Source organism: Oncorhynchus mykiss, chromosome 17, assembly GCF_057628025.1.
Source record: "Oncorhynchus mykiss isolate SJ-2025 chromosome 17, ASM5762802v1, whole genome shotgun sequence".
Lineage (NCBI taxonomy): Eukaryota > Metazoa > Chordata > Actinopteri > Salmoniformes > Salmonidae > Oncorhynchus > Oncorhynchus mykiss.
Window position 1 is genome coordinate 22,566,712 of NC_143038.1, and position 288,358 is coordinate 22,855,069.

Consider the following 288,358-nt stretch of genomic DNA (forward strand, 5'->3'; position numbering starts at 1 on the left):
ATGCTCAGATATGTCACCTTCATGTGAAGAAGCATTATGATTTTCAATTCCAAAACAGGTCAAATAATTGGGGCGCTGGACATTTCATGAGTCAGATTTACCCCATTTTCAATCAGACATACGAGGATGGTACATTTAAAATATATATAATTCAAATCCAAATCAAATGTATTTGTCACATACACATGGTTAGCAGGTGTTAATGCAAGTGTAGCGAAATGCTTGTGCTTCTAGTTCCGACCATGCAGTTATATCTAACAAGTAATATAACCCAACAATTTCACAACAACTACCTTATACACACAAGTATAAAGGAATAAATATGAATATGTACATAAAAATATATAAATGAGTGATGGCCAAACGGCATAGGCAAGATGCAGTAGATGGTATAGAGTACAGTATATACATATGAGATGAGTAATGTAGGGTATGAGAACATTATATAAAGTGCCATTGTTTAAAGTGGCTAGTGATACATTTAATTACATCAAGATGGCAAGATGCAATAGATGGTATAGTGTACAGTATATACATATGAGATGAGTAATGTAGGGTAAGTAAACATTATATAATATAAAGTGGCTAGTGATAAATTGATTACATCGATGTTTCCATTATTAAAGTGGCTGGAGTTGAGTCAGTATGTTGGCAGCATCCACTCAATGTTAGTGATGGCTGTTTAACAGTCTGATGACCTCGAGATAGAAGCTGTTTTTCAGTCTCCCGGGCCCCGCTTTGATGCATTGTGCAGACCTCCCTACCCTCTGGAGAGCCTTACTGTTATGGGCGGAGCAGCTGTCAATTATATGCATATTCTAGCATCTTGACCTGACAAAATAGCCCGTTTACTTTGGGGATGTTATTTTTCCAAAAATGAAAATTGTGCCCCCTAGATTCAAGAAGTTAAAATGGGAACTACTTGTATTGAAAAGGACAGTGACAGAAAAGTTATGTTGCCCCATACGTTTTCACTCTGACCAGGGTCCCAAATTTGAGTCAAATTTGATGTTTAACTGTTTAACCTTTTATGATGTCGCCAAAAGCAGGATGAAACAGGAACAGAATGTGTGAGCAGCTGAACCAGTCCTTGATAAACATGCTCCGCACCCATCCCTGCGTTGGTCAAGGTGTACAACACACAGAACACAGTCCCACTGGCTATGCCGCCTCGTGCCTCATGTTTGGCTGGTATGTAAGACTGCCTGTGGATGTTGAACTGGGGGTGGACAACCCTCAGGTCAGGTATGAAAGGGACAGTTGGTTGGGGGAACATCATGAACAGTTGATTATGCTTACTCCATGGCTAAGAGGAAAATTGACCAGGCCTCCGAGCAACACGAGATAATATGACCATAAGGCCCAGGACTCACCCTTAGCCCAAGGAGAAAGGTTCTGGAGGAAAAGTAGGCGTAGGCAGACACAAGGGAAGCTGGGGGGTTGGTGAGATCCAGAGCCTTGTGTTGTAGTGGGCCAGTATGGGGAAGGAGGACATGTGTATCGTGTCAGATCTGAGACACAGGGAAAGAAAGGACTACAGGGAAAGAAAGGACTAGAAATGCTTTAAACCCTGTCATATTCCTGCTCCACGTGCACCCGCAGATGCCCCAGAACCACTAGTAGAGGCTGAGACTGGACCAAACACTACTGTGTGGGGATTTTCGGGCACTCTGAACGTACACTTTCAAACGGTTACCTGCCAGAGCTAAGTACTGTACTTTTGTAATAGCTGTTGCCAGGGACTGCTAACTTTAAGTGTGGGGGGGGATGTCATATGTGACCGACCGGCTCGATTCAGTCTTATGTAGCAAAATTGTGTTTTTTATATTGGATAAAAATAGACTCAGAGCTAGAAAATGGTATACCGATAAACTTGTAACCCCAAGTTTCTTTAAGGATTCAACTGTGACCATGTGCTAAACAGAGGGAGTAGATTTGATAAAGTCTGGTTTATACTACATCTGTCGACATGTCTGTAGACAGTTGTCGCACTGACATCATGAACATTCTATTGTTTGTCCGACATCAAACTTGTCATTATGAAACAGTATAAACACAAAAACTACAGGCTGCATGACATCAGTTATGCTAACTGGTGTATTTTACACCAATAAACCCATCCATTTAAAAAGGAATTTACTATATGTGACCGACTGCCTCAATTCGGTTTTATGTAGCAAAATTTGAAATTGTGATTTTTACAGTGGATAAAAGCAGAGACTCAGAGCTAGAAAATGGTATATCCTACACTGTAGTTGAGGAACAATGGGAAAGTCATTCTGCTTTGAAAGTCACTTTTGAGAAAATGGCCCTTGAATGTTTTGGAACACCTATTGGAGAGCTCTTCTTTGACACCCATTCAGCATTGTTCACACACTCTTAAGCATTCCCCCCACCCATGTCTTTAAGGATTCACATGAGGCCATGTGGTAAACACACCCTATATCAAATAAAAGTTTATTTGTCACATACACAGGATGCAAAAGGTGCAATTGGTACAGTGAAGTGGTTACTTGCATAGTAGCAATATCAAAAACAGAAAGTGTCCAGATAAAGATATTTTATAAATATTTTATAATTATTAGACGAAGCTTACCCGACACACTTTAAATTGATGGGTCATGTGAAGGAAATGCCATAACCACCCCCAAGCCACATCTAGCTAAGTGGATGGGTCACTATTGTCTAGACATGTACACATAATACAATAAATAGATGGCCGTAATCACCCCCAGACATACCTGGCTAATTTAATGGGTCATGTAATAATCCGGCCCAACAATGCACCGGCATAATCCCAACTCGTACTACTACCAATACAAACATTGTCATAACTCTAGTATGAATCTGCATGTAGCTAAAGCTAACAAACTAGCTTCAATGTTAGCTAGCTAACATTAGGCTATAACTAGCAAATGGATTTCTGATTCAAATAATATTACTACACAGATCATACACGCAACGTTAGCTGGCGTGGCAGCAATCTAATGTTTACTAGCTAACTAATAGTACGCTTGCAATAAAAACGACTTTCTGATTTAATTCGAAACTTTTATCTGAAAATGTAGCTAGACTCTTACCCGTATACATGAATGAATGCTTCACGGCAGACAGGAACCATTTAACTCCATTTTGTTTGTAGCTACATCTTGTTTGGCCAGCATTGTGTCAAGTCACTCCGGTTCACACTGACCGTGGCGTGTGCTGAAATATAGGTACATGAAAGTTGACTGTCCAACCACACCTGTCATATACGCCCTCCCCCAAATTCACAAGAGCATGACACCCCCTATACCAGGCAGGCCCATTGTGTGTAGTAACCGATCTTTGACAGAGAATATCTCTACCTTTGCAGACCATTTTGTGAAACCCTGGGCAATCTCCTTCCCCACGTATCTATTGGTTTTATTTATTTTTGTAAATCTGTGGACCATATACCTGAGAATTCTATTCTGTGTACTTTTGATGTTACCAGTCTATATACTAACATCCCCCATCAGGGCGGCTCAAGTTTTACCTCAATGAATGTCCCCCTAATGCTCTTCCCAGCACCAATTGTATTGTGGACTTGGCTGAACTGGTACTAACCTCCAACTATTTTCTCTTCAGAGGAGACTTTTTCCTCCAGACCAAAGGGACATCGATGGGAAACACTATAGATTCTAATTATGCTAAACTAATCAAAAAAAAAAAGAAACGTCCCTTTTCCAGAACCCTGTCTTTCAAAGATAATTCGTAAAAATCCAAATAACTTCACAGATCTTCATTGTAAAGGGTTTAAACACGGTTTCCGATGCTTGTTCAATGAACCATAAACAATTAATGAACATGCAGCTGTGGAACGGTCGTTAAGACACTAGCAGCTTAAATTAAGGTCACAGTTATGAAAACTTAGGACACTATAAAGAGGACTTTCTACTGACCAAAAGAAAGATGCCCAGGGTCCCTGCTCATCTGCGTGAATGTGCCTTAGGCATGCTGTAAGGAGGCATGAGGACTGCAGATGTGGCCAGTGCAATAAATTGCAATGTCCGTACTGTGAGACACCTAAGACCGCGCTACAGGGAGAGAGGACGGACAGCAGTGGCAGACCACGTGTAACAACACCTGCACAGGATCGGTAGTTCCGAATATCACACCTGCGGGACAGGTACAGGATGGCAACAACTGCCCGAGTTACACCAGGAACGCACAATCCCTCCATCAGTGCTCATACTTTCTACAATAGGCTGAGAGAGTCTGGACTGAGGGCTTGTAGGCCTGTTGGTGAAGAGCAAAAAGTGCTCTTCACCAACGAGTCGCGGTTTTGTTTCACTAGGGGTGAAGGTCGGATTCGCGTTTATTGTCGAAGGAATGAGCGTTACACCGAGGCCTGTACTCTGGAGCGGGATCGATTTGGAGGTGGAGTGTCCGTCATGGTCTGGGACGGTGTGTCACAGCATCATCGGACTGAGCAACGAAGAGCCCGGATCTCAATCCCATTGAGCACGTCTGGAACCTGTTGGATCGGAGGGTGAGGGCTAGGGCCATTCCCACCAGAAATGTCCGGGAACGTGCAGGTGCCTTGGTGGAAGAGTGAGGTAACATCTCTCAGCAAGAACTGGCAAATCTGGTGCAGTCCATAAGGAGGAGATGCACTGCAGTACTTAATGCAGCTGGTGGCCACACCAGATACTGACTGTTACTTTTGATTTTGATCCCCCCTTTGTTCAGGGACACATTATTCCATTTGTGATAGATACATGTCTGTGGAACTTGTTCAGTTTATGTCTCAGTTGTTGAATCGTGTTATTTTTTTGCTGAGTTTAAATCTAGAAATGTTTGAAATCCAGGTGGTGCTGAATCTGTGCTGAATCCAGACCTTAACACCTTTCTCTCCTAATTCTGAGATATTTGTATAACATTTTCATGATCTATACAGGGACATAGGAATAACTTTTGGAATTCCATGCTTATCTATACTCTATGATTGAACACATTCATTTCACCATTAACTATGACCAATCACAAATCAATTTTATTGATGTGATGGTTATTATAGAGAACCTCCCTCTGTACAGATCTCTATAGGAAACCTACTGACAGGAATACCCTCCTTAGAGGTGACAGCTTTCGTCCACATCCACCTATTAAAAGTCTCCCTATAAGTCAATTCAGTCGCAGAAGGTGCAGCTCTGATGCTTCTTATTAGAAACAGACCACAGACCTCACACAAAGGTTTAAGGGGGTACAAAGACAATTGGGTAAAACATGCCAATGATCGTTTTGAAGGACTAACACAGTTGGAAAGCCTTCAACCAAATTGAAAGAAAAAGCAGAACATGTCCCATCATGCTTCACCCAATACTCACAATTGGGGACGGCATTTAAGAACATTACCAGGAAGCACTGGTACATTATTGATACTGACCCACAATTGAAACCAATTTTTAAATATCCCCAATGTATGGTATTTTTAAGAGGCGGCTTCTAAATGAAAATACTTGCAGATCAGTAAATATCCCTGTAGATCTAATTCAATTTAGAGGATTGGATGATTCTAAATTAATAAGGGGCATTTTTCATTAGGACAAATCTGGTCTGTGAGAATATATATCTAAGGGGCTTTAGGTACAAGGTTAATAATAATTTTAAAAATAATAGTTGGATAACAGATCGGCTCTCAACTCATTAGGAGGCGGCTTCTATCTTCAATATGCGTTAAATGCTCCAGGACCACCAACATTTTTTGTTGTTGTTGCTGCCTGATGCAGGACTCTAGTGCCAGAGAAGAGAGACTCAGACTGAAAACACCGCCATTAAAACCTCTTAAGGATCCGCCACTTTTTTTCAATGTTTGCCTAAAATTACATACCCAAATCTAACTGCCTGTAGCTCAGGCCCTGAAGCAAGGTTATGCATATTCTTGGTACCGTTTGAAAGGAAACACTTTGAAGTTTGTGGAAATGTGAAAGTAATGTAGGAGAATATAACGCAATAGTTATTTTGTATTTTTTTGTACCATCATCTGTGAAATGCAAGAGAAAGGCCATAATGTATTATTCCAGCCCAGGTGCAATTTAGATTTTGGCTACTAGATGGCAGCAGTGTATGTGCAACGTTTTAGACTGCTCCAATGAACCATTGCATTTCTGTTCAAAATGTTGTTTCAAAATTGCCCAAATGTTCCTAATTTGTATATTAATAACGTTTCATGTTCAAAATTGTGCACTCTTCTCAAACAATAGCATGGTATTATTTCACAGTAATAGCTACTGTAAATTGGACAGTGCAGTTAGATTAGCAAGAATGTAAGCTTTCTGCCAATATCAGATATGTCTATGTCCTGGGAAATTTTCGTGTTACTTACAACCTCATGCTAATCGCATTAGCCTACGTTAGCTCAACCGTCCCGTGTCGGGACAATAGTCCCGAAGAAGTTAACATATCCACCGATAGATCAGCGTTCTAACTCCCCCTTGTGATAGTTTGGTGCAATGACAGAATGCCACCATCTACCACTAACGGTCACGGCATAAGCTCAAAACTTTTAAGGAAGAACCATCATGATTAACTACTCATGGTGTGATTGTGGTAACTTACAGGATCTCACATCCTTTTGTTTTCCTGATCCGGAATATCTCACCATCAAATGCCAACCGCATTGCCTCCCGAGATAATTTTCTTCAGTCATCGTGCAAACTGGAAACTGCATATCATGAGGCCGCATTTATTGTAGTTGAGGAATTTAGTAAAGGAAATCTGAGGAAACCGCTACTGAAGTTCTATCAACACATTACCTGTGCTACTCGTGCATTGAGCACTCTTTTCCATTGGTACTCCCGCTTCCGGGACGGCTACAAGGCCCTCCCCCACCCTCCTTTCAGCAAATCAGATCATGATTCCATTTTGCTCCTCTCCTCCTATTGGTAGAAATTTAAACAGGAAGTACCTGTGGTAAGGACTGTTCAACTTCGGTCTGACCAATCGCAATCTATGCTTCAAGATTGTTTTGATCACGCGGACTGGGAATTTTTCCGGTTTGCCTGTGAAAATAGTATTGACCTATACACTGACTCTGTGACTGAGTTCCTCAGAAAGGAAATAGGTTGTGTTGTTCCTACTGTAACGATTATCACTTTAACGATCCAAAACAAAAACTGTGGATAAATGGCAGCATTTGTGCACAACTGAAAGCGCAAACCACTGTATTTAACCACGGCAAGGTGACTGGGAACATGTATGTGTACAAACCGACCCTGTGTAAGGCAATCCTCCCAATTCCTTGGCTCAGACACGAGATGTGTGTGGCAGGGACTCCAGACAATCACGGGTTATAAAGGGAAAGCCAGCCACGTCGCAGACACCGACACTTCGCTCCCGGAGAAGCTAAACACCTTCTTCGCCCACTTTGAGGAAAACACAGGACTGTTAACTATCGTTCTCTGTCGCCGATGTGAGTAAGACATTTAAGCATATTAACCCTCGCAAGGCTGTTGGCCCAGACGGCATCCCAGCTGTGTCCTCAGAGCATGTGCAGACCAAGTGTCTGGAGTGTTTACGGACATATTTAATCTCTCCCTGTCCCAGTTTGTTTGCCCCACTTGCTTCAAAATCAAATCAAATGTTATTTTTCACATGCGCCGAATACAACAGATTAGACCTTACTGTGAAATGATTACTTGCAAGCCCTTAAACCAACAATGCAGTTTTAAGAAAATATAGTTAAGAACATATTTACGAAATAAAAGAAAGACAAAAAAGAAAGACGATAAAATTACATTAACGAGGCTATATACAGGGGTACCGAGTCAATGTACGGGGTTACAGGTTAGTCAAGGGTTTTTGGGTAATTTGTACATGTAGGTAAGGGTAAAGTGACTATGCATAGATAATGGACAGCGAGTAGCAGCAGTGTAAAAACAAAGGTTGGGGTGTCAATGCAAATAGTCCGGGTGGTCATTTGATTCATTGTTCCGCATTCTTACGGCTTGAGGGTTGAAGCTGTTAAGGAGCCTTTTGGACCTAGACTTAAAATCAAATCAAATGTTACTGGTCACATACACATGGTTAGCAGATGTTAATACGAGTGTAGCAAAATGCTTGTGCTTATAGTTCCAACAGTGCAGTAATATCTAACAAATAATCAAAAAATTCCCAACAACTACCAAATACACACAAATCTAACACGTAATCTAACAATTGCCCAACAACTACCTAATACACACAAATCTAAAGGGGTGAATGAGAATATGTACATATAAATATATGGATGAGCGAGGGCCGAGCGGCATAGACAAGGTGCAGTAAATGGTATAAAATACAGTATATAGATGTAATATGAGTAATGTAAGCTATGTAAACATTATTAAGGTGGCATTATTTAAATTGGGATTGTTTAAAGTGACTCGTGATCCATTTATTAAAGTGATCAGGTCTCAGTGTGGGCAGCAGCCTCTCTGAGTTAGTGATTGCTGTTTAGCAGTTTGGCCTTGAGATAGAAGATGTTTCTCAATTTCTCCGTCCCAGCTTTGATGCACATGTACTGACCTCACCTTCTGGATAATAGCGGTGTGAACAGTTAGTGGCTCGGGTGGTTGTTATCCTTGATGATTTTTTTGGCCTTCCTGTGACATGGGTGCTGTAGGTGTCATGGAGGGCAGGTAGTTTGCCCCCGGTGATGCGTTGTGCAGACCACACCACCCTCTGGAGAGCCTTGCGGTTGAGGGCGGTGCAGTTGCCGTACCAGGTTGTGATACAGCCCGACAGGATGGTCTCGATTGTGCATCTGTAAAAGTTTGTCAGGGTTTTGGGTGACAAGCCAAATTTCTTCAGCCTCCTGAGGTTGAAGAGGCGCTGTTGTGCCTTCTTCACCACACTGTCTGTGTGGGAGGACCATTTCAGTTTGTTTGGCCCCTAAGACCCTCACAAACATCTACAGATGCACAATTGAGAGGATTCTGTTGGGCTGTATCATCGCCTGGTATGCCAATTGCACGAGGGTGTTTTCCTCAAAACGGGCTGAGAAGGTGTTTTGCTCGTCCGGGAGCTTAGGCGTAGGTGTCCGCGATGTGACTGGCTTTCCCTTTATAATCCGTGATTGTCTGGAGTCCCTGCCACGTACGTCTCGTGTTTGAGCCATTGAATTGTGACTCCACTCTGTCCCTGTACTGTCGTTTGGCCTCTTTGATTGTCTTGCGGATGTCATAGCTGGTCTGTTTGTACACGTCCATGTTCCCAGTCACCTTGCCATGGTTAAATGTGGTGGTTCAAGCTTTCAGTTTTGTGTGAATGCTGCCATCTATCCACAGCTTTTGGTTTGGATAAGTTCTAATCGTCACAGTGGAGAGAACCCCGCTGGACTGGAACAATATATCCGGAGAGAGCTATGATTCTGCAAAGCAGAGTATGTTATAGTCCCTGATGTCTCTCTGGAAGGATATCCTTGCCTTGAGCTCGTCTACTTTATCGTCCAGGGACTGAACTTTAGCAAGTAATATACTTGGAAGTAATATACTCTGTTATTCAAATCATCAAAGCTTGATGATGAGTTGGTTATTTGAATCAGCTGTATAGTGTTAGGGGAAAAACCAAAATATCTACCCAGGGGGCCAGGACCGAGTTTGGGAAACCCTCCCCTAACACACACTCACATTGTGATATTGTATTGTTGTTTGTATAGTGCACAATGTCAAATCAAATCAAATTTTATTTGTCACATACACATGGTTAGCAGATGTTAATGCGAGTGTAGCGAAATGCTTGTGCTTCTAGTTCCGACAATGCAGTAATAACAAGTAATCTAACTAACAATTCCAAAACTACTGTCTTGTACACAGTGTAAGGGGATAAAGAATATGTACATAAGGATATATGAATGAGTGATGGTACAGAGCAGCATAGGCAAGATACAGTAGATGGTATCGAGTACAGTATGTACAAATGTCTTGTGTTATGTATTGTTTTTATTACCTTTATTTAACTAGGCAAGTCAGCTAAGAACAAATTCTTATTTTCAATGATGGCCTAGGAACACTGGGTTAACTGCCTTGTTCAGGGGCAGAACGACAGATTTTTACCTTGTCAGCTCAGGGATTCAATCTTGCAACCTTTCGGTTACTAATCCGTGATTATCTGGAGTCCCTGCCACGTACGTCTCGTGTTTGAGCCATTGAATGTTTGGGAAACCCTCCCCTAACACACACTCACATTGTGATATTGTATTGTTGTTTGTATAGTGCACAATGTCTTGTGTTATGTATTGTGTTATGTATTGTTTTTATTACCTTTATTTAACTAGGCAAGTCAGCTAAGAACAAATTCTTATTTTCAATGATGGCCTAGGAACACTGGGTTAACTGCCTTGTTCAGGGGCAGAATGACAGATTTTTACCTTGTCAGCTCAAGGATTCAATCTTGCAACCTTTCGGTTACTAGTCCAACGCTCTAACCACTAGGCCACCTACCTGATGTAGACTATTGTTTCATTTTGATGTGTTGTTTTTGTTCCTGTTTGGACCACAGGAAAAGTAGCAGCTAATGGTGATCCTTATCAAATGCTAAATACAGGCCCAAAATAAGAACACCAATGAATAACTTATGTGCAAAATAATTATGTTTTGAGACCATAAAATTGTTGGAGAAATATCTGGGTTTCTGAGTAAAATGCTCCAGCAACTAACACATTGTTTGGTATAACATGCATGAAATACATGTTGTGAACCTTGGATCTCAATGGAGGCTCTGTACATATAAATACAGTAGTAAATATAAATACTATGCAAAGAAAACTATGGAAATATTTGTATTGTGGCTTAAAAAATAAATAGTTTAAAAGTTAGAAATAATAGTAATGCATAATTTGTGAAAGGTACTTGCTATAAAGCCTATACTATCTCCATCTTCGTAGATATTGACATTGACCTGAAGGTTGAGGTGGAGCAACAAAAAAAAAAAAACATATCCCAGTAGATATTTCTACACATGCGCATGAAAGATGGAACTTCTGCGCTTGCGCATCTTCTAGTGCCCGGTAGCTGATGCAAGAAACCCGAAACTGAATGATTTGGTTGGTTAAAACACATACTGTACGGGATTTTCATCGTTATCATAGTCTGGAAACATGTCGGGAGACGACGAGGTAACTAATCCCGTTTTATATAGTGATTTACCATTGTAAATTCGTCTTCATGAGAAACGTCATTATGGCCTGCACATGTGTGAGCATGACATGAGGCAGTAAGCTAGCTAGCTAACTACTGGCTAACGTTAGCCGCCCCTTAGCTGCTTCATTTTGAAAATAAATAGTAAAAATCCTTGCAATGTAGCTTGCGAACTATTTGTGATTGTGTGAAAGTCTCTGATTCAATTTAATTTGGCTGACAATGCAATAGCTATCTGCTATAGTTAACTAACAGACATTTCTTCATTGTGTGCTCTAGTGGAAGTGATTCGTCGCCGCTAGTTTCCATCCATATGGCCAACAGTCTAATTGTTGCCATCTTAAATATGAGCATATACGGCTCCACTAAAGAATTGGATACATTGCTAACACAATTAATTACTTTATAGTAGTTACAGCCTGGCGGTAAAGCCTGCAAAATCATCTAAATGTTCCTTACAAGCCAGAATGTTGAATAAAATCACATTTAAACTACCGGTGATCTCTGCAGTTTGTCCGTTAGCTGCTCAAAATGTGAGACAAAATATCCACAGGAAAGTATCGTTTATCTTGAGTACTGAGATAAATAGTTTAATATTGGATATTCGATTTCTCTCGTTAACTAGCTATTGAACAAATCATGTTATGACAATACAAATAGTATTTTCTGAATCAGGAGGATAAGGAACACAATTGTATTGTGATTTTAAAAGAAATGTTTTGGTTCTCCATCCTCCCCTGATTTCAATATGACATTTTTGTCATGCGATGCTTGGCTCAATAGTTACTGACGAGAGAAACATAATGTCCAATTTAAATCTAACTTTATCTCTGTGCCTGACCATATATACCTATCAGCACTATAAAGTTGGGTAAACAATACTTCCCTGTGGATGTTTTCTCAAATTTTGAGCTGCAGAATGAAAACCTCAGACAACCAGTGGAGGAAGTATTTATTTAACTAGGCAAGCCAGTTAAGAAAACTGGGCCAATTGTGCACCACCCTATGGGTCTCCCAAACACGGCCGGTTGTGACACAGCCTAGAATTGGAAACTATGCAGTATTTTAGTTTTTTTGTTGTGAAATTGTTAGATTACTTGTTAGATATTACTGCATGGTCAGAACTAGAAGCATAAGCATTTCGCTACTCTCGCATTAACATCCGCTAACCATGTGTATGACCAATAAAATGTGATTAGATTTGAATCAAACCAGGGTCTGTTGTGACTAGAGGTCGACCGATTATGATTTTTCAACACCGATACTGAATATTGGAGGACCAAAAAAGCCGATACCGATTAATCAGCCGATATTTATTTATTTGTAATAATGACAATTACAACAATACTGAATGAACCCTTATTTTAACTTAATAGAATACATCAATAAAAATCTATTTAGCCTCAAGTAAATAGTGAAACATGTTCAATTTGGTTTAAATAATGCAAAAACAAAGTTTTTGGAGAAGAAAGTAAAAGTGCAATATGTGCTATGTAAGTAAGAAAGCTAACTTTTCAGTTCCTTGCTCAGAACATATGAAAGCTGGTGGTTCCTTTTAACATGAGTCTTCAATATTCCCAGGTAAGAAGTTTTAGGTTGTAGTTATTATAGGAATCATATGACTATTTCCCTCTATACCATTTGTATTTCATTAACCTTTGACTATTGGATGTTCTTATAAGCACTTTAGTATTGCCAGTGTAACAGTATAGCTTCCATCCCTCTCCTCGCTCCTCCCTGGGCAACCAGCAACACAACGACAACAGCCACCATCGAAGCAGCGTTACCCATGCAGAGCAAGGGGAACAACCACTAGAAGGCTCGGAGCGAGTGACGTTTGAAACTCTATTAGCGCGTGCTAACTAGCTAGCCATTTCACTTCGGTTACACCAGCCTCATCTCGGGAGTTGATAGGCTTGAAGTCATAAACAGCGCAAGGCTTGACGCACAACGAAGAGCTGTTTGCAAAACGCACGAAAGTGCTGTTTGAATGAATATTTACGTGCCTGCTTCTGCCTACCACCGCTCAGTCAGATACTTAGATACTTGTATGCTTGTATGCTCAGTCAGATTATATGCAACACAGGACACGCTAGATAATATCTAGTAATGTCATCAACCATGTGTAGTTAACTAGTGATTATGATTGATTGTTTTTTATAAGATAAGTTTAATGCTAGCTAGCAACTTACTTTGGCTTACTGCATTCGCGTAACACTCCTTGTGAAGTGCAACGAGAGAGAGGCAGGTCGTTATTGCAGTGGACTAGTTAACTGTAAGATTGCAAGATTGAATCACCCGAGCTGACATGGGGAAAATCTGTCATTCTGCCCCTGAACCAGGCAGTTAACCCACCGTTCCTAGGCCATCACTGAAAATAAGAATGTGTTCTTAACTGACTTGCCGAGTTAAATAAAGGTATATACAAAAAATCGACACAGCGGCGCCCAAAAATACCGATTTCCGATTGTTATGATAAATTAGGGCCGATTTCAAGTTATCGGCCATTCTGATTAATCGGTCGACCTCTAGTTGTAACACCTCTAGCACCGAGATGCAGTGCCTTAGACCGCTGTGCCACTCGGGAGCCCGAGTTTAAATGGAATTGTATTCTATATTATGGCTTGTAAGGAACATTTACAAGATTTTGGAGGCATTAATGTCAGGCTGTATATACCAATTAATTGTGCATTTTCACCTGAACAATCAGACTAGCGAAATACTAACTAGTTACTGACAGCAAGCTAGCTAACATTACACATTAATTCCTTATCATGATGCAACATTTACTAGGAACACATCATCTGCCAATATTTGTCATCCCCAACAGGCTTTTAAGCTAGCTATATTTGCAAGATGTAATACTGACAGTGTCATAGGGGTCAGCCATTTGTAACACTTTTCTTTTGGCTTTGTAGATGATATTTGACCCCAACATGTCCAAGAAGAAGAAAAAGAAGAAGAAGCCTTTCATGTTGGATGAAGAAGGAGGGGACGGTGCCAGTGAGGATGCTCCACAGCCAGAAACAAAGGAGGTGGAGGTGGATGGAGGAGAGGACAGAGAGGTGGACTTTGATGAGGATGAGGGAAGGAGGAAAGGTGAGGAAGGCGAGACCTTAACATAATATAAACCTAAAGGGTGAGTTTGCATGTAGTCAGAATTGTCTAAGACCTGTTGTAAGTACAACTTTTTGATCTTGGTTTGTTTGTTTTCCAGAAATCTCAGATGACCTGGACGACTTAAATTTCTTCAACCAGAAGAAGAAGAAAAAGAAGAAAGCAAAGACATTTGACAATGACGTAGAGGATGGAATGAAGGTACGTTTTGGGTCAAGTGCCCAGTGGACCTTAGTGTGTCTGAGCGTCTGTTAAATGATAATGTTTGTTGACTTATCTACAAAATGGAATCCTTTCAACTTTGTAGTTTGTCCACTTCGTGTCTCATATTTAGGGATAAGATATATCCTTGCATATGTAGAAAGTTAAAATGTTATGTTTCTTTCAATTATACAGTGTATCTGTTGTGGCTTGACATTGTAGTATGTATTAAATTGACTGTATTGCAAAACTTTCGATGTACAGGAGCTGAAAATTGAGGCAGAGCCCTCCGAAACCAACGACGAGGACGACTTGATGTTGGAACTAGGAAAAAAGAAAAGGAAGTCAAAGGCTGTGAATTTCGACATGGATGATGACATGGAAATCAAAGATGACGGTGAGTGTACCAAATTTAAAGGCTGGATAAAATTTACATGCTGGATATAATGCGTTTAATTAATACAACCAGCATGCAAACTGACCTTTGGTCCGTCATACCTTGTGGTTTACAGCCCAGGAAGATGAAGATGGAAAGAACACTGACGACATCACGTTCAGCAGCACACAGTCGGGCCCTGCGTGGGCAGGCTCAGAGAGAGACTACACATATGACGAGGTACAAACTAAGTCTGGGTCAAGAGAGACTTTTTAAGATTTTAGAGGAATATTACACCCAAGTTATTACCAACTGAACATTTTCATAAGAGACCTAAGATGTAGGACAAGACACCTGGTCATCATGACCTTAAAGAAAGGAATGGTTAGTCACATTTTCATTTAGAAAATCAATTGGTCACGTCTTGTTGACGTGAATGTTTTTATGTGGTGTTTCCCAAGTATTTCATCCTAAAATCCAGGCTGACTCATCTCCCTCCCTTATAGCTGCTGAACCGCGTCTTCAACATCATGCGGGAAAAGAACCCTGACATGGTGGCTGGGGAGAAGAGGAAGTTTGTCATGAAGCCTCCCCAGGTGGTCCGAGTGGGCACCAAGAAGTCCTCCTTCGTTAACTTCACAGACATCTGCAAACTGTGAGAATGATATGCCACTAGGCTTGGGCGATATACCGGGGTATTTCAAAATACCGACAGTATTATTTTCAATAATACGCCAATGCGTTACGCCACTACGTTACGCCACTACGTTACGCCACTACGTTATAACTTTAAGAAATCTAAGATGTCAAATAATATCCAGCGCAGGGCTCCAGCTATGCATTTGGTTTTCTAACTTGCTAGTAGCTAAGTGGCTAGATGTCAAGATCAAGCGATATTCAATCCCCACCTGGATCAAGATCCCTGTTCCAATTTAAACTATTTTTTGTAGTGCCCCTTTGTGTGCCGTTCCGGAAATACCGTATACCCCAGTATGGTACAGAAACGTTATGACTATGAAAATCTGGATACCGCCCAACCGTATATGCCAGTACCCTGGGATCCCCTGTTGCCTTTTTTAGAGATGTGGAGTTTATGACTTTCACTCTCACTTGTTGATTTGCAAATCATTTGCTAATTTCTTGACAGGTTGCATCGCCAGCCAAAACATCTCCTGGCCTTCTTGTTGGCTGAGCTTGGAACAAGGTAAGGTTTGGGTCGGCAAGTGAAGAAAATAATTGTTAAATGAATGAGTCTAAGAAGGCTATGGATTAATGAATGAAACTGTTTTTTATTGCAACAGTGGTTCTATAGACGGAACTAATCAGCTCATCATCAAAGGAAGATTCCAGCAGAAACAGATAGAGAATGTCTTACGGAGATATATTAGTAAGTATTTGTTGACAATTGTCCTATCTTTGTACACATCTCTATTTAATTGATATAATTCTGATTTCAGTTAATCATATAATTGCAAATGAGAGGATGGTGTTTATCTACTGTACTTACAAAAATGTGTTTAATATGATAGGGATGCAACATGGTTCGCAAGCCATGCTCATAACCAGACCTGCTGGAGATGTTTCTCCAGAGATCACGTTATGTCAATTTGTAGCGTAGGCTCTTTTATTGCATTTTGAATAACTTACTGTTAAGATTTAATTAGATAAATCCGCTTTACTTCCCAGTCTCACGCCAGTGTTTCTTTCCCTCTCTTCACAGAGGAGTATGTGACGTGCCATACATGCCGCTCCCCCGACACCATCCTCCAGAAGGACACACGACTCTACTTCCTGCAGTGCGAGACATGCCACTCCCGCTGCTCCGTTGCCAGCATCAAGGCTGGTTTCCAGGCCGTCACGGGCAAGAGGGCACAGCTCCGCGCCAAAGCCAATTAGGATGGGCCAGGCTGGATGCTTTTATGGACTGTGTGGATTTGTTACCGCTGCCTATTGTAAAGAAATTAATAAATCGCATACCATCTGTGTGATCAGACGCTGTCTATATTTCCCAATTCTATCATCCCATCACTATGGAGGGCCAAGGTGATGAACTTAATGTGTTGTCTACTCTATACTACTTTGAAATCAATTATTTTGTCTACACCGTCACTGTGTGTGCACCAGGTTTTCACATTTTTTAAAAGAAAGCTCCGTGTTATGAATGCCAAAGTTAAAGGGCTGTATTAGGGTGCATTCAAACCAGACAAACTGATGTGTATTTTTTATTATTCATTAACAGATTCACTACATGGAACAGTTTACCCCCCTCCCAAAATCAATAGGTTTGGTCTGAAGTATCTGTCCTATAATTTGAACAATTAAAAGGTTACTTTTCTTCCTGTTGAAGGTAAGATGGTAGAGAAGATGTGAAGGTAATAGGCCAACTCCTAAAACCTGTCCCCCTGCAAGGTTTTCTCAGCCAGATGCATTTGTTTGGATATGACCACTATGAATCATGTTAATCTTGTGACTTGAGGATATAACAGTTGGAAAAGCAAGTGTGAGAGTGTATTCGTAAAGTATTTAGACCCCTTGACCGTTTCATCATTTTTACGTTACGACCTTATTTAAAAATAAATAAAAAAGTCTCAATCTCCACACAATAGCCCATAATGACAAAACAAAAACTGGTTTTTAGAAATGTTTGCAAATTTCTTACAAATATAAAACTTAAGTATCACATTTACATATGTATTCAGACCCTTTCCTCAGTACTTTGTTGAAGCACCTTTGGCAGCAATTACAGCCTGGAGTCTTCTAGAGTATGATGCTACAAGCTTGGCACCTGATTTGGGGAGTTTCTCCCATTCTTCTCTGCATAACCTCTCAAGCTCTGTCAGGTTGGATGGGGAGCGTCACGGCATAGCTATTTTCAGGTATTTCAAGAGATGTTCAATCGAGTTCAAGTCTGGGTTCTGGCTGGGCCACTCAAAGACATTGAGACTTGTGCCGAAGCCACTCCTGCGTTGTCTTGGCTGTGTGTTTAGGCTCGTGGTCCTGTTGGAAGGTGAACCTTTGGCCCAGTCTGAGGTCCTGAGCACTCTGGAGCAAGTTTTCATCAAGGATCTCTCTGTACTTTTCATCTTTCCCTCGATCCTGACTAGTCTCCCAGTCCCTGCCACTGAAAAACATCCCCACAGCATGATGCTTCACCTTAGGGATGCTGCCAGGTTTCCTTCAGACGTGACACTTGGCATTCATGCCAAAGAGTTCAATCTTGGTTTCATCAGACCAGAGAATCTTGTTTCTCATGGTCAGAGTCCTTTAGGTGCCTTTTGGCAAACTCCAAGCAGGCTGACGTTCCTTTTACTGGGGAGTGGCTTCCATCTAGCTACTCTACCATAAAGGCCATCTCCACAGACGAACTCTGGAGCTCTATCAGAGAGACCATCCATCGGGTTCTTGGTCACCTCCCTGAGCAAGGCCCTTCTCCCAAGATTGCTCAGTTTGGCCAGGCGGCCAGCTCTAGGAAGAGTCTTGCTGTCGAAGGAATTGTCCATACTGCTCCGAGACAGGATTGTGTTGAGGCACAGGTCTGGGGAAAAAATAGCTAATTTTATATGGAGACAAGGAAATGCTAGCAAGGCCAACTATTGTTTTACTCCCTCTAATTGACTCCATCTCACACTAAAAGGGGGTGTGTTCACTGGCAGCTGTTGTGACACGATTCATGAACAGCTCTGCTTTTTCTCCTTGTTAAAATGGTTTCATGTGACTCAGGATGTGCTTAATCTAATGATTAAAGGCCCAGTGCTGCTCTCACACAGCCTCCGCAGCAGCATGTCCTCCAATGTGACCCTCCTGGTTAACATCACCGTACACTCAGAGAGGAGGTGAGGCACTCATGAATAATGAGCGTGTTTTCTAGCCTGACCTTACTGAGACTGAGCAGAAGGCTCTTTAAAACTAGTGCATATTTCCACATAGTCAAGGGATGGAATGTCTTTGAAGGCAGCTCCAAAATCTGTAAATACTTTAAAACATTGGACATTCAAAGGTTCGCTCATCCAAGTCATATGTTCCTTGAAAGAACATAAAGGATTACTACAAATCAATTATGATATAAATTATGTAGCTAATTGCACAAGATGTAGTTTCCCTTGCCAAACATTTAGGAAACTCTTCACTTACCTCAGATTGATGTATTCCCAATTAAAGTGTATCTTGCTAGTGTCACAAGCCTTGGCTAGAAGTAATGGATCTACGAGTAGTTACTGATAATTGAGTGACTTGCACAAGTTCTGAGATAGCCCCACAGCACCGTTGTGTGCTGTGGACATGATGTGATGGATTACTCTGAGCAAGAGTTCATTCCAGGGGGCCTTTCCACATGCATTCCTAGATCTGCTCAACTGGAGAGAGTGAAATACAGTCAGGCATGATCGTGTAGTCAGCATGAACTTCCAGAAATATACTGGGCTGACTAACTGTGATAGCCTCACACCATAAGCCTATGGGTAATTGGGCTCCAATGAAAAATGCATGTTTTAATGCATAATGTCAGAGAAACTGCTCAGCTATTAACCAAGAATAAAGTACGCCATTACTCAATAGGGCTATATTTCAGTTGGAAGGAGACTGGTAACTGGTTGAGCAGTATGGTGGGTCTGTATAGTGAACACATGTCATGTTGTTCGTAATAATGATGATCGGACCAAGGCCGAGTTCCACATGTTTAATAAAGAAAGTGAAACTTAAGCTAATACAAAACAAAATAAAGAATAAACTAACCGTGATGACAATGTAGTGCGAACAGGCAACTAAACAAACAATATCCCATACCCCACAGGTGGAAAAAAATGCAACTTAAGTATGATCCCCAATTAGAATACAGGCTTTCTATGGTCAGGACGTGACAGTAAAACCCCCCCCCCCCCAAAGGTGCGGATTCCGACCGCAAAACCTGAAACAAAAAGGGAAGGTTAGGGGGGGGGGTGTCTAGTGTCGGCTCTGGTGCGGGGCGAAGTACCCGCTCATCCGCCAGCATCGGGGGTGGCTCTGGTGTGGGACGAAGTACCCGCTCATCCTGCAGATCCAGCCATGGACTCAGGCTGAACACTGTCTGGACTGGGCATCGGAGCAGGGGAAGGCTCCCGCCATGGAGCGGGACTGGACGCTGTGCCTGGACTGGGCACCAACGCAGAAGACGACTCTGGCCTTGGAGCTGGACTGGACGCCGTGCTTAGACTGGGCATCGGACCGTGGACTGTCTCAGGAGGTTCCGGACTGTGGACCGTCTCAGGAAACTCTGGACTGGGAACTGTCGCCGGAAGCTCTGGACTGGGAACTGTCGGCGGAAGCTCTGGACTGGGGCTCGTCGCAGGCAGCCTGGTGCGTGTGGCCGGCACTGGTTGTACTGGGCTGGTGACACGCACCTCAGGGCGAGTGCAAGGAGCAGGCACAGAACGTTCTGGACTGGGGAGGCGTACAGGTGGCACCGGACTAGTGACACGCACTTCAGGGCGAGTGCGGGGAGGAGGCAAAGGACGTACTGGACTGGGGAGATGCACCTCAGGGCAAGTGCGAGGAGCAGGAACAGGACGCACCTGACTGGGAAAGCGCACTTGAGGGAGAGTGCGAGGAGCAGGCACAGGACGTACCGGGCTGTGGAACCGTACTGGAGACCTGATGCGTATAGCTGGCATCAATGGTATCGGAACTTCAACACACTTTGCATGGCAAGTGCGAGGAGCTGGCACACGACGTACTGGGCTGTGAAGGTGCACTGAAGACCTGGTGCATATAGCCGGCATCAATTGTTCTGGAACTTTAACACACTTCTCAGGACGAGTACGGGGAGCTGACTCAGGTGGCACCAAACTAACAACACGTTCCTTTAGTCCAAATCCGTGCATCCTCCACCAACTCAACAACTCTCCCATTTCTCTCTCCTCCAAATTCTCCTTCTCCCAGACTGGCTCTGGTTCACTCCTCGGCTCCGCCGACTGGTCCATCTGCCCCCCCAAAATAATTTCTTGGGGGTTTCTGTGGCCTTCCTCCCCGCTGTCCCTCCTTCGCTGCTTCCGCCTGCTTCCATGGCAGGCTCTTCTCTCCTGCCATTATGTCGTCCCAAGTCCAGGATGTTCTCTCCCTAATCTCCTCCAATGATCAGGATGCCATTACCTCCCAGGCACACTGCTTGGTCCTTTGTAGATGGGATATTCTGTCACGTTGTTCGTAATAATGATGATCGGACCAAGGCGCAGCGTGCATAGAGTTCCACATGTTTAATAAAGAAAGTGAAACTTAAGCGAATACAAAACAAAATAAAGAATAAATGAACAGTGATGACAATGTATTGTGAACAGGCAACTAAACATAAACAATATCCCATAATCCACAGGTGGAAAAAATGCAACTTAAGTATGATCCCCAATTAGAGACAACGATTACCAGCTGCCTCTTATTGGGAATCATACACAAACACCAACATAGAAAAATAAACCTAGAACCCCACATAGAAATAATAAACTAGACTAAACACCCCTAGTCACGCCCTGACCTACTCTACCATAGAAAATAAAAGCTTTCTATGGTCAGGACATGACAAAATGTTGATATTTTTTCAAAGGTAGTACCACATAATCAGGGCAATGGTTGTGTAGGAAATCACGCTTAATGGCTATGGTTTACTTTAAAGACATGCTCCTCTACTTTTGCGACTAAGAAATTATGTTTTAAACCTCCCGCTTTGGGCTGAATGTGTCTGTGTAGTTCATACATGGTTAATCTATTAGCAGAATTACTGTTTTACCTCAATGAGCCACGAAATCCCTATTTTGAAATCAACTGTTTTCTTGAAGCTGAGCCACTCCATTTTCCCTAAATTTCCCCCCACATGGGCCAGTCCACTAGTAAATTCAAGTTCTAGCCAATGAGATTCAGCCCCTTGCACTTGAGTGACAGCAAGAATGAGGCCTGCCCAGCGTTTTCCAATGAGGTTGCAGTGCGAGGGACAGAGGGAGAGAGAAATTACCTGAGGCACATACAGTGCATTTGGAAAGTATTCAGACCCTTTTCCTTTTTCCACATTTTGTTACGTTACAGCCTTATCCTAATATTAATTAAATTAATTTATTTCCTCATCAATCTACACACAGTACCCCATAATGACGAAGCAAAAAGGTTTTTGAAATGTTTGCAAATGTATGAAATATGTTATTTACATAAGTAAACAGACCCTTTGCTATGAGACTCGAAATTGAGCTTAGGTGCATCCTGTTTCCATTGATCATCCTTAAGATGTTTCTACAACTTCATTAGAGTCCACCTGTGGTAAATTCAATTGATTGGACATAATTTGGAAAGGCACACACCTGTCTATATAAGGTCCCACAGTTGACAGTGCATGTCATAGCAAAAACAAAGCCATGAGGTCGAAGGAATTGTCTGTACAGCTCCGAGACAGGATTGTGTCGAAGCATAGGTCTGTGGAGGGGTACCAAAAGATTTCTGCAGCATTGAAAGTCCCCTAGAACACAGTGGCCTCCATCATTCTTAAATGCATGGGAAAAGTTTGGAACCACCAATGCTCTTCCTAGAGCTGGCCTGCCGGGCCAAACTGAGAAGGGCCTTGGTCAGGGAGGTGACCAAGAACCCGATGGTCACTCTGACAGAGATCCAGACTTCCTTTGTGGAGAACCTTTCAGAGGGACAACCATCTCTGCAGCACTCCACCAATCAGGCCTTTATGGTAAAGTGGCCAGATAGAAGCCACTCCTTAGTAAAATGCACATGACATCCCACTTGGAGTTTGCCAAAAGGCACTTAAAGGACTCTCAGACCATGAGAAACAAGATTATCTGGTCTGATGAAACCAAGATTGAACTCTTTGGCCTGAATGCCAAGTGTCACGTCTGGAGGAAACCTGGCACCATCCCAACGGTGAAGCATGATGTTGGCAGCATCATGCTGTGGGGATGTTTTTCAGTGACAGGGACTGGGAGGCTAGTCTGGATCGAGGCAAAGATGAACAGAGCAAAGTAAAGAGAGATCCTTGATGAAAACCTGCTCAGGACCTCAGACTGGGGCGTAGGTACACCTTCCAACAGGACCACGACCCTAAGCACACAGCCAAGACAACGCAGTAGTGGATTCAGGACAAGTCTCTGAATGTTGTTGAGTTGCCCAGACTTGAACCCAATCGAACATCTCTGGAGAGAACTGAAAATAGCTATGCAGCAACGCTCCCCATCCAACCTAACATAGCTTGAGAGGATCTGCCGAGAAGAATGGGAGAAACTCCCCAAATACAGGTGTGCCAAGCTATTAGCATCATACCCTTGAAGAATCAAGGCTGTAATCCCTGCCAAAGGTGTTTCAACAAAGTACTGAGTAAAGGGTCTTAATACTTATGCAAATGTGGTATTTCAGTTTAACATTAAAAAAATATGCAAACATTGCAAATTGCAAACATAAAAACCTGCTTTTGCTTTGTCATTTTTTATTTATTTTTTATTTCACCTTTATTTAACTAGGTAGGCAAGTTGAGAACAAGTTCTCATTTACAATTGCGACCTGGCCAAGATAAAGCAAAGCAGTTCGACACATACAACGACACAGAGTTACACATGGAGTAAAACAAACATACAGTCAATAATACAGTAGAAACAAGTCTGTATACGATGTGAGCAAATGAGGTGAGATAAGGGAGATAAAGGCAAAAGAAAGGCCATGATGGCAAAGTAAATACAATATAGCAAGTAAAACACTGGAATGGTAGATTTGCAGTGGAAGAATGTGCAAAGTATAAATAAAAATAATGGGGTGCAAAGGAGCAAAATAAATAAAATAAATACAGTAGAAGAGGTAGTTGTTTGGGCTAAATTATAGGTGGGCTATGTAAAGGTGCAGTAATCTCTGAGCTGCTCTGACAGCTGGTGCTTAAAGCTAGTGAGGGCGATAAGTGTTTCCAGTTTCAGAGATTTTTGTAGTTCGTTCCAGTCTTTGGCAGCAGAGAACTGGAAGGAGAGGCGGCCAAAGAAAGAATTGGTTTTGGGGGTGACCAGAGAGATATACCTGCTGGAGCGCGTGCTACAGGTGGGTGATGCTATGGTGACCAGCGAGGTGAGATAAGGGGGGACTTTACCTAGCAGGGTCTTGTAGATGACATGGAGCCAGTGGGTTTGGCGACGAGTATGAAGCGAGGGCCAGCCAACGAGAGTGTACAGGTCGAATTATGGGGCATTGTGTGTAGATTGATGAGGTAAAACAAATATTTTAACCATTTTAGAATAAGGCTCTACAGTAACAAAATGTGGAAAAAGTCAAAGGGTGAGCACTTCCCGAATGCACTGTATCTTCACATACTGTATATGACAGTATACAATGTGCGGGGACCACTTTTGGCCCGTGAGTGCTACTTTCAGAACTACTGGCTAAAAAGTATACAAAAGTACCATTGAATCTTTTTCAAATGCTAATGGTATGCTAATTGCCTGGGATTGAGAAATTGCATGGTAAAATGGTAATTACACAATGCTTACCAACAATTGTTATTTTCTTCAGGATTCATTCAAATAACCATTACGTATAAATCGGAACCAGAAAGTTAGCAATTGTGTATTTGGTTACTACACCATTTCTTCATTCCCTAGGAAATACTCAGATAATATCAGCGATGTGGTAACTGTCCACACTACAACAAGTGGAGACAGAACAAAAAATATAGCTGCGAGCAGCAATGAACAGTGTTCACAGGATGACTTAAAGGACACAAGATCAGTTGGATAACAAAGCAAGCACATATACTATATATACACAAAGGTATATGGACAACCATTCAAATTAGTGGATTCAGCTATTTCAGCCACACCCGTTGCTGGCAGGTGTATAAAATCGAGCACACAGCCATGCAATCTCCATAGACAAACATTGGCAGTAGAATGGCCTTACTGAAGAGCTCAGTGACTCTCAATTTGGCACCATCATAGGATTCCACCTTTGCAACAAGTCAGTTTGTCAAATTTATGTTCGGCTAGAGCTGCCCCGGTCAACTGTAAGTGCTTTTATTGTGAAGTGGAAACTTCTAGGAGCAACAACGGCTCAGCTGCGAAGTGATAGGCCACACAATCTCACAGAACGGGACCGCTGAGTGCTGAAGAGTATTGTGTGTAAAAAATAATCTGTTACTTTCTGTGGGTTCTTAAGTGACCTCCCCCAGACCGAGGTGCCACAACTGGAAGGCATAAATCATCGTAGGTTAGGTTACCTGGATGCAGAGTTGACTACTGTTGTCGGTAATCCAGTAGCATTGTTTTGGAGAAAGTCACAGTACAGCCAAACCGAAAAAGGACACCTAGGTGCCTCAACTTTGGATGCAAGACATCCAAGCCAACTGTTATCTTCCCAACAAGTCCAGAACACTGATGAAGATGGTTGGAATTTGCTGGTAAAGGCAGACTTAAAAAGGCCACGCTTTTTACTCTAACATTAGTGAAGGATCTGATAGTACTTTTAATCTGGATGAAACCATCACAGACACTGAGGACGGACAAGAAAGGTAGGCTAACTCACCTTTGCTGTTGTAATGAGTAATGCGTTTGCCTTGGTATAAATGTTTTGCCATGGTCATCTAAAAACTGTTTCGACTATTTAGCTAGTTAACTAGAAACACTACAGCAAAACGTTAGCTTGCTTGGGAAGCTAGCTAGTTAGTTATCTAGCTAGCTTCCCAAGCAATCTAACGTTTTGCTGTAGTTGCCTTTGCTTGCTAAACAAAGTCAATTCCGTAAAAAAAAACATGATAATGGGAACGCGTTTGCAAAATTCCTGCATAATTGCCCACCATCTTTCAGTGACAATGCAAAAGAACATTGCCTCGCAAATAGGCTAGCTAGCTACAAACACAATGACCTGCAATATCTTTATGTCTGGCATGTACTAGCTACACAACGTATGGTCAAAAGATGCAAACTAACCCCAATCACCTGTGGTATCATGATGCTTGATCACATGATGTGTATTAGACTTGCACCTACTAGCTCGGCTTTATCACAGATAGGACAAGGGTTAGTTATACAAATCTTTGGCTTTATGTTTATGTAGTTATTTGCTTTTGTTTCAGGTCATCCCCGACCCCTTTGCTCTTGTCTACTAAGTACATTATCTATGAAGACTGTCTTCTGCAGTTATTCAGTTGCTGACCTGTATGCTCCTGCACATAGACAGCAGATCCAACCCACTTGCTTACAGCTGCACTAGGGTTGGACAGCATTAAGGCACCGCGGAGCCGGCAAGAGACGTGGCTCCGAAAAAGTACTTCAATCCAGGGATGAGAAATACATTGTACCATTATCCCAACTGTTACACTGAGAAAATGTGCATATAAAACCTGCCACGCAGATCACATTTTCTCAGAACACTTTCATTTCAATAATAAGGTATAATTTCTCAATCTGAAGTAAAATGTTAATCTAAAAGTAAAAATTCAACTATGCCGAGAGCCCTAGCCTCTGCCATATGGACACATTGACAGGCTGATCCATTGGCGGCTAAAGAAATTAAAACATAGAACTCGAAGAGCCAGCAGTAGGCCTATAATTTACAACGTCAACTAAGTAAAATACATAGGCCTAAAGCCAACAAATACAAACAGTAGAAAATATTCTGATAAATTCTGGTTCTACCAATCACATTATTTTATCTACCCCGCCTGTCTTCCTCCCTTTTCTATCTGTCTTGACTTGAGCTGTTGCTAGCGAACTGGCAACATTGTATCAACTAGCCTATTCCAGGGCCTCAGAGTTTCCTGCGCCAGTGAGCTCGGGACAGAAAGTTGTTTTTTTATTAAGTTTCCAGTGGATTTATGGGATCATCAGGTCATGATATTTTGCTCTTTCACACGTCTTGTTGATTATCGAGGCCGGAAGTGTTGGAAAGATTTTTCAAATACTGAGGAACTATCTTTTGCAATGGATATTAAAAAACAGACTTTGTTGACTTGTGTGAGGCGAAGAAAAAATTAGTGGTGTACTTGGTGAGTTAAAACAATCAGAAATCAGACATTGCCAAATGGGCACTTTCCTACATATGCATGCTTGTGGAGAGAGACATACCATATCTTCGCCACACCCCCTGCCCCTCTTCTTGATGCAACATTTTAAATTATACTCAAGACACTCCCTTAACACATATTTATTAACGCTTTACAGTGACAGCCGCCACTCAATCAGCGAGACCTATTGCCACGCACACTACCCAAATCATGGGCTTCCCAAACACACTTGTGTTTTGAAACAATCCACAGAAAAAAATAAACTAATGATCCTTTGTGTATAAGACATGCTCCCTGGTGAAGTATTTTCAATTATTTTATTTAGACAGGAGTAATTATCTCATTTAGGTGGAACATTAATTTACTTTAGGGCAATGCAGCATTCTAACACAGCACTGTGCACCAACCAACTCTCCTTTCTAATTCGCAAGAGGCAGAAACCAGCGATCTGTATATAATGATGAGATTCTCATTTCTCCGCCCTAACAATGGGAGTCTTTGTCCAAAGGAGGAAAGACAGGTGACAAGCTTAGGTCTGCATATTATTCCCATAGAAACACATTGGGCTTATATAGGACAGAATCACTGGAAAAAGCATCCGAGCAAGCGAAACAGAGCCCCTCTATATGTAGCACATGTATCTTATGCTGTCTGGCTAGAAAAAATATGATATGCCATACTCTTTTGGTCCAGACAGCATCAAATAAATGGTCTACACATACTGAGACAGCGGGGCGCTGTTTCGCTCGCTTGGATGCTTAAACTGAAATTGATGCATCTTTTTGTTGGCACACGTCTCGATCAAATAAATTAGAAATATTTCAATATTTTATTTAGATGGGCAAGGAGGTACGGTAGGGCAGGGCAGGCCCCCTAAGGCCCGCCTATAGTGCCGGTCCTGGCTGAAGGGTCGAGGAGGTAATCAGTTCCAGACACATTGCGGAGAAGAAACTAATGTCTGTGGGCGTGGCGTAGCCTTTGGCTGGAGCAAAGAGTCTGGGTAGCCAGGCAAGTAGTAGATATGCTCAGAACCAGTAAATAAACAAATCAGTAAGGCTCCAGTTTCTATTGTTTCCAGTTAACATTAATTTACAGGCTTTGTCAGAACTTTCAGTGTTGTGCCTGCTAGAGATACATTTAACAAGGTAACGTTAACTAGCTATAACAACTTTAGCTAGGCTACATAACGTTACATACCATTCAAAGACGTCGCGGGCAAGGGTAGTTGAACATCGTTTTCTGAAATCCCATCTTCGTCGCTAGAAGCCAACGGCTCGAACATATACAGTGCCTTCTGAAAGTATTCACACCCCTTGACTTTTTCCACATTTTGTTGTTACAATTTCTTTTTATGAAATTGAGAATTTCTGTCACTGTCCTACACACAATCATGTCAAAGTGGATTTATGTTTTTAGACATTGTTACAAATTAACAAAAAATGTACATCTGAAATGACTCGTGTCAATAAGTATTCAACCCCTTAGTTATGGAAAGAGTAAACGTTTGCTTAGCCAGTCACATAATAAGTTGCATGAACTCACTCTGTGTGCAATAAAAGTGTCTAACATGATTTTTAAATGACTACCTTATCTCTGTACCCCACACATAAAAGTATATGTAAGGTCCCTCAGTTGAGCAGTGAATTTCAAATACATATTCAACAACAAAGACCAGAGCGGTTTTCCCTTGCCTCGCAAAGAATTGGTAGATGGGTAAAAATAAAACAAAGCAGACATTGAATATCCATTTGAGCATGGTGAAGTTATTAAAAACCCTTTGGATGGTGTATCAATAAATCCAGTCGCTACAAAGATACAGGTGTCCTTCCTAACTCAGTTGCCGGAGAGGAAGGAAACCGCTCAGGGATTTCACCATGAGGTGACTTTAAAACAGTTACATAATTGAATGGCTGTGAAAGGAGAATTGAGGATGGATCAACAACATTGTAGTAACTTCACGATACTAACCTAAATGACAGATTGAAAAGAAACATAAGGCACTAAAGTAAAATTGCAACAAAAATCCAACGCAACACATCACTGACTACCACTCTTCCTATTTTCAAGCATGGTGGTTGCTGCCTCATGTTATGAGTATGCTTGTCATTGGCAAGGAGTAGGGAGTTTTTTTTAGGATGAAAAGAAACAGAATAGAGCTAAACAGGCAAAATCCTAGAGGAAAACATGGTTCAGTCTGCTTTACAACAGACACTGGAAGACAAATTTACTTTCAGCATAACAACAACCTGAAAATAGCCAAATATACACTTGAGTTTTTTACCAAGACGACATTGAATGTTCCTGGGTTGCCTAGTTACAGTTTTGACCTAAATCTGCTTGCAAATCAATGGCAAGGCTTGAAAATGGCTGTGTAGCAGAGATCAACAGCCAAATTGACAGAAATTAATCATTTAAAAAAAATGTTTTCATTTAACTAGGCATGTCAGTTAAGAACAAATTCTTATTTACAATGACAGCCTACTCCGGCCCTAACCCGGACGATGCTTGACCAATTGTACGCCGCCCTATAGTACTCCTGATCACGACCGGTTTTGATACAGCCCAGAAACGAACCAGGCAGGGTCTGTAGTGACGTCTCTTTATTTGTACTATTATCTACACAAAAATGTGTTGAACAATCAAAAAATATTTTATATTTTAGAATCTTCAAAGTAGCCACCCTTTGCCTTGATGACAGATTTGCACACTCAACTAGCTTCAAGAGGTATTCACCTGGAATGCTTTTCCAACAGTCTTGAAGGCTCTCCCACATGTTGAGCACTTGTTGGTTGCTTTTCCTTCACTCAACAGTCCAACTCATCCCTAACCATCTCAATTGGGTTGAGGTCGGGTGATTGTGGAGGCCAGGTCATCTGATGCAGCATTCCATTACTCTCCTTCTTGGTCAAATAGCCCTTATACAGCCTGGAGATGTGTTGGGTCATTGTCCTGTTAAAAAACAAGTGACAGTCCCACTAAACGCAAACCAGATGGGATGGTGTATTGCTGCAGAATGCTGTGTTAGCCATGTTGGTTAAGTGCCTTGAATTCTAAATAAATCACAGACAGTGTCACCAGCAAAGCATCCCCACACCATCACACGTCCTCCTCCATGCTTCATGGGGGAACAACATATGCGGAGATAATCCATTCACCGACTCTGCGTCTTACAAAGACACGGCGGCTGTAACCAAAAATCTCAAATTTGGACTCATCAGAACAAAGGACAGATTTCCACCAGTCTAATGTCCATTGCTTGGGTTTCTTGGCCCAAGCAAGTCTCTTGTTATTGGTAACCTTTTAGTAGTGGTGTCTTTGCAACAATTCAACCATGAAGGCATGACTCACGCAGTCTCCTCTGAACAGTTGTTGTTGAGATGTCTGTTATTTGAAGCATTTATTTGAGCTGCAATCTGAGGTGCAGTTAATTGCTGATTTATGAGGCTGGTAACTCTAATGAACTTATCCTCTGTAGCAGAGGTAACTCTGGGCATTCCAGGTGACTGCCTCATGAAGCTGAGAATGCCAAGAGTGTGCAAAGCTGTCATCAAGGCAAAGGGTAGCTGGCCCTTTGAGAACAGACACTTGACAGAGGAACTCTGCCAAGAAGGCCAGCATCCCAGAGTCGCCTCTTCACTGTTGACGTTGAGACTGGTGTTTTGTGGGCATTATTTAATGAAGCTGCCAGTTGAGGACTTGTGAGGTGTCTGTTTCTCAAACTAGACACCCAAATGTAGTTGTCCTCTTGCTCAGTTGTGCACCGGGGCCTACCACTCCTCTTTCTATTCTGGTTAGAGGCCAGTTTGCGCTGTTCTGTGAAGGGGGTAGTACACAGCATCTTCAGTTTCTTGGCAATTTCTCAGAACAAGAATAGACTGACAAGTTTCAGAAGAAAGACTTAGGCCTTGAAATACATCCACAGGTACACCACCAATTGACTCAAATGATGTCAATTAGCCTATCAGAAGCTTCTAAAGCCATGACATAATTTTCTGGAATTTTCCAAGCTGTTTAAAGGCACAGTCAACTTAGTGTATGTAAACTTCTGACCCACTGGAATTGTAATACAGTGAAATAATCTGTCTGTAAACAATTACTTGTGACATGCACAAAGTAGATGTCCTAACCGATTTGCCAAAACTATAGTTTGTTAACAAGACATTTGTGGAGTGGTTGAAAAACGAGTTGAATTACTCCAAACTTAAACTGTATGTACTGTCCCACAAAATTGCTAAACATGGCAAGCCATTAGCTTAGGGCAAATTCATTAAGGAATGTTTCATCGACTCTGCAGCAGTACTTTGCCCCAACAAAAAAGATCTGTTTGTAAATGTTTCCCTGGCAAGACGAACAGTGACACGGCATGCTGAGGACATCACAAAGAATATGGAACAACAGTTGAAAGACAAGGTAAAGGTTTTCACCTATTTCTCCTTGGCCCTGAATGAGAGCAGCAATGCACGTGACACGGTGGAGTTGTTGATATTCTTACAAGGCATAACCCCAGACTTTTAAATTACAGAGGAGTTTGCTTCAGTGCTGTCAATGAAGAGCACAACCACCTGGAATATTTATTTGAGGTTAATAAGTGTGGCAAAGCTGGGACTGAGTTTTTAAAAGTTATCCAGTGTGACCACTGATGGGTGCCCAAACTTGACATGAAAAATGTTGGCCTGAAAAGGATACAAGATCAAGTAGCTGAGCTGAACCCAGATCAGAAAATAATTTTCCTGCATTGCATTATTCATCAGGAGGTGCTCTGTAAATGTGTTCTGAAAATGAGCCCTGTTGTGGATACAGTCACTAAAGTGGTAAACCCCTACCCCACAAACGTGAGATGGCTGAGTTTGGGGAAGGTGCTTAATTGGTGTGGGACCTGAAGTCAGATATTGCTGAGGTTTTGCAAATAAAAGGAAAATGTGGATTTCCCTCAACTGCAAGATAAAGAATGGTTGGCTGATTTATGCCTTCACAGTTCATTCATGGCCCTCATGAATGAACTGAATTCCAAACTACAAGGGAAGGGCCTTTTTGCACATCAGCTGTACTGCCTTGTCAAAGCCTTCAAGGGAAAATTATTCTTCCTGACCCGCCAAATAGAAGCCAACAATCTCACCCACCTTCCGACACTACTAGTCAGTTCCCTATCAGATAACCAGCAGTAGAAAGTATACATCGCTGCTGCATGCTTTGAACGGGGAGTTTTCGCATCGTTTTCAGGATTTCAAAGCACCCCTTACTGACTCTCACTTCTCAGCAATCCTGCGGATAGCAACATCAGAAACTATACCTGACCTATACCTCTCTAGTCAATGCCTATCAGACTTCACTCCTCACACTGATTGAGTAGTTTAAATCTAGTGTTGAGCTCTCTCTGCCTTTTGTGTTTTAGTGCGTACAGTGGTTGCTCCACTAAAAGTTTTGCAATTGCGCTGCAGGACTTAATTTGTGGTTAAGTACGGTTCCCTGCGTCACCACTTCATTGCTCCAGACCAGCGCAAGGGGGAGTTAGAACACTCATTATGCTTTTGCGTCCTACTGTGTCTCTAACTGACAATGAATGGGCTACATAAACCTATATAGAAACTGATAATTGTGCACGACTTCAGTATTACTTAGTAAAACTTGTTACACTAAGGTTATTATTTGATTTTGTTAGGATTTTTTTGCTCTTACTGTAGTACTGGAGGCCACTCCCGCCTGAGTGGCACAATGGTCTAAGACACTGCATAGCAGCTGTGTTGCTACAGATGCTGGTTCAATACCTGGGCCACCCTCTACTGAGAGACCCATGAGGAGAATGTAGGTTTTTGGTTTCTCTCCCTCTAAAGGCAGAAATAATTCATTCTAAATAACAAACTGACTTTATTTACAAATTAGTAACAATGCTCACCCCATTGTCACGATCGTTGTATAAATAAGTGGACCAAGGTGCAGCGTGAGTAAAGTTCCACATTTTATTAATAGTGAAACTTCCAAAAACAACAACGATATAACGACAGTAGCTCACATAGGCACTAACAAAACAATATCCCACATCGCAGGTGGGAAAAATGACACACTAAGTATGATCCCCAATTAGAGCAACAATCATCAGCTGCCTCCAATTGGGAACCATACACACACACACACACACACACACACCAACATAGAAACACTAACTAGAAACCCCCCTAGTCACGCCCTAACCTATACACCATAGAGAACCCAGAGGGCTCTCTATGGCCACTCTATGGCCAGGGTGTGACACCCATGTTCAGGAATGGGCTATTTCTCGCTCATTTTATGTTATTTGAAAATTATGTATTATTAATTTAGAAGCAATAGCCTACAAATATTTTAGCACCCGTTTCGCGCTGCTCTGAGACAAGCATGGGGACTGGTCTTGATAAATCCATGAGATTTTTATTTTCAGTGAATCTCCATTTGGGTATTCGTTAGACTAGAATTAGAAAATTAGGATGTAGAAATACTATGATCCTATGTAACCTTTATTTAACGAGGCAAGTCAGTTAAGAACAAATTCTTAATTACAAGGACAGCCTACTCCTTCCTCCCTGTCGGGGAATTGATCCCCAGTCTCTCGCGTGCCTGCACGAAACTGGAATTCTTGAGCTAAATAGCCCACTACTGTACTCCCGACAGTCACGTTGTACAGTGTGCTATTTTCCGTCCCATCCTAATGGAAACCCAGAGGGTTTTTCTTGGAATAGAAACACCATAATATTAATCAAAAGTTTAGAAACACCTACTCATTCCGGGGTTTTTCTTAATTTTTACTATTTTCTACATTGTAGAATAATAGTGAAGACATCACAACTATGAAATAACACGCATGGAATAACACACAGTTAAGAACAAATTCTAATTTACAAGGACAGCCTACTCATTCCTCCCCATCGGGGAATTGAACACAGGTCTCCTGCGTGCCTGCATTCTCTAGTACAGCCACTATTGAAGGTTATCAAACCCTTCTCAAAGATGCCATCTGGTGTTCAAACTAGCACTAACTAGCATTAATGGTACCATTAATGCTAGTTAATTAGAAGTTGTTCTTAACTCTGTTATTCCATGTGTGTTATTTCATAGTTGTGATGTCACTATTGAAGGTGTTTTCTCCGACACATTGGTGCGGTTGGCTTCGGGTTGGATGCGCGCTGTGTTAAAGAAGCAGTGTGGCTTGGTTGGGTTGTGTTTCGGAGGACGCATGGCTTTCGACCTTTGTCTCTCCTGAGCCCGTACGGGAGTTGTAGCGATGAGACAAGATAATAACTGCTAACAATTGGATACCACGAAATTGGGGAGAAAAGGGGGTAAAATTGTAAAAAAATTAAAAAGGTTGCAGTGTACTGCGGTGCAGCTTGCATGGTGCCGCAGAACTCTATGGCACGTTATTTAAGTGTGAACCACTTTTTTTTTTATATATATATATATTTTTTAAATATAAAATGCTAATTCATCATTACTATGTATTCAATGTAGATATTTTTATATTGTAATGTATTGTGTTCTACAATACATTTACATCAATTTATTGAGAGTGGTGTACATTATTTTGGATGCATTAGTGTGTGGAAAGATACTGACAATATGAACGGTGGAGCGACCGTGGACCGTAGTGATGGGCATTCTGGCTCTTTTCAGTGAGCTGGCTCGTTCGGCTCAGCTCACCTCAGTATTCGGCTCGGTATTTTTTTCAAGTCAAACAGTTTGCGATAGTTTGACTATGATTGGTGTTTATTAAATTAAATCATACTCTACCTTAACCACAATGTATTTAAAAATGCATTGGTTTGTTATGAAAAAGAATTACTATTAAACATTTGCATTTAAAGTATAACTTTTTAATGTATATAAATAAAGTGCATATAAATCTAACCATTCAAAATTAATACAATCTGAACAGCATAATAGAACATTGCACCATATCAAATAAAAATAAATAACAATGTGCAAAACTGCAGCATCCCACTTAAAACATTAAACTGGTCCCTATTTTCTCTCCTTTATTGCCATGTTATAACCAGCAGCACACAGCAATGCTGACCATATTTGTGCATTTATGAGATATTTGCATTCCGAAGTGCAAGCTGCCTCACTTTCGAGGGGCTGATGCGGTTTCTTCTCCCAGTAATTATTTGTCCCATTTTCGAGAAGACCCTCTGAGGGAACAGATGTGACCACTATGCAGAGTCTCCCTGTCATGACTTTAGTAAGCTATTTAAACTTAGTTTTTCAAAATTCCTGACATTATTTCAAGTAAAAATGCTGTCTTAGGTCAGTTAGGATCACCACTTTATTTTAAGAATGTGAAATGTCAGAATAATAGTAGAGTGATTTATTTCAGCTTTTATTTCTTTCATCACATTCCCAGTGGGTCAGAAGTTTACATGCACTCAATTAGTATTTGGTAGCATTGCCTTTTAAATTGTTTAACTTGGGTCAAACGTTTCAGGTAGCCTTCCACAAGCTTCCCACAATAAGTTGGGTGAATTTTGTCCCATTCCTCCTGAGAGCTGCTGTAACTGGGCCAGGTTTGTTGGCCTCCTTGCTTGCACACGCTTTTTCAGTTCTGACCACAGATTTCTATGAGATTAAGGTCAGGGCTTTGTGATGGCCACTCCAATACCTTGACTTTGATGTCCTTAAGCCAAGTATGCTTAGGGTCATTGTCCATTTGTCCATTTGGAAGACCTATTTGCGACCAAGCTTTAACTTGTCTTGAGATGTTGCTTCAATATATCCACATAATTTTCCTTCCTCATGATTGCATTTATTTTGTGAAGTGCACCAGTCCCTCCTGCAGCAAAGCACCCACACAACATGATGCTGCCACCCCTGTGCTTCACGGTTGGGATGGTGTTCTTCCTCAAACATAACGATGGCCATTTCATTAGACCAGAGGACATTTCTCCAAAAACTACGATCTTTGTCCCCACGTGCAGTTGCAAACAGTAGTCTGGCTTTTTTATGGTGGTTTTGGAGCAGTGGCTTCTTCCTTGCTGAGCGGCCTTTTAGGTTATGTCGATATAGGACTCGTTTTTACTGTGGATATAGATAATTTTGTACAGGTTTCCCCCAGCATTTTCACAAGGTCCTTTGCAGTTGTTCTGGGATTGATTTTTTTCATCAAAATACGTTCATCTCTTGGAGACAGAACGCGTCTCCTTCCTGAGCGGTATGACGGCTGCATTGTCCCATGGTGTTTATACTTGTGTACTATTGTTTGTACAGATGAACGTGGTACCTTCAGGCATTTGGAAATTGCTCCCAAGGATGAACCAAACTTGTGGAGGTCTCCATTTTTTTCTGATGTCTTGGCTGATTTCTTTTGATTTTTCCCACGAAGTCAAGCAAAGAGGCACTGAGTTTGAAGGCAGGCCTTGAAATATATCCACTGGTACACCTCCAATTGACTCAAATTATGTCAATTGGCAATCAGAAGCTTCTAAAGCCTTGACATCCTTTTCCAAGCTGTTTAAAGGCACAGTCAACTTAGTGTATGTAAACCTCTGACCCACTGGAATTGTGATACAGTGAAATAATCTGTCCAAACAATTCATGGAAAAATTACTTGTGTCATGCACAAAGTAATGTCCTAACCGACTTGCCAAAACTATAGTTTGTTAACAAGAAATTTGTGGAGTGGTTGAAAAACGGGTTTTAATGACTCTAAGTGTATGTAAACTTCCGACTTCAACTGTATCTTTGTTCTACTTGTGCTCTTTCCACAGATGGCTCTGGTTTGCTGATAACATCTGATCTGATGAGACTCCCTATGCGATTTGACTCCTGCATTACTGCCCGTACTCAATAAAAGTTCCAATAGCAAATTAAAATAATTTGACACTAATTTGATAGACAATGGATGAATGAACTTGTTAGATCCCAAGCACATTATGCCAATACTCCAACTATTCTTTGATACTTTGGGATTACCTTGCTCATATCAAGCAAACACATAACAGACACTTTGTGGAAAGATGAAGAAAAACAATTCGCTAGTGGTGGACTGCTGTTACTTAGCTAGAGCCACCTGTCTACATTTTGTCTAACATACGAACGTTGTTGACGAGAAAATACAGTAATTAGCTAGCTAAACGTAGCAAGTAGATTCCACTCAACTCAAGATATAGTATAGCTGTTTCATTGATTTCCCAATTACTTTTCTTATGTATCAAGTTGAAGCTGAATTTCCCAAGTCGTTCGGTGCTTACAATTCAAGCCTGCTAGGAGGCAAAACAGACAGCTCTGTAGCAGTTTCCACGAGGTACCACAGTCACAAAGTCTAAATTGGTTACATCGTATAAATTAATGAAAACAAAAATAATATTTTTGGTCATAATTTAAGGTTAGGATAGGGCATAAGGTTATCCGTGTGGTTAGTGTTAAAGTTAGGGTTAAAATCAGATTTTTTTTAAGAAGATCAATTGTAGAAATAGGCAGGTTTATGACTTTGTGGCTGTGTTAACTGAAGCTCTGAAGTGCATCTGTTGGATGTCATGCATCCCAGAAGACTCAACCAATCGTACGACACAATACTGGACTGGCTAAAGGCAAGCATTTGTTAGTTCGTCCATTACTCCAGTCAGAGTGGCCAATCAAAGGTTTGTAGGCACGCACCCGCCTCTAAGCCTGCCTGATACCAATCAAGAAAAAAGAGAAATTGAAACACAAAGGTGCCAAGAATTGACAGAGATTTTTTTAAAATTTAGACCGAAAACTTGACACAGACATTACTATTTTTAGTGAACAATTTAATGATTTCAATTTTTTTTATTTTTATGTTTGAACCATGGTTCTTTGCTTACGGTTCTATCGTTTTTGATTCAGACATTTTTCTTTTTGATCTGCGGCAAAGATGTTATGTTTGCCCAAAGTCACACTTGCAAGCTCTCAAATTTGGCCTGTCTGTTCACGGCACTCATCCTCTACTTGCGGAACCCATTCTCTGCACTCTCAACCCAGTGGTTGCTTGCTTAATGTTTCATCTTGCTCGAAAACACCATCTCATGCGCAATGGACTTTAGAGGCTGATTTGAACCCGTAGTACCATCCTACTTAGTGCATTTCATAAACATTTACAATAACAAAACATTAAAAAAGTTGAATTTTTTTAGATGAAATTATAAATATAGTCACGTCAACAAATACCTGATTAAAACAAACTTTTTTGCAATGGTCTACCGTAGTCTCAACAGCATCCTCTAGGGTAGCACCATGGTGTAGCCGGAGGACAGCTATTTTCCATCTCCTCTGACTACATTGACTTGAATATAAAATTTAGGAGGCATGTACTCCTCACTCCCTTCCATAGGGGAGAGGCTATATGGACATGTTGAGCCCTTCCCAGCTACCTAGTTTATGCTTGTGGCTAGAAACCTCTGCGAGAATTTGAAACTTGTCTGCCAAAGTTGGGACTTGGGAGAGTGTTTTTATTGGAGTAATTGTTAGTTGTTGTTTTGGACGAAATGTAGACATTAATATCGTAGTTATACATTTTCAGTAAAAGTCACTATAACATGTGTTTTAGCTGTCGCCCTGGCCTGATATTGGCTACACTATCTAGCTACTTTCCTCTCCTGACGGCTGCAAGCGGGAGCGAAGGACACTGTGCCCCGTGTTGCTGGATTACTGTCGACTGCTCAATGGGGAGAGTTGGCACTATCTCGGTGACATCTGAACCAGCAGTATCTGGGCAGAGGAGGTTACATCCAGATAGTTACTACCAATTACAAGTTATTTCTCGTGTAGGCTGCTATCCTACTCTAAATCAAATCAAATGGAACAAATTGGCCACATTCGCTACTACTGTCGACATGTGACAGTTGCCCGGTGGGCAGGTCGGCAACCACCTTGATACAGCACCATTGTACTGGTCATTCACTCCATCACATCCAGATGGTGATCAATGCTACAAGTTATTTATTTTAGAAGCGCCATGCTGCAACTAGGACCATGCTTCTGTTATTGTCAGCTAGTATAAACTAGCTAGCTGGGATGGGCTTATCATAAGATCGACTGACTGAACCAAACCCATTTGTCTCCACACTCGACTCTCAGCTGCGAGACATACACCATCAATTTGGGCAAAAGGCTTGTCCGTATAGACCTACAAGGTAATTCTTATTACTTCCGGAGGACGTCCTCCAACCAATCAAAGCTTTTGCTTTGAGAATTAACCTACTGTGGTGTATTGGGTTTGTACCGCAGAAAGCATTGTTGTGACTTGACTTTTAACATCAATCTGAAGACTGTTTAATTGTTACCCAATTAAATTAATTGTGCAACAATTAACTCATTAGGATTTGGGGCACCATTAGAGGTTCTTTAAAGACTTACGATCTCCCAAATTAAACTCTAAAGGTCTTTACCTATTACATCTATAAACAGTCAACTTATTAATCATAACCTTGTATCATATCATTCTGAACAGTCGTAACCTCTTTGCATCTGCAAAAACCCAGGCTTTACTTATGATTCAGTACTACACAAATTGGTTTAATTAGTTATTTACTAGCTAACTAAACACAGGATAAACATACACACTTAATACATTAAAAACAGGTCCCTAGCAGACTGACAACAATATGGCTGCTTGTTTCAAAAGATATATAGAGAGAGAGATGGATAGAGACACTTAACGTTGGCACATTTTTAGAAACTACTCTCACTTATAGCACTCCTATACTTTACACACGAACCGCCACCTGCTTGGAGTAAGAAATCATTCATGTATTTATGTGAAAATCCTTAGTTTGTCTTGGTGGACAAGGCATTCTTGGAAAGGGGGTTGGGCCTTTTCGCGGCATGCTTGTGAGGCTCTGATTGTCCCAAAGGGTTTCTCTGTTCTCCTCTACAGTTGTCCAGTATCCGGTGACTTGTCGTGTAGTCCTGAACAGAACTACAAGTTTATTCTCCTTCCATTCGCTCTGGAAGATGCCTCTTTGAAGATATGCTAGCCAGCCGTGTCGATGGTTCCCAGTGGAGTGATGAGAGTAGCGTACTACGATGGTTTGACAAGAGTAGTAGAATGGTCCCACTTAAGTTCACTTTTCTAGATACTTTATTTAGGACAGCTAATTAGCCGTACCAGGGATTGTCCGGGAGGTGATCTTATCATCTCTACCTCGTATTAAGATTCAAAGTTCAAACCACTTTAAATGTTAGCTGCAGCTCTACGTCTCTCTGTTCTAATATGTTCATTTTTAACCCCTCATTTTATATAGTTTGTTCAAAAGGGGCAGTTCTGTCAGGTTTACACGCTCTCTGATCTCACTCAAGGGGGCGGTGACTACTTACTGTGCACAGTTATAGAAACAATTTCCTCTTATAGTTTCTAAAATCACATGCCTCTCTTAACAAAAACACTCATAATTTTTCATATAGCATGCACAACGTAAGGGACGGAAACTTCATACATGTAGTGTGTATACTTTTCAAGTTACAGTATTTTGTTTATAACATTTTTAATAACAACACAAAATAACAACCAAACTGTCATCAGTGTTCCTTCGGGTCACTTCTGACCATTCCCCACGTTCTATGTTAGAAATATTGTTCCAGCATTTGTGTTAGAGTTTTGGTGGGCAAATTTGTGAAAAAAAGGCACATTCCTCTGGTGAATTTGGAGATGGAGAGAGCTGAATGTTCTGTCCTTGATTTACAACAGGGCGTGAGGTGTTAACCCCCACCAGTTCCCTACTCCCCCCTCTGCGGGTGAGAGGCGGCCTGGTTTAAGTTATTTATTGCAAAGCTGATCTGACCTATTTGGATCCTCACAGGACAGTCATGACAGTCCTAGTCTGGTGGGTTCAATCTTGGAAGGATTCTTGCAACCCACGACAGGAAATTACCATGGGGTGTCCTGGTTTGTGGATCATCATGACAGTCCCCCTCTGGTTTAAACTGGTAGGATTTCTGCAAGCTGCTGACCCCCACAAGAATGGCCATGGGATGTCTTAGTTGTGGATCGTCTTTCCGGGTCCATCGTCTGGTTGTCCAGGCTGGTAGATCTAGGCAGTAACTTAGACTGACGTTAATATCGCACATCACTCACAAAATACATCATTACATTTCTTCCTCAAATGAGCAGAGTTGTGGCACTAACTGGTGATTGTATGGGAAAATTGTTTGTGGCACTATCACTTCCTAAGTGTCAAAGATCATCATTTTCTTTTTTATAAAAACACAAACAAAAAGATATACAAAATACATACAACTCTCCTTCCGTGGCCTCCAACTGCTCTTAAATACAAGTAAAACTAAATGCATGCTCTTCAAACGATTGCTGCCTGCCCGCCCGTCCAGCATCACTACTCTGGACGGTTCTGACTTAGAATATGTGGACAACTACAAATACATAGGTGTCTGGTTAGACTGTAAACTCTCCTTCCAGACTCACATCAAACATCTTCAATCCAAAGTTAAATCTAGAATTGGCTTCCTATTTCGCAACAAAGCATCCTTCACTCATGCTGCCAAACATACCCTTGTAAAACTGACCATCCTACCGATCCTCGACTTCGGCGATGTCATTTACAAAATAGCCTCCAATACCCTACTCAATAAATTGGATGCAGTCTATCACAGTGCCATCTGTTTTTGTCACCAAAGCCCCATATACTACCCACCACTGCAACCTGTACGCTCTCGTTGGCTGGCCCTCGCTTCATACTTGTCGCCAAACCACTGGCTCCAGGTCATCTACAGGACCCTGTTAGGTAAAGTCCCCCCTCATCTCAGCTCGTTGGTCACCATAGCAGCACCCACCTGTAGCACGCGCATCAGCAGGTATATCTCTCTGGTCACCCTCAAAACCAATTCTTCCTTTGGCTGCCTCTCCTTCCAGTTCTCTGCTGCCAATGACTGGAACGAACTACAAAAATCTCTGAAACTGGAAACACTTTTCTCCCTCACTAGCTTTGAGCACCAGCTGTCAGAGCAGCTCACAGATTACTGCACCTGTACATAGCCCATCTATAATTTAGCCCAAACAACTACCTCTTTCCCAACTGCACCCCATTATTTATATTTCTACATTGCACGTTCTTCCACTGCAAATCTACCATTGCAGTGTTTTACTTGCTATATTGTATTTACTTTGGCCTTTTTTTTGCCTTTACCTCCCTTATCTCACCTCATTTGCTCAGATCCTATATAGACTTATTTTTATTGACTGTATGTTTGTTTTACTCCATGTGTAACTCTGTTGTTGTATGTGTCAAACTTGTTCTCAACTTGCCTACCTGGTTAAATAAAGGTTAAATAAAAAAATATATAGTTACCACACCTTAATCATCTAATTGGACTCTATTCTATATATGTACACGGCTTGGCGAAATTACTCTATCATGGCATTTCTAGGACGATCCTACATAGTGGTGTGTTGCTAAGGGCACTATCCTAAGTTGATAACTACATGATAAGTCTACAGCTTTCAGGCAATAGCTTCGGACAGTCTACAGGGATGACCTATGGACCTCTGGGAAGAAACTGGTGATTAATGTAGCTGTAGAGTCAAAAGGGGCTTCAGGGTCTATTTTCAACTCAACTTAAGACTGTTATTTTGCTTGGACCCTTTTAAGTGATCCAAGTATAAATCCTCATTAAATGTTCCATTGTGCATGTGCGTTTATGCTTGCACAACCGAGCATGCCAAGGGCAAGAAAACCAAGTACCTGGTAGGCTGCAACCTGGGCAGAATGACGTGATCAGAAAATGTCCATGTCATTGACCATGTGTCAGTAAGAATCGGTGCCGACCTCAAACCATATGCCAAGGGGATCTGTAGTGGTTATACTACAAGTCAATGTGTCTTACACCATTGTAGTGGTGATAGGTATGAAGGAGTCTATTTCATAGCGATGTTATCCACGAAGGAGCTAACCTCACGACGGAAGTACTCTATAAGCACTGAACCAGTCACATGCAGTGTGATCATGGTTCATGACCTCTAATAAATTTCTTCCAGAATGGAGGATCCTATTTATTAGCGGCATGTGTGTTAAGCATCAGAAGAGTGTTTTGGAGATTCCCTTCCATGTGTTGCAATCTGAGTGGCTACTACCACCTCTGTCACTGCTATCAAGGGCAATTCGACTTGTTAGGTCTCTAACCTTCTTACTGACTCTTGCTGGCATTGGTACTGGTACCCAAGGGGACCAGCTATCCTACCAATTTATTCCGTAATGTTATCCCACCGGAACACATGATTAGAGCATTTTACTAGTTGAATTATAGATGAGACTACGAATGGCAAGGAATGATTATTGTTAAAAAAAATTGGGGGGGGGGGTGGTGGAAGGTCCACTGGACTTCTTTTACGACCAGTGTGGGACACCTATGTGATATCTCAGATGTATTCTAAGGTTATTTGCGTTAAAGGGCTTGCCCACTCCTCTCTGTTCTCATGGGGAACAGACAACTTGATCTACAACTTGATTTGTTTCCTGATTGGGTGGCATCATACAGTGTTGCATCATACAGTCTTGATCGAGCGGGCCCTGGATAGGGTTTCGAGTGAGAGCGGGGATTTTGTTCAAGAGTTTGTGCTCGTTTGTCGGCATAAGTTTTTGCTATTTATTTTAATTGTTACGTTCTCAAACGCAGTTCCTCGGCTAGCAATATCTTTTCCTTTTCTATTTTTGTCATTGGCTTCCTGTTTCTCTCCACGTCAACCATTTCTTGTTCGTGCTTCTGCTGTGCTGGACTGATGTCAATCTCTGCTGGAGGCCATATATCAGGGCTAAACTGGAGAGAACGTTTACCTGCACCTGATGGTTTATCTTGGAGTGTTTGTTGCAATTTCTGCTGTTTTTTCACTTATTGCATTGTGATCTAACATTCTCATCCCTTTGGCATAGTTTGGGATTATATCGCTGCGGAGGTCAAGAATTAATCTTTCCATGGGTGAGGGTTCACTAATTAGTGTGGGAATTGCTCATTGCTTGCTCATTATTATTATTATTATTTTGTTTTGTAAAGTTTGGGTTCATGAGTCGTTGGAAGCGGTAACTTCCTTCCTCCTTGGAGTCATACGTTTACAATTGGCTCATTCATCCCCCTCCTCTCCCCTGTAACTATTCCCCAGGTCGTTGCTGCAAATGAGAATGTGTTCTCAGTCAACTTACCTGGTAAAATAACGGATACATTTAAAAAAAATAATCTATTTATAGACGTTAATTAATCATCAATACTGGATCAAGGAGTTGGACTTTAATGAATTTGCAAAAGCAAATTTAATTGATTTAGCAATGTTAATGATCAACCATACCTGTATAGGATTTCTGGGAATTAAACTTTAATACACCTGAAAGCGTCGCTGTATCTAGGTTAAGATTGAAAAATTTAATGTCTCAATGGTTGGAACAAATTAATTTGGTCTTTATCTGAATGATCAACCTGTTAAAAATGTTTGTTTGGCAATTTAACTTCCTTGTTAAATCGAATGAGGCAACTATATCCAATCAGTTGAGATTGATTGGATATTAAAAAGTGTAACCAGATGTTATAGTTGTGAGAAGACGTTAGTTGAATTTTTTTCTTCTTCAGGAACAGGCTGTAACAAAGAAATATCAGACGCCTCTACTCATGCTCCTGAAATGTGTGAGAGAGAGATAATACTTTGAGTCAGCCAAACAAATATATCTAATCAAATTTCCTTAAATCGGCTGGCCCTTATGTCCTAGGGCCAGCCGATTTAAGGACATTTTATAGTTCACACTCAACGATAAAAATTCCCTGTCTTAGGTCAGTTAGGATCACCACTTTATTTTAAGAATGTGAAATGTCAGAATAATAGTAGAGAGAATTATTTATTTCAGCTTTTATTTATTTCATCACATTCCCAGTGGGTCACACTCAATTAGTATTTGGTAGCATTGCCTTTAAATTGTGTAACTTGAGTCAAACATTTCAGGTAGCCTTCCACAAGCTTCCCACAATAAGTTGGGTGCATTTTGGCCCATTCCTCCTGACAGAACTGGTGTAACTGAGTCAGGTTTGTAGGCCTCCTTGCTCGCACACGCCTTTTCAGTTCTTCCCACAAATCTTCTATAGGATTGAGGTCAGGGCTTTGTGATGGCCACTCCAATACCTTGACTTTGTTGTCCTTAAGCCATTTTGCCACAACTTTGGAAGTGTGCTTGGGGTCATTGTCCATTTGGAAGACCCATTTGCAACCAAGCTTTAACTGACTGATGTCTTGAGATGTTGCTTCAATATATTTACAGAATTTTCCTGCCTCATGATGACAACTATTTTGTGAAGTGCACCAGTCCCTCCTGCAGCAAATCTCCCCCACAACATGATGCCGCCACCCCCGTGCTTCACAGTTGGGATGGTGTTCTTTGGCTTGCAAGCTTCCCCCTTTTTCCTCCAAACATAACGATGATCATTATGGCCAAACAGTTCTATTTTTGTTTTATCAGACCAGATGACATTTCTCCATAAAGTACGATCTTTGTTCTCATGTGTAGTTGCAAACCGTAGTCTGGCTTTTGTTATGGCGGTTTTTGAGCAGTGGCTTCTTCCTTGCTGAGCGGCCTTTCAGGTTATGTCGATATAGGACTTGTTTTACTGTGGATATAGATAATTTTGTACCGGTTTCCCCCAGCATCTTCACAAGGTCCTTTGTTGTTGTTCTGGGATTGATTTGTACTTTTTTCACCAAAAATATGTTCATTTCTAGGAGACAGAACGCATCTCCTTCCTGAGCAGTATGACGGCTGCGCGGTCCCATGGTGTTTATACTTACATACTATTGTTTGTACAGATGAATGTGGTACCTTCAGGCGTTTGGAAATTGCTCCCAAGGATGAACAAGACTTGTGGAGGTCTCCAACTTTTTTTCCTGAGGTCTTGGCTGATTTCTTTTGATTTTCTCATGATGTCAACCAAAGAGGCACTGAGTTTGAAGGTATGAAATACATCCACAGCTACACTTCCAATTGACTCAAATGAAGTCAATTAGCCTACCAGAAGCTTCTAAACATTTAAAGCTTCTAAACTTCTAACATTAATCTGAAGACTGTTATTTATCTAATCAACCTACTATGTTTAATTGTTACCCGATTTAAAGTAAGGTCCTCAGCTCAGGTTCAACGACAGGTGAACCGTTATCGCCGTTAGTCCTCTCCTGCATCCAGGCCAGATGGTCTGGTTGTCTACTAGGGATCTGCCTCTGCGCGTAGAATCAAGGAAGTTGGCACCCTGGTACATTGGGCAAGTCAAGGTTCTATGGTGCATTAATCCAGTGACCTATCGTCTTCCCCGGTCCATGAGGGTTCATCCCATCTTCCACATCTCCAGACTCGAGCTTGTGGTGTTCAGTCCTCTGGTTCTGGCCACTCGGCCTCCACCTCCGCCTCGCATGATAGAGGTACAGCCAGCCTACACTATCCTCTATCCTACACGCATCCTCTCCAGTTCCGAAGTGGGACTCAGTATCTCGTGGTCTGGGAAGGTTATGGTCCTGAGGTGCGATCCTGGGTTCTGGCTCGGGACATTCTGGACCCCAGACTCATTTGTGATTTCTGTCGCAGTTCAGCTACTTATGGTGGAACGTCAGGAGCCGTTTCTGTGTTATTTGATTGTTGTTTCCTTAGGTTACCTCTGGAGGGAACCCTTACCTTGTTGTATAGTTTCCAGGTTACCCTGATTACTCATTGGATTCACCTGTGTTTAATTACCTTCTCTGTTCACCTGGTTGCCTTGTTATTTAGGTTCCTCAGTAGTTCTGTATCTTTGCTTAGGTCTCATGTTTTATTAGTGTGCTCTTGTGCGGTTGCTTTGTTTCTGTTCAGACTAGGTAAAAGTTCTGGATTTCTCCTTACCTCTCCTTGCCCTGTTTCTATGTGCCTGGGTTCAAGTTCGTACTAGGATTATTGTTACAGAATTCACTGTATTGTTTCTTTTTTAGGATATCGTCTAGGCCTACGCCTATATGATCTGGGCCCGGGTTCCCATAATCATCTTAAGGCTAAGTTAATCGTTAGAACCTTCATAGAAGCATCATTAAATCTCTGAGCTGTTTCCCGAAACCATTGTTATTGGCGTTGCATTTAAATGCTCGTAATCTAATGCCTACCTCAGACCAATCGTAGAACAGCTAAGTGCATCGTTAGATGTAGGAAAGATGCATTATTAAAACACTCGTAAGCCTAAGTTCCATCGCTATTGGGAAACTGGGCCCAGGACATTTAACCTGTTTTGAGATTGAAGTATTTTACAGCAAGATATGGATTCCCACAACTATATTTTTCTTTAAATTATGTATTTTATTAAAACAGAATTTCATTAAATAGCCCAAATTATCTAGAAAAAAAATCATTTAAGGTTCAATTTAAAATAAAAACAATTGTGTGAGGGGTACTTTTTCAAATGGAAAAATGTGTCTAAAATAAACAGAGCAGATGGTTAATTAACTTCTGGTTCCATACCTGTTGAGAGAAAACGATATCAGTTAAATCGCCAAAAACCCTACTAGTATGCAAATTATGGAGCCAAATCAACGGCTCTCTTACCGATGTGATTCGGTAGGCTAGTAACGATTCACTCACTTTATCGTCACTGTTTGGCAAGTCCTGATGGTCTTCATATCAAAAATACAAACGAGATCTTCAGTTTACTTGTCCCGATGTGATACCATGGACATTATGGACGTTTTATTATTTACAAATACCAAGGATATATGAGAAACTTTGACACCATTTATAACTATGTCAAGCTTGCTGTTCATCAATCAAATCACAGTAAGCCTATGCACCAGTACTTTGTAGTTTCATATGAAACAAGCAAAATAAAATAAATGAATGTGCCTGAAAACAATAGGTTGTTATCAATAAAACGTCACAATACCATGCAGAGAATTTGATTTGGCTGCTGGGTAAACCAGCTCCAGTAAACCCGCAGCGACAGTAAACCATTGAGAACTGTGTGCCATTTAAGGGATTGTAAAATAAATGAATGCAGCAACAATCTTTTCTCAAAACCATTAAAGAGAAGATGAAGAGCAGATGATTTTCAGCATTAGCATTACATATGCAAAGAATTAGTAGTTGTAGTTTCCTTGTTTTTTGAGATCTCAAAATGTAATTAAGTGTGGTTCATCTTAGGGACATCCATGATAGCGATGGCAAGTATTCACATTGATAGGGCACTGTGGAGTAGATTTACAGTGATTTAAATGGACATGTAAAATCAGATTTAGGATTTGTCAAAACTCAGCCATCTTTTGACCAATCCCTTAGCTTTTCTCAAACGACGTTAAAACATGTGCCATTGATTGGCCTACATACTACATGTGGTTATGGTTAATGAGAATAGGTTTTTCAAAGGATTTCCAAGATGGAGAAAAATCTATCCTGACGGACCTTGTGTCCTTGCGGAAGATTTGTTCAACATGAGGAAAGACACCTACATACAAAGTTTCACATCTCCCTGTCAAATGGGGCGACGGATATGAGGGTTTACGTGAGACTGCTTATAACGGCTTATAGGCCAATCTTTTTAACCAAGTTACTCATGGCATCTAGTTTTTGTGTTCCAAATGAGAGAAAAGTTACCAATCTATGCTAAAAACAAAAACCTGAAGAATTCAGAGAATAACTGTTTCACAGCTTTGTTCTGAACCCCTAATAAAGCATTTCTCATTTCTCATTCCTAAATAGAGCTTGATAAGTCAAATAGCAGCCCTAACTAGTGTTCACTTACTTACTTGCTGTCAAAATAGCATTCCATCTGTTATTTATGCATGTCAACCTGTTCCCCATCTTCCCAAATACTTTTTGTTCTGCCAATCCTGTTCAGTTTGCACATGGTCTTGTTCAGGTGAAAAAGCCAGAACTTCCATCTTGATATTAAACAGACACAGCCAAGACACTTGGATATTTCTCAAGTAAGATTATTAACGACTTGCGTAAACATAACAAATATTTACCTGGTTGTAACAGAGACCAGTTGGTTGTAGTCTGGTTATATAATATCCCAGAAATGGTTTACAAACAAATTCTGTCATTAAGACGTTCTGTGCCAAATATTGCCTGCTTGGAATACTACTGACCTGTTAACTTGAATTAACCCAGTGGTAAACTCACAGACCAGAAACGTTAATTATTTTCTTTAATGTAAAGTTACTTGCTTTACTCGGTCTCCCTTTTTCATGAAAACCCTGCCAGGTTCTGCAGTTCTGCATAGATTTTCGAAAGGATATGTGTACCTGCAGTGAAAGCACAAGTCCAAGTCACAAGTTAACATAGTTTATTTACATCTGTAAAGATCTCTTGCAGCCTCTAGAATGCAAGCAGAAGAATATGCACAGTCATTAAAAATAAGTTTGATCTATTTGAGATCAGCGTATAAATAAGACAACAGGAACATTGTGAAAAGACTGAGGAAGGAAGAACAGGGGCAGGATGGAGACTGGACAAGGAGTGATTCGAAGGTTCTGTAGCATACAGTATAAAAACGTAATTCCTTTCCTTAGCTAGTAGCATTCCTCAGTTTGACCTGTTCCGTTTGTTTTGGACAGTTATAGAACAATTTTACAGGTCCTTGATTCCTGTATTAATTGTCTGGTGGTGTCATTTGGAGGTGTAGTGGCGTTCTGTGAGTTCTCAGTTTGAAGAGAGAGGCTCCCCCTCTCTGCTTAACAGTGGAGCTGTGAGTCTGTCCGTCTCATCTGTGGCCGGTGTTGCGGGTTTTGACGGCACCCTATGGTTTGAGTGTCTTCCTGTGGAGTCTGTGGTACTAAAACAGTTTCCAGTCGACAATCTTTTTTTTTCTCCCCGCTGACTGGACAAGAAAAGGAAAGCAGTATTAAGATGTGTCTGCGAACAGGGAGAGCACCAGAGCATGCTAAAACCAAAAAAAGAAAAACCTCTTGGCTGGATTACTGTCAAACCTCACATGTGGTTTTATTTTCCCTCAATTGCTTTTAAAGCTGAATAGCTAACATGAACTATTTCCCCCTTACTTCAGAGACAAACAAAAGGAGGAAAAAATCCAGCCCACAGCCAAGCGAGAATAGAGAGATCCATTGTCATCTTTACTTTCACATTAATGTTTCCATCAAACAAATATTTTAGTCATGTTGGACACAAAGAATGTAAGAGTGGATTTTTTTTTGTGTGTGCATCTTCCTGGTAAGACAGCACCAGCTTATGGAACTGAACAGCAAGAATTGACCGACAGTGCAATAATCATTTAGGTATGGTCTGGGAATTTACTCTGTGGGGGCATGCCCATCACCGGCCAGTCACTGCTGATTCTGGGGCCTGTAGGGTTAATAAAAACATATATATATATATATATATATAATTGGAGTAAACAAATGGACAACAATACTGCGACAGATACAGTTAGCTCAAAGTATTGGGATTTTTGTTTTTTGGGGGGGGACTCTGGATTTGAAATGCTACAATGACTGAGGTTAGTGCAGACTATCAGCTTTAATTTCAGGGTATTTTCATCCATATAGGGTGAACCATTTTGAAATATATAGCACTTTGTGTACCTAGTCCTCACATTTTATGGGACAAATTAAATTATTTGTATTAAAGTAGTTAAAGTTAAGTATTTTGTCCCATAGTCATAGCACACAAACTACATCAAACTTGTGACTACTAATTTGTTGGATGCATTTCCTGTTTGTTTTGGTTGTGTTTCAGATTATTTTCAACCCAATAGGAATGAATGCTAAATAATGGATTGTGTCAGCTTGGAGTCTTATTTTATTGTAGAATATAATATTTATAATTTCATTGGGTAGCAGTCAGACTAACTATTACATTTATTCTTTAAGTAATTATCTTCCAATGTTGAGGCACAGAGGTGATGAGTTATAATTTTGTATTGAGCATACACCTCCATACACTGTGTGAATGTGTGTATATACAGTACCAGTCAAAAGTTTAGACACACCTACTCATTCAAGGGTTTTTCTTTATTTTTTTACTATTTTCTACATTTAGGAATAATAGTGAAGACTTCAAAACTATGAAATAAGACATGGAATCATGTGTTAAACAAATCAAAATATATTTTAGATCCTTCGAAGTAGTCACACTTTGCCTTGATGACGTCTTTGTACACTCATGGCATTCTCTCAACCAGCTTCACCTGGAATGCTTTTCCAACAGTCTTGAAGGAGTTCCCACATTTGTGGAGCACTTATTGGCTGCTTTTCCTTCACTCTGCAGTCCAACTCATCCCAAACCATCTTAATTGGGTTGAGGTCGGGTGATTGTGGAGGCCAGGTCATCTGATGCAGCACTCCATCACTCTCCTTCTTGGTCAAATAGCCCTTACACAGCCTGGAGGTTAATGAAGCTGCCAGTTGAGGACTTGTGAGGTGTCTGTTCTCAAACTAGACACTAACGTACTTTGTCCCCTTGCTCAGTTGTGCACCAGGGCCTCCCACTCCTTCTACTGTGGTTAGGGCCAGTTTGCGCTGTTCTGTGAAGGGAGTAGTACACAGCATTGTACGAGATCTTCAGTTTCTTGCCAATTTCTCGCATGGAATAGCCTAACGAGTTTTAGAAGAAATAACTTTGTTTCTGGCTATTTTGAGCCTGTAATTGAACCCATAAATGCTGATGCTCAACTTGTCTAAAGAAGGCCAGTTATCAGCTGTGCTAACATAATTGCAAAAGGGTTTTCTAATGATCAATTATCCTTTTAAAATGATAAACTTGGATTAGCTAACACAACGTTCCATTGGAACACAGGAGTGATGGTTGCTAATAATGGGCACCTGTACACCTACATTTGAAGTCAGAGGTTTACACACACTTAGGTTGGAGTCATTAAAACTACTTTTTCGGCCTCCCGGGTGGCGCAGTGGTCTAAGGCACTGCATTGCAGTGCTAGCTGTGCCACTAGAGATTCTGGGTTCGAGTCCAGGCTCTGTCGCAGCCGGCTGCGACTTGGAGGCCCATGGACCGGCACACAATTGGCCAGCAGGGATATCCTTGTCTCATCGCGCACTAGTGACTCCTGTGGCGGGCCGGGCGCATGCACGCTGACGCCAGGTGTAATGTGTTTCCTCCGACAACATTGGTGCGGCTGGCTTCCAAGTTGGATGGGCATTGTGTCGAGAAGCAGTGCAGTTGTGTTTCGGAGGACGCATGGCTCTCGACCTTTGCCTCTCCCGAGTCCGTACGGGAGTGGCAGCAGTGAGATGAGACAAGACTAACTACTGGATACCACGAAATTGGGGAGAAAAGGTGTGACATGTTTTTTTTTATTTTAATCAAATTTAAAAAATACTTGTTTTTCAACCACTACACACATTTCTTGTTAACAAACTATAGTTTTGGCAAGTCTGTTTTGTACAAGTCATTTTTCCAACAATTGTTTAGACAGATTATTTCACTGTATCACAATTCCAGTGGGTCAGAAGTTTACATACACTAAGTTGACTGTGTCTTTAAACAGCTTGGTAAATTCCAGAAAATGATGGCATGGCTTTTTAGAAGCCTTTGATAGGCTAATTGACATAACTTGAGTCAGAGGTGTACATGTGGATGTTTTTCAAGGCCTACCTTCAAACTCAGTGCCTATTTGCTTGACATCATGGGAAAATCAAAATAAATCTGCCAAGACCTCCACAAGTCTGGTTCATCCTTGGGAGCAATTTCCAAACGCCTGAAGGTACCACGTTCATCTGCACAAACAATAGTACGCATGTATAAACACCATCGGTCCACTCAGGAAGGAGACACGTTGTCTCCTAGAGATGAAGGTACTTTGGTGCGAAAAAGTACAAATCAATCACAGAACAACAGCAAAGGACCTTGTGAAGATGCTGGAGGAAACAGGTACAAAAGTATCTATATCCACAGTAAAACGAGTCCTATATCAACATCACCTGAAAGGCCGCTCAGCAAGGAAGAAGCCACTGCTCCAAAACCGCCACAAAAAAAGACAGACTACGGTTTGCAACTGCACATGGGGACAAAGATCGTACTTTTGGAGAAATTTCCTCTGGTCTGATGAAACAACAATAGAACTGTTTGGCCATAATGACCATAATTATGTTTGGAGGAAAAAGGGGGAGGCTTGCAAGCCGAAGAACACCATCCCAACCATGAAGCATTGGGGTGGCAGCATTATGTTGTGGGGGTGCTTTGCTGCTTGAGGGACTGGTGCACTTCACAAAATAGATGGCATCATCAGGAGGGAAAATTATGTGGATATATATGTCAGGAAGTTAAAACTTGGTCGCAAATTGGTCTTCCAAATGGACAATGACCCCAGGCATACTTCCAAAGTTGTGGCAACTTTTATTCTAACATTTCACATTCTTAAAATAAAATGGTGATCCTAACTGACCTAAGACAGGGAATTTTTACCAGGAGTAAATGTCAGGAATTGTGAATCTGAGTTTAAATGTATTTGCCTAAGGTGTATGTAAACTTCCAAATTCAACTGTTTGTGGTAATCAGCCGTTTCCAGCTACAATAGTCATTAACAATGTCTACACTGTATTTCTGATCAATTTGATGTCATTTGAAATTAACAAAAAATGTGCTTTTCTTTCAAAAACAAGGACATTTCTAAGTGACCCCAAACTTTTGAACGGTAGTGTATATGTACTGTGTACGCTGGGAGTCGGGAAGCAAGTACAGGGAGGGCAAATTTAATAGTAAATAGAACATAGTAGAAAACAAGAAACACGGAAAGTGTATAGACATGAAGCGGAGTCAATAACGCCTGAGGAAAGAACCAAGATATCGGGGCGGTAATAAGGAAGGTGGAGTTCAGGTGAGTGTCATGAGGCGCAGGTGCACGTAATGATGGTGGCAGGTGTGTGTAATGATGAGACAACTGGTGACGTCATTTCGAGGGGGGAGGGGGAGTAAACATGACAGTAAAAAACAATACTTTATTAACATAAGTATTCAGACCCTTTGCTACGAGACTCGAAATTGAGCACAGGTGCATCCTGTTTCCATTGATCATCCTTGAGCCGTTTTTTACAACTTGATTGGAGTCCACCTGTGGTAAATTTAATTGATTGGACATGATTTGGAAAGGAACATACCGGTCTACATAAGGCCCCACAGTTGACAGTGCATGTCAGAGCAAAAAAAAAAAAACAAGCCATGAGGTCGAAGGAATTGTTTGTAGAGCTCCGTGACAGAAGTGTGTTGGGGCACAGATCTGGCGACGGGTACCAAAACATTTCTGCAGCATTTCTGCAGCATCAAAGAACACATTCTTTAAAAATAATAATGAATTGTTTTACTTTTCTTCCTTTTTCTTCCTAATTTTGTGGTATCCAATTGGTAGTTAGTCTTGTCTCATCTCTGCAACTCCCATATGGATTCGGGAGAGGCGACAGTCAAGATTCATGCGTCCTCCGAAACAACCCAACCAAGCCGCACTGCTTCTTGACACAATGCCCGCTTAACCCAGAAGCCAGCCACACCAATGTGTCAGGTATAACTGGCAACCTTGTCAGCGTGCATGCGCCCGGCCCGCCACAGGAGTCGCTAGAGTGCGATGGGACAAGGACAATCCTGCCGGCCATACACTCACCTAACCCAGACGACGTTGAGCCAATCATGCGCTGCCCCATGGGTTTCCCAGTTATGGTCGGCTGCAACAGAGCTTGGACTCGAACCAGGATCTCTAGTGGCACAGCTAGCAACTGTGATGCAGTGCCTTAGACCACTGCGCCACTCGTGAGGCCCCATCATCATTCTTAACCTGTTTACACGTGAATTCCACATTTTTCTAACTGTTGCCCCAGTGTGAGTTTTATGCAAGTGATGTCAGAATGCACTGTTCCAAAATGTGATTGTTACACAACAGGACAGTTAACACACGCTGCCTGCTAATTATCTATAGCCTGTTTCAACAGGTCAATTTCAAATAATTTTCTAACAAGTTTCATTTTTCAGTTTGAATTTAGGTGTGTTCCGCCTCATTAATTCACATAAGTAGCCCATTTCAGTCTTGCGTACAATTTATGTTTGAGGCTTTACTGAGCCGGACAAACTTCTCTCTTCGAGGAGAGCCCGAGTACTAAACCAGTGTTTCCACAGATCAGGTATGCAGACATTTGCTCAGTCTTGCACAAATTGGCACTTTTTTCTAATTGGCGCTCGCATTGCCTGCCTTGTTGTTTTCCTTACAAATAATAACTTTGGGCATGTGTGCGTTCCTGTATATTGTGTTGTCATTTCTACTGTAGCACTCTGTCTTTATATTGTATTTAAATGTTTTCAAGTACTGGTGACGAGTAATGCATTCCAATTATTGCATAGATTAATGGACACCTATGATGTGTGTAAAATGCTTTTTTGAAGGTTATACTGTTAATAATGAGCTAATGCTAAGCTATGTGTGACACCATGTTTGTTGATCTTATACACTGCATTCTTGTTGTCATGTAAACATCTGTCAGACCAAATATGTTATAATGAGGTGAAGGGTAAACTTCCGGAAGATGACACAACCCCTTCAACATGCATTCAGCAAACAGACCAAACTCATCTTGTCTCTTATCTTTGGTTGACTTGAAAAGAAATGAAACATTGCGGCGCGCACAAACTACCCATCGTCAGATTACTTTTGATTTCTAAGAAGTGTTTAACTCAATTACTTTTATCAATGGTGAGCTCACCCGTGATGTGATGAATTAGAAATAGCAATTGCTTTCAGCTAATTTATTTTGTGGTTTCTGACAGCCAAGAGTTATCGAAATATGATATGCTTGTGTTATGTCAATCTTTCCCCAGTTAGCACTAGGACTAATGTAGCCTACATTTTCCGGTTTGGATGATTGTGTATGCTGTAGTGACTTGTGTGAATGTCTGAACATTGCATCCAAAATCAAACTGGTTACATTCAGGGCATAACTTTGTAAGGACTGTGTTTGTGCAAAATGTTTCTGTGAAAGAAACGTGTGGCTAGCTCAAATGCTCGAATACTGACACAACTATGAAATAACACATGGAATCATGTAGTAAGCAAAAAAGTGTTAAACAATTCTTCAAAGTAACCAATCTTTGCCTTGATGACAGCTTTGCTCCTTGGAATGTCACGGATTTGCTCATTCCGTGCACCAGTTTCGGTGTGTCCCGGTCTCTAGGAACTGTGTCATTAAGCACACCTGGTTCCCATATACTCCCCTGATTGTAATTGTATAAATGTGCCCTTTGGTTCACAATTGGGGTGTCAATTATTGTTCCAATGTCCGTTGGTCGTGTGAGTATCTGTGCTGTGTTTTGGCTTTTGCATGTATTGCGCAGATGATTACGGGTCTCATCCCATGTGGTATCATTGTGCACTTGTGTTATGAGGTACTCCTCACTCTTTTTGTTTTGGTATCAACCCTGTGTTTTGTATAGTGTTTGTTTGGTCTACATCTACTGTATTAACCCATACACACTTGTGACATACTTTTACCGTTCTTATGCTATCTAGAACTTAAAATGGTTATTCGGCTGTCCCATTGGAGAACCCTTTGAAGAACCCCGTTTGGTTCCAGGTAGAAGCTTTATGGGTTCCATGTAGGAGCCTTTACATAGAGGGTTCTACATGGAACCAAAAATGTTTTCTACTTCAGGGACAGCCAAAGAACCCTTTTGGAACCCTTTTTTCTAAGAGAGTGTGGATGGGCCTCTCTTAGTAGCTTGCTAGAAACAATGAAGGCTTTTAAGAGTGGTTTAATGCCTTATTATATAAATATACTTGTTTTCCATTCCAAATATATATTTTTTTAAATTGCGCATGATTTGAAAAAGGATTCTCCCTAGAGTCTGTAGAGCCCTGAATAAATATTTAAACTGTGATATCACCTTCCCGTAAATGGATAGGTGTTTCCCTTTAAGGTTTTGAGACTCTGTTGCTAAGTTTTTGATAAAAGATCATATTTGTAAGATCGCTAAACTTCTCTGGGGTATGTACACCAAGTACTTCATCTGCCCAGTTAATCAGGAGACCACATGGCAATTTAAAGTTTGAATCTTTTAGAGACCCAATCTGTAATATAGTAGTACACTTATCATAGTTGGGTTTTAGTTGAGAGAAACAGGAGAAATTATCCAGGTACTCAATGAGGTTCTTCAAGGTTGAAGACTGAGGACTCGAACTTGAATCATCGGCATACATTGATACTTTTGTCTCTAATCCTTTCATTTTGTGTTAGCTTTAACAATCTGATTGAAAGGCTCTATACGGTCAGGGCGTGACAATGTCTCTATTTGATTTGGTCAGGGTGTGATTTGGGGTGGGCATTCTGTTTCGTTTTCTATGATTTGGTGTTTCTATGTTTTGGTCGGGTATGGTTCTCAATCAGGGACAGCTGTCGTCTCTGATTGGGAACCATACTTAGGTAGCCCTTTTTCCCTCCTTTCTTTATGGTGGAAGTTGACTTTGTTTAGGGAACATAGCCTTTAGCTTCACGGTTTGTTTGTAGTGTTTATTGTTTTTGTCGGCATCGTCTTAAATAAAGAATATGTACGCTCACCACGCTGCATCTTGGTCCTCCTCCTTCAACAGCCGCGACAGAACTTCCCACCACAAAGGGACCAAGCAGCGTGGTCAGGACTCCTGGACATGGGAAGAGATTCTGGATGGGAAATGACCCTGGAGGCAGGCTGGGGAGTATCGCTGTCCATGGGAGGAACTGGAAGTAGCTAAAGCTGAGAGGCGTCGTTATGAGGGAACACAGCTGGCAAGGAAGCCCGAGAGCAGCCCCAAAAAATTGTTTTGGGGGGGCACACGGGGAGTGTGGCAGGGTCAGGTTGGAGACCTGAGCCAACTCCCCGTGCTTACCGTGGCGGGCATCGTACTGGTCAGGCACCGTCTTATGCGGTCTCCAGTACGTGTTCTTAGCCCGGTGCGCTACATCCCAGCTCCCCGCATCTGCCGGGCTAGGGTGAGCATCCAGCCAGGACGGATTGTGCCAGCCCTGCTCTCCAGACCTCCAGTACGTCTCTACGGCCCAGGATATCCTGCGCCTGCTCTGCGCACTGTGTCTCCAGTGCGTCTGCACAGCCCAGTGCGGCCTGCGCCCCGCACGTGTCGGGCCAAAGTCACCATCCAGCCAGGACGGATTGTGCAGGCTCTTAGCTCGAGACCTCCAGTGCGCCTCCACGGCCCAGTGTATCCGGTTTCTCGGCCAAGGACAAGGCCTCCTGTCTGTCTCCCCAGCCTGGTGAGTCCTGTGCCTCGGCCAAGAACTAATCCTCTCTGTATGTCTCCCCAGCCTGGTGAGTCCTGTGCCTACACCGAGGCAGGCCTCCTGTGTGTCTCTCCACTCCAGCGATGATCCATGTCACGGCGCCTCCAGCGACGATCCATGACACGGCGCCCCCAGCGACGAGACGGCCTCCAGTCCGGCGCCCGCAGCGGCGAGACGGCCTCCAGTCCATGGCGTCACCAAAGCGGGTGAGCCAGAGGTGGAGCGGGGTCTGCATCCCGCACCTGAGCCGCCACCACGGCTGGATGCCCACCCAGACCCTCCCCTACAGGTTCAGGTTTTGCGTCCGGAGTCCGCACCTTTGGGGGGGGGGGGGTACTGTCACGCTCTGACCGTAGAGAGCCTTTTAATGTCTCTATTTGGTTTGGTCAGGGTGTGATTTGGGGTGGGCACTCTGTTTCATTTTCTATGATTTGGTGTTTCTATGTTTTGGCCGGGTATGGTTCTCAATCAGGGACAGCTGTCTATTGTTGTCTCTGATTGGGAAACATACTTAGGTAGCCCTTTTTCCCTCTTTTCTTGGTGGTGGAAGTTGACTTTGTTTAGGACACAGCCTTTCACGGTTTGTTTGTGTCGGCATCATCTTAAATAAAGAATATGTACGCTCACCACGCTGCAGCTTGGTCCTCCTCCAGCAGCCGTGACACCGATCTAATGTTAACAGTTCAATAGCCATAATAAATAGGGTATGGTGATATAGGGAAACCTTGTTTTATGCCTCTTTACAATTCAAAGTTCTCTGAGAAGTGAGTGTGTTGTATGCAACTTTTACCAATCTTATGAGAGATTCTAGATGTACTGTATCAAATGCTGTCAAAGCTACAAAGATTATACCCGTTTTCCCTGCATTTTGCAAGTTTTCCATTATTACTAGTAATAATCAATTACAATTCTATAGTGAGTCTATGAAACAATCTTCCTTTTAAGAATCCCTTCTGATCGTGATGAATACTGTCTGGTAGGGCCTTTTTTATTCTATGAGCAATAGATTTTGGCAATATTTGTCTCAACAATGAAGGGTGAATTACCTCTAGGGTTAAATGGTAACAAAGTCATACTTTATGGGACTAATACTCAAAACTGAGGCAAAGGAACACACATGATAAGACAGTGGTTCAACACAGTATGCCATCAGTACGGTGTGAAATCCAGCTAGGCTTCCTTCACAGTACATTCGCTTTAGTTTTGAATAATAAGAACTGTAGCATTCACCTGTGCAACACACTAAGGCATTAATATATGCAGGTTTTAAACATTATTAGCCTTTCCTGTATGCGTATAGATGGAACAAAGTAGGCTTTGGGAAAACGCCCACTCCAAGAAAATTCAAACACGGGCCTTGAGGTCCCCAATACTAGTGTTCCCCCTACCATTACGTAGGTAGAGCAGGCCTGCCATGCTCTGTTGCCCTCCGCCTCAAAGAGTTTGATTTCAGTCCATTCACTCAGTCCCTGATTAGAAGGTAAGGATGAAAAATTAGCAGTGCTGTGGCTCACATACACTCTTAGAAAAAAAAGGTGCCATCCAGAACATAAAAGGGTTCTTCGGCTGTCCCCATAAGAACCATTTTTGGTTCCAGTTAGAACCTTTTAAGGAGGCTTCCACCTGGAACCCAAAAGGGTTAACCTATGGGGACAGTTGAAGCACCCTTTTGGTGAAGTGATATACACTCAGTGGCCAGTTTATTTGGTACACAACCCCATTCAAAATGGCTCTCTTCTACAGACAGTGAGTCACGTGGCAGTGGCTTGCAGACAGGCATCTAGGCATTCGGTTACTGTTCAACTGAACGTTAGAATGGGCAAAACAAGTGACCTAAGCGACTTTGAGAGTGGTATGATTGGTATCAAATACAACAACAAGTGTAAACCTTACCGTGAAATGCTTACTAACAAGCCCTTAACCAACAGTGCAGTTCAAGAGCCGATTCCAGTATCTCAGAAATAGCTGGTTACCTGGGCTTTTCACCGCACGACAATGTCTAGTGTTTACCGAGAATGGTGCGACAAACAGCAGCAGTGTCGTTGTAGCTCGTTGATGAGAGGTCGACTGAGAATAGCAAGAATCATGTAAGCTAAAAGGCGGGCCACAAACAAGGCATAATGGTGCATTACAACGGTGGTGTGCATAACGACATATCGTAAAGCACAACTCTGTTATTGCAGCAGACAACCACACCAAGTTTCCACTCCTATCAGCTAAAAACAAGAAGAAGCGACTCCAGTGTGCACGCAATCACGAACACTGGACAATTGAGGAGAGGAAAAACATTGCCTGGTTTGACGAATCACGGTTCCTGTTTTGTTATGCTGACGGCAGAGTCAGGCCCTATCCTTCCTGGTGTCAACGGTACAGGCTGGTTGGGGTAATGTTTTCCTGGCACAAGTTGTGTCCCTTGATACCAATTGAGCAATGTGTCCATGCCCCGAATAATTCAGACTAGATGGGTTTACTGTCCGTTGAGTGTATGTTCTCATTTTATTTCAATGCAGGCTCAGATGTGAATATCTGCAGCCTACTGTATTAAAACGACCTTCCTCATGAGCCCGATTCAGTCTCCAATGCAAACCCTCTCTGTGAGCGTCAACTTATAAATAAACACTTGTCGGTCGGAGGCAGCGTGACGAACCGGGGAAATTGGTGTCTGGCGCTGTGTTAATTTGGCTTGGGTCTCCTGGGCCTCACTCTGTGTTTGCTCAGGAGGAGAAATGGGGAAATGTGATCACAGTGGAATCAGAAACAGATTCCTGACACTATGGCGTGTTTGTTTTCTGAAAGCCTTGCAATATCGCAGTGGCTGAGGAGGTCTAAACGTGAGAGAAGTTGAGCCATTTAACCTTGAACACCAGATTAGAGAAAACAATCGGGATAATTTCCCTCATTTTGATAACTTTTACCAACTGTTTCAAGTTCAATGTGAGCAATTTCCCACTAGATATCTGTAACTGACATTTTAGCTTAGAGCCAAGTAAGACAGATTTGTTGTTAACATTTACTACAGTACATGGGTGATTTGGTCAATTTAATCTGGGATGGTCCTGTTGCGCGAATATTGTGCTACAATATTCATGTTTTGGTACTCACAGTCGCTCTTGGAAATATACCAAGAAAAATACTTTCGGATGGACATCCAAGTCAAGTCCTTGTATCTACTCAACATAGAAGACCGCAATTGCTTACTCGATCTACTTAGCTAGCAAGCTACCCAGACGTTATCCATGTGAGTGCTCTAGCATTTATTAATGTTCCTACATTCAAGTCAATAAAGCACTTTACCAACTTTTTATATAATGATTGACTAGCTGCCATGCTATTTGGACCAGGCTGTCTTTCAAAAGCACAGCTATGAATGTGCATCAGAGTAGTTCTGTTCTGACCTATTGTCTCATACAAATGCCCGGTGGCCATGCACATTTCAAGTAATTAGTGTCAATCGAAAGTTTCTTTGCTTCACTTGAGTATTTTGACATTCAGAACAACTTGCCTTTTATTGCAGGTTGGAGTCCATTTCTGATAGGTGGTTGTTTTCCTGTGAAATGACGTGAGGAGAAATGTGAGGGAATTGAATGTAATATCATGCAATATAACTTATGGTTGAGCAAACATTAGTTCAGACAGTGTGTGATGCCAGTACAATACCGTGCAAAAGCCAAAACACACACACACATGTCATATGTGACCTCAAATACCTTCACGCACGGCCACACAAAGGTACATACGCACGGCCACACAAACACACTAACCCCCACCCTTGTAAATATGCTTGCACATGCACACACACCCCACATCAATACAGGCTTCAAGCACACATTCTTGCAAGCACAAACACACAATCTGACCATGTCGTCATCTTCACACTCATTCTGTGTGACGTCCTCCTCCCCATCCTCCACATCACTGTTATGGGGCTCGTCTACCAGCTCCTCTGTGTCTGAGCATGACTCGTCCTGAAACGCCTCACTCTTGTTGTCCTCCGACTTCCGTAGCTCTACACACACACACACACACACACACACACACACACACACGGCTCTACATTTACATTGCTCTTACCCTTTTTAAAGTAAAACACAACATCTTGAAACACAAGAAAATATATATTGTTTAAATCGATTGAGATATAGCCTATGAGATTTCCAGCTACTTCTGAAGTACATGTTGTGCCCTATAAACAAATATGTAATCATGTAAATACATTTGTTTATTATTAAAAGCTAAAATGTTGATACAAATCCCTCATTTATGGAATATTAGGTTTCTATATTATATAAAAGTACAATTTTCCTTTCTAGAGAACACATTACATTGAAAATTGTACAGTCTCTTTATGTGTCACGTTTGTGATGACAACATTCTAGAGATCTGTCATTCGTTCATTGCTATGATTATTGCTCTCCTGAAGAAGCTATCCCTTTTACTTTCTGTGCCCCCAAATGTTTGAATATACTGGTAAAGTTAGCCAGTTCTTTGCTAGCTAGCTGATGAGGAAACAAACATGACTGAATAGATTTCTTTCTGTCACACTGGTGCTGCTGGTCCATTCACAATTCACCTGCGGGAACATGGTGGCTCTTAACACCTTAACAAGCTCAATCCGTCCGTCCGATCCTCCACCCAACTCCAACTCATCTAAATTCTGCAGCATTTGCAATGCTGTCAGTGAGTCCATTTGTTTGGGTTAGGTTGGGAATAGGTGTGAAAACTGGTTTAAAAAAAGGCTCTACATTTTTTGTTTGCGATTTAAAAATTCAGACAAAATGAGCAGTGTAAAATAAACATTTAGTAAAAGTCAGGGAAAGAACAGGACATAGCTGATTTTTTTAAAGTTACAAAATCAAACGTCAGTGGCAGTGTTAACTAGTTTGCTAGATTGAAACTGCTGGGGGAAACTATCTAATGCTAATTTCCACCAACAGTCTGAGTTGAGTTCACCTAAGTGGACTGTAGCTAGGTTAAAAAAAAGAACTAGTTGTATAATTGCTAGCTATATTTTAAAGACTAGTTACTGACTTTTGAACACTTTTTGTCGAACTACTTCGTTCCCCTGCCTGTTTATTGACGCATTGGAGATTGAAACAGTTCAAATCAAATCAAATGTATTTCTGAGGTAGAAGTCCGTCACTGGCCGCAGGCAGCATTTGGTTCTTTAACGCACACACATATTCATCACTCCTCCCTGCGCCATTATACCATAAGTTAACAATGTGGGTCGACACACAAATTAACTTCTGTCTTGGTGCAGGCATTTCACACTTGTCAATGTTTATATTTGAGAGATACAATAATTATTATACTTATCAATGTTGTGGATGAGCGCATTGTTTGTTTGTTCCGTTCCTCTCTCTCCATCTCTGTGGCTTCCGGGTATGCTGGAAAAGGACCCGAGCTAAGGGAATTGGGTTGGCTTTATAGTGCCTGTCCCAAATGGCTCATTAATGCATATGGGCATATTGAAAGATAGTCAGTAGTGATGTAATGTTGTAAATGTTATGTTGTGATATTGTTTAAAACCGTGTTGCAATGTATATCCTTTAGTATGTTTAGTTCATGGAAAATGTAGGTTTGTATTGTTAATTGATTAATTAATTAGGGTTAATTGTTCTGAGGGGAGGGGCTAGCCCTACAAAAGGAGCCTCTCTCCAGTCTCTAAGGAGGCATTTTTTTTTTGGATTGAGCTGTGGATGGGGCAGCATTGTTTTTAAGCTGTCCCATAAGGTAGACGTTGATGGCAGTACTGTTGTTTTTTGTTCCGGAATCACTTGTAAATAAACACCTTTGCACAGAAGAACTTTTGCGGATCCGCCATCTTTTTATTTTGATAGAGGTTAGGTTATCCAGTTTAGCCTTCTGGCCTACTCTACGTGACATATGGTGGCAGTGGTGGGATGGCGTACCGCAAATCAGTGAATTCCAACAAGAGAGGTAAAGGAATGCGTACAGGATTGCGTTCTCAGCAACAGCAGCAACTGTCAGAAAAGGTACCTGAAGTTGAACCGGGGTGGAATACCATGGAATCGTCTGGAGAAGAAGAGGTAAAGTATGAGAAACTAGGAGCCCGACCGCGGGGCCAAAGACAACCAGAACTGGGTGAGCTGCTGACTGAAGGAGCAGTTGGGGGACCAGAACCACACCCAACCATGGTAACCCTTTTTCAGCAACTTTTCACCTGCCTTGAGAGGAGGGACGAAGACCTCAAGCAGGAGTTACGTGGCCTACGCCAATCTATCCTCACCGCTCCCCACCAGGCGGAACTCGTCAGTGAGAGCCCAAGATTGGGTCTTCCAACACCAGGACGACAAAGGCTCGATGCAGCAGGGACTTCAACTCCACAGCAGGCACCCCAAGCAGTAATGAGGCCAGCACCAGGAAACCAGTCCAGCAGTGTTAACGTCCATCTTCCAGCATTCCTGAGGAAGGAGCCAAAGATGCCCTCATACCAGCAGGGGGAGGACATTGAAAACTACCTGCTGAGGTTTGAGCGCATGGCTAAGACGTGGCAGTGGCCTGAGGTAGAGTGGGCCTGCAGGCTTGTCCCATTGCTCACGGGCAAGGCCTTAGAGGCTTACACAGCAATGGATGAGGGGCTGGCCAATGTCTACAAGGGCTTGAAGGAAGCGCTGCTGGTGAAGTTTGACCTCTCACCGGAAACCTACCGTCAACGCTTCAGAGCTGCATCAACGCCATCGGGTGAGTCACCGACAGAGACGTACCACCGCCTCAAGGGTCTCTACCGACGATGGGTTCGACCGGGGGAGAAGACACAGGACGAAATCGGGGAGGTCATCATCCTCGAGCAACTTCTACAAGTTCTACCACACGACATTCGAACCTGGGTCCGAGAGCACGAGCCCAAGGACGGGCTTATGGCGGCCAAGCTTGCACTGCAGTATCTTAATGCACGTAAAGGGGGCCCACCACAACCTGCAGCACCCGCTCCAAGGAGTCTCAGAGACACAAGGGACATCAGAAATGCCAGAGATGGTGGAGGTAACTCTGGGGGTTATGTGTCTGGGAGGGAGGTAAGGGATCATGCAGTTCGCTCTGATGGGAGGGGTCTGACCTGTTTTTACTGCCGGCAGCAGGGGCACAAAGCTTCAATGTGTCCGCTACGTAAATCCAAGCTCTCACCTTTACTCCGCATACAAAGTTCTCCCTCACCCTCCCTTGGCTGCCATTTTATTGGCTCCTAAGTGAGGCAAGCCTGCTAGACGAGCTAAATGCCTTTTATGCTCGCGTCGAGGCAAGCAACACTGAAGCATGCATGAGAGCACCAGATGTTCTGGATGACTGTGATAACGCTCTCGGTAACCGATGTGAGCAAGGCCTTTAAACATTCACGAAGCCACGGGGCCAGACGGATTATCAGGACGTGTACTCAAAGCATGCGCAGACCAACTGGCAAGTGTCTTCACCGTCTGCAATACCTACATGTTTCAAGCAGACCACTATAGTCCTTGTGCCCAAAAAAGCAAAGGTAACCAGCCTAAATGATTACCACCCACGTTCGTAGCCATGAAGTGCTTTGAAAGGCTGGTCATACCTCACATCAACAGCATCATCCTGGATACCCTAGACCCACTCCAATTCGCATACCACCCTAACAGATCCACAAATGACGCAATCCACACTGCCCTTTCCCACCTGGACAAAAGGAACACCTATGTGAGAATGCTGTTCATTGACTACAGCACAGCGTTCAACACCATAGTGCCCACAAAGCTCATCACTAAGCTAAAGACCCTGGGACTAAACTGCCCTCCCAAGCAAAAAGGCAGTAACTGCTCATTTGGTCAAAAATGAGTTAATGTAATTTTTGTAACATTAAATGCATGCTTAATCATGTGGACAAGTATCCTGCCTCTATTGTATTTTGTTGGAGAAAATGGAGGTCGTATTAGCAGTAACTGCAAAAAGTTACTGTGAAACCAAGGTAACCAGTAACTAAACTTACTGCCTTTTAGCTTGGTTTCAACCTGCCCTTGGCTGCAGTTACTGCCCTTGGCTGCAGTTATTCAACATGCCCTTGGCTGCAAGTATTTATATTAACATCTATTAGCCATATAATTAATTATATTCTGAAATTTCATCTGATGGTTTCTTTGAATCAGTACACCATACATACAATTTCTAGCCAGTGACAGCCACCTAGCTGAAACTGACACGCCCCTACCAAAACGTCAAAACCTAGCTAGCATTAGCATGAAGCAATAGATTTGTGCTACATGTTCCCATAAGAGACGATCAGCAACAGTTTATACTAGCTTCAATCTATTTTACCTAGAATTAATATAATCCCTATAGTTGTATTCTGACATTCAATGGGCTATTTGAATCCATAACGTTACACCACACACATATTCTCTAGCCAGCTGACGGTCAGTTGGACGTGCACCCCATACTGAATTGTCAAAAGCCACGCACACACAGCATTGCTAGCTCATTTAATAATACATCTACTCACATGTTCAGGGTTTCTGGTTTTCTTTTATATTCCAGTATTGCGTGACTGTCCTGGTCAGGAAAGTTAAAATCCCAAATTGTATCCATCACCTTTGTTGGTGGCATATGTAATTAGTACAACAAGCTTTGACATGCCAAACGTGTGCTCAATGTGTCTGCTTCAGTGCCATCATTACATGAATGCGGAAAAAAAAACTGTTTTGCATGACTTCCACCAATCCCTGTGGTCTAGCTGATTAGTATCTGTGAGAATGTATTAGGACAGTACAACCACGTCAACACTTGGTTTTATTCCTGTCAATGTCCATCCATGCAATTTTTGGGGATTTGTAAATAAAAATGTAAGAGCCTTTTTGCGAACAGGTATGAAATTAATAGATGAACTCAGTTATGACAGTGAAAATTATGATAATGTTTGCACAAGATAAAATCAACATTGATTATATCCTATATTATAGAATAACTGAAAAGGATTATGATCATATGTTTCCACACCAGAAAATGTCAGTATTAATTATTATCCATGACAGAATAGAATCATTAGGATGCATGTCCCTGATTATTTGCTCTATTCATTTCAGTTGAGTTTAAGCACCACATTCCAACAAAGATTCCTGATCTACCCCCTTTAACTGAAGTCACAGTGTCAACACTATTTGAAGAAATAGAGAACCAGTGGGTGGTCTCTAACTCCTTAGACATCAGTCTATCAGAAGAGTAATCAATTGCCAATGATGATGACGATTATCCACCTTCAGAATTGGATGTTCCAGCACAAGTGGCAGCTGAGCCCGTGGACACAACTCCAGAACACCTATCAAACAAGAAATCCAGGATTCCACCAATGGGTAAGACATGTGGTCCCAAATGCAAGAGGCAATGTACTTAGAGTATTTGAGGTTAGGTGAAATGGGTAAGTATTGGGAGATTATGGGTAAATATTGGGAGATTAAGTATAAGGAGAAGAGGACATGGATCTTCCACATTGTGGCACAGCAATCTAAGAAAATGTCACTGTTGGTGCTGACAGTCAACGCAGCAAGTCGTTTCTGTACCATCTTCCAAACCAGAGCAGTTCTGATCAACAGGCGTGCAAAGTGTTTTTTTTCTGACAACATTGGGCTACCACCCCAAAAATGACAGGTTGATTGTCACAATGATGGGCAAGTCAATCACCAAACTGATTCCACCAAAGGATCAGAGGGGAAAGAAATATTCCGCGATCAAATTGAACATGAATCCAATCCTGCAACACATTGAGTCCTTTCATCCCCAAATCAGCCACTACAGACGAGAGCATGCCCCACATTGCCTCTCTCTCTAGTGACGTCAATATTCGGTTCATTCATAATGACTACAAGGAGAAGAACAAAGATGCCAGCTGCGGTTATGAAACCTATCGCAAGGCGGTAAAGGGAAGGAACATCAGCTTTGTGAAGCTTGGAGAGGAGGAGTGCGAGTTCTGTTTGGTGCAGGGTCATCATCTGAAGATGGAGCACCGGGAGAATGAGGCCATGGAAATCCAAGCCTGCCAAGACATGCAGCACCTGAATTCACCACCACCAACCCAGACTGCATGCAATGTAGAAAATATGAGGAACATAAGAAGTCTGCACAAAGATTGGCCTGAGGACTGGTCTGTGAGGAGCGTTGATATGCAAAAAGTCATCATGCTTCCTCGCGTGCCAGGTCTGAAAACAGCATTGTTCACAAGAAGAATTGTTGCCTATCACGAGACAGTCGCTACCACTGGAAAGTGGTATGGCATGAAGGAACAGCTGGAAGGCAGAGGAGATTACTTCATCTTACGTAACAGCACTGGAGAGGGAGAGAGATGTCAAGCATACAGTGTATTGGGTGGATAACTGCACTTCTCAAAATAAAAACTGGTGCCTCCTAACAGCACTGGTGAGTGTTGTCAATGCTGACAACTTTAATGGAGGACATCGCCCTCAATTTCTTCGAGCCAGGACACACCTTCATGAGTGCAGACAGTTTCCACCATGGCGTGGAACAGGAAATGAAAGCTCGACCTGGAGGTGTGGTGTACGACTTCGGGGACTTCCTCCATGTGGTCGCCACTTCCAATGCAGGCAAGGTGGAGGTGGTCGAAATGAAAAAGGAAAACATCCTGGCATGAAAAGCTGGCCATTCCATCGTCAAGCTGAAGAAGGCAGCAGCACCAAAGCTGGCAGAGATGGCTGAGATCCAGTTGAGGCGTGGATCCAGAAGCCTCTTCTACAAAGTCTCCCATGAAGAAAAGGACTTCACAGAGCTTGACTTCATCATTAAGAAAGTCACTCTAGAGACACCCTCAACACTACGTACACAGGATAGAGGGATAGAAGAGTCCAAGAAGATGGACATAATCACCAAGCTGTGTCCTCTGATGCCTGCAAATCGAAGGCAGTTCTGGAATGCCTTGGCTGTGAACAACATTGCTGAGGATGAGGAGTGATATGGAAGGGCACTGAAGAAGTTTTACTTAAAAATTAAAATGTAACTTTTCAGCATTTTATATCAATTGTAGCAAAATATAATTTGGGTCCTCTTGTGAATATGAACATGTAAATATGTTTAAAATGTATTCTTAAAGCTGTCATTTGAAAAAATACAAAAAAAAAAATGTTATTAGCAATCTCATGGTCATTTTTTATAATTTGTATTACCCTACTTCGATCATGTTCCATCATTATATATTACAAAACAGGTAATCATTTCATGTAATTCAAATTTCAGTGCTGCTTTTCACATTTATTATTATAACAAGACATAGGCTTGTCAAACAGTATGTAATGTGACTGATGCAGAACCTACATCTCTATGTAAATGCAACTGGTATCTTAGTGGAAAACACACAAAGGATGCAGTTTCAACTCTGTTACACTGTCAGTAATTACACTGCTCTTGTATTAATAGCATAAATGAGAAGTATAGTAAACTAACAAATTAAAATGGCAGATACTGCTCTTTGCTTTGGTATTACCCTGCAATTTATAACATATCATGCCAAGGAAGAAGGCAGTAACTGCCATTTAAGGGTCATGTCAGAGGTCAGGGTTAACATGAATAGAAAATGTACTCATAGTAAGGCAACATCTCCAATGATCACCCTAGAATTCATTTGGCTGGAAAATTAAACTTAGAAGCCATTTTTCTCAGTTCCATTCTAGGAGCAGATACTGCCTTTTTGCTTGGGAGGGCAGTAAATTCCTCCCTCTGCAACTGGATCCTGGACTTCCTGACGGGTCACCCCCAGGTGGTAAGGGTAGGCAACAACCCGTCTGCCACACTGATCTCCAACACTGGGGCCCCTCTGGGGTACATGCGTAGTCCCCTCCTTCACCTATGACTGCGTGGCCAAACAACTCCAACACCATCACTAAGTTTGCTGACGACACAACAGTGGTAGGCCTGATTACCGACAACAATGAGACAGCCTATAGGGAGGAGGTCAGAGACCTGGTGTGGTTCCAGGACAAAAACCTCTCAATGTGAGCAAGAGAAAGGAGCTGATCATGGACTACAGGAAAAGGAGGGCCGAACAGGCCCACATTAACATTTACGGGGATGTAGTGGAGCGGGTCGAGAGTTTCAAGTCCCTTGCTGTCCACGTCACCAACGAATTATCATGTTCCAAACACACCAAGACAGTCGTGAAGAGGGCATGACAACACCTTTTCCACCTCAGGAGATTGAAAAGATTTGACATTGGTCCCCAGATCCAAAGTTCTACAGCTATACCATCAAGAGCATCCTGACCGGTTGCATCACCTCCTGGAATGGCAACTGCTCGGCATCTGACCGTAAGGTGCTACAGAGGGTAGTGAATACAGCCCAATACATCACTGGGACCAAGATTCCTGCCATCCAGGACCTATATACTAAGCAGTGTCAGAGGAAAGCCCAAAACATTGTCAAACTAGTCATCCAAGTCATAGACTGTTCTCTCTGCTACCGCACTGCAAGCGGTACCGGAGCGCCAAGTCTAGGACAAAAAGGCTCCTTTACAGCTTCTAACCCCAAACCACAAGACTGCTGAACAATTAATCAAATGGCCATCTGGACTATTTACATTGACACCCCCCCCCATTTGTTTTTACACTGCTGCTACTCGCTGTTTGTCTATTTATTATCACTTTTCCCCTACCTACATATTACCTTGACTAACCTGTACCCCCGCACACTGCTTCGTATTTGTACCCCTTGTATATAGCCTCGTTATTTTGTTACTTTTTATTATTTTTTGTATATTTGGTAAATGTTTTCTTAACTCTTTCTTGAACTGCATTGTTGTTTAAGGGCTTGTAAGTAAGCATTTCATGGTAAGGTCTAAACCTTTTGTATTCGGGGCATGTGACAAAGGTGATTTGATTTGTAGGTAGCTAGAAAAATGGTTTATGATAATTGCAGTTTAGTTCATTATCTAGCTAGTTACATGTAAAACTGACAGTTTGTAAAACGCCGCGAGCTAGCTAGATATTTAACCAACAAGCTAGCTAGCTACTGTAGCTAGCTTGACACTCACTCAGTAACGTTAGCTTACCATGCTTTTCAGGACAACTCGGTATTCTTCTTGCCAATCCCGGTCGACTCCTTATTGCATACTCCTGTCTCTCGGTCTTCTTTTAGGTTAAAAACTTTGACTGTAGACATTCTAGTGCCTTATTGTCAAACAGCAACTCACTCGTTACACAGCCATCTGGCGCAGTCACTGGCTCAGTTGTTCACCACACAGCAGCATCAATTCTATCTCAAATTTCCAATGTCCAATTTAAAAACAAAGTGACATATCATATTGATACATATATAATTTATTGTTTGGGAGATGCTAATCTGAAACATGGAATTTAATTAAAATATAAATGTAAAATGAACGATCGGTCTAACGATCAACGTCTTCATCGGATGAAGAGTAGGAAGGATCGGACCTAAACGGAGCGTGGTAAGTGTCCATGATTATTTATTATAACAGAACACGAAAATACCAAATAACAAAGTGTACGTAAGAAATGAAAATCGAAACAGTCCTGAAAGGTGAAAACACAAAACAGGAAACAACCACCCACAACTAACAGTGGGAAAACACAACGAAAGACAGCTGTCCCTGATTGAGAACCATACCTAGACATACAAACACCCCACCCACATCACACCCTGACCAAACAAAAAAATAGAAACATACAAAGCAATCTACGGTCAGGACGTGACACCGTCTTTAGTGTTTCCCCGGGGGTACAAAAAGTACTGCACACAGGGCTTGAAATCACTGCCTCAGTTTAAGCACCTTCCTTCTCCTAATCCTGATTCGTCCAAATAATCAATTTAGAAAACCTAAAACCAGCAACACCTGCAGCTTGTAATCACATAATTCTAAATGAGGCTCATATCATCGCCATCATTCCATACACCCTGGACCCCCCATTTGCATACCATTCATTTGACTACAGCTCAGTGTTTAGCACCATAACGTCTTCCAAGCTCATCACTAAGCTGGGGACCCTGGGACTGAACATTTTCCTCTGCAACTAGATCCTAGACTTCCTGACCGATCACCCCTAGGTGGTGAGGGTAGGCAACACATCCACCACACTGTGGCCCCTCAGGGGGGCGTGCTTAGTTCCCTCCTATATTCCATGTTCACTCACGACTGCGTGGCCAAGCATGACTCCAAAACACCATCAGTGAGTTTGCAGATTACACGACGGTGGTAGACCTGATCACCAACAACTATGAGACAGCAATGTGGTGCCAGGACAACAACCTTTCCCTCAAAGTCAGCAAGACAAAGGAGCTGATTGTAGATTAAGGGAAACGAAGGGCCGAGCACGCACCCCATTCACATCGGCGGAGTTGTAGTGGAGCGGGTCGAGATCTTCAAGTTACTCAGAGTTCACATCACTAAGGATCTATTATGGTCCAAACACAACACAGCCGCGAAGAGTGCACTACACCTCTTCCCCTTCAGGAGGATAAAAAGATTAGGCATGGGCCCTCAGATCCTTCAAAAGTTATACAGCTGCACCACTGAGTGCATCTTGACTTGCATCATGGCTTGGTATGGCAACTGCTTGGCATCCGACCGCAAGGCGCTACAGAGGGTAGTGTTTACAGCTCCCTGCCATCCAGGACCTCTATACCAGGCAGTGTCAGAAAAAGGCTCCAACCAAACAAGTTATTGACTGTTCTCTCTGCTACCACATGGTACCAGGGCGCCAAGTTTGGGACTGAAACGCAAAGCCATAAGACTGCTGAAATGGCTATCCGGACTATTTTCATTGACAGACTTTTTTTTTTGCCCAGTGATCACCAACCTTTGAGTGAAAATGCAAACCGAGAGCTTAGCTTAGTTCTTAGTTCAACTGCACAGGCTCAGGAGTATCCAACTCACCCATCATAGATTCACGAGAGCGGAGGGTGACTTCGACTCCTCTTGGAAGAGCTGCCTTCGGAAAACTTCCGGATTCCATACGAGGTGAACGCACCATATCGGGTGTACCCGAGACCAGACCACCTCTCACATTCACTTAGGGGTCCATCAATGTTAATGGTTAAGGCGATAAGAGAGTTGAGGTCCAGCGGAAGTTCCCGAGCAGCTAGCTCATCCTTTACCTCAGATAATCTGTGCAGAAAAGTATCAAAAAGTGCCGGATTCCAGGCACTCTCGGCAGCCAAGGTGCGAAAGTCCACCACGTAGACTGCCACACTATGGGAGTTTTGACGTAAGTCAAGCAGTTTGCTGGCTGCCTTTCTCCCAGATACTGGAGACTCAAACTTCTCATCTCTGCCATGAATTCCACCAAATGACTGCAAATGGCAGATTGTTGTTCCCAAACTGTCGTAGCCCAGGAGAGCACCCTTCCCGACATTAGCTTAATTATATACACTATCTTCGATCAGTCTGAAGATGTCTGTAGCTCAAAAATAACCGAGCACTGAGAAAGAACCCAGGCAGGTACCAGGATTCCCTGAATATTGCTCTGGAGAAGGTAAGCGGGGTTCACGGAGAGTCGGGATAGGCTGTACAAACTCACTAGAGGGAGAAAAAAAATTGAGTTTTTTCAGAGGTGGCAGACAGTCTGAGCTAACTCCCTGATTTGCTCTAAAATAGCCTTTAACCCATGGTCGTGGCGTTCTGTCAAGGAACTAAAAGGCCCTGTAGCAACTCCTGATGTCTCCCAATGGTGGTTCCCTGCAGGGAGACAGCTTGGCAGAGCTGGTCCAAGTCTGCTGGGTCTGTCATGGCCAGTTCGTACTATCAAGGCAAGACCCAAATGCAGACACAGGAGGCAGATGGTTGGAGTCTTACCATGTTTATTAATCCAAAGGGGTAGGCAAGAGAATGGTCGTGGACAGGCAAAAGTTCAAAACCGGGTCAGAGTCCAGGCGGTACAGAGTGGCAGACAGGCACGTGGTCAAGGCAGGCAGAATGGTCAGGCAGGCGGGTACAAAGTCCAGAAACAGGCAATGGTCAAAACCAGGAGGACTAGGAAAACAGAGAATGCAAAAAGCAGGAGAATGGGAAAAAGGCTGGTTGACTTGGAAAAATACAAGACGAACTGGCACTAAACACAGGGATAAATACACTGGGGAAAACAAGCGACACCTGGAGGTGGTGGAGACAATTACAAGGACAGGTGAAACAGATCAGGGCGTGACAGTGAATTATTGAACCAGGTTATGTAGATTAACAGTACAATTAGTGCAACCAATGACAACAGTGAGGGGTGTGTCATAATTATTAAGTTAATTAGAATGAATTAAGTGAAACTGTTAAAAAACAATTGTTTATTGAATATATTAGGCTATTGTTATCATATGGAAACAATTAAATATTCTTCATAATATTAGCATCAACATACATTATTGTTTAATTCAATTTCACATATATATTTAATCCTATTTCATTTTTTTGTTACATGTAATATTTTAGGTTCAACCATAATGCATAATAAGCATCATCAACAGGGGGGGGGGACATATTGGGTGTACACTGATAAGCTGTCAAAAGAATGTATCCATTTGTAAGACTTGTTCATAAAAGAGAGCATTGTTGCTATATGATCACACCAGCAATAGATACGGTAAATTGTATTACTTTGTGAGGTACAGCTGAGTGAGCCTATATTTAAATACTTAGCTTTTTGATTTTACTGGGCTGATGGTGCCTGCATCTGATTGTCAGTCTCAGCGGAGGGAGAAAGCAGCAGACTAAGGGTTCGCCTCTCAACGCCCCTCCGCTCTACTTTTCCTCTGCTAACCAAAAAGGGACACCGTCTTCCAGTTTATGGCACACTGCATTGTTTTGCCTCATGCACAAATCCATGTTGTTTATCCTATGGCCAGACACACAAAATGGTTAAAAAAATGGGAACACGTCGCCTATCCGGCACGCAGGGCAGCTGAATCTGGTGCACCTGGGCTTTATCGTTGTTTTTTTTGCAGAAATGTTTGGCGATCGACTAGGAATGCAGGGATATGGCTAATGCTCTCTGCTGGTGCCAATAAAATAGGCTACTTACTGTTCACTCAATTAAATTGAGAATTTTCATAATTTAAAGACCGATTGGAGTCTTTTCATTGTAATCTCTACAGCAATAGCCATTTGCTTTCCAAACAGTTTTTTCACAATTTATTTTTAAATATTGCAATTTGCCTGCCTGGGTCTCTACTTCTCACTGACATTCGCAACTCAGCAATCATCTATTTTGTATTTGCTCCACGTGCTGCCCAAATTCTGGGCACTTCTGATTGTAGGTTATGGAGGCATTGGAATACCTCCCTGGTCATTGTGGTTGAATCTGTTTGAAATTCACTGCTGGACTGAGAGACCTTGCAGATAATTGTATGTGTGGCATGCAAAAGTGATTCAAAAATCATGTTAAACAATTTTATTGCAGAGTCCATGCAATTTATGGGATTTGTTAAGCATATTTTTACTTCTGAACTTATTCAGGCTTGCCATAAAAGTTTTTTTTTTATTCACTTGTAATGGAGGTATTGTGTGTAGGCCAGTGACCAAAAAATAAATAAATATAAATTTTATCCATTTTTAATTCAGGCTGTAACACAACAAAATGTGGAAAAAGTCAAGGTGAACCCCTGCACATCATCTCGGTACCGGTATTCCTTTGACTGCATATAGCCTCATTATTGTTACTATTTCCTTTTTTATTTAGCAAATTTTTTACTTTTTAACTCTGCATTGTTGGGAAAGGGCTCGTAAAGCATTTCATGGTAAAGTCTACACCTGTTGTATTGGGCACATGTAACAATTAAAATTTGATTTGAAACACATTGAAGATTCAATTATTTCAGGTTCGCTTCAAGTTATAATATTAAATCAAACCAAATCAGCCCTAGTGCCTCTCAAGACCCCGATGGAGGACTCCTATCTCTACTTATGTAATCCCAATTGTTTCCCATTTAAAATATTTGTGAGGAGATACTGTATATTTCCTTCCTTAGATAAAACCATTGCCAGAAACTTTAACAGAAAGCTCAAATAAATTAAACCCGACCTTGGTAGATGGACTAACATCCCAGTTGCTTTAACCAGGCGAAGACTGGGAGTCTGAGTGATGGAAACGGGGAAAATATGCTCTGGCTTTGGCGCAAGGCTGAATTTCTTCAACATCCTAAGGTTGAAGAGTCATTGTCGTGCTTTCTTCACCAGGGTGTCCGGAGATGTGTACGCTGACTGTCTTCACGGTTCAATGATTCCCATGTCTAACGCCTTCTGGCTATTGGGATAAAATGTGGCAAGGTAAGCGATTGAGGATAAAATTAACAAACGTACAAAGAGGAAAAGACGTAGGAGGACTATCCGTACCAAACTTTAAATTGTATTTCCAGGCACTAGCATTTCGTCCCTTCCTACATTTTTAGACATAATTCTTCTGCCCCCTGGCGGAGTATAGAGAGAAATATGGTGTCTCCTATAGAGCCCCACAATGGAAGTGGCATAATACCCATGAAACATAGCGGTCAAACAGGGAAATGGTTCCAATCGTTTTTCCACAATCCATTTTAGTCATTTAGGCTGATTACCTTAGTGTTCTTGGGCACAGGGACTATGGTGGTCTGCTTGAACCATGTTGGTATTACAGACTCAGTCAGGGACAGATTGAAAATGTCAGTGAAGACATTTGCCAGTTGGTCAGCGCATGCTCGCAGTACACGTCCTGCTAATCTGTCTGGCCCTTTGGCTTTGTGAATGTTGACCTGTTTAAAGGTCTTACTCACTTCTGCTACAGAGAGCATGATCACACGGTCGTTCGGAACAACTGATGCTTTCATGCATGTTTCAATGTTTTTGCCTCGAAGCGAGCATATAAGTAATTTAGCTCATTTGGTAGGCTGGTGTCACTGGGCAGCTCCTGGCTGTAATAGTGTGCAAGCCCTGCCACATCCGACGAGCGTCGGAGCAAGTGTAGTACGATTCAATCTTAGTCCTGTATTGACACTTTACCCGTTTGATGGTTCGTCGGAGCGCATAGCGGGATTTCTTATAAGCTTCCGGGTTAGAGCCCCACTCCTTGAAAGTGTTAGCTCTACCCTTTAGCTCAGTGCGGATGTTGCCTGTAATCCATGTTGCCTGTAATCCATGGTTGGGGTATGTACGTATAGTCACGACGTCGTCGACACACTTATTGATGAAGCTAGTGACTGATTTGGTGTACTCCTCAATGCCATCGGAAGGATCCCGGAACATTTTCCAATCTGTGCTAGCAAAACAGTCCTGTAGCTTAACATCTGCTTCATCTGACCACTTTTTTATTGACCGAGTCACTGCTGCTTTTTGCTTGTAAGCAGGAATCAGGAGGATAGAATTATGGTCAGATTTGCCAAATGGAGGTCGAGGGATAGCTTTGTACGCGTCTCTGTATTGTGGAGTAAAGGTGGTCTAGATTATTTTTCTCTCTGGCTGCAAATTTAAAATACTGGTTAAATGTGGATACCTAAATCAGGTATCCACATTCCTTCATATGACGTGGGAGCGCCCTGCAGTTAATTGCTTCTGGTACAAAGTTACAAAATTAATTTAGAAGTGCATGATGTAAATACTCAATGCATTGCATCTACTATGTTAATTAGCGATGAGCGCCTTGAATCTGTCAGTTAAATCAGAGACAAATACTGCGCGCATGCTTTACTGATGCAAAAAATGATATTGGCTCTTAGATGGCAATTCCCCCACTCTCTCCCACTTTGCCAGTGGGTACAGTTACTTAGAAGTTATAACATTAGAATTATTGACAGAGAGAATTAATGGTTTTTGTCAAGAAACAATTGAGGCCTGGAATACACTTGGCTCTGTAAAGAATAATCTCAGCTAAAGCCCAACACATACAAATACAAAACCCCGAAATCCCAACAAATACAGTACCAGTCAAAAGTTTGGACAAACCTACTCATTCAAGGGTTTTTTCTTTATTTTTTTTTTTACCATTTTCTACATTGTAGAATAATAGTGAAGACATCAACAGTAACCAAAAAAGTGTTCAACAAATCAAATGTTATATTTGAGATTCTTCAAAGTAGCCACCTTTGCCTTGATGACAGCTTTGCACACTCTTGGTATTCTCTGAACCAGCTTCACCTGGAATGCTTTTCCAACAGTCTTGAAGGAGTTCCCACATATGCTGAGCACTTGTTGGCTGCTTTTCCTTCACTCTGCGGTCCAACCCAAACCATCTCAATTGGTTTGAGGTCGGGTGTCCAAACTTTTGACTGGTACTGTACATTTGTAACCGGTGTGAAATGGCTAGCTAGTTAGCTGGGTGCGCGCTAATAGTGTTTAAATTGGTGGTCACTTGCTCTGAGACCTTGAATTAGTTGGTTCCCTTGCCCTGCAAGGGCCGCGACTTTTGGAAGGCAATAAGTAACGATGCTTTGTGGGATGCAGTTGTTACACATATATACAAACAAAATGTATCTATAAATGTTTTACTTTATTTGATGTGGTATGGGAAGGGTTTTCTGGGGGGAGGGGGGTGGTTGGATGGAGAAATGTTAGATGGGTGGGGTTGGGGGAATTATACATTTACCCCCCCCCCCCTTCCACCAAAGAAAATAAATACAGATTTTGTCACCAAAAAATATAAAACATTTTTGCCTGAGGATAACATTATTAGCACTATAGACACTAGAGCTGTAGCTATGAGAAAGTTAAGCCATTCTAGAAGACATGTGAGACAAGTTGATTTGAGGGAATCAGAATTTGGATTTATCCGAATCGTAACCATTTTTGTGTCTCATTTAGTGTCTGGGTGCCTTGCACATTTTGTTAACCACATGCCTTTTCAGTTCCCACACAAGACTTGCCCTTTGGGGCTAATTTTCTAGGTTGCACCTTAAACATGTCATGAGCCAAAGTTATAAAACCAGTAACACAGAGGACTTGTGCATAATTTTTTTTTGGTATGCTTTCACCACCGTTTTGCAATATGATTGAATGGGTCCCAAAAAGGCTCCATAGGTAAGTGTCTGCTCTCAATAGAGCACTTCAACTAGGTACTATTTGTTCAGTCACATCATTGACAAGTCTACTTGAAAACTAAAAGTACGGTACAGGCAGCAGAGTAACAACTGGCAAACATATATTTGATTAGTTAGAACATATAGGGCTCCGTAGAGTAGACCCCTAAACACCTGATCCATGATGAATTGTGTTTCACATCTATACGGTTTGACTTAAATATTTAGAAAGAGAATACTGATCCTGAACCTGTGGCTTAAGGCCACACCTGGTCAGAGACAGGGGAGCACTGAACTCATCTTGAATTTATGACCTGTGTGTGTGTGTGTGTGTGTGTGTTTGAGAGAGAGTGAGGAGCACAGCTGGCCCAGCCAATAGGGTCATAAACCCAGTATGAATTTGGTTGCGTCCCAAATTGCGTCCCATTTCCATAGGGCTCTGGTCAAAAGTGATGTGCTACATGGTGAATTGGGTGCCATTTGAGACACGTCTAGGACCTCGCTGACTCAGCACCATTACAGTGTTTGTGTAGACAGTGAATTAGGTGTCTGTGGAGGGTCAAACAACCTATAAGGTATATCACATTATAGGGAAAAGTATGTGGGGGCTGTTAGTAAAATAAAGTTCAATCTGTGACCAGGAAGTGGGAGAGAATTATCGTCTTTCGTCACACCAGAAGGATAGCCAATGGCTGATTGTGTAATTCTGCCACCTACTGGACAGTTTGGGCATGAGGGGAGGGAAGGAAACTATGCGAACTGTACACCAGTCCTGTTATAATAACACAACTTGAATGAGATTTAAAGTATCTGTCAACTGTTCCATATTTCTATGAATTATGACCTCAAATGAATTACAGTATGAATTAAATATATGTGCTTACCATTTTTTAAGTCAAGGATGTTAAATAAACAGCTTTTCTCTGTGACCCTGCTTGGCCTGTTAGGAAACAGTGGTTTGGGCATACACCAGACAAACAGACGATTTGCCAGACGTACATACACTTGGATATTCGAATTGGGCAGGCTGCCCGGGCCCAGCTGCATAACAAACTTCCCGGCAGGCTTGTCTTTTCCCAACTCTTACAAACCGCATAAGTTGTATAGGCTTTGTGCTGTTTGCTAACTACAGCTGTGGATTGCTTGGCTTGCTAGCCTGCTTGTGTGCAGTGTGTACTCTGAGCCCGTTTCTCCCCCAGTCTTCTTCTCCCCACATGAAAAAATGCTATAGTATACAGAGAATGCTATGGTGACACAGAGAAGAGCCTTCTCAGTTAAGTGACCCGTCTTGAAGCCTGACTGGTTAGGGTCAAGAAGATCGTTCTGAGAGCGAAAACAAAAAAAAGTTGATCAAAGACAACAGTGTTTTGGAAAGAAAAGAAAGAAGCGATATTGGTCTATAGTTTTTGACCTCAGATGAGTCGGGTGATGGTTTCTTATTTATTTTATTTTTTGCATTTTTACTCCCTTTTTCTCCCCAATTTCATGGTATCCAATTGTTGTAGTAGCTACTATCTTGTCTCATTGCTACAACTGCCGTACGGGCTCGGGAGAGACGAAGGCTGAATGTCATGCGTCCTCCGATACACAACCCAACCAGCCGTACTGCTTCTTAACACAGCATGCATCCAACCCGGAAGCCAGCCGCACCAATGTGTCAGAGGCTACACCGTGCACCTGGCCACCTTGGCTAGCGCGCACTGCGCCCGGCCCGCCACAGGAGTCGCTGGTGCGCGATGAGACAAGGAGATCCCTACCGACCAAGCCCTCCCTAACCCGGACGACGCTAGGCCAATTGTGCGTCGCCCCACGGACCTCCCGGTCGCGGCCGGTTACGACAGAGCCTGGGCGCGAACCCAGGGACTCTGATGGCACAGCTGGCGCTGCAGTACATCGCCCTTAACCACTGCGCCACCCGGGAGGCCCGGGTGATGGTTTCTTGAGGAGGGCAGCGGCTCGGGCCATTTTGAAGTCAGAGATGATGCAGCCGGGGGGCATGGATGAGTTGATGAGGGATGTGAGAAGTTTTCCAGAGATGGTCTGGAGAAGGGAGGAGGGGATGGTGTCGAGCGGGTAGGTTGTCGGGCGGTCAGACCTCACTAGTCACAAGATGTCATTGAAGAGAGAGGTGAGAAAGAGGTCATGGCATAGGGTAGTTCTGTGTGAGTGAGACTAGTGGACTCAATAGGCTGAGTGAATGAGTAGCGGATGTCATCAACCTTCTTTTATTTTCAAAGTGGTTGACAAAGTCGTTCGCAGAGAGGGATTGGTGGAGGATTAAGGAAAGAGTTTCCTAGAAGTAGAAGCTTGACATTTTTGAGTGGTAGAAAGTGTCATTTGCAGCATATACAGAGGAAGAGAAGGTAGAGAGGAGGGAGTTAAAGGATGATAGGTCCTCCAGAAGTTAGTTTCCTCCATTTTTGCTGCCCGCAGCCCTGTTCTGTAAGCTCGCAATGAGTCACTCAGCCACAGTGCAGGAGGGGAGGGTTGAGCTGGCCGGGAGGAAAGGGGACAGTGTGAGTCATAGGGTGCGAAAAGGGAGGAGAGTAGGGTCAAAGAGGCAGAATCAGGAGACAGGAGGGAGAAGGATTTAGCAGAAGGGAGAGATTATAGGATAGAAGAGGAGAGAGTAGTGGGAGAAAGAGCGACGATTGGGACGGTGCATGACCATCTGTTTAGGGGTTGAGTGGTTAGGGTTGGAGGAAAGGGAGACAGAAAAGAAAACAAAGTAGTGACCAGAGACCTGGAGGGAGGTTGCAGAGAGATTAGGTGGCGAGCAGACTCTAAAGATGAGTTCAAGCGTATTGCCTGCTTTGGGAATTGGAGGGGATTGGGAAAGGGTAAGAGAGGCAAGGAGGGGAAAGAGTCAATTAATTGAAGGCAGACGTCGGGATGTTGAAGTCGCCAAGTATGAAGAGCGGGAGCCATCATTAGGAAATTAACTTATCAAGGTGTCAAGCTCATTGAGGAACTCTCCAAGAGCACCTGGTGGTCGATAGATGACAATAATGTTAAGATTGCGTGGACAAGTGACAGCATGGAATTAAAATGAGGAGATGGAGAAAAGAGAATCTCAATTTAGGAGAAATTAGTAGATGTGCCACCACCGCAACGACCAGATGGTCTCGGACTATGAGAGAAAACATAGTCAGATGACGAAAGAGCAGCTGGAGTAGCAGTGTTCTCTGGGGTGATCATGTCTCTGTCAGGGCCAAAAAATAAAGGGACTGAAGGGCAGTATGGGTTGAGATGAACATTCTTGACTGCAGATCGGCAGTTCCAAACGCTGCCAGGGACCCGGAATGTACAGTGCCTTGCGAAAGTATCCGGCCCCCTTGAAGTTTGCGACCTTTTTCCACATTTCAGGCTTCAAACATAAAGATATAAAACTGTATTTTTTTGTGAAGAATCCACAACAAGTGGGACACAATCATGAAGTGGAACGACATTTATTGGATATTTCAAACTTTTTTAACAAATCAAAAATGGAAAAATTGGGCGTGCAAAATTATTCAGCCCCTTTACTTTCAGTGCAGCAAACTCTCTCCAGAAGTTCAGTGAGGATCTCTGAATGATCCAATGTTGACCTAAATGACTAATGATGATAAATACAATCCACCTGTGTGTAATCAAGTCTCCGTATAAATGCACCTGCACTGTGATAGTCTCAGAGGTCCGTTAAAAGCGCAGAGAGCATCATGAAGAACAAGGAACACACCAGGCAGGTCCGAGATACTGTTGTGAAGAAGTTTAAAGCCGGATTTGGATACAAAAAGATTTCCCAAGCTTTAAACATCCCAAGGAGCACTGTGCAAACGATAATATTGAAATGGAAGGAGTATCAGACCACTGAAAATCTACCAAGACCTGGCCGTCCCTCTAAACTTTCAGCTCATACAAGGAGAAGACTGATCAGCGATGCAGCCAAGAGGCCCATGATCACTCTGGATGAACTGCAGAGATCTCTGCAGAGATCTATGGACTCTGTCCATAGGACAACAATCAGTCGTATATTGCACAAATCTGGCCTTTATGGAAGAGTGGCAAGAAGAAAGCCATTTCTTAAAGATATCCATAAAAAGTGTTGTTTAAAGTTTGCCACAAGCCACCTGGGAGACACACCAAACATGTGGAAGAAGGTGCTCTGGTCAGATGAAACCAAAATTGAACTTTTTGGCAACAATGCAAAACGTTATGTTTGGCGTAAAAGCAACACAGCTCATCACCCTGAACACACCATCCCCACTGTCAAACATGGTGGTGGCAGCATCATGGTTTGGGCCTGCTTTTCTTCAGCAGGGACAGGGAAGATGGTTAAAATTGATGGGAAGATGGATGGAGCCAAATACAGGACCATTCTGGAAGAAAACCTGATGGAGTCTGCAAAAGACCTGAGACTGGGACGGAGATTTGTCTTCCAACAAGACAATGATCCAAAACATAAAGCAAAATCTACAATGGAATGGTTAAAAAATAAACATATCCAGGTGTTAGAATGGCCAAGTCAAAGTCCAGATCTGAATCCAATCGAGAATCTGTGGAAAGAACTAAAAACTGCTGTTCACAAATGCTCTCCATCCAACCTCACTGAGCTCGAGCTGTTTTGCAAGGAGGAATGGGAAAAAATGTCAGTCTCTCGATGTGCAAAACTGATAGAGACATACCCCAAGCGACTTACAGCTGTAATCGCAGCAAAAGGTGGCGCTACAAAGTATTAATTTAAGGGGGCTGAATAATTTTGCACGCCCAATTTTTCAGTTTTTGATTTGTTATAAATATCCAATAAATGTCGTTCCACTTCATGATTGTGTCCCACTTGTTGTTGATTCTTCACAAAAAAAAATACAGTTTTATATCTTTATGTTTGAAGCCTGAAATGTGGCAAAGGTTGCAAAGTTCAAGGGGGCCGAATACTTTCGCAATGCACTGTAGTATTGACAGTTAACTATAGTATAAATACTGTTTTAAAAGAAAACAGTAGCATATATTATAGTAATTCATGTAGTGTAGTGGGGGATTGTATTATGCTGTAGTATTTACTGTAGTGTTTTGTGGACTGTAATATACTGTAGTATTTAGTGTAGGGATTTTGTGGACATTACTATAATATTTAATATAGTGTTTTTATTTTATTATCTTTGACATAGAAGTGAAGGCTTTCTCCTTGAGGAAACCTACTGAAGAAATAGTGAAAATTATGAAAATACCCTTTTAGTGTAAGAGCTGTTTGAAAAGACCACCTGACATTTCAGCCTGTTTTGGTGGGATGGTGTTTTGGCCTTCCTGGTGAGCACACCAGGCGGTAAATTAGTTAATAAGAAAGACAGTTAAAACCTATCTGCTAATAACAGCTAGTGTTCTGCTTTCCCCCCAACTCAGACTACTCCCAGACAGTCCAAATTAAATTCTTGCTTGTGAAAAATTGCTCTTTGCTAACAAGCAATTTTTGCCTGTTTTTTTCTTCCATTTTAATTGAAAACAATCACAGTAAGGTACTTCATTGTTACCTAGAAATTATGATATTGAAATAAAAATGGCTAAATTGGACCTTTAAAATATCTGAATGCACTATTATACTAATTGAGATTATTTATTAATTCATCTGATTTGCTTGGCTGCAAATCTAAAAGTTTATTTTAGGCCTATTTTGTGGTTAATTAAACTGTATTGAACTGTACTTAAACTTGGCTGTGAAGACATAACATTTTCCGTGTTGGGAGTTTCTCTCTACCCTACTTTCTCTGTCCTCTAAAGGCATTTTCACCAGAGGTTGGAACCTAAATAAATGTTCCAATCGTTTCGTTCTGAACAGAACCATTGTTTTTTTCGTTCGTTCCACTGTACTGACCAGCAAAATAAAGTTTTGAACCGGTTCAAAAGTAACGCTTTATATCATTACTTTCTGTAAAATTTTTTTGCTGAGCAGCACCAGAATTAAAATAAAGACATGTCTTACCTTTTTGTAGGTAATAAATCCAATGTGAAACATGATAACTATAGTATCCTTAACTTGTAATGAAAAGGTTAATCCATTCTCCTCTAATTAAAAATCTCTCTCCCTAATTTCTGAATCATGCTTGTAAAGTCAGTAGGCTACTTACTAGACTATGCTTTCGAGGGGGAGCGGTGTTGCCTACACATGCACACACTAGCCGGTAGGCCTATTGCCTGAAAAAAAAAAAAGTAAGATTGTAGCTAGCCACATTTTCCTGGAGAGGCTGTCTATCATAGCCAACTCCCCAAATTCTCACTTCAGCACCATTCTCACACTCCTTGTGCACGTGTGTGTGTGAGAGAGAGAGAGCTTGGCCCAGGCTACTGTTGAATGCGAACACGGAGGCCTTTTTCATGGAAGAGAAGAAAAAAAAAATATGCCTACAGTGAAAAGGCTACAAGAGGAATGTCCTCTGCGTGGAAAATGTTTAATATTGTAGTGGACTAAGATGAGAATAACATTGGCAGGGGCATGTTACTTTTATTGATTTCCGTATTTATAATAATTTGTGTTATTATTTTTGAAGCCTATTGATGAATGAAAACCAGTTCTTTAAGTATACAAATTAAATTCCAACTGTAAATGGATTTACTTACTTTTGCTAATTAAGGTGTGGCTATTAAGCTTTACCTACTGCAGGCCTGTGATATGAAGGCAGTGTGCACCAGCTCTCCAACTGACTATGGCATTTGAACTTGAGGTGAGGAAGAATGTTTTCGGCCTTCCAGAGTTACTCCTATAATCTAACAATAATGCTTATCTTAAAAAAATATATTCTGATGCAAAATGAACAAATGAACCTCCTTCTGTACACCTTTATCTGTATAGCAGACACAGTACCTACAGTGGGGAGGACAAGTATTTGATAACCTGCAAAATCGGCAGTGTTTCCTACTTACAATGCATGTAGAGGTCTAATTTTTACCATAGGTACACTTCAACTGTGAGAGACGGAATCTAAAATAATCCAGAAAATCACATTGTATGATTTTTAAGTAATTCATTTGCATTTTATTGCATGACTTAAGTATTTGATAACCTACCAACTAGTAAGAATTCCAGCTCTCACAGACCTGTTAGTTTTTCTTTAAGAAGCGCTGTAACGGCAGATTTCCTCCTCTTCGTCTGAAGAGGGATCGGACCAAAAAGTGTAGCAGGGATCGGACCAAAACGCAGCGTGGTAAGTGTCCATATCGTTTATTATAAAACATAAACTGAACACTAAGAAATACAAAACAATAAATGTGACCATGAACGAAACAGTACCTTGTGGTGACAAACACAGACACAGAAACATACACCCACAAACCAACAGTGAAACCCAGGCTACCTAAATATGGTTCCCAATCAGAGACAACGACTAACACCTGCCTCTGATTGAGAACCATATCAGGCCAAACAGACAAACTAGACATCCAACATAGAATGCCCACTCAGATCACACCCTGACCAAACAAAACATATAAACATACAAAGCAAACTATGGTCAGGGCGTGACAAGCCCTCCTGTTCTCCACTCATTACCTGTATTAACTGCACCTGTTTGAACTCGTTACCTGTATAAAAGACACCTGTCCACACAGTCAATCGAACAGACGCCAACCTCTCCACAATGGCCAAGACCAGAGCGCTGTGTAAGGACATCAGGGATAAAATTGTAGACCTGCACAAGGCTGGGATGGGCTACAGGACAATAGGCAAGCAGCTTGGTGAGAAGGCAACAACTGTTGGCGCAATTATTAGAAAATGGAAGAAGTTCAAGATGACGGTCAATCACCCTCGGTCTGGGGCTCCATGCAAGATCTCACCTCGTGGGGCATCAATGATCATGAGGAAGGTGAGGGATCAGCCCAGAATTACACGGCAGGACCTGGTCAATGGCCTGAAGAGAGCCGGGACCACAGGCTCAAAGAAAACCATTAGTAACACACTACGCCGTCATAGATTAAAATCCTGCAGCGCACGCAAGGTCCCCCTGCTCAAGCCAGTGCATGTCCAGGCCCGTCTGAAGTTTGCCAATGACCATCTGGATGATCCAGAGGAGGAATGGGAGAAGATCATGTGGTCTGATGAGACAAAAATAGAGCTTTTTGGTATAAACTCCACTCGCCATGTTTGGAGGAAGAAGAAGGATGAATACAACCCCAAGAACACCATCCCAACTGTGAAGCATGGAGGTGGAAACATCATTCTTTGGGGATGCTTTTCTGTAAAGGGGACAGGACGACTGCACCGTATTGAGGTGAGGATGGATGGATGGGGCCATGTATCGCGAGATCTTGGCCAACAACCTCCTTCCCTCAGTAAGAGCATTGAAGATGGGTCGTGGCTGGGTCTTCCAGCATGACAACGACCCGAAACACACAGCCAGGGCAACTAAGGAGTGGCTCCGTAAGAAGCATCTCAAGGTCCTGGAGTGGCCTAGCCAGTCTCCAGACCTGAACCCAATAGAAAATCTTTGGAGGGAGCTGAAAGTCAGTATTGCCCAGCGACAGCCCCGTAATCTGAAGGATCTGGAGAAGGTCTGTATGGAGGAGTGGGCCAAAATCCCTGCTGCAGTGTGTGCAAACCTGGTCAAGAACTACAGGAAACGTACGATCTCTGTAATTGCAAACAAAGGTTTCTGTACCAAATATTAAATTCTGCTTTTCTGATGTATCAAATACTTATGTCATGCAAATTAATTACTTAAAAATCATACAATGTGATTTTCTGGATTTTTGTTTTAGATTGTGATAAAAATTACAGACCTCTACATGCTTTGTAAGTAGGAAAACCTGCAAAATCGGCAGTGTTTCAAATATTTGTTCTCCCCACTGTATCTGACATAGAAATGCATGTCGGTTTCATTTCTCTGAAGAAAATTTTAGGCCTAGCCCCAGAAAGTATTCACACCCCATTGACTTATTCCACATTTTGTTCAAGCCTGAATTGAAAATGTATTAATTTGAGATCTTTGGTCACTGGCCTTCACACAATAGCCCATAATGTCAAATTGGCATTGTGCTTTTCAGATTTCTTACACATTAATAAAAAATGAAAAGCTGAAACGTCTTGAGTAAATAAGTATTCAACCCCTTTGTTATGGCAAGCCTAAATAGGTTCAGGAGTAAATATTTGCGTAACAAGCCACATAATAAGTTGTATGGACTAATTTTGTGCAATTATAGTGTTTACCATGATTTTTGAATGACTACCTCATCTCTGTACCCCACACGTACTATTATCGGAAGGTCCCTCAGTTGAGCAGTACATTTCAAAATCAGATTCAACCACAGAGACCAGGGAGTTTTCCAAAGCCTTGCTGAGGAGGGCACCTATTGGTAGAAGGGTAAAAATAAAAAAGCAGACATTGAATATCCCATTTAACAATGTTGAAGTTATTAATTATACTTTGGATGGTGTATCAATACACCCAGTCACTAAAGATACAGTGGTCCTTCCTAACTCAGTTGAAGTTAAGTTACAGTTACAGAGTTTAATGACTGTGATAGGAGAAAATTGAGGATGGATCAACAACATTGTAGTTACTCCACAATACTAACCTAATTGAAAGAGTGAAAAGAAGGAAACAGAATAAAAATATTCCAAAACATGCATCCTGTTTGCATCAAAGTAATACTGCAAAAGAACGTGGCAAAGCAATTATATTTTTGTCCTGAATACAAAAGTGTTATGTTTTAGGCAAATCCAACACAACACATTACTGAGTACCACTTCATATTTTCAAGCATAGTGGTGTGTGCATCATGTTATGGGTATGCTTGTAAACGTTAAGGACTGGGGAGGTTTTCAGGATAAAAGAAAGAAACAGAATGGCACTAAGTACAGGCAAAATACTGGAGAAAAACCTGGTTCTGTCTGCTTTCCATCAGAAACTGAGAGATTCATTCACCTTTCAGCAGGACAATAACCAAAAATAGAAGGCCAAATCTACACTGGAGTTGATTACTAAGAAAACTGTGAATGTTCTGTTCACGTTCTGACCTTTATTTCCTTTGTTTTGTCTTTATGTAGTATGGTCAGGGCGTGAGTTGGGGTGGGCAGTCTATGTTTTGTGTTTCTATGTTTTTCTATTTCTGTGTTCGGCCTAGTATGGTTCTCAATCAGAGGCAGGTGTCGTTAGTTGTCTCTGATTGAGAATCATACTTAGGTAGCCTGGGTTTCGCTGTTGGTTTGTGGGTGTTTGTGTTTGTGGCCACACGGTACTGGTTTGGTCACGGTTATTGTTTTGTATTTTAGTGTTCAGTTTGTCTTTAAAATAAACATCATGAACGCTTACCACGCCACATCTTGGTCCGATCCTTACTCTGCCGTTACAGTTCTTGAGTGGCCGAGTTACTGTTTTGACTTAAATCTACTTGAAAATCTATGGCAAGACCTGAAAATGGTTGTCTAGCAATGATCAACAACCATTTAAACAGAGCTTGAAACATTTTGAAAAGAATAGTGGGCAAATGTTGCACAATCCAGGTGTAGAAAGCCATTAGACTTACCCAGAAAGACTCACAGAGGTAATCACTGCCAAATGTGCTCTACAAAGTATTGATATTTCTGTATTTAATTTTCAATAAATTTGTAAACATTTTGTAAACATTTCTAAACATTCCTAAAGATATGTCTTCACTTTGTCATTATGGGGTATTGTGTGTAGATGGATGAGACAAATATTTAATACATTCTGAATTCAGGCTGTATACTTTCTGAAGGCACTGTAAATATATATTTTTAATATTATAGCCTATCGGCCTATGCATGCAGTGCAGTGCCCTGTTGCATTTAGTGATAAAATCTCCGAAAGCTACACTGTGAGGTGGACAATCATTGTTTTGGGAAAGTAAAAAATAAATACAGATTGGCTATAACGTTTAGCATATGCTACACATCGAAACCCAATTAACAGTTACAAAAATATTTATAGGCTGTAAGGGCAATTAAAATTGGCTCATTTGGCCGATATCCCTTGATGGCGCTGAACGCATATATGTCCGTAAAATTGTTCAAATGTCCAATACATTTTCATCTTTCTAGTAACGTTGTCTGGTGACATTTTTTCCTGACGGAAACCCTGGCATATATTTTCTGGCAGGCAGACACTGGAATATGTTTCTGAGTGACAGAGTGAGGGCTTTTTGTGGGACTGGAAAATGCCGGTAACATAAAATAACATTTTTAACCAGTTCTCATGCTTTCAAAATAACGGTTCTGTTCTGGAACATTATAGATCACTTTCGTTTGTGGTTCTGATTTTGTTGCCTGAACCGGTTTCAACCCCTGGTTTTTACACAGACATTTGCGGCCCTTGGTTGACTCCACCTGATAGAGAAAGAGTACTCTGTAGAGGTGTGCGCTGTAGAGTTGTATTTTTCTTGTGGCCTGATGAAGATGGAACTCACCAGCAGCGATGTGTTTGTCCTCTGTGATCCTTTCCAGTCGGCCGAGCAGCGCATCAATGTTGAACTTGATCTGAGTCAGCTCTGATTTGATATCCTGTAGCTCGTTGGAGTTCACTGCTGAGCCACCCATAACAGAAAACACCAGAGAGAGAGACAGAGCAAGAGAGAGCAAGGGACAGCAGAGAAGAGTGTTTAAGTTTAAAGGTCCAATGCAGCTATTTTCATCTCAATATTAAATCATCTCTGGGTAACAATGAAGTTCCTTACTGTGATTATTTTCAATTAAAATGGTCAAAAAGAAACAAAAAATAGCTTCTAAATAAAGAACAATTTCTCAAGCAATAATTTTTGCCAAGACTGTCTGGGAGTGGTCTGAGTGAGGAGGGGAAAACTGAAAACAAGCTGTTATTGGCAGAGAGGTTTGGATCTCTTTCTTATTAATCTATTCACTAATTTACCAAATGGGGATGTCACCAGGCAGGCCAAAACTCCATCCCACCAAAACAGCCTGAAATTTCAGGCGGCCTTTTCAAACAGCTCTTTTACTAAAAGGGCATTAACATCATTATCACAATTTCATAGTGTTATTCCAACCTCAAAAAAAATAATGTTTTTGATGGCACTGGGCCTTTAAAAGACATTCACTCTGACATTCATTGCAACGTAATAGCATGTGAATCAAGAGAAGATTGCTGTATATATGGTAACAACACTGCAAAAGGTTATTACTCAAGACAATAACAATTATTTCTCCCGACAAAATTAAATCCATTATTTAACCTTAGAATTGACTGTTTTAAAGCAAATATAACATTATTCTAGATGAAAAGAGCTGGCTTTAGAGTTGTTCATGTTCAACCCAGCCAATTCAGGTCAAAGCTTTGTCTCGAAGACGTCTCAAACTTTATTGGATAAATTGTATAGAGCGCCTGCAAAAACTCACACTTCTGCTTGATGGTGCTGCCGGGGAGGACTGAAGCGCGTGCCAACAGCTTGACGGGCAAAGAGTTGACCCGGCGCACCAGGGGCATGGCCATGCGAGGCCGCTTAACTGGCACCACTCGAGGCACTGGCGACACTCTGCCCCGGTACTCAAACAGCCTACAGAGGGAAAGCGAGATGGGGGACACTAATCATTAACAAAGCATTTGGTGGAAGGATATTGATACATTCATAATGTACATTTCTGTATTGAGTTATGACAGTTCAGAGGTAAAAGGTCTTGAAAAGATCTTGACATGCCTGAAACATTGAAAGGGTCAACTGTAGCTATACTACAGTACAGTACCATGGACTGAGAGTGGTGAATACATTTTATGGAGTTTGAGAGAACTACAGGTAACTGCCAAAATTAAGGAAACACTTAAGTAAATGAGGGATACAAAATACACTGAACAAAAATATGAAACGCAACATGTAAAGTGTTGGTCCAATGTTTCATGAGCTGAAATGAAAGATCCCAGAAATGTTCCATATGCACAATAAGCTTACTTCTCTAATTTTCGGGACACATTTATTAACATCCCTGTTAGTGAGCATTTCTCCTTTGCAAAGATAATTCAGCCATCTGACAGGTGTGACATGTCAAGAAGCACATTAAACAGCATGATCATTACACAGGTGCACCTTGTGCTGGGGGACAATAAAAGGCCACTCTGCCACAGCTGTCTGAAGTGTTGAGGGAGCATGCAATTGGCATGCTGACTGCAGGAATGTCCACCAGAGCTGTTACCAGAGAATGTAATGTTAATTTCTCTACCATAAGCCTCCTCCAATGTGTTTTATAGAATTTGGCAGTACATCCAACCGGCCTTACAACCGCAGACCACGTGTGTGGTGTCATGTGGGCAAGCGGTTTGCTGATGTCAACGTTGTGAATCGAGTGCCCCATGGTGGCGGTGGGGTTATGGTATGAGCGGCATATGCTATGGACAGCAAACACAATTGCATTTTATCGATGCCAATTTGAATGCACAGCGATACCATGACAAGATCCTGAAGCCCAATATCATGCCGTTCATTTGCCACTATCCCCTTATGTTTCAGCATGATAAAGCACTACCCCATGTCGCAAGGATCTATACACAATTCCTGGAAACTTTGGGATGCTCTGGATCAACGTGTACTACAGCGTGTTTCAGTTCACGCAAATATTCAATAACTTCATACAGCCATCAGTTCACGCAAATATTCAATAACTTCGTACAGCCATTGAAGAGGAGTGGGACAACATTCCACGGGCCACAATCAACAGCCTGATCAACTCGATGCAAAGGAGATGTGTCGCGGTGCATGAGGCAAATGGTGGTCACACCAGATACTGAAAGGTGTCTGTGACCTACAGATGCATATCTGTATTCCCAGTCATGTGAAATCCATAGATTAATTGACTGATTTCCTTATACAAACTGTATCTTGAATTTAAAAAATTGTTGCATGTTTCATTTATATTTTTGTTTACTGTATATTGAAAGAAGGTGCTTCCACACACAGATTTGGTTCCTGAGTTAATTAAGCAATTAGCATCCAATCATGTTTAGAATCATGTATAAAAATGCCCAGTTGCCCGTTATTTTGGCTACCGTGGCTAGAAGAAAAGATCTCAGTGACTTTGAAAGAGGCGTCTCAAAGGAGAAGCATGGGGTTTAAAGGGTGTGTGTGTGTGTGTGTGTGTGTTTTGTGTGTGTCAGTCACCAGACTTCAACCCAATTGAACACTTATGGGAGATTCTGGAGCAGCGCCTGAGACAGCCTTTTCCACCACCTTCCAAAAGAAATGTCATATTTCGTTTTTTTGATGAATGGTCTCTATGACTACATCCCTGTATGATTGCATCCCTCCAATAGAGTTCCAGACACTTGTAGAATCTATGCTAAGGTGCATTGAAGCTGTCCTGGCAGCTTGTGGTGCCCCAGCACCCTATTAACACCCGTTATGTTAGTGTTTCCTTTATTTTGGTAGTTACCTGTATATTGCCTTTAAGGGTATATGAGTCCACTGCGCTGTAAAGATTTAGATAAGTAAGGATTTTGAGGAAAAAAGGTTTCTATCTGGTGTGTTGTGATTGAAGTAATAGGCTATCGCCTCTGCTTCAAAGCGATATCTGCAGTCCAGACAGAGAGCAGGTTCATCGGTTACGTCAGAGGCTCCCCGAAGACTGGGGGTTTTGGAGATCACTTGAAAGCAGAAGGGCAATGAAATTATTGGGTGTATCTCTCTGTAATATATTGATCCCAGTCAAAGGCAGCCTCTGACAGCCGTAACTCTGAATTGGACATCACAGAGAGGGTATAAATAAACTCCCCTGGATGGTTGAAATGTGTTCCTCATCTGGATATTATGTTCAGACGTCTGCAAACACGAGCATCCAGCGGAGAGCACCAGCGGGGTTTCTATAGCCACTGAAACAGGGGCGGCCAAGAGATGGGGGGAAAAGACACTGCCAAAGTTTGCTTGGCAAAGGTCGTCTTGTGAAACTAAAGCTGGACTTAAAAGCCGGTTGAGCTTTCTTTATGGGAACGAGTTTGAAGACCTTCCAGTGATGATGAGTGGAGAACAAAATGCAAAAACATCTCTCACAAAAAGTCTCTGGATAGTAAATATAGAGATTATAGTTTTGATCAATTACATTAATGGTTTGCACCCTCTGTATGACTGCTTTATAATGCCATCAGTGACTGAGCTTTTGGGAGATTGCAAAACAATGTATCTCTTTATTTAATTTACTGTGAATGTTCGCCATTGCAAAATTATTCTTTCTACCTCATTTGTGCTAAGTAGAGTTATACTGAAAGGGTGTTAACAGGTGAGCAATTCCACAGTAACAGAATGCTGAGACACAGATTCTTCACTTTAAAAGTATGCCAAACAAAAACCACTGATTGCAAAATTAAACAAACCATACAAATCTATGCACAAGGACTACTTTTAACAATTTCCACAGAACATTTTACAAAAACACATTTACTCGAAGAACAGTGCAGCTGTAAAGTTTGGTAACAGAATGACCAACTATCTCCCTCAGTTTTTATGACCACGTTTTCCAAAAACTCTTGAATACAGTGCCTTCAGAAAGTATTCAGTCCCCTTGACTTTTTGAACATTTTGTTTTGTTACAGCCTGAATTTAAAATGGATTCAATTCAGATTTTTTTCACAGCCCTACACACAATACCCCATATTGTCAAAGTGGAATGATGTTTTTTTCGAACATTTTACAAATGAAGTATTCAACCCCTTCGTCGTGGAAAGCCTAAATAAGTTCCCGAGTGGTGCAGCGGTCTAAGGCACTGCATCTCAGTGCAAGAGGCGTCACTACAGTCCCTGGTTTGAATCCAGGCTGTATCACATCCGGCCGTGATTGGGAGTCCCGTAGGCCGGCGCACAATTGGCCCAGTGTCGTCAGGGTTTGGCCGGGGTAGGCCGTCATTCTAAAATCTTAATTTGTTCTTAACTGACTTGCCTAGTTAAACAAAGGTTCAATTTAAAAAAAGTTCAGGAGTAAAATGTTGCTTAGTAAGTCACATAATAAGTTGCATGGACTCTGTTGAATGACTACCTCATCTCTGTACCCCACACATACAATTATCTGTAAGGTCCCTCAGTCGAGCAGTGAATTTCAACCAAAGATTCAACTACAAAGACCAGGGAGGTTTTCCAATGCCCTTGTAAAAGAAGGGCACCTATTGGTAGATGGGTAAAATAAAAAAAAGCATACATTGAATATGCCTTTGAGCAGGGTGGTTATTAATTACACTTTGGATGATGTATCAGTCACTAAAAAGATACAGGTGTCCTTCCTAACTCAGTTGCCGGAGAGGAAGGAAACCGCTCAGGGTTTTCACCATTAGGCCAATGGTGAGTTTAAAACAGCTAAATAGCGGTGATCGGAGATCAGAGGATGGATTAACAACATTGTAATTACTCCACAATATTATCCTATTTGACATAGTGAAAAGAAGGAAGCCTGTGCAAATAAACCAAAACAATGGAGCTAAGCACAGGCTAAATCCTAGAGGGAAACTTAGTTCAGTCTGTTTTCCACCAGACACTAGGAGATGAATTCACCTTTCAACAGGACAATAACCTAAAACACAAGGCCAAATCTACACTGTATTTGCTTACCAAGAAGACATTGAATGTTCCTGAGTGGCCGAGTTACAGTTTTTAATTAAATCTACTTGAAAATCTATCTAGCTTGACGACTTTTGAAAAGAATAAGTGTGGAAACTTATCCAGAAAGACTGTAATCGCTGCCAAAGGTGCTTCTACAAAGTATTGACTCAGGGATGCGAATACTTACTGTATGTGGGGTTTTGGTAACAGAATGACAAGATGCTAGGCAATGTTTCTTAAACTTACAGAAGGCAAATCTTTTCAGCAAACTAAATATAAATGTTGATATTAGTTGAGAGGTTTCTTTACTTCAACATTGTGTTTTGATGTATTTCTAAGACCTTTTCTGCTAAATGTTTTCTTAGACCCCTTTTCCATATGTTTGACCAGAAATCTAAACTTTTGCTTATTCCAATTTTTTGGGATGGAAAATGTATGCCTTCATTTCTCTTAGTTTCAAATTTGATGCGCTCCTATGAACTTCACATTTTGATGCTCATGGGTATTTTTAGATGGAAATGCTCTGGTGTAATCCACTCACCTGCCATATAATTCATTTCTGTAGTAGTGATAATCAAAGTCGTACCCACTGAAAGATAAAAAAAAATATATATATATACACTGCCGTTCAAAAGGTCACTTAGAAATGTCCTTGTTTTTGAAAGAAAAGGCACATTTTTTTGTACATTAAAATAACATTGTATTGATCAGAAAGACAGTGTAGACTTTGTTAATGTTGTAAATGACTATTGTAGCTGGAAACGACAGATCTTTTAATGGAATATCTACATAGGCGTACAGAGGTCCATTATCAGCAACAATCACTCCTGTTTGCCAATGCCACGTTGTGTTGGCAAATCCAAGTTCATAATTTTAAAAGGCTAATTGATCATTAGAAAACCCTTTTGCAATTATGTTAGCACAGCTGAAAACTGTGGTAATTAAAGAAGCAATTACAACTGGCCTTCTTTAGAAACAGCGCCACCTTGCTTTAGAAGGACAACATCCCGGAGTCGCCTCTTCACTGTTGACGTTGAGACTGGTGTTTTGCAGGTACTATTTAATGAAGCTGCCAGTTGAGGACTTGTGAGGCGTGTGTTTCTCAAACTAGACACTCAAATGTACTTGTCCTCTTGCTCAGTTGGGCACCGGGGCCTCCCACTCCTCTTTCTATTCTGGTTAGAGCCCGTTTGCACTGTTTTGTGAAGGGAGTAGTACACAATGTTGTACGAGATCTTCAGTTTCTTGGCAATTTCTTGCATGGAATAGCCTTCATTTCTCAGAACAAGAATAGATTGACGAGTTTCAGAAGAAAGTGCTTGTTTCTGCCCATTTTTAGCCTGTAATCGAACCCACAAATGCTGATGCTCCAGATACTCAACTAGTCTAAGGAAGGCCAGTTGTATTGCTTCTTAATCAGAACAACAGTTTTCAGCTGTGCTAACATAATTGCAAAAGGGTTTTCTAATAATCAATTAGCCTTTTAAAATGAGAAACTTGGATTAGCTAACACAACATGCCATTGGAACACAGGAGTGATGGTTGCTGATAATGGGCCTCTGTACGCCTATGTAGATATTCCATAAAAAATCTGCCATTTCCAGCTACAATAGTTATTTACAACATTAACAATGTCTACACTGTATTTCTGATAAATTTGATGTTATTTTAATGGACATAAAATGTGCTTTTCTTTCAAAAACAAGGACATTTCTAAGTTACCCCAAACTTTTGAACAGTAATGTATATTTATGTATATATATAATTAAACAACATTATAACATTCTGGAATGACAATTAGCATCAAAAGTTTCCTAATTTCCTCAAATTCCTCTCCATTGTATGCCCCGGTCTCAGAAAAAGACAGATCAGAGCTGTATGGCAAAAAGCCCACTGTCCGGTTCTATCAGATCAGTGATGTTAAAGGATAGGAAATGAGTAAAGGAATTATCAGCAATTACTGTATTGAGACAATTGAGATTGAACCCTTATTACTTATTGCCCCGTCCCTTCCATGAAGCTTTACTCCCTATGGAGTACCTGTAGAGAGCAGTGACAGACCTCTTCAGCCCTTTGGGTCTGTTGGGCTTGGGTTCCCCCGCCATGTTGATGTCTGAGGAAAAACGGAGAGGGAGAATGTTACAGAGAAATTTAGAAAAATTTAGTAAAAAGTCACAGGAGTCTCTCAATCATCAATATCAACCTTGCCCTCTGGGTCTGTTGGGCATGGGCTCCCCCGCCATGTTGATGTCTGAGGAGGAGTGGAGAGAAGGGGTGTTACAGAGAAAAGCAGATGGATCGAGACAAAATGAGTCTCAATTATCAATTGTATCAACATCACCCTTATCATCTGTTATTAAAGGGGCAATCTGCGATTGTTACACCAATTTTGGGACTTTTAAATTCATACAGTACACTTAGTGTACTAAACATGCCCTTTCCATGACAGTCTGACCAGATGAATCTAGGTAAAAGCTATGATCACTTATTGATTTCACCTGTTAAATCCGATTCAATCATTGTAGATGAAGGAGAGGAGACAGGTTAAAGAAGGATTTTTAAGGCTTGAGTCAATTGAGACACGGATTGTGTATGTGTGTCATACAGAGGGTGAATGGGCAAGACAAAATATTGAAGTGACTTTGAATGGGGTATGGTAGTAGGTGCCAGGCACACCGGTGTGAGTGTGTCAAGAACTGCAACGCTGCTGGGTTGTTCATGCTCAACAGTTTCACAACTTTGGGAAGCATTGGAGTCAACATTGGCCAGCATCCTTGTGGAATGCTTTCGACAGGGATGCCCCGACAACTCGAGGCTGTTCTGAGGGCAAAAGGGGGTACAACTCAATATTCAGAAGGCGTTCCTAATGTTTTGTACACTTAGTGTATAGCTAGCTATTGATTCCAGAAGGATATAACGTAGAAATGCTTTATGAACTTAGTTCAATTGTTGTACCCCATCAGAACCCAAAATAAGCTTGTTTTATCATTTTGTTTGTACACAAAATAAGTGTGAACAAGCACTTTATAGCCTTAAAAAATTGTTGAGACTTTATTTTCTATCTCATGGGAGGTCAGTCCTTGCATACACATCTCTGTCTGAATTTGAGAGTGGTTACATTTTGTCCAGTCCCATCCCTCAGCTATTTACCAAATCAGTGGCGGGGTGTCACTTTGTTATTGTTTGAACTGCAGATTGCCCGTTTAAATGGACAGTGCACTCAAATAAAAAATTACTAATTGGTTTCTGTACCCTGTAAGCAGTTTATGGACAAGGTAAGAGAGCAATCAATGCTTTGGTTTGGTTTACCTGCCGACTCTCCGCATTTGTGGAACAAATCCAATACAAGTCAATATCCCTGGTATTAGGTTTCGGAGACAGTGGTCGAATAAACAAAACCAAAGCATGGACTGCTGTCTTACCTTGTCCATAGACTGTTTACAGGATAAGGAAACCAATATGTCATTTTGTAATTTGGGTGAACTTTAATATTACATCAAACATAGACATACAATAAAGAGCAGGACTCCTTTCATCTCTCAATATTAGATGGATTTAGGACGTTTTCTGCTAAAGGTGTAAGTGCTGCAATATTATGTCTGACATTTGGGAGTCAGGTAACGGTGAATCAACACCCTTTGATCTCTGCATGGAACCTAGCCATAACACAAAGGCAAGCCCACAGAAATAGGGTGAATCTGCCCCTAGCCTTTTAACACGTACGTACATATGCCAACCATGGCTAAGGGAAACGCTGGCATCTAAATACATTTGGTTCATTTTTTAAAATTAATTTAATTTATTCTCCCCTGGAAAGAGAGGGCTACAGCGGTGGCTATATTTCATCACCACTTGAGATTCCTGCCTCATCACCAAGCGAGGAAGATATTTCGGTGAGTATTATGGCTTGGGGAAGTTTTACCTTGCTGGGGCGGAGGGGAGTGAGAACAAGGGTGGATCAAGTCAAGTAAGCAACAAAGTGAGGTAGTTTGGGCGTCTAATCAGATCTACTGTATGTAGAGAATGTGGCGTGAGTGAGGCGAGGTTGTAGATATCATCCAATTGAATTGTGTGTGTGTGTGTAATTAGATATATTGTATGCAGAGACCATGGCATGAGTGAGGCGAAGTTGTAGATATAATGGGTTATCGTAAAGCCAGACAGGATTATCAAGGCTTATGCTTTGGCGACATCTACGGGCTGATTGTTATGTGGACACGTTATTGATCTCCTTGGTTACATTTGAATAAACTTCAAGTATTACCAATGTCATGACTCTCTCTCTCTTTGGTGAGGATCAAAAGGACCCATTAGCTAGACAAATGTCTGAGGATAGCCAGACTCCCCCCTCTTCCCACAGGAGAGGAGAGGGGGGAGTTTGGCCTGTTTTATGACTTAAATACCTTGCAGAAACTCTCCCACACGCAGAAATGGAAGGCTGAAAATCCTTTGTTACTCAGAGAGACTGTGCTGCCAAAATTTTAACAATGGACATTGAAACAATATTTCTAACATAAAGAATGTTGGGAATGATGACAGAATATGGGAAATTAATATCTATTTTGTGATGCTATTAAAATGATCAGAAAGACATAACGGAAACATTGTAACTAAGAGCTTCCACACAGTATATATCAGATTTACATCTAAATGTTGTAAAACGTATGATTAAATATGAAACTATTAGAACTAGAAATGTGATTTTAGTCTTCTAATGAGATAATGGTTTTCATGTTTGTTGCACACAAACTAAGCCACGCCCCTAATGAGGTCAGAGTTTGTATCAACATGATGGAACCGCCTTTCATTCCAGAGTGCTTAAAAGGACTCTCTGAGAATTTAAATACAGACCAGATAACATGAGGACATGGTCCACATGTTGAAATGGTTAAAAATACAAGACCAGAAATTTTAAGACCCTCTGAAACTCTCGATGAGGGAAGAAGGTGAAGACTAGACCAAACATTCACAGTCTGAAGCTCTGTAAAGTAGTCTAGGAAACATGACCAAAGAGGGAAGAACAGTTCCCTCTCACCACTCTGATGTATTCATTCTAATGGACATTCCAAGACAAAGAAGCATACAACTAAAAAGGACAGAGACGTGCATTGAACTACTCGCCATAGACGGATCAAATGGTTTCAAAAGAGAGACAACAGAGAAAGACATCTATGCGTAAATACAGTGCCTTGCGAAAATATTCGGCCCCCTTGAACTTTGCGACCTTTTGCCACATTTCAGGCTTCAAACATAAAGATATAAAACTGTATTTTGTTTGTGAAGAATCAACAACAAGTGGGACACAATCATGAAGTGGAACGACATTTATTGGATATTTCAAACTTTTTTAACAAATCAAAAACTGAAAAATTGGGCGTGCAAAATTATTCAGTCCCTTTACATTCAGTGCAGCAAACTCTCTCCAGAAGTTCAGTGAGGATCTCTGAATGATCCAATGTTGACCTAAATGACTAATGATGATAAATACAATCCACCTGTGTGTAATTAAGTCTCCGTATAAATGCACCTGCACTGTGATAGTCTCAGAGGTCCGTCAAAAGCGCAGAGAGCATCATGAAGAACAAGGAACACACCAGGCAGGTCCGAGATACTGTTGTGAAGAAGTTTAAAGCCGGATTTGGATACAAAAAGATTTCCCAAGCTTTAAACATCCCAAGGAGCACTGTGCAAGCGATAATATTGAAATGGAAGGAGTATCAGACCACTGCAAATCTACCAAGACCTGGCCGTCCCTCTAAACTTTCAGCTCATACAAGGAGAAGACTGATCAGAGATGCAGCCAAGAGGCCCATGATCACTCTGGATGAACTGCAGAGATCTACAGCTGAGGTGGGAGACTCTGTCCATAGGACAACAATCAGTCGTATATTGCACAAATCTGGCCTTTATGGAAGAGTGGCAAGAAGAAAGCCATTTCTTAAAGATATCCATAAAAAGTGTTGTTTAAAGTTTGCCACAAGCCACCTGGGAGACACACCAAACATGTGGAAGAAGGTGCTCTGGTCAGATGAAACCAAAATTGAACTTTTTGGCAACAATGCAAAACGTTATGTTTGGCGTAAAAGCAACACAGCTCATCACCCTGAACACACCATCCCCACTGTCAAACATGGTGGTGGCAACATCATGGTTTGGGCCTGCTTTTCTTCAGCAGGGACAGGGAAGATGGTTAAAATTGATGGGAAGATGGATGGAGCCAAATACAGGACCATTCTGGAAGAAAACCTGATGGAGTCTGCAAAAGACCTGAGACTGGGACGGAGATTTGTCTTCCAACAAGACAATGATCCAAAACATAAAGCAAAATCTACAATGGAATGGTTCAAAAATAAACATATCCAGGTGTTAGAATGGCCAAGTCAAAGTCCAGACCTGAATCCAATCGAGAATCTGTGGAAAGAACTGAAAACTGCTGTTCACAAATGCTCTCCATCCAACCTCACTGAGCTCGAGCTGTTTTGCAAGGAGGAATGGGAAAAAATGTCAGTCTCTCGATGTGCAAAACTGATAGAGGCATACCCCAAGCGACTTACAGCTGTAATCGCAGCAAAAGGTGGCGCTACAAAGTATTAACTTAAGGGGGCTGAATAATTTTGCACGCCCAATTTTTCAGTTTTTGATTTGTTAAAAAAGTTTGAAATATCCAATAAATGTCGTTCCACTTCATGATTGTGTCCCACTTGTTGTTGATTCTTCACAAAAAAATACAGTTTTATATCTTTATGTTTGAAGCCTGAAATGTGGCAAAAGGTCGCAAAGTTCAAGGGGGCCGAATACTTTCGCAAGGCACTGTATATTCCTCTGAAAAAATTCAAATCGTGCTCTTTAGTCTACAGTGTAATGAGCATGATGGGAGACAGAGTGCTGGTTTAAAGCGCAGGGCACAGCAGGTGTTTATTTAGTAAAGGACCACAGGAGGAGGCAGGTAGCAGGGTCCAGGGACAGGCAGAAGGTCATACACAGGGAATCCAAAAAGGTAACATTACAGGTGGGGAAAAAAGGCTAATAACGTAGTCTGGGAGATCAGACAATAAGTTGATGATAGGAAATCTGATAGGCAAAAACCGTTGTTAGGATGAGGATGAGGATGGCAAAAAACGTTGTTAGGATGAGGATGGCAAAAAACGTTGTTAGGATGAGGATGAGGATGGCAAAAAACGTTGTTAGGATGAGGATGGCCAAAAACTACGATACACGGGAGGACTAATATGAAAATAAACTAAAATAAGCGCTCCGAATAGAATGTGCACAAAAACAAACAATACCTCACAATGATGGGGTACAATGAACTGAACTAAATAGTGTAAATGACATACAGGTGTGTGAACAGGTGATCAGAATTCAGGGGATTGGGATCTGGAGAGTGAGCTGCATTCAGGGGATCTATGTGTTTGAGAGTGTGAGCTGGAAGGTGGGCTGGAAAGTGAGCTGCGTTCAGGGGATCTATGTGTTTGAGAATGAGTTGGAAGCAGACGTTACATACAGTAGTAACCAGCTGATGAAACAGTTTGGCTAAAGAATGGGAAAATATGATTTGAAAAAGTTTGAAAAGTTTGATTGAAATTGATCAAATATAATGCATTACATCTCAAGGAATAACAAAAGTCATACATTATTTCCTTGTTCTGTTTTATTTCAGGAATGGAGCCCAGGAGTCAAACAATGTCAGGTTAACAAACATATATTAAATATTTCTATAAAAACAGTAACAGTCTAAAGTTTGGACACACCTACTCATTATAGGATTTTTCTTTATTTTTACCATTTTCTACATGATATAATAATAGTGACGACATCAAAACTATGGAATCATGTAGTAACCGAAAAAGTGTTAAACAAATCTAAATATATTTTATATTTGAGATTCTTCAAAGTAGTCACCCTTTGCCTTGATGATAGCTTTGCACACTCTTGGCATTCTCTTAACCAGCTTCACCTGGAATGCTTTTCTTGAAGGAGTTCCCACATATGCTGAGCACTTGTTGACTCCTTTTCCTTCACTCTGCGGTTCAACCCAAACCATCTCAATTGGGTTGAGGTCGGGTGATTGTGGAGGCCAGGTCTGATGCAGCACTCCATCACTCTCCTTCTTGGTCAACTAGCCCTTACACAGCCTGGAGGTGTGTTGGATCAGGGTTGGATAGTCCCACTGAGTGCAAACCAGATGGGATGGCGTATCGCTGCAGAATGCTGTGGTAGCCATGCTGGTTAAGTGTGCCTTGAATTCTAAGTAAATCACTGACAGTGTCACCAGCAAAGCACGCCCACACCATCACACCTCCACCTCCATGCTTCACGGTGGGAACCACACATGCGGAGATCATCCGTTAACCTACTCTGCGTCCAAAAAAGACACGCCGGTTTTGACCAACAATCTCAAATTTGGACTCATCAGACCAAAGGATAGATTCCCACTGGTCTTATGTCCATTACTCATATTTCTTGGCCCAAGCAAGTGTTAGCAGTTGATGTTACTCTTCAATAACACAGACCCCAAAGCAAATAAGGGAGATTAAAATAGGTTTATTCAAAGCGGGCAAATCATGCTTGGAAGTAAATGTTCATGCTCCCCTGTCCTCAGTGATTCTCTCCTGTGGTTCTATCCACACAACAAAAGGACAGGATGTAGTTTTATAACCCAGCCCTAGCCTGTGGTTGACCAATTAGAATTTCTTGCAATAAAACTGTGCCAATGGCCAAATAACCAGTATCTTATTTCAGGTTTGACCAATGAGAACGTGCCCCACGTAGCTATGAGTTCAGGACTGAGATTCCTAACAGATGTTGATAATTCACATTGATAATTCCCTATTGACATTTAGTACTTTTGACCTCTCGTCTTCTGCGTTGTGTATTTATCTTCGAAATATTCTTACTCTCCCCTTTACTCTCACCATTTAAAAAATAAATACTTAAAATGTATTTTAAGAAAACAAAAATCATGAATAAATAGACAGTATAAAAACAGTAGTAAGCATAAATCATTCACATTTAACTCCTTGCATTTCTATAAAGGGCATATTGTACTTGCTGTTACAATAATACATATATTTCAAACAGTTATAGAAAACAAGTATTAACAGGTGTAATGATAATGTCCCTACAACATCCTGTATTAGGAGGAAACTAAAAAAAATATATTCTACAAGACAATATTCTATCGTCCTATTGGCAAGTTAATCATTCACCAGGTCCTTTAAAAGTGACCAGCTCTTCCACACTGGTATCAGTCTCACATAGATAGCTATTAGAAATGATGTTCTGACAGTCTGCAGGTAGTAAAGAATTCTTCTTCCATTTGAATTCTTCTTCCGTTCCACTGGTTGATAAGAACTCTCTAATGAACACTTCACCGGTGATCTTGTATCATTTCAAGTACAGTCCTTGGATCAAGGGATATTGCTTCAGCTTCAGACTGTAAATTCACATAACCTGTAACGAAGGAAACAAAAAAGTGAAAGTAACATGTCCTGGTTTCAAGAGAAATAGATTTCCCTAAGTAAACATGTCCCAATTTTCAGGAAAATGTTGGCTAGATATCCCTAATATGATGACTCCTGTGTACAACATAGAAGCTTATCAGGTTCTGATTATCTTACTATGCTTCTTCACCCAAGATTGGCCCCCGATTGCTAATCAATCAGTTCTAAATTCTCCAGACTCCGCTTTGTCATCAAAATGGACAACCTTGCAATGAGTGACATGTATCCGTCGTGATTTTCCCTGGACTTTTACTGCTGACCTCATGAGCAAAACTTGATAAGGACCTTCCCATTTTGGCCCTATTTCTTTTACCATCACCCACTGTCCTGGTACTACGTCATGTACCCACTCGGGGCTTATTCCTCACTCCTCTTGTCTGTCTGCTTCCCATACTGCATTAAAGAGTTGTATGCAATAGTTAAGCATTGTGTCACTCATAAGGTGAACAACTGCTTTCCTCAAATCTAACGTGCCTGCCACTATCACATTGTCCATTGTAGTAACTGCCCAGCCTGCCTTCCACCCCCCCTCCACAATGCTTAAACTGCCTATGTATAAGATAAACTCAGGGTTTTCCAACAGATGACTCTTATTAACCCTATCAGAGAGCTGATCCAAAACCAACTCACAACAGTCGTGTTCAAAAAATGTGGTATCTGTAAGATACATCAGAGTGGCTGGATTACATGTGGTGCCACATTGTATGATGATGTTAGGAGCCTCCACTACTTTAGTAGCGGCCATAGCTTCTTTGCTAGCACACTGGTTCCATATCCAAAGTTCCACACTCGTTTTTCTTCGTAGTCCAAATAGGACGGTTCTGAACTGTAGATCCCTGCAGTTGTCTAATTTTCCACTTCACCTTCCCTTCATAAATGTTCAATGTAGAGAGAGTCAAGTTGCATAATAACATCAAGACCTAAAATAGGTTGTTCATATGAGCCTATCCACACCCCTGCATCAATCTTCATTGGACCAATAGAAATTGATAATGATTTAGTCTGTTTCATATCTGTCTGTCTCCCCCCCAACTCCTGTTGATCTTCTTGCCCGTGTACTGTGCTGAGGACATATATGTTTTGCACAAGACATGGGCAATACAGTGACTTCAGCACCCGTATCTACAAAAAAATCTACTGCAAAGTTGTTAATCATGTTCACATATATTCCAGCTGAATTCATATGTACACCAGCTGAGATGGGACGTAAGAGGGGGCCTTACTTCCACAGCATCCAGCTGAGCCATAGAGAGTTTCTTAAATTTCTGCATCAGCATTGTATCATTGAGGCAGTTGTCCTGTTTCCATTTTCCCTTAGACGGACCCTATTTCTTCTGGAAATTCTTTTCCGACATTCTCGTTGTGAACAGAAATGCAGCAATAATTACATACACCAGGTTTCTCTTCTGCTGAACGAATAATGTTATAGGTTTCACTCGTAACCCGCAGAACTCTGATAACAGCCGGTTTATTATGTTGATTGATGTCTCTGTCCAGTTGGGACAACCTGTCGATGATGTTGCCGTAGTTTTGTCTCTCCCAGTCATTAGTTGTGGAAACAAACGTTTTTCGCAAATCATCATGTATGGATTACATCAGCTGATGAGTGATTGCCCCATTTTTGGAGGAATTGTGTGTATCTTCATCTTCCATGTCAGGTAACCCACTGTGTATAACCACCGTCGCTCTAAACCTTTCTTCAAATTCAACAAAAGTTTATTTCGGTTTTTGAACACATTTGGTTCTCTCTCCCCAATTAGTGCTTGCATTAGTCAGACCCTTAAGGAAAACATGTATGGTTCTCCATTCATCCGCCACATCTTGCTCTTCACCATCCACAGCTCTAAACTATGTTCTTCAAGTACACCATGTTCACTGTTGTTCAAAACAAAGGCTAATAACTTTAACCCATCATAAGGATGTAGATTGTAGAGTTTCTTATAGCGCTTCAAATGGTCCCATGTTTTCATACCCACTTCTTGTGGATGTTTCAACGTTTTTGACTATTCATCCAACTGTTTTGGAGATGCTGATTTGTGCGGGATAACTGTCAGAAGAGGTTTGTCTTTACTACCTTTTACAGCCTGTGTTCTGGTTGGCCTAAGACATCGTTCGTCACCGCTGTCAGTATCTGTTGACTCAAAGCCAGGCAGTACTGACCAGATGCTTGAAACCCGATCATCCTTGCGCAACTCAGCCTGAGGGTAGATTGAGGGAACAAATGGTCCGCAGGTGGGTGTCAAGTCTGTTTTAACTACCCTTGCCTGTAATTGTTGAATTTCTACTTTCAAGGTTTTGATTTGTTCACCGAGAGCTTTCAAATTATCCTTCTCTCTTCAATGTCCTGTTACGATTCTCCAGAAATGATTTCTCATCACGTTTTCTTACCATCGTGTCTTTGTCAAGGAATTAGACATCCTCTGTATTTCCCCCCAAGCTTTTTGTATATCAGACAGATTCCATATTCCATCTTTGTCAACAATGACAGAATATTTATTTATTATCTCTTGCCTACACTTCTTTACTTTGAAATGGTTCTTCATATCACTAGATAGTGAATTTAAAATATCTTTCATGCTCACATCCGGAGGAGCTGTTCCGCCCTTGTCCAGAGTGGCCTTCTAACGAAACAATGGCATTATAATATACACTACAGTCCAAAAGTTTGGGGCCACTTAAAATTGTACTTGTTTTCAAAGAAATAACATCAAATTAATCAGAAATACAGTCTAGACATTGTTAATGTTGGAAATTACTACTGTAGCTGGAAACAGCAGATTTTTTAATGGAATATCTACATAGGCATACAGAGGCCCATTATCAGCAACCATCACTCCTGTTTTCCAATGACACGTTGTGTTAGCTAATCCAAGTTTCTAATTTTAAAAGGCTAATTGGTCATTAGAAAACCCTTTTGCAATTATGTCAGCACAGCTGAAAACTGTTGTTCTGATTAAAGAAGCAATAAAATTGTCCTTGTTTAGACTAGTTGAGTATCTGGAGCATCAGCATTTGTGGGTTCAATTACAGGCTCAAAATGGCCAGAAACAAAGGACTTTCTTCTGAAACTCGTCAGTCTATTCTTATTTTGAGAAATGAAGGCTATTTCATGCGAGAAATTGCCAAGAAACTAAAGATCTCGTACAACGCTGTGTACTACTTCCTTCACAGAATAGCACAAACTGGCTTTAACCAGAATAGAAAGAGGAGTGGGAGGCACCGGTGCACAACTGAGCAAGAGGACATTCAAATGTCTAGTTTGAGAAACAGATGCCTCACAAGTTTTCAACTGGCAGCTCATTAAATAGTACCCGCAAAACAAAAGTCTCAACGTCAACAGTGAAGAGGTGACTCCTGGATGTAGACCTTCTAGGCAGAGTTACAAAGAAAAAGCTATATCTCAGACTGGCCAATAAAAATAAAAGATTAAGATGGGCAAAAGAACACAGACACTGGACAGAGGAACTCAGAGATATACACAATGTTTATACATTTATTTTACCCCAAAATATATCCCCTTTTGATTACTCAAATATTTTTTCTGTTGGGTCTGGCTACCCATAAAAAAATGTATGTTCACCTCAAAAAGCTCATTGAAGCCTTACATTAACCATACATAAAAATTGCTACTCAACTAGCAACTCACTTCTATGCAACAAGGTTTCACAAAAAGAAAGGACTTTGACCTTTTTAATAGAGGATTTGAACCCCTATAATAGAGAACAAACCAGTTACAGAGGACACAAACCACTAACTGAGCAAACAAAGGACTAAACTCTGTAATAGAACAAAGGACTTGAACCTTTATACATCACAGATACGTATCACTCATTGCATGCACACATTTGAACCTGATTGGTTCTTTTAAAATTATAATTGTCTAGACTCACCCAGCACTTATGCCATCAATCAGGAGATTAAGAGTTGACTCCCCAAAGTGGGTTGTGCTCTTCTCAGCCTTCTCTCTTTCTTCTGGAACAACACCCAGTTGAGTTTTTCTTGTTGTTGTTCAGACCAAGTCATCCGGGTTACGGCACCAAATGTTAGCAGTTGATGTTACTCTTCAATAACACATGCCCCAAAGTAAATCAGGGGTGGGGGGGAAATAGGTTTAGCCAAAGCGAACAAATCATGCATGGAAGTAATGTTCATGCTCCCCTGTCCTCAGTGATTCTCTCCTGTGGTTCTCTCCACAGAACAAAGGATATGATGTTGTTTTATAACCCAGCCATAGCCTGTGGTTGACCAATTAGAATTCCTTGCAATAAAACTGTGCCAATGGCCAAATAACAAGTATCCTATTTCAGATTGAACCAATGAGAACGTGCCACACGTAGTTATGATAACCAACTATTCCCATTGATAAATTCCCTATTGACCGTTAGTACTTTTGACCTCTCGTCCTCTGCGTTGTGTACTTATCTTCAAAATATTCTTACACTAGTCTCCTTCTTATTGGTGTCCTTTAGAAGTGGTTTCTTTGCAGCAAATCGACCATGAAGGCCTGATTCACGCTGTCTCCTCTGAACAGTTGATGTTGTTACTTGAACTCTGTGAAGCATTTATTTGGGCTGCAATTTCTGAGGCTGGTAACACTAATGAACTTATCCTCTGTAGCAGAGGTAACTCTGGGTCTTTCAAATCAAATAATTATCAATTATTTGTCACATACACATGGTTAGCAGATGTTAATGCGAGTGTAGCGAAATGCTTGTGCTTCTAGTTCCGACAGTGCAGTAATATCTAACAATTCCCCATCAACTACCTAATACACACAAATCTAAAGGGGTGAATGAGAATATGTTCATGTAAGTATATGGATGAGCGATGGCAGAGCGGCATAGGCAAGGTGCAATCGATGCTATAAAATACAGTATAAACATGTGATATGAGTAATGTGAAATATGATATAATTATTAAAGTTGCATTATTTAGAGTGGCATTGTATAAAGTGAATACTGATCCATTTATTAAAATGGATGCTCTCGATTGTGCATCTGTAAAAATGTGCGCTGTTGCGCCTTCTTCACCACACTGTCCTTTCCTGTGGCGATCCTCATGAGAGCCAATTTCATCATAGCGCTTGATGGTTTTTGCGACTGCACTTGAAAAAACTTTCAAAGTTCTTGACATTTTCTGGATTAACTGACCTTCATGTCTTAAAGTAATGATGGATGGTCGTTTCTCTCTGCTTATTTGAGCTGTTCTGGCCATAATATGGACATGGCCTTTTACCAAATAGGGCTATCTTCTGTATACCACCCCTACCTTGTCACAACACAGCTGATTGGCTCAAACACATTAAGAAGGAGGCACACCTGATAATTGAAATGTATTCCAGGTGACTAGCTCCGGGACAGGTACAGGATGGCAACAACAACTGCCCGAGTTACACCAGAAATGCACAATCCCTCTATCAGTGCAATAGAGAGTTAAGAGAGGCTGAGAGAGGCTGGAATGAGGGCTTGTAGGATGGTTGTAAGGCAGGTCCTCACCAGACAACACTGGCAACAACGTCGCCTATGGGCACAAACCCACCGTCGCTGGACTAGACAGGACTGGCAAAAAGTGCTCTTCACTGACGAATCGCGGTTTTGTCTCACCAGGGGTGATGGTCGGATTCGCGTTTATCAATGAAGGAATGAGCGTTACACGAGGCCTGTACTCTGGAGCGGAATTGATTTGGAGGTAGAGGGTCGGTCATGGTCTAGGGCGGTGTCACGGTCGTCGTAATAACATTCAGACCAAAGCACAGAAATCGGTTTGACATATTTATTATAAGTGCACCCGCACAACAAAACAATAAAAATAAACAAAACGTGACGTTCTGGAGTGCTCACAGGCAACAACACAAAAACAAGATCTCACAAAACACAGTAGGGAAATGGCTGCCTAAATATGATCCTCAAACAGAGACAACGATAAACTGCTGCCTCTGATTGGGAACCATACCAGGCCAACATAGAAATACACACACTAGATCACCCACCCTAGTCACACCCCTACCTAACCAAAATAGAGAATAAAAAGGCTCTCTATGGTCAGGGCATGACAGGCGGTGTGTCACAGCATCATCGGACTGAGCTTGTTGTCATTGCAGGCAATCTCAACGCTGTGTGTCACAGGGAAGACATCCTCCTCCCTCATGTGGTACCCGTCCTGCAGGCTCATCCTGACATGACCCTCCAGCATGACAATGCCACCAGCCATACTGCTCGTTCTGTGCATGATTACCTCCAAGACAGGAATGTCAGTGTTCTGCCAGGACCAGCGAAGAGCCCAGATCTCAATCCCATTGAGCACGTCTGGGACCTGTTGGATCGGAGGGTGAGGGCCATTCCCCCCAGAAATGTCTGGGAACTTGCAGGTGCCTTGGTGGAAGAGTGGGGTAACATCTCACAGCAAGAACTGGCAAATCTGGTGCAGTCCATGAGGAGGAGATACACTGCAGTACTTAATGCAACTGGTGGCTTCACCAGATACGGACTGTTACTTTTGATTTTGACCCCCCCTTTGGTCAGGGACACAGTATTCCATTTCTGTTAGTCACATGTCTGTAGAACTTGTTCAGTTTATGTTTCCGTTGTTGAATCTTGTTATGTTCATACAAATATTTACACATGTTAAGTTTGCTGAAAATAAACGCAGTTGGCAGAGAGGGCGTTTATTTTTTTGTTGAGTTTATATTAATGTATTTGATATCCCCCACACACACACATTTTACTTCTCCTTCTGCTATCAGTGATTATATACACCTCATAGGTCAATCAACTTTTCCTGTCAGCCGCATAGGCATACTTTCAACTGTTTGAGGGTGTTGTACTCGCCAAAGCAAGGTACTGCACACAAGATTGTGTTACAAGGCACACACGTACTTGGTCATCATCCTTTGTTTTGGTTGCCGGGTAGATGATAGACAGACTTTGCAATGTGTCCTTGTGCATTTCCTTTGCAGGGTGGTCTGAGTGAATTCACTTGGGAAGTGGTGTTCAGTTAGGAGTAGAGTATTGTCAGTGGCAGGCCGGCCCCCAGTGGATGGACGACGATGAGTGTGGTGGTCCTCCAGGAGCTGCCGAATCAGGTTTATCCTGTACTACTGGTACGGTATCACCTGTCCTGTGATCTGCCGGTGGAAAATATGGCCGTTGAGGAGAGCTGTGTCTATTAGGTGGGAAAATTGCTTCTTGAACCATTTGAGGGACTTTCTGGCACACTCAACACACTCCACTTGTCAACTGCTCCCATCTTCTTCTTGTACTCCAAGACACAGTCTGAATTCATGTTCCTCTCTCTGGTGACAGTCCACTTTTTCTGTGTCCGACATTTTGGAAGTGTGAACAGAACATGGACGTAAGGTTTGTCATGCCGTTTCACTGCCATTATCTCCCCGTTGGTTTGGAACTCCACCTCCCCATTGCTAATTTTTATTTTTTAATATTGGCATCCCCTTCCTGTTGGATTGTATTGTGCCACAGGCCCCTGTGTTCTCCCTAAAAAAGTTACTGGAAAAGGACTAGGCCTACTGTACCAGCTGTCCACAAATACATTGTGCCCCTTCCCGAGCTAAGGCTGCAGCATGGTGAACACCACTGATTCAGATATGCCAAGACCCTCAACATGCCTTATATCTGTGGTGGTGCTGGTGTAGGTGATCAGGTCCTGTACCTATCCTGTCAGACAGTCACAATAAACAAAGAACAACTTCAAATCTGTGGTGCTTTTATGGGATGTATTGACAGAATGCAATCTCTGTATTGGTCATATTACAATCTCTGTATTGGTCATATTACAGAGGCTAGACGAGGCAGAGGGTCGGATATCAATGCTTGAGGACGACAACGATCGACTGATTAAGAACACAGAGAAGAAAGCCAAACCGTGTGAGGATCTCCACAGAAGCGTGCAAGTCGAGTCCACCATTCCCTAGCATTATTACCACGCGAGAATCAGCCGCCTAGACCGGTCATCATCCTCTTTCTCAGGGATCTGGAGAGAGGAGTACTGGCCACTGTGAATGGAATGTATCGGGAGAAGAGAGAGGTGAACTGGAAGAGCTGCAAGCTATCATTCTTTCCTGATATGACCAAGGAGCTAGCAGACAAAATTATACTTTTTACCGCAACAAGGAAAGGCTGCAAGAGTTGGATATAGTCTCACACTCGCCTACCCAGCTGTGCTACCCTTTTCATGGAAGGGGGAAAGACAGCTTCGATGGAATTCCTCAAGAAAAACTCAGAGGCCCAGAAATAAGGGCATGGATCGCATAGCTATTTTGGCCGGTATCTGTGTGACACACTATCGCAAAGACACTGTGAAATGACAATTAGGCTATTTGTGAATTTCAGACTGTATAGCTACAATGTTATTTTGGTCACTGGATGTTTAGCCGGTTGGCTACTCAGTGACTATATTCAACTTGCCTGGTCAAAACTAAAGCTTCTTTGGGGTACCTCCCTTCTTCTCAATTTCTGCCTAAAGACATACCCTAATCTAACTGCCTGTAGCTCAAGTCCAGAAGCAAGGATATGCATATTCTTGGTATCATTTGAAGGGAAACACTCTGCATTTTGTGGAAATGTGAATTGAATGTAGGAGAATATAACACAATAGATCTGGTAGAAGAAAATACAAGGAAATAAACATGTTTCTGTTTTTTATTGTTGCTGCATCATCTTTCAAATGACCAAGAACAGCCAAACATACAGATAGGATGCTGGGGATGATTTTAATGAAGAACATAAGTTAGCAACAATAGCTGAGCAAAGTTTTAGACAGATAACTTTCAAAAATGAGCGAGTTACATGACATTGAGCATGAAGTCACCCAGGTGTCCCACACAAATGTAACCAAATGTACCCAAGTGGCCGAATTGGTACAGTGATACATTTTGAAGGAAAGAACTATATACAAAATACATAAATGCTACTTTTAACACACACCAAAAAATATACAGTGCCTTGCGAAAGTATTCGGCCCCCTTGAACTTTGCGACCTTTTGCCACATTTCAGGCTTCAAACATAAAGATATAAAACTGTATTTTTTTGTGAAGAATCAACAACAAGTGGGACACAATCATGAAGTGGAACGACATTTATTGGATATTTCAAACTTTTTTAACAAATCAAAAACTGAAAAATTGGGCGTGCAAAATTATTCAGCCCCCTTAAGTTAATACTTTGTAGCGCCACCTTTTGCTGCGATTACAGCTGTAAGTCGCTTGGGGTATGTCTCTATCAGTTTTGCACATCGAGAGACTGACATTTTTTCCCATTCCTCCTTGCAAAACAGCTCGAGCTCAGTGAGGTTGGATGGAGAGCATTTGTGAACAGCAGTTTTCAGTTCTTTCCACAGATTCTCGATTGGATTCAGGTCTGGACTTTGACTTGGCCATTCTAACACCTGGATATGTTTATTTTTGAACCATTCCATTGTAGATTTTGCTTTATGTTTTGGATCATTGTCTTGTTGGAAGACAAATCTCCGTCCCAGTCTCAGGTCTTTTGCAGACTTCATCAGGTTTTCTTCCAGAATGGTCCTGTATTTGGCTCCATTCATCTTCCCATCAATTTTAACCATCTTCCCTGTCCCTGCTGAAGAAAAGCAGGCCCAAACCATGATGCTGCCACCACCATGTTTGACAGTGGGGATGGTGTGTTCAGCTGTGTTGCTTTTACGCCAAACATAACGTTTTGCATTGTTGCCAAAAAGTTCAATTTTGGTTTCATCTGACCAGAGCACCTTCTTCCACATGTTTGGTGTGTCTCCCAGGTGGCTTGTGGCAAACTTTAAACGACACTTTTTATGGATATCTTTAAGAAATGGCTTTCTTCTTGCCACTCTTCCATAAAGGCCAGATTTGTGCAATATACGACTGATTGTTGTTCTATGGACAGAGTCTCCCACCTCAGCTGTAGATCTCTGCAGTTCATCCAGAGTGATCATGGGCCTCTTGGCTGCATCTCTGATCAATCTTCTCCTTGTATGAGCTGAAAGTTTAGAGGGACGGCCAGGTCTTGGTAGATTTGCAGTGGTCTGATACTCCTTCCATTTCAATATTATCGCTTGCACAGTGCTCCTTGGGATGTTTAAAGCTTGGGAAATCTTTTTGTATCCAAATCCGGTTTTAAACTTCTTCACAACAGTATCTTGGACCTGCCTGGTGTGTTCCTTGTTCTTCATGATGCTCTCTGCGCTTTTAACGGACCTCTGAGACTATCACAGTGCAGGTGAATTTATACGGAGACTTAATTACACACAGGTGGATTGTATTTATCATCATTAGTCATTTAGGTCAACATTGGATCACTCAGAGATCCTCACTGAACTTCTGGAGAGAGTTTGCTGCACTGAAAGTAAAGGGGCTGAATAATTTTGCACGCCCAATTTTTCCATTTTTGATTTGTTAAAAAAGTTTGAAATATCCAATAAATGTTGTTCCACTTCATGATTGTGTCCCACTTGTTGTTGATTCTTCACAAAAAAATACAGTTTTATATCTTTATGTTTGAAGCCTGAAATGTGGCAAAAGGTCGCAAAGTTCAAGGGGGCCGAATACTTTCGCAAGGCACTGTATATATAAAAAATAAAAAATAACAAGGGTAACTATTTACTCGGTCTCGCTTTCTCTATCAATTTCCTCTATAATTTGGGTTAAATCTGTATACCTAGACTTTGTTTTAGCTTTTCCTGATTTATTCGCCATAATTTAAATATATAAACTTGCTGAAAATGCTATTGACTATGTACTGCTATGCGTAACACTTGTGGCTCCGTCAAGAAGGATTTGGAATGGCGAATTAACCTCTTTTACGCTAGAGTTTACGACAAAGGCTGGTCTTCGAACATATAATCATTACATATTGACGTTTACCTCAGCTCATTGGCTATCTTTCAAGCTAGATTTCAAGATGATCAGTGGTCATTGGGCCAAAATACAGTCAATCAACGATAGACAGGTCCTACCATTGGTGAGCAATGAGGTCATTGATTGGTGTCTTCAAATGGGTTTGTTTCGGCCAATACATCCCGGGAAAAGAACCATCACGTATGGTTGTGTTAGTAACAACCAGAGGATTGCAATGAAACCAACCATGACTGGATAAACGTTTGTTTAGTGTGTCTAATTACCACGAACGCTTCGTCCAAATTTGAATGAGACGGAAATCACGACGCGAGCGGTTTACAAATGTTTCGTAAAGGCTATAAAAATGGATGTTATCAAACAAAACGAACATTCACTGTGTAGTTAGGACACTTGGCATTGTCACCAGAGTAAGATCTTCAAAGGTAAGCAATTTATTTTATTGTTATTTCTGACTTTCGTGACGCTAATGCTTGTTTGGAAAATGCTAGTAATACTTGTGTGTGCGGGGAGCTGTCCTCAGAAAATCGCATGGTTTGCTTTCGCAGTAAAGCCTTTTTGAAATCTGACACAAAGCGGCTGGATTATGATGTAAGATACATGTATTTACAATAATGTTTACTATAACAAATGGTGTATTTAGAATGTTAGCACTTTCACCGGATGTTGCCCTGGTGGGACGCTATCGTCTCACCTACCCTATAGAGGTTTTTAAGCAAGGATGTGGTCAAGTAAGTAGATGGAACTAACAACTTTGACATTATTTTGAATTGATCTGATTTTATATGGTTGCATAGAAAATGTTGTTCTCCCCTTTCCATTTCAGTTTTGTTTATTTTGCTTCTCTACTCTTTTTACTCCTTGCCATTTGGTGGGTGAATATAAGTATTGTTAGCTATGGCTAGGCACTACAGAGGGTAGTGCGTATGGCCCAGTACATCACTGGGGCTAAGCTGCCTGCCATCCAGGACCTCTACACCAGGCGGTGTCAGAGGAAGGCCCTAAAAATTGTCAAAGACCCCAGCGACCCCAGTCATAGACTGTTCTCTCTACTATCGCATGGCATGCGGTACCGGAGTGCCGAGTCTAGGACAAAAATGCTTCTCAACAGTTTTTACCCCCAAGCCATAAGACTCCTGAACAGGTAATCAAATGTCTATCTGGACTATTTGCATTGTGTACACCCCAACCCCAAACCCAACCCCACTTTTCACGCTGCTGCTACTCTCTGTTTATCATATATGCATAGTCACTGTAACTATACATTCATGTACATACTACAATTGGCCCGACCAACCAGTGCTACCGCACATTGGCTAACCGGTCTATCTGCATTGTGTCCCACCACCCACCAACCCCTCTTTTTACGCTACTGCTACTCTCTTCATCATATATGCATCGCCACTTTAACCATACCCACATGTACATACTACCTCAATCAGCCGGACTCACCAGTGTCTGTATGTAGCCTCGCTACTTTTATAGCCTCGCTTCTATATATAGCCTTCCTTTTTTACTGTTGTTTTATTTCTTTACCGAACTATTGTTCACCTAATACATTTTTTTTGCACTATTGGTTCTAACCAATAGGGTGCACGCTTTCACGCATTTATATATTTTTTTACTAAGGTGTGCTGTATATTTTCAAGTAGACAGCTAAATTGAGAAGGGGAGGGGGTTGGGACTAGGGTGACCACTTGTAAGTGTCTCGTGGACTGTGTAAGAGAGGGCTTTTCTCTTTAAGTAGAAAAACAGAGAGGGGTGGGGTGGTTGTTACTGTTTTGTGTTTTGTATTGTGTCGTCAGGTTCATGGCGCGTGCAAGTGTTTTTGGCACGACAAAGGTTGAGGTTGTAATATATGACAACATCGAAAATGATTGATTTTCAATAATTCTAATACCTAATATGCAATGTTTGATAAATGTCATAAAACATATACAAAGTTGATTTCATGGAATATCAACTGTTCACAGAATCGTATTAAGTGGAAGGAATGTTTTTGTTATCTCAAATCCCAACAGGCTGACATAGCTTTTATCCAAGAAACACATTCGATTGATTCAGAGGCTGCTAAATTGAAAATGTATTGTGTTGGGCAGGTATTTCATAGCTCATTTTCAAGTTACAATTTTGTGTTACAATTTTGGTACATAAAAAGTTTAATTTTGTCATGTTAAAGCAACATAAGGATGAGGAAGGATGAATGATTTGTGTTGAGGCTCTGGTAAATGGTAATACGGTTAATATGTGTAATATTTATGCACCAAACAGGGAGGATCCTTGGTTTTTCCATAAGGTTAATATGGTCATGGGATAAAGAATTGGTGGCAATACAATGGGAGACTTTAACCAGGTTCAACATGGTATCCTTGATAAAACTATGTATTCTAAACCTGTACCAGGGGACAGAGCAGTGATACAACTATTAATGAGGGATTTGGGTCTGGTAGATATATGAAGACTTGCCAATCCCAGAGAGAAGGAATATACATTTTATTCTCATAACCATGAATCAAATTCCAGGATTGATTACTTCCTAATTTAAAAGAGTAAGACTAAAGATGTCATAGATAGTAAAATAGGGGTTATTGCTTTGACTGACCACGCAACAGTGGAATTATGTATAGCAGTTGAGGCTGATATGGCTAAGAAAATAATTAGATGGAGGATGAATACGTTCTTATTCCAAGATGAAACATTTCATCTTTCTATCAATGAAGACCTCAAGTTTTGTTTTAAAACAAACATTGGTGCCACTGACAAATTGAGTACAGTATGGGAGGCCTCTAAAGCTTATGTTTGGGGCAAAATAATAGCACACACCAGTAGAAAGAAAAGGGAAGATAGAGAAAGAGTTGAAAAACCAGAGTCTCAAATTAAAGAGCTGGAAAAATAGTTATCCAAGAAAATACTGTTGAGTCACTGTTGAAACAAGTCTGTGATTTGAAGTTTCAATTACATGAAATATTTAACAAAAAGGCTGACGACAAACTTTGATGAAAGTAGTGACAAAACAGGTAAAATATTGGCTAGACAATTGAACCAAAACGATGCCAGTTTTGTAATACCAGCTATCAAAAATGGAAGTGGGGAGGTAATGACTGGTACAAAAGACATTAACAATTTGCTTTGTGACTTTTATTTGACTCTTTATAAGTCTGAAAGTAGCTTAGACCCAACTAAAATGAATGCCTTTTTTTCAAAGATGGCTAAGGACAACAAAGTCAATGTATTGGAGTGGCCATCACACAGCCCTGATCTCAGTCCTATAGAAAATTTGTGGGCAGAACTGAAAAAGCGTGTACAAGCAAGGAGGCCTACAAACCTGACTCAGTTACATCAATTCTGTCAGGAGGAATGGGCCAAATTCACCCAATTTATTGCGGGAAGCTTGTGGAAGGCTACCCAAAACGTTTGGCCCAAGTTAAACAATTTAAAGGCAACACTACCAAATACTAATTGAGTGTATGTACACTTTTGAACCACTGGGAATGTGACAAAATATATAAAACCTGAAATAAATAATTCTCTCTACTATTATTCTGACATATTACATTCTTAAAATTATTTTGAATTGATCTGATTTTATATGGTTGCATAGAAAATGTTGTTCTCCCCTTTCCATTTCAGTTTTGTTTATTTTGCTTCTCTACTCTTTTTACTCCTTGCCATTTGGTGGGTGAATATAAGTATTGTTAGCTATGGCTAGGCACTACAGAGGGTAGTGCGTATGGCCCAGTACATCACTGGGGCTAAGCTGCCTGCCATCCAGGACCTCTACACCAGGCGGTGTCAGAGGAAGGCCCTAAAAATTGTCAAAGACCCCAGCGACCCCAGTCATAGACTGTTCTCTCTACTATCGCATGGCATGCGGTACCGGAGTGCCGAGTCTAGGACAAAAATGCTTCTCAACAGTTTTTACCCCCAAGCCATAAGACTCCTGAACAGGTAATCAAATGTCTATCTGGACTATTTGCATTGTGTACACCCCAACCCCAAACCCAACCCCACTTTTCACGCTGCTGCTACTCTCTGTTTATCATATATGCATAGTCACTGTAACTATACATTCATGTACATACTACATTTGGCCCGACCAACCAGTGCTACCGCACATTGGCTAACCGGTCTATCTGCATTGTGTCCCACCACCCACCAACCCCTCTTTTTACGCTACTGCTACTCTCTTCATCATATATGCATCGCCACTTTAACCATACCCACATGTACATACTACCTCAATCAGCCGGACTCACCAGTGTCTGTATGTAGCCTCGCTACTTTTATAGCCTCGCTTCTATATATAGCCTTCCTTTTTTACTGTTGTTTTATTTCTTTACCGAACTATTGTTCACCTAATACATTTTTTTGCACTATTGGTTCTAACCAATAGGGTGCACGCTTTCACGCATTTATATATTTTTTTACTAAGGTGTGCTGTATATTTTCAAGTAGACAGCTAAATTGAGAAGGGGAGGGGGTTGGGACTAGGGTGACCACTTGTAAGTGTCTCGTGGACTGTGTAAGAGAGGGCTTTTCTCTTTAAGTAGAAAAACAGAGAGGGGTGGGGTGGTTGTTACTGTTTTGTGTTTTGTATTGTGTCGTCAGGTTCATGGCGCGTGCAAGTGTTTTTGGCACGACAAAGGTTGAGGTTGTAATATATGACAACATCGAAAATGATTGATTTTCAATAATTCTAATACCTAATATGCAATGTTTGATAAATGTCATAAAACATATACAAAGTTGATTTCATGGAATATCAACTGTTCACAGAATCGTATTAAGTGGAAGGAATGTTTTTGTTATCTCAAATCCCAACAGGCTGACATAGCTTTTATCCAAGAAACACATTCGATTGATTCAGAGGCTGCTAAATTGAAAATGTATTGTGTTGGGCAGGTATTTCATAGCTCATTTTCAAGTTACAATTTTGTGTTACAATTTTGGTACATAAAAAGTTTAATTTTGTCATGTTAAAGCAACATAAGGATGAGGAAGGACGAATGATTTGTGTTGAGGCTCTGGTAAATGGTAATACGGTTAATATGTGTAATATTTATGCACCAAACAGGGAGGATCCTTGGTTTTTCCATAAGGTTAATATGGTCATGGGATAAAGAATTGGTGGCAATACAATGGGAGACTTTAACCAGGTTCAACATGGTATCCTTGATAAAACTATGTATTCTAAACCTGTACCAGGGGACAGAGCAGTGATACAACTATTAATGAGGGATTTGGGTCTGGTAGATATATGAAGACTTGCCAATCCCAGAGAGAAGGAATATACATTTTATTCTCATAACCATGAATCAAATTCCAGGATTGATTACTTCCTAATTTAAAAGAGTATGACTAAAGATGTCATAGATAGTAAAATAGGGGTTATTGCTTTGACTGACCACGCAACAGTGGAATTATGTATAGCAGTTGAGGCTGATATGGCTAAGAAAATAATTAGATGGAGGATGAATACGTTCTTATTCCAAGATGAAACATTTCATCTTTCTATCAATGAAGACCTCAAGTTTTGTTTTAAAACAAACATTGGTGCCACTGACAAATTGAGTACAGTATGGGAGGCCTCTAAAGCTTATGTTTGGGGCAAAATAATAGCACACACCAGTAGAAAGAAAAGGGAAGATAGAGAAAGAGTTGAAAAACCAGAGTCTCAAATTAAAGAGCTGGAAAAATAGTTATCCAAGAAAAATACTGTTGAGTCACTGTTGAAACAAGTCTGTGATTTGAAGTTTCAATTACATGAAATATTTAACAAAAAGGCTGACGACAAACTTTGATGAAAGTAGTGACAAAACAGGTAAAATATTGGCTAGACAATTGAACCAAAACGATGCCAGTTTTGTAATACCAGCTATCAAAAATGGAAGTGGGGAGGTAATGACTGGTACAAAAGACATTAACAATTTGCTTTGTGACTTTTATTTGACTCTTTATAAGTCTGAAAGTAGCTTAGACCCAACTAAAATGAATGCCTTTTTTTCAAAGATGGCTAAGGACAACAAAGTCAATGTATTGGAGTGGCCATCACACAGCCCTGACCTCAGTCCTATAGAAAATTTGTGGGCAGAACTGAAAAGCGTGTACAAGCAAGGAGGCCTACAAACCTGACTCAGTTACATCAATTCTGTCAGGAGGAATGGGCCAAATTCACCCAATTTATTGCGGGAAGCTTGTGGAAGGCTACCCAAAACCTTTGGCCAGAGTTAAACAATTTAAAGGCAACACTACCAAATACTAATTGAGTGTATGTACACTTTTGAACCACTGGGAATGTGACAAAATATATAAAACCTGAAATAAATAATTCTCTCTACTATTATTCTGACATATTACATTCTTAAAATGAAGTGGTGATCCTAACTGACCTACTAGGACAGGGAATTTTTTACTGGAACTGAGTTTAAATGTATTTGGCTCAGGTGTATGTAAACTTCCGACTTCAACTGAATAACCTTGAGAAGTTTGGCTTTGGCACTGGATTTATTAAGTGGTTTAAGGTATTATACTCCAATCCAAGAGCAGCAGTTCTCAGAAATTGTATGATCTCTTTCTTTTTTAATCTGTCGAGGGGAACCCATCAGGGTAGTCCTCTCTCACCTCTCCTTTTTACTCTATTTTTTGAGCCCTTGGCAGCATTAATCAGAGCTGATTCAGGAATCAAATGAGTGATTGGAGGTGCCAGAGAACATAAACGTTTTTTACATGCTGACGACATATTTTTACTCATTAGGGAACCGGCCACATCAATCTCTTTGGCTTTGAACACAATTGACATGTTCTCACAGATATCTGCTTATAAGATTAATTGGCAGAAGTCAGAAACTTTGCCTGTATCCAAATTCTGTCCTCCTGTTGCAATTACTTCATTACAGTTCAAATGGATACCATCAGGGATGAAATACCTGGGTGTAAAATTGAGCAACGAACTACTGAATATCATGCAAAGTAATATGATGTCACGACTACAAAAAACCAAGAATAATCTAGATAAATGGAGGTTGCTTAATCTTACTTTATGGGCTAAAATAAATACTGTTACAATTGTTGTGTCCCCAACGTTTTATTATGTGTCCATGATGCTCCCTGTGATCATTTCTCCCTTACTATTTAAGCATTACAATCAAATGATTAAGGATTATCTTTGGGATGGGAAAAATCCCAGAATAAATGTGAACAGGTTATATATTCCAAGGGATGAAGGAGGACTAGCATTACCCAATGTAGAACTGTACAACATATAATTTGAAGTAGCCAAATTGTCCAGACACTGGGACAATTATGATTACCATTTGGGATGGACTCAGACAGACCTCTCATTAACAGTCCCGTTTAAGCCTATTGAGGCCTTATCACTCCAAAAAATTCAGAGACAGCTAACTGAAGAGGATAACCAAATCCTACAACATTCCTGAGAGGTATGGGTTAAGATTCAAAATATGTTTGGAATTTCACAGTTTAAACAAAAAGATTCCTCCATATGGCACAACCCATCGGTTTGCATAGGAAAACATTCATTTATCTGGGAGGTATGGCTTAGACAAGGCCTGCATGCACTAGGGGATCTATATGAGAAAGGAGTGCTTATGTCTTATCAGGACCTGAAGGGAACATTTAATTTGCCAGATAAGGGAGATTTCTGGAAATACTTTACAACTAAGGAGCTGCATGGGGTCTCTTATGAGTATTAACCTCCAGAGAGATTAAGACTTGTTACAACAATATTTCATGTTGTTAGGAATATCACACTCCGTTTCAGTGTTTTATAAAAGAGTCTCATATGCACAATATGGAAACTGTGAGAATTGAAGGTTGATTTGGCAGAGGGATCTGAATTGTGACATTGAGGAGGATGTATGGAAACATTTTGTTTCCAATGTAGGGTGGTGTACCAGGGATACAAGGGGGACATTTACACATTATAAGATTGTTCATAGATACTACTGTACCCCAGTTAGATTACGTAAAATGGGTTTATTGCAAAACAATTTATGCTGGAAATGCAAGGGTGAAGTAAGTACCTTTCTTCATGCTATATGGGAATGTCCCATGTTGCTCCCTTTTTGGAAGAAGGTTCTTAAAAAGCTTGAAGAATGGGTGGGACAGCCTATCCCAGAGTCCCCACAGGTGTGCTTATTAGGGGATATCTATTTTACCACCAGGTATTAGCAAAGAAGAGTTTGGTCTTGCCTGTGTGGGTTTTCGTACTGCGGCTAGACTCATACTACGTAACTGGAAGAGCGCAGATAGTCCGAAATCAACAGATTGGCTGAAACTCATGGTGGAGACGACATCTTATGAATCAAAGATAGCAAAATTACAGGAGAGGAAAGGGAAATTTAGCAAGATATGGGAACACTTATGGAATTATATAAGGGACATGCGGGTGAGAAGCTAGGGCATAAGTTAGAACAAATATATATGTAATGGGTGTTTTTTTGGCATTTAAAAAAATATAGTCATTTATTTTTATTTGCTGTTTAATTTTTCAACCACTGATATATGGTTAAAAGGTGCTGTCTTGTTTACTGACTTGTTGAGTGTTATGTTTTTGTTGTTATTAGTGTCATGTTGATAAATTAATAAAAAACTTTATTGACAAAAAATAAATGAGGTGGTTACCATTGTCCTCAGACATCTCACGCTCACAGTCCAGAAGGTGGGGGGCAGATATTAATTGAGCCGACTCACTCTCATACACAGATTCTTCATTAGAATTACAAAATATCATTACTCTATACTCAATGGCTATCAGTATCTGTCAACAATTAAGGTGCAAGGCAGTTAACCCACTGTTTTCCGGGTGCCAGTGGCGTGAATGTTGATTAAGGCAGCCTCCCACACCTCTCTGATTCAGAGGGGTTGGGTTGAATGCATTCCATTGTACAACTGACTAGGTATCCCCCATTCCATTTCCTTTCCCTGTATGTGATGTGATAATCTGTGAGGTGATAACCTGTGTGATTTGTCAAAAATGGTAAGTCATGTGGTCCGGTTCTTATATACACTGTAACAAGCACATCGAAGATGTGTAATATCTGTCAAACATAGCCGCTGTTAGCTTAGCTGACACGTATCTCTTTTCTAAACAATATTACATTTCTCTGATGTGCCCACCAGAGAAGTGGTGCATTGTAAACAAGTCTAACTTATGTTTTGTTTTCTGTCAACACATCCTGTAATTTAAACTGGTTTATGGAATGAGTTTGGCTGTGAATGTGTTCCGTGTAATGCTTGGATGATGAAGTTCATCATTTATCTTTTACAATAAAAGGTGAAATTGAGGAATAAAGTTGTGAAGTCGTTTATTTTCCATCAGTACAAAACATTGTTTAGTCGATGCTTTTCAGACAACAATAATATTTAGACTCGTTTGTTGCATCATATGTAGACACCCTGTTGCTTCTGTTCAAATCCCATATTTGCGATGGTATGCACGGACCACTCAACAATGATAAAAAAATGTTTGATTGAACGCGACAGAAGGCTAGATGATGATCTTGGGTCAGTTTAGCATTTTCTCTACTAATGATTAAGATTAGTATTGGGGAGGGGAGGGGAAGCTGATTCTAGATCTGTCTAGTCATAAAAGGGCAACATAAATGCCTGACAACCTTGATGTTTGTGCAGGCCTACCATCTCCACCAGAGGGAGGTGTTTAGCCATGCTAAGCCTCTCTCTGCCTCTCCCTCCACCGGAATGTAGCTAAAGCTAGCATCAGTGGCCTGATCCCTAGCTGTCACTCTCTCTGGCTCCTGTGGACACAATCCTGATTGTGCTCTCTGGGCACACCACACCCACCGTGTGGGGATTAAGGATGAGGCTGTGAGGTGTACGCTGGGGCCTCACTCCACACTGAAAGCCTGTTAACTTGACTGTGACGTGAACGAGCTGTGTTTGAGTGTGAGTGTGTGTTTGCGAGAGAGAGAGTAGGTGTGAGCCTACAGTCTATATGTTGCAGATTGTGTGTAGTGTGTTTTTCAGTAGTGTGTGTGTGTATATGAGAAGGTGCATGTTTGTGTGTGCATCAGGTTGTGTGTATCTTTGAAAGTCTTTGTTTATGTGTCTGTGCATGTGTGTTTGTGTCTCTGTTGGCATGTCCGAGTATTTCTGTCTGCCGGGACCAGGGTCTTTGAAAGCAGAGTTGGCACGAGTCAGTGAGCACTTTAAGCCCTCTCTGATTCCCCCTGTGATCCTACCCAGCTAGCACATTTGGTTCCTTGGAAGTTGTGAGAACGTACATTTTTGTTTTTTATGGGACGTTTTGTTAACGTTCTGAGAAATAATGTGTTTGTAAATAACATTCTCTGAACTTACTAACGTTTTCTTGTGTTTTTTTATGGAAAGTTTTCTTAAAGTTCTCAGAACAATTTGAGAACATGACTTTAAATAGAACCATGAGGAAACCTGTAGGAAACGTTATGCTGAAGTACTGAAATTCCAATAGAATGTTTTTTTTTACAACATTCCCAATGTCAAACTAGTTGGAGAACGTTCCCAGAACATTACCAACATTTATATTAAATGTAACCATGTTTGAACTTTTAGGAAATGTTTGGTTAAAGTAAAGTTTTTTGTCATTAAATGAGCTGAGCACTATCCTGCACCATTCCCAGAAAGTGGGAAGGTTGTATTCAAAATAACCATAGGACAACAACGCTCTCACCAAGTTCTAAGAAACATATGGTTCTCAGAACGTTATGTGCTAGCTGGGTATGGGCACCTGCAGAGTCAACACCTGGCCCCGGCCTGCCCCTCATCTATCTGCATGAAGGGCAGCAAAGGCCCTGTTGCCGGGGTACATTACCGGTGGTTACAGCGGCCCATGCCACAGCTGATTAACCTAGATCTAATTTTGGAGGACAAAGTTGAAATGAAAACCGAGGTTTCCAGCTGCTAGTTAATAAGCGGTATCCTGAGCGTTATGTGATACAGAGGTGATATGTGTAAAGCTGTGTAGCCTGCATAAGTGGACTAGTCAAGCAATATACTGCAGTGGCTAGCAACAGTATGTCTGCTTCCCAAATGGCACCCTATTCCCTATATAGGATTATGCCAATTGGACTCTGATCAAAAGTAGTGCATCATGAGAGATGATGTGTAGCTAAGAAGAGTGATATGTAATTTGATATCTATTTGATAACAATCTCTTTAGGCCCAATTCAGAGTCAAGTGCACACATCTCTTTTCTGTAAATCACTCATTGAGAGGAAAAAAATGTATATAAATAAATGTATAAAAATTCACGACAAATCAAAAATGTGACTTTTCTGGTCTTTTCCGCTACTCAAATTTAGTTCCCTGAAACTGTCCTGCTGGTGCTCTGTGTAATGGGGGGGGATGAAGCTTTACCAGATAACCAGTAGCAGGGTGTTAAATGATTCCCAGTGCAGTGTAGTCTGTGCTGGTATTCCTCTGTGGCTCACCACACAGTCAGGAGGTTAATCTCCATGTTCCATTGAGATCAATACTCTGATAACAAGCACCACTCTTCAAAGGCCTGATAAGGACTACAGGGAGCGCTGTAAGAGTGGTTTATATACCCACTGCTCTTAGCTCCGGCCCAGAAGCTCTCTCTGCTCTCTCATTCCCAGAGGTAGTTGATGCAAGACCAAAATAAACATGGCCGACCTGTAGCCAAGGCTGCTGGATTGTACATGGGGTACATACTAAAATGGAAATTTAACCATATTTTAACCTTTAGGAAATTTTATTTTAAAGTAATGTAATTACAAGCTCTCTATTAAGAGTTACCATGTGCTGAGAACAGTGTTTAATTTGAGCTGGATCAGGATCTGGGACCTGTCCGTTTTGGACTGTTTCATTCTGGAACATATTTGGCCGGACCTAATTATTGTAACTTTTTGCAAAGTAAAAATTATAATAAAAGCAATTAAAGTTAATTTGAGTTGCCTTTTCGTTAATTCTTCTGCCACCAAGAAAAAAACATTTTCAATTGTCAAAAACAAAAGTACATTTTCAGCCTGGGCCTGATATTCTAAGAGTTGATTTGGGTTGGGCCGGCCCGGGCTTATTGTTTGCGCAACATTGTAACCTATGTTTGAGACCAACGCGTGACCATGGCTGTGTGAGAAGCGAGTCTGTATCACTCACAGAATTAGAATGAGATTCACTTTCTATGATCTCTCTCCCTCTCTCTCTGATTGACATGAGTCCGCAACTCTCATCGCTCAAGCGTTGCACTTCATTATTTATTTCCTTATAGAAATCCTAGCCGCCCGAATGCTTACGGTGGAGCTTCAGTACCCCTGATTTATGGAAATAAATTTGCCAAAGTTAGACCTACTGTTCAAAAAGAAATTAAATAATTCAGAATAGCCTACTACACCATGACAAAGCCTATAATTTAACCACAGAAGATCAATAGCTTCTTTAAAAAATAGCCTAGCTGTGGAGTGTAGCCCAATAACAAGGCATAGACTACAGTCGGGAACACAGGTCAAATCTGTCAGTGAACAAACAGCATGCAAACAAAACAGGCCTTTCGCAATATTTCAAATACAATCGTGGAAAAACACAGGTTGGAAGGCAAATGGCTCCTTCTGAAAAGAGAAGACCCCAATTTGTCTGCTGTAGGCTACTGAAATATTTCATCAACTTCCAAATATTGTTTTACAAAGTAAAACAAGAAAGAGAGAGGCTTTTAGAACGAGTGCATGGGCCATCACCAGCAAGTGAGCTACACATCATTGGGTGAGTCAGTGAAACTGGAAAGTATTTTTATGACAATAATTTCCTCCTCATATTGTAGCCTACATGTCTCCACACACCTAGGTTATTGATGGATTCAAGACAAGGTTCATTATTAGATTCTCAGTTAGTCAGTGTCAAAGTAGCCTGTCATTTTGATCATTTGTGCGGTATTAAGGTGCTTTCAAGATAACTGGGAACTCAGAAAAAACGAGGTCGATTCATGACTTCAGTTAACTTCAGGTCGGAAAGCTGGAGCTCTGGAAAGAGGCCCGAGTTCCCAACTTGGAATTCCGAGTTGACTGACAGTTCAAAACACATTTTTCCAGGTGGAGCTATTTTTCCCAGCTGTCTTGAATGCACTGAAGTTGGAGATTTCCCAGTTCCGAATTCCCAGTTGTTTCGAACGCGGCATAAAAAATATTATGCCAAATTTTTTATTATGTAGAATTGCATGAAATGCAAGGCCAACATTTTCCCAGATCCTAGGCCACAAAAAAATATTCTCCATGTATGCAACTTCTGTAAGTGCCTCTACTCTACGCTACTACGCAAATGAGATGATATGCATGCAATGCTTCTTTATAAAGGTGATTTTTGTTTTCATGCATTCTGGTACCTCAGAGCTCCCCAGGTCACCCCCCTTTCGAGCTCACTTTTTGTTCCGGCACCTCCTGATTTACAAATGAAGCACTGGCTGAGAATGTTCCTTACCAAGCAACTATCATGCACCATTCCCAGAAAGTTGTGGGAAGGTTGTATGCAAACATAACCATAGGTCAACCACGCTCTCACCAAACTCTAAGAAACATATGGTTCTTAGAACATTATGTGCTAGCTGGGTAGTATTCACTATTCAGACGAATGAGAGAAGAACCCAAACAGGACTCACCCAAAGTCTGTCCCGCCAGCATTCGTCCATTTTCCCCAATAACAGCCCCACTGGCATGCCTCTCGCTGGCGTACTGGACAAAGGCGTAGCCCTTGTGCACAGAGCAGCCCAGCATGCGGCCATATTTCGAGAAGATGGTCTCCACATCCATCTTCTTCACCACCGCTGTGTTGAGGTTACCGATGAACACGCGTGAGTTGATGGACTTGGGGTCGTTCTTGTTCGTGACGTTGCTGGTCTGAACCTTCAGAGACATCTTGGTTAGGAACCTCAAAATATCTGCGATGAGGGGGGAAAAGGATGATAAACAAAAATTGTAAGTTCCTTTTCTTTGGATGATAAGTTGCTCTTCAACTTTTTTTGTTTTGTTTTGGAAGTCAATGAATTATACTGTAAGTCCCCTGGTGGATGTTTTGCTGTGGTAGATATTCTACTTGCTGCGAGGACAAAACTGCGTTGGTTTACTGAGGTGCTATGAGTTAATAGAGAAATACTAGACAAGATATGCAGAATTCCTTTCAACAATCGATAATGATGGACAAAAGAAAACCAAATAACATCAAGGTTGCCATCACTTAACAGACTTCTGTCACTTCCCATTGCAACTAAATGCATGCTCTTCAAACGATCGCTGCCCGCCCGCCCTGCATCAGTACTCTGGATGGTTCTGGTTTAGAATATGTGGACAACTACAAATACCTAGGTGTCTGGTTAGACTGTAAACTTTCCTTCCAGGCTCACATTAAGCATCGCCAATCCAAAATGAAATCTATAATTGGCTTCCCGTTTCGTAACAAAGCATCCTTCACTCATGCTGCCAAACATACCCTCGTAAAACTGACTATCCTGCCAATCCTTTACTTCGGCGATGTCATTTACAAAATAGCCTCCAACACTACTCAGCAAACTGGATGCAGTCTACCACAGTGCCATCCGTTTCGTCACCAAAGCCCCATATACTACCCACCACTGCGATGTATGCTTTCGTTGGCTGGCCCTCGCTTCATATTCGTCACCAAACCCACTGCCTCCAGGTCATCTATAAGTCTTTGCTAGGGAAAGCCCCACCTTATCTCAGCTCACTGGTCACCATAGCAGCACCCAGCCATAGCACGCTCTCCAACAGGTATGTTTCACTGGTCACCCTCAAAGCCAATTCCTCCTTTGGCCGCCTTTCCTTCCAATTTTCTGCTGCCAATGACTGGTACGAATTGCAAAAATTACTTAAGCCGGAGACCCATATCTCCCTCACTAACTTTAATAAGCTCCAGCTGTCAGAGCGTCTCACAGATCACTGCACCTGTACACAGCATCTGTAAATAGCCCATCCAACTAGCTCATCCCCATAATGTTTTTTTTTTTGCTTCTTTGCACCCCAGTATCTTCTACACATCTATCACTCCAGTGTTTAATTGCTAAATTGTAATTATTTTGCCACTATGGCCTATTTATTGCCGTACCTCCCTTATCTTACCTCATTTGCACACACTGTATATAGACTTTTTTTCTCTATTGTGTTATTGACTGTATGTCTGTTTATTCCATGTGTAACTCTGTGTTGTTGTTTGTGTCGCACTGCTTTGCTTTATCTTGGCCAGGTCGCAGTTGTAAATGAGAACATGTTCTCAACTTGCCTACCTGGTTAAATAAAGGTGAAATAAAACATGTACAAAAATTTATTGGGCACACACTGTTTGAATCAATGTTGTTTCCACGTCATTTCAATGAAATTATGTTGAACCAACGTGTGTAATAAACATTAAATTGACATCTATGCACAGTGGGTTTGCAGACACAGTTATTTGAAAACTAAGTTCCAAGAGTCACCCAGTACTGTCAGTTTTACTGTTACTTTAGGTAAGGTGCAAATTCTGGGGGAGCCAGGGGGGACTTAGATCCCTGAATGAGACATTAACTCCCCTAAATACAACAAAGTCTAACTTTTGGGGGGGTGGGGGTCTCTAAATAATGCTAATTCAATCATTCTCCTATTTGTTTTAGATGTAGTGGTAAATATGTTTTACCGTGGAAAATATGAAAATAAAAGCTTCCAAATGAAACTAACACCCCCACCTCTCCATCATGGTTTAAACCATTTATTTCTATGTGGTGGCTCTGTCCACTAAGTAGTGCTGAATTTCGGCTTCAACTGAGCTACTTTAAGCATAGATTTTCCTTTGTACTTCCTTATTTTCGCCATTTGTTTTCCATGCTGCCTTGATTCCAATACATTAGACGTATCTGTTCATTTATCATCGTTTGCTTTTGTCAGTCAGCTGTTTGTTGGTGCACGCGAATAGGCTACTGGTGTTTTCCGTGCCTTCCGTGGCCAGAAGTAGTAGACCGTTTATTTAGCTTTATTATTTTGTATCAATATTTGTTTTCTTTCCTGGATCAGGTGATGATGGTCAACAATATCACAAGACAACTAGCCTACAGCTAGACACCAATGTGCATCCAATCCATCCAACAAGTAGGCTATATTTTAATGACAGTACGGTGCATTCAGGAAAGTATTCAGACCCCTTTCCTTTTTCCAAATGTTGGTACGTTATAGCCTTAATTTAAAATTGATTTAAGTAAGTCTCATTCTACACACAATACTCCATAATGACAAAATGAAAGCAGGTTATTAGAAATACCTTATTTACATAAGTATTCAGACTCTTTGCTATGAGACTCAAAATTGAGCTCAGGTGCATCCTGTTTCCATTGATTATCCTTGATGTTTCTACAACTTGATTGGAGTCCGCCTGTGGTAAATTCATTTGATTGGACATGATTTCTAAAAGGCACACACCTGTCTATATAAGGTCCCACAGTTGAGAGTGCATGTCAGAGAAAAACCAAGTCATGAGGTTGAAGGAATTATCCATAGAGCTCCGAGACAGGATTGTGTCGAGGCACAGATCTGGGGAAGGGTACCAAAACATGTCTAGAGCACTGAAGGTCCCCAAGGACACAGTGGCATCCATCATTCTTAAATTTAAGAAGTTTGGAACCACTACGACTCTTCCTAGAGCTGGCCGCCCGGCCAAACTGAGCCATCGGAGGAGAAGATCCTTGGTCAGGGAGGTGACCAAGGACCCGATGGTCACTCTGACAGAGCTCCAGAGTTCCTCTGTGGAGATGGGAGAACCTTCCAGAAGGACAACCATCTCTGCAGCACTCCACCAATCAGACCTTTATGGTAGGTTTACCTTCCAACAGGACAACGGCCATAAGCACACAGCCAATACAAGGAGTGGCTTTCGGACAAGTCTCTGAATGTTCTTGAGTGGGCCAGCCAGATTGAACATCTCTGGAGAGAACTGAAAATAGCTGTGCAGCGACGATCCCCATCCAACCTAACAGAGCTTGAAAGGATTTGCGGAGAACAATGGGAGAAACTCCCCAAATACAAGTGTGCCAACTTGTAGCGACATACACTAGAAGACTCAAGGCTGTAATCGCTGCCAACGGTGCTTCAACAAAGTACTGAGTAAAGGGTCTGAATACTTATGTAAATGTGATATTTCAGGTTAGGGTTTTTTATACATTTACAAACATTTCTACAAACCTGTTTTTTCTTTGTCATTATGGGGTATTGTGTGTCAATTTATAAGGGACGAAAAACAATGTAATCAATTTTAGAATAAGGCTGTAAGGTAACAAAATGTGGAAAAAGTCAAGTGGTCCGAATGCACTGTAGATGACTATTTCAGCTAGAAGAGGTTAACGCTCAGTTAGAAGTATTTAATTTTGTCTTACATAGGCTTACATTATTTTGGATTTCTGTGCCCATAAAAACTGTTTTCACTGTGAAAAGTAATGACTTTTACGTAGGCGTAGTTACAGTGTCACGACTTCTACCGAAGTCGAATCCTCTCCTTGTTCGGGCGGTGCTCGGAGGTCGACGTCACCGGTCTTCTAGCCATCATTGATCCATTTTTCATTTTCCATTGGTTTTGTCTTGTCTTCCTACACACCTGGTTTCAATCCCATCCATTACCTGTTGTGTATTTAACCCTCTGTTTCCCCTCATGTCTTTGTCAGAGATTGTTTGTTACTCAGTGTTGTGTTGTTTTTGTATTGGTGCGCGACGGGTCCTCGTACCCTCTTTGTTTATTGTTACATTAGGTGTTTGAAGTATGTTTCGTTTATTGTTATTAAATAACTCCATTACACTCAGTTTGATTCTCCTGCGCCTGACTTCCCTGCCACCTATACACACGACTCTGACATACAGTGCATTTTCCAAGATCTCCAAGATCCATGATTCGTACAGGGTTTAGTTCGATGTTGTAATTAATGACAAATAACACTGTCATAAATGTCATTAATGTAATGAAGTAAAGGTATTGTTTTATGTCACACAATCTGTGAAGACTCCAAGCATTAACTCATGAATTATAGACAACTCATGAACCAATGTGTAAAACATGTTTTGATTCAACTCATGTATTATATTGAACGTAGGCTACCTGTTCTGCATGTGTTCATGTGTGTAAAATTGCCTCGGTTGAGAGGGTAGGCTACCGGCGGTGTAGGCCTAGTGGAGGGTAAACACAAGTAAATGCTGTTTAACCAGCTTTTTCAAATAAATGCATTGAAAGTATAGGGAGCATTACCTTTTTTTTTTTACCGCGCCCAGGAATCAGTTCACCAACCATTTTTTTTACCACAATATCACTGGCTACCGGTAGGCCTTTTTGAAGTTCATGGTAATACACATTGTAGCCTAGTCTAATAAGTTTACCATCTTGTCACACCGTGATCTGGTTCACCTGTCCTTGTGATTGTCTCCACCCTCTCCAGGTGTCGCTTATTTTCCCCGGTGTATTTATCCCTGTGTTTCATGTCTCTCTGTGCCAGTTCGTCTTGTTTGCCAAGTCAACCAGCGGTTTTCTTTGCTCCTATTTTTCCCGGTCTCTGTTTCTAGTCCTCCTGGTTTCCACCGTTGCCTGTCCTGACTCTGAACCCGCCTGCCTGACCACTCCTGTTCTGACTACCAGCCTGCCTATCCCCTTGTACTGTTCTGGACTCGGATCTGGTTTCTGATCCATGCCTGGCCTGACCTCGAGACTTCCTATCACCTGGTACTGTTTGGACTCTGACCTGGTTTCTGAACTCTTGCCTGTCCCCGACCTGCCTTTGCCTACTCCCTTTGTTATAATAAATATCGGAGCTCAACCATCTACTCCTGTGCCTGCATTTGGGTCTCATCTTGTGCCCTTATACATGTGACCATCCTATTTTAACTAGGACAGTTTCAGCCACATTTCAGGTTTTCTGACTTTTCAGGCTGCAATTTTTTAAAACATTTGCCAGGAAGATGCATCAATTAATGTAGGCCTAATCAATGGCAATCGCTGAATGTCAGTGGGCACATTTTTTGGTGTTTCGTAAACAGAAGTCTATTTCCATTAATCAAATGGCGCGAGTATACATGCCGTTTGGATGTTGGAATTATTTTGTGGATGAACATGCACAGGAAGCCTACTTTTTGAAGTGATTTGTTTGACAATCAGATGAAAAAATAATGAAATGTTGTGTGACACATTAAAAGGTAATTCATTTTTACCGTTTAAATACCGTCTTTACTAATAGGCCCATAATATTTTTTATATAGAGATAATGTTGTGGTGTAATTCGCACTCTGACTATAGGCGTTGCATTTTGAGAGATTCAGAATTCTGCAGTATGTAAATTGAGTGTGTAAAAGAACAAAAAAGGACTTTAAAGACAAGAGTTGAAAGGACCAAAGTTGATTCTATTGAACAGAACAGTGTGAAGCTGCTCCCCGGCCTCCTGTGTGTCTGTGTGGAGAGCTCTGGGAGGCAATGTCTGTTACGTTACGGCCTTATTCTAAAATTGATTAAATATTTTTTTTACTCGTCAATCTACACACAATAACACATAATGACAAAGCAAAAATATTTTTTTTTTATTGTTTCTAATTTATAAAACAAAATAGCCAAATATTACATTTCTTCAGACCCTTTACTTTTTAAATATTTTTTTATTTAACCTTTGTTTAACTAGGCAAGTCAGTTAAGAACTAATTCTTATTTTACAATGATGGCCGATCCCGGCCAAACCCTCCCGTTACCCGGACGACGCTGGGCCAATTGTGCGCCACCTATGGCCGTCATTTAATCAATTTACTCAATACTTTGTTGTAGCACCTTTTGCAGCAATTACAGCGTCAAGTCTTCTTGGGTATGACGCTACTAGCTTGGCACACCTGTATTTGGGGAGTTTCTTCCATTCTTCCATTCTTCTCAAGCTCTGTCAGATTGGATGGGGAGCGTTGCTGCACAGCTATTTTCCGGTCTCCCCAGAGATGTTTGATTGGGTTCAAGTCTGGACTCTGGCTCTGCCACTCAAGGACATTCAGAGACTTGTTCCAAAGCCACTCCTGCGCTGTCTTGGCTGTATGCTTATGGTCGTTGTCCTGTTGGAAGGTAAACCTTTGCCCCAGTCTGAGGTCCTGAGCTCTCGGAAGCTTTGCTGTACGTTTTTGCCTCAATCCTGACTTCTCTCAGTCCCTGCCACTGAAAGAAAAACACAGCATGATGCTGCCACCACCATGCTTCACTGTAGGAATGGTGTGAGGTTTCCTCCAGACATGATGCTTGGCATTCAGGGCAAAGAGGTAAATCTTTATAAATCTTTTATAAGACCTGAGAATCTTGTTTCTCATGGTCTGAGACTCTTTAGGTGCAATTTGGCAAACTCCAAGCGGGCTGTCATGTGCCTTTTACTAAGGAGTGGCTTCCGTCTGGCCACTCTACCATAAAGGCCAGACTGGTGGAGTGCAGCAGAGATGGTTGTCCTATCTCCACAGAGGAACTCTAGAGTTCTGTCAGAGTGACCATCGGGTTCTTGGTCACCTCCCTGACCAATGCCCTTCTCCCCCGATTGCTCAGTTTGGCCGGGCGGCCAGCTCTAAAAAGGGTCTTGGTGGTTCCAAATGCTTTCAATTCAAGAATGATGGAAGCCACTGTTTCTTGGGGACCTTCAATGCTGCAGAAATGTTTTGGTACCCTTCCCCAGATCTGTGCGTTGACACAATCCTGTCTCGGAGCTCTACGGATGATTCCTTCGACCTCATGGCTTGGTTTTTGCTCTGACATGCACTGTCAACTTTGGGACTTTATATACTGTAGACAGGTTTGTGCCTTTCGAAATCATGTCCAGTCAGTTGAATTTACCACAGGTGGACTCCAATCAATTTGTAGAAACATGTCAAGGATGATCAATAGAAACAGGATGCACCTGAGGTCTATTTCGAGGATCATAGCAAAGGGTCTGAATACTTATGTAAATAAGCTTTTTTTTATATATACATTTAAAAAATTTATAAAAACCTGTTTTTGCTTTGTTATTATGGGGTATTGTGTGCAGATTGCAGAGGATTTGTATTTTTTTGTATTTTACAAAAGAACTGTATATGAATAATATTTGCTCTTAGAATGGAGGTGGCACCGGATAGACCGGACCGTGAAGGCGCACTGGAGCTCTCGAGCACCGATCCTGCCCAACCCTACCTGGCTGAATGCTCCCCGTAGCCAGGCCAGTGCGGCGATGTAGAATAGCCCGCACTGGGCTGTGCTGGCGAACCGGGGACACCATGCGTAGGGCTGGTGCCATGTACTTCGGCCCGAGGAGACGCAGTGGAGACCAGATGTGCTGAGCCGGCTTCATGGCACTTGGCTCGAAGCCCACTCTGGCCCTGCCGATACGAAGCGCTGCTATGTACCGCACCGGGCTATGCCTGCGCAACGGGGCCACCGTGCCTGCCCTGTCCCCCTCTCTCTACGGTAAGCACGGGAGTTGGCTCAGGTCTCCTACATGACTTAGCCACACTCCCCGTGTGCCCTCCCCCAAGAAATTTTTGGGGCTGCCTCTCGGGCTTCCTTGCCAGCCGTGTTCCCTCAAAGCGCTGGCTCCCTTTACCTGCTGCCTCCGCTCTCCTGGCTGCCTCCACCTGTTCCCATGGAAGGCGATCCCTTCCAACCAGGAACTCCTCCCATGTGTAGCAACCCTTGCCGTCCAGAATGTCCTCCCATGTCCATTCCTCCTTATAGCGCTGCTCCTGCTGCTGCTGCCCGTTACCACGCTGCTTGGTCCTTTGGTGGTGGGCAATTCTGTATGCGCCGTTGTTGGTGGAAGAAGGTGAGGACCATGGTGCAGCGTGGTATGTGTCCATATTTATTAGAATGAATACGGAAATAACAAAAATAACAAAGAGAAACGACCGAAAACAGTTCTGGCTGGTGCAGACACACAACAGAAAACAGAAAATAATCACCCACGAAACACAAGAGAAAACAGGCTCCCTAAATATGGTTCTCAATCAGGGACAACGATTGACAGCTGCCTCTGATTGAGAACCATACCAGGCCAAACACAGAAATAGCAAATTATAGAAAAACTAACATAGACAACCCACCCAACTCACGCCCTGACCATACTAAAACAAAGACATAACAAAAGAACTAAGGTCAGAAAGTGATATAGAAGCAATGTGGGAACAAGATCTGAGGCTCATATTCCTTTCAAGGTCGTACCCAGTGATGTATATATACCCTGCATTGCGGATGCTATGTATTTGCCAATGAGAGGCTTTGAAGCCACCAATTGGCCATATTGGCACTCCCCGGAAGGAACAGACCTCCACAAAAATGAATGGAATTCTACAGTATTTCAATTAAAATTTAATTTAATTTAAATACATAAAAATATACTTTAAGGAAATGTTTTAATATATTTTTTCATGATTTATTTGATTTTTAAAAGTATGCATTATTTTATCTGCAATAGAATAAACATGGCAAAAACAAATGTAGACATTAATACATGCATTTGTTTTACAACGGTGGGGGAGTACCAATATGGAGGCACGTTGGCTTCAAAACAGCCCCCCTCCCCTGTATGTCACCTAGTGTATATAGAAATCATTGTTCATACCCTTAGATGACACTAAAGCAGGTCAGTGCAAAGCCCCATATATCCCAAAGTGTCTTGGCACCTGAGAAAAACAAATATAAGTCACCCCAGAAGGTACATGTCCTTCCCGAGATAACAGCGAAGGGCTTAATAAATGTGTAATAGCACACTTTTTTTTCTCTCTTCCACAATAGAGCTAAGGTGGTGGGGCTGGTAGATCCTAATTCCCTGTCAGAATGTGATGTCTTGCTTATTACCGTCTTCTCCGCTATCATTTGCACAATAATTAGCAAGCTCTAGCAGAGCGGCACAGGCATGAAGGTCACAGTCCATCATATTCTGTTGTGAAACCGCCAGCAGAACAACAGAGGTGGGGGTGTATTGATTGTTTTCTTCCTTTGAGTTATTGGGTCTCTCTTCTGCCAATAGGAAGTGCTGACACCCATTGCCACCGTCGTCAGGCAAGCAGGAAATATATTGCTAATACCTGCAGCCATTTACACTATGGCCCAGCCCAGCACCGCTGTACTTTTAATATGTTTTCATGTGTCTATCGAACAGCGACAGTCTATATGTTGACTGTGTAAAAGGTCATACCAAGGGAGGTAAACAACATTACACACTGTTGAGCAATACAACATGAATCTTTTGACTGTCCTCCAAGGACAGTTGTAGCACTGAATATTTTATTTTGTCTAGAAAACAAATCAGCAATGTTTGCAATGTCGCTGACATGGGGATTAATCTAGTATTGTTTGCTGTTCTTTTCAAAACACACACGTAAATTCCAGTAGGTCTAAAAATGATTTTTTTTATTCCCGTTTCATCTTTCTACACATTCTGTTCAAATTATTTCTGCTATTATCCACATATAAACTGACAGGCATTCTATTCCAAATCCCAGCTTTTCCATCACACCAGCACTGGGCGAACCTTCTGCACAAGTTTGCACCGTGCTCCAAAAACATTAATTAGATGCACGTTTCCCAACCACCAATACATTTCTAATGTTGCCTGGGAAGAGGGACCTTTCCGCAGACACAGTGCCGTGGCCGGGGGCTGCAGCTGGGCAACTTGATAAACCATTAGCATAGCTGCGACCATGTTCAATGGATCACCAGACTGATGCATAATTGAGTTCCAGTACGAAGGGCCCTTCAGCTAGCCCAGGGGCCATGCTGCCTCACTGCATTTCCTCCCCCTAACACAGCCGAAAAACCGCTGCCACTGATTTCCTTCACTTTCCTCGCCTGCCCTCCCTCGCTGGCAGAATTAATTTCCATCACAATCTCTGATATTCGCAGCAAGTTTGTCCCTGCAGCCATTTTCCTGTTTCTCTCTCTTCTGCTTATCTGTGTTCATCCAGCTTTAATGGTGAGTGGCCTTTACTAGCACAGGCAGAAGCGGTGGTGTGTGTGGTGTGTGTCAGGCAGTAGGGGAGGTGTGTGTCAGGCAGTAGGGGTGGTAGTGTGGTGTGTCAGGCAGTAGGGGAGGTGTGTGTCAGGCAGTAGGGGTGGTGTGTGTTAGGCAGTAAGGGTGGTGTGTGTGGTGGTGTGAGGTGGGCAGTAGGAGTAGCGGCCACACACAGACCTGTGTGCTAGAGGAGGCCTGCTAGTGCAACATACAAAAACCCCAGTAACACACTCAACATCTGCAGGGGCATTGCAGGCATGCACTTTAGATAGGCCAGAGTCTCTACCTGTGGTTCAACCCACTCCACACAGGAATAGCCAGCAAGACGTGTTAGCGCAGGTCAATTGGTTGGTTGTGGTTGTGTTTCAGATAATTTTGTGCCCAATAGAAATGAATGGTAAATAATGTATTGTGTCATTTTGGAGTCACTTTTATTCTAAATAAGAATAGGTTTCTAAACACTTCTACATTAAAGTGGATGCTACCATGAATTTTGATGAGTGAGAAAGTTAGAGGCATAAATATCATATCCCCCCCAAAATGCTAACCTTGAGCTTCTAACTTTCTAACTCATCATTATTCCAAAGTGCTGGAGTACAGAGCCAAAACAACAACAAAATGTGTCACTGTCCTAAAAACTTTTGGAGCTCCCTGTAGGTGTGTTAAGAGGTCACCTTGTGAAATGGGTCAGTACTTATCAATTCAAGCAATCACCAACAAGGGTTTGTTACCCGGGATATGTTCTGGGTAGCCTCTGAGAATAATATCGACAAATACACGGATATGGTGACTAAGTTGTACAGGAGATGCTGTACCCACTGTGACTATTAAACCTACTCAAACCATAAACCGTGGATAGATGGCAGCATTTGCGCAAAACGTCAAACAGGGAAAATGTCAATACAAAGACAATGTGGAGTTGCAATTCAACGGCTCAGAAACGAGACGTCTCTGGCAGACAATCATAGACTACAAAGGGGAAACCAGCCACGTCGCGAACATTGACGTCTTGCTTCCGGACAAGCTAAACACCTTCTTTGCCCGCATTAAGGATCACACACTGCCCGCTACCAAGGACTGTGGGTTCTCCTTCTCCATGGCCGACCGTGAGTCAGACATTTAAGCGTGTTAACCCTCGCAAGGCTCCCGGTAATAGACCCACACAATTTTGCTTACCGCCCCAATAGATCCACAGACGGTGTAATTGCCATCGCAGTGCACACTGCCCTAACCCATCTGGACAAGAGGAATACCTATGTAAGAATGCTCTTCATTGACTGACTATAGCTCAGTATCCAACACCATTGTACCCTCCATGCTCATCATTAAGCTTGGGGCCCTGGGTCTGAACCCCACCCTGTGCAACTGGATCCTGGACATCCTGACGGGCTGGCCCCAGGTGGTGAAGATAGGAAACACCATCTCCTTTTCGCTGATCCTCAACACAGGGGCCACACAAGGGTGCGTGCTCAGCCTCCTCCTGTATTCCCTGTTCACCCATGACTGTAATGGCCACGCACGCCTCCAACTCAATCATCAAGTTTGTAGACGACACAACAGTAGTAGGCCTGATTACCAACAATGACGAGACAGTCTACAGGGAAGAGGTGAGGTCCCTGGGAGTGTGGTGCCAGGAAAATAACCTCTCACTGAACATCTGAAAATCATGGACTTCAGGAAACAGCAGAGTGAGCACCTCCCTATCCACATCGATGGAACCGCAGTGGAGAAGATGGAAAGCTTTAAGTTCCTCGGCGTACACATCACTGACAAACTGAAATGGTCCACCCACACAGACAGTGTGGTGAAGAAGACGCAACAGTGCCTCATCAACCCCAGGAGACTGAAGAAATTTGGCTTGGCCCCTAAAACCCTCACAAACTTTTACAGATGCACATTTAGAGCATCCTGTCGGGCTGTAACACCGCCTGGTACGGCAACTGCACAGCCAGCAAACGCAGGGCTCTCCAAAAGGGTTCTACCAGGACACCTACAGCACCCGATGTCACAGGAAGTCCAAAAAGATCATCAAGGACATCAAAAACCCGAGCCACGGCCTGTTCACCAAGCTATCATCCAGAAGGCGAAGTCAGTACAGGTGCATCAAAGCTGGGACCGAGAGACTGAAAAACAGCTTCTACCTCAAGACCGTCAGATTGTTAAATCACTAGCCGGCTTTCACCCGGTTATTCAACCCTGCACCTTAGAGGCTGCTACCCTATATACTTGGAATCACTGGCCACTTTAATAATGGAACACTAGTCACTTTAATAATATGTACATACTGCTTTACTAATTTCATATCTATATACTGTATTTATTCTACTGAAGTTAAGTCAATGCCACTCCGACATTGCTCAATCTAATATTTAGATATTTCTTAATTCCATTATTTTTCCTTTAGATGTGTGTGTTGTTGTGAATTGTTAGATACTACTGCACTGTTGGAGCTAGGAACACAAGCATTTTGATAACAATTTACTAAATGTGACCAATATAATTTGATTTGAAATTAGGGCCTCGGTGATATGTGATATCCTGTTTCACACCACTTTCAGGATAACAAGGGATGATAAATAAGCTTGTTTTTTTCTCCTTTGGGGGTTGGTGTAACCAGGCATTTTTTTGGCAGGCTATACAGTAGGTGGCTGAAGTTTCAATGCAATCGGCAAAAGTAGAACATTTCACCATAAGGGGATGAAGGAATGAAGGAAGAGATTATGTGGGGGAGATAGAGAGTGACGGGGAGGCACCAGGCATGGGTGCTGCCATTCGCTAGCGCGTAGCCACTGCAACAGCAAATTCGCCTCCAGGGAGCTTCTCTCCTCAAATTTAAATTGACAGCAGGTGACACTTGCAAACATTAAAATAGCCCTGGCGGAACCGTGGCCAGAGCTAGCCATCTCTTTATCAGCAAGGGAGGATAAATAAAAAATGTCATACGCCCTCCCGGCCTTTAAAATAATTCGACTCAGGTCCCCTGCCCAAAGAACATAGGAAAATTAACTGGCTAGCTGACCAGCTGTTCACAAAATCATTTGACTGTATTGAATGTCAATGCTACCTAATGTGCTATTCGTTCCTCTGCGTCTGATCTATCCACTTGGCTGGGATTTGCTGTTTGGTTGCAATATTTCTCAAAGGCTTCTTCCTTGGTCATTAGTACACTCTTAGAAAAAAAGGTGCTATCGAGAACCTAAAAGGGTTCTTCGGCTGTCCACATAGGATAACCCTTTGCAGAACCCTTTTTGGTTACACAAAGGGTTCTACATGGAACTCAAAAGGGTTCACCTATGGGCACTGACAAAGAACCCTTTTTCTAAGAGTGTATGGTTTACAGGCCCTTACAAGGCCTTCTCTGAGACCTTTTCTCTGGTGAGAATTAGCATTTCTGCTATGGATCTTCTCTGAGCCTGCTTACTCCACTCCAGTAGCGTGGGAACAATGAGAAGGGAATGAGGACGGTGGTGGTTATGACTGAGGGAATAGGGGAAGAGGGAGAAAGCCAGAGTGAATAGGAGTGGCTGATTCCACTCATTTCTCTTCTCCATTTTACCCACATGGGTTTGATGTTTATGAAGAAGGCTGGATTGTTGAATGGAGAGGCCTAATGAAGAAAGTATTGATTTCCTATAAAGGGGATTTAATCAAACCGGCGCTGACACATCCACAGGGACAGGGCCGGGCAATGGCACCAAATTACACTTCATATACCATCTATTTTTCAGCCGCGTGGATAAATGGAGCTGCCCTGCAGATAGATTAGAGCCTCTGTTGCTCGTTCATCACCAGGAAACAATAGGAGGAGAGCAAAATGATTGAGGCGGCTGGGAGTACTGGGTGATAATGAATGGGAAGGCGGCATCACAAGGCTGGGTGCTCGGCCCCTTGCACATCCACTGGTTGAGGGCTCTTAAATATCTCTCTCAGTGAATCAGAGGTCTTCTCTGTGATGTTTTCGCTTGATAGGTACAAGACAAAGACCCTAAGTAGTTAAGCGGAGGATGTTTTTCAGTATCTGCAGCTGAAAGTTAAGTATGAGGATGCATTAAACAGTTTGAAATTCACTTTGTCATTTCTTAAACACAGACTAAGGGTAATCCATACCCTGAATTGTATGCTCTTTTTAATTAGCCTTTTTAATTACCATTGAAATGGTACTAATGCTTTATGACAGAGTGTTCTAGATCAGGGGTTCCCAAATGTTTTCACTCGGGGCCCCCCTTCCAATATTGGCACACGCCAAGTCTATTTCTATGGGCACAAGCACTGTTCATGACACAAACTGTTCAATCTTATTTCCTGTAATTCGACACACTTTGTCATGTGGTGCAAATAAAATTATTTAGTTTTAAAGGTACTTTTCTTGCAATTCTATACATTTTGCCATGTCTAATGCGTATTCATGTGATATTTGAGTGACAAAAACAATTTCAACAATATACTGTATATGGTCTAAAAAAAACTAAATAAAAAAACAGCTGACATGAGCTAATTGATCTAGACATTTCTGACAAGTTATAAATAGCTCTCTAAGGTGTGACTAACATGACAAGAGATACTGATGATACACTACCCAATTTCGAAATTGCTCCCTGTGCATTCTACTATTACAACTTTCAAGAGTAAGTTTAAAACCATTTAAAGTCCTGCTGACACCTCGCGCACCACAGTTTGGGAGCCACTGTTCTAGATACAGTACTGGTTTTGGGATAAATCTGTGCCTACCTTAAGGTTCTGTTGGAATATTGGCTATGGTACAGCCATAGAAAAGACATTCAAATCAATCAAATTAAATTGTATTTGTCATATGTACCGAATACATCTGGTTTAGACTTTACCTTGAAATACTTGCTTATGAGACCTTTTTTTCACCTTTATTTAACCAGATAGGCTAGTTGAGAACAAGTTCTCATTTACAACTGCGACCTGGCCAAGATAAAGAATAGCAGTGTGAACAGACAACAACACAGAGTTACACATGGAGTAAACAATAAACAAGTCAATAACACAGTAGAAAAAAAGAGTCTATATACAGTACATTGTGTGCAAAAGGCATAAGGAGGTAGGCGAATAATTACAATTTAGCAGATTAACACTGGAGTGATAAATGATCAGATGATCATGTGCAAGTAGAGATACTGGTGTGCAAAAGAGCAGAAAGGTAAATAAATAAAAACAGTATGGGGATAAGATAGGTAAATTGGGTGGGCTATTTACAGATGGACTATGTACAGATGCAGCGATCGGTTAGCTGCTCGGTTAGCTACCAACAATGCAGAGTTAAAACATTTCCAATAAATAGTAACACAAGGAATAAAATACACAAGAATGGAGCTATATACAGGGAAACCAGTACCACAACAATCTGCAGCGGTACAAGGTATTTGAGGTAGATATGTACCTGAAGGCAGCGTAAAGTGACTAGGCGTCAGGATAGTTAATAATAAGAGTAAAATAAAGAACAGTGTAGCAGCAGCTAATTATGAGTGTAAAAGTGTGTAATGTGTATGTACTGTGTGTGTGTGTGTGTGTGTGTATGTGTGTGTGTGTGTGTGTGTATATATGTAGTGTATGTGGATGTCTGTGGGAGTGCCAATGTAGTGTGTGTGTATATACAGCATTGTCTAGGAAATATGAGTAGGGTCAAAAGCAAAACAAATCAAATCACATTTTATTGGTCACACACAAATTTAGCGGATGTTATTGCGGATGGAGCTCCAAAAGTGCAGTAGTATGTAACAATACACAAATCTAAAAGTAAATGAATGGAATTAAAACATATATAAATATTAGGATGAAAAATGTCGGAATGGCATTGACTAAAATACAGTAAAATACATTATATACAAATGAAATGAGTGAAGCAGTATGTAAACATTATTAAAGTGACCAGTGAATCCTTGTCTATGTACATAGGGCAGCCGCCTCTAAGGTGCAGGGTTGAGTAACCAGGTGGTAGCCGGGTGATGGCTATTTAACAGACTGATGGGCTTGAGATATAAGCTGTTTTCAGTCTCTCGGTCATAGCTTTGATGCACTTATACTGACTTCGCCTTCTGGATGATAGCGAGGTGAACAGGCTATGGCTCGGGTGGTTGATGTCCTTGATGATCTTTTTGGCCTTCCTGTGACATCGGGTGCTGTAGGTGTCCTGGAGTGCAGGCAGCATGCCCACAGTGATGCGTTGGGCAGACCGCACCACCCCCTGGAGAGCCCTACAGTTGCGGGCATTGCAGATGCCGTACCAGTCGGTGATATATCCCGATAGGATGCTTATAAATGTGCGTCTATAAAAGTCTGTGATGGTCTTAGGGGCCAAGACAAATTTCTTCAACTCCCGGAGGTTGAAGAGGTGGTGTTGCACCTTCTTCACCACACTTTCTGTGTGGTTGGACCATTTCTGATTGTCAGCGATGTATACTCCGAGGAACTTGTAGCTTTTCACCTTCTCCACTGCGGTTTTGCCGATGTGGATAGGGGCAATCTCCCACTACTGTCTCCTGAAGTCCACGATCAGCTCCTTCATTTTGTTGACGTTGAGGGAGAGGTTATTTTCCTGGCATCACTCCCAGGGACCTCACATCCTCCATGTAGGCTCTCGACATTGTTGGTAATCAGGCCTACTACTGTTGTGTCATCTGCAAACTTGATGATTGAGTGAGAGGCATGAGTGGCCACGCAGTCATGGGTGAACAAGGAGTACAAGAGTGAGCTGAGCATGCACCCTTGTGTGGCCCCTGTGTTGAGGATCAGCATAGTGGAGGTGTTGTTTCCTACCTTCAGTAACTGGGGATGGCCTGTCAGGAAGTCCAGGACCCAGTTGCATAGGGTGGGGTTCAGAACCAAGGCCCTAAGCTTGATGATGAGCTTGGAGGGTACTATGGTGTTGAAGACTGAGCTATAGTCAATGAACAGCATTCTTAGATAGGTATTCCTTTTGTTCCGATGGGAAACGGCAGTGTGCAGTGCGATTGCATCATCTGTGGATCTAGGGTGTCAGGTAAGGTGGAGGTGATATGATCCTTAACTAGCCTCTCAAAGCACTTCATGAAAACAGAAGTGAGAGCTACGCAGCGATAGTCATTTAGTTCAGTTACATTTGCATTCTTGGGTACAGGAACTATGGTGGACATCTTGAAGCAGGTGGGGACAGCAGACTGGGATAGGGAGAGATTGAGTATGTCTGTAAACACTCCAGCCAGCTGGTCTTCGCATGCTTTGCGAGGGTTAACGCACTTAATTGTCTTACTCACGTTGGCCACGGAGAATGAGAGCCCACAGTCCTTGGGAGTGGGCCGTGTGGCACTGTGTTATCCTCAAAACGGATGAAGAAGGTGTTTAGCATGTCCGGGAGCAAGTCGTTGGTATTCACAACGTGGCTGGTTTTCCCTTTGTAATCCGTGATTTTCTGTAGACCCTGCCACATACAGTTGAAGTCGGAAGATTACATACACCTGAGGCAAATACATTTAACCTCCGTTTTTCACAATTCCTGACATTTAATAATTTCCCTGTCTTAAGTCAGTTAGGATCACCACTTAATTTTAAGAATGTGAAATGTCAGAATAAAAGTAGAGAATGTTTTATTTATTTCATCACATTCCCAGTGGGTCAGAAGTTTACATACACTCAATTAGTATTTGGTAGCATTGCCTTTAAATTGTTTAACTTGTTTCAAATGTTTTGGGTAGCCTTCCACTAGCTTCCCATAATAAATTGGGGGAATTTTGGCCCAATCCTCCTAACAGAGCTGGTGTAACTGAATCAGGTTTGTAAGACCTCCTTGCTCGCACATGCTTTTTCAGTTCTGCCCACACATTTTCTATAGGATTGAGGTCAGGGCTTTGTGATGGCCACTCCTATACCTTTGACTTTGTTGTCCTTAAGCCATTTTGCCACAACTTTGGAAGTATGCTTGGGGTCATTGTCCATTTGGAAGACCCATTTGTGACCAAGTTTTAACTTCTTGACTGTCTTGAGATGTTGCTTCATGATGTCATCTATTTTGTGAAGTGCACCAGTCCCTCCTGCAGCAAAGCACCCCCACAACATGATGCTGCCACCCCCCTGTATCACAGTTGGGATGATGTTCTTCGGCTTGCACGCCTCCCCCTTTTTCCTATAAACATATGGCAATTATGGCCAAACAGTTCTATTTTTGTTTCATCAGACCAGATGACATTTCGCCAAAAAGTACGATCTTTGTCCCCATGTGCAGTTGCAAACCGTAGTCTGGTTTTTTATGGCAGTTTCGGAGCAGTGGCTTCTTCCTTGCTGAGCGGCCTTTCAGGTTATGTCGATATAGGACTCGTTTAACTGTGGATATAGATACTTTTGTACCTGTTTCCGTCAGCATCTTCACAAGGTCCTTTGCTGTTGTTCTGGAATTGATTTGAACTTTTCGCACCAAAGTACCTTCCTCTCTAGGAGACAGAACACGTCTCCTTCCTGAGCAGTATGACGGCTGCGTGGTCCCATGGTGTTTATAGTTGCGTACTATTGTTTGTACAGATGAACGTGGTACTTTCAGGCATTTGGAAATTGTTCCCAAGGATGAACCAGACTTGTGGAGGTCTACAATTTATTTTATGAGGTCTTTCTGATTTATTTTGATTTTCACATGATGTCAAGCAAAGAGGCACTGAGTTTGAAGGTAGACCTTGAAAAACATCTACAGGTACACATCCAATTGACTCAAATTATGTCAATTAACCTATCAGAAGCTTCTAAAGCCATGACATACTTCTCTGGAATTTTCCAAGCTGTTTAAAGGCACAGTCAACTTAGTGTATGTAAACTTCTGACCCACTGGAATTGTGATACAGTGAATTATACGTGAAATAATCTGTCTGTAAACAATTGTTGAAAAAATTACTTTTGTCATGCCCAAAGTAGATGTCCTAACCGCCTTGACAAAACTATAGTTTGTTAACAAGAGTGGTTGAAAAGCAACTTTTAATGACCCCAACCTAAGTGTATATAAACTTCTGACTTCATCTGTATATAGGACATAACACATAATTTACTACAGTTTGAGCTGAAACAGAACCACAAGAAGCTTTTCCAACACCTTGCATCGATACCGTAAACAGATAGAAAAATAATGTCTCTGCTTGAAAACCTGTCTTCCTGTCCAGGCATTATCAGACGTCCCATTTAAGGAGGTACAATTATAGTGAGAGAGAAAAAAAAGGATAATTGAAAAATAAAATTGAGCTCACAAACAAATAGACAGTGTTCAATGAGGAAGACAGCATCTTCAACCATTTTCATTCATGTGAGGTTGATTACATAATTTTAACATGAAATTGCATTACATGTGTTCATTTGAATAATAATTAACTTCATTCTCTGCAATGTAGAAATAACTATCTTCATAATTATCATTTATAATTTTAATGAGTGTGGTTTAATCTAATGGTGTGCTAATGGACTGTTAAATTAATCTTTACTCTATTGTAATTTATGATAATTTCTTCCCCTCACCTACACAACTCCTACACACATCCAGTGACACGAATGACATTTGCTGCAGTCTTCTGCATTGACTGGCTGTTGACAGTATGGAGAGGGATCCTGTTTTTGGCGCTTTGAAGTTCGTGACCCGGGGAGTACTGAGATTCTTAAAAAAATCTGCTGCAGGAGGCAAAGACAGTTCCATCGCTGCTTTCATATGCCCCAGAAAGCAGAAGACAAAGTACTTCAGAATTCTGCCCTCAAATCAAATTCCAATGCGGTCATTAAAAACCAGTTAGAATAGGAGTTGCTTTAATGTGTATTGCATAAACCCTTAAACAGTTCACCCAGTTCCTCTAATTTCTGACCGGTAATTTGATATTTGTTGTGCATTGTCATCAAACTGATCCACACATAGATGAAAAACAGGGAGATGTTAGCTACATATTATGTAAATTAGTAAACTATTTGCTGAGCTAACCACATGAAAAAAATACTATAGTATACTATGGTATTATTATTACAGTATTTCCTGTAGTGTTTTTGCAGACTTTGCTGAAGTTTTAACTTTAGTATAATGTATTATTTAGAGTTAACTATAGTATAACTATTGTAGTAAAATAACTGTACTATATAGAGTACACTATAGGAATTCATGTATTTGTTTTTGCGGATTGTAGTATACTTTAGTATTTACTGTAGTGTTTTGAGGACCTTAGTGTAGTGATTTTCTTTTCTTTGACATAGAAGTGGAGGCTTTCTCCTTGAGGAAACCTACTGGAAGAATACACAAATATAAACATTTCCATAACCTGCAGGTGGTTAGGACTGGGGTCTACACATGACCGAGGGATACTTCAGTGTGTAGTATAGTATAGTGAGTACTGTAGTATTCTATAGAAAACTGTAGTATTTTTTTATGTAACAGGGGTCAGTGTGCTAGTAACAGATTAGCTTCCTCCACTGTCCCATAGCATACTCCACTGTCCCATACACGTGTGTTGTGAGGCAGAGGAACCAGAACACACGTGACCTCCCTCCTTGACAACGTACCAACGGTTTGACCCACCCGAGCTTCTACTGAGTCCCGAAAACCAAATGTTCTGGTTTTCAGGGGAAATGAAAAGACAGCCCATTACAAAAAGTCTGCTTTTGGACGTTAGATGTTACAAAGGCGACACCATCTTAATCCCTCCTCTACATTTACTGGATTGGTTGAACAGTGTAGAAGAGAGCTTCCCGTACTGTTTTTTTTTTCTTTTTGTCAAGAGCAATATGTAGGGGATATAGTTTCAGGCGTTTATTTTACGCTATTAAGTTAGGCACCGATTGGATGGCTCCATCCTCAACACTTCAAACTAGCTGTTGAGTGAGCTTACAGCACATTCTTAACTTTGTTACACTAAAATAATTGATTAAGCATTTCAATAATTGGGTTTACTACCCCCTGGTTCCCCAGTATAGCTTACATATGCACATAATACAGATTGTGCTACTGTGATTCATCAGATAATGGCATACAGGCCGTGATTTTGTGTTCTCAATTTTAATTGACACAGATCCCCCTTTTACCTCACAGGAAATGTACTTGTAAGGAAATTAAATCAAATCGTGAGGATGAAAGCCCTTGTCATCAGCGTTTCATATTGATCACCATTTCAGTCAGAGATTGAATCACACATTTGACTAATCACGTTGGAATTATAGCTATCTGAAATTCTCAGATACTTTCCTAGTTCTGAAACAGTCAGCTACGCAACAACATATAGAAATATACACTGTTGTCAGTTTATTAGGTACACCCAACTAGTACCAGGTCGGACCCCCTGTAGCCTCCAGAAAATAATGAATTATTTGGGTCATGAAAGAAATTGCCCAGTTGGTATCAAGAGACCTAACGTCTGCCAGGAAAACTTCACCACTCCATTACACCACCGCCACCAGCCTGCGCCATTGACACCAGGCAGGATGGAGCCATGGACTCATTCTGCTCACGCCAAATCCTGACTCTGCCATAAGCATGACACAACAGGAACCTGGATTTGTCGGACCAGACAATGTTTTTCCAATCCTCAATTGTCCAGTGTTGGTGATCACGTGCCCACTGGAGCCGCTGCTTCTTGATTTTGCTGATAGGAGTGAAGACACGGTGTGGTCGTCTGCTGCAATGGCCCAAAGGTGACAAGGACTGATGACTTGTGCGTTCTGAGATGCCGTTCTGCACACTGTTGTACTATGCCATTATTTGCCTGTTTGTGGCCCACCTGTTACCCTGTACGATTCTTGCCATTTTCCTTCGATGCTTGGGGTCATTGTTCTGTTTAAACGTATAATCTTCCTACCAGTCTAAGACCGTTTGCACTCTGAAGCAGGTTCTCATCAAGGATTTTCATGTATTCGGCTCCATTCATTGTTCCCTCTATCCTTAACAGTCTCCCAGCCCCTGCCACTGAATAGCAATCTCATAGCAGGATGCTGCCACCGCCCTGCTTCACAGTAGGAATGGTGTTAGATGGATGATAAGCTGTGCCTGGTTTTCCCCAGACATAGCACTGCATTAAGACCAAAGAGTTACATTTTTGTCTCATCAGACCACAGAATCTTTTGCCTTATGATCTGTCTTTCATGTGCCTTTTTGCAAACTCCAGGTGTGCTGTCATTTGCCTGTTTCTCATGTGCTTCCATCTGGAAGCTCTCGCATGAAGCAAAGATTGGTAAAGTGCTGTAGAGACGGTTGTCCTTCTGGCAGGTTCTCCCATCTCAGCCAAGGAACTCTGTAGTTCTGTCAGAGTGGTTATCGGGTTCTTGGTCACCTCCATGACCAAGGTCCTTCATTTTGGTCAGACGAACAGCTCCATAAAGAGGCTGGGTAGTTCCATATTTTTTCAATTTCCCAATGATGGAGACCACTGTGCTCTTGAAAAACGTTTAACACTCTTGTTTAATACCCTTCCCCAGATCCATGCCTCATCACAATTATATATTGGAGATCACAGACAGTTCCTTAGACTTCATGGTATAGTTTATGCTCTGACATGCACTGTCGACTGTGGGACCTTATAGACAGGTGTGTTTCTTTCTAAATCATGTACAACCAATTGAATTGGCCACAGGTGGACTCCAATCAAAATAAGGTGACAACTCAAGGATGATCAAAGGAAATTGGATGCACCTGACCTCAAATTGGAGTGTCATAGCAAAAGGGGTGTGAATACTTACAGTACCAGTCAAAAGTTTGGACACATGTACTCATTTAAGGTTTTTTTTTTATTTTCAACATTGTAGAATATCAGTGAAGGTATCAACACTATGAAATAACATATACAGTGGCAAAAAAAGTATGTGAACCCTTTGGAAATACCTTGGTCATCAAATTTGATCTGATCTTCATCTAGGTCACAACAATGGACAAACACAGTCTGCTTAAAACTAATAACACACAAACAATTACACGTTTTCATGTCTTTATTGAACACACCGTGTCAACATTCACAGTGCATGGTGGGAAAAGTTTGTGAACCCTTTGATTTAATAACTGGTTGACCCTCCTTTGGCGCCAATAACCTCAACCAAATGTTTTCTGTAGTTGCGGATCAGACCTGCACAACGGTCAGGAGGCATTTTGGACCATTCCTCTTTACAAAACTGTTTCAGTTCAGCAATATTCTTGGGATGTCTGGTGTGAGCTGCTCGATGTCATGCCACAGCATGTCAATCGGGTTTAGGTCAGGACTCTGACTGGGCCACTCCAGAAGGGGTATTTTCTTCTGTTGAAGCCATTCTGTTGATTTACTTCTGTGTTTTGGGTTGTTGTCCTGTTGCATCACCCAACTTCTGTTGAGCTTCAATTGGCAGACAGATAGCCTAACATTCTCCTGCAAAATATCTTGATACATTTGGGAATTCATTTTTCCATCGATAATAGCAAGCTGTCCAGGCCCTGAGGCAGCCCCAATCCATGATGCTCCCTCCACCATACATTTCAGTGGGATGAGGTTTTGATGTTGGTGTGCTGTGCCTTTTTTTCTCCACACATAGTGTTGTGTGTTGTCATAGCAGAATCAGAATTAGTTAGGTAACATTGATAAATAAGATGTTTATCAATTTTCATAAATATGCTTATGTGGAAAAAATGTTGGGGCCCAGAGAGGGGAGAGGTCAGGATTGTCTTCATATGTTGGCGTATCTGTTAAAATATGTGAAGGGCTCCACAAGGTCTGTACACCAGTCACTCCCTACTTTTCCCATTCGGGGGAGGAGTATGGCAGTGTCTGGAACCATTGTATGTCCCCTATGATGTCGAAACTTGTCTTTCGTAGTATATGACCTAGAGCATGGGTGTCAAACTCTGGCCCGTGGGCCAAATTTGGCCCGCGGGGTAATTATATTTGGCCCGCGAGACAATACCAAATTACTACTAGAGCTGGCCCGCCGGTATTATACAGCGCATTCACCACTAATACTACGAATCCCATAATGCTCTGCTGTTTTCGCGCGCCAATCAGGACAGGACCCAGAAACGCTCTCTCCTCTGTGACAGTAGTCATAGCAACATAGACGCTACAACTGTCAGCGAGCTAACCCTTCCCAAAAATGGCGAAAAGAAAGGCAGAAAACAGGAGCTTTCTGGACAAGTGGGAGGCAGAATATCTGTTTACATATGTAAAAGACAAACCTGTTTGTCTTGTTTGTGGAGTCAACGTAAGTAAGAAGTACAACATTAGACGACACTATGAAACGAAACACCATGACAAATACAAGGACCTGGACATGACTCAAAGGAGCCAGAAAGTAGAGGAGATGAAAAGAAGTTTGGTTTCACAACAGAATATGTTTAAAAAAGCCACATCACAAAGCGAGGCTGCTGTAAAGGCTAGTTATATAGTGGCAGCAGAGATCGCAAAATCAGCCCGGCCCTTTAATGAGGGAGAGTTCATGAAAAAGTGCATGATGAAGGTTTGTGACCTCGTATGCCCAGAGAAAAAACAAGCATTTTCAAACGTGAGCCTGAGCAGGAACACAGTAGCTGATCGCACATGTGATCTTGCCACCAATCTGTATGACCAGCTGATGGAAAAGGGAAAAGATTTTGTTGCGTTCTCCCTCGCTGTGGATGAGAGCTGCGACGCATCTGATACTGCTCAGCTGTCAGTCTTCATCCGTGGAGTGGACTCAAATCTGTGTGTTACGGAGGAGCTATTAGGATTCAAATCAATGCATGGCACAACCACAGGAAAGGAAATCTTTGAGGAGGTTTCCAAATGTGTAACTGAAATAAAGCTGCCGTGGGATAAACTCGTTGGATTAACCTCTTTGATCTCTAGGGGCGCTATTTCATTTTTGGATAAAAAACGTTCCCGTTTTAAGCGCGATATTTTGTCACGAAAAGATGCTCGACTATGCATATTCTTGAAAGTTTTTGAAAGAAAACACTCTGAAGTTTCAGAATCTGCAAAGATATTGTCTGTAAGTGCCCCAGAACTCATTCTACAGGCGAAACCAAGATGATGCGTCAACCAGGAAATGAACAGAATTTCTGAAGCTCTGTTTTCCATTGTCTCCTTATATGGCTGTGATTGCGCAAGGAATGAGCCTACACTTTCTGTCGTTCCCCCAAGGCGTTAGCAGCATTGTGACGTATTTGTAGGCATATCATTGGAAGATTGACCATAAGAGACTACATTTTCCAAGTGTCCGCCTGGTGTCCTGCGTGGAATTCGGTGCGCAATTGCCAGCTGCTTGTACTTTTCCATTTGATTGAGGGGAGAAACCATGCTTCCATGAACGATATATCATTGAAGAGATATGTGAAAAACACCTTGAGGATTGATTCTAAACAACGTTTGCCATGTTTTCAGTCGATATTATGGAGTTAATTTGGAAAAAAGTTCGCGTTTTGAGGACTGAATTTTCAGGTTTTTTTGGTAGCCAAATGTGATGTATAAAACGGAGCTATTTCTAATACACAAAGAATCTTTTTGGAAAAACTGAGCATCTGCTATCTAACTGAGAGTATCCTCATTGAAAACATCAGAAGTTCTTCAAAGGTAAATGATTGTATTTGAAGGCTTTTATGTTTTTGTTGAAATGTTGCGTGCTGGATGCTAACGCTAATGCTAACGCTAAATGCTACGCTAGCTAGCTACTTTTACACAAATTATTGTTTTCCTATGGTTGAGAAGCATATTTTGAAAATCTGAGATGACAGTGTTGTTTACAAAAGGCTAAGCTTGAGAGATGGCATATTTATTTCATTTAATTTGCGATTTTCATGAATAGTTAACGTTGCGTTATGGTAATGAGCTTGAGGCTGTAGTCACGATACCGGATCCGGGTTTGGGAGATCAGAGAGGTTAACGACAGATGGTGCGCCAGCGATGTGCGGTAAAAAGAGTGGACTGGTGGGCATGGTTCGGGAGAAGATGCGGGAAGAGAACTGTGCAGGTGAGCTAACTGTTTACCACTGCATCATACATCAGGAAGCACTGTGTGCCAAAGCCCTAAAGATGGAACATGTTATGACCACAGTAACACAGGTAGTTAACTTTATAAGAGCCAAAGGTCTAAATCACCGCCAGTTTAAATCTTTTCTGGAGGAGTGTGGTTCGGAATACGCAGACGTGCCGTATCACACAGAGGTGAGATGGCTAAGCAGAGGAAAAGTACTGAACAGATGTTTCGAGCTGCGTGAGGAAATATGTCAATTCCTGGAAACCAAAGGGAAGGATACAGCAGAGCTCCGGGAGCAAAAGTTCCTGTGTGAGCTGGCCTTTCTCTGTGACATCTCGAGCCATCTCGATGCGCTGAACCTGCAGCTTCAGGGGCGGGGGCGCATCATCACAGACATGTACGCTGCAGTGAGGGCCTTCAAAACTAAACTGTGCCTGTGGGAGAATCAGATGCTGCAAGGAAACCCTTGCCATTTTCCCTGCTGCCAATCCATAAAAGCGCAGATCTCTACCGCCGTGTTCCCATGCGCACAGTTTGCTGAAAAACTCAGTGTTCTCGCCGCTGAGTTTAGCCGGCGATTTGCCGACTTCGATGCCCAGAAATGCAAGTTTGAACTGCTTAGTAATCCCTTCGCAGTTGATGTGGAAAATGCACCAACCAACATCCAAATGGAGCTGATTGAACTCCAGTGCAACGACACGCTGAAGTCAAAGTATGATGCTGTGGGCGCCGCACAGTTTCCACGGTTCATCCCTGACACAATGCCTCAGCTCCGCACCCAAGCTGCTCAGATGCTCTCCATGTTCGGCAGCACTTATCTATGCGAGCAACTTTTCTCCTCGATGAAGATGACCAAAACAACTCACAGGAGACGTCTGACTGATGAACATCTTCGCTCGATACTGAGGATTTCTTCAGCTCAGAGCTTGAGCCCAGACATTGATGAACTAGCATCCAAGAAGAGATGCCAGGTATCTGGCTTGGGCACATCAGATTAGACCAGTGTGCAATAATTAACGTTTTCTTTATGCACTTTTTCTTGCTACAAGGCATGGGCTTGAATGGTTGATTGATTTATTATCATTTTATTTGTAAAATTATTAGCCAGTGGAAAAAGTTTATTTTGGTATTTAAATCAGAAGGCTGCAAATAGAAAAGAGGCATACAATTTTTATTTAAATTTTATTTATTTAATAAATGAATGCCATTGATGTGTTTTTTCATTTGAAATTGGATTTTGCATGTTTCCACTATTAAATGATATATTGTATGGTAATAAGCGATGCTTGTTCCATATTCAATGTTAAAGCAAAACTTGTTTGGGTCCATATTAAAAGGTTAATTTGTTCAATGTTGGCCCGTGACTTTGTTCAGGTTTTACATTTTGGCCCACTGGGTATTTGAGTTTGACACCCCTGACCTAGAGGCTCACTACTCCGTGAGCTTGTCCAGGAGTGGTTGTATTAGAGATGGGAATATCTAGAATTGACAATTGATATATGCCATTGGATGAGGTAATGTTTTGGTAATAGGAAGTACCAAGAACGAGAAGTAGAACCTCGTCTAAGAGAGCAAACTGAACAATAATTTATAGCTAATGCTCTCTGGCTATGGGATACTCCTCTCTCAAGTAAAATTATTCCTTTGTGCAGTTTTCCTAAGACCTGTGGTTCATCATTGTGAGTTGAGAGGGGTGGATCTTTGCTATAAAAGATCTCAGTTACCATTATGTTGACACTCTCAGAATTCATTTATCGACACTGAATTGATCTGAGAGTCAAAGGGCTATGGTGAAGCTCATATTATTAAACAATGAAGTTTAAAGTATAACTCTGACTTGTGTGTGGTTTGTAAACTCTCCTTTCACTTAGTAATACAGGAAATTACCACGACAGTGTTCACTTCCAAAAGACACAACTGTAGTGCTATCTTTCCACAGAACATTTTGCCAGTAGCGCTGTGGAACATCGAACTTCAGACATGCAGCTATGTTTTTTTTGGACAGCAGTGGCTTCTTCTGTGGTGTCCTCCCGTGAACACCATTCTTGTTTAGTGTTTTACGTGTCGTAGACTCGTCAACAGAGATGTTAGCATGTTCCAGAGATTTCTGTAAGTCTTAAGCTGACACTCTAGAATTGTTCTTAAATCTGTTACGGATGTTGGTTCCTGCACAGGAACCAAATCAGCGGAAATTTCAGAGCGCCACCTATAGTACTCGATAAAACTCAAACTTTCATTAAAACACACACGCAATATACTCAATTAAAGCTACACTCGTTGTGAATCTAGCCAACATATCAGATTTGTAAAATGCTTTTCGGCGAAAGCATGAGAAGCTATTATCTGATAGCATGCACCCCCCAAAATACCTGAACGAGACCTAAACAAAAGATTTAGCGGTAGCAGGCGCTACACAAAACGCAGAAATAAAATATAAAACATTTTTTTACCTTTGACGAGCTTCTTTGTTGGCACTCCTATATGTCCCATAAACATCACAATTGGGTATTTTTCCCGATTAAATCAGTCAAAGTATGCCCAAAATGTCCATTTATGAAGGCCGTCTGATCCAAGGACAATTCACCTTTACAAGATAGGTAGGGGTGGTATACAGAAGATAGCCTTATTTGGTAAAAGACCCAATTACATATTATGGCAAGATCTGCTCAAATAAGCTAAGAGAAACAACATTTCATCATTACTTTAAGACAAGAAGACATGTCAATGCACAACATTTCAAGAACTTTTAAAGTTTCTTCAAGTGCAGTCAAAAAAATATAAGTTCATTACCAGCCTCAGAAATAACAGCCCAAATAAATGCATCACAGAGTTCAAGTAACAGACATCTCAACATCAACTGTTCAGAGGAGACTGCATGGATCAGGACTTCATGGTCGAATTGCTGCAAAGAAACCACTAATAAAGGACACCAATAAGAAGAAGAGACTTGCTTGAGCCAAGAAACACGAGCAATGGACATTAGACCAGCGGAAATTTGTCCTTTGTTCTGATGAGTCCAAATTTGCGATTTCTGGTTCCAACCGCTGTGTCTTTGTGAGAAGCAGAGTAGGTGAACAGATGATCCCCCTCAAGCTGATACCACAACGGCTCTAAAAGAACTCCACTGGACTTTATTTAAACTGGAAACCATATATCCTGAGGCGGTATTTATTGTAGCTAGGGATTTTAACAAAGTAAATGTGCGGAAAATGCTACCGAAGTTCTATCAACAGATTGACTGCAGTACTTGCACTGCTACAACACTTGACCACTGCTACTCCAACTTCTGGGATGCCTACAATTTATCAGGAAGTGTATAAGAGATGTTGTACCCACTGTGACTATTAAAACCTACCCTAATCAGAAACCGTGGATAGATGGCAGCATTCGCGCAAAACTGAAAGCGGGAATGACGACATTTAACCATGGCAAGGTGACTGGGAATACGGCCGAATACAAACAGTGTAGTTATTCCTTCCATAAGACAATAAAACAGGCAAAACGTCAGTATAGAAACAAAGTGGAGTCGCAATTCAATGGCTCAGACACGAGATGTATGTGGCAGAGTCTACAGAAAATCATGGACTACAAAGGGAAAACCAGTCACGTCGCGGACACCGACGTCTTGCTTCCGGACAAATTAAACACATTTTTTGCGCACTTTGAGGATAACACAGTGCCACCAACGTGGCCCACACCGAGGACTGTGGGATCTCCTTCTCCGTTGCCGACGTAAGACATTTAAGTGCGTTAATCCTCGCAAGGCTGCCGGCCCAGACGGCATCCCTAGCCGCGTCCTCAGAGCATGCGCAGACCAGCTGGTTGGAGTATTAACGGACATATTCAATCTCTCCCTATCCCAGTCTGCTGTCCCCACATGCTTCAAGATGGCCACCATTGTTCCTGTACCCAAGAAAGCAAAGGTAACTGAACTAAATGACTATTGCCCCGTAGCACTCACTTCTGTCATCATGAAGTGCTTTGAGAGACTAGTCAAGGATCATATCACCTGTACCTTACCTGACACCCTAGACCCGTCTTCAATTTGCTTACCACCCCAATAGCGCCACAGATAATGCAATCGCCATCGCCCTGCACACTGCCCTATCCCATCTGGACAAGAGGAATACCGATTTCAGGAAACAGCAGAGGGAGCACCCCACTATCCACATCGACGGGACCGCAGTGGAGAAGGTGGAAAGCTTCAAGTTCCTCGGCATACACATCACTGACAAACTGAAATGGTCCACCCACACAGACAGTGTGGTGAAGAAGGCGCAACAGCGCCTTAGGAGGCTGACGAAATGTGACTTGGCACCTAAAACCCTCACAAACTTTTACAGATGCACAATTTAGAGCATCCTGTCAGGCTGGATCACCGCCTGGTACGGCAACTGCATTGCCTGCAACCACAGTCATCTCCAGAGGGTGGTGCTGTCTGTCCAACACATCAAACTGGGGCGGCAGGGTAGCCTAGTGGTTAGAGCGTTGGACTAGTAACCGGAAGGTTGCAAGTTCAAACCCCCGAGCTGACAAGGTACAAATCTGTCGTTCTGCCCCTGAACAGGCAGTTAACCCACTGTTCCTAGGCCGTCATTGTAAATAAGAATTTGTTCTTAACTGACTTGCCTAGTTAAATAAAGGTAAAAAAAAAAAAAAAACTACCTTCCCTCCAGTACACCTACAGCACCAAATGTCACAGGAAGGCCAGAAAGATCATCAAGGATAACAACCACCCGAGCCACTGCCTGTTCACCCCGCTATCATCCAGAAGGCGAGGTCAGAACAAGTGCATCTCAAGACCATTCACAATAACCTCAGCTAAACACGTGTATGTGATTTTATTTTGATGTGTGGTAGCCACCGTGAGCATGGAAGAGGAGGTGTGATGATGTGGGGGTGCTTTGCTGGTGACACTGTCTTTGATTTATTTACAATTTAAGGCACACTTAACCAGCATGGCTACCACAGCATTCTGCATTAATACGCAATCCCATTTGGTTTGCGATTAGTGGTACTATTATTTGTTTTTCAACAGGATAATGACCCAACACACCTCCAAGCCGTGTAATGGCTATTTGCCCAAGGAGGAGAGTGATGGAGTGCTGCATCAGATGACTTGGCCTCCACAATCACCCGACCTCAGAGTGAAGTAAAGGAACTCCTTCAAGACTGTTGGGAAAGCATTCCAGGTGAAGCTAGTTGAGAGAATGCAACAAGAGTGTGCAAAGCTGTCATCAAGTCAAAGGGTGGCTACTTTGAAGAATCTCAAATATAAAATATATTTAGATTTGTTTAACACTTTTTTGGTTGCTACATGATTCCATATGTGTTATAGTTTTGATGTCTTCACTATTATTCTACAATGTAGAAAATAGTCAAAATAAAGAAAAACACTTGAGTAGGTGTGTCCAAACTTTTGAATGGTACTGTATGTAAATGAGTTATTTCTGTATTTAATTTTCAATACATTTGCAAAAAAATATATAAACATGTTTTCACTTAGTCATTATAGGGTATTGTGTGAGAAGAAAATATTTAATCAATTTTGAATTCAGGCTGTAACAACAAAATGTGGAATAAGTCAAAGGGTATGAATACTTTCTGAAGGCACTATATTTATGTTACAAGATTGAAACAATTGTTAATCCTAGCCCCACTGAAAGTGGTGAGGGAGCTAACTATTGAGAGACGTCAGGGGTTGAATGAAACAATAAGGAAGGGTAGCTGAAAATGTATTGATGTTTGAGCCATGCCATATCAACACAGGGTCTTCCACATTCTCATCATATGGTCATAGACATAGTAGGCCTAATTACTTTCTCTCCAAATCCAAATGAGTTTCTGCATTTCTGATTAATTTATTTGATATCAGACTACAACTTGAAATTGAGTCCAGTACTTAGGAAATTAGACTCTTTGTATGATGACATTGGAATTAACAGTGTTTGTGATTTCACTGCCTCAGCAAAAACATAGTCTAGAGTCACTAAAACCAACAGCAAACTAGAACATATTTCATCTAAAGAGGAAGAACCGTATAAAGGGTTTCTTTTTTAGGCAGTTAGAGAAGAAATGGTACAGTATGAACTGAGGATAAGTCAAGCTCCGTTTGATCTAAAAATGAATGACCTCTTGCCTCCGTTCTTCAGGGATCCACCAGAAGTAAAATGCAAGGTGTGCAACATTTTCCGTATATGCAAATTGCTTCTTTATTTGTCATATCTAAGTAGCTGAAGATTTTGTTATGACCAATCAAGCAAGATGACAGACATTTCAGTTCAAAGGCTATGATACACACGAGGAATTGTGTAAAAGTATTACTTAATGCAATCAAGTTAGTATGACTACTGATTCTGTTTAAGTTACCACTCATGTTCATTTTGTGACCTAGACGGTTATGTTTTACATTCAACTTTGTTAACTACTGTAACCCAAGGCTAGTGTATTAGCAATGTTCAAATGTTTTTGCTGTTTTATTTGTGGCAGTTCTATAAGACAGAAATTTGGCAACAGATGCCTATGCCTGCATGCACCAACCTAAAGAAGAGGCTGTATCACTCCTTAATTTGCATTGTTCTGAACTGCAACTGCTAGCATCGTTTGGCATTAAAGCGAAAGGCTATTATTAGCAGTTAACTCTTGGGTAAGAGGAACCCCTACTTTTAAAAATAACCTAATGGTGTGAATAAAATCCCTAATTGAAAACATTAGCTTAAGGTCTTTTGTTTGGTGTTTTGCTCATGTGCCATAATTAACAAGATGTTAGTTGTCGGCAAGCAGTCCTCAGGCAAACTAATGGGAAAAAAAGCTGTTTCAGCGTTCCCATTTAACGCAATTTAGGCTGAACAAATAAATGTGCTACACGTGGAGACATTTGTCCATTGTGAAAAACACAACCACTGTTTTCTAAATCTTTGAAACAGGATTTTCCCAAATTTGCACCCTCTACTCAAAGAGCATAACATAATGTAGGTCACCTGCAGAAACTGAGGAGCTTGCTAAAGGAGGACTACAGTAGCCTACTGATGGTAAATTACTTTAATGTCACTCACATAATCCATTAAACTATGATGGTCTGATGGGGGTCCCTACAAGGTTGGAGAAAGGCTAACAGTAAGTTGAGTTGTGCGGTTTCAGAAAGGGCAGAATGCAATTGTCTGTATCATATTGAATTTCGAATGCGAAGAGTCCATGGCCCTTAAGTCACAAGTCACTTGTTATTGAAGATCAAACCACCTTTTCAAGTCTTTTCAATCCATTTGGGGAAACATGTAGCGCTGCTCATTCCAGTTGGACAAACACAAACACACCAGCACAAGAGTACAGCTCTCCTGTGATCATCATTTACTCTGGCCTGCTTTGCAGATCCATTAATTAGGTCTGCTGAGCTCCTGTGTCACCTACCATCCCTCACAAGTGGCTGAGAGGGGATTAGCATGCTAGCATATTAGCCTAATAAGCACCATATGTGGGATGTTTATTTATATTTATTCCTTATTTTACCAGCTGTGTTTACTGATATTACTTTAATTTACAGCAACGACCTTGGGAAAGTTACAAAATATAGTGAAAATACGTAGTTAACCTACGTATAAAATATATAAGCAAGCAAAAAACATAAATAAAACAAAAAGAAACAAGATCAACCATAGAATCATCAGAAATAAACACATTCTTCCTTAAGGTCCTCACTAGGGATGCAAGGGTACAGTGGTCCCACGGTTCGGTAGGCATCACGGTTTGTGGGCCGCGGTAAAGGTACGGTTTCGGTATCTTTATATTTAAGAAAAAAATAAAAACACCACCCTTTAAACAATTAAGTCTTTATTTTGCCTATAGATAAATAAAATGTCCCATTCGGAAAAATGGCAGCATGACTGACTAGGCCTGGTTTCTGTCTCTACTGTATGAAATAAATCAAGGGTAGAAAAACATTAAAATCACAAGTGCTTCTCAGCTTTGACAACCTGTATCTCTTCATCTCCCAATCCAGTACATAGTGAACCGTCACAGTGAGGTAGCTTAGAGTTGCTCTGGAGGTCCAACTACCAGTGGAGAGAGCTAGATAGTGTCTGTGTCAATTTGTTTTCAGTTTATCTCCGTGATGTTTCATAGAGTTTGGAAATTACTTTGCTGCTTAAATGTGTGCGGGAGGGGACATTGTAACGTGGTTCAATTTCTTTCATCAGGTGATGCTATCCCGAGTCAGTAACCACTGCCAATCTTTGGCTATGAATACTCCCACTGCTTTCGTTATTTCTTTATGTTTTTCTGAATTTGTCGCAAATTGTTGTTGGAAGGCAGCAGCGAGAGATTGTTATGTTTTCGCTAACGAGTGGACTCTCCTTGCTCCAGCTCCACCTGCAAGTGATACAGCCAGATGATGGCAACATAAATGACACATCATGTTAGAAGTGTTTCCACTCGAGTAGCCGACAGTGGCAAAGCAATGCTTGCAGAGTGTACTTTGTTTGTTTATGGTCTTCTTACCCTCGTCATCATATTGAACGCTGAATCCAAAATGTTCCCACAAGATGTCGGTGCCTCCTCAAATTTGCGTCTCTCTGTCTCGCTATTGCTCGCTATTGTCACGGAGCTGAAATAATATTTGTTTTTAGTTTCCCCTCTCTTCATGGGGCCCCTTTAAGGAGGTTTCCTACTGAGATGTCATTGCAAATCGTCCATTGGTTGTTTAACACAAAAGGTAAGGGGGAGTGGGGTTCTGTCTGGTCCAGCGATGGTGTGCCTATAGGTGACGTTGGTGCCGGTGATGTCTGGTGAGGACCTGCCTTGCAACAGGCCTACAAGCCCTCAGTCCAACCTCTCTGAGCCTATTGCGCACAGTCTGAGCACTGATGGAGGGACAAGCGTTCCTGGTGTAACTCGGGCAGTTGTTGTTGCCATCCTGTACCTGTCCCACAGGAGTGATGTTCAGATGTACCGATCCAGTGCAGGTGTTGTTCCACATGGTCTGCTACTGCGAGGACGATCAGCTGTCCATCCTGTCTCCCTGTAGCACTGTCTTAGGCGTCTCACAGTTATTGCGCTGGCCACATCTGCAGTCCTCATGAGCAAGAAAGCTATCTTTCTTTTGGTGTTTTTCAGAGTTAGTAGGCCTCTTTAGTGTCCTAAGTTTTCATAACTGTGACCTTAATTGCCTACTGTCTGTAAGCTGTTAGTGTCTTAACGACCGTTCCACAGCTGCATGTTCATGAATTGTTTATGGTTCATTGAATAAGAATGGGAAACAGTGTTTAAATCCTTTACAATGAAGATCTGTGAAGTTATTTGGATTTTTTCGAATTATCTTTGAACGACAGGGTCCTGAAAAAGGGACGTTTCTTTGTTTGCTGAGTTTAGCATGCCTTTGTCTATTTGAGCTGGTCAGTATGTGTTGGTAAGAGAAGTTAGGTACGGTGGTAGTTTATGGAAGAGGACTTTATGTGTGCTGAAACTATAGCCCGTAATACATTTATTTAAAAACATTTAATTAACTATGCAAGTCCGTTAAGAACAAATTCTTATTTACAATGACAGCCTCCTCCTGAAGACACTGTGCCAATTGTGCATAGTGAGACTCCCCAATCACGGCCAGATGTGATACAGCCTGCAGGCCTGAGGCACTGAGATGCAGTGCCTTAGACCGCTGCGCCACTTGGGAGCCCCCCAAAAAACATAATGCACTTTGATAAACTGCGTCCAGTGGCTTCAATACAGTGGCAGCTGCATTGACGATATACTGTATATATATTGATGATATCGCTATAATCGTAGACTAGAATGAATGTCGACTGAATTATTTATTTTCTGTTATTTAACAAAAGGCATGACCTATTCCTATAAAATATGCACATTTAATTTCTTAACTTCTAACCAAACTCAACATGCTTTTTGAAGGAAATCCTTAATCCAACTGCTTAGATATTTATAAGCGGGACAAGGTCGATGAAGGCACCATCCAATGTATGTATGTATGTATAACTAAATCAGATACATTTTTACGTGATTTGGAAAATAACATACACTTGGTTTTACCTGCATTAACTACCAGTTTCAGTTTAACAAAAGCTTTTTGGAATACAATAAAGGAAGATTGAAGCTCCGAACTAGCCTGGTCAGACTGTTTTTTTTACAGATTAATAATATTGGTTTATGGGAATAGTCAAAAGAAACAGACATTGGAATTGATCCCCGTGGGACACTCTTTGTTTTGTCCAGAAAAATCAGGTTTCAATCATTTTCAAACAAGCTACATGCAGGCTGGTTCAGGATGAAAGTCTCTGAATAAGTAATGAGTGATCCACAATGTCAAAGACAGGCCAGAAAAAAGAGCTCCACAGTATTCTTCCTATTCATATAATTAATCAAATTTAAAACCATAGAAGTAGCATAAATAGTGCTATGACCAGGTCTGAAAATCAACTGATGATCATTTAGAATACATTTCATAGTTAAAAATATTTTAACAAGGCAAGAGTTTGGAAATGTAAATTATTAAATTAAATTATTAGTCACACAGGTCGCCATCTTCATGAAGTGGGAGTATATGGGCCAACAAAGCATGAAGCCTGTTAACTTATTTACGAGTTAGTCAGATATTAGTTTAGATAGCTCACATGCCAATTTCAAGCTACCAGCTACAGTTGAAGTCAGAAGTTTACATACACTTATGTTGGAGTCCTTAAACTCGTTTTTCAACCACTCCACACAATTCTTGTTAACAAACTATAGTTTTGGCAAGTCGGTTAGGAAATCTACTTTGTGCATGACAAGTCATTTTTCCAACAATTGTTTACAGACAGATTCATTCGCTGTATCACAATTCCAGTGGGTCAGAGGTTTACGTACATTAAGTTGAAACAATACTGACTGAGGAAAGAAACTAAGAGAGTGTCAGATATAGGGGAGGTAATAAGTGAGGTAATGGAGTCCAGGTGTGCCTGATGACATGCAGGTGTGCGTAATGATGGATCCCAGGACCAGTGGTTAATATACCGGTGACGTCAAACGCCGGAGGGGAGGAGTGGAAGTAGATGTGACAGTACCCCCCCACCCCTCAAAAAAAACGGCCAGAGGGATGGCGGCGAAGGTGGAAATCACGGATGATGTTGGAATCCAGAATGTCCTCCACCAGAACCCAACACCGCTGCTCTAGGCCATACCCCTCCAAGTCCACCAGATACTGGAGCCTACCCCCACGACATACAGTGTCCAATAGAAATCTGACAGCATAGGACGGACCCCTCCTGGAGGGGTGTTGTGGGGGAAAACATCAGGTGGGGGACCATGAACCACCGGCCTGTGAAGGGAGATATGAACGGCCCTACAAATGGGGGCTCAGCTTCTTGCAGGGCAGGCGAAGTGGGAGGTTCCTGGTAGAAAGCCAGACACGATCCCCAGGGTGATACACGTGGGTCTCACTGCGGTGACAGTCTGCCTGCTCTTTTTGATGGTGGACGGCACACTGGAGTCTCACGTGAGCGTCGCTCCACACTTCTGCTCACCTTCTGCTCACTCAACAGCAGGAGTTTCAGTCTGGCCTGGGGTCCACAGAGCCAGGGCCAGTTGAAAACACAGAACGCTGGAAGGGGGTCAATTTGGTGGAAGAGTGACGTAGCGAGTTCTGGGCGTACGTTCTCCATAAAGGCTCCCAATACCCGTGATGTGAATTGAGGTCCACAGTCGGAGACGATTTCCTCCGGAAGGCCATAATGCCGGAAGACCTGCTGGAATAGTGCCTCATAACCTGTTGAGCAGTAGCGAGACCAGAAAGTGGGATTAAACAGGATTTTGAAAATCTATCCTCAACCGTCAGAGGGGAGATCTGTGACAAAGTCAATGGATAAATGGGACCAGGGACGCTGAGGCACAGGGAAGGAGTATTCCTACTGGAGCGGTCGGGGGGGATTTGGTTTGGGCACATACGGAACAGGAGTTCACGTAATGAGTGACATCCTGCGCCAAGGTGGACCACCAGTACTTCTCAGAGATGGATTGGGTAGTGCGAGAAATGTCCAGTGACGAAAGCTGTGTGTGCCCAGGTCAGCAGCTGATCCCTTATCCTCATGGGAATGTAGATGCACTCAGGAGGACAGTTAGTGGGTGTGGGCTCCCTCTCCAGAGCCTGGCGAATGGCCATATCCACATCCCAGACCACAGGAGCTATGACTTGGGAGGATGAGAATATAGGTGCATTCTGGACAGGACCGTCTTCCGAATCGTAGAGACAGGACATTGGCATTGGCGTTTTTTGAACCTGGGTGATAGGTCAGCGTGAAGTCAAACCTTGTGAAGAGAAGGGCCAACCTTGATTTGTGCAGATTCTGCCTCCTTGCTGTCCGCATGTACTCCAGGCTCCAATGGTCGGTGAGCAATGGTTCCTTGGTGCCCTCCAGCCAGTGTCTCCACTCCTCTAATGCCAACTTCACCTCCAGGAGCTCTCGATTGCCGATGTCGTAATTCCTCTCTGTAGGGGCCAGTTTCTTAGAGTAATATGCACATGGATACAATTTCTGTGGATTACCCTGGCGTTGAGACAGAACTGCCCCACACCCACCTCTGAAGTGTCCACCTCTACCACAAAAGGAGATAATGGGATCTGGGTGTTTGAGCAATGGGGGTGAGGGGAAATGTCCCTTGAGTAGACAGAAGGCCGCATCAGCTGCTGGGCTCCACACCAACCTACAGGGACCACCCTTGAGGTGAGAGGGGTGGTGAATGAGCTGAAGTTCCTGATGAAAAGGCAGTAGAAATTGGCAAACGCCAAAAAACGTTGTAACTCCTTTATGATGGTTGGTACTGCCCATGACCTGACCGCATCTACCTTCTTGGTCATCCATCCTCACTCCCTGTGGGCTGATTTGGTAGCCTAAGAAGGAGATCGCCTTCTGATGAAACTGGCACTTCTCAGTCTTGACGAACAGGTGGTTGGTTATCCAGGAGGCATTCCAGGACTGCTCTAACGTCTGTGATGTGATCCTCCAGCGTAGCCGAGTAGACCAGGATGTTATCGATATACACGACCACCTGGCGTCCGAGCATGTTCCTGAACACCTCGTTAACAAATGCCTGGAACACTGACAGACCATTGGCTAAACCAAATGGCATCACCAAGTACTCGTAGAGACCAGACATCGTGCTAAACGCAGTCTTCCATTCATCCCCCTCCCAGATGCGGATGAGATTGTATACACTCCGCAGGTCCAGTTTGGCAAAGAACTGGGCTTGGCGGAGCTGTTCTAGACTGCCACCACCAACGGAGAGGGTAACGATACCTTGTGGTGATTTCATTGAGTCCTCTGTAATCTATACATGGACGTACCCCTCCATCCTTCTTGGCCACAAAGAAACCAGCAGGATAAGTGGCTGTGCGGATGAAACCTTGTTGGAGCACCTCTTGGATGTAATCCTTCATGGCCTGGGTCTCAGCCACCAACAGAGGGTAGATGGCACAGTCCCAGGGGCGATGAGGAGAAAGAAAGGTGGCATGGGTCTTTGAGAATACCTCCAGCAGGTCCTGGTAAACTTCTGAGATGTTGAGCTGAAGGGCAACCATAGGACTCTCAACCGACGTGGAACCACAGGGGATGCGGAAGCAGGTCCTCTGGCATTCAGGTGACTAGTCAGGTGACTAGTCCTGATGAATGGACTCCACGGTGAGGGTGAGTGATGTAATGGTTCCGGATCCTAATAGCCGACTATCTAGGGCTTGAACCGGGAAAGGAGAGGAGGGTGGGTATGAGATGTTAAGAGAGGAGGCAAGGGTCTGGTCAATAAAGTTCCCCACGGCACCGGAATCCACTAACGCTGTAGACAGTACTTGAGAGACAGTCAACTAGTGTGATGGACACCAAAAAGAGTTTAGCAGAAAGTGATGAAGATGGAACTCACTCCTGCCCCAGGAGGTGGAAGATCACATGACCATCCCTCTCCTCTTGTGGATACCGGATTAGGAAGTGCCGGACACCGTTGGAGCCCTCCTTGACCACAATACAGACAGAGCCCCAGCTGTCTCCGTCTGCATTGCTCTGCCGTGGGAAGGTGTGTGACCCCTACCTTCAGGCTCTGATCCAGTGTTCACTGAGGGAGGGAAAGAAGTGATGAGTACCGACACTCCCAAATTAGGTTATCCAGATAGATTCCCATTGCAATGAGTGCGTCCAAGGAGAGGTTGTCGTCTTGACAGGCCAGTTCCTTCTGGCTCTCCTCGCGCAGACCTCTTCAGAATAGCATATGGGCAGGCTCATTCCATCCACTGGATGCTGCTACTGTCCGAAAGGTGAGCGTGTGCTCGTCAGCCGTCTGGTCACCCTGCTGTAATTGAAGCAAGCGCTCAACCCCCTCTCTGCCCTCCTGGGTATGATCGAGGAGACACTTGAACAGAGCCATGAACCCCTCATATGAGGCTCCTCTCTAGCTCCTCTCCTCTCTCCCAAACGGCCGTGGCCCATTCCAACATCTGCCCAGTCAGCAGAGAAATAACCGTGGCAACCTTGAACCTCTCTGTGGTACAGTCATATTTATCCTGGGAGGGACAAACTGGCATCGCTGACCTGAGCGGGTTGCTGAATGGGCTGTTGTGCTGGCTCGCTGGGTCTACTGGTTGTAGAGTATCCTCCGCTAGTTGACCATAACACTGCCCGGGCATGTTCAAGAAGATGCACACTGCGAAGAGCCTTTTCTATAGCCTTCTCCAGTTGTGCCAGCTGGTCATGGTGTTGACGTAGAAGGTATCCCTACGCATTGACCATGTGGGATATATTCTGTTTTCCTGCTGCTTCCATTGTTGGAGTCAGTATTCCGCAACGTATACGCCGGGAGTCAGAAAGCAAGTGGTGAGTTTAATCATAAACAGAACATCGAACAATATAACAAACATGAGCCACATATAGCCACAAAACACAAACAATACTGACTGAGGAAATAACCTAAGGGAGTGCCAGATATAGGAGAGGTAATAAGTGAGGTAATGGAGTCCAGGTGTGCCCGATGATTGATGCCAGGTGTGCGTAAAGATGGATCCCAGGACCGGTGGTTATTATATTACGCCAGAGGTGAGGAGCGGGAGTAGGCGTGACATTGAGCGGGTCTGACACTGTCTATGCTATTGGATAGAGAGCAATCACCGCAGTTGTTCACCCCATGTTAGTGGGTAAGTGGACATTGTCAAATCAAAACCCATCCTTCATTTACCTGTTGGTGTTCCAAACTCTGTTTTAGACGAGACTGACGTTCATGGACAAAATTATCCTATTTACACTTTGTAGTACTATTTGACATTAGAATAACTGTTTCTGACTCGTGTTGATGCCACATAGGTAGTTTTCAAAGGAAGTCACTCTTTAAAAGTCTACAATTCATAAGTGTCTTAGAAATATAAAACATACAGTACCAGTCAAAAGTTTGGAAATACCTACTCATTCAAGGGTTTTTCTTTATTTTTACTATAATCTCAATGCAGAAAATTTCAAGAACTTTTAAAGTTTCTTCAAGTGCAGTCGCAAAAACTATCAAATGCTAGATGAAACTGGCTCTCATGAGGACCGCCACAGGAAAGGAAGACCCAGAGTTACTTCTGCTGTAGAGGATAAGTTCATTAGAGTTAACTGCACCTCAGATTGCAGCCCAAATAAATGATTCACAGAGTTCAAGTAAAAGACATCTCAACATCAACTGTTCAGAGGAGCCTTCATGGTCAAATTGCTGCAAAGAAACCCCTACTAAAGGACACCAATATGAAGAACAGACTTGCTTGGGCCAAGAAACACCAGCAAAGTACATTAGACCGGTGGAAATCTGTCCTTTGCTCTGATGAGTTCAATTATTTTATTATTGGTTCCAACCTCCGTGTCTTTGTGAGACGCAGAGTAGGTGAACGGATGAGCATGGAGGAGGTGGTGTGATGGTGTGGGGGAGCTTTTCTGGTGACACTGTCTGTGATTTATTTAGAATTCAAGGCACACTTAACCAGCATGGCTTCCACAGCATTCTGTAGCAATACGCCATCCCATCTGGTGTGCGCTTATTGGTACTATCATTTGTTTTTCAACAGGACAATGACCCAACACACCTTCAGGCTGTGTAAGGGCTATTTGACCAAGAAGGATAGTGATGGAGTGCTGTATCAGATGACCTGGCCTCCACAATCACCCGACCTCAACCCAATTGAGATGGTTTCGGATGAGTTGGACTGCAGAGTGAAGGAAAAGCTGTTGGAAAAGCATTCCAGGTGAAGCTGGTTGAGAGAATGCCAAGAGTGTGCAAAGCTGTCATCAAGGCAAAGGGTGGCTACTTTGAAGAATCTAAAATATAACATATTTTGATTTGTTTAACACTTTATTGGTTACTACATGATTCCATGTGTTATTTCATAATTTTGATATCTTCAATATTATTCTACAAGAAAATAGTAAAAATAAATAAAAACCCCTTGAATGAATAGGTGTGTCCAAGCTTTTGACTGGTACTGTATTGCTAGGTCTTTAAAGAAAGTATAAAACCACTAAAGTGCTGTATTGCCACCCCAAACTGTATGCTTCGTACTTCCTGGTCACGTGGAGATCAAATAAAATGTATTGGTTACATACACGTGTTTAGCATATGTTATTGCAGGTGTAGCGAAATGCTTGTGCTTCTAGCTCCGACAGTGCATTAATATCTAACAGTTTCACAACATATACCCAAAATACAGATACATCTAAGTAAGGAATGGATTAAGAATATATGACTCACCACCTGGATTCAGTCTTATGTAGCAACATTTGAATTTCTTGTTTCTCTGTTTTTTATATTGGATAAAAGTAGAGACTCAGAGCTACAAAATTGTATATCATCCGCTGCATTTGAGGAAACAATGGGAAAGAAATGATGCTTTGAAAGTTGATCATCTTGTAAATTCACTTTTGAGAAAACTGTCTTTCAATGTTTTGGTACTACTATTGGTGAGCACCTCTTTGTCTACACCCATTCAGCATTGTTCACACCCTCTTAAGCCTTAGCCCCACCCATCTCTTTAAGGGTTGATCCAACCGTTCTGTACTAACTTGTCAGCTACTTCCAGACATCTAAGACAGAGAGAATAAGTCGTGTTGTTCTGAAAGCTCTGACCTCACAACTACAGTCAAGCACCCAAGGTAACTGGCTAACATTGGCTAGCTACTTCCAGACACATAATGAGAGAACACCCCACTCTGACCATTTTACTCACCCTAGCACAGCTGGATTAGTCTTTTTTTCATGTTATACAGAGCGTTGGTGACTAACTGTGCAATTGGCAACAATTTAATTATGCTTTGGTTGCCGATGTTTACTGACACCGGACATATTCAAGCGATCAAAAATGCATGTTATTCTGCGCTCTGGCACACTAAGGCGAGAGTATTTTGTTAAGATATGTAGCTAGATAGCTAGCTAGGTAAACAATAAATCCTAATGCATGCCAGCTAGCTAACAGTACACCTGAACTTGAAATAAAAATACTTTGTCAAAATTAGAGTGGAGTCTTTTGTTAAGACATGTAGCTAGCTAGCAATTTTTTTTTACCATAATCACAACTCATGACGTTACTACCCTGCATGACTCTGAAGGTAGCTAACCAACCAGGTTATATGGCTATAAGCAAATGTGTCTGAGATATGAAGAATAAGATCATACACATATCGTTAGCTAGTGACCCAGCCAGCCAATGTTAGCTAGCTAACAGTACATTTGAAATGAAACTACTTTCTGTCAAAATTAGAAACATGTAAAATCTGAAAATCTTACCAGTATAGATCATGGTTGGGTGCGTCTCCTGTCTGATGCCATGCATGGTTGCCTTAGTTTGACGATGTAATCCAGACTGGTGTTTTCTCCATCTCCTTAGCTATCATTTTCGAATTCCACTAATTTCAAAACAAGGTCCTCCAGAAATTGGAGAGCATACACATAACGTTAGCTAGCGAGCCAGCCAACGTTAGCTAGCTAACAGTACACTTGACATTAGGTTTATACAGTTTTACTACTCAGTATATATATATTTTTAAAGCCGCATTTGACATGATTACCTAAACATACTGACCAGTTCCAATAGACAGACGCGTGCTATATGGTAGAGCAATTCAAACTCAACTCTCGGCATGTCCAACCCACTCATTATCTCAGCCAATCATGACTAGTGGGAAGGTTGCTCACTTTTTCTGTGGCTAAACCAACTAGGCTCGTAATTTAACAATTGTATGAGTATTTACAGATGGTATACAAGTTTGATATTAAAACGTCTTACAAGTCCATGCTAGGTAAAGCTCCGCCTTATCTCAGTTCACTGGTCACGATGGCAACACCCACCCATAGCACGCGCTCCAGCAGGTGTAGCTGACTGATCATCTCATCATCTAAAGCCACACCTCATTTGGCCTGCCTGTGACTGGAACTAATTGCAAAAATCGTTGAAGTTGGAGACTTTTATCTCCCTCACCAACTTCAAACATCTGCTATCTGAGCAGCTAACTGATCGCTGCAGCTGTACATAGCCCATCGGTAAATAGCCCACCCAATTTACCTACCTTATCCCCATACTGTTTTTATTTATTTACTTTTCTGCTCTTTTGCACACAAGTATCTCTACCTGCACATGACCATCTGAACATTAATCACTCCAGTGTTAATCTGCTAAATTGTAATTATTCGCCTACCTCCTCATGTCTTTTGCACACAATGTATATAGACTCTTTATTTTTTTCTACTGTGTTATTGACTTGTTTATTGTTTACTCCATGTGTAACTCTGTGTTGTTGTCTGTTCACACTGCTATGCTTTATCTTGGCCAGGTCGCAGTTGTAAATGAGAACTTGTTCTCAACTAGCCTACTTGGTTAAATAAAGGTGAAATAAAAAATAAAAATAAAAAAATAAAAAAAATGGCTGGGGGGCAGTATTGAGTAGCTTGGATGAATAAGTTGCCCAAAGTAAAGGCCTGCTCCTCAGTCTCAGTTGCTAATATATGCATATTATAGTATTGTAGTATTGGATAGAAAACACTATAAAGTTTATAAAACTGTTTGAATGATGTCTGTGAGTATAACAGAACTCATATGTCAGGCAAAATCATGAGGAGAATTCAAAACAGGAAGTGAGAAATCTGAGCTTGGTATGTATTCACCACAGTTCCCAATGAAATCCCCTTGAGATAAATGATGTTGCACTTCTTAGTGGTTCCACTAGATGTCAACCATCTATAGAAATTTGAATGAGACTTCTACTGTGTTGTGGAACTGAATGAGAGCAGAATCTATCAGGTGACTGGCAGTCAGCCATTTTCTGATCATGCGCGTTCCTCATGGTATCCATTTGCGTTCCATTGCTCATCAAGACACAAAGGAATATTCCGGTTGGAACTTTATTGAAGCTATATGTTAAGAACATCCTAATGATTGATTCTGTACTTGGTTTGAAATGTTTCTTCGACCTGTAATATAACTTTTTGAAGTTTTTGTCCGACGTAACGCTGAACAGAATGAGAGTTTGGATATGTTAACCAAACGCGCTAACAAAAGAAGGTATTTGGACATAAATAACGGACATTATTGAACCCAACAAACATTTATTGTGGACCTGCTTTCTGATGAAGATCGTCAAAGGTAAGGGAATATTTATCATATAATTTCTTGTTTAAGTTGACGCCAACATGGCGGCTATTGTGACTATTTCTTCTGAGCACCATCTCAGATTATTGCATGGTTTGCTTATTCCGTAAAAAAATTGAAATCAGACACAGCAGTTGCATTAAGGAGAGGTATATCTATAATTCCATGTGTATAACTTGTATTATCATCTACATTTATGATGAGTATTTCTGTTGAATGATGTGGCTATGCAAAATCACTGGATGTTTTTGGAACTAGTGAATGTAACGCGCCAATGTAAACTCATATTTTGATAAATATGAACTTTATCAAACAAAACATACATGTATTGTGTAACATGAAGTCCTATGAGTGTCATCTGATGAAGATCATCAAAGGTTAGTGATTCATTTAATCTCTATTTGTGCTTTTTGTGACTCCTCTCTTTGGCTGGGAAAATGGCTGTTTTTATTGTGGTTTGGTGGTCACCTAACACAATAGTTTGTGGTGCTTTCGCCGTAAAGCCTATTTGAAATCGGACACTGTTGTGGGATTAACAACAAGACTACCTTTAAAACGGTATATGATACATGTATGTTTGAGGAATTTTAATTTAGATTTTTGAATATTTAGAATTTGGCGCCCTGCACTTTCACTGGCTGTTGTCATATCGATCCCGTTAACGGGTTTTCAGCCCTAAGACGTTTTAAGGCACATGAAAGTTCACATGTTTGAGAAGGCATTTCTGGCCAAAAACACATTTTGATACAAATATTTCTTAAGTTCAAACAGCTCTCCTGTGAAGTCGTGACTTGTGACATACGCCTAGTTTCCTGAATCGGGTCACATATATATGTAAGAGCGGCATTGGACTAACATATAGTGGCTTAGTGTAGAATACAGTTTATACATATGAGATGAGTAATGCAAGATACGGAAACATTATTAAAGTGGCTAGTGTTTCATTTCCTTAAAGTGGCCAGTAATTCCTAATTTATGTTTATAGGCAGCAGCCTATGGTGTGCTGGAGATGGCTGTTTAACAGTCAGCGGTGTAGTATAGAATACAATACAGATGAGTGATGCAATATGTAAACAATTTAAAAGTGACTAAGATACCGTAGAATAGTGTGGAGTGCAGTTTATACATATGAGATAAGTAACGCTAGATACGGAAACATTATTAAAGTGGCAAGTGATCCATCGATGTCTATAGACAGCCGACTCTGATGTGTTAGTGATGGCTGTTTAGCAGTCTGATGGCCTTGAGATAGAAGCTGTTTTTCCGTCTCTCGGTTTCAGCTTTGATGCACCTGTTCTGACCTCGCATTTTGGATGATAGCGGGGTGAACAGGCAGAGGCTCGGGTGGTTTTTGTCCTTGGTGATATTTTTGGCCTTCCTATGGCATCGGGTGCTGTAGGTGTCCAGGAGGGTGGAAAGTTTTCCCCCGGTAATGCTTTGGGCACGCCGCACCACCCTCTGGAGAGACCTGCGGTTGTGGGCGGTGCAGTTGCCGTACCAGGTGATCATACAGCCTGACAGGATGCACTCAATTGTGCATCTGTAAAAGTTTGTGGAGGGTTAAGACAAATTTATTTCGCCTCCTGGGGTGGAAGAGACGCTGTTGCATCTTCTTCACCACACTGTCTGTGTGGGTGGACCATTTCAGTTTGTCTGTGATGTGTACACCGACAAACTTGAAGCTTTTCACCTTCTCCACTGTGGTCCCGTCGATATGGATAGGGTGGTGCTCCTTCTGCTGTTTCCTGAAGTCCACGATCATCTCCTTAGTTTTGTTAACATTGAATGAGAGGTTATTTTCCTGGCACCACACTCCCAGCGCCTTCACCTCCTCCCTGTAGGCGGTCTCATCATTATTGGTTTTCAAGCCTACTACTGTTGTGTCGTCTGCAAACTTGATGATTGAGTTGGAGGCGTGCTTGGCATGGGTGAACAAGGAGTACAGGAGGGGGCTGAGCACGCACCCTTGTGGGGCCCCAGTGTTGAGGGTTAGCGAAGAGGAGGTGATATGACCTTTATCTAGTCTTTAAAAGCACTTCATGATGACAGAGGTGAGTGCTACGGGGCGAGAGTAATTTAGTTAAATTACTTTTGCTTTCTTAGGTACAAGGACAATGGTGGCCATCTTGAAACGTGGGGACAAAAGACTGGGATAAGGAGAGATTGAAAATATCTGTAAACACACAGCTAGCTGGTCTGCGCATGCTCTGAGGACGCGGCTAGGGATACCATCTGGGCCGGCAGCCTTGCGACGGTTAACACACTTAAAGGTATTAATCAAATGCGCTGTAGACCCTACAGTGAAATGCTTACTTATGAGCCCCTATCCAACAATGCAGTTTAAAAAAGGATAAGAATAAGAGATAAGTATCAAGTAATTAAAGAGCAGTAGAAGGCTCTTGGACCTAGACTTGACGCTCCAGTACCGCTTGCCATGTGGTAGCAGAGAGAACAGTCTATGACTAGGGTGGCTGGAGTCTGACAATTTTGAAGGCCTTCCTCTGACACTGCCTGGAATAGAGGTCCTGGATGGCAGGAAGCTTGGCACCAGTGTTGTATTGGGCCATTCGCACTATCCTCTGTAGTGTCTTGCGGTCAGAGGCTGAGCAGTTGCCATACCAGGCAGTGATGCAACCCTGCTCTCGATGGTGCAGCTGTAGAACCTTTTGAGGATCTGAGGACCCATGCCAAATATTTTAAGTCTCCTGAGGGGGAATAGGTTTTGTCATGCCCTCTTCATGATTGTCTTGGTGTGCTTGGACCATGTTACTTTGTTGGTGATGTGGACACCAAGGAACTTGAAGCTCTCAACCTGCTCCACTGCAGCCCCATCGATGAGAATGGGCGCTTGCTCAGTCATCTTTTTCTTGTAGTCTACAATCATCTCCTTTGTCTTGATCACATTGAGGGAGAGGTTCTTGTCTTGGCACCACACGGCCAGGTCTTTGACCTCTTCCCTACAGGCTGTCTCTGTCATGTATTGTCATGTTGTGTCTTTCTGTCCTTTCCTTTCACCCTGTCTCCCTCTGCTGGTCGTACTAGGTTACCGTTTCTGTCCCTCTTTCCCCCAGCTGTTCCTTGTCTTCTCTGACTACCTCATTCACCCCTTTTCCCACCTGTTCCCTTTTTCCCTCTGATTAGGTCCCTATATCTCTCTCTGTTTCTGCTCCTGTCTTTGTCGGATTCTTGTTTGTGTGTCTCATGCCTGAACCAGACTATCATCGTGTTTGCTGCAACCTTGTCCTGTCCTGTCGGAATCTACCTGTCCATCTGAGCCCACGTGTGTTCATCATTAAAGAAACTCTGTTTGTTAATTCGCTTTTGGGTCCTCATTCACGCACCGTAACAGAAGAATCCGACCAAGAATGGACCCAGCGACTTCGGATCCTCTCCACTCAGCCGTCGAGATCCAGGGAGCGATGCTAGGCAGACACGAGCAGGAATTGTCTGCTGCTCGACATGCCGTTGAGACCCTGGCCACCCAAGTCTCCAACCTCACAGAACAGGTTCACCATCTCCGCCTCGATCCACCGGCCACTTCCAGGGCTTTCGAATATCCGGAGCCCAGAATCAATAACCCGCCGTGTTACTCTGGGGAGCCCACTGAATGCCGCTCGTTCCTCACCCAGTGTGATATTGTGTTTTCTCTCCAGCCCAACACTTACGCCAGGAGCACTGCTCGTGTCGCCTACGTCATATCTCTCCTTACTGGACGGGCTCGTGAGTGGGGCACGGCAATCTGGGAGGCAAGGGCTGAGTGTACTAACCAGTATCAGGACTTTAAGGAGGAGATGATACGGGTTTTTGATCGATCTGTTTTTGGGCCACCTCTCTTCCTCCACACCGGTCGTATGATTGTAGTATTGATCTCCTTCCGGGAACCACTCCCCCCCGGGGTAGACTATACTCTCTGTCGGCTCCCGAACGTAAGGCTCTCGAGGATTATTTGTCTGTAGCTCTTGACGCCGGTACCATAGTCCCCTCCTCCTCTCCCGCCGGAGCGGGGTTTTTTTTTGTCAAGAAGAAGGACGGGTCTCTGCGCCCCTGCATAGATTATCGAGGGCTGAATGACATAACAGTGAAGAATCGTTATCCGCTTCCTCTTATGTCTTCAGCCTTCGAGATCCTGCAGGGAGCCAGGTTTTTCACTAAGTTGGACCTTCGTAACGCTTACCATCTCGTGCGCATCAGGGAGGGGGACGAGTGGAAGACGGCGTTTAACACTCCGTTAGGGCACTTTGAATACCGGGTTCTTCCTTTCGGCCTCGCTAACGCTCCAGCTGTCTTTCAGGCATTAGTCAATGATGTCCTGAGAGACATGCTGAACATCTTTGTTTTCGTTTACCTTGACGATATCCTGATTTTTTCACCGTCACTCCAGATTCATGTTCAGCACGTTCGACGTGTCCTCCAGCGCCTTTTAGAGAATTGTCTTTTTGTGAAGGCTGAGAAGTGCACTTTTCATGCCTCCTCCGTCACATTTCTCGGTTCTGTTATTTCCGCTGAAGGCATTAAGATGGATCCCGCTAAGGTCCAAGCTGTCATTGATTGGCCCGCCCCTAAGTCACGCGTCGAGCTGCAGCGCTTTCTCGGCTTCGCGAACTTCTATCGTCGTTTCATCCGTAATTTCGGTCAGGTGGCAGCTCCTCTCACAGCCCTTACTTCTGTCAAGACGTGCTTTAAGTGGTCCGTTTCCGCCCAGGGAGCTTTTGATCTCCTCAAGAATCGTTTTACATCCGCTCCTATCCTTGTTACACCTGACGTCTCTAGACAGTTCGTTGTCGAGGTTGACGCGTCAGAGGTGGGCGTGGGAGCCATTCTTTCTCAGCGCTCCCTCTCTGACGACAAGGTCCACCCATGCGCGTATTTTTCTCATCGCCTGTCGCCGTCGGAACGTAACTATGATGTGGGAAACCGCGAACTGCTCGCCATCCGGTTAGCCCTAGGCGAATGGCGACAGTGGTTGGAGGGGGCGACCGTTCCTTTTGTCGTTTGGACTGACCATAGGAACCTTGAGTACATCCGTTCTGCCAAACGACTTAATGCGCGTCAGGCGCGTTGGGCGCTGTTTTTCGCTCGTTTCGAGTTCGTGATTTCTTATCGTCCGGGCTCTAAGAACACCAAGCCTGATGCTTTATCTCGTCTCTTCAGTTCTTCAGTAGCCTCCACTGACCCCGAGGGGATTCTCCCTGAGGGGCGTGTTGTCGGGTTGACTGTCTGGGGAATTGAGAGGCAGATAAAGCAAGCGCTCACTCACACTCCGTCGCCGCGCGCTTGTCCTAGGAACCTTCTTTTCGTTCCCGTTCCTACTCGTCTGGCCGTTCTTCAGTGGGCTCACTCTGCCAAGTTAGCCGGCCACCCTGGCGTTCGGGGTACGCTTGCTTCCATTCGCCAGCGTTTTTGGTGGCCCACCCGGGAGCATGACACGCGTCGTTTCGTGGCTGCTTGTTCGGTCTGCGCGCAGACTAAGTCCGGTAACTCCCCTCCTGCCGGCCGTCTCAGGCCGCTTCCCATTCCCTCTCGACCGTGGTCTCACATCGCCGGACGACTGTTATTCTTACGGTTGTCGATAGGTTCTCTAAGGCGGCTCATTTCATTCCCCTTGCTAAGCTTCCTTCTGCTAAAGAGACGGCACAAATCATCATCGAGAATGTTTTCAGAATTCATGGCCTTCCGTCAGACGTCGTTTCGGACAGAGGTCCGCAATTCACGTCTCAATTTTGGAGGGAGTTTTGCCGTTTGATTGGGGCTTCCGTCAGTCTCTCTTCCGGCTTTCACCCCCAGTCTAATGGTCAAGCAGAACGGGCCAATCAGACTATTGGTCGCATCTTACGCAGTCTTTCTTTTCGCAACCCTGCGTCTTGGTCAGAACAGCTCCCCTGGGCAGAATACGCCCACAACTCGCTTCCTTCGTCTGCGACCGGGCTATCTCCTTTTCAGAGTAGCCTCGGGTACCAGCCTCCGCTGTTCTCATCTCAGTTCGCCGAGTCCAGCGTCCCCTCCGCTCAGGCTTTTGTCCAACGTTGCGAGCGCACCTGGAAGAGGGTCAGGTCTGCACTTTGCCGTTATAGGACGCAGACTGTGAGGGCTGCTAATAAGCGTAGAACTAAGAGTCCTAGATATTGTCGCGGTCAGAGAGTTTGGCTCTCCACTCAGAACCTTCCCCTTAAGACGGCTTCTCGCAAGTTGACCCCGCGGTTCATTGGTCCGTTCCGTATTTCTCGGGTCATTAATCCTGTCGCAGTTCGACTTCTTCTTCCGCGATACCTTCGTCGCGTCCACCCGGTCTTCCATGTCTCCTGTATCAAGCCCCTTCTTCGCGCCCCCGCTCGTCTCCCCCCCCCCCCCCCCCCATCCTTGTCGAGGGTGCACCCATCTACAGGGTCCGTAGGATTTTGGACATGCGTCCTCGGGGCCGTGGTCACCAGTACCTCGTAGATTGGGAGGGGTACGGTCCTGAGGAGAGGAGTTGGGTTCCCTCTCGGGACGTGCTGGACCGTGCGCTGATCGAGGATTTCCTCCGTTGCCGCCAGGTTTCCTCCTCGAGTGCGCCAGGAGGCGCTCGGTGAGTGGGGGGGTACTGTCATGTATTGTCATGTTGTGTCTTTCTGTCCTTTCCTTTCACCCTGTCTCCCTCTGCTGGTCGTACTACCGTTTCTGTCCCTCTTTCCCCCAGCTGTTCCTTGTCTTCTCTGACTACCTCATTCACCCCTTTTCCCACCTGTTCCCTTTTTCCCTCTGATTAGGTCCCTATATCTCTCTCTGTTTCTGCTCCTGTCTTTGTCGGATTCTTGTTTGTGTGTCTCATGCCTGAACCAGACTATCATCGTGTTTGCTGCAACCTTGTCCTGTCCTGTCGGAATCTACCTGTCCATCTGAGCCCACGTGTGTTCATCATTAAAGAAACTCTGTTTGTTAATTCGCTTTTGGGTCCTCATTCACGCACCATAACAGTCTCATCATTGTTGGTGATCAGGCCTACCACTGTCATTGGCAAATTTAATGATGGTGTTGGAGTCATGCCTGGCTATGCAGTCATGAGGGAACAGGGAGTACAGGACGGGACTCAGCATGCACCTCTGAGGGGCCCCTGTGTTGAGGATCAGCGTATCGGATGTGTTGTTACCTACCACCTGGACAGGGAGTCCAGGATCCAGCCTGGTAATCCGCCTGGCCCTGCGGCCTTGTGAATGTTGACCTGTTTAAAGGTCTTACTCACATCGGCTGCGGAGAGCGTGATCACACAGTCTTCCAGAACAGCTGGTGCTCTCATGCATGTTTCAGTGTTAATTGCCTCAAAGCGAGGGTAGAGGTAGTTTAGCTCATCTTGTAGGCTCGTGTCACTGGGCAGCTCAATGCTGTGCTTCCCTTTGTAGTCTGTAATAGTTAACAAGCCCTGCCACATCCGTTAAGCATCAGAGCCAGAGTAGTACGATTCGATCTTAGTCCTGTATTGACGATTTCTTATAAGCTTCTGTGTTAGTCCCGCTCCTTGAAAGCAGCAGCTCTTGCCTTTAGCTCGGTGCAGATGCTGCCTGTAATCCATGGCTTCTGGTTGGGGTATGTACGTACGGTCACTGTGGGGATGATGTCATTGATGCACTTATTGATGAAGCCAATGACTGATGTGGTGTACTCCTCAAACATATTCCAGTCTGTGCTAGCAAAATAGTCCAGTAGCTTAGCATCTGCTTCATCTGACCACTTTTTTAAAATTGATTTAGTCACTGGTGCTTCCTACTTTATTTGAGCTTGAAGGCAGGAATCAGGAGGGTAGAATTATGGTCAGATTTGCTAAATGGAGGATGAGGGAGAGCTTTGTATGCATCTCTGTGTGTGGAGTATAGGTGGTCCAGAGTTATTTTTCCTCTGGTTGCACATTTAACATGCTGATAGAAATTTGGTAAACGGATTTAAGATTTCCTGTATTAAAGTCCCAGGCTACTAGGAGCGCCGCCTCTGGGTGAGCATTTTATTGGTTGCTTATGGCAGAAAACAACTCATTCAATGCTGTCATAGTTCCAGCCACTGACTGTGGTACTCACATCGGCCACAGAGAAGGAGAGCCCACAGTCCTTGATAGATGGGCGCGGCGGTCGCAATGCATTAGCCTCAAAACAAGCAAAGAAGGTGTTCAGCCTGTCCGGAAGCAAGACGTCGGGACCGCAACGTGGCTGGTTTTCCTTTTATAATCCGTGATAGTCTGTAGATGCCGCTACATAGGTCTCGTGTTTGAGCTGTTGAACTGGGACTCAACTTTGTCCCTATACTGACATTTAGCCTGCTTGATTGCTTTGCGGAGGGAATAACTACACTGTTTGTATCCTTCCATATTCCCAGTCTCTTTCAGTTTTGTGCGAATGCTCCCATCTATCCACGGTTTCAATAGTCACATTGGGTACAACATCTCCTATGCACTTCCTGATAAACTCATTCACCGTGTTCGTATATGCGTTGATATTATTTTCTGAAGCTACTCTGAACATATCCCAGTCCGCGTAATCAAAACATTCTTGAAGCGTGGATTCCGATTGGTCAGACCAGTGTTGAATATACTCCTTACCACGGGTGCTTCCTGTTTGAGTTTCTGCCTATAGGAGGGGAGGAGCAAGATGGAATCATGGTCCAATTTGCCGAATGGAGGGCAGGGGAGGGCCTTATTTTCATTCTGGAAGGTAGTAAGTATAACGATGGTCGAGAGTTTTAGAAGCGTGAGTACAACAATCAATATGTTGATAGAATTTCAGGAGTCTTTTCCTCAAATTTGCTTTGTTAAAATCCCCATCTACAATAAATGCAGCCTCAGGATATGTGGTTTCCAGTTTGCATAAAGTCCAGTGAAGTTCTTTGAGGGCCGTTGTGGTATCGACTTGAGGGGGGATATAGAACGCTGTGGCTATTATTGACGAAAAGTCTCTCGGGAGATAGTACGGTTGGCATTTGATTGTGAGATATTCTAGGTCGGGTGAACAGAAGAACTTGAGTTCCAGTATGTTATCACAGTTACACCATAAGTTGTTAATCATATACCTCCACCCTTCTGTTTCCCGGAAAGATGTTTGTTCCTGTCGGCGCGATGTACTGAGAACCCAACTGGCTTTACAGAGTCCGACAGTATATCTCGAGAGAGCCATGTTTCCGTGAAGCAAAGTATGTTACAATCCCTGGTGTCTCTCGCCTTGAGCTCATCAACTTTATGATCCAGAGATTGGACATTAGTGAGTAGAATACTCAGAAGCGGTGGGTGGTGTCCAAGTTTCCTATGTCGGACCAGATGACCGCCCCGAGTACCCCTCTCATTGTTTTGGGTCAGCCTCTGGAATAAGTTCAATTGCTCTGGTGAGAGCAAACAAAGGATCTGCTCCAGGGAAGTCGTAATCCTTTTCGTAATGCTGGAAGTTTTGGTGAGTTACCGCCTCTCTAATATCTAATAGATCATCCCGGCTGTATGTAATGACACAAAACAATTGCTGAGCTAATAACGTAAAAAAATAGTACATAAACAAACAAAATACTGCAGAGTTTCCTAAGAGCTAGTCACGACTGCATCTTCATCTAGGAGTTACTCTGGGAGAATCTCAATTGCATACTCCTTGCGGTAACCACTGGCTCTCTCTTCCAACAGGTTTTGAAAAGGCAGCTAGGAGAGAGGACACGAGGAATCTGCAATTGAGATTCTCCCCCTATATCCCCTTAAGTCCTTGAAGGATGCCCCTCTAGCTCACCAAATACCACTGAAATTAAACGTGAACAAGCAATATTATTATTCAGAAAAATACAGCTTGACCTTCAGCCTCGGTTATTTGTTGAGCGGCCTTCAAATCCGCCAGCCTGGCACATGTCAGTTTGTTGCAGTGAGCCTCTGATTGCATTATTGCCAGGCTGAAACCAACCATTTATCCCAGGGAAATTTCACCTGCTTTGGCCCCTCACTCCCTCCCTTCTCAACCTCTCCCATTGTTACTCTTTTTAGAAAGAGCTGCCGGGAAACGCACGCACACACACACTCCCGCTCTCTTGAAGACACGTGCACGCACGCCATATGGCACACACACACAGACAGAACCCTAACAAGCAGCACAGATGTTTAGCCGTGCAGAAAGTGGTCCTAATGCCTGTATTCCTGAAGCACAGCACACAAATGTCTGCAGTCACAATGGTTACGCTTATAAAAGCAGCATCCAAAATATACTTTCAGATTATTTACAAATACATTTCCCTCTGATGTTCAGTCAGAATAACAATGTTTTCTGAGGTAATCTGAAGTTGCTTCTGCACTGTCTGATGTGTTTACAGGTAGTAGGCCACAACCCATGTGGTAAAGTAAGCTCTTTGTAGATTGATTTCTGATTTTTTAACCATTCAAAAAGATCAAAACCTTTCAAATTCAAACAATTTAAGTATTTTCAACAGTATCTCAACAAGTTCTTCACTCTTTGAAAAAAAGTGTTCCAGAAAGGTTCTTTGGCTGTCCCAGTAGGAGTACCCTTTTTGGTTCTAGGTAGAACCCTCTGTGGAAAGGGTTCTACCTGGAACCAAAAAAGGTTCTTCAAAGGGTTCACCAATGGGGACAGCCGAAGAACCCTTTTAGGTTCTAGAAAGCACATTTTTTTCTAAGAGTGTTGAAGAAAACCCCTGTACAAGAGCAGAGAGCACAAGCCTCATCAAGTTACTGGGGTTTACTAGCCTCGGTTGGCTAACTTAATCCAGGACGTGATGGAGCTGACCTGGGAGGCCAAGTGTGACATCCATCGGTCTTGACAAACTACTGGCAAACACACAATTCCATCAGGGCCAACCCACAGGTCGTTTCATAGCAGAGATTTATATGGCTGTAAATAAGCTCATCTGCTGCATGAGTCACAAAGACAAACATCAGGGCATGGAAGATTAAGGCCTATAAAGCCTAACCTCCAGGGCTACAATTTAGAACATGTTTACTATGACCTTCCACATAATGTTATGGAATAGGTCAAGTAGTTTAGACAGCACACTACAGCTCACTACCACTTTAACACTCCATTCCCCCAGGGGGCAGCAGAAATCTTGTCCAGTTGCAAAGCCTGGTTGATAAGGAGACAGGTGCTGCCAATTAAGTCTGGTTTTGTTTTTCAGTCTTTAGTTTGGGCATGCCTGTGATTTTTTCCTTTTTGTACATATTTGTATTGCGTCACTATCTGAGCAAATAATAATCAGCTTGGACTGGCCGACCAAGAGGTCAAAAGAGACATAGTTGGCCCTGGACCATGGTAAGGTTGCTGTCTCTTTGGGCACATGTATATTCAACCCCTAGGTGCATACTAGGGATACAACGGTACAGTGGGCCCACAGTTTGGTATGTAGCACGGTTTGTGGGCCACGGTAATGTTTATATTTAAGAAAAAAATAAAAACACTTCACCCTTTAAACAATTAACTCTTTATTTTTCCTATAGACAAATCAAACAGGCAGTTAATCCACTGTTCCTAGGCCATCATTGAAAATAAGAATTTGTTCTTAACTGACTTGCCTAGTTAAATAAAGGTAAAATAAAAAAATAAAAAATATCCCAATCCAGTACATAGTGAACTGTCACAGTGAGGTGGCTTTGAGTTGCTCTGGAGGTACAACTGTCAGTGGAGAGAACTAGATAGGGTGTCTATGTCAATTAGTTTTCAATTTCTCTCCGTGATGTTTCATGGAGTTTGGGAATTACTTTGCTGCTAAAATGTGTGCGGGAGGGGACATTGTAACGTGATTCAATTTCCCCCCAATTTTTTTTCATTTTAACCACCGAATAGGGCTGCAAATCTTTGGCTATGAATACTCCCACTGCTTTTGGTATTTCTTTATGTTTTTCTGAATTTGTCTCAAATTTTTGTTGGAAGGCAGCAGTGAGAGATTGTGTTTTCGCTAACGAGTGGACTCTCCTTGCTACAGCCCCACCTACAAGGGATACGGCCGGGTGATGGCGATGTAAATTACAAGTTAGAAGTGTTTCCATTTGAGTAGCCAACAGTTGCAAAGCAATGCTTGCAGACTGTACTTTGATTGTTTATGGTCTTCTTACCCTCGTCATCATATTGAACTCTGAATCCAAAATGTTCCCACACGGCGGACTTGAAAGACGTCAGTGCATCTTCAAATTTGCTTCTCTTTATCTCGCTGGCGCTCGCCATTATCACGTTGGAGCTGAAAGAATATTTGTTTTTTGTTTCCCCTCTCTTCATGGGGCCCTTTTAGGGAGGTTTCCTACTGAGATGTCATTGCAAATCGTCCATTGATTGTTTAATGGGGAGGGGGTTGCGGTCACTGTGGTTGCCACATTTTGAGACATTGCTGTGGAGTAAAGTTTGTCAGTCCTCAGAAGCCCCCTAACGGCCACAGTGGATCTGAATGTATGACGTGCGTGTAGTCTGCAACGCAATAAGCACGTTTGGAAATTATTGGAAAATGACAGGCATACCGTAATTCTGTGGTTCACGTGTGCGTATTGAACCGTAGTGGGCATACCGAATGGTTCAATAACATACTGTGTACCGTTGCTTCCCTAGTGCAGATACTGACTTCTTACAAAGATGCACATCTTAAAATCAGGTTAAAAACCAGTTAACTAGGTCTAAGACCCCTAGGCATAGCGAGTGCAGCAGTATTAGCAGGCTAGTTATTGGTTTTCGTTGCACTATCACCTGCGACCTCAATATACTATAGATGAGGCCTATTACAGTTCTGGAAGCCAGGGGAGGTCCCCGTCCTGGGGAGCAATTATAATTCTATAGCAATAAAACAAACATACCTGATACTATAAACAGTAAGAACTGGATTAGTGCAAGGCTAGAACAAAACCCTGGACTCCAGCTCTCCAGGACCATCCTAACAGGGATGGAGTCTGCTGACATATTCGGACAGGACTAGAGAAGTTGGTTATGTAAATATCACCCTGCCCCCTGTAATTCTTTATTTAAAAAAACATTTGATTGACTCTTATGATGGAAGCCTGGAGATTTTTATTCTAGACATGAATATATTGCAATATTATGTCTAGGTGATACTAAGCTACACTGATAACTCGTGCTTGGCTGCCAAATTCATAGGTGTCCCCATAATAATTAAATTGAGGAAGTGTGATCATAATCATTATTTTATCAATTCACGGTACACGTCCTTCCTAGTGAAAATGCCCTCCATCCTGCTTATGTGAGCTGCTGAACAGCGCACTTGAGATGCGTTTATGGATGAGAAAGTGAATTTGCCATTTCCACAAAGTTTTGGTAATGCCCTGCTTTGCGATCTACAGCCTACATCAACAGCCAAGTTTCATTAAATAGGCCTAGGGCAATTTCATTTTTATTGCACATTTAATTATACTGACGTATTTGGCGATGTTGAAGCTCAATTGGTTTATTCGGATCCCCTTAGTTTTTGCTGAAGCGGCAGCTATTCTTCCTGGGGTCTGCACAAAACCATAAAACACGACAAGTAACAAATAGACAAGAACAGTCACACAAATATAAAATACAATGATATACAAACAAAACTAAATAATAATGTGTGTTTAGATTGTGTGTGTTAGAGTGTTTGTGTGTGTGTCATTTCACTGTCCCTATTTTGCCATAAAGGAAACGTTGCTGTTTGCTTGAGTAATTGGAGATGGAAGGAGTTCCATGGGATCATGGCTCGGTATAATACTGTGCATTTCCTTGAATTAATTTTGGACTTGGGGACTGTGACGCGACCCCTGGTGACATGTCTTATGGGATAGGTATGGGTGTCTGAGCTGTATGTTATTCGATTATCCAGACAAACCTGGAATTTATCACAGTAATATTTCTCATAAAAGCTAGGAGAAGCAGTTAACCACTCGTCAACTCTCAACCAGGAAAGACTGGCATGCATGTTGTTGATGTTAGTTCTGTATGTACAGTTAAGGGCAAGGCGTGCTGCTCTGTTTTGAGCCAGCTGCAGCTTTGCTAGGTCTTTCTTTGCTGCACTTGACCATATTACCAGACAGTAATCAAGATGGGACAAGACCAACTAGTACAGTTGATTTTTGTGTAAAAAACACATAACACATAACATATTTTTATAACAGACTGCCCCTGCCCATATTCACACACTCCTCCCCATCTTCACAACAACTTTGTCAATACGACTTGACCATGATAATTTGACCATCCAATGTTATACCTAGGAGTTTAGCTTCCTCAACTTGGTAAATGGTCACACCCTTTATACACAACTCCAGTTGAGGTTGATGTCTTAGAGCATGTTTTGAACCAAATACAATGCTTTTAGTTTAATATGTACAGTATTTAAGACCAGTTTATTAATAGCCCTTTTCTGCAGTCAATGACCAAAAGCGCTCTCTTTGTCCCCATAGGTGGAATGTAAATATTTTTCATAATTTTATTATTAATAAAGATTACAATTTTAATTAAATCCTGTGTTTCTATGTCAATGTTTCTTTCTATATTTCAGTCTTCAGTGATGCATATAAAGTGTAATATTGGGATGCAAACAAAATAAATTATACATTTAAACTCTATATCTGACATGGTTCAGGTGGCTTATTTTTTTCAACTCCATAACCCTATGTGTGAGGTGTGTACTTTGGTTTTAAAGTAGATTTGTTTAAGACAACCAATAATCACTCTGTGTGACCCTGATTTAGCCCACTGCAGTAAAAGGTTAATCACCTATTCTGATACAAACTGTAAGTCCTTATTTAGAATGTCAGTGAGCTTACTGGCCTGGGTGCTGACATGTAGAGTGTCGAATAATCTGCATACACAGTCATTCTAGCTTCGAGTAAGACCAGTGGCAAATCATTTGTAAAAATAGAGAAGAATAATGGCCCAAGGCAACTGCCCTGACGGACACCACACTCTCTGGGTTCTATTGGATAAATAACTCTCCATTCATGTGATGGCAGGTGATGTCATGCCATAGTAAGTGTTTTTTTTTTAACTAACAATTTATGATCAATAACATCAAAGGCTGCACTGAACTCTAACAGTACAGCCCCAACTATCATCTTGTTATACATTTATTTTAACCAATCATCAGTCATCTGAGCCAGTGCAGTACAAGTTGAGTACCCTTCTATATACGCATGCTGAAAGTCAGTAGTTAACTTATCTGAGAAATAGCATTATATTTGGTCAAACACAATTCTCTCCATCAGTTTACTAAGAACAGGCAGCAAACTGATTGGGCAGCTGTTAGAGCCAGCAACGGGTGCTTTAGTATTTTTAAGTAGTGGAATTACTTTAGGTTCCTTCCATGCCTGTGGAAAAACACTATTTTAAGCTTTGGTTAAAGATAGAGCAATTAGGGGTGACAATACAGTCTGCTACCATTCTCAACATTTCACTTCTGAGTTTTATTTTACTAGTCTGCAGCTTTTCGATAACCATCTTTCTCACTTTCTCCTCAGACTCCATCCAGGTCTCATGTGGAGACTCTGGTATGCCATCCACAATAATGTTAATCCTCCTGGATTGTCCCTCTAGATCAGGCCTGGGCAAAGGCCGGTGTAACCGATGTGAACTGGCTGGCTAGTTAGCGTTAATAGCGTTTCAATCGGTAGCGTCGCTCGCTCTGAGACCTTGAAGTAGTAATTCCCCTTGCTCTGCAAGGGCCGCGGCTTTTGTGGAATGATGGGTAACGATGCTTCGAGGGTGACTGTTGATTTGTGCAGAGGGTCCCTGGTTCGAGCCCGGGCAGGGGCGAGGGGACGGACTAAAGTTATACTGTTACATTGATGCTGTTGACCCGGATCACTGGTTGCTGCGGAAAAGGAGGAGATCAAAAGGGGGGTGAGTGTAACTGATGTGAAATGGCTAGCTAGTTAGCGGTGGTGCGCGCTAATAGCATTTAATTCTGTGACGTCACTCGTATTGAGACCTTGAAGTAGTGGTTCCCCTTGCTCTGCAAGGGCCGCGGCTTTTGTGGAGCGATGGGTAACGATGCTTCAAGGGTGACTGTTGATGTGTGCAGAGGGTCCCTGGTTCGAGCACAGGTTGGGGCGAGGAGAGGGACGGAAGCTAAACTGTTACACCAGCGGCCGTTTGCGGCCTGCAACCTGATTCAATACGGCCTGCGGAATCATGCTCAGATCAAAGATTTTGCGATAGTATAGTTTTGAAAAACATTTGTTATTCATATTAAAAGCCCAATGAATACTCGCCTTTGTGTAATGATTTAACTCCCACCGCTTGTGGGACATTTATTTTGATGGCACGTATAAATAACAACTGTATAAATAACAATAACAACTGAGGACAAACAGTGACTGACAGGCAGACACATATCACACTTACAAATAGTAGCTAGTTAGAAATTGCGCAAAAAATTACTTTTTGAAAGATTTCAAAGAAAAGGAAAGTAGACAATGAATGTAGGGTGTTCCAGGAAGAGTGGACATTGAAATATTTCTTTATTGAGGTATCAGGGAAAGCTGTGTGCAAAGAGACCATCGCTGTCTTGAAAGACTACAACCTGTCCCAACACCTCCAGGCAAAGCATGCAGAGAAATCTAGGAATGTGTCTTCTGAGCAGAGGGAAAGTGCATCGAAACAGTTGCTTTCTCAGTTGCAAAAGCAGCAAGTATTTTTCACAAAACTGCATTCAGCAAATGACAGAATTGCGAGAGCTAGCTATGTACTGTCCCACAAAATTGCTAAACATAGCAAGCCATTAGCTGAGGGCTCATTAAAGAATGTTTAATTGTCTCTGCAGCAATACTTTGTCCAATACTTTGACTAAGTGAAGTTTAAATAAAGGTAATACAATACAAATCAGTTCTTATTTTCTTGCAAGACGCACCTGTCCAACTCTGTAATGTCTCACAAAACAAAGGGATGCCAATACGCACGGGACTAGTATTATCAGAGGACCTTGGAGTTTGCCGAAATACAGTAGGTTATTCTGGATGGAATTGTTACGCTCCAGCCATGTAAAAATGAATGACATGGCAGATTCGCACAGGACAAAAATGATAGATATGGTGTTTTGCCGTTGTTCACAAAAATACATTATACGACCTCCCCCAGTAAAACTAATCCCATCCGAATAGGCTGATCTCGGTTACTAGGTTAGTTTTAGTAACAGCGAAAATACACTTATACACATTAATACCAACGCCACTGATTGCCAGAAGATGTAGTAAGCAACACAGGCGAAATTAGGAATAAAACAGTGACTAAGTGAATCAAAACAGCTGCTATGGCGGTAACTGCACAAGCCTTATATACAGCCGTTCTTTTCAAAACTGGGCCTCTTGGATTTAATGGTACTGGTGCCTGAATGTGGGACATTGCTGTTGCATGTTCCAAGCTGTGAGCTCTGTGCTCAATGCTCTGTGTGCTGACTGGAAGAGAGAGTGGGAACCCACAGGGGAACACTACAAATGATCCGTCAAGTGCAGAACAGAGACACACTTGCTGTCTCTCTCTCTCACACACACTAACCTTCTCCCTTTCTCACACCCACTCACACAATTTGCCACCATCTCCTTCCACACACACTCACACAGAGATCATGACCCATCTATTTGACACATATGTTCGCCGTCACACACATGTTCGCCGTCTTCCACTCTCTCTCACACACACACCCTTAAACTCTCTCTTCTTCTCTTTAGACATCTTCCATGCTCTGCTCGATCATGGATGCTAAAGCCCAAAGAGGTAACTCAGGGCCAGACTGGCCATTTAGCTGCCCATGACCCGCAGTCCAGCCAAGTCACTGACCGGCTAGGCCCAGTAACCTCTCACAGACATACAGTGCATTCGGAAAGTTTTCAGACCCCTTCACTTTATCCACATTGTTACTTTACAGCCTTTTTCTAAAATAAAATAAATAAAAATGTTTCCTCATCAATCTACAAACTATACCCCATAATGATGAAACTAAAACACGTTTTTAGCAATTTTAGCAAATGTATTAAAAAATTAAAACAGATACCTTTTTTACATAAGTATTCAGACCCTTTGCTATGAGACTCGAAATTGAGCTCAGGTGAGTCCTGTTTCCATTGAACATCCTTGAGATGTTTCTACAACTTGATTGGAGTCCACCTGTGGTAAATTCAATTGATTGGACATGATTTGGAAAGGCACACACCTGTTGATATAAGGTCCCAGAGTTGTCAGTGCATGTCAGAGCAAAAACCAAGCCATGAGGTCTGAAGGAACTGTCCGTAGCGCTCCGAGATAGGATTGTGTCGAGGCACAGATCTGGGGAAGGGTACCAAAAAATGTCTGCAGCATTGAAGGCCCCCAAGAACACAGTGGCCTCCATCATTTTTAAATGGAAGAGCAATCGGGGGAGAACGGCCTTGGTCAGGGAGGGGACCAAGAACCCAATGGTCACTCTGAAAGAGCTCCAGAGTTCCTCTGTGGAGATGGGAGAACCTTCCAGAACGACAACCATCTCTGCTGCACTCCACCAATAAGGCCTTTATGGTAGAGTGGCCAGACAGAAGCCATTCCTCAGTAAAAGGCACATGACAGCCCGCTTGGAGTTTGCCAAAAGGCACCTAAAGGACTCTCAGAACATGAGAAACAATATTCTCTAGTCTGATGAAAACAAGATTGAACTCTTTGGCCTGAATGCCAGGTGTCACGTCTGGAGAAAACAAGGCACCGCTCCTCACTTGGCCAATACAATCCCTACGGTGAAGAATGGTGGTGGCAGCATCATTGTGAGGATGTTTTTCAGTGGCATGGACTGGGAGACTAGTCAGGATCGAGGAGAAGATGAATGGAGCAAAGTACAGAGACATCCTTGATGAAAAACTGCTCCAGAGCGCTCAGGACCTCAGACTGGGGGGGAAGGTTCACCTTCCAACGGGACAACGACCCTAAGCACACAGCCCAAACAGCGTAGGAGAGGCTTTGGGGCAAGTCGCAATGTCCTTGAGTGGCCCAGCCAGAGCCCGGACTTGAACCCGATCGAACATCTGTGGAAATACTTGAAAATAAATGTCCACCGATGCTCCCCATCCAACCTGACAGAGATTGAGAGGATCTTCAGAGAAGAATGGGAGAAACTTCCCAAATACAGGTGTGCCAAGCTTGTAGCGTCATATCCAAGAAGACTCAAGGATGTAATCACTGCCAAAGGGGCTTCAACAAAATACTGAGTAAAGGGTCTGAATACTTATGTAAATGTGATGTTTCAGTTTAGGATTTTTATAAAAACCTGTTTTTGAATTGTCATTATGGGGTATTATGTGTAGATTGATGAGGAAAAATAACAATTTAATACATTTTTTAAATAAGCTGTAACGTAACAAAATGTGGAAAAAGTGAACGGGTCTGAATACTTTCCGAATGCACTGTATACCCTTTAAATACAAAAGTATGTTGACACCGGTGTATAATATTCTCATGAATATGAATACGATTGTTGCTCCTTTCTTAAACTCATATCCCTCCATAACACATTCCTCCAGTTACTAAATTCCCTTTTTGAACAGACTTATTTTTGTAATTACAACTCAAAACAGCTGTGGGGTGAGAGATGGTAAAAGAGACCTACACTATAGTTCCACAAAAGTATGTGGACACCCCTTCAAATTAGTGCATTCTGCTATTTCAGCCACACCCATTGCTGACAGGTGTATAAAATTGAGCACAGTCAACTGAAACGTCTAGGAACAACAACGGCTGAGCCGCAAAGTGGTAGGCCACACAAGCTCACAGAATGGGTGCTGAAGCTCGCAGCGTGTAAAAAAAAATTCTCGGTTGCAACACTCACTGCGGAGTTCCAAACTGGCTCTGGAAGCAACGTCAGCACAATAACTGTTTGTCGGGAGCTTCATTAAATGGATTTCCATGGCCGAGCAGCCGCACACAAACCTAAGATCACCATGTACAATGCTAAGCATCAGTTGGAGTGGTGTAAAGCTTGCCGCCATTGGACTCTGGTACAGTGGGAATGTGTTCTCTGCAGTGATGAATCACACTTCACCATCTGGCAGTCCGGAAGAAAAAAATGGGTTTGGGGGATGCCAGGAAAATGCTACCTGGCCGAATGCATAGTACCAACTGTAAAGTTTGGTGGAGGAGGAAAAATGGTCTGAGGCTGTTTTTCATGGTTCAGGCTAGGCCCCTTAGTTACAGTGAAGGGAAATCTTAACTCTACAGCATACAATGACATTCTAGACAATACTGTGCTTCCAAATTTGTGGCAAAAGTTTGGGGGAAGGCCTGTTTCCGCATGACAATCCCCCCGTGCACAAAGAGAGGTCCATACAGAAATGGTTTGTCGAGATCGGTGTGGAAGAACTTGACTGGCCTGCACAGAGTCCTGATCTCAAATCCATCGAACACCTTTGGGTTTAATTGGATCCCCAACTGAAAGCCAGGCCCAATCTCCCAAAATCAGTGCCCGATTTCACTAATGCTCTTTAGGTTGAATGGAAGCAAGTCCCCGCAGCAATGTTCCAACATCTAATGGAAAGCCTTCCCAAAAGTGTGGAGGCTGTTAGAGCAGCAAAGGGGGGGGACCAACTCCATATTAATGCCCATGATTTTGGAACAAGATGTTCGACGAGCAGGTGTCCACATACTTTTGGTCATGTAGTGTACCTCCAACAGTGTGTCACCTGAATGGCGAGAGAAAAGCAGACAGAGAATGTAGCCTTTCAATGATGTGAAACTAGTGGAGCATGGAATGCTCTTTGACAATAGAAGCTGCAGACAGCCCAGTCCTAGCCTAGTCAGCGCACACACAAAGTCATCAAAGCATCCAAGGTTTTTCAAGAGAACTTTGTGCTTTGTGACGGGGTAGAGAAGGAATAGCACACATGACACATTCAATAGAGTATCAAGTCAAGTGGGTTTGATTCGTGTTACAGGCAGCACGAAGGCTATAAGGCCACTGTATTGCCTTTTGTACTACGACAGTACATCTCTATTGACGGCTCCTTCGTTATTTCATTTCCAAAGGCCTTCGGATTTTGAGTGAAACACCAAAAGATTTACCTCCATCTAAATCCAGCAAAACGTGAGTTTCTGATACCAAAGAATTATTATTATTTTTTCTCTGGCTCTCCGTTTGTCTGCACAACATCAATGACGTTTGATGTTGCTCACGCTGTTGTCACTGCTATTTGCAATGTACACACAAAGCCCCTTAGATCAATTAGGGTGTGAAGAAATCAATGGCTTAACATGCCTGGGAACTCTTGGCGAATCAAATGCTTAATATTTTTTGCTCTAATTAAAACGGTCTCCAATGTAGCAGAAGCAATGGTTATCGAGCAGTTATTGAGTTGTGTCCTTAATCAAGGCTAAAACAGTTCAGTTCTGCAAAACAAGAAAATGAAGTCTCTCAACTATGCCTCTTTAGTCATTAAAGTGGTTACGTTTGAGTAAAATACAGCCATCCAGGGGCTTGTTTTTATTCCAACACACACAATAGTTAAACGTAAACACTAGGGTTGGGTTCAATTTAATTGCAATTCATTCAAATCAGGACTGACACTGGAATTGTAATTTCTGTTAACTTAAACTGTAGTTTTCCACTAGTTGGATGCAATCAGGATTGTTGTTGGTACTGTAAAAAAAAAAAAACAGGTGGACACCCATGCGTTGCCACTTCCTTACTCAGAGTAACACAGCAGAAACATTTTAGGTTCCATTGAATCAAACCCATGTTGTAAGCTTGCAACAGTAACTGCTAAGCTTCTACTAAGGCAGTGGGAGTACACATTTCCTCAGGGAAACATTCCACATTCCCTTAGGCACAATTAGAAATGAAGGCAGTCAATTCAGGAAGTAAACAAATTACAGTTCAATAATTGAAAAAAGGGCATTTCTTTTCAATAAACTGAGAAGTAGAAGCTATTTAACTGCCTTCGATTATTGACTGCCTTCGATTTGAATTGAGCCCAACTCTGCAGGGAAAGGAAATGGAATCTATCCATTACCGACTACACCACTTAATGAATTATTGGAAAATAAAACCACCAGGCCCACTCAGGAAAAACATTCACCGCACTCAATTCACCCCACTCACACCTTCCTCTCTGTGGGCTTGTCTCCCATGGAGCTGGGCCGTAGCCTTAGCACAGGGGTGTCAAAGTCATTCTTTGGAAGGCCTAGTGTCTGCTGTTTTTTGTTTGTTTTTCCTTTCAGGTGAGGGGAGCGCCTTACTAATTAGTAACCTTAATTAATCAATCAAGTGCAAAGGAAGAGCGAAAACCCGGACACACTCGGTCCTCCGTGGAATGAGTTTGACACTGCCCTACCGTGTCGCTAGGGCCGTAGCACTATAGCAGTGTTCTCCCACACACAGTGTGCTCCTGAGCCTTTTGCATGCTTCTGCATTAATTAGGCAAGCCAGTGCCAGCAGTTTGGAATAAGCCTGATGAAAGGGCAGAGTGGTTTGGCTCACGACCCACAGATCCTAACACAACTTGGGCCGAGGTACGGGGGGGGGGGACAGCCTTTTTCTTTCCATCTCTGACTTTCTGTGTTAGTTGATAATGTATTTTTACAAATATTTGTACCTAATACAAACATAACATTTAGCATAAAATGCTAAATTGCATGCCTCTCTTTAGATCTTTACTGCCAAATTCTGAATGCAAAATGTCCCATCTTCCTCTTACTCCTCCCTTCAACACATCTACCCCACCCCACCCCACCCGCACCCTCTCCCCCCAAATCCCCCCTGGCCCTCTGTTTCTCCTCAAAGGGGAGTAGTACCGCATGGTGTGCTTGGTTTAGCCTAGTTTGTATTCTACTTGACCAAAGCCAGAGAGCGGGAGCCGATTGGAGGCTGCAACAGGGCTGTACAGTGCACTGCTGTCAGCAAAGGTCACCACTCAACGGACGGGCAATCTGTTAAGCTTGCCAGAGTGACTGCCCACACACATGCACCGCATACCTCCATTACGTGCCTGGGCCAAGGAATCCCACGTCCCTCTCCCCTTTTACCCACTCCCCTCATCTCTCTCGTCCCCACTCGGTCTCACACACTTCTGCTGAGCCCATCAGTTCTCCTATTGGCACACTTCCTTCGACACTGCTGCCCATGCCCTTTTCCTTTCCAGAGACGCAACGCACGGCTTATCAGAATGGCCTTCATTAAGATCACTTGGATATCAGAGCACATTTTTTTTTGGGGGGGGGGGGGGGGTAATTGAGCTTCTGAGTAATTTAGTAAATACACAGAGCCCTGGCAAAGCCATTTTAGTGGGCAAACAGTCCCCTGTTCAAATAGGATCACTTGTGGCACGCTTGCCATAAGCAGGTCTCTGAATAGATGGTTTAATAAAGCAATTAAATGCATGGACACGAGAAAGCACACTCGCACCATACGCACGCACCCACACACACTGCTTAGCTCCAACAAGACCCTTACAATTTGTAATAGCCAAATGAAGAAGAGATGCTATCCTGGCCCCACCTCTCCCACAACTCATACAGCACACTCAATAATAATATAATTGTTTAATGTGTCACTTTCACACCCACGTGTAATTTACAGAGCAATACAATAAAGGGAGCCTCTTGTTAAAACATACATTAGATATCTTGTTTTTACTATTCAGGCCCTAATCGTAACGATGTGATGGATCTTGGTCATTTGGTCCTCAGTCTCTACAATCTGTTGTACCATAAACAAGACTTGGTGTTATTTATCTGTTTGCCAAGTGCCCACACATGAAATGGCACACACCTCGCATCAGCAAAGTCTATTCATCTTGCTTCCTCCCACATCTGAAAATTATTAGGCACACAGATAATGATTCAGGGAACACACACACTCATCTAATGGCACAAACTAACTTTGATTCATTGGGTGCCGGTGAATAGACAGGAAAAGCAGGAGGGACACAAACAAGTCTGGACAAAAGCCTTTGCTTTGTTGTGTACTTCATACAGAAAGATGGCACACAATAACATAACTGCCAATATGACAGACCTCCCAATATCATCCTCTTATTGTTGTTCTTGAATGCAACCCTGTTGGTCTTTTCTCCTATTATGTTAAAATGTAGCATTTTTTTTTAAAAAGTGGATAATTTTGGACTCCTGTTGTGTTGAGCTGTGATGCAGCCATTTCAGTAGAGTTTTTATGTTTGCAGCCATCGTTGACATCCGCAACACAGAGGCCAACTACATACAGCACAGTTTGTGAACGTGGTGCCTACATATAGCGTTCACATTGTTCTTGCTGTTATTTTTCCATCTGTGTTTACACTGGAAAGAATTGCCCATTTTGACAATTAATATTTGACTGCTGATGCAAAAGTGGTTTGTGGTCAGAATTCCTATAAACTAGCGACTTGACAGCCTGCATACTTAACTGTGTTCGAACTGTGCTTATCCAAGCGTTGAGAGAAGCAATTGTGACTATGGCTCTTCGTGGCTTAAGGGGAAGAGAGATTAAGAATGGGGCCAATTGATTCAGTTACACACACGAATACATGAATAAAAAGATAGACACACCTGTTATGCAGTGTAAGTAAGTAGTGAACTACATGTAGATCAACTAGCAATTTAACTCCATTGTGGAGCAGTTTGGTGGTAGTTTAACTAGTAAATTAAAATCTTGGTAGTGTTTTCTTTAGTTAACTACTTTTTTGCAGTGTAGCCAACTACTGGAACAATTTTTTTTTGAGCCAAAATAAAATATGGGTGTATTAGGCAAGAATGTCCTTTCTTTTCGGCATCATACTTACCTAATTTTCACTTGAAACAGTGTTTGTGTTTAATAAGCTAAATTACACAGTTAACATTGGACTACAGAGTGATCTGTCATTGCAATTTGTAAACTATATTTTTCTTAAGGGTAGCTTTAGTGTAGCTTAACTTGTTCCAGTGTGAAGTAATTGGTAGCTTGGGTAAACTATATTTTCAGAGTAGCTTCCCTAACAATGCCTCTACATTCCAATCGAAAATTACCTGCACCATCTTCACAGTCAAAACCGAGAGCTTTTTCCCTGTGGAAACGCTAGCCTGGAAGGCCCCAGTGTATCCTGCTGATCTAAAAACGTTGTGACTAGTTCTAGTGACATTTGTGCTGTTGTTCTTGGCACTGAGGCTCGGCGGCCGGCTCCTTCTGCAACAACTCTGATCCTAATTGTTGTTGAATATTCCTAATCAACAGAGAACAGTCCCTCCCTCCACCACCACCACACAGCCATGCAGCTGTGTGGTGGGCCTGTTTGACAGTCACAGTGAATAACTCAGGAGGGAAAAATAACACATTGGTCTGCTGCGAAAATAATAATAATAATGATCATACTCACTCGCCGAGGTTACCCCTTAGGTTGAGAGGCTGTTTATACAGAAGTGATTATTGACTGCTCAAACTGTAATTTAACGAGTTCAGGGGAAGGGTGGTGGATGTCACAGCAGTTACAGCTGTTAACAATGCCATTTCTCATTCCCATTCGACTAGTTGGGATATTTTGAAAGAAGCAGCAAACATTGTGGAAGGTTCAGACAGATTGGAGGACAACTGCTGTTTGAGGAGTGGTGAGGCGTGCCTTCGGTTTGGCTGCTGCTTAGCTCCCTGCATATAATTTTCTGCACAGGGTATCTGTGCCCATTGATTTCAGTATCAGAACTTTCGGATCTTTCCACATGAACATAGTGGAGGCTGGGCTGAGTGTGGAGACATGTTATGTGAAGCAGGCAGTTTGTCGCCCCCAAAGCTGCTCTGAGGGTGTTTACTATTACGGCTTAGTATTGATAAACACATTTTCTTACTTGCTGTACATTTCTGTACGGGCAAAGGATGGTCAAAGTCCTTATTCCACCCAACAACAAATCCTTAATTATTACCATTATAGGTCAACTGAACATACTTTATCAATAAGGATCGAAAGCTGTATTGAATGCTGTGAAAAGTCGATTTTATGGAGGTATAGATGGCGTGCGAATAACTCGTCCATTAACTTTCTTAATGCACATTTTGAAGCCGCGGTGCTCTATAATATGCAACTGTCCTCATTTCCCCAGGCATCCGGGTGTGAAACCTCTCTCCTTGGTCACCCCTGATGTGGATGCTGGGTAAGACAGGCACATCATGCATGCAGGCAGGAGGACTAACCCAGCATCTTCCTCATTACAAAAACATAGTGGCCCATGTCTGGTTCTAATACTAAGTTCATGAGAGTTATCTGACTCTAAGGTATGAAAAAAGCAATGTGCATTGTAAAAGGGAGGTTACATAAATGTGTAGGCTAACTGCACATTAGGCCCAACTTAAATAAAGAGAGGTATCCACCTATATTCAATAAGAATGCATACTGTATAGACAAAGCCCATTGAGGGCTGCAGGGAAACCTCAGAAATAACCATTAAAGCCATAAAAATAATATCCATTTGCTACTAGAAAGCTAATTGAGTAATTATCTCTCCATTTAGTGCCTATGGTTACATTTTCTTATGGGCCCCAACTGAGATGTGTGAGTAGCTAACTTGATAGACAGAGTCTAATCTGACTAAAACCATTAAATCCTTAGACCCAGAAAAAGGAACAGATGCTTTTATAGAACTGTAATCAATTCACTAGACCAATTCATTCTTATTTTAGTTACAACAACAAAAAAAGGATTAAGACAACCGTTTTCATTTTTAATATCAAGTTATGATTTGATTTGAGCATCCTCTAAATCAGGGGTGTAAAACAAAATAAGCATAATTTTTAACATTTATTTACCTTATTTACTGAAATCAAATCGAAACTGTGTAGAAATGATAATGAACCAACATTCCAACAGTTTCTTAACTGTTTCCAGCTCGCTAATAATCAGCTAAACTAGACAGTCAGGGAGCATTGACAATTCCTAAAACAATGGATAGAGGATCATTTTTTTCAAATTTTGACAGCAAAGAAATAACACCACATTATTTATGCTGCGACCAGTGAAGAATGAATTTGACACCCCTGCTCTAAGTAGTATGTTATTGTTAATAATATAGATTTAAGTTTGCCGATGACACAACAGTGGTAAGTCTGATCACTGATGACGATGAGACAACCTACAGTGAGGAAGTCAGAGAACTTGCAGTGTGGAAACGGAGGGCCGATTCACATCAACGAGACTGTAGTGGAACGGGTCAAGAGCTTTCACATCACGAAGGACCTATCATGGTCCAAACACACCAACACAGTCGTGAAGAGGGCACGACTTTTCCCCCTCAGGAGGCTGAAAAGATTGGGCAGGGCCCTCAGATCCTCACAGTTCCACAGCGGCACCATTGAGAGCATCTTGACTGGCTGCATCACCGCTTGGTATGGCAACAGCATTTTAATGTGGGAAATAAGTATTTGACCCCTCTGCAAATCCTGACTTAGTACTTGGTGGCAAAACCCTTGTTGGCAATCAGAGGTCAGACGTTTCTTATAGTTGGCCACCAGGTTTGCACACATCTCAGGAGGGATATTTGTCCCACTCCTCTTTGCAGATCTTCTCCAAGTCATTATGGTTTCGAGGCTGACGTTTGGCAACTCGTACCTTCAGCTCCCTCCACAGAGATTTTCTATGGGATTAAGGTCTGGAGACTGGCTAGGCCACTCCAGGACCTTAATGTGCTTCTTCTTGAGCCACTCCTTTGTTGCCTTGGCCATGTGTTTTGGGTCATTGTCATACTGGAATACCCATCCATGACCCATTTTCAATGCACTGGCTGAGGGAAGGAGGTTCTCACCCAAAAGTTGACGGTACATGGCCCCGTCCATCATCCCTTTGATGCGGTGAAGTTGTCCTGTCCCCTTAGCAGAAAAACACCCCCAGAGCATAATGTTTCCACCTCCATGTTTGACGGTGGGGATGGTGTTCTTGGGGTCATAGGCAGTATTCCTCCTCCTCCAAACACGGCGAGTTGAGTTGATGCGAAAGAGCTCCATTTTGGTCTCATCTGACCACAACACTTTCACTCAGTTGTCCTCTGAATCATTCAAATGTTAATTGGCAAACTTCAGAAGGGCATGTATACAGTGGGGAGAACAAGTATTTGATACACTGCCAATTTTGTAGGTTTTTCTACTTACAAAGCATGAAGAGTTCTGTAATGTTTATCATAGGTGCACTTCAACTGTGAGAGACGGAATCTAAAACAAAAATCCAGAAAATCACATTGTATGATTTTTAAGTAATTAATTAGCATTTTATTGCATGACATAAGTATTTGATACATCAGAAAAGCAGAACTTAATATTTGGTACAGAAACCTTTGTTTGCAATTACAGAGATCATATGTTTTCCTGTAGTTCTTGATTCCATCTCTCACAGTTGAAGTGAACCTATGATTAAAAAAAAGACCTCTACATGCTTTGTAAGTAGGAAAACCTGCAAAATCGGCAATGTATGAAATACTTGTTCTCCCCACTGTATGTGCTTTCTTGAGCAGGGGGAACTTGCGGGCACTGCAGGATTTCAGTACTTCACGGCGTAGTGTGTTACCAATTGTTTTCTTGGTGCCTTGAGATCATTGACAAGATCCTCCCATGTAGTTCTGGGCTGATTCCTCACCGTTCTCGATGGTCTTGTAGGCCATTCCAGCCTTGTATAGGTCTACAATCTTGTCCCTGACATCATTGAAGAGCTCTTTGGTATTGGCCATGGTGGAGAGTTTGGAATCTGATTGATTGATTGCTTCTGTGGACATATGTATTTTATACAGGTAACAAGCTGAGATTAGGAGCACTCCCTTTAAGAGTGTGCTCCTAATCTCAGCTCGTTACCTGTATAAAAGACACCTGGGAGCCAAAAATCTTTTTGATTGAGAGGGGGTCAAATACTTATTTCCCTCATTTAAATGCAAATCAATTTATAACGTTTTTCTGGATTTTTTTGTTGTTCTTCTGTCTCTCACTGTTCAAATAAACCTACCATTACAATTATAGACGGATAATTTCTTTGTCAGTTCGCAAACGTATAAAATCAGCAGGGGATCAAATACTTTTTTCCCTCACTGTACATCACTGGGGCAGAGATCCCTGCCATCCAGGACCTCTATACCAAGCAGTGTCAGAGGAAGGCCATACAAATTGTCAAAAGCTCCAGCCACCTAAGTCATAGACTGTTCTCTCTGCTACCGCATGACAAGTGCTACCGGAGCTCCAAGTCTGTGACCAAAAGGTTCCTGAACAGCTTCTACCCCCAAGCCATTAGACTGCTGAACAGTTAATCAAATGGCTACCCGAACTACACTACATGACCAAAAGTATATGGACACTTGCTCGTCAAACATCTCATTCAAAGATCATGGGCATTAATATGGCGTTGGTGCCTCCATTGCTGCTATAACAGCCTCCACTCTTCTGGGAACATTGCTGCAGGGACTTTCTTCCATTCAGCCACAAGAGCATTAGTGAGGTTAGGCACTGATGATTAGGCCTGGCTCGCAGTCTGCATTCCAATTCATCCCGAATGTGTTCTATGGAGATCAGGGTTCTTCTGTGCAGGCCAGTCAAGGTTTTCTACACCGACAAACCATTTCTGTATTGAACTCACTTTGTGCACGGGGGTGTTGTCATGCTGAAACAAGAAAGGGCCTTCCCCAAACTGTAGCTACAAGGTGGGAATCACAGAATCGTCTAGAATGTCATTGTATGCTGTAGCGTTAAGATTTCCCCTCACTGGAATTAAGACCGAACCATGAAAAACAGCCCAGACCATCATTCCTCCTCAACCAAACTTTACATTTGGCACTATGCATTCGGGCAGGTAGTGTTCTACTGGCATCCGACAAACCCAGATGCGTCCGTCGGACTGCCAGATGGTGAAGCATGATTCATCACTTCAGAGAACGCGTTTTCACTGCTCCAGATTCCAATGGCGGCGAGCTTTACACCACTCCAGCCAAAGCTTGGCATTGGTGATCTTAGGCATGAGTGTGGCTGCTCGGCCATGGAAAACTATTTCATGAAGCTCCCTACGAACAGTTCTTGAGAGGACGTTGCTTCCAGAGGCAGATTGGAACTCGGTAGTGAGTGATGCTACTGAGGACAGATGATTTTTACGCGCCACGCATTTCAGTACCCAGCGGTCCCGTTCTTTGAGCTTGTGTGGCCTACCAATTCACTCTTGAGCCGTTATTGCTCTTAGACATTTACACTTCACAATAACATCACTTACAGTTGACTGGGGCAGCTCTAGCAGGGCAGAAATTTGACGAACTTACTTGTTGGAAAGTTGGCATCCTATGATGGTGCCACGTTGAAAGTCACTGAGCTTTTCAGTAAGGCCATTCTACTGCCAATGTCTGTCAATGGAGATTGCATGGCTGTGTACTCGATTTTATACACCTGTCAGAAACGAGTATGGTTGAAATAGTCGAATAAACTAATTTGAAGGGGTGTCCAACAGTGTTGTGTTCGAGACCAAGACCCGAGCAAATTGAGTCCAAGTCAAGGTCAAGACCGGGAGGGGAACAAGGGGTCCTAGACTGAGTCAAGACCGATACCCAAATTATTTTGTCAAATTAACACCATGATAAGAGTTCAAAATGTCCAGTATTTCTGTGATTATGTCAGAACAACATTTGGATTATTTAGAGCCACTATAATTTATTATTAACCAAAACACAGTGGGGAACCATGGGTCCTTCTACGCCTTCAGAGAAGGGCTAAGGGTTTATAAAATAATAATATAATAATGATCATTATATTATTTTTAATGATGTTCTGATTTAACATCTTCAGATTTCAGGATTTCTCTTTGCTGGTCTCCGGGGAGATAAATCTAGCTAGCTAAGTCAGTCATTGGCTAGGCCATCAGAAGCTAGATAAAGGCATCTGTCAACTGTATTAGGGCAGCATTTTGGAGTGACAGTGGAATCAACCAATCACATTTTGACTCAATGAGTGGGACAATTTTTGTTAGCTTCTAATTTGTTAGCTTCTCCCTTTTCAAGAATACCTTTCACCAAGAAGTTAAGTTTCAAATGATCATCATCTGGTGAGTGAAACTCAGTTATTTATTGCAGCACGCTTGCTGTTGTTAGCCATCTCTTTGGAAATAACTGTGTGTGAAACATTGTTTAATTTTTAAGTAGAACTGACAACATTTTAGCAACACAAAATCTTATTAAAATCTGTTCATATACACCCCCACTTAAAACATTTCTGATAAGCAACCACTTAGATATGGTCATTTTTACATTTTCATAAATTCTTACAATGTTTTGGAATTAGACATACTAAGACATTTGTGAAAATTCTATATCAATATAGCGTGGGAAAGCTGCCGTGCATTTGGACAATTAATAGACACTGCAATAAAAACATCTGTCTTGTCCAGGACCAGAGTCTACACAGACTGATGCGCTACAGCCAATCAGAGCAACAGTAGACCTTTATATACTGAACAGAAATATAAACACAAAATGCAACAATTTATAACATTTTACCGAGTTACAGTTCATATAAGGAAATCTGTCAATTTAAATAAATAAATTAGGCTCTAATCTATGGATTTCACATAACTGGGAATGCAGATATGCATCTGTTGGCCACAGACACCTTTAAAATGTAGGGGCTTGGATCAGAAAACCAGTCAATGGTGTGACCACCATTTGCCTCATGCAGCGCGACACATCTCCTTTACATCGAGTTGATCAGGCTGTTGATTGTGGCCTGTGGAATGTTTATCTCACTCCTCTTCAATGGCTGTGCAAAGTTGCTGGATATTGGCGGGAACTGGAACACGCTGTCGTACATGTTGATCCAGAGCACACAAACACGCTCAATGGGTGACATGTCTGGTGAGTATGGAGGCCATGGAAGAACTCAGACATTCTCAGCTTCCAGGAATTGTGTACAGACCCTTGCGAGATGGGTCCGTGAATTATCATGCTGAAACATGAGGTGATGGCGGCGGAAGAATGGCATGATAACGGGCCTCAGGATCTCTGTGCACTCAAATTGCCAGCAATAAAATGCAATTGGGCCTCCAAGGTGGTGCCGTGGTCTAAGGCACTGCATCGCAGTGCCACTAGAGATTCTGGGTTCGAGTCCAGGCTCTGTTGCAGCCGGCTGCGACCGGGAGACCCATGTGGTCTAATTGGATTTCTGCAAATATGTAAACACCACAGGAGTCCTCTTACATTTTGGGAACTTTAGAGTTCTATTGATTAAACAACCATGAAAAGGTAGGCTCTCTTCTCCCTCAGTTGTGAGGCATAGCAAGATAAGCTAAAATCTAATGAAGCAACATTAGATAAACCCTCTCAAACTTTCTCAACTAGTTGGCCGTCAAAATTGTATTGATAAAGGATGGGGAATTGTAGCCTCGTTGTCAATGCATGCTTGTCCCAACCAAGAACACAAGCTAACTGCCGAAAGTTGGCTGGCATGCTAGTTAGCTACTACCAGACACAAGAGATCGAGAACAACTCACTCTTACCATTTTACTCACTGCAGCAGAGCTGGTTAGGCTGTTTAATGACATCTAGAGCATTGACTAACTGTTACCGTAAATATCACCCCTTTCCGTACCAATGTGCGGCATTCAAACGAGGCTGCAATGAAAACAAATGGACTGCAGTGACTGTGTTGGCATCAAAGTCCGGGGTGTGAAACTACGTTTCGATTCAGCATTGATTGACATCGTAATGGACTAACAGTATTGGAGAAAAGATGAAAAAACTAACCCCTCTGATGCTGTACATTACATCATGCATGACATGTCACTACGTAACTTACAGCGCGCATTTTCAACTTATTTTGTGCCATACAGCCTCTTTCCACCAGGGGTAGCCCTTCTCTCGCAGATTAAAATGTAATACCTATTGTTGCCTTAGTTATCATTTACTGGTAGATATCATAAATCAAAACATCTTTCCTTCCCTGGTTACCAATGTCATTCTTCTGTGAGCTGTTCCATGCAAAAACCAGTTGAGAGCTGCACACTCTTGCTGCCTGCAGATGATATTCCACTAAAACTAGGCTGTGTGTGTGGTACGCATGTGAATATAATGTATTTCACCTGCTTTGTGATTGTGTACTTTGTGCATGATTTCTCTATTGTACTACATAATTGATCAATTGTATACCTCCACTACACTACTTTGATATATAAGCATCAGTAGGGATTAAGAAGTGAGTATAAACAATGTCCACTGGGGAAAAAAGGAGGTATACAGTTTATTCCTGCATATACCCTCCAATACACCACTGGCACTTTGAGTTTTACAAAAAGTGCACTGGTATTATGGTTGCTGTCCTTTCAGAATCACAAACATGTCACACACTGAAGACCTATAGGTTCGCCACTGTGCAAACATGTTTATAATAGATATAAAGGCTTTTAATATTAATGTTTCAAGAAAGGAGTGTATATATAAACCGGTTTCGAGTACCATGACACTGCTATATAGTGTATTTGCATTGACCCCCTTTTTTTGCACTGACAATCTTGCACTGGCTCTATGCACACTCACCGGACTCTACCCAGACACTCACATATACTACACTACACTCCAACACACACAAAACACACCAACACATGCGTATTGATACTCTATTTATTGTCTATCCTGATTACCTTGTCACTTATACCGCTACCTACATGTAAATATTACCTAAATAACCTCAATTGCCTCGTACCAGTACTCCTTGTATATAGCCTCATTATTGTCATTTTAGTGCGTCACTTTTTTTTTTTGCACATTGTTTGTACTTTTCAGTTATGCATTGTTGGGAAAGGGCACGTGATAAATACATTTGATCTGATTTTATTAAGTGGTGTTGAATTTTTTTAAAGAAGCTAATAAAGGACAATAGTTTAACACTTGAGCAGTGGCAGAAAAAGAGCAGTGTCGGGTAATGACTTAGTTTTCAGTGGCATGTCATTTTACCAAGCTGTGTTTATGAGGTCAATACCATCGCCCACAGGGGACACTGAGAGCATGTCAACTATTATACACTGTGTAACAGAGATTGCAAGGATGTAATACTCTTTTTCCAAATCGCTTTGGACAAGCTGACAGTGGCGGGAAGAGACTTGAGGGAAGTGCCCTGAGACGAGCAAGAGCAACACTAAGGGCTTAATTCAATCTGTATCGCTGAAGCTTTACAGATTGCGCAATCAAAATGTTAAGGTAATTTCTGATTGAGATGACTTATGCAGCGTTTTCCGTGAATGCGGTCTCTGCTAACATGGGAACAGTGCCTTTAAATTTCAATCATGCTGTAACCCCGAACTTCAGCGCTGCGGATTGAATCCAGCCCTTAGAGAGACAAGACAGAGGATACTCGTTATGAACTGGGAGTGAGCCCATGTGATGCCATTCATTTTCAGGCCCTTTTTAAAAATGCAATAAAGTAAAGTGGCAGTGAAGGGAGACGTGATGATTACAAACTCGGACAGCTGATATGGGTTCTCTCAGGTACTGTCACACATGCGTGCACGTGTCACATGCACACACACGTGTAAGCACACTATACCAGCCCTTTAAATACACACACACACACACACACACACACACACACACTCACTGTGTATATCCATGCCACGTTCTTACCTTGATTTCCTTTGTTTTGTATTTATTTAGTATGGTCAGGGCGTGAGTTGGGTGGGCAGTCTATGTTTGTTTTTCTATGTTTTGGGTTATTTCTATGTTTCGACCTAGTATGGTTCTCAATCAGAGGCAGTTGTCATTAGTTGTCTCTGATTGAGAATCATACTTAGGTAGCCTGGGTTTCACTGTGTGTTTGTGGGTGATTGTTCCTGTCTCTGTGTTTTGCACCAGACAGGGCTGTTTTTGGTTTTCCACGTTTGTTGTTTTGTAGTTTTTGTGTTTATCCTTTTTGTTATTAAACATTAATCAATATAATCACGCTGCTTTTTGGTCCGCCTCTACTTCACCACAGGAATACCATTACAATCCATGTGATAGGATACACTATTACACGGATGTCCTGGGTACTACTGACCTGTATGGCTCACCAGTCAACAGTACAGTAGTGCATTATTGTTACCTGACATGATACCAGCCCGACAGACAAAGACCTTGAATATAAGGTTCACTTGGGGTAAGATGCCGAATAAAAAGTCTTTGAGGTTTTCAGAGATGGGCTACAGTCACACACAAGTGCTGTCCCCAAAGGGAGCATGTCATCCAATGCAGTGGTAAAACACTAAAGGGGAGTAAGGAAAAGGCTCAAACACACTTGTGTACCTACCACCTATCACAGCATGTACTTAGCTGATTAAAATTGTTTACTCAATGTTGACGTCACAGGACACTTGTCCATTGAACTCATAGACAACAGAGACAGTATGTCAATGTCCAATATGGCCCTTTATAGTCCACTAGTGGGCTTGTGCCCATAGGTGACGTTGTTGCCGATGATGTCTGGTGAGGACCTGCCTTACAACAGGCCTACAAGCCCTCAGTCCAGCCTCTCTCAGCCTATTGCGGACAGTCTGAGCACTGATGGAGGGATTGTTCATTCCTGGTGTAACTCGGGCAATTGTTCTTGCCATCCTGTACCTGTTCCGCAGGTATGATGTTTGGATGCACTGATCCTGTGCAGGTGTTGTTACACGTGGTCTGCCACTGCGAGTGGTCTGCCACTGCACTGTCCGTCCTGTCTCCCTGTAGCACTGTCTTAGGCGTCTCAGAGTACGGGACATTGCAATTTATTGCCCTGGCCACATCTGCAGTTCTCATGCCTCCTTGCAGCATGCCTAAGGCATGTTCACTCAGATGAGCAGGGACCCTGGGTATCTTTCTTTTGGTATTTTTCATAGTCAGTAGAAAGGCCTCTTTAGTGTCCTAAGTTTTCACAACTGTGACCTTAATTGCCTACCATCTGTAAGCTATTAGGTTCTAAACGACCGTTCCACAGGTGCATGTTCATGGTTCATTGAACCAGCATGGGAAACAGCAATCAAACCCTTTGCAATGAAGATCTGTGAAGTTATTTGGATTTTTACGAATAATCTTTGAAAGACAGGGTCCTGAAAAAGGGACGTTTCTTTTTTTGCTGAGTTTAGTACGCTTCTGTCTATTTGAGCTGGTCAGTATGTGTTGGTAATCCTGTCTAACGTAGCTTTTTTATGTATTGCGTATTAAAACTGCATCTACTTTCTGGAGGACCGAGTTCAATGGAATTCGAGTGTGATAGCTAAGGAGATGGAGAAAACTCCTGTCTCTGGATTACATATTCAAACGAAGGGAAACATGACATCCGTGACAGGAGATGCGTCCATCTATGATGTATATGGGTAAGAAAGTGGTTTCATTTCTAGTTAAAGTGTACTGCTTGCTAACGTTACGTGTATGATCTTATTATTTGTATCTCAGAGCCATTTGCTTGGCTAACTAACATTGAACCTGGTTGGTTAGCTCACTGCAGAATCATGCAGGGTAGTAACCTCATGAGTTGTGATTATGGTTCACTGTTTAGCTAGCTAGCTAGATTATTTCAGATTATTTCACTTATAATTCACTGTATCACAATTCCAGTGGATCAGAAGTTTACATACACTAAGAAAATGATGTCATGGCTTTTGATAGGCTAATTGACATCATTTGAGTCAATTGGAGGTGTACCTATGGATGTATTTCAAGGCCTACCTTCAAACTTAGTGCCTCTTTGCTTGACATCATGGGAAATCAAAAGAAATCAGCCAATACCTCCACAAGTGTGGTTCATCCTTGGGAGCAATTTCCTAACGCATGAAGGTACCACGTTCATCTGTACAAACAATATTACGCAAGTATAAAAACCATGGGTCCACGCAGCCGTCATACCACTCAGGAAGGAGACGCGTTCTGTCTCCTAGAGATGAACGTACCTTGGTGCGAAATGTGCAAATCAATCCCAGAACATCAGCAAAGGACCTTGTGAAGATGCTGGAGGAAACGGGTACAAAGGTATCCACAGTAAAACGAGTCCTATATCGACATAACCTGAAAGGCCGCTCAGCAAGGAAGAAGCCACTGCTCCAAAACTGCCATAAAAAAGCCAGACTATGGTTTGCAACTGCACATGGGGACAAAGACTGTACTGGTTTGATGAAACAAAAATAGAGCTGTTTGGCCATAATGACCATCGTTATGTTTGGAGGAAAAAGGGGAGGGTTGCAAGCCGAAGAACACCATCCTAACCGTGAAGCACGGGGTGGCAGCATCATACTGTAGGGGTGCTTTGCTGCAGGAGGGACTGGTGCACTTCACAAAATAGATGGCATGATGAGGCAGGAAAATTATGTGGATATATTGAAGCAACATCTCAAGACATCAGTCAGGAAGTTAAAGCTTCCTCACAAATGGATCTTCCAAATGAACAATGACCCCAAGCATACTTCCAAATTTGTGGCAAAATGGCTTAAGGACAACAAAGTCAAGGTATCGGAGTGGCCATCACAAAGCCCTGACCTCAATCCTATAGAAAAGGATTTGTGGGCAGAACTGAAAAAGCTTGTGCGAGCAAGGAGGCCTACAAACCTGACTCAGTTACACCAGCTCTGTCAGGAGGAATGGGACAAAATTTGAACAACTTATTGTTGGAAGCTTGTGGAAGGCTACCCCAAACAACATTTGACACAAGATAAACAATATAAAGGCAATGCTACCAAATACTAATTGAGTGTATGTAAACTTCTGACCCACTGGGAAGGTGATGAAATAAATCATTCTCTCTACTATTATTCTGACATTTCACATTCTTAAAATAAAGTGGTGATCCTAACTGACCTAAGACAGGGATTTTTTTTTACTACGATTGAATGTCAGGAATTGTGAAAAACTGATTAATGTATTTGGCTATGGTGCATGTAAACTTCCGACTTCAACTGTAGCTATTTTAAATAAAGGCCTTTACAGGGGTGCTTAACTTCTTATGGCTGCAGGGGCAGTATTGAGTAGATTGGATGAAAGGTGCCCAGAGTAAACGGCCTGCTCCTCAGTCTCAGTTGCTAATATATGCATATTATTATTAGTAGTAGTAGTAGTATTGGATAGAAAACAATCTGAAGTTTCTAAAACTGTTTGAATTATGTCTGAGTATAACAGAACTCACATGGCAGACAAAAACCTGAGAAGAAATCTGAACAGGAAGTGAAATCCAAACAGAAATCTGAGGTTGGTTGATTTTCAACCCAGGCCCTATTGAATTCACATTGAGATATGGATGAAGTTGCACTTCCTAGGGCTTCCACTGATGTCAACCGTCTTTAGAAACTTGAATGAGGCTTCTACTGTGTTGTTGGCCTGAATAAGAGCTGACTGAGTCAGGTTACTGGCAGAGAGCCATTTCCTGGTTACATGCATTCCACACGATATCGACCTGCGTTCCATTGCTTCTCTAGACAGAAAGGAATTCTCCGGTTGGAACTTTATTGAAGATTTATGATAACAACACCCTAAAGATTGATTCTATACTTAGTTTGAAATGTTTCTTTGACCTGTAATATAACTTAATAAAGTTTTTGTCCGACGTTCGGCTGGACCAGCACGAGCGTTTGGATATGTGCACCTAATGAGCTAACGAAAATAGCTACTTTGGACATAAATAATGGACATTATTGAACATATCAAGCATTTATTGTGGAACTAGGATTCCTGGGAGTGCATTCTGATGAAGATCATCAAAGGTAAGGGAATATTTATAATGTGGTTTCTGTTGACTGCAACATGGCGGAAAAGTTTATTTATTAGCGCCTTCTCAGCGTTTGCATTAAGGAGAGGTATATCTATAATTCCATGTGTATAACTTGTATTATCATCTACATTTATGATGAGTATTTCTGTTGAATCGATGTGGCTATGCAAAATCACTGGATGTTTTTGGAACTAGTGAATGTAACGCGCCAATGTAAACTCAGATTTTTTTTACATAAATATGAACTTTATCAAACAAAACATACATGTATTGTGTAACATGAAGTCCTATGAGTGTCATCTGATGAAGATAATTCAAGGTTAGTGATTCATTTTATCTCTATTTGTGCTTTTTGTGACTCCTCTCTTTGGCTGGAAAAATGGCTGTGTTTTTCTGTGGCTTGGTGGTGACCTAACAATCGTTTGTGGTGCTTTCACTGTAAAGCCTATTTGAAATCGGTCACTGTGGTGGGATTAACAAAGAGATTACCTTTAAAACAGCATAAAATGTATGTTTGAGGAATTTTAATTATGAGATTTCTGTTGTTTTGAATTTGGCGCCCTGCACTTTCACTGGCTGTTGTCATATCATCCCGTTAACGGGATTTCAGCCCTAAGAATTAACTTCTGTTGTTACTAAAGAACGCTCAGATCAACCCTTAAAGAGATGGGAGGGGCTAAAGCTTAAGAGGGTGTGAATGATGCTGAATGGGTGTAGACAAAGAAGGGCTCTCCGGTAGTAGCGCTTGCTGTTCTTTTCGACTCCACAAATGAGCTTTTAACAAGGCACACCTGCTATTTGAAATGTATTCCAGGTGACTACCTCAAAGATTGTTGAGAGAATGCCAAGAGTGTGCAAAGTTGTCATCAAGGCAAAGGGTGGCTCTTTTGAAGAATCTCAAATATAAAATACATTTCGATTTGATTAACAGATTTTTGGTTACTATCTGATTCCATACAGTATGTGATATTTAATGGTCTTGATGTCTTCATTATTATTCTACAATGTAGAAAATAGTAAAATTAAAGGAAAACCCGAACAATGAGTAGGTGTGTCAACTTTTGACTGGTACTGTATATATACATTGGGGAGAACAAGTATTTGATACACTGCTGATTTTGCAGGTTTTCCTACTTACAAAGCATGTAGAGTTCTGTACAGAAACATTTGTTTGCAATTACAGAGTTCATACGTTTCCTGTAGTTCTTGACCAGGTTTGCACACACTGCAGCAGGAATTTTGGCTCACTCCTCCATACAGACCTTCTCCAGATCCTTCAGGTTTCGGGGCTGTCGCTGGGCAAAACTGACTTTCAGCTCCTTCCAAAAATGTTTTATTGGGTTCAGGTCTGGAGACTGGCTAGGCCACTCCAGGACCTTGAGATGCTTCTTATGGAGCCACTCCTTAGTTGCCCTGGCTGTATGTTTCGGGTCGTTGTCATGCTGGATGACCCAGCCACGACCCATCTTCAATGCTCTTACTGAGAGAAGGAGGTTGTTGGCCAAGATCTCGCGATACATGGCCCCATCCAGCCTCCCCTCAATACGGTGCAGTCGTCCTGTCCCCTTTGCAGAAAAGCATCCCCAAAGAATGATGTTTCCACCTCCATGCTTCATGGTTGGGATGGTGTTCTTGGGGTTGTACTCATCCTTCTTCTTCCTCCAAACATGGCGAGTGGAGTTTAGACCAAAAAGCTCTATTTTTGTCTCATCAGACCACATGATCTTTTCCCATTCCTCATCTGGATCATCCAGATGGTCATTGGCAAACTTCAGACGGGCCTGGACATTCGCTGGCTTGAGCAGGGGGACCTTGCGTGCGCTGCAGGATTTTAATCCATGACGGCATAGTGTGTTACTAATGTGATTTTCTTTGAGACTGTGGTCCTAGGTCTCTTCAGGTCAGTGACTAGGTCCTGCTGTGTAGTGCTGGGCTGATCCCTCACCTTCCTCATGATCATTGATGCCCCACGAGGTGAGATATTGCATGGAGCCCCAGACCAAGGATGATTGACTGTAATCTTGAACTTCTTCCATTTTCCAATAATTGCGCCAACAGTTGTTGCCTTCTCACCAAGCTGCTTGCCTATTGTCCTGTAGCCCATCCCAGCCTTGTGCAGGTCTACAATTTTATCCCTGATGTCCTTACACAGCTCTTTGGTCTTGGCCATTGTGGAGAGGTTGGAGTCTGTTTGATTGAGTGTGTGGACAGGTGTATTTTATACAGGTAACGAGTTCAAACAGGTGCAGTTAATACAGGTAATGAGTGGAGAACAGGAGGGCTTCTTAAAGAAAAGCTAACAGGACTGTGAGAGATGGATTTCTTACTGGTTGGTAGGTGATCAAATACTTATGTCATGCAATAAAATGCAAATTAATTACTTAAAAATCATACAATGTGATTTTCTGGATTTTTGTTTTAGATTCTGTTTTAGAGTCTCTCACAGTTGAAGTGTACCTATGATAAAAAGTACAGACCTCTACATGCTTTGTAAGTAGGAAAACCTGCAAAATCAGCAGTGTATCAAATACTTGTTCTCCCCACTGTGTGTGTGTGTGTTTTGTTCTTCAATTACGTAATTGGATAGGACAGGTGGGTCAAATTATCAACCTGAGGTATGTTGCATGTGACAAACTTTGATACAGGAAACGACTCATAGGAAGAAATTAAATGATGTTCTTAACTATTGTGTCCAGTTACATGAATTGCTCTTATGCCTTTGTAGCAACTCTGTAATTACACTAACAACATTGTATTATGTTGTTACATAGTACTTGTTGTCACATTGCAATTTCTTAAATAAACTGAAAGAACAATATTGTCAATGTAACAATTATACGTTATGTAAAGTGTGACCAAATTATCATATATTCAGTATTACAGAAATGTGAGGGGATGTGTCTGAACTAGGAGAATTTATTTAATATATTCCTTGTTTTATTTGGTCGAGAGCAATCAATATGCACAGTAAATCAAGGATAGTACAAATCACAGTGACAAAAAAATATGGGTTAAATTGACTCGATTGGGAATTATCTTCAGGAGAGTGATACGCTCCCTGGAGTTAGTGTTGATAACTGGAAGGAGTACTTTTTACTCCATTAATAAGAGTAACCAGAGACAGGAACCCAATCCCAAATCGACCCCTAGAACCTACACCATATGCACTTGTGGAGATCTGTCAGGATTTGACCATACAATACAGTGCAACTGACACAGCGCGCAACCAAAACCTGTGGACTCTACTTCACTGCAGCCATGTTAACCCTCGCAAGGCTGCAGGCCCAGACTGCATCCCCAGCGGCGTCCTCAGAGCATGCGCAGACCAGCTGGCTGGTGTGTTTACAGATGTTCTGATGTTCAAACATGCTTCAAGAGGGCCACCATTGTCCCTGGTCCCAAGAAAGTGAAGGTAACTGAGCTAAACGACTACTGCCCCGTAGCACTCACTTCCGTCATCACAAAGTGCTTTGAGAGACTAGTCAAGGACTATTTGCTTACCGCCCAAATAGGTCCACAGACGATGCAATCTCAACCACACTGCACACTGCCCTAACCCATCTGGACAAGAGGAATACCTATGTGAGAATGCTGTTCATCGACTACAGCTCAGCATTTAACATCATAGTACCCTCCAAACTTGTCATTAACCTCGAGACCCTGGGTCTCGACCCCGCCCTGTGCAACTGGGTACTGGACTTCCTGACGGGCCGCCCCCAGGTGGTGAGGGTAGCTAACAACATCTCCACCCCGCTGATCCTCAACAGTGCATTCTGAGCCCTCTCCTATACTCCCTGTTCACCCATGACTGCGTGGCCATGCACACCTCCAACTCAATCATCAAGTTTGCGGACGACACAATAGTGGTAGGCTTGATTACCAACAACGACGAGACGGCCTACAGGGAGGAGGTGAGGGCCCTCGGAGTGTGGTGTCAGGAAAATAACCTCACACTCAATGTCAACAAAACAAAGGAGATGATTGTGGACTTCAGGAAACAGTAGAGGGAGCACCCCCCTATCCACATCGATGGGACAGTAGTGGAGAGGGTAGTAAGTTTTAAGTTCCTCTGCGTACACATCACGGACAAACTGAATTGGTCCACTCACACAGACAGCGTGGTGAAGAAGGTGCAGCAGCGCCTCTTCAACCTCAGGAGGCTGAATAAATTTGGCTTGTCACCAAAAGCACTCACAAACTTCTACAGATGCACAATTGAGAGCACCCTGTCGGGCTGAATCACCGCCTGGTACGGCAACTGCTCCGTCCACAACCGTAAGGCTCTCCAGAGGGTAGTGAGGTCTGCACAACGCATCACTGGGGGCAAACTACCTGCCCTCCAGGACACCTACACCACCCGATGTCACAGGAAGGCCATAAAGATCATCAAGGACAACCAACCCGAGCCACTGCCTGTTCACCCCGCTATCATCCAGAAGGCGAGGTCAGTACAAGTGCATTAAAGCAGGGACCGAGAGACTGAAAAACAGCTTCTATTTCAAGGCCATCAGACTGTTAAACAGCCACCACTACATTGAGTGGCTGCTGCCAACACACTCACTCAACTCCAGCCACTTTAATAATGGGAATAGATGTAAAATATATCACTAGCCACTTTAAACAATAATACCTAATATAATGTTTACATACCCTACATTACTCATCTCATATGTATATGTATGGCGTGGCGGAGATCTTTGTGGGCTATACTCGGCCTTGTCTCATGATGGTAAGTTGGTGGTTGAAGATATCCCTCTAATGATGTGGGGGGCTGTGCTTTGGCAAAGTGGGTGGGGTTATATCCTTCCTGTTTGGCCCTGTCCGGGGGTGTCCTCGGATGGGGCCACAGTGTCTCCTGACCCCTCCTGTCTCAGCCTCCAGTATTTATGCTGTAGTAGTTTGTGTCGGGGGGCTAGGGTCAGTTTGTTATATCTGGAATACTTCTCTTGTCCTATCCGGTGTCCTGTTTGAATTTAAGTATGCTCTCTCTAATTCTCTTTCTCTCTTTCTTTCTCTCTCTCGGAGGACCTGAGCCCTAGGACCATGCCTCAGGACTACCTGACATGATGACTCCTTGCTGTCCCCAGTCCACCTGGCCGTGCTGCTGCTCCAGTTTCAACTGTTCTTCCTGTGATTATTATTATTGGACCATGCTGGTCATTTATGAATATTTGAACATCTTGGCCATGTTCTGTTATAATCTCCACTCGGCACAGCCAGAAGAGGACTGGCCACCCCACATAGCCTGGTTCCTCTCTAGGTTTCTTCCTAGGTTGTGGCCTTTTCTAGGGAGTTTTTCCTAGCCACCGTTCTTCTACACCTGCATTGCTTGCTGTTTGGGGTTTTAGGCTGGGTTTCTGTACAGCACTTTGAGATATCAGCTGATGTACGAAGGGCTATATAAATACATTTGATTTGATGCATATACTGTACCCTATTTCATCTACTGCATCTTTATGTAATACATGAATCACTAGCCATTTTAACTATGCCACTTTGTTTACATACCCTACATTACTCATGTCATATGTGTATACTGTACTTGATACCATCTACTGCATTTTGCTTATGCCGTTCTGTACCATCACTCATTCATATATCTTTATGTACATATTCTTTATCCCTTTACACTTGTGTGTGTGTATAAGGTAGTAGTTTTGGAATTGTTAGGTTAGATTACTCGTTGGTTATTACTGCATTGTCAGAACTAGAAGCACAAGCATTTCGCTACACTCGCATTAACATCTTCTAACCATGTGTATGTGACAAATACATTTGATTTGATTTGATAACGTCCTCTGATAGGCTAGGTGAAAGTTTCACCTGTCAAATCGTCTCAGATCTCCACAATTGCATAAAGTGTAGGATCTAGGGGCCGATTTGGAATTGGGCAAGGGAGTTAAATCTATGGAGTTATCCACAAATGTGGGAGGGGCCTAATATTTCCCAGCATGCCTTGTTGATTTGTTTAATTGTTTGTTTCATTATGTGTTTTCGCATGTACATTGATTGTTTTTGATCTTATGCTACACACAGATAAGAAACATGCATTTTTCTAAACTAATCCAATCTGTAAGTGGATGTAGTTATAGCAACCATTGGTAAGATTGTTGGCTTCCAGAAATTTCAAACCACCTAAACGTGAAATATTCAAATAAACCTGTACATCCTTATAACTCAAATTAACTAAACTGAAAGAGAAATGTTCTCTGCTTGATTGTAAACTTTTTTGTTGTGAATTAACAATGACAAGGGAGTTCATTAAAAACAACACTGAAAATAGTAAAATGGCAAATGGAGTTCAATTTAAGCAACTCTGAGAGTTGGATATTTACTCCATTTAGTTTTGTTTTAACGCCAAAAATATCAACACCATGACCAGTGTAGTTTTAACATAAAATGACGGTGTCCAGTCTAAGTATTGTCACCAGTCATACGACAGGACCTAGGCATTTGTGGTAAGTGCATGAGGCAGCCATCTTCATGCACTTCCTCCATTGCTGCCATGTTGGACAATTTCATTCCAGTTACAATGAAAATGTGAGTGTTATTGTCATAGAACATTTGGTGACAGCATCTTAGCGGCCAAAACGGGACGTCAGTATGGCAACATGGTCCAGTTGTATACTAGTTGTATACTATTTTGTAAAAATAATTTGAGCAACCCGAAAATGCTTAAACTGGTTGTAAATCTGCTTACCTGACCAGATAACAACCAACATATGACATCTTTCCTAAATGTTCAATATATCACTGCTCAGACTATTGTTAGGTTCCTAATACTGTATTGGTTATTAAAGCCACTGCACATACCTGTCTACTCTGACCAGGTAACGAGGAGGTCTGATACTAGATGCTTGGTCCCAGTGCTCTCAGCCCGGGACTGTACAATGGAATCCTGCAATTTAAAAGAAGTATGATAAGCAGAGTGATTTCACTACAGAGACGTAACCTGTCGCAGCAGAGGCTCACCTGAGACCTTATCACTAAAAACACCCTGTGGATTCAATTAGGGAGTCCAGGATTACTGCTGCAGCATCTGGATGAAAAAATATTATTCCCTACAGAGCTTTACATTGCAAATATTGAATGATCCCCCCCCCCCCCCCCCCCGTATGTGCCAATATTCTGTCCTATTTAAAGAGGATATGTTGCATGTGTTGATGGCTTTCAACAGGGAAAAGATAGTTAGGCAACATCTTTTGGTGAAAAATCAGTTCGCTGTGAGACATAACGGTAGTTTCTTACTAATAGGCTACACATATTTATTTGTAACGTACAGTGCTACTGCAATGTATGTTGGTTAGAAACAAGTGATCTGGGGACTCGTGTTTTCCAAAGCTCGAAGGTAACCCGTAGGAGTAATGTTGATCAAAGATTGAGGTCTGGTCTGTCCAGAACCCAACCATGCTCCTCAAAACATGGCCGTATCATAACACATGCTCTATGTTGAAAATATTCGCTCATCGTGCTTAAGAAAAAAAGTTACTACCCACTGGATTTTGCACACGATAGAAGACATACTTTCTCTACAACGTGAATTGGAGTTAGCTCCTGGAAAAACCTGCTGAAGATCAAAGGATCAAACACCTGTCATTTTCAGCCCAGACCCCTGCAAAGAAGTGCCAGCCTGCTCTTGCCTAAGGCAATACACCTGAGCTTTCCATTTAAAATTCCCTTACACTTCACACGGTTGCTATACTTCTGTTATGCTTTCACAGAGATTTTAACACTTCTGTCCCCGGTGACAGTGAACATTACTGCTGGAAAAATGACGGTCAAAAATACAAAATCTGTCATTCAGTTTTATATGAAAAACACATTTATGTCTCATGGAGTGCTTAAATTAATTATCTAGTCAATTAACTCAAAAGTTTGGTTTATCTTCTCAGAACCATTTTGGTTGTTCATGCCATATTCAGTAAGACTACATTTCTTTGATTAAAATTGGACTTGGGATGCATGCACTTTACTCACTCTTAATGGGAATCTTCCTCAGTCAACGAGAGCCTTAGCAATTAACAGACTTAAGAGGAGAAGACTTGGAATGATAAGCTACATGATGCATATCTACGGGAGTATGTCTGTACCAGTATGTTTGAGTCATTTTAAAAGCATTCCATGCATAGGCTGAAGCATTCCCTGGCCCAAAATTAAGCCCTACATTAAAACACCTTGACTTATATTTAAACAAGTTTAGCTCAGATGGACTTCAAGAAGGCGTCCCACTCTCAGAAACAGTCATTCAACAGACCTGGGTCCAAAAAGTATTTGTTTTCTTTCAAGCACTTTGAGCATTTGATTGAACCTGCCAGAAGTGCCAGATGGACAGGGTTTGCACTTTTGGGACTATTCCATTCAACAACTAAAGCGCAACTAAAGCATGATTAAACGCAGGTAAAGTACTTGAAAGAAAATAAATAGTTTTTGGACCTAGGTCTGTTATTTTCATACTGGTACTGAATTGGTCAGGATGGGGTTAAGCAGTTGCAACGCCTTTGTAAATACAGTATAGTGACAGATACTGATAATGCAGAGGTAGCTAAATAATGATACATTTTCTGTAAAAAATGACCCTAGAATGTTTGCCCTTCCGTCACCTCCACAAATGAATGCTTCTGCTATGATTCAATAGGTCCATCTCTGCTCTTGCTTCATACATTACATTGTAATTATGTATTTTTGATGGATAACCCTATAGAAGCATGGGGTTACCGCCAGTTGAAGGGAAAGACATTCTATCAGGGCAGAGGTGGAGCACAAAACATTTGACAGCACAGCATCCACAAATAATAGATGCATTAGGGTAAAACACTAAATAATGATGATGACAGATCTGCAAATACCATGGCTGTCTTCGGGCTAAGCTTTCTCATTGCCCTGTGTCATCAGTCAGCTGCATGAATAGCCTATCTGCAGTGTCGGATCGTTAGTATTGTATTGACATGAACTATTTGGACTGTTGGTGAAATTTGTTCTATGAGGGAAACCTTATATGAAATTCTAGCCATCATGGTTGGAGAAAATTGTTTCTTGGTTAGTTTTTTTAGTTTTTCACTATGCTATCAATCAAAGTACAATGGAACGTTCTATATAAGAACACAATACATAAATAAGAAGGTGTTAATGCCTTGTTCATTTTGCATTTAAACTTTCACGTTGAGCCACACGCATATCTGGTTGCATGAACTACTTTAATGAAAATAGCGATAAAAATAATATATCATCTTAAAAAGTATTTATTATTCTAACGTAACGGGGAAAGGTATTTCATAACATTTAGATAATGGTGTAGGCATGGGCATGCTGAACGGTCACTAATGTATTCAGGACGTCTCAATATTGTTGCACAAAATTATTCTATTCCCCACATATTCAAAAGAAAAATGGTTAATAACCTCAAACGGAGATACGCCAGAAGAATAACAACAACAAAAACATTTTATACCTGGTCAGTGTGTCATTGGGTTACTTTTTGTAGGCTTAGAAAAACCTGCACACCAAAAATCAATGACAGTCATTCGGGAGTAAAATAGAGAACATGAAAACAGATTGCTGATTATTGGAAATATAAATTCCTCCCAACACATAGATAGGCTATATGTCCTATTCGTAATACACATTTTGTAAGAGAGTAAAGACACATACATTCTTTCCTCGGACACTGTAATTATAAGTCAATAGCGAGCTATCCAAAAGTCAAAATGCATTTAAAAAATTTAAAAATCTATGAGAATTGAGGCACTGAAATGGAAAAATATAACAAAATAAAGAGGAACAAAAATAGAGAAAAAGAAGAAAAAAAGAAAAGGTAAGAGGGGAAGAAATTACTCACCAAGGAAAATTTCAAGAGTAAAATTGTTCAAAGAGCAATAAGAGATCAACAGAGGCAGAAAAAGGTACAGTACTGTCACGGCAGCAAGGCAAGCACCGACTGTAGTGAAATTCAGCAAAGAGCCACTATCTGCATGGAGCAAACCATTTCTTTACCATAGGGGTGGAAACAAGGGATCTGTCTCTGCACAGTGCACTGGAAGTTCCATTCCCACCGCATGATTAAGGCAAAGACTATTCACCCCCATGAAAACCATGTGAAATGTTGATAATCGTTTATATGAAATAACATTTTTAACTTTGTTTCCCATTTCAAATTGTGCAAACACAAATCACAATTCGAATGACTGCAGTTGACTGCTGAGGTACAATGTAATGTCGTAATTTGTTTGTGCTTAGCACTGTTATCCTACCTGTTAGTGGCTTGCATAATCTCATTTTTCAACGGAATTGATTTGAGTTGGTTTACAAATGTAATGCTTATATTTAGTTTGTGTTGTTACGAACAGGTAATGTAACAATTATACACTGTAATTGCACTGTACCTGCAATTACCATGTGAATACTTAAGAGGGACATAACTTTATACAGCTATAATCCTGATCTTGGTCGACCATCACTGAATCAGTGAATGACAGTGAATGCAGTCTATTCTAATATGCAATTTTAGGATCAAATCAAAATGTATTGGTCACATACACGTGTTTAGCAGATGTTAATGTGGATGTAGCGAAATGCTTGCTCTTCTAGTTCGATAGTGCAGCAATATCTAACAAGTAATATCTAACAATTTCACACAAATCTAAGTAAAGGATCATGTACTGTGTTGGCTGTTTTCGGGCACTTTTAATCAAATGGTAACTGAAATACACCAACTCAAGTGTCCATTTATGGGCTATAATCGATTGGAGAATATATGTTTTTTGACATTTTATTAAGATAGTATGAAAATCAGAAGAGGGTACAGTGGGAAGGATGATCAACCAGAGGTGTGAACCTTGGTCACCAGTGGGAATAATTGCATGGGACTTGTGCTAGGAGTGCTACCACTCAACTATGGCTCTGCACAGAGATTACAAGATATTTGAAATTAGTTCAGTGCAGCATAAATCCATTGGCATGGTCCTCCATGCTGCTAAAATTTTGTGCAGAGTGAACTGAGGGCCAGTGCTCCTTGGCTTTGCAGCGCGCTGCTGATGGGAGTGTCTAACACTACCCCGAAACAGTAGTGTTAGCAGCATAGCCATGGAAAGTAGTTTGGGGGTGGGGGTCGGGATGGGTTTAGATTTTTTTTCAGGGTGTGCTGCAGCACTCCTACTTTCTGTGGCTATGGTTAGCAGTCTGGCTGCCCAGGGTTAATTTTCTCAGTGTTCAGACCGCAAAATATGCTCTCATCTTACAGCAGTGTCTAGCTCTACAGTGCCCTATTTGTCTCTCTTGCATCGACCCACACGTGCACACGGGTGTGTGCACAGCCACGCACGCACCGCCCATACCAGGCAAGGGGGGGTCAGCAAAGGACCATGCCAGTCAGAGACATGCACAGTCAGAATTAAGGGCACGTTATCCATGTGTGGATGTAAAATCTCACAGGCTTACTCAACTGTTTAACTTTACTTGTCTTGGTGTTTCGGTTTAAATGTACACTGTGACAGTGTTAGCCAAGCCTCTGGTCTTAGGACTGAAACAAAAAAATATGCCTTAATGTGGCCTAACATGAAAATATAAGACGTATGGCATGATGGATGTACACATCACACAACAGTGATATAGGAGCAGTTTGTCGAAAGGATTCCACTAAGCACCGAGTCTATATCAAACACTAATTGTCTTATGACACACTATAGTGTGCCATAGGACAATGCCACCGTCTCTTATGACCGAAAAGAGCTTCTGGATATCAGAACAAAATATTACTCCCCTCGTACTGGACAAAGATTTTTTCTTTAAAGAGTCGGACGCGAAGGATTTACTTCAGACACCCGACAAGGCCCTATTCCCTGTCATTCGTGGGAGAAAGAGATGGAGATAGAGGATGTAGGTTAGGGTGCCTTGTAAGGATCCGACAGCAAATGGGTCATCTGCCTCTACCATCGGTCTTATTAGCCAACGTACAATCATTGGATAACAAATTAGACGAGCTACGATCACGAATATCCTACCAACTGGACATTAAAAACGATAATATCTTATGTTTCACCTAGTCGTGGCTGAATGACAACATGGATAAAATAGAAGATAGATGTAACGGTTTTCTTCGTGAGAAGGAGAGTCGGACCAAAATGCGGCGTGTCTATTGCAATCCATGTTTAATGAAGTAACACACTAAACACAAACACTATCAAAACAATAAACTTAACAAAAACCGAAACAGCCTATACTTGTGTAACCTAACACAGAACAATGACATCAGGACACTAAGGACAATCACCCACGACAAACTCAAAGAATATGGCTGCCTAAATATGGTTCCCAATCAGAGACAACGATAAACACCTGCCTCTGATTGAGAACCACTTCAGACAGCCATAGACTTAGCTAGAACACCCCACTAGCTACAATCCCCATACATACACACCACATACAAAAACCCATGCCACACCCTGGCCTGACCAAATAAATAAAGATAAACACAAAATACTTTGACCAGGGTGTGACAGAACCCCCCCCCTAAGGTGCGGACTCCCGAACGCACCTCAAAACAATAGGGAGGGTCCGGGTGGGCGTCTGTCCATGGTGGCGGCTCCGGCGCGGGACGTGGACCCCACTCAATCAATGTCTTAGTCCCTTCTCCTCGCATCCCTGGATAGTCCACCCTCGCCGCCGACCATGGCCTAGTAGTCCTCACCCAGAACCCCACTGGACTGAGGAGCAGATCGGGACTGAGGGGCAGCTCGGGACTGAGGGGCAGCTCGGGACTGAGGCAGCTCGGGACTGAGGGGAAGCTCAGGAGTGAGAGGAAGCTCAGGAGTGAGAGGAAGCTCAGGCAGGTTGATGAATCTACCAGATCCAGGCTGGCTGGTGGTTTCGGCAGATCCTGGCTGACTGGCAGATCCTGGCTGACTGGCAGATCTGGAAGAGTCTGGTCGACTGGCAGATCTGGAAGAGTCTGGTCGACTGGCAGATCTGGAAGAGTCTGGTCGACTGGCAGATCTGGAAGAGTCTGGTCGACTGGCAGATCTGGAAGAGTCTGGTCGACTGGCAGATCTGGAAGAGTCTGGTCGACTGGCAGATCTGGAAGAGTCTGGTCGACTGGCAGATCTGGAAGAGTCTGGTCGACTGGCTGCTCCATGCTGACTGACAGCTCTGGCTGCTCCATGCTGACTGGCAGCTCTGGCTGCTCCATGCTGACTGGCTGCTCCATGCTGACTGGCAGCTCTGGCTGCTCCATGCTGACTGGCTGCTCCATGCTGACTGGCAGCTCTGGCTGCTCCATGCTGACTGGCTGCTCTGGCTGCTCCATGCTGACTGGCTGCTCCATGCTGACTGGCGGCCCTGGCTGCTCCATGCTGACTGGCGGCCCTGGCTGCTCCATGCTGACTGGCGGCCCTGGCTGCTCCATGCTGACTGGCGGCCCTGGCTGCTCCATGCTGACTGGCGGCCCTGGCTGCTCCATGCTGACTGGCGGCCCTGGCTGCTCCATGCTAACTGGCGGCCCTGGCTGCTCCATGCTAACTGGCGGCCCTGGCTGCTCCATGCTAACTGGCGGCCCTGGCTGCTCCATGCTAACTGGCAGCTCTGGCGGCTCCTTGCAGACTGGCAGCTTTGGCGGCATCCTGCAGACAGGCAGCTCTGGCGGCTCCTTGCAGACAGGCAGCTCTGGCGGCTCCTTGCAGACTGGCAGCTCCTTGCAGACTGGCAGCTCCTTGCAGACTGGCAGCTCTATGCAGACTGGCAGCTCCTTGCAGACTGGCAGCTCCTTGCAGACTGGCAGCTCCTTGCAGACTGGCAGTTCTGAACAGGCGGGAGACTCCGGCAGCGCTGTAGAGAAGGAAGGCTCTAACAGCGCTAAACAGGCGGGAGACTCCGACAGCGCTGGAGAGGAGGAGGGCTCCGACAGCGCTGGACAGGCGAGGCGCACTGTAGGCCTGATGCGTGGTGCTGGCACTGGTGGTACTGGGCCGAGGACACGCACAGGAAGCCTGGTGCGGGGAGCTGCTACCGGAGGGCTGGGGTGTGGAGGTGGCACAGGATGGGTTAGACCGTGAAGGCGTACTGGAGATCTTGAGAGCGGTGCTGGCACAGGACGTGCAAGGCTAGGGAGGTGCACAGGAGGCCTGGTACGTGAGACTGGCACCATCTTCACCAGCCGACTAACACGCACCTCAGGACGAGTATGGAGCGCTGACCCAGGTGCCATCAAATCCCCGACACGCTCCGTCAGGCGAATTCCATGTTTAAAACACCAACACAGCAACTCCCTCATTTCTCTCTCCTCCAATTTCCCCATTAACTCCTTCACAGTCTCTGTTTCGCTCACCTCCAACACCGGCTCTGGTCTCCTCCTTGGCTCCTCACGATAAACAGGGAGAGTTGGCTCAGGTCTGGCTCCTGACTCTGCCACACTCTCCCTGAGCCCCCCCCCAAGACATTTTTGGGGCTGACTATGGGGCCTCCGTCCGCGCCGCCTTGCTTGCTTCGCAAACTCCATTCTCCTATATCCTTCCGCGCACTGCTCCATCGAATCCCAGGCGGGCTCCGGCACTCTCCCTGGGTCGACCGCCCACCTGTCTATCTCCTCCCAAGAAGTATAGTCCATACTGTACTCCACTTTGGGCTGTTGTTGCTGCCTGTTGACACGCTGCTTGGTCCCTTTGTGGTGGGTGATTCTGTAACGGTTTTCTTCGTGAGAAGGAGAGTCGGACCAAAATGCGGCGTGTCTATTGCAATCCATGTTTAATGAAGTAACACACTAAACACAAACACTATCAAAACAATAAACTTAACAAAAACCGAAACAGCCTATACTTGTGTAACCTAACACAGAACAATGACATCAGGACACTAAGGACAATCACCCACGACAAACTCAAAGAATATGGCTGCCTAAATATGGTTCCCAATCAGAGACAACGATAAACACCTGCCTCTGATTGAGAACCACTTCAGACAGCCATAGACTTAGCTAGAACACCCCACTAGCTACAATCCCCATACATACACACCACATACAAAAACCCATGCCACACCCTGGCCTGACCAAATAAATAAAGATAAACACAAAATACTTTGACCAGGGTGTGACAATAGAACAGCTACCTCCGGTAAGACAAGGGGTAGCGGTCTATGTATGTTTATAAACAACAGCTGGTGCATGAAATCTAATATTAAGGAAGTCTCAAGGTTTTGCTTGTCTGAGGTAAAGTACAGTGGGGCAAAAAAGTATTTAGTCAGCCACGAATTGTGCAAGATGAGAGGCCTGTAATTTTCATCATAGGTACACTTGGGGCGGCAGGGTAGCCTAGTGGTTAGAGCGTTGGATTAGTAACCGGAAGGTTGCGAGTTCAAACCCCCGAGCTGACAAGGTACAAATCTGTCGTCAATGAAAATAAGAATTTGTTCTTAACTGACTTGCCTGGTTAAATAAAGGTAAAATAAAAAAAATAAAAATAAAAACTTCAACTATGACAGACAAAATAAGAAAGAAAATCACACTGCAGGATTTTTAATGAATTTAATTGCAAATTATGGTGGAGAATAAGTATTTGGTCAATAACAAAAGTTTATCTCAATACTTTGTTATATACCCTTTGTTGGCAATGACAGAGGTCAAACGTTTTCTGTAAGTTTTCACAAGGTTTTCGCAAACTGTTGCTGGTTTTTTGTCCCATTCCTCCATGCAGATCTCCTCTAGAGCAGTGATGTTTTGGGGTTGTTGCTGGGCAACACGGACTTTCAACTCCCTCCAAAGATTTTCTATGGGGTTGAGATCTGGAGACTGGCTAGGCCACTCCAGGACCTTGAAATGCTTCTTACGAAGCCAGTCCTTCGTTGCCCGGGTGGTGTGTTTGGGATCATTGTCATGCTGAAAAACCCAGCCATGTTTCATCTTCAATGCCCTTGCTGATGGAAGGAAGTTTTCACTCAAAATCTCATGATACATAGCCCCATTCATTCTTTCCTTTACACGGATCAGTCGTCCTGGTCCCTTTGCAGAAAAACAGCCCCAAAGCATGATGTTTCCATCCCCATGCTTCACAGTAGGTATGGTGTTCTTTGGATGCAACTCAGCATTCTTTGTCCTCCAAACACGACGAGTTGAGTTTTTACCAAAAAGTAATATTTTGGTTTCATCTGACCATATGACATTCTCCCAATCTTCTTCTGGATCATCCAAATGCTGGAGGACAGATGAGCCTCTTAAAGAAGAAGTTTCAGGTCTGTGAGAGCCAGAAATCTTGCTTGTTTGTAGGTGACCAAATACTTATTTTCCACCATAATTTGCAAATAAACCCCTTAAAATTGTTTTTCTCATTTTGTCTGTCATAGTTGAAGTGTAGCTATGATGAAAATTACAGGCCTCTTATCTTTTTAAGTGGGAGAAGTTGCACAATTGGTGGCTGACTAAATACAGTGCCTTGCGAAAGTATTCGGCCCCCTTGAACTTTGCGACCTTTTGCCACATTTCAGTCTTCAAACATAAAGATATAAAACTGTATTTTTTTGTGAAGAATCAACAACAAGTGGGACACAATCATGAAGTGGAACAACATTTATTGGATATTTCAAACTTTTTTAACAAATCAAAAACTGAAAAATTGGGCGTGCAAAATTATTCAGCCCCTTTACTTTCAATGCAGCAAACTCTCTCCAGAAGTTCAGTGAGGATCTCTGAATGATCCAATGTTGACCTAAATGACTAATGATGATAAATACAATCCACCTGTGTGTAATCAAGTCTCCGTATAAATGCACCTGCACTGTGATAGTCTCAGAGGTCCGTTAAAAGCGCAGAGAGCATCATGAAGAACAAGGAACACACCAGGCAGGTCCGAGATACTGTTGTGAAGAAGTTTAAAGCCGGATTTGGATACAAAAAGATTTCCCAAGCTTTAAACATCCCAAGGAGCACTGTGCAAGCGATAATATTGAAATGGAAGGAGTATCAGACCACTGCAAATCTACCAAGACCTGGCCGTCCCTCTAAACTTTCAGCTCATACAAGGAGAAGACTGATCAGAGATGCAGCCAAGAGGCCCATGATCACTCTGGATGAACTGCAGAGATCTACAGCTGAGGCGGGAGACTCTGTCCATAGGACAACAATCAGTTGTATATTGCACAAATCTGGCCTTTATGGAAGAGTGGCAAGAAGAAAGCCATTTCTTAAACATATCTATAAAAAGTGTTGTTTAAAGTTTGCCACAAGCCACCTGGGAGACACACCAAACATGTGGAAGAAGGTGCTCTGGTCAGATGAAACCAAAATGTAACTTTTTGGCAACAATGCAAAACGTTATGTTTGGCGTAAAAGCAACACAGCTCATCACAATGAACACACCATCCCCACTGTCAAACATGGTGGTGGCAGCATCATGGTTTGGGCCTGCTTTTCTTCATCAGGGACAGGGAAGATGGTTAAAATTGATGGGAAGATGGATGGAGCCAAATACAAGACCATTCTGGAAGAAAACCTGATGGAGTCTGCAAAAGACCTGAGACTGGGACGGAGATTTGTCTTCCAACAAGACCATGATCCAAAACATAAAGCAAAATCTACAATGGAATGGTTCAAAAATAAACATATCCAGGTGTTAGAATGGCCAAGTCAAAGTCCAGACCTGAATCCAATCGAGAATCTGTGGAAAGAACTGAAAACTGCTGTTCACAAATGCTCTCCATCCAACCTCACTGAGCTCGAGCTGTTTTGCAAGGAGGAATGGGAAAAAATGTCAGTCTCTCGATGTGCAAAACTGATAAAGACATACCCCAAGCGACTTACAGCTGTAATCGCAGCAAAAGGTGGCGCTACAAAGTATTAACTTAAGGGGGCTGAATAATTTTGCACGCCCAATTTTTCAGTTTTTAATTTGTTAAAAAAGTTTGAAATATCCAATAAATGTCGTTCCACTTCATGATTGTGTCCCACTTGTTGTTGATTCTTCACAAACAAATACAGTTTTATATCTTTATGTTTGAAGCCTGAAATGTGGCAAAAGGTCGCAAAGTTCAAGGGGGCCGAATACTTTCGCAAGGCACTGTACTTTTTGCCCCACTGTATGTCATAATAAGCCATAGACCACACTATTTACGAAGAGAGTTTTCTATATTTATATCTATATTTTTTGTAGCTTTCAATTTACCACCACAAACCGATGCTGGCAGTAAGTCTGCACTCAATTACCTGTATAAGGCCATAAGCAAACAGTAAAACTGTCACAAATCCCACTTCCTGAGTCTGTGTTTGCCTGTGTTTCTGTCCTGGAGTGTGTTTCCGGTGTCCTGGAACGCACCCTGTCTGGTTGCCGGGCGAATTAGCTTGTTGGGAGATCGATGTTCACCCGCACCTGTATCCCATCAGTAATCTGCACACCTGTCCTGATCATCACCTCTCCCCTTCAAAAGCTCTGACCTGACATCCATTCCCTGCCGGATCGTTAGTCATGAACAGTATGTTGTGCCAGAGTATCAGCCTCAAGTTGGATAGAATTTGTTTTGTTGTTTGTTACGTATTGCTTGCCTTGAACTTACCTCTGTTTGTTCTGTCTTCAGTTACTCACCCGGATCATTTACCCCATTCCCGCCTGGTCGTCTGAGGATTCCGCTTCCCCATTGGATCCACCTATTTACTCCCATCAACTCATCACCGCTACTCGCTACACCACCTGGATATATCTACCCATTCACTTGTAAATAAATACTCTTTTTCCTACTCTCCTTGTCCTGGTCTGCTTCTGGGTTCGATTTTGAAGAATCGTGACAAAAACACTCATCCAGGTGTGGCACTGCTAGTGGTCGGGGACTTTAATGCAGGGAAATGTGCATTTCTACCAGCATGTTAAATGTGCAACCAGAGGGAAAAAAAACTATAGACCACCTTTACTACAGTCTATGACTAGGGTGGTTGGAGTCTTTGACAATTTTTAGGGCCTTGGTATAGAGGTCCTGGATGGGAGGAAGCTTGGCCCCAGTGATGTACTGGGCCGTACTCACTACCCTTTGTAGTGCCTTGTGGATCGGAGGCCTGAGCAGTTGCCATACCAGGCAGTGAGTGATACAACCAGTCAGGATGCTCTCGATGGTGCAGCTGTAGAACTTTTTGAGGATCTGAGGCCCAATGCCAAATATTTTCAGTCTCCTGACGGGGAATAGGCTTTGTCGTGCCCTCTTCATGACTGTCTTGGTATATTTGGACCATGTTAGTTTGTTGGATGTGGACACCAAGGAACTTGAAGCTCTCAACCTGCTCCACTACAGCCGTCGATAAGAATGGGAGCATGCTCAGTCCTCATTTTCCTGTAGTCCACAGTCATTTCCTTTGCCTTGATCACGTTGAGGGAGAGATGGTTATCCTGGCACCACACGGCCAGGTCTCTGACCTCTTCCATATGGGCGGTCTCATTGTTGTCGATGAGCAGGCCTACCACTGTTGTGTCGTCTACAAACTTAATGATGGTGTCATGAGTGCAGTCCTGAGCGGTCCCCGTGTTGAGGATCAGATGTGTTGTTACCTACCCTTAACCTGGGGGTGGCCTGTCAGGGAGTCCAGTATCCAGTTGCAGAGGGAGGTGTTTAGTCCCAAGGTCCTTAGCTTAGTGATGAGCTTTGAGGGCACTATGGTATTGAACGCTGAGCTGTAGTCAATGAATAGCATTCTCACGTAGATGTTCCTCTTGTCCAGGTGCGAAAGAGCAGTGTGGAGTGCAATAGAGATTGCATCATCTGTGGATCTGTTGGGGCGGTATGCAAATTGGAGTGGGTCTAGGGTTTCTGGGACAGTGGTGTTGATGTGAGCCATGACAGCCTTTCAAAGCACTTCATGGCTACAGACGTGAGTGCTATCAGCCAGTAGACAGTTAGGCAGGTTACCTTACAGTTCATGGGCACCGCGACTATGGTGGTCTGCTTAAAACATGTTGGTATTACAGACTCAGTCAGGGACAGGTTAAACATGTCAGTGAAGACACTTGCCAGTTGGTCAGCGCATGCTCGGAGTACATGATTTGGTAATCCGTCTGGCCCTGCGACCTTGTTAATGTTGACCTGTTTAAAGGTCTTACTCACATCGGCTACGGAGAGCGTGATCACACAGTCGTCCAGAACAGCTGATGCTCTCATGCATACTTCAGTGTTGCTTGCCTTGAAGTGAGCATAGAAGTAATTTAGCTCATCTGCTAGGCTCGTGTCACTGGGCAGCTTGCGGCTGTGCTTCCCTTTGTAGTCTGGAATAGTTTGCAAGCCCTACCACATCCGACGAGCATCGGAGCCGGTGTAGTAGGATTCAATCTTAGTCCTGTATTGACGCTTCACCTGTTTGATGGTTCATCTGAGGGCATAGCAGGATTTCTTATAAAGCGTCCGGGTTAGAGTCCTGCTGCTTGAAAGCGGCAGCTCTACCCTTTGGCTCAGTGCGCATGTTGCCTGTAATCCATGGCTTCTGGTTGGGGTATGTACATACAGTCACTGTTGGGACGACGTCCTCAATGCACTTATTGATAAAGCCAGTGACTGATGTGATGTACTCCTCAGTGCTATTGGAAGAATCCCGGAACATATTCCAATCTGTGCTAGCAAAACAGTCCTCTAGTTTAGCATCGGCTTCATCTGACCACTTTTTTTTAGGCTGGTTAAGGGCTTGTAAGTAAGCATTTCACTGTAAGATCTACACCTGTTGTATTCAGCGCATGTGACATAACATTTAATTTCATTGAATCCTGTTAGGTTTGGAGCACCTTTACAAAGGAGATCCTATTAAAAATTATTGGAAAAAATAAAGGATTATGTTGTAGAAATTGTCATGCAGTGCACAACTATGGTAAATTAAGGGTCCAGGATTACTGTACATTATACTTTAGAGAGCTGAGGGCTACAGACAGTTCAGAAGTCAATTACAACCAACAATAGCTCAGGACTCAAGCTTTTGCCCTTTTAAGGGACATGCATTGTGTTGGTTTTAAAGCCATGCAGCTACTGTGGGTTGGGGAAATAATGTGATCATTGGTTTACTTCAGTGAAAACAGAGATTGTGTATTCCCAAATTAATTCCTTATTGTAAAACACAATTACATCAAGTTTTAGCATAGGGATGTGCATACAACACATACATGTAATGTAGGAGGAAATGCCTAACACTAAACCTTGTGTAACATTGACTAGTAATTTCCATAAAGGCTTTTACAAACATTGGGTGTATCCCCTTTAGCTTTAACCTGCTTATCCATTCCATCATTGTAATTTTGCCTGTTTGTACCTCAAAGCCATAATTCATCATCAGAGAGTTGCTATAGATAGGCTACACAAGGACCCAACCATTTGTATGATACCAGTCCACTTGAAGGCCACCATCATAAATACTGTTTCGTCTAAAGACATTTTTTAGAATACATTGAATTATTAAACAAGCAAGTATTAGCCATTTGTCTGTCATAGACTATGCCACTGCACAGTATAAAAGCTGGCGAGATACTGCCTCTCCTTTTCAGGGCACTGAATAAATCTGTATCGAATATGGTGCATCATTAATACAGCAGCAAAAAAACACTCACGTCGCACTCAAATAGGAGCACTAAAATATCAGGGACGTGAGCTTTCCATTTTGTGCAAAATCGGAAAATAAAAGCCATCTCTGGCTTCCCTACAGCTTTCTCTCCTCTCTCACATTATACACTCCTTTCAAATGACAACCATTTGCTATTTGAGTTGAATATGATAGGCTTTAATTAGTCCTCAACCATGTCCTCAACCACAACTCCTCCATGAGGGGGAAGCAGCTCTCCCTCTCCTACTTCTACGGCTGCAGTCCAAATAGCACCCAATATTTCCTATTTATTATACTACTTTTGTCGAGGGCCTAAACGGTGCCATTTATTACTCGGTATAGTCAATGGTACACATTTTTTCATTAGGGCAAGTCAAGTATGACATTTTAAAGTGGAAATTACAGACTTTAGAGCCTCTGTAAACCCTGAATACACTACTGTTTGCATTTCCTGCTATGCAGGAAAATTCTCTGCAACAACAGAGTTATCACATTAAGATAGAAAATATGTATTTTGATGTACTAAAATAAATAGTTATTTAATTCTTTCCCCATTGTCACCCACTACTTAAAGCCTAACCTTTACGAAGAGATAAGATCAGTACTGGGATTTTTCAAGTCCTGAAGTACTTATTCCATGCACTGATTTACTGTATTTACTCTAGTCACCTTCCATTAGGCAAATAATTCATAAAGCGAGGACATTTGACAGGACATTTGACTTCCTGAAATTGAGATGAAGCCTAGCCACCAATCCAACAACAGAGCATATCTGAAATGAATCCAAAATGGCAAAAGAGGAGAAAGACACTGACATGCATTTGTGGTTGATCTTTATCAATCCATGCTTTTTATCTACATTTCAATATTTTTTTCCCACTACACCTGAAAATGAGTTTCATGTTCAAGCAAAGATATGTAATAGTCTGTCGCATTGATATTTAAACGAGGATCTATATCTTTCCTTGCAGACATTCAAACCCCCCCTAGTTGTCATAGTGTACTGGAATGAATTAGAGATACAAACTGGTATTGGAATTATGAAGGCTGTCAAGCAATCTAAACACACATCACAGCTATGGTAGTGAGGTCCAAGTTTGCAGAGATGGAATGTCCTCCAGGACATTTTTGCATGCAACACAAATAGTTAGTGCATGTATACATCAACCCGACATACCAACCACAAACAACTTCTGGTTGGGATAATTTGGGGAGTAGATTGGTTCTCATGTCCAGTGGATTACCTAGCTACCGTCTTAAAATAAATGGGGAATGTATGGGGAAACAAAGGAAACAAAAAATATATAGGACAGTTATTTGAAAAATGCTGCTGGATGTCTGCTTTTGCATTCTCAAAGGGAACAAAATGTGAGTTATTTGAATGCCTTCTTTATGGTTTGACTAGAAATATAGGTTACATTCACAAATGAGAAATAGTGTGTACAAAACATTATGAACACCTTCCTAATATTGAGTGGCACTCCCTTTTGCCCTCAGAACAGCCTCAATTCGTCAGGGCATGGAATCTACAAGGTGTCGAAAGCGTTCCACAGGGATGCTGGCCCATGTTGACTCCAATCACAGGAGGCTGCTGAGGGGAGAATGGCTCATAATAATGGCCGGAACAGTGCAAATGGAATGTCAAACACCTGGAAACCATGTGTTTTATTTACCATTCCACTAATTCCGATACAGTCATTAACACGAGCCCGTTCTCCCCAATTAAGGTGCCACCAACCTCCTGTGACTCCAATGCTTCCCACATTTGTGTCAAGTTGGCTGGATATCCTTTGGGTTGTAGACCATTCTTGATACACACAGGAAACTGTTGAGCATGAAAAACCCAGCAATGTTCCAGTCCTTGACACACTCAAACTGGTGCGCCTGGCACCTACTACCACACCCCGTTCAAAGGCACCTAAATCTTTTGTCTTGCCCATTCACACTCGGAATGGCACACATACACAATCAATGTCTCAGTTGTCTCAAGGCTTAAAAAGGATTCTTTAACCTGTCTCCTCCCCTTCAGCTACACTAATTGAAGTGGATTTAAGTGACATCAATAAGGGATCATAGCTATCAACTGGATTCACCTGTTATGTTCCTAATGTGTTGTACACTCAGTGTATGTTGCAGCAGTATGACTCTACAACTCCTCCCTCCATATGGTAACTGCACACCATTATCACAATGAAAACTATGGACCAACATATTTCAGAGAGAAAGGCAAAGTTACCTTGACAATCACAAAAAAAGCCTGCCAACTCGAATATCGAGACTATGCCATCTCCCTACCCCAGGGATTTTGTAACTGTCTTTTTATAAACCTAAATGGCATGTCTTTTATGTTTCCGGATCAACATTATTAAGTGCACTCACCAGTATGGTTCCTTGCTGTTCCTGCCGTCACAATTGTTCTTAATGGTCTCAGGGGAACAAGAAAAAGACAGCTAAGGAACTATGTATTTATCCATTTTGCTGTGTGCCAGGCCGTATCATAATGGACTTGGCAGATATGCGTTGCAGTCTCAAGGAACCATGTGTAGTCATCATCATTATACTCTGCCAATCTCAACGGAACGCTCATGGACCCGTTATTACCCAAAGAGAGGGGTGCATGCACCCTTTTATTTCGTGACCATTTCAGGGAAGGGTAAGCTAAGTATATTTGTCATGGGCAAATTTCTGACTAGGATAATTTGTATTGAACATACAAGGTGGCAATTATTTACAAAATTCAATTTGGCAATAGAAGACACTTACTCTCCATTAGACGAGTGACTGTATCCACTGCCCTTTGATAAATAACGGAACACTGTGTGATCAAAATGTTCAGTGAGCTTTATTTTCGTAGTCTGCTTTAGCACGTCATTGGTTCTGATTCACACAATGGCCTTCAAGCTGGGCAGTATCTCAATCTTAATCTGTATCAGGACATCCCTGCTAAGGTAAGATAACCCTTTTCCTTTGTGCAAGAACACATGTTTGGATTAATTTAATTAATAAACACTCCCAAGGTATCCAACATTTATTATTGATATAACATTGAATTTGGCCTTATTTGGCTAGTATCCCATATAAACACATTGAATGACAGATTCATACTGTCTGCATCTCATATGGCACCCCATTCCCTATTTAGTGCATGGCCTATAGGGCTCTAGTCAAAAGTAGTGTAATATACACTGTGTGCACAATTATTAGGCAACTTGTATTCCTCGGGATGAATTTTCTTGTTGAACAAACACTCTTGTTGAACAAATGCACTGTCAATCCAAAATGCTATTGAACCTCAAACCTGAATGTTTAACAAAGGAAAAGTGAGTTTTGTCTTTCTCAGGGGAATATACGTGTGCAGAATTATTAGGCAACTATTAGTGTGCAGAATTAGAAATGAGAAATGACAACATTTATTTCTACCAACTCACTTTATTTTTAGAGTAAGTGTAACAAATAAGATACACAAAATGACAATGAAATAACATTTTTGGCCTTTCAGAAATATTCAGTGACCAATATAGCCTCCCTTCTTTTCAATAACTGCCATGAGCCTTCCATCCATGGAGTCTGTCAGTTTCTTGATCTGTTCACGATCAACTTTATCTGAAGCAGCAACCACAGCCTCGCAAATTCTGTTCAAAGAGGTGTATTGTCTTCCCACACTGTACATTTCACATTTGAGAAGGGCTCACAAGTTCTCAATAGGATTCTGGCTAGGCCACTCCAGGACCTTAATGTGCTTCTTCTTGAGCCACTCCTTTGTTGTCTTGGCCGTGTGTTTTGGGTCATTGTCATGCTGGAATACCCATCCACGACCCATTTTCAATGCCCTGGCTGAGGGAAGGAGGTTCTCACCCAAGATTTGTCCCTCAATAAAATGCAAATCAATTTCTAACATTTTTTACATGAATTTTTGAAAACATTTTATATGGATTTTTTTGTTGTTATTCTGTCTCTCACTGTTCAAATTAGCCTACCATTAAAATTATAGACTGATCATTTATTTGTCAGTGGGCAAACGTACAAAATCAGCAGGGGATCAAATACTTTTCCCCCCTCACTGTATATGTGTATTAATGATATAATCACTTGGGTGTCACTACCCAAAACATTTCCAACTAATGTCTTCCGTGACCCTCTAGAAAAGGAGATGGCTGATGAATTCTGGATATCCAATCTTTACCACTTATTGCCCACTTTATGCCCTTTACTTCCTACTCTGCTAAACCGTAAATGATAACATTAACTCTAACAAGGGAGTGGAAGTAACAATTTGAGTTTGCAACCACACAGTCGGGACATATTTGTCCTTCGTATTGTTGAGGCAAATGTTGTACTTTAATGATGTGTGTACATCTGTAAATATGGAGTCTTTAGCTTGTATTTGACATCACCCTATTTTATCAGCAAGGTCCTCTGTGTGTGTGGGTGTGTAATGGCCTGGATACTGAGCTGTCTCAATGCCGGTACCCAAACCTCAATTCAAAGCATTAATCTCATTGAAAAGACAGCCTATGCAACAAATCATTGTTTTAGTTCCATAGAATTGAGAGAAATAGTAATGGTGTTTTTTTGTAGGCACTAACTCCGCCATGGTTTGTTGGACAAAGCCTGTGGGAAAAGTTAATGGTTTTTGGATAAACACCAAAATAAAAGTCTGTGGTCAACACAGGTTTAGGAGATTTTATACGTTTTGTTCTATGAGTTAGCTTATGAAGATTAACATCACTTTTTGAGAATTTTAAAGCATTTATGTAAAACAAATGTAAATAGGCACAAAGCACATTTTGGCTTCATAATTAATAAAGGTAATGTTAACTGACTGATATTATCTCATTGAACAAAACATACAGTATAAGATCTCTTAAGCCTGTGACCTGTTATTGTCATGTACTGTCATGTTGTGTCTTGTCTCTGTCCTTTCCCTTCACCCTGTCTCCCTCTGCTGGTCGTTGTTAGGTTACCTTTTCTCCCCCTCTTTCCCCCAGCTGTGCCTTGTCTCCTCCTAACCACCTCGTCACCCCTTTTCCCACCTGTTCCCTTTTTCCCTCTGATTAGGTCCCTATATCTCTCTCTGTTTCTGCTCCTGTCCTTGTCGGATTCTTGTTTGTTGTGTTTCATGCCTGAACCAGACTGTCGTCATGTTTGCTGTAACCTTGTCTTGTCCTGTCGGAATCTGCCGGTCCGTCTGAGCCTACCTTTGTTTGGTAATTAAAGAAGCTCTGTTTAAGTTAATTCGCTTTTGGGTCCTCATTCACGCACCGTAACAGAAGAATCCGACCAAGAATGGACCCAGCGACTTCGGATCCTCTCCACTCAGCCGTCGGGATCCAGGGAGCGATGCTAGGCAGACACGAGCAGGAATTGTCTGCTGCTCGACATGCTGTTGAGACCCTGGCCACCCAAGTCTCCAACCTCACAGAACAGGTTCACCATCTCCGCCTCGATCCACCGGCCACTTCCAGGGCTTTCGAATCTCCGGAGCCCAGAATCAATAACCCGCCGTGTTACTCTGGGGAGCCCACTGAATGCCGCTCGTTCCTCACCCAGTGTGATATTGTGTTTTCTCTCCAGCCCTACACTTTCTCCAGGAGCACTGCTCGTGTCGCCTACGTCATATCTCTCCTTATTGGACGGGCTCGTGAGTGGGGCACGGCAATCTGGGAGGCAAGGGCTGAGTGTACTAACCAGTATCAGGACTTTAAGGAGGAGATGATACGGGTTTTTGATCGATCTGTTTTTGGGGAGGAGGCTTCCAGGGCCCTGTCTTCCCTATGTCAAGGTAATCGATCCATAACAGACTACTCTATTGAGTTTCGCACTCTTGCTGCCTCCAGTGGCTGGAACGAGCCGGCTTTGCTCGCTCGTTTTCTGGAGGGTCTCCGCGCAGAGGTAAAGGATGAGATTCTCTCCCGGGAGGTTCCTTCCAGCGTGGATTCCTTGATTGAACTCGCTATTCGCATTGAGCGACGGGTTGATCTTCGTCACCGAGCTCGTGGAAAGGAGCTCGCGTTCTCCGTTGCCCCCCTCTCCGCATCACTACCATCTTCCTCTGCCGGCTCGGGTGCTGAGCCCATGCAGCTGGGAGGTATCCGCATCTCGACTAAGGAGAGGGAACGGAGAATCACCAACCGCCTCTGTCTCTATTGCGGTTCCGCTGGTCATTTTGTCACTTCATGTCCAGTAAAAGGCCAGAGCTCATCAGTAAGCGGAGGGCTACTGGTGAGCGCTACTACTCCTGTCTCTCCTTCAAGATCCTGCACTACCTTGTCGGTCCATCTACGCTGGACCGGTTCGTCAGCTTCCTGCAGTGCCTTAATAGACTCTGGGGCGGAGGGCTGTTTTCTGGACGAGACCTGGGCTCGGGAACATGACCTTCCTCTCAGACAGTTAAAGGAGCCCACGGCCTTGTTCGCCCTGGATGGTAGTCCTCTCCCCAGGATTCAGCGTGAGACGCTACCTTTAACCCTCACTGTTTCTGGTAATCATAGTGAAACCATTTCTTTTTTAATTTTTCGTTCACCTTTTACACCTGTTGTTTTGGGCCATCCCTGGCTAGTTTGTCATAATCCTTCCATTAATTGGTCTAGTAATTCTATCCTCTCCTGGAACGTCTCTTGTCATGTGAAATGTTTAATGTCTGCTATCCCTCCTGTTTCCTCTGTCTCTTCTTCACAGGAGGAGCCTGGTGATTTGACAGGGGTGCCGGAGGAATATCACGATCTGCGCACGGTGTTCAGTCGGTCCAGGGCCACCTCTCTTCCTCCACACCGGTCGTATGATTGTAGTATTGATCTCCTTCCGGGAACCACCCCCCCCCCAGGGGTAGACTATACTCTCTGTCGGCTTCCGAACGTAAGGCTCTCGAAGATTATTTATCTGTAGCTCTTGACGCCGGTACCATAGTCCCCTCCTCCTCTCCCGCCGGAGCGGGGTTTTTTTTTGTCAAGAAGAAGGACGGGTCTCTGCGCCCCTGCATAGATTATCGAGGGCTGAATGACATAACAGTGAAGAATCGTTATCCGCTCCCTCTTATGTCTTCAGCCTTCGAGATCCTGCAGGGAGCCAGGTTTTTCACTAAGTTGGACCTTCGTAACGCTTACCATCTCGTGCGCATCAGGGAGGGGGACGAGTGGAAGACGGCGTTTAACACTCCGTTAGGGCACTTTGAATACCGGGTTCTTCCTTTCGGCCTCGCTAACGCTCCAGCTGTCTTTCAGGCATTAGTCAATGATGTCCTGAGAGACATGCTGAACATCTTTGTTTTCGTTTACCTTGACGATATCCTGATTTTTTCACCGTCACTCCAGATTCATGTTCAGCACGTTCGACGTGTCCTCCAGCGCCTTTTAGAGAATTGTCTTTTTGTGAAGGCTGAGAAGTGCACTTTTCATGCCTCCTCCGTCACATTTCTCGGTTCTGTTATTTCCGCTGAAGGCATTAAGATGGATCCCGCTAAGGTCCAAGCTGTCATTGATTGGCCCGTCCCTAAGTCACGCGTCGAGCTGCAGCGCTTTCTCGGCTTCGCGAACTTCTATCGTCGTTTCATCCGTAATTTCGGTCAGGTGGCAGCTCCTCTCACAGCCCTTACTTCTGTCAAGACGTGCTTTAAGTGGTCCGTTTCCACCCAGGGAGCTTTTGATCTCCTCAAGAATCGTTTTACATCCGCTCCTATCCTTGTTACACCTGACGTCTCTAGACAGTTCGTTGTCGAGGTTGACGCGTCAGAGGTGGGCGTGGGAGCCATTCTTTCTCAGCGCTCCCTCTCTGACGACAAGGTCCACCCATGCGCGTATTTTTCTCATCGCCTGTCGCCGTCGGAACGTAACTATGATGTGGGTAACCGCGAACTGCTCGCCATCCGGTTAGCCCTAGGCGAATGGCGACAGTGGTTGGAGGGGGCGACCGTTCCTTTTGTCGTTTGGACTGACCATAGGAACCTTGAGTACATCCGTTCTGCCAAACGACTTAATGCGCGTCAGGCGCGTTGGGCGCTGTTTTTCGCTCGTTTCGAGTTCGTGATTTCTTATCGTCCGGGCTCTAAGAACACCAAGCCTGATGCTTTGTCTCGTCTCTTCAGTTCTTCAGTAGCCTCCACTGACCCCGAGGGGATTCTCCCTGAGGGGCGTGTTGTCGGGTTGACTGTCTGGGGAATTGAGAGGCAGGTAAAGCAAGCGCTCACTCACACTCCGTCGCCGCGCGCTTGTCCTAGGAACCTTCTTTTCGTTCCCGTTCCTACTCGTCTGGCCGTTCTTCAGTGGGCTCACTCTGCCAAGTTAGCCGGCCACCCTGGCGTTCGGGGTACGCTTGCTTCCATTCGCCAGCGTTTTTGGTGGCCCACCCGGGAGCATGACACGCGTCGTTTCGTGGCTGCTTGTTCGGTCTGCGCGCAGACTAAGTCCGGTAACTCTCCTCCTGCCGGCCGTCTCAGGCCGCTTCCTATTCCCTCTCGACCGTGGTCTCACATCGCCTTAGATTTTGTCACCAGACTGCCTTCGTCAGCGGGGAAGACTGTTATTCTTACGGTTGTCGATAGGTTCTCTAAGGCGGCTCATTTCATTCCCCTTGCTAAGCTTCCTTCTGCTAAAGAGACGGCACAAATCATCATCGAGAATGTTTTCAGAATTCATGGCCTTCCGTCAGACGTCGTTTCGGACAGAGGTCCGCAATTCACGTCTCAATTTGAGGGAGTTTTGCCGTTTGATTGGGGCTTCCGTCAGTCTCTCTTCCGGCTTTCACCCCCAGTCTAACGGTCAAGCAGAACGGGCCAATCAGACTATTGGTCGCATCTTACGCAGTCTTTCTTTTCGCAACCCTGCGTCTTGGTCAGAACAGCTCCCCTGGGCAGAATACGCCCACAACTCGCTTCCTTCGTCTGCGACCGGGCTATCTCCTTTTCAGAGTAGCCTCGGGTACCAGCCTCCGCTGTTCTCATCTCAGTTCGCCGAGTCCAGCGTCCCCTCCGCTCAGGCTTTTGTCCAACGTTGCGAGCGCACCTGGAAGAGGGTCAGGTCTGCACTTTGCCGTTATAGGACGCAGACTGTGAGGGCTGCTAATAAGCGTAGAACTAAGAGTCCTAGATATTGTCGCGGTCAGAGAGTTTGGCTCTCCACTCAGAACCTTCCCCTTAAGACGGCTTCTCGCAAGTTGACCCCGCGGTTCATTGGTCCGTTCCGTATTTCTCGGGTCATTAATCCTGTCGCAGTTCGACTTCTTCTTCCGCGATACCTTCGTCGCGTCCACCCGGTCTTCCATGTCTCCTGCATCAAGCCCGTCCTTCGCGCCCCCGCTCGTCTTCCCCCCCCCCCCCATCCTTGTCGAGGGCGCACCCATCTACAGGGTCCGTAGAATTTTGGACATGCGTCCTCGGGGCCGTGGTCACCAGTACCTCGTAGATTGGGAGGGGTACGGTCCTGAGGAGAGGAGTTGGGTTCCCTCTCGGGACGTGCTGGACCGTGCGCTGATCGAGGATTTCCTCCGTTGCCGCCAGGTTTCCTCCTCGAGTGCGCCAGGAGGCGCTCGGTGAGTGGGGGGGTACTGTCATGTACTGTCATGTTGTGTCTTGTCTCTGTCCTTTCCCTTCACCCTGTCTCCCTCTGCTGGTCGTTGTTAGGTTACCTTTTCTCCCCCTCTTTCCCCCAGCTGTGCCTTGTCTCCTCCTAACCACCTCGTCACCCCTTTTCCCACCTGTTCCCTTTTTCCCTCTGATTAGGTCCCTATATCTCTCTCTGTTTCTGCTCCTGTCCTTGTCGGATTCTTGTTTGTTGTGTTTCATGCCTGAACCAGACTGTCGTCATGTTTGCTGTAACCTTGTCTTGTCCTGTCGGAATCTGCCGGTCCGTCTGAGCCTACCTTTGTTTGGTAATTAAAGAAGCTCTGTTTAAGTTAATTCGCTTTTGGGTCCTCATTCACGCACCGTAACAGTTATTTAACCTCAAAACTTACTTTCGCCGTATATCCCAAACCCTATTCTTTCCTGTTTCATTTTCCCAATAGGAATGGCGGAACGAACCAGAGGTAACTAATTTAGAACTACACGTCTAAACGCGTAGAACTACGGGTTTAGAACTACGGGTTTAGAACTACAAGTTGATGAGCTCAATATGTATAATGTTCAATATAACATCTGGAACACGAAATTCTATCATATAATAGATAGTTCTATGTCTATCAAATCAAATCAAAGTTTATTTGTCACGTGCGCCGAATACAACAGGTGTAAAGCTTACAGTGAAATACTTACTTACAGGCTCTAACCAATGGTGCCAAAAAAAAGGTGTGTGTGTGTAGGTAAGTAAAGAAATAAAAAAAACAGTAGAAAGACATTTGAAAAAAGAGTAGCAAGGCTATATACAGACACCTGTTAGTCAGGCTTATTGAGGTAGTATGTACATTTGGGTATCGTCAATAGTGACTGTGTATATATGATGAAAAGAGAGTAGCAGAAGCGTAAAAAGAGTGGTTGGCGGGTGGTGGGACACAATGCAGATAGCCCAGTTAGCCAATGTGCGGGAGCACTGGTTGGTTGGGCCAATTTAGGTAGTATGTACATGAATGTATAGTTAAAGTGACTAAGCATATAAGATAAACAGAGAGGGCCTCCCGAGTGGTGCAGTGGTTAAGGGCGCTGTACTGCAGCGCCAGCTGTGCCATCAGAGTCCCTGGGTTTGCGCCCAGGCTCTGTCGTAACCGGCCGCGACCGGGAGGTCCGTGGGGCGACGCACAATTGGCCTAGCGTCGTCCGGGTTAGGGAGGGATTGGTCGGTAGGGATCTCCTTGTCTCATCGTGCACCAGCGACTCCTGTGGCGGGCCGGGCGCAGTGCGCGCTAGCCAAGGTTGCCAGGTGCACGGTGTAGCCTCCGACACATTGGTGCGGCTGGCTTCCGGGTTGGATGCGCGCTGTGTTAAGAAGCAGTACGGCTGGTTGGGTTGTGTATCGGAGGACGCATGACATTCAGCCTTCGTCTCTCCCGAGCCCGTATGGGAGTTGTAGCAATGAGACAAGATAGTAGCTACTACAACAATTGGATACCACGAAAAAGGGGTAAAATTCAAAAAAAAAAAAAAAAAGATAAACAGAGAGTAGCAGCAGTGTAAAAGAGGGGTTTGGGGGGAGGGACACAATGCAAATAGTCCGGGTAACCATTGGTTACCTGTTCAGAAGTCTTATGGCTTGGGGGTAAAAATTATTGAGAAGCCTTTTTGTCCTAGACTTGGCACTCCCGGACCGCTTGCCATGCGGTAGTAGAGAGAACAGTCTATGACTGGGGTGGCATGGTTCTTTGACAATTTTCAGGGCCTTCCTCTGACACCGCCTGGTGTAGAGGTCCTGGATGGCAGGCAGCTTTGCCCCAGTAATGTACTGGCCGTACGCACTACCCTCTGAAGTGCCTTGCGGTCGGAGGCCGAGCAATTGCCGTACCAGGCAGTGATGCAACCGGTCAGGATGCTCTCGATGTTGCAGCTGTAGAACCTTTTGAGGACCCATGCCAAGTCCTTTTAGTTTCCTGAGGGGGAATAGGCTTTGTCGTGCTCTCTTCACGACTGTCTTGGTGTGTTTGGACCAATCTAGTTTGTTGTTGATGTGGACACCAAGGAATTTGAAGCTCTCATCCTGCTCCACTACAGCCCCGTCGATGAGAATGGGGACGTGCTCGTGTTCCTTTTCCTGTAGTCCACAATCATCTCCTTAGTCTTGGGTACATTGAGGGATAGGTTGTTATTCTGGCACCACCCGGCCAGGTCTCTGACCTCCTCCCTATAGGCTGTCTCGTCGGTGTCAGTGATCACTGTTGTGTCGTCAGCAAGTTAATGATAGTGTTGGAGTCGTGCCTGGCCATGCAGTCGTGGGTGAACAGGGAGTACAGGAGGGGACTGATTACGCACCCCTGGGGAGCTCCAGTGTTGAGGATCAGCGTGGCAGATGTGTTGCTAACTACCCTCAGCACCTGGGGGCGGCCTGTCAGGAAGTCCAGGATCCAGTTGCAGAGGGAGTTGTTTAGTCCCAGGATCCTTAGCTTGGTGATGAGCTTTGAGGGTACTATGGTTTTGAACGCTGAGCTGTAGTCAATGAACAGCATTCTCACATAGGTGTTCCTTTTGTCCAGGTGGGAAAGGGCAGTGTGGAGTGCAATAGAGATTGCATCTGTGGATCTGTTTGGGCGGTATGCAAATTGGAGTGGGTCTAGGGTTTCTGGGATAATGGTGTTGTGAGCCATTACCAGCCTTTCAAAGCACTTCATGGCTACGGACGTGAGTGCTACGGGTCTGTAGTCATTTGGGCAGGTTGCCTTTGTGTTCTCTGGCACAGGGACTATGGTGATCTGCATGTTGGTATTACAGACTCAATCAGGGACATGTTGAAAATGTCAGTGAAGACACCTGCCAGGTAGTCAGCACATGCCCGGAGCACATGTCCCGGTAATCCGTCTGGCCCCGCAGCCTTGTGTATGTTCACCTGTTTAAAGGCCTTACTCACGTCGGCTACGGAGAGCGTGATCACTCAGTCGTCCGGAACAGCTGATGCTCTCATGCATTGCTCAGTGTACCTTGCCTCGAAGCAAGCATAGAAGTGATTTAGCTCGTGTCACTGGGTAGCTCGCGGCTGTGCTTCCCTTTGTAGTCTGTAATAGTTTGCAAGCCCTGCCACATCCGACGAGCGTCAGAGCCGGTGTAGTATGATTCAATCTTAGCCCTGTATTGATGCTTTGTCTGTTTTATGGTTCGTCGCATGGCATAGCGGAATTTCTTGTAAGCTTCCAGGTTAGAGTCCCCCACCTTGAAAGCGGCAGCTCTACCCTTTAGCTCAGTGTGAATGTTGCCTGTAATCCATGGCTTCTGGTTGGGGTATGTACGTACAGTCACTGTGGGGACGACGTCCTCAATGCACTTATTAATAAAGCCAGTGACTGATGTGGTGTATTCCTCAATGTCATCAGAAGAATCCCGGAACATGTTCCAGTCTGTGATAGCAAAGCGGTCCTGTAGTTTAGCATCTGCTTCATCTGACCATTTTTTTTATAGACCGAGTCACTGGTGCTTCCTGCTTAAATTTTTGCTTGTAAGAAGGCATCCGGCTCTTCTTCCTCTGCGTCGCTTCCTTTTGCAAATAATTGGGATGTCTGCCCTGTGGGTTGTTTGGAGAATATCGTGTGAGTCCTGCTTGCTGCTGTTGTTGAAGACATCTTCATCTAATCCGAGGTGAGTGATCGCTGTCCTGATATCCAGAAGCTCTTTTCTGCCGTAAGATACGGTTGCAGAAACAGTATGCACAAAAAAACCACATAATAGCACAGTTGGTTAGGAGACCGTAAAACGGCGGCCATCTCCAAAAGGCGTATTGAAGGACCATGAAATATTTACACTGGGTGGATTTTGCCTGACGTCCAAAGGACGTCTGTATTTGGTGCAGGGTGAAAGTTTAAACAACATATTTTATGAACATCAACGAGACGTCTTTATGGATGAAATGATCTTGAAAAAGACGTCTTAATGAACTATTTTTAGGTCAAATCAAGACCAAGTCAGGGCTACAAAATTTGGCACAACTCTGACTGGCAGCAGATGCCATACCATTGACTGAGAATCTAGGATCCAATGTACCATTTTCAATCAGAGTATGTAGCAGCTGAGGAGCACAAAGCAGGACCCCTAAAGGAGATGTCTCACTCAGATGAAAGTCTGTTACTCACCCTTCGCCGACACCTTCCTTCCAAACTTACCTGGATTGAGAAAGCCAGACGTCAACTATAATTTCATACTTACCCATGATTAGCTTCAAAGCAATCCCTACCCCAAGGATTCCCCTATGTACAGTCTTAGAAAAAAAGGTTCCAAAAGGGTTCTTCGGCTGTCCCCATAGGAGAACCCTTTTTAGTTCCAGGTAGAACTCCTTTTTGGTTCCATGTAGAAGCATCTGTGAAAGGATACATGTAACCAAAAAAATGTTTTCCTTTTAGGGTCTAGATAGCACCTTTTTTTTCTAAGAATGTACATAATGATTTCAGCTTTGGTTGAAAAATAGAAGAGAGAACTTCTGGAACAACTGTTATTTAACTGGCATGATGGTGAAAATCATTGGCCCTTTTTTGCATTTAACCTGTGCCACCATATATTGGCTCAGGGTAAAACACCTAGATAACTGCATAATAATTTCATGAAAATATGCAGATAATGTATATGCAAATCACTTATGAAATATACCAGAGTTAACAAAGCTTCTATTTGCCTTTTAATTTTTAGAGCGTTTTACGCAAGTTTGCAAATACTAAAACTTGTCATTCGATTGAAAAGACAACGAGGCACAGAATTTAACGGCTGAGAGAGAATGACACTAAGTTCAAAATTGAGCCCACTATTCAAACATAACTCTGTCTGAAGCATAGCTGTCTGAGTGGTCAATACCTTTGGGGAGGTCTGGAGGTTAACCACGAGTGACTGCATGGCAGGACCTTTGATCCGACAAATGTTTCCCCATTCCCAAAAGGGAGAAGTGCCACTCACTCCTGAACTTTGAGGCTCAAATGCTGGTATTTGTTCAAATGCCACTGACTGCTGTCTACTTGTTATGTCATGATGTGCTCCTTCTTCACGGCAGCCAATGACAGCTGTGACCCAGGCAAGGTCCCATGTGTAGGGACATTTTAATGTAACCCTTTTACTCTGTATGGCCAATCTCTTCTTTGACAAGCTGCTATGTTCATTGTAGTGGCTTTGTTTGCATCATTCAACCTTCCTAAAGTCTCTCAAATGAAGAAAACAGAGCAGCTAGTGTAGCAGCTAAATACCCACATCGAGTTTTAATAATGCGACCATGACACCCGCAGTGTAGCAGCTCTGTTTGGGTGTAGGATTGGAGTGCTCTCCTGGGTGTCTTTAAAAAACGTTGTGCTTTGATCATAAGGTGACACAGGGTTAAATTCAACTCTCTGAGATACTTAATGACTCAGAAAGAACTGTACTGCTGGTTAAAAGAAAACCACAGTTTTTTTTATTCTATTGAAAATAGTTCTTATTATTCCTAGACATTGACCAGTGCAGAGGGTTCATAATAACTTCTCCTATAGATAGAAGAGATAATTGTCAGTCCACAGAAGAGGCAGAGACCCTGTATCCTTTTCATACTACCCCTACAACAGCATAATAATAGGGATGTCTTCCAAAAAGGTTGTTTTTGATTAAGAGGATCCTGAGTGGCCTCTTTTCCAGGAACTCACTCAGGGGCTTTTTGTTACCCGCACCATGCTGAAGCAATGGATCCTTTTACCCCCAAACTCCCCTTTGCTTGTAAAGATCTGTTTGCTGGTCGCCCACCATTTCTTGGGCTGAGTCATAAACAGGACTTTGTCCCTCCCGCTGAACAACAACGGGTGTTGAATAGTAATACGAGACATTGATCACAGTTGACGACTCCAAATGAGGTGTCCCTCTCTAGGAGAAGCAACAGACGCAGGCCTCAAAATCAGGCGATACGCCTCTCTATGGATATGTCCCAAATGACACACTATTCCCTACATAATGCACTACTTTTGATCAGGGCCCAGTCAAAAGTAGTGCACTATATAGGGAATAGTGTGTCATTTTGGACTCAGCCTATGGGTCTCGATGACTGAACACACAATCTCATGGCAGTTCCTGTGAAGAGTGAGAATATAACTTATGACACAATAATGTTTTGTTGTGTTCCAATATTACCCCCTCCATGACAACCACACTACAGCCATTATGCATATAAGCACCAAGGACAGAGAATGCAGGCAACCGATTCAAATGTGAGGTAAGTAGAAATCTATGCTATTATCCAATGTTGAAAGCCATTGAAATCGTTTTTGATTGCTTTTTACACCTTCAGAGTGGCTCGGTCTGCAGGTGCATTGGATCACTAAGTGTCTTTATTGAGCACAGCTAAGATGAATCAGACATTGCTTTGGCAGCTGCGCTATATGTCCTCTCAATAGACAGTATAGACAAAACGGACAAATATTTGTAAAGCTAAGTTCCAGACCCGTTGAATATTAATGTTAAGTGGACATATCATCATGAGAGGGCCATGAACAGTACCCAGTAATTCCTTGTACTGTAATAAAGCTCCAAATTTGTACTTGGTATTTCTTTTTTATATATGATTTGTATGCAACAAAAAAAAATCACAAGTATGCACTGTTATAGTAAACAGAATTAATCATTTTACATTGCAGTTTTCTTTTTAAAATTATAATCATGAAAAATTGGGGAATAGGGCTTAGATTTTTTTTTCTCGATAGTCTACATTTACTTATAATTAACTTTGCTATAAGATTTCAGATGCCTTACTACTGTAATCATTTTTTTGTATACAGAAACTCGTGGTAAGGGACAATTTCCTGGTACTAGCTCTCTCATTCATTGTTGTCTCTATCCCCCTATGAACGTACCAAAGGGTTGGCTAGCAAATCTACTGACTGATCACAATCTCAGTTTTCATCTAATATAAACTTTGTCCCTCTGTGACGAACACAGTGTTTTTGTTTCACGTCTTCAAATTGTGTTTTTTGTATGTTTGTCATTGTACAATGGCCTATTTCCTATCACTGCAGTAGACTCTCAGCTTTGCAGCGCTATGTAGCTTGTGTGCCTGGGATGTACCGTTCCACCACACATTGACGGACAGTCTGAACAGCAAATGAGTGTTAAAGCGGCACTCCCGAGCCTCGACTGGCTGCGGATATGTAACCCAACACCACAGAGTGATTCGAAGCACACTGAATTGAAACAGGTAATCAGGGCAATCAGCCAGAACTGTCGTGAAGCGATTTGGTCAACAAAAGTTGATTTATAAGCGATTTACCTTGATATGTCTTTATAAAACAATATATATACGCTACCGTTCAAAAGTTTGGGGTCACTTAGAAATATTTAAAATGAAAAACTTAAATGTCTTGAGTCAATAATTATTCAACCCCTTTGTTATGGAAAGCCTAAATAAGTAAGAGTCAACATTTGCTTATCAAGTTACAAGTTGCATGGACTCACTCTGTGTGCAATAATAGTGTTTAACATGATTTCTGAATGACTACCTTTAATGGCAGTGATAGGAGAAAACTAAGGATGGATCAACAACATTGTAGTTACTCAACAATACTAACTTACATGACAGAGTGAAAAGAAGGAAGCCTGTACAGAATAGAAACTATTCTAAAACATGCATCCTGTTTGCAATAAGGCACTAAAGTAAAACTGCCCTGAATAACTGTCCTGAATACAAAGTGTTATGTTTGGGGCAATCTAACACAACACACCACTTCATATTTTCAAGCATTGTCCCTGATAACCAAAAATGTCCCCCACGTGCTATTTTCTGCTTGCGCTACGTCCAAGTCTATACGTTTGTACCGCCAGCAGGCGAGTGGAGTTTGCCATTCTAGACATGATTTGCATCTGTTGCAAGGCCACAGCAGTCCACTTTTGCATCTCTGGCGTTTAGCATCCGCTCAGAGGACAGCTATAAGCCTTAGGCAAGCCATTTAGCCACGAGTTAATTTGAAAGACAAAAGCAAGGAATTTCTCTAATCTCAAATTCGGCCTGCCACCTTGCAGGCTTCTATATATTTGAGACAGAGGCTGTTTTTGTTGTTTCTATAAATAACTTACTGTTGTGATTTTAATTTGATTGAATTTATTTGCCAATTTAAAAACACAATACAACCACACGTGGACATAATCCATTTACAATCATTGCTGATGACACAAAACGTGTCAACATCAGTCCAACATCTAAAAATTTACTGTTTAACCTTTTCACATGTGAGTTCCAAATATCTCTAACGGTCACCCCAACATTAGTTTTTTTATGAGTATGATGTCAGAATACACTCACTGATGACAAACAAGGTTAAATATCTATAGGCTTCAATTTGTCAATTTCAAATGATTTTCTAACAAGTTTGAATTGAATCCTCATTAATTCACATAGAAGTAGCCCATTTCACTGTTGTGGACAATTTACGTTTGAGGCATTACTGAGCTTGACAAACTTCTCTTTTCGATGAGAGCCCAAGCACAAATGTTTTCCTCCCTGGCACATTTTCCGGTTGGCACACACATTGCATTCACTGCTAATAATAACTTTGAACATGCGTGCGTCCTAACATGTTATCATTATAGTTTCTGTAAATCGTGTTGTTGTTTCTACTATAGCACACCATGTGTATGGTGCATAATGTATTGACTGTTATATTCATGTTTTCAGGTCTGATGTCAAATCATGCATTCCGATTCTTACATAGATTGTAATGGACACACATGATGTGTGTAAAATACTTTTTTGAAGGTTTTACTGATTATGATGAGCTAATGCTAAGCTAAGTACCAGCTATGTGTGGCACCATGTTTGTTGGCATCATGCAATGCATTCTGGTTGTCATGTAAACGTCTGTCAGACCAAAGATGTTATAACAAAATTAGGTGAAAGGATGGTTCACTAGTCTTTCGAGTAAACTTCCAGAAGTGAATGATGGTAGACAACACACCCCCTTCAACATGCATACTACAAACAGACTCATCTTCAACCTCTTATCTTTGGTTGACACATTTTTTTATTTTTTTAAAACATGGTGGCATGAACAAACTACCCATTGTCAGATTACTTTTGATTTTGGTGATGAATTGTAACTGGCAATTCTATTACCTAATTCATATTATGGTTTCTGTCAGTTGAGAGTTAGCTATATATGACCGCTTGTGTTAGTTTTAGCGAGGAAAGTGTGACCTAATGTAGCCTACATTTTCCAGTTTGGATGAGAATTGTGTTATTTAACCTTTACTCAAGTCAGTTAAGAAAAAAATATTATTTACAATAACAACCTAACCCCGGCCAAACCTGAACGATGCTGCCCTATGGGACTCCCAATGATGAGATGCAGCCTGGATTTGAACCAGGGGCTACAGTGTTGCCTCTTGCACTGAGATGCAGTGCCTTGCGCCACTCGGGAGCTGTCACTACTTCTGTGGATATCAGAACATTGCATCCACATATAAACTGCTCACATTGAGGACATAACATTGTATAGACTGTTTGTTCAAAATGTTTCTGTGAAAAAACAGCGTGGCCAGCTCAAACACTGACTGCTGCATCAATCGTAACTGAACTTTCTAAATAAGTTTTCTAATCACACCGGTTTGAGTATACGCTGCACTGTAGAATGATCACAACCGTGTGTTCGTACATGTTAAGTGTATTAATGATATATTAATTACGCCCAAAATTGCATACATTTTTACCACTGATTTTAATATAAGCTACTATATATTTGAGGTTCTTTTAAATGGTTCGTTTCTAGCAATAAATTAACAGTGGTGTAAAGTACTTAACCTGTCAAGGACTAAGCTAAAGGAACACCTCGCCAACAGCCAATGAAATTGCAGGGCGCCAAATACAAATCAACAGAAATCTCAAAAATCTAATTTCTCAAACATACAAGTATTAGGCACCATTTTAAAGATAGAATTCTCGTTAATCCAGCCACAGTGTCTGATTTGCTTTGCAGCAAAAGCTCCACAAACGATTATGTTAGGTCACCACCAACTCACAGAAAAACCCAGCCATTTTTCCAGCCAAAGAGAGGAGTCAGAAAAAGCACCAATAGAGAGGAAATTAATCACTAACCTTTGATGATCTTCATCAGATGACACTCATAGGACTTCATGTTACACAATACATGTATTTTTTGTTCGGGAAAGTTCATATTTATATCCGTAAATATTTATCCGTTAATATTTACGTATTTTACATTGGCGTGTTACGTTCAGTAGTTCCAAAACATGCAGTGATATTGCAGAGAGCCACATGAATTCACAGAAATACTCATAATAAATGTTGATGAAAATACCACTATGATAAATGGAACTTTAGATACACTTCTCCTTCATGCAACCGCTGTGTCAGATTTCAAAAAATCTTTACGGAAAAAGCATAATCTGAGAACGGCGCTCAGAGCCCAAACCAGCCAGAGAAATATCTGCCATGTTGGGCAGTCAAAATGTATTCATATATAGCATTATAAATATTCACTTACCTTTGATGATCTTCATCAGAATGCACTCCCAGGAATCGCAGTTCCACAATAAATGCTTGTTTTGTTCGATAATGTCCATTTATGTCCAATATCTTCTTTTGTTAGGGTGTTTGGTAAACAAATCCAAATGCACTATCTGGTCCATTCGGATGAAACGTTATATTACAGGTCGAAGAAACTTGTCAAACTAAGTATAGAATCAATCTTTAGGATGTTTTTATCATAAATCTTCAATAACGTTCCAACCGGAGAATTCCATTGTCTGTAGAAAATCAATGGATGAGAGCTACCTCTCAAGTGAAAGCGCGTGACTGAGAACGAGGCTGCAGGGAGACCTCTGACTCAATCCCCTCTCATCCGGCCCCCCTTCACAAGGGCAGCCTGAAACAACATTCTAAAGATGGTTGACATCTAGTGGAAGCCTTAGGAAGTGCAAAATAACCCATATCCCACTGTGTAGGGTGAGTTCAAAAACTACAAAAACTACAAACCTCAGGTTTATGCCTGCCATAAGAGTTATGTTATACTCACAGACATCATTCAAACAGTTTTAGAAACTTCAGAGTGTTTTCTATTCAATACTAATAATAATATGCATATATTAGCATCTGGGACTGAGTAGGAGGCAGTTCACTCTGGGCACGCTATTCATCCAAAAGTGAAAATGCTGCCCCCTATCCCAAATATTTTTTAAGTAAAAATACTTGAAAGTACTACTAGTTTTTTTGGGTATCTGTACTTTACTTTTGATATTTTTGACAACTTTTACTTTTGAATGTTTAGCAGGATAGGAAAATTGTGTAATTCACACTTATCAAGACAACATCCCTGGTTACCCCTACTGCCTCTGATCTGGTGGACTCACTAAACACAACACAGCCGTGAGCTGCCCAGTAACACAAGCCTACCAGACAAGCTAAATCACTTCTATGCTCGTGTCGAGGCAAGCAACACGGAGGCATGCATGAGAGCATCAGCTGCTCCGGATGACTGTGTGATCACGCTCTCCCTAGCCGACGTGAGTAAGACCTTTAAACAGGTCAACATTCACAAGGCTGCGGAGCCAGATGGATTACCAGGACGTGTGCTCCGGGCATGTGCTGACCAACTGGCAGGTGTCTTCACTGGCATTTTCAACATGTTCCTGATTGAGTCTGTAATACCAACATGCCTCAAGCAGACCACCATAGTCCCTGTAACCAAGAACACAAAGGCAACCTGCCTAAATGACTACAGACACTCACGTCCGTAGCCATGAAGTGCTTTAAAAGGCTGGTAATGGCTCAAATCAACACCATTATCCCAGAAACCCTAGACCCACTCCAATTTGCATACCTCCCAAACAGATCCATAGATGATGCAATCTCTATTGCACTCCACACTGCCCTTTCCCACCTGGACAAAATGAACACCTATGTGAGAATGCTATTCATTGACTACAGCTCAGCGTTCAACACCATAGTACCCTCAAAGCTCATCACTAAGCTAAGGAACCTGGGACTAAACACCTCCCTCTGCAACTGGATACTGGACTTCCTGACAGGCCGCCCCCAGGTGGTGAGGGAAGGTAGCAATCTGTCATGCTGATCCTCAACACTGGAGCTCCCCAGGGGTGCATGCTCAGTCCCCTCCTGTACTCTCTGTTTACCCATGACTGCATGGCCAGGCACAACTCCAACACCATCATTAAGTTTGCTGATAACACAACAGTGGTAGGCCTGATCACCGACAACGACGAGACAGCCTATAGGGAGGAGGTCAGAGACCTGGCCGGGTGGTGCCAGAATCACAACCTATCCCTCAACGTAACCAAGGAAAAGGAGCCCCGAGCACGTCCCCATTCTCATCGACAGGGCTGTAGTGGAGCAGGTTGAGAGCTTCAAATTCCTTGGTGTCCACATCAACAACAAACTAGAATGGTCTAAACACACCAAGACAGTCGTGAAGAGGGAACAACAAAGCCTATTCCCCCTCAGGAAACTAAAAAGATTTGGCATGGGTCCTGAGATCCTCAAAAGGTTCTACAGCTGCAACATCGAGAGCATCCTGACCGGTTGCATCACTGCCTGGTACTGGCAATTGCTTGGCCTCCGACCGCAAGGCACTTCAGAGGGTAGTGCGTATGGCCCAGTACATCACTGGGGTAAAGCTGCCTGCCATCCAGGACCTCTTCACCAGGCGGTGTCAGAGGAAGGCCCTGAAAATTGTCAAAGAACCCAGCCACCCCAGTCATAGACTGTTCTCTCTACTACTGCATGGCAAGCGGTACGGGAGTGCCAAGTCTAGGACAAAAAGGCTTTTCAACAGTTTTTACCCCCAAGCCATAAGACTCCTGAACAGGTAACCAAATGGTTACCCGGACTATTTGCATTGTGTACCCCCCAACCCCTCTTTTACGCTGCTGCTACTCTGTTTATCTTATATGCATAGTCACTTTAACTATACATTCATGTACATACTACCTCAATTGGCCCGACCAACCAGTGCTCCCGCACATTGGCTAACCGGGCTATCTGCATTGTGTCCCACCACCCACCAACCCCTCTTTTTACGCTACTGCTACTCTCTGTTCATCATATATGCATCGTCACTTTAACCATACCCACATGTACATACTACCTCAATAAGCCTAACCGGTGTCTGTATATAGCCTTGCTACTCTTATTTTCAAGTGTCTTTTTAATGTTGTCTTATATCTTTACTTACCTATACACACACACACTTATTTTTCTCTCCGCACTATTTGTTAGAGCCTGTAAGTAAGCATTTCACTGTAAGGTCTACTGTTGTACCGGTTGTATTCGGCGCACGTGACAAATAAACTTTGATTTGATTCGTTTGTACATTATGTCTGAGTGTTGGAGTGTGACCCTGGCTATCTGTAAATTAAAAAGACAAGAAAATGGTGCTGTCTGGTTTGCTTAATATAAGGAATTTTTTATTATTAATGCTTTTACTTTTTTAGCAATTACATTTACTTTTGATACTTAAGTATATTTAAAACCAAGTACTTTGACTTTTACTCAAGTAGGATTTTATGTGGGTGACTTTCTCTTGAGTCATTTTCTACGAAGGTATCTTTACTTTTACTCAAGTATGACAATTGGGTTCCTTTCCCACCACTGTAAATGACACTCCCTAAACCGCATCACCCACTTGAAGAAAAGTGTTGATCACAATGGCCATTAGGTGATGACCTCTTAAACCCCACAGAAGAAACGGAAAAGCCTCAACCGGAAGTTCTTCGTAGCTACCATCCTCCATGGTCGTCACTAGTTACCACAGCCACAAAGTCATAAACCACGCTCATTTCTAAAATTGTTCTTCTTAAAATGTAATTTTAAACCTAACCCTACGCTTGAGAAGAAGGTCTGCTATGTATGCCCTCGTGACAGTTAGTACAGAGATAGCCAAGGCTCGCTAGGTTTCTTCCTAGGTTCTGGCCTTTCTAGGGAGTTTTTCCTAGTCACCGTGCTTCTACACCTGCATTGCTTGCTGTTTGGGGTTTTAGGAAGGTTTCTGTACAGCACTTTATGACATCAGCTGATGTAAGAAGAGCTTTATAAATACAATTGATTGATTGATTGAAGGGTGGTTAGTCCGGTATTGTTCACCCTGATGATAGATTACATATTTAAGGAGGTGTGACAGGGAGTGGGTGTGGCCTTGTATGCTGATGATGGGGCTGTATGCAAGAGAGGTGGGAATGCGAAGAAGAAGATGCAAGAAGCTGTGGGAGTTGTGGAAGACTGGTCTCTAACATGGGGGTTTTGGATGTCTGGCATTAGTGTTTTCTAGGAGGAAGGTTAAAGATATTAGGCTGGAAATACATGATGAGAGGTCTCCGTGGAAGAGGCATGTTGAGTATATTGAAATTAAGTTTTGGAAGGTTCTGAACCTCATGATTGCAGTGGCAGGATACGATCGGGGGTTGAATAGACAAACACTGTTGTGTACGTTTCAGGCATTGATCAGGTCATATTTGGATTATGGGTGCTTTGTATATGGATCGGCAGCCAAAACGGACACAGCCAAGGGCCCCGAGATTGTGTGTTTGTGCCTTCAGGACGACACCTATTGAAGCATTGCAGGTGGATAGTGGGGAACTGCCACTAAGGATAAGGCAGGACAAACTTGCATTAGCATACTGGGCAAGGTTGAAAGGGAGTTCAGGAGGACATCCTGCGGCCATGGCAACTGGGGAATTCTGGGAGTGACGAGTAGGTAAGCAGAAGGCTTACAGTGGACAACTGGGCAGAAGGTGGTAGGATATGGACAGAGGGAGAGAGAGAGAGGGCCGGCAATTGTATTGGGGGTTGTTCCTCCGTGGCGGTTTCCGAAACCAAGTGTAGATGTGGATATGATTGAGGGTGTCACACCCTGATCTGTTTCACCTGTCTTTATGCTTGTCTCCACCCCCCACCAGGAGTCTCCCATCTCCCCTCATTATCCCCTGTATATTTATACATGTGTTCTCTGTTTGTCTGTTGCCAGTTTGGTTTGTTCATCAAGCCTACCAGCGGTTTTCCCCTCTTTTCTATAGTTCCTGTTTTCCCATTCTGCCTGCCCTGAGCCTGCCTGCCATCCTGTACCTTGCCCCACCACACTGAATTATTGACCTCTGCCTACCTGTCGTTTTGCCTGCCCCCTGTTCTAGTAATAAACTTCTGTTACTTCGACACTGTCTGCATCTGGGTCTTCCCTAAAACGTGATAGAGGGTAGGATAGAATGGGGTGAGGATGTGTGGAGTGATGTATATATTGTCGTTTTTAAGAGTATACAGTGGGGAGAGCAAGTATTTGATACACTGCTGATTTTGCAGGTTTTTCTACTTACATAGCATGTAGAGGTCTGTAATTTTTTATCATAGGTACACTTCAACTGTGAGAGATGGAACCTAAAACAAAAATCCAGAAAATCACAATGTATGATTTTAAGTAATTAATTAGCATTTTATTGCATGACATAAGTGTTTGATCACCTACCAACCAGTAAGAATTCCGGCTCTCACAGACCTGTTGGTTTTTCTTTAAGAAGCCCTCCTGTTCTCCACTCATTACCTGTATTAACTGCACCTGTTTGAACTCGTTACCTGTATAAAAGACACCTGTCCACACACTCAATCAAACAGACAACAACCTCTCCACAATGGCCAAGACCAGAGAGCTGTGTAAGGACATCAGGGATAAATTGTAGACCTGCACAAGGCTGGGATAGGCTACAGGACAATAGGCAAGCAGCTTGGTGAGAAGGCAACAACTGTTGGCGCAATTATTCGAAAATGGAAGAAGTTCAAGATGACGGTCAATTACCCTCGGTCTGGGAATCCATGCAGGTGAGGGATCAGCCCAGAACTCCACGGCAGGACCTGGTCAATGACCTGAAGAGAGCTGGGACCACAGTCTCAAAGAAAACCATTAGTAACACACTACGCCGTCATGGATTAAAATCCTGCAGCGCACGCAAGATCCCCCTGCTCAAGCCAGCACATGTCCAGGCCCGTCTGAAGTTTGCCAATGACCATCGGGATGATCCAGAGGAGGAATGGGAGAAGGTCATGTGGTCTGATGAGACCAAAAAAATAGTTTTTTGGTCTAAACTCCACTCGCCGTGTTTGGAGGAAGAAGAAGGATGAGTACAACCCCAATAACACCATCCCAACCGTGAAGCATGAAGGTGGAAACATCATTCTTTGGGGATGCTTTTCTGCAAAGAGGACAGGACGACTGCACCGTATTGAGGGGAGGATGGATTGGGCCATGTATCGCGAGATCTTGGACAACAACCTCCTTCCCTCAGTAAGAGCATTGAAGATGGGTCGTGGCTAGGTCTTCCAGCATGACAACGACCCGAAACACACAGCCAGGGCAACTAAGGAGTGGCTCCGTAAGAAGCATCTCAAGGTCCTGGAGTGGCCTAGCCAGTCTCCAGACCTGAACCCAATGGAAAATCTTTGGAGTGAGCTGAAAGTCTGTATTGCCCAGCGACAGCCCCAAACCCTGAAGCATCTGGAGAAGGTCTGTATGGAGGAGTGGGCCAACATCCCTGCTGCAGTGTGTGCAAACCTGGTCAAGAACTACAAGAAATGTATGATCTCTGTAATTGCAAACAAAGGTTTCTGTACCAAATATTAGGTTCTGCTTTTCTGATGTATCAAATACTTATGTCATGCAATAAAATGCAAATGAGTTACTTAAAAATCATACAATGTGATTTTCTGGATTTTTGTTTTAGATTCCGTCTCTCACAGTTGAAGTGTACGTATGATAAAAAAAATTGACCTCTACATGCTTTGTAAGTAGGAAAACCTGCAATATCGGCAGTGTATCAAATACTTGTTCTCCCCACTGTATATACAGATGATTCAAAGGATCCAGTCAATGGTAGGGTGGGGGCAGGGGTGTATATCCCAGATTTCAATGTGAGAGTATGTAAGCGGTTAACTGATTATGTGTCAGTGTATGTGGCCGAGTTGATGATTTGAGATGGGTGGAGGAGGTGAAACCACTTAGAGTGGTGATCTGCTCTGATTCGCCTGCAGTGATGGGTAGGTCGGATGAAGGAGACATGTTTGTGGAGATGATGGTGCTGTTAATGGTATTGGAGAGGATGGGAGTGGTGGTAAGCTTTTGCTGTAGAGGGTAATAAGAAGGCTGATGTGGTGGCTAAGAGTGCGGTGAGGAGCGAGGGGGTACATATTCAGGTCCCGTTGGGCCGCAGTGAAGTGAAGTCCTTGGGAGTGGGGTGCTAGTAGCAACGGTAGGCAATTGTATCGTGTGCACCGGTCAGTTAAGAAAGAGTTGGGGAGTATGGTATGTAGAAGAGAAGAAGTTGTGTGGAGTAGACTATGGTTTGGGCCCACAGGTTTGAATGCCATTTTGTGAACTGTATGACATATGATGTAGAAGGGGAGAGACTGTGTGAAAGGGTTAGAGAGGCTGGGCAGGGATCAAATCACATTTTATTTGTCACATACACATGGTTAGCAGATGTTATTGCGAGTGTAGCGAAATGCTTGTGCTTCTCATTCCGACAATGCAGTAATAACCAACGAGTAATCTTACCTAACAATTCCACAACTACTACCTTATACACAAGTGTAAAGGGATAAAGAATATGTACATAAAGATATATGAATGAGTGATGGTACAGAACAGCATAGGCAAGATGCAGTAGATACATTATATACATATGAGATGAGTAATGCAGGGTATGTAAACATAAAAGTGGCATTGTTTAAAGTTGCCAGTGATACATGTATTACATAAAGATGGCAAGATGCAGTAGATGATAGAGTACAGTATATACATATGAGATGAGTTATGTAGGGTATGTAAACATTATATTAAGTGGCATTGTTTAAAGGTGCTAGTGATACATTTTTTTACATCAATTTCCATCAATTTCCATTATTAAAGTGTCTGGAAGTGAGTCAGTATGCTGGCAGCAGCCACTCAATGTTAGTAGTGGCTGTTTAACAGTCTGATGGCCTTCAGATAAACAGCTTCTTTCAGTCTCTCGGTCCCTGCTTTGATGCACCTGTACTGACCTCGCCTTTTGCATGAACAGGCAGTGGCTCGGGTGGTTGTTGTCCTTGATGATCTTTATGGCCTTCCTGTGACACCGGGTGGTGTAGGTGTCCTGGAGGGCAGGTAGTTTGCCCCCGGTGATGCGTTGTGCAGACCTCACTACCCTCTGGAGAGCCTTAAGGTTGTGGGCGGAGCAGTTGCCGTACCAGGCGGTGCTACAGCCCGACAGGATGCTCTCGATTGTACATCTGTAGAAGTTTGTGAGTGCTTTTGGTGACAAGCCGAATTTCTTCAGCCTCCTGAGGTTGAAGAGGCGCTGCTGCGCCTTCTTCACAACGCTGTCTGTGTGGGTGAACAAATTCAGTATGTCCGTGATGTGTACGCCGAGGAACTTAAAACTTACTACCTTCTCCACTACTGTCCCATTGATGTGGATAGGGGTGTGCTCCCTCTGCTGTTTCCTGAAGTCGACAACTATCTCCTTTGTTTTGTTAATGTTGAGTGTGAGGTTATTTTCCTGACACCACACTCCGAGGGCCCTAACCTCCTCCCTGTAGGCCGTCTTGTCGTTAGGTGGAGGTGATATGGTCCTTGGCTAGTCTCTCAAAGCACTTCATGATGACGGAAGTGAGTGCTACAGGGCGGTAGTCGTTTAGCTCAGATACCTTAGCTTTCTTGGGAACAGGAACAATGCTGGCCCACTTGAAGCATGTGGGAACAGCAGACTGGGATAAGGATTGGTTGAAGATGTCCATAAACACACCAGCCAGCTGGTCTGCACATGCCCTGAGGACGCGGCTGGGGATGCCGTCTGGGCCTGCAGCCTTGCGAGGGTTAACACGTTTAAATGTTTTACTCACGTTGGTTGCAGTGAAGGAGAGTCCGCAGGTTTTGGCGTGTCAGTGGCACTGTATTGTCCTCAAATAAGTTATTTCATCTGCCTGGGAGCAAGACATCCTGGTCCGCGACAGGGCTGGTTTTCTTTTTGTAATCCGTGATTGACTGTAGGCCCTGCCACATACCTTGTGTGTCTGAACCGTTGAATTGCAACTCTACTTTGTCTCTATACTGACGCTTAGCTTGTTTGATTGCCTTGTGGAGGGAATAGCTACACTGTTTGTACTCGGTCATGTTTCCGGTCACCTTGCCCTGGTTAAAAGCAGTTGTTCGCGCTTTCAGTTTCGCACGAATGCTGCCATCAATCCACGGTTTCTGGTTTGGAAATGTTATAATCGTTGCTGTGGGTATGACATCGCCGATGCACATTCTAATGAACTCGCTCACCGAATCAGCGTATTCGTCAATGTTGTTGTTGTTGGACGCAATGAGGAACATCTCCCAATCCACGTGATCGAAGCAGTCTTGAAGTGTGGAATCAGATTGGTCGGACCAGAGTTGAACAGACCTGAGCACGGGAGCTTTTTGTTTTAGTTTCTGTCTGTAGGCTGGAAGCAACAAAATGGAGTCGTGGTCAGCTTTCCCGAAAGGAGGGCGGGGGAGGGCCTTATATGCATCACGGAAGTTTGAATAACAATGATCCAGGGTTTTACCAGCCCTGGTTGCACAATCGATATGCTGATAGAATTTAGGGAGTCTTGTTTTCAGATTAGCCTTGTTAAAATCCCCAGCTACAATGAATGCAGCCTCAGGATATGTGGTTTCCACTTTACATAGAGTCATAAAAGTTCATTCAGGGCCATTGATGTGTCTGCTTGGGGGGGAATATATACAGCTGCGATTATAATCGAAGAGAATTCCCTTGGTAGATAATGCGGTCGACATTTGATTGTGAGGAATTCTAAGTCGGGTGAACAAAAGGACTTGAGTTCCTGTATGTTTTTATGATCACACCACGTCTCGTTAATCATAAGGCATAACCCTCCCGCCCCTCTTCTTACCAGAAAGATGCTTGTTTCTGTCGGCGTGATGCGTGAAGAAACCAGCTGGCTGCACCGACTCCGATAGCGTCTCTCGAGTGAGCCATGTTTCCGTGAAGCAAAAAACGTTACAGTCTCTGATGTGTCTCTGGAATGCTACCCTTGCTCGGGTTTTCATCAACCTTGTTGTCAAGAGACTGGTCATTGGCGAGTAGTATGCTAGGGAGTGGTGCGCGATGTGCCCGTCTCTGGAGCCTTCACTGATCAGAAGACCGCTTCGTTTGCCCCTTTTACGGCGACGTTGTTTTGGTTCGTCGGCTGGGATCCGATCCATTGTCCTGGGTGGAAGGTAAAACACAGGATCCGCTTTGGGAAAGTCATATTCCTGGTCGTAATGATGAGTTGACTCTTATATTCAGTAGTTCCTTACGACTGTATGTAATGAAACCTAAGATTACCTGGGGTACCAATGTAAGAAATAACACACACACACAAAACAATACTGCATAGTTTCCTAGGAACGCGAAGCGAGGCGGCCATCTCTGTCGGCGCCGGTTGGGGTTTGGGTTGTGTAGTAGGGGAGAAAATGGGAGGGGAGTGGTGTCTAGGATGCTGCTATTTCACTTTCTTTGAGGAATATGACTAAGATATTAATATGATTAAGATAATTTAATGTAGGTTGGCTGTGACTGTGACTGGCACCTCAAAAGTTGAATGCGATCTGCCAACCCAATCTTAAAATAGAAGAACCCTAAATTTAACGATACTGATAACCCTAACCTTAAATTAAGACCCAAAAGATAATTGCTGTTTTCATTAATTTTTACGATTTAGCCAATTGACTTTGTGGCTGTGGTAATTAACGATAGTGGAATCAATCCTCCATCGAGGTTGCAAATCTCTGATACTGGCTAGCTAATAGCCATTAGCAAGCTAGCTTTTGGGAAAGAAAATTCCACAAGATTTTGTAACTAAAGAACAGTTTAATGGTTTTATTTATCACCACTGAACGTTTAGAAATACTTAATAATATTACAGATGAGATGGCGCAACAATTTGCTAGCCTAAATTTTGAATCTTACATGCAGCCAGGCAGTGGATCATTTGTGGGAGACAATAGACCTTGTTAGCTAGATAGCCTAGCTAACTATTATATTTTTACTCCCTGAGGAGTAACATTGTTTTTGTTTTTAGTCCTCATCTGTTCATGCACCAGATTGGAATGCATCTATAATGTTACTGCGTTCCTTAATTTCTTAGTAGTTTTACTTGTGTAACGTCCACAGGGAAAATAATATAACCTAGCTGTAACCTAGCTAGCCTAGCTAACATTACGTGGCTAGCTTACTAACATCGACTAACCTTATAGCTAACGTACACTACATTGCCAAAAGTTTGTGGAAACCTGCTTGTCGAACATTCCAAAATGATGGGCATTAATATGGAGTTGGTCCCACCTTCGCTGCTATAACAGCTTCCACTCTTCCTGGAAGGCTTTCCACTAGATATTGGAACATTGTGGGGACTTGCTTCCATTCAGCCACAAGAGCATTAGTGAGGTCTGCACTGATGTTGGGCAATTAATCCTGGCTCGCAGTCGGCGTTCCAATTCATCCCAAAGTTGTTCAATGTGATTGAGGTTTGTGCTCTGTGCAGGTCAATCAAGTTCTTCCACACCGATCTCGACAAACCATTTCTGAAGGACCTCGCTTTGTGCACGGGGGCAATGTCATGATGAAACAGGAATGGGTTTTCCCCAAACTGTTTCCACAAGGAAGCACAGAATCATCTAGAATATCATTGTATCCTGTGGTGCTAAGATTTACCTTCACTGGAACAAAGGGGCCTAGCCCGAACCATGAAAACTGGCCCCAGTATTCCTCCTCCACCAAACTTTACAGTTGGCACTATGCATTGGGGCAGGTAGAGTTCTTCTGCCATCCGCAAAACTCAGATTTGTTCGTCAGACGTTCAGATGGTGAAGCGTGATTAATCACTCCAGAGAATGTTTTTCCACTGCTCCAGAGTTCAATGGCTGTGAGCTTTACACCACATAGTGATTTTAGGCTTGTGTGTGGCTGCTTGGCCATGGAAATCAATTTTATGAAGTTCCTGACGAACAGTTATGTGCTGACGTTGCTTCCAGGGGCAGTTTGGAACTGGTAGTGGAGGACAGACAATTTTTACACGTTAAAGCTTGTCAACATACTTTTGGTCATGTAGCGTATATAGTTAGTTAGCTACATTCAGAGGAGAAACTTACCCTTTCTTTAGTCATCTATAGAAGCTAGCTAATCTGTTCTTTCCATTGGCCAGCCTCAGCATCATATTCACCACAGCACCATGTGGATGTGATATCCAATGAGATAGGTAATGTTACATTCACTTAGCCCAGATGAGACTTTGCCAATCTGTTCTTTCTTGCACAGTATGTACTTTATTTCAATGTAATGTTATTGTTTCTGACAGGGCCAGGATCGAGTCACTACAACGGGCCAAAAGTGCCAAGTTTGGGTCGTAGACATAACGGTGAGAACATTACTGTTACCAACTTAAATGTACATACTTACAGGATTGGAAATATCTGTCCATCTGTCTTTACGGCCATAATAAATGTATATCAAATGTGGGAAATATGTTAAGTGCCATTTCTAATACTTATTTTGCAGCTTAGGTTTCTGGTTGTAATGGATGCCAAGGACCTAAAGTCGACAGTGTGGCGGATGCTACGTTGCATTCTGTCAAACAGTCTTGCCATCACCACCACATAGGCAGGAGATGAGGCCTGTTTCGTGAACTTGTTTCTGATGACCATTCTTCACAGTACGTTTTTATATAAATGTGTTACATTTGTTTTGTGTACTTTATATGTAAATTCTTAAACTTGTTTAAGACCATCTGGGATTCATACGTAACTCCATTGTCTTTCTTTGTGTACAGAAATTGACCGACATACTTTCCGTGTATACTTTCATATAAATGATATGCTGTAACTGTACAGTACCTTTTCCACTCACTATACACATGGACAAACTATGTCCACAGCCTTCTGTATCCCTATAGGCTTTTTACATCTTATTTTTATTCATACCTTATATTTTATCTGCTTGTTTCTCGTACTTTATTTATTATACAACATACTGAGCTGAGACACTTTTCTATTGTGTTTTACTCATTGAACACATTGAAATAAACTCAGCAAAAAGGACCCGGTCTTTCAAAGATAATTTGTAAAAATCCAAATAACTTCACAGATCTTCATTGTAAAGGGTTTAAACACTGTTTCCCATGCTTGTTGTATGAACCATAAATAATTAATGAATATATAATAAATATATATAAGACACTAACAGTTTACAGACGGTAGGCAATTAAGGTCACAGTTATGAAAACTTAGGACACTAAAGAGGCCTTTCTACTGACTGAAAAACGCAAAGAAAGATGCCTTGCTCATCTGCAGGAATGTGCCTTAGGCATGCTTGCAACAACACCTGCACAGGTGCACAACACACGTGCAACAACACCTGCACAGGATCGGTACATCCGAACATCACACCTGCGGGACAGGTATAGGATAGCAAAACAACTGCCTGAGTTACACCAGGAATGCACAATCACTCCATCAGTGCTCAGAATGTCCGCAATGGACTGAGAGATGCTGGACTGAGGGCTTGTAGGACTGTTGTAAGGCAGGTCCTCACCAGACATCATCGGCAACAACGTCGCCTATGGGCACAAACCCACTGTCGCTGGATCAGACAGGACTAGCAAAAAGTGCTCCTCACTGACAAGTCGCGGTTTTGACTCACCAGTGGTGATGGTCGGATTCGCATTTATCGTCGAAGGAATGAGCGAGATCGAGGTGGAGGGTCCGTCATGGTCTGGGTCATTGTGTCACAGAATCATAGGACTGAGCTTGTTGTCATTGCAGGCAATCTCATCACTGTGCGTTACAGTGAAGACATCCTCCTCCCTCATGTGGTAACCTTCCTGCAGGCTCATCCTGACATGACCCTCCAGCATGACAATGCCACCAACCATACTGCTCGTTCTGTGCATGATTTTCTGCAAGACAGGAAGGTCAGTGTTCTGCCATGGCCAGTGAAGAGCCCGGATCTCAATCCCATTGAGCACGTCTGGGACCTGTTGGATCGGAGTGTATGGGCTAGGGCCATTCCCCCCAGAAATGTCCGGGAACTTGCAGGTGCCTTGGTGGAAGAGTGGGGTAACATCTCACAGCAAGAACTGGCAAATCTGGCGCAGTCCATGAGGAGGAGATGCACTGCAGTACTTAATGCAGCTGGTGGACACACCAGATACTGAGTTTTACTTTTGATTTTGACCCCCCCTTTGTTCAGGGACACGTGATTCCATTTCTGTTAGTCACATTTCTGTGGAACTTGTTCAGTTTGTCTCAGTTGTTGAATCTTATGGTCATACAAATATTTACACATGTTAAGTCTGCTGAAAATAATCACAGTTGACAGTGAGAGGACATTTATTTTTTTGCTGAGTTTATATGCAATTAACTTGTGGGCCTAATGTAGGCTCAGACTTGTCACTAGCTCACCAAGCACTGAGAGCGAACTCATGAGGCTCGGAGCCAGAGTGTGCTGCATAGACCACTGAGCTCGGCTACCTGCCTACTAAGAAGGCTATGAACACTGATGAACACTGATGATACATAGTCTTTTAAAATTATTTTTATTTAAGCCTTCCCAAAACCACAGCCTTCCCCTAACCTTAACTACTCAGATTTAATGCCTAAACTATTAACCTTTGAGTTGTTTCTGTTTTAAGCCTGTAACCACACGGAATTAACCCTGAAGAATTAATGCGTCAAAAATGCATTCATCCATGAGTGAAAGGGCAGTGAGGCAGATTCAAACCTATGCCGACTCTGGATATGTGTGCCGGGGTAAACCGCTGCACCACACAGGCCCTGAGGTAACCAATAATGTATTCTGCCTATTGCTTGCCTTCAACATATAATAAAACAATTGATCAAACAAAACACATTTTCCCTCACGAAAACGACATCTACCGCCTACAAATTTGTCAATTTATTATAATCCACATAAGAATTCACACGAGACGCACTGTAGCCTGCACGTAGCCTACGTAAGGTACAATGTTGGATACGGTAATGCATTGTATACAAATACCACTTCCAATTCTAAATATTTCTTAATGTATTCAAATCCTCCTGCTGCAGGATTATTTTCCTCCTGCGACAAAAGGGTAAAATTAAGATCCGACATCTGTATTCTTGTAATGACATTCGTCTGTACGAGAGGCGGACCAAAGCGCAGCGTGGTTGTTTTGATTCATGTTTTAATAAATAACTTCACATGAACAAACTAACAAAAACAAGAAATGTGAAAACGCAAAACAGTCCTATCCTGTGACAACAAACACAGTGACAGGAACAATCACCCACAAACACACAGTGAAACCCAGGCTACCTAAGTATGATTCTCAATCAGAGACAACTAATGACACCTGCCTCTGATTGAGAACCATACTAGGCCGAAAACATAGAAATGCCCCAAAACATAGAAAAACAAACATAGACTGCCCACCCAACTCACGCCCTGACCATACTAAATAAATACAAAACAACGGAAATAGAGGTCAGAACGTGACAATTCTGTAAGAACCAATATGACTCTCTCTAAAAACACAACCCTATGGAACAATCCTTGGATAGCTTTTCAGAATTCACCGATAAATTGGTCCACATGGAAAACTAAAGGCATAGAAACCATTAATGGCGTGGTAATAAAAAATACATGTATTTCCATTACATAATTAAAAAGCAATTCTGGATTTACCAATGTAGATATTTTTTTTGAAATCTTTTGATCATCCCAGCAATCTTGAGGGAATCCTATTTGAGTTATATCCTTTATTCATTAGATATGTAAGATATACAAAACCTTGCAGAGAGCCTATCCAACTGACAATCTCTTAGAAAAAAATTTACTATTGGAACCAAGACTGATATTGGCACAAGATGGAAGGAATGTTGGAACATACAATGCACGCTTTATCAGGTATAATGTAATGTATAGAATATATTTCACAAGACACAAAATGGACAAATCCTACAGCACAACAGCAGTGTCACCTCTTACATCTTAAACTAACAATGACTCAATAATCCATGCATTCTGGGAATGCTATGAAGTCCAGAATTTATGGGCCAATTTATAAAGTTGGCTGTCAAAATAATTACAACTTAAATGTACATTTAATCCGTCTGTCTGCATATTTCAAGTCATAGCATATGAGATGGGTTGGATCATACTTTTCTCACCAATCATCTTGAAAAAACTAACTTAAGAAGACTCTACAATCATTGCTTTGCCACTGTCGGCTACTTGAGTGGAAACACTTCTAACATGATGTCATTTACGGCGCCATCACCCAGCCGTACCCCTTGCAGGTGGAGTTGGAGCAAGGAGAGTATCTCTTTAGCGAAAACACAACAATCTCTCGCTGCTGCCTTCCAACAACAATTTGCAACAAATTCAGAAATAACGAAAGTAGTGGGAGTATTCATAACCAAAGATGTGCAGCCTTATTCGATGGTTACTGACTCGGGTTACCTGATGAAAAAAATTGAACCGTGTTACAATGTCCCCTCCCGCACATATTTCAGCAGCAAAGTAATTCCCAAACTCTATGAAAACGAATTGACATAGACACCCTATCTAGCTCTAGTTGGACCTCCAGAGCAACTCTAAGCTACCTCACTGTGACGGTTCACTATGTACTGGATTGGGAGATGAAGAGATACAGGTTGTCAAAGCTAAGAAGCACTTTTAATTTTAATGTTTTTCTCCCCTTGATTTCATACAGTAGAGACAGAAATCAAGCCTAGTCCGTCATGCTGCCATTTTTCTGAATGGAAAGTTTAATTTGTCTATAGGCAAAAATAAAGGGTGATGTGTTTTTATTTTTTTCTTAAAAACATAAAAGATATCGAAACCGTACCATTACCGTGGCCCACATACATACCGAACCGTGTGCCCACTGTACCATTGCATGCCTAATATACAGTAGTGAGAACAAGTATTTCATACACTGCCGATTTCGCAGGTTTTCTTACTTACAAAGCATGTAGAGGTCTGTAATTTTTTATCATAGGTACACTTCAACTGTGAGAGACGGATTCTAAAACGAAAATCCAGAAAATCACATTGTATGATTTTTAAGTAATTAATTTGCATTTTATTGCATGTTAGTTCTTCACTTTTGGCTGAGAAAACGTCCGGAAATTGCGGTCACGACAACACCGAACATATTCCAAATTAGCTCCATAATATCGACAGAAACATGGCAAACGTTGTTTATAATCAATCCTCAAGGTGTTTTTCAAATATCTATTCGATAATATATCAACCAGGACAGAGCTTTTTTCAGTAAGACCGGGTGGAAAAATGGCTACCTCAGTCTTTTGCACGAGAAATACACAAAGAGCCATCAGGTGGACCCTGACGCAATGTTGTCGTTCAGGCTCATTTTTCAAAATAAAAGCCTGAAACTCTGTCTTGTGATACTAGACACATTAAGGAAGCCATAGAAAAAGGAATCTCGTTGATATCCCATTCACGGCTCAATAGGGAAGCATAGGAAGGGACTCTTCTTTAGAAACAGCTGCATTCCTGATTGGATTTTTCTCATTCTTTTGCCTGCAATATCAGTTTTGTTATACTCACAGACAATATCTTTATAGTTTTGGAAACTTTAGAGTGTTTTCTATCCTAAGCTGTCAATTATATGCATATTCTATTTTCTGGTCCTGAAAAACAGCCCGTTTACTTTGGGAACATTATTCCCCTAAAAACGATTACAGTCTATTCACCTGGGGTAGAAATGAGATTAAAATGTGATTTATAAACCAACCAGCATGAAAATGTGACCTTAGAAAAACCCTTATTAATGGATCCTCTTAAACAACAGCACAGGGCCCTTTGGGTGCCAAAGAGAGGAAGGAGAGTGAAAATGGATTTGGTGGCTTCTTTGCTTCTCGGTTATGTGTAATGGTCAAATTTAAGTGAAGAGACGAATAAATCTCATCCAACAAGCACAGCTATTGAGAAGACGTGGAATAACTGCTGTGAAGACCCTCCCACTCCATCTACCATTTTCTTTCTCTTTGTTCTTGTTTTCCTTATTAGAATGTCGGTGGGCGGAGCCGGGAGGGTCGTCAGCAAAATGGCCCCATGTGTGTCCATGGATAAATACACCTCTTCCCCATTTATTGACGAGACTCTCTATGCAGACACATTGTTTGTCTGTGTGTATGTGTATCTATCTTTCAACACGCCTCATTATCACATCTATACACACAACCACTCACTTACACCACTGACTACACACACCATTGTTAATTGTATATAGGTTACCTCAGTTAATAAATATATTTCTGTTAGTCCTTATCTCCACGTTGTCTCCCTTTTTTTTTACGGGCTTCGAGCCGGTTCGTGACACTGCCCTGACTACTTTTGTAAGTTGCTATATGATTGACACAAAAAAAACTATATTAAAAATAACGCAACATGTAAAGTGTTAGTCCCATGTTTCATGAGCTTAAATAAAAATATCACCAAATTTTTCCATTCGCACAAAAACCTTACTTATCTCAAATCTTGTGCGCAAATTTTATTACATCCCCGTTAGTGAACATTTCTCTTTTGCCAAGATTGTCCATCCACCTGACAGGTATGGCATATCAAGAAGCTGATTAAACAGCATGATCATTACACAGGTGCACCTTGTGCTGAGGACAATATGACTCAAATGTAAATGTAGCTGCAAGCAGGTGAATGCTTTCATTTACTTCCATTTTCTTTCTTTCAGTCCACTGAACAATTTGGTACACTCTTAGATAAAAAGGTGCTATGATAAAAATGAGTGCAATTTCTCTCCCCCAAACAGTATTTTCAGTTGGTCCTGTTCTGAAATGTGTTGTCCAGTAGATACGTAGGCATGTCCAGCACTCTAATTGTCATTGCACATACATCATTTGTCTTTGTAACGGTTTTCCTCCTCTTCTGACGAGGAGGAGTAGGAGAGATCGGACCAATGTGCAGCGTGGTAAGTGTCCATTTTAGTTTATTAAACTGAACACTAAAGATTACAAAATAACAACGTGAATGATACAAACGAAAACCGAACCAGTCCTGAAATGTGAAACAAACATTACAACAATCACCCACAACTCAAAAGTGAAACCAGGCTACCTAAGTATGGTTCTCAATCAGGGACAACGAATGACAGCTGCCTCTGATTGAGAACCATACCAGGCCAAACACAGAAATCCCAAAACATAGAAAAAGGAACATAGACAACCCACCCAACTCACGCCCTGACCATACTAAAACAAAGACATAACAACAGAACTAAGGTCAGAACGTGACAGTCTTAGGAAATATTGCTACCAATAACTAAAGAGTCTGAAAATCATCTTTTGAAATTGCTGGCTTCATGACTCAATAAGTATGTGCTTTCTGCAGATTGGATAAGCCCTCTTTTCCAATAAATATTTTGAGAGTGTAAACGTCCCTGACCCTTCTTGGCAATCTGGTATCAGTGATAGATATTAGAACTTGTTCTTGTGAAAATGTTGTAGGTACAGCTAATTGCCAAAATAAAGGAAACACCAACATAAAACGTCTTAATAGGGCATTAGGCCCACAATTAGCCGTCAGAACAGCTTCAATGTCTAGGCATAGATTATACAAGTGTCATAGGAAGGCCAAAAAGATCATCAAGGACAACAACCACCTGAGCCACTGCCTGTTCACCACGCTATCATCGAGGTGCATCAAAGCTGGGACCGAGAGACTGAAAAACAGCTATCTCAAGGCCATCAGACTGTTAAACAGCCATCACTAACATTGAGTGGCAGCTGCCAACATACTGACTCAAATCTCTAGCCACTTAATACTTAAAAGTTGGATGTAATAAATGTATCACTAGTCACTTTAAACAATGCCACGTTATATAATGTTTACATACCCTACATTACTCTCATATGTACAGTGCCTTGCGAAAGTATTCGGCCCCCTTGAACTTTGCGACCTTTTGCCACATTTCAGGCTTCAAACATAAAGATGTAAAACTGTATTTTGTTGTGAAGAATCAACAACAAGTGGGACACAATCATGAAGTGGAACGACATTTATTGGATATTTCAAACTTTTTTAACAAATCAAAAACTGAAAAATTGGGCGTGCAAAATTATTCAGCCCCCTTAAGTTAATACTTTGTAGCGCCATCTTTTGCTGCGATTACAGCTGTAAATCGCTTGGGGTCTCTATCAGTTTTGCACATCGAGAGACTGACATTTTTTCCCATTCCTCCTTGCAAAAAAGCTCGAGCTCAGTGAGGTTGGATGGAGAGCATTTGTGAACAGCAGTTTTCAGTTCTTTCCACAGATTCTCAATTGGATTCAGGTCTGGACTTTGACTTGGCCATTCTAACACCTGGATATGTTTATTTTTGAACCATTCCATTGTAGATTTTGCTTTATGTGTTGGATCATTATCTTGTTGGAAGACAAATCTCTGTCCCAGTCTCAGGTCTTTTGCAGACTCTTTCAGGTTTTCTTCCAGAATGGTCCTGTATTTGGCTCCATCCATCTTCCCATCAATTTTAACCATCTTCCCTGTCCCTGCTGAAGAAAAGCAGGCCCAAACCATGATGCTGCCACCACCATGTTTGACAGTGGGGATGGTGTGTTCATTGTGATGAGCTGTGTTGCTTTTACGCCAAACATAACGTTTTGCATTGTTGCCAAAAAGTTCAATTTTGGTGTCATCTGACCAGAGCACCTTCTTCCACATGTTTGGTGTGTCTCCCAGGTGGCTTGTGGGAAAAATTTAAACAACACTTTTTATGGATTTCTTTAAGAAATGGCTTTCTTCTTGCCACTCTTCCATAAAGGCCAGATTTGTGCAATGTACGACTGATTGTTGTCCTATGGACAGAGTCTCCCACCTCAGCTGTAGATCTCTGCAGTTCATCCAGAGTGATCATGGGCCTCTTGGCTGCATCTCTGATCAGTCTTCTCCTTGTATGAGCTGAAAGTTTAGAGGGACGGCCAGGTCTTGGTAGATTTGCAGTGGTCTGATACTCCTTCCATTTCAATATTATCGCTTGCACAGTGCTCCTTGGGATGTTTAAAGCTTGGGAAATCTTTTTGTATCCAAATCCGGCTTTAAACTTCTTCACAACAGTATCTCGGACCTGCCTGGTGTGTTCCTTGTTCTTCATGATGCTCTCTGCGCTTTTAACAGACCTCTGAGACTATCACAGTGCAGGTGCATTTATACGGAGACTTGATTACACACAGGTGGATTGTATTTATCATCATTAGTCATTTAGGTCAACATTGGATCATTCAGAGATCCTCACTGAACTTCTGGAGAGAGTTTGCTGCATTGAAAGTAAAGGGGCTGAATAATTTTGCACGCCCAATTTTTCAGTTTTTGATTTGTTAAAAAAGTTTGAAATATCCAATAAATGTTGTTCCACTTCATGATTGTGTCCCACTTGTTGTTGATTCTTCACAAAAAAATACAGTTTTATATCTTTATGTTTGAAGACTGAAATGTGGCAAAAGGTCGCAAAGTTCAAGGGCGCCGAATACTTTCGCAAGGCACTGTATATACTGTACTCTATACCAGCTACTGCATCTTGCCTATGCCGTTCGGCCATCGCTCATCCATATATTTATATGTACATATTCTTATTCATTCCTTTAATCTTGTGTGTATAAGGTAGTTGTTGTGAAATTGTTAGATTACTTGTTGGATATTACTGCATGGTTGGAATTAGAAGCACAAGCATTTCGCTACCCTCGCATTAACATCTGCTAACCATGTGTATGTGACTAATACAATTTGATTTGATTTGTCTGGAACTCTTTTGGAGGGATGTGAGACAATTCTTACACGAGAAATTCCATAATTTGGTATTTTGTTGGCAGTGGTGTAAAGTACTACTTAAGTATTTTTGGGGGGGTATCTGTACTTTACTATTTATATTTTTGTCTACTTTTACTTCACTACATTCCTAAAGAAAATATTGTACTTTTTACTCCATACAGTTTCCCTGAAAACCCGAAGTACTCGTTACATTTCGAATGCTTAGCAGGACAGGAAAATTGTGAAATTCACTCACTTATCAAGAGAACACATGACCACCACTATGGTCTGGTGGACTCACTAAACATAAATGCATCTTTTGTAAATACATGTGAGTATTGGAGTGTGCGCTGACTATTTATACATTTTTAAACAAGAAAATGGGGCCGTCTGCTTTGCTTAATATAAGGAATTTGAAATGATTTATACTTTTACTTCAACTTAAGAATATTTGAGCAATTACATTTACTTTTGATACTTAAGTATATTTAAAACCAAATACTTTTAGACTTTTACTCGAGTATGACAATTGGGTACTTTTTCTAGCACTGTTTGTTGTTGGTGGTGGTGGATACACTTCCGGCGCCGACAGAGATTTCCGTCTCGCTTCGTGTTCCTAGGAATCTATGCAGTATTTAGTTTTTTTTATGTGTTATTTCTTACATTGTTACCCCAGGTAATGTTAGGTTTAATAATTACATACAGTAGGGAGGAAATACTGAATATAAGAGCAACGTCAACTCACCATCATTACTACAGGAATACGACTTTCCCGAAGTGGATCCTTTGTTTTGCCCACCACCCAGGACAATGGATCGGATCCCAGCCGGCGAACCTAAACAACGTCACCGTAAAAGGGGCAAACGAAGCGGTCATCTGGTCAGGCTCCGGAGACGGGCACATCGCGCACCACTCCCTAGCATACTACTCGCCAATGTCCAGTCTCTTGACAACAAGGTTGATGAAAACCCGAGCAAGGGTAGCATTCCAGAGAGACAGAGACTAACGCTCTTTGCTTCACGGAAACATGGCTCACTTGAGACACGCTATCGGAGTCGGTGCAGCCAGCTGGTTTCTTCACGCATCGCGCCGACAGAAACAAGCATCTTTCTGGTAACGCCTTATGCCTTATGATTAACGAGACGTGGTGTGATCATAACAACATACAGGAGCTCAAGTCCTTCTGTTCACCTGACTTAGAATTCCTCACAATCAAATGTCGACCGCATTATCTACCAAGAGAATTCTCTTTGATTATAATCACAGCCGTATATATTCCCCCCCAAGCAGACACATCGATGGCCCTGAACAAACTTTATTTGACTCTATGTGAACTGGAAACCACATATCCTGAGTCTGCATTCATTGTAGCTGGGGATAATAACAAGGCTAATCTGAAAACAAGACTCCCTAAATTCCATCAGCATATCGATTGTGCAACCAGGGCTGGTAAAACCCTGGATCATTGTTATTCAAACTTCCGTGATGCATATAAGGCCCTCCCCCGCCCTCCTTTCGGGAAAGCTGACCACGACTCCATTTTGTTGCTTCCAGCCTACAGACAGAAACTAAAACAAAAAGCTCCCGTGCTCAGGTCTGTTCAACTCTGGTCCGACCAATCTGATTCCACGCTTTAAGACTGCTTCGATCACGTGGATTGGGATATGTTCCGCATTGCGTCCAACAACAACATTGACGAATACGCTGATTCGGTGAGCGAGTGCATTAGAAAGTGCATCGGCGATGTCATACCCACAGCAACTATTAAAACATTCCCAAATCAGAAACCGTGGATTGATGGCAGCATTCACGCGAAACTGAAAGCTCAAACCACTGCTTTTAACCAGGGCAAGGTGACCGGAAACATGACCGAATACAAACAGTGTAGCTATTCCCTCCGCAAGGCAATCAAACAAGCTAAGCGTCAGTATAGAGACAAAGTAAAGTTGCAATTCCACGGCTCAGACACAAGAGGTATGTGGCAGGGTCTACAGCCAATCACGGATTACAAAAAGAAAACCAGCCCCGTCGCGGACCAGGATGTCTTGGTCCCAGACAGACTAAATAACTTCTTTACTCGCTTTGAGGACAATACAGTGCAGCTGACACGGCCCACCTCCAAAACCTGTGGACTCTCCTTCACTGCAGCTGACGTGAGTAAAACATTTAAACGTGTTAACCCTCGCAAGGCTGCAGGCCCAGACGGCATCCCCAGCCGCGTCCTCAGAGCATGCGCAGACCAGCTGGCTGGTGTGTTTACGGACATATTCAATCAATCCTTAACCCTGTCTGCTGTCCCCACATGCTTCAAGAGGGCCACCATTGTTCCTGTTCCCAAGAAAGCTAAGGTAACTGAGCTAAATGACTACTGCCCCGTAGCACTCACTTCCGTCATCATGAACTGCTTTGAGAGACTAGTCAAGGACCATATCACCTCCAGCCTACCTGACACCCTAGACCCACTCCAATTTGCTTACCGCCCCAATTGGTCCACAGACGACGCAGTCGCAACCACCTAACTAGAGGTCGACCGATTATGATTCTTCAACGCCGATACCGATACCGATTATTGGAAGACCAAAAAAGTCGATACCGATTAATCGGCCGATTTAAAAAAAAATCTATTTGTAATAATGACAATTACAACAATACTGATTAATTGTTTTTATAAGATAAGTTTAATGCTAGCTAGCAACTTACCTTGGCTTACTGCATTCGCGTAACAGGCAGTCTCCTTGTGGAGTGCAACGAGAGAGAGGCAGGTCGTTATTGCGTTGGACTAGTTAACTGTAAGGTTGCAAGATTGGATCCCCCGAGCTGACAAGGTGAAAATCTGTTGTTCTGCCCCTGAACAAGGCAGTTAACCTTACAGGCCATCATTGAAAATAAGAATGTGTTCTTCACTGACTTGCCTAGTTAAATAAAGGTATAAAAAATAAATAAAAAACATGAAAAAAATTATAATAATCGGCAAATCGGCACCCAAAAATACAGATTTCCGACTGTTATGAAAACTTGAAATCGACCCTAATTAATCGGCCATTCCGATTAATCGGTCGACCTCTACACCTAACCAATCTGGACAAGAGGAATACCTATATGAGAATGCTGTTCATCGACTACAGCTCAGCATTTAACAACATAGTACCTTCCAAACTCGAGACCCTGGGTCTCGACCCCGCCCTGTACAACTGTGTACTGGACTTCCTAACTGTCCGCCACCAGGTGGTGAGGGTAGGTAACACCCCGCTGATCCTCAACACTGGGGCCCCACAAGGGTGCGTTTTGAGCCCTCTCCTGTACTCCCTGTTCACCCACGACTGCGTGGCCATGCACGCTTCCAACTCAATCATCAAGTTTGCGGACGACACTACAGTGGTAGGCTTGATTACCAACAACGACAAGACGGCCTACAGGGAGGAGGTGAGGGCCCTCGGAGTGTAGTGTCAGGAAAATAACCTCACACTCAACGTCAACAAAACAAAGGAGATGATTGTGGACTTCAGGAAACAGCAGAGGGAGCACCCCCCTATCCACATTGACGGGACAGTAGTGGAGAGGGAAGTAAGCTTTAAGCTCCTCGGTGTATACATCACGGACAAACTGAATTGGTCCAAATAACATTTCATTTTGTGGTGGAAAACGCTGTCTCAGGCACAGCTCCAGAATTGTGATCTGGTGATTGACACACACACACACAAAACCCCCATGCTCCTTTAAGAACTCACTTTCAAAGTAACTGAAATCTCTACATCTAGCCACGATACACACACACACGTCTTGGAAACATTTAATACCATTTATACAGTCACTATGTGACAAGGTTATTGTTAGCTACAGTACATACAATCCCTAAAATGGCAGCGCCAGAGACGGTGTTATATGGAGTGCTCAGGAAGGACATGCCAGCGCAATTACCCTAGTGTTATAATACTGCGTGATGGACTGGGGTCACACATAAAACCGTCTAGTGGAGAGTAAATCAGCGGCTATACCTGTATAATATCCACCAAATTGCACTCCACTCTTTTTGATGGATTTCAGAATTACCTTATGAAAGGGTTTAAAGCCAATAGGGCTCTGGTCAAAAGTAGTGCACAATGTAGGGAATGGGGTGACATTTGAGATGCTGCCCACATTTCCCTGAGGAAATAAATCTTGCAGCAAATAATAACAGTATCTGGCAAATTTCATCAGGAACCACTAATAACAGGAGACTCACTTGCAGTTGGCTATAGTTGGTCATCTACTATCACTGCTTAATATGGCCTGTTTCTGAGTGTGCACATGTATATCAGAATATCTTTAATCATAAGAAGTAGATGCTCAGTATTGAGAAGTCAGAATAAACACAGAGCTTGACCAGACTTTAGTTGGCTAGTTAGTTAGTTGGCTCTGGAAGGTCATGGATCTTTACACATAATAATAGCCCCTAACACCTTCTCTACTGTCCTTATATCACGCCCCAGTTCAGCTCAGAAGGCAGTCTACTCCAAATATTTATTTAGTAGGCCTATACTTAGTTCATTTTAAAAACGTCTTAATTTAATAAGAATGATTAACTTTATAGTCTCTGAAGTCTATATTCATACAATCATCAATTAAAGATCCATTATCAAATCAAACTTCAATCCAAACTTTGTTTGAAGTGAAATTAAAATAGCAACACTTTAAACAAAAATTAAAAAACAAGCATGGCAATTAAAGATAAAATGTTATCAAAGAACAAAATACAAATGCGTCATTGAATAAAGGCCAGCCTAAAAGGGCTGGTTGACAAATGGGATTTTAACAGATCAAGCAGCTACACAGTACAATGCAAAGTTCCAAATAAAAAACTGACAATAAAACATAAGTGATACACTTTATTTTATAAAGAAAAATGTTTTTTACAACTATGATTTACAGAAATAAACATTAGCTTTGCTCTCAAATGTCAAATGCTAGGCCCCTTGATTTCTCAGTATTCACCTCCAAGTAGCCTAATACCTAAAAAGCAGCCCTGCTTGAAACTGGTACTACCACAGTTACTATCTCTGTAGTTCTGGAAAACTGCACTTTATACCGACAATATGCACAGCGCTTCTTAATTCTCTTAACTGGAATAACCTGTGCCTCTGATACAGATTCTAATGCCTTGCCCCAAACCTCTGTAAATTATATGCTGGACCAACAAGCACATAACAAGACAACAACTGTGGTACCATGCCTGGTGTTAGCTCTGCATCTGGTTGAATACGTGGTAGGCCCTTCTGTCGGTCAGTGGCAAACCACTTTGTAAGTACACATGATGAGCGAAAATCAGTGCTTATAACCTCTCCCAGCATGTCTACCATATCATGTTGTTCTGTCAGCTGTCCAATGGTGAAGTCCTTGTTTGGATACACTAATGTGAAGACACTATATAGACCATTCCTATCTTCACTTGCTATGACAAACAGCTGTTTAGGATGCAGGCAATAACATCTGAGCTCACTTCAAATTCAACACTGGTGAGATCCTTATTCTCACTCTGATCAAAGGTATGTACAGTGCATTCGGAAAGTATTCAGATCCCTTCACTTTTTCCACATTTTGTAACATTATAGACTTACTCTAAAATGTATTAAGGTGTTCTTTTCCTAATCAATCTCCACACAATACCCCATAACGACAAAGCAAAAGCAGATTTTTATAATAAACTGATATAACATTTACATAAAAGTATTCAGACCCATTACTCAGTACTTTGTTGAAGCACTTTTGGCAGCGATTACATTCTTGAGTCTTCTTGGGCATGACGCTACAAGCTTGGCACAAGATTGGAGTTTCTCCCATTCTTCTCTGCAGATCCTCTCAAGCTCAGTCAGGTTGGATGGGGAGCATCGCTGCACAGCTATTTTCAGGTCTCTCCAGAGATGTTGGATCGGGTTCAAGTCCGGGCTCTGGCTGGGCCACTCAAGGACATTCAGAGACTTATCCCGAACCCACTGTTGCATTGTCTTGGCTGTGTGTTTAGGTCATTGTCCTGTTGGAATGTGAACCTTCGTCCCAGTCTGAAGTCCTGAGCTTTCTGGAGCAGGTATTCATCAAGGACCACTCTGTACTTTGCTCTGTTTATCTGTCCTTCGATCCTGACTAGTCTCCCAGTCCCTAATGCTGAAAAACATCCCCACAGCATGATTCTGCCATCACCATCGGGATGGTATTGGCCAAGTGCCTGGTTTCTTCTAGACATGACGTTTGGAATTCAGGTTTAACAGTTGCGACGAGCAAACCCGGATCCGGGATCCTATTTATAGCCTCAAGCTCATTACCATAACGCAATGTTAACTATTCATGAAAATCGCAAATGAAATGAAATAAATATGCTAGCTCTCAAGCTTAGCCTTTTGTTAACAACACTGTCATCTCAGATTTTCTAAATATGCTTTTCAACCATAGCAAAACAAGCATTTGTGTAAGAGTTTTGATACCTAGCATAGCATTTAGCGTAGCATTTAGCGTGCAACATTTTCACAAAAACAAGAAAAGCATTCAAATAAAATCATTTACCTTTGAATAACTTCAGATGTTTTCAATGAGGAGACTCTCAGTTAGATAGCAAATGTTCAGTTTTTCCAAAAATATTATTTGTGTAGGACAAATCGCTCCGTTTTGTTTGTCACGTTTGGCTACGAAAAAAACCTGTATCCAGGAGTGTAATTATCCCCGCAAGCTCATTAGCATAACTCAACGTTAACTATTCATGAAAATCGCAAATGAAATGAAATAAATATATTAGCTCTCAAGCTTAGCCTTTTGTTAACAACACTGTCATCTCAGATTTTCAAAATATGCTTTTGAACCATAGCTAAACAAGCATTTGTGTAAGGGTATTGATAGCTAGCATACTATTAAGCCTGGCATTCAGCATGCAACATTTTCACAAAAACAAGAAAAGCATTCAAATAAAATAATTTATCTTTGAAGAACTTCAGATGTTTTCAATGAGGAGACTCTCAGCTAGACAGCAAATGTTCAGTTTTTCCAAAAATATTATTTGTGTAGGAGAAATCGGTCCGTTTTGTTCTTCAGGTTTGGCTGAGAAAAAAACCCGAAAATTCAGTCATAACAAAGTGAACTTTTTCCCAAATTAACTTCATAATATCGACAGAAACATGGCAAACGTTGTTTAGAATCAATCCTCAAGGTGTTTTTCACATATCAATTCGATGATAAGTCACTCCTGGCAGTTTGGTTTCTCCTCTCTTCAAAATGGAAAAATGCGCGCACCTGGAGATTGCGCAATAGTTTCGACGGAGGACACCCAGCGGACACCTGGTAAATGTAGTCTCTTATGGTCAATTTTCCAATGATATGCCTACAAATACGTCACAATGCTGCAAACACCTTGGGGAAACGACAGAAAGTGTAGGCTCTCTCCTTGCGCAATCACAGCCATATAAGGAGACATTGGTACACAGCGCCTCAAAAATCTGGCTCAGTTCCTGTATGAAATTTAATCTTGGTTTCGCCTGTAGCATTAGTTCTGTGGCACTCACAGACAATATCTTTGCAGTTTTGGAAACACCCGAGTGTTTTCTTTCCAAAGCTGTCAATTATATGCATAGTCGAGCATCTTTTCGTGACAAAACATCTTGTTTAAAACGGGAACGTTTTTTATCCAAAAATGAAATACTGCCCCCAGAGTTTCATGAGGTTAAGGGGGTGAGTGGGGCTTTCCATGCTGCTCTGATTCCTTTCCCCGTAGATCATTGTAATAAACCCTGCAGTACAAATTAACCATACTCTGACTGATTTGTTGGTTTTATCAAACCAGAGAATCTTGTTTCTCGTGGTCTGAGAGTCCTTTAGGTTCCTTTTGGCAAACTCCAAGCGGGCTGTCATGTGCCTTTTACTGAGGAGTGACTTCTGTCTGGCCACTCTACCATAAAGGCCTGATTGGTGGTGCTGCAGAGATGGTTGTCCTTCTGGAAGGTTCTCCCATCTCCACAGAGGAACTCTGGAGCTTTATCAGAGTGACCATTGGGTTCTTGGTCACCTCCCTGACCAAGGCCCTTCTGCCCCTGACTGGTCAGTTTGGCCGGGAGGCAAGCACTAGGTAGAGTCTTGATGGTTCCAAACTTCTTCCATTTAAGAATGTGTTCTTGGGGACCTTCAATGCTGCAGACATTATTTGGTACCCTTCCGCAGATCTGTGCCTAGACACAATCCTGTCTCAGAGCTCTACGGACAATTCCTCCGACCTCATGGCTTGGTTTTTGCTATGATAGGCACTTACTTCAGTCATTTTCTATTAAGGTATCTTTACTTTTACTCAAGCATGGAAATTGGGTACTTTTTCCACCACTGGCCTAATGAAAATTAAAAACATGAAACTAACAAACGTTTATGATAAAGGTTTCTAATAGAATGACATTGAAAATAAACAGGGGCCTGAAAGGCCCGGCAATAAAGTAGACATCTTTAAAATTGTTATATTTAGTTGGAGAATAGGCTACTGGGAGGCACGATTTAAGAATGCTTTTACTGAGGAGTCAAACAACTCTGTAATAATAAACATGAATGTACCATGTTCATCCTGCCAAAATAACTCTTGGGTCTGTTCTTTCTGCAATGGCAATTTTTCGGGAAAGGTCTTGCCGTTCAACTGTCCATTGATGAGTGAATTTATCATTATGTTAATAGTATGCTGTCTTTCCCAAAAATATGTGGCAGTGGCCACCATCTTTCAGGTCCAAGTCCTGGGTTTGAGATGATCTGCCTTGCACTTTCACATGATAGCGACAATAAATCAAATGTTTTCGTCAATAAGTAATATGTGAGGCAGATGTCTTACTCAGGCCGTTTACCATTGAAAAATATATCACAGTTCCGGTCTACTTAAGGGATGGCTCTTCCATAGACACCAATGCAATAGCAGCTGGGTCTGGTCTACCTGTAAATGAACCAGAAAAAAATTGCCAGAGGGATGTCTCGCCTCCTCTCCCGTCTATGCTGGAGTGACCATATACAGTCATTGGGAGAGACGCACATGTATCACAGAGTTTCTGTTTTGTAGTGATGTGCAGTTCGCAAATGATTAATTCTTTTGGGAACGACTCTTTTAACCGACTTGAAAGCAGGATTAATATTCGGGTCCGGAGGGAAATAGATCAGGCTGCTGGCAGCATAGAGGAGAAAAAATACATGTTAAGAACTGACAATTGATCATATGATGCAAGAACGAATACTATGAATTAATTCTTGAATGTTACTCGATGGACAACTTTTAGTAGAACCAAAACATACAGTCTGCCTCTCCTCAACACTCGAACGAATCGTTCGGGGGTGTCACGTTCTGACCATCGTTCGTGTGTGTTTTCCTTGTTTTAGTGTTGGTCAGGACGTGAGCTGGGTGGGCATTATATGTTGTGTGTCTGGCTTGTCTATTTCTATGTCTGGCCTGATATGGTTCTCAATCAGAGGCAGGTGTTAGTCATTGTCTCTGATTGGGAACCATATTTAGGTAGCCTGGGTTTCACTGTGTGTTTGTGGGTGATTGTCCTTGTTCCTGTCTGTGTTACTTTGCACCAGTATTAGGCTGTTTCGGTTTTTGTGTTACGTTTATTGTTTTGTATTTGATTCGTGTTTACTTTGTTTCATTAAACATGGATCGCAATAGCCACGCCGCATTTTGGTCTGACTCTCTTTCACCGAAAGAAAACCGTTACAGAATAACCCACCACAACAGGACCAAGCGGCTTGGTAACGGGCAAGAGCAGCGAAAGGAGGAATGGACATGGGAGGTCATTATGGACAGCAAGAGTATGGACTATACTACTTGGGAGGAGATAGACAGGTGGGCGGTCGACCGAGGGAGAGTGCCGGAGCCCGCCTGGGATTCAATGGAGCAGTGCGCGGAAGGTTATCGGAGAATGGAGTTGGCGAAGCAAGCACGGCGGCGCGGACGGAAGCCCGAGAGTCAGCCCCAAAAATATCTTGGGGGGGGGGCTCACAGGGAGTATGGCTACGCCAGGTAGGAGACTTGCGCAAACTCCCTGTAATTACCGGGGGGCTAGGGTGCGGTACATGCCAGCTCCGCGTATCGGCCGGGCTAGAGTGAGCATTGAGCCAAGTGCCATGAAGCCGGCTCTACGCATCTGGTCTCCAGTGCGTCTCCTTGGGCCGGCTTACATGGCAACAGCCTTGCGCTCGGTGTCTCCGGTTCGCCTGCATAGCTCAGTGCGGGCTATTCCACCTCGCCGCACTGGCAGGGCGACCGGGAGCATTCAACCAGGTAAGGTTGGGCAGGCTCGGTGCTCAAGAGCTCCAGTGCGCCTGCACGGTCCGGTCTATCCAGTACCACCTCCACGCATCAGCCCTCCGGTGGCAGCTCCCCGCACCAGGTTTCCTGTGCGTGTTCTCGGCCCAGTACCACCAGCGCCAGCACCACGCATCAGGCCTACAGTGCGCCTCGCCTGTCCAGCGCTGCCAGAGCCTTCCTCCTCTCCAGCGCTGCCGGAGTCTCCCGCCTATCTAGCGCTGCCAGAGCCTTCCTCCTCTCCAGCGCTGCCGGAGTCTCCCGCCTATCTAGCGCTGCCAGAGCCTTCCTCCTCTCCAGCTCTGCCGGAGTCTCCCGCCTATCTAGCGCTGCCAGAGCCTTCCTCCTCTCCAGCGCTGCCGGAGTCTCCCGCCTATCTAGTGCTGCCAGAGCCTTCCTCCTCTCCAGCGCTGCCGGAGTCTCCCGCCTGTTTAGCGCTGCCATAGCCTTTCGTCTCTACAGCGCTGCCGGAGTCTCCAGTCTGCATAGAGCTGCCAGTCTGCAAGGAGCTGCCAGTCTGCAAGGAGCTGCCAGTCTGCAAGGAGCTGCCAGTCTGCAAGCAGCTGCCAGTCTGCAAGGAGCTGCCAGTCTGCAGGATGCCGCCAGAGCTGCCAGTCTGCAAGGAGCCGCCAGAGCTGCCAGTCTGTATGGAGCAGTAAGAGCCGCCAGTCAGCATGGAGCAGCCAGAGCCGCCAGTTAGCATGGAGCAGCCAGAGCCGCCAGTTAGCATGGAGCAGCCAGAGCCGCCAGTCAGCATGGAGCAGCCAGAGCCGCCAGTCAGCATGGAGCAGCCAGAGCCCCCAGTCAGCATGGAGCAGCCAGAGCCGCCAGTCAGCATGGAGCAGCCAGAGTCGCCAGTCAGCATGGAGCAGCCAGTCAGCATGGAGCAGCCAGAGCAGCCAGTCAGCATGGAGCAGCCAGAGCAGCCAGAGCAGCCAGTCAGCATGGAGCAGCCAGAGCTGCCAGTCAGCATGGAGCATCCAGAGCTGCCAGTCAGCATGGAGCAGCCAGAGCTGCCAGTCAGCCAGGATCTTCCAGATCCGCCAGTCAGCCAGGATCCGCTATTCAGCCAGGATCCGCCATTCAGCCAGGATCTTCCAGATCCGCCAGTCAGCCAGGATCCGCCAGTCAGCCGGGATCTGCCAGAACTGCCAGTCAGCCAGGATCTGCCAGAACTGCCAGCCAACCGGGATCTGCCAGAGCCAACTACCT

General features: G+C 42.5%; 3 protein-coding genes across 13 annotated transcripts; 2 read left to right on the forward strand and 1 right to left on the reverse strand.

Annotated features, from left to right (window-relative positions):
- Positions 1–10,921: 10,921 nt before the first annotated feature.
- eif2s2 (eukaryotic translation initiation factor 2 subunit beta) lies at positions 10,922–16,828 on the forward strand. The gene is made up of 9 exons (XM_021568433.3): positions 10,922–11,119; positions 14,060–14,240; positions 14,359–14,459; positions 14,724–14,856; positions 14,972–15,075; positions 15,342–15,490; positions 15,983–16,039; positions 16,137–16,222; positions 16,556–16,828. Exons 1-9 carry the CDS (start codon positions 11,102–11,104, stop codon positions 16,729–16,731), a joined length of 1,005 nt encoding a protein of 334 aa, XP_021424108.1. The 5' UTR covers positions 10,922–11,101; the 3' UTR covers positions 16,732–16,828.
- A 32,245-nt stretch (positions 16,829–49,073) lies between these two features.
- raly (RALY heterogeneous nuclear ribonucleoprotein) lies at positions 49,074–223,871 on the reverse strand. 11 transcript variants are annotated; one of them, XM_090205060.1, is made up of 11 exons: positions 223,767–223,871; positions 220,745–220,829; positions 129,481–129,759; positions 97,695–97,742; positions 97,532–97,604; positions 96,033–96,080; positions 91,321–91,478; positions 90,378–90,491; positions 61,886–62,034; positions 61,531–61,575; positions 49,074–49,620 (listed from the first exon to the last, which is right to left on the reverse strand). In XM_090205060.1, the coding sequence occupies exons 3-10, from the start codon at positions 129,734–129,736 to the stop codon at positions 61,534–61,536; spliced, it is 888 nt and encodes a 295-aa protein (XP_090061186.1). In that variant the 5' UTR covers positions 129,737–129,759; positions 220,745–220,829; positions 223,767–223,871; the 3' UTR covers positions 49,074–49,620; positions 61,531–61,533. The 11 variants fall into 11 exon arrangements, with proteins under 11 accessions (XP_090061186.1, XP_090061185.1, XP_090061184.1 ...); XM_090205059.1 differs by having other exon boundaries at positions 49,074–49,624; XM_090205058.1 differs by having other exon boundaries at positions 90,378–90,494.
- LOC149975868 (uncharacterized) lies at positions 63,710–69,126 on the forward strand. The gene has a single exon (XM_090205053.1). It carries the CDS (start codon positions 63,932–63,934, stop codon positions 65,234–65,236), a length of 1,305 nt encoding a protein of 434 aa, XP_090061179.1. The 5' UTR covers positions 63,710–63,931; the 3' UTR covers positions 65,237–69,126.
- Positions 223,872–288,358: the final 64,487 nt, after the last annotated feature.

Bases quoted from the DNA above. Each gene is read 5' to 3' on its own strand.
- eif2s2 (XM_021568433.3), top strand. The intron at 14,460-14,723 runs GTACGTTTTGGG...TTCGATGTACAG, and splicing joins ACGTAGAGGATGGAATGAAG to GAGCTGAAAATTGAGGCAGA. The intron at 15,076-15,341 runs GTACAAACTAAG...CCTCCCTTATAG, and splicing joins GAGACTACACATATGACGAG to CTGCTGAACCGCGTCTTCAA.
- LOC149975868 (XM_090205053.1), top strand. From the start codon at position 63,932: ATGGCGTACCGCAAATCAGTGAATTCCAACAAGAGAGGTAAAGGAATG.
- raly (XM_090205054.1), bottom strand. From the start codon at position 173,548: ATGCATGGCATCAGACAGGAGACGCACCCAACCATGATCTATACTG. The intron at 97,605-97,694 runs GTTGATATTGAT...GTTTTTCCTCAG, and splicing joins CAACAGACCCAGAGGGCAAG to ACATCAACATGGCGGGGGAA. The intron at 96,081-97,531 runs GTACTCCATAGG...TTTATCTTTCAG, and splicing joins TCTGTCACTGCTCTCTACAG to TGGGTACGACTTTGATTATC.